This window comes from Coloeus monedula (genome assembly GCF_965178545.1).
Source record: "Coloeus monedula genome assembly, chromosome: 7".
NCBI lineage: Eukaryota > Metazoa > Chordata > Aves > Passeriformes > Corvidae > Coloeus > Coloeus monedula.
The window spans coordinates 31,254,440-31,495,989 of NC_138787.1; the positions used below are offsets into that span (position 1 = coordinate 31,254,440).

The 241,550-nt window shown below is 42.5% G+C and overlaps 11 protein-coding genes across 12 annotated transcripts; 4 read left to right on the forward strand and 7 right to left on the reverse strand.

The window, feature by feature from the left end:
* Positions 1–482: 482 nt before the first annotated feature.
* LOC309574845 (TGF-beta receptor type-2-like) lies at positions 483–31,178 on the forward strand. The gene is made up of 7 exons (XM_082284776.1): positions 483–590; positions 19,406–19,556; positions 21,377–21,579; positions 24,626–25,434; positions 25,547–25,688; positions 26,870–26,997; positions 30,767–31,178. Exons 1-7 carry the CDS (start codon positions 539–541, stop codon positions 30,977–30,979), a joined length of 1,698 nt encoding a protein of 565 aa, XP_082140902.1. The 5' UTR covers positions 483–538; the 3' UTR covers positions 30,980–31,178.
* A 3,352-nt stretch (positions 31,179–34,530) lies between these two features.
* On the reverse strand, positions 34,531–74,527 carry OSBPL11 (oxysterol binding protein like 11). Its single transcript, XM_082285173.1, has 13 exons — positions 74,244–74,527; positions 59,457–59,525; positions 58,230–58,405; positions 57,355–57,434; positions 56,411–56,593; positions 52,556–52,757; positions 48,590–48,735; positions 46,461–46,601; positions 43,958–44,456; positions 42,371–42,557; positions 38,880–39,062; positions 38,108–38,261; positions 34,531–36,222 (listed from the first exon to the last, which is right to left on the reverse strand). Exons 1-13 carry the CDS (start codon positions 74,378–74,380, stop codon positions 36,145–36,147), a joined length of 2,235 nt encoding a protein of 744 aa, XP_082141299.1. The 5' UTR covers positions 74,381–74,527; the 3' UTR covers positions 34,531–36,144.
* An 11,695-nt stretch (positions 74,528–86,222) lies between these two features.
* LOC309574990 (glycerol-3-phosphate dehydrogenase 1-like protein) lies at positions 86,223–99,590 on the forward strand (the record flags this gene model as incomplete). Its single annotated transcript, XM_082285076.1, has 8 exons — positions 86,223–86,263; positions 91,351–91,528; positions 93,398–93,538; positions 94,755–94,893; positions 96,538–96,650; positions 97,572–97,805; positions 97,954–98,060; positions 99,494–99,590. 8 exons carry the CDS (start codon positions 86,223–86,225, stop codon positions 99,588–99,590), a joined length of 1,050 nt encoding a protein of 349 aa, XP_082141202.1.
* A 2,249-nt stretch (positions 99,591–101,839) lies between these two features.
* LMLN (leishmanolysin like peptidase) lies at positions 101,840–118,344 on the reverse strand (the record flags this gene model as incomplete). Its single annotated transcript, XM_082285360.1, has 17 exons — positions 101,840–105,926; positions 106,506–106,716; positions 107,347–107,477; positions 108,234–108,393; positions 108,999–109,131; positions 109,858–109,968; positions 110,562–110,638; positions 111,388–111,495; positions 112,276–112,393; positions 113,154–113,248; positions 113,495–113,600; positions 114,219–114,397; positions 115,252–115,369; positions 117,030–117,112; positions 117,621–117,651; positions 117,749–117,846; positions 118,189–118,344. The coding sequence occupies 17 exons, from the start codon at positions 118,342–118,344 to the stop codon at positions 105,832–105,834; spliced, it is 2,010 nt and encodes a 669-aa protein (XP_082141486.1). The 3' UTR covers positions 101,840–105,831.
* A 1,573-nt stretch (positions 118,345–119,917) lies between these two features.
* LOC309575171 (protein mono-ADP-ribosyltransferase PARP14-like) lies at positions 119,918–139,163 on the reverse strand (the record flags this gene model as incomplete). The annotated part of the gene is made up of 17 exons (XM_082285449.1): positions 119,918–121,203; positions 122,816–122,990; positions 124,339–124,484; positions 125,021–125,629; positions 125,720–125,926; positions 126,049–126,216; positions 127,864–127,926; positions 129,051–129,200; positions 130,182–130,245; positions 130,688–130,909; positions 131,137–131,361; positions 131,881–134,117; positions 135,093–135,329; positions 135,877–136,113; positions 137,165–137,198; positions 137,289–137,428; positions 138,965–139,163. 17 exons carry the CDS (start codon positions 139,161–139,163, stop codon positions 120,914–120,916), a joined length of 5,403 nt encoding a protein of 1,800 aa, XP_082141575.1. The 3' UTR covers positions 119,918–120,913.
* A 2,182-nt stretch (positions 139,164–141,345) lies between these two features.
* Positions 141,346–158,653, reverse strand: LOC309575136 (protein mono-ADP-ribosyltransferase PARP14-like; the record flags this gene model as incomplete). Its single annotated transcript, XM_082285400.1, has 19 exons — positions 141,346–141,917; positions 142,144–142,318; positions 142,858–143,003; positions 143,453–144,046; positions 144,146–144,364; positions 145,225–145,392; positions 146,438–146,500; positions 147,047–147,196; positions 148,123–148,204; positions 149,174–149,395; positions 149,683–149,916; positions 151,414–153,659; positions 154,557–154,793; positions 155,684–155,968; positions 156,137–156,334; positions 157,050–157,124; positions 158,131–158,164; positions 158,246–158,352; positions 158,455–158,653. 19 exons carry the CDS (start codon positions 158,651–158,653, stop codon positions 141,628–141,630), a joined length of 5,724 nt encoding a protein of 1,907 aa, XP_082141526.1. The 3' UTR covers positions 141,346–141,627.
* Positions 158,654–160,658: 2,005 nt separating this feature from the next.
* DTX3L (deltex E3 ubiquitin ligase 3L) lies at positions 160,659–168,190 on the reverse strand. The gene is made up of 5 exons (XM_082285154.1): positions 168,001–168,190; positions 167,338–167,561; positions 163,838–165,370; positions 162,932–163,149; positions 160,659–161,643 (listed from the first exon to the last, which is right to left on the reverse strand). Exons 1-5 carry the CDS (start codon positions 168,173–168,175, stop codon positions 161,574–161,576), a joined length of 2,220 nt encoding a protein of 739 aa, XP_082141280.1. The 5' UTR covers positions 168,176–168,190; the 3' UTR covers positions 160,659–161,573.
* Positions 168,191–168,310: 120 nt separating this feature from the next.
* On the forward strand, positions 168,311–177,700 carry PARP9 (poly(ADP-ribose) polymerase family member 9). 2 transcript variants are annotated; one of them, XM_082285152.1, is made up of 10 exons: positions 168,311–168,336; positions 168,717–168,756; positions 170,056–170,315; positions 171,642–171,866; positions 171,947–172,159; positions 172,887–172,947; positions 173,394–173,756; positions 174,555–174,703; positions 175,377–175,542; positions 176,736–177,700. In XM_082285152.1, exons 1-10 carry the CDS (start codon positions 168,322–168,324, stop codon positions 177,071–177,073), a joined length of 1,830 nt encoding a protein of 609 aa, XP_082141278.1. In that variant the 5' UTR covers positions 168,311–168,321; the 3' UTR covers positions 177,074–177,700. The 2 variants fall into 2 exon arrangements, with proteins under 2 accessions (XP_082141278.1, XP_082141279.1); XM_082285153.1 differs by lacking the exons at positions 168,311–168,336; positions 168,717–168,756 and having other exon boundaries at positions 169,488–170,315.
* FAIM (Fas apoptotic inhibitory molecule) lies at positions 177,693–185,208 on the reverse strand. The gene is made up of 5 exons (XM_082285158.1): positions 185,190–185,208; positions 182,864–182,999; positions 182,284–182,512; positions 180,822–180,871; positions 177,693–179,430 (listed from the first exon to the last, which is right to left on the reverse strand). The coding sequence occupies exons 2-5, from the start codon at positions 182,972–182,974 to the stop codon at positions 179,281–179,283; spliced, it is 540 nt and encodes a 179-aa protein (XP_082141284.1). The 5' UTR covers positions 182,975–182,999; positions 185,190–185,208; the 3' UTR covers positions 177,693–179,280.
* Positions 185,209–185,232: 24 nt separating this feature from the next.
* Positions 185,233–196,318, forward strand: CEP70 (centrosomal protein 70). Its single transcript, XM_082285159.1, has 15 exons — positions 185,233–185,359; positions 185,774–185,873; positions 186,032–186,155; positions 186,482–186,662; positions 186,987–187,156; positions 188,993–189,092; positions 189,481–189,569; positions 189,901–189,975; positions 191,019–191,121; positions 191,783–191,953; positions 192,593–192,739; positions 193,260–193,428; positions 194,647–194,761; positions 195,711–195,790; positions 196,165–196,318. Exons 1-15 carry the CDS (start codon positions 185,351–185,353, stop codon positions 196,230–196,232), a joined length of 1,701 nt encoding a protein of 566 aa, XP_082141285.1. The 5' UTR covers positions 185,233–185,350; the 3' UTR covers positions 196,233–196,318.
* Positions 196,319–197,621: 1,303 nt separating this feature from the next.
* Positions 197,622–228,048, reverse strand: ESYT3 (extended synaptotagmin 3; the record flags this gene model as incomplete). The annotated part of the gene is made up of 23 exons (XM_082285600.1): positions 197,622–197,658; positions 198,553–198,602; positions 199,181–199,286; positions 200,708–200,839; positions 201,366–201,455; positions 202,496–202,932; positions 203,468–203,617; positions 204,448–204,534; positions 205,805–205,870; positions 207,093–207,161; positions 207,259–207,321; positions 208,174–208,263; positions 208,894–208,942; positions 209,351–209,433; positions 209,960–210,133; positions 211,094–211,214; positions 213,690–213,745; positions 214,792–214,881; positions 215,482–215,548; positions 220,370–220,446; positions 220,892–221,026; positions 221,864–221,905; positions 227,779–228,048. The coding sequence occupies 23 exons, from the start codon at positions 228,046–228,048 to the stop codon at positions 197,622–197,624; spliced, it is 2,541 nt and encodes an 846-aa protein (XP_082141726.1).
* Positions 228,049–241,550: the final 13,502 nt, after the last annotated feature.

Consider the following 241,550-nt stretch of genomic DNA (forward strand, 5'->3'; position numbering starts at 1 on the left):
TATAGCTCATTGAAGCTTATTTAAAAGATAATTCCTAAAAGAGAGGGGGGAAGCAGTGAATTAATGGCAGCTCAGCATATTGAGGCATTACCTTTCGTGCTTTATTCAGATGAAAGACTCATGCAGGAGTACCCATGCCTTTTTGATTAGATGCATGCAGCAGGCTTTAGGTCCCCTTCAAAGATCCTCGGGCCGTATGGAGCCAGGAGCAGCTCCGCACTGACATCGGGGAAAAAAAAAAATCAAACTCTTTTTCTCAGAGCCTGACTTCTTCCCCCAGCTCCCCCCTCTCATATTTGTATATATTTCGAGAGGAGAGTCAGGCTTAGTTTGTTCATAAACTGCAGTTCCTGGGCGGACCCCACGCACAGCTGGGCTTTAGCGGCTGGATCCGCCTTCCCGGCAAGCCTGAGCCGGGAGCCTCGCAAAGAGGGGCTCCGGGCTTGACAGCAGAAACGCAGGAGACTGGCTCCACCGAGGGAGGATGACTTGGTCAACGCCGTGAAGCCGGGCTTCTGGTTGCCAGTGGGATCCAGAAATGGGGTACTGGAGGAGACCGGGTCTGCTTTCCTTACTGCTGCTCTCCTTGTGTGAGTAGAAAAACATTTCTGGTTAGGCAATGTTAAGCAACATACTCAGAGAGGTGGTTTATTTTTCCTTCCTCCAGCAAAACAGCTAATCTTTGATTTCTCCCCTGACAGCAATTAGCCAGAGGATTGGAAATAGCAGAGGGTTTAGTAGAATACTCTGCTACGACTGCATGAGCTGCGTATTTCTTATGGCGAAGGGCGAGCGATTGCTTGGTGGAAAGTGCTGCGTGCTCACTTGGAGCAGCTCACAGATGTCAGTGTTTACAGTGCAAAAATATATATAGGTCAGCATTACTTGTTGGAAATTTTTATTTTATTGAGGGAGATTAAAAGCAACTGAAGTGCACCGCTGAACGATCTGGCTTCGACAGTGTCCAGATGTGGTGAAGTTTGCAGCTCAGAACTTTTATCAGCCCTGGTTTATGCGCAGAATTAATCGAACTATTAAAGAAGTAAAGAAGTGGGGAGAGGGGGAGGAGAAGTGTCTTTGCAACAACATCTGGTTATTCAGCAAACCTTTCCAGCACTTACGTAAAGATTTCTTTGTAATAAGTGCCTTGTTTCAGTTTTGATAGCACTTCTTCAATACTGTAGATAAAACCCTCCAGCAGCACTTGAAAATGTGCCCATCCATGGTTTAACTTTTTCTTGTTTATATCTTGATGATTGTTTCATAACAGGGAATGGATTTGTATATAAGTGAGTGTTATATACTCATCTCCTAAGTATGTGTGTGTGTCTTTCTGTATATGCAGAGCCTATGTATGTGTATACATGCATATATCCCTACAAAGCACGTATTTATATATTTGCGTGGACACTGCTTTTTAAAGTGAACTCTTACAAACACAGACCTCTTGCCCTTGCTGTAGAAATTTCAGTGCAACTAAAATCACTCTTTGCTCAAAGTGATGAAGGAGGATTATAACTCCAGTATTTTTGCATCCAAATGAAACAACTGGGGGCAAGGATCTGTATCTGCATTCACTTTACATGGGTCCCCCTATCTACAAGACCAGGGAATAAAAGAATGATCGGTCAGTAATTTGTGTGTAGGCAAACAAAACCATGGGTGCAACTGTTGGAACAGAGATGAACCAGATGGGGAGATTTAAGACATAGAATATGACTGATTTTTCAAAAAGTTAGGGAAATCTACAGTATTCATTTTTTTAGATAATACCCTAAAGTGTGGTTTGAAATGTAGGATGCTATACTGATAACATCCTGCTAACTTAATCACATTTGGAGCAGGAATTACTACAAGTTATTATTTAAAGCACAGTCTTGGGTTGTTTTCAGTAAAGAAAGAAGACCACTAATTATCCTTCAGAAATACCTAATTTTGGAGTTATTTAACTTACGGTTTCCTTTTTCTGAAAGGCAAGGTTTTAATCTGAAAGAAGCCAAACCAAAACATATCATGATTACTAAGTTCATCTGAAAGGTTATGTGAGTGATATGATGACAAAATTTGCCTCAGCACAGGGTAAAAAAAATAAGCCAGGGCTTGCTCTCCGTGATTCAGCTCATCAGTGATAGATGTTTCCTGGGACTACATCCACTTCCTTTGCATTTAGTGTTAAGATCGACCTTACAGTCATTCTGAGAAAGTAAAAGTACCCAAGGAGCCCACTTTCCACTGACATTAAAAGAGAAAGGAAGAGCTAGTCCCCCAAATTCCCCAAATTGACAGAATATGCACATTCAGCTGTTCTTCAAGCAATAAATTGTACCACTCATCCAGCCTCTCTTTAAAGATTGACAGCACTGGCTTGGTGACAGCAGCAAAATTGCTCCTCTTAGCACAGAGATTTAAGACTTGCCACAGAGAACATGGCCCAGCCTGTGGCTCTGTTACTCCAGAATAACTCCAGCTGAATGTTTGTAGGGACCTTGCTGCTGTCCCTAGGAGTTTACCCCAGGGCAGCAGAGACCCCAGCCTGTGCTCCATGCTGCCTGTGTCTTTAATCCCCAACATGACTGAATGGCCATCACACAGCACATCCAACCATTTCAGTTCATATGCAGTGGAAAAATGGGCTCTGACAGACCACTGAAATTCAGCTACTGGATTTTCCTAATTCTCCATGGCCAGCCCTACCAAGGCTTCAAAATATCTTCCCTTAAACTTCTCCTCGGTGGCAGTGCCTGCTGGAGGGCAGCATTTTTACATGGCTTTCTCAGCAGAAGATGCAGACAGGAGCTGTAGTTTCACCACTGCTAACACAAATTCTCAGGTGAGCAGAGAATCCTTCCAGGACAGAGAGCTGGGGCAGCCCTGGATTTTAACTGGACTGGGACAAGAAAATACAAGGATCATTCAGAATTGGAAAACTGTCTTACAGGATGGGGACCTGAAGGCTTTCAGTGCCTTTAGTTTGACCAGGAGAGAGCTGAGAAGTGAGCTGGCCATCTACAGCTGGGTCCTGGGAAGATGTTTTCTGGCAGAGGGCTTCCTCTTCTATGGAACAGAGATAAAACAAGATGTACACACTGGAAGCCAAAATGGGGCACTTTTGTGTTAGAGCACCACACAGTAAAGTTGTTCCAGCAGGTAATTACTCAGGCTTGGGATGTGGTGAATATTTGTTGCTCAAAGCCTTCAAGACTGCAAGACTACCTGCTTGGACCTCTATAACCTAAACAGAAACAGACTTGATATCAGGATTACTGTATTGTGCACATGGAAACACTTTGGCCTTAAAATTAAAAATTAGGAGTTTTCCTGCCATTTTCTATGAATATTGGGAAATTATCCCTTGTGCTCCATCTGTCAGGAACAGGGCTTACATCCGGACAAACAGGCATGGGGCTGAGCACTGTCTCATCTCACAGAGAGGACAGCAAACACCACAACCCTCTGACCTGTGAGTGTCACTGGTGTGACAACAGCTCTCAGGGCTGTGAACAGCCCCAGGAGCCAAGCAGAGTCTTTGTGCATCCAGCCTCCAAAAGAGGACATGAAGCTCCAGATCTGCCAAGGCACATAGCACTTACCAAGGGAGAGCAAGATACACCCCTTGGGCTCTGATGAGGCTCCAAAGAAAGAGAAAGAAGATTTTTGAAATGAGGTGAGGTTGCAGGTCTGCTACCCTAAGTCCAGACCTCCCACTTCCTGGGGTTTGAGTGTGCTTCCCCAAAACTTGGTCTTCTGTTAAAAATGCTGGTCTGCTAAAATATCCTGATATTTTTACCAAGTCTCCTGGGCTCCTTTTGCCATGGTTGATGGCTCTACAGAGAGTGCTTTTGAGGGGTTGTCTCCTGGTAGGCAGTGGCTTTCTGAAGTCACATTCTCTTTCCTGCTTGCAAAAACGGTTCCCCCAGCGAGCCTCTTCAGCTAAATATATAGAGCATATAGAATTCATAAATCAGGACAGGGAGCTCCAGGGCTGTCAGAAAAGCATCTCTGGCTTTTGATCTGCTCAAGAAATCTCTGACCTATCCCAGGCTCCTCAGGCAGATTGTTCAAGAAGTTGGCCTCTCATTTCTGAGGTCACCGGAGCTAAAACCAGGGGCTGTAGTGCCACCAAAATGCTTGCCCACTCCTCAGGCAGGGGAGATATTGGGATTGCACCCCAATACCAGTGGACACACAATTCAGGAAAACAGGTCAAGCCTGAGCTGGCGAGAGGACGAGAGAAGGAAAAAGACAAAGGAAGAGTTATGCTCCATTTTACAGGCATTTGCAGAAAAGAGCTTTTCTGGTCCAAGGATGAGCCAGAGCAGCCAACAAACCTCTCCTCTCAGGCTATGCAGCATGTGGAGTTGGGCACTGCCCACCCCAGGACACAGGTCTGTGGGGCTGGTTATAGCAATCCATCTCAAGTAGCACCATGTTTTGCTCTAGTATTGATTTAAGACACCAAAACACCAAGGAAGAAATTACCACCCTCAAAAAACTCCAACAGGCTACAAGAGCCCCACATCAGCTCAGTGTAGGTAGCTGCATTGGCAGAAGGCACAGCATCCCACTGCATGAGGGAGAAACTTGTGCATCCTACCATGAGGCTCAATAAGAACAAAGCTGCAACAATTTCTCCAGTTAGGAAATAAAAAGGGAAAACACGAGAAAAACCCTGACAATGCAGAGCTGGAGCCCTCTGCAATGTTGCAAGTGCCATGAGACTCAGCAAGAAAAGTGATGGCTTATTTTCCATTCACCTTTACCCATCTCCAAATCTAATGCTATGGTTTCAGTCCTTGGTGTAAATTAGATAACCTGAAGGTTAAGAAGAGTGGCAGTGTACAGATATGTCAGAAGAATGAAAACTGGTATTTCCTCTCCCCTTGCACCTCCAGCTTTGCTCAAACTTGAGACAGTGTAGTCATCAGTAAAGCTTCACTCTATATTTTAATAGAGGGCTTTGTTGAAAGAGGTACTTTTTTTAGATATTCCATACAACTTGAAATTAAGACACATAATTTTCTAACAAAAAAACCCAAACAACAAACACAAAACTGATGTTTACTGGTATTTTACTGGTTTTATCACTATTTAATGATGGTCAGAAAGACATTTTTGTGTACTAGTAGTAAATAAGTTCAGCCAGCTGCAATCATGATACTTGTTACTCCCATTAGAGACAGAGTTCTGGGCAGATGTATCCCACGTATTCACTGAATATGCAGAAAGCAAACACTGGCATTAAAAACAGGTGACTAGGGGCTTTTATTCTGAGAAAGAATTCCGCTCTACTGCCTGTACTCCACAGCTTTATATTGCTCCACGATTTGCTCTGTTGAGTTTATTTCCTCAGGACATTGTTTTCCTCTCCCCTTAGTGATAACTCTTTGCAATAACATTTGCTTTCAGCCAGGCTCCACGGTGTTGCAACTTGCCATAAACTAATGAACTCTCCCATAGATTGTCGTGTTTTCAAGGAAGCGCAACATCTGATCCTTTTATTAAAAAAAAACAGTCCCACCAAGGAGACAAAATCAGCAGCTCCCACACACTCTGCTCTTTTCACATCCCCAGTTTAGTGCTGTGTGCCAAGTGAAAGCCTCACACTGGAAGGGGCCTCTGTGCAGAAGGGAGATAACACCACTGATGGCTGCCTGCCCTATCAAACCTTCATTATGTCTGTGCTGGATCCCAACTGTGGGATAACATTTCCTTAGGGATCTTCAGGGGGAAGTGAAGGAGTGGCTGAAAGCTGTCTTGGCCCTGCTTGCATGCACATCCCTGAATTCAGAGTCAACTGTTGTGATCCTGCCTCTGGAAAGGATCTGTAGCATCCATTGGGGTCATATTTCTTCTTCTTCAGTTGCTTCATCTTTTTGTTACAGCCCATGTAGGGTTGAAACTCTGCTGCCAGCTTCTGGTAACTGTCAAAATTTTAGGAGAAGTAGGAGAGCCTGCTTATCATGCAATCCCCTCTGCAGCCCGTGCTCCTACCAATTAAGTGGCTCCAGAACTTAACCTTTCATGGAGCTGTTCCACTGCAGTGTTTTCCTTCCCATTGATAAGCCAGGGACAAACGACAGCTGATTTATACTACAGCAAATGTGTTGTGGCATGTGGGTCATTAATGTGTCCAGCTGTGACTGCAGTCTGCCAGGCTGTGCTGGACAGAGGGCTATGGCCCATGTGGACTCTAGCAGCCCAAGGACATGCCTACACCCAACTGCTACCCTGGACTGCACAGGGTCATTTGGATTCAAGATTAATTTGTTTTTAAAGGACATTTTCACTATTTGTGCTGAGTGATTTGAGGCAATCAGCCTGAGCATGCTGTAGATGGGGGGCTGATGTGCAGTTCCAGCTGTAGTGGGGGGCTGAGGTGTGGTTCCACCAGTGGCAGCTGCAGAGTATCACTTTGCAGGGTCTTGTGCTCCATTTCCACCCATGCCACTCTCAAAGTGGGCCACAACTCCCAAAGTAGTTGAAGCAGCATCATATTGGACACATACTGCCTGCAGGAAGATCTCTCAGCTTCCCACACTGTGGGTGGAGATGTTCCCTTTAGCTCCAAGTCAGTTACTCTCCACTGGACCTAAAACTCCAGTCTTTCTGGATAAGTAGGTGTCCAAACAAAGCTGTTCCTAGCAGCTTCTACCACAGTTCCAGACTCAGTTCTGATGAGGCCTGAAGGTTTCTGAAGGAAATTCCAGACTGCCTTCACTCAGCCTGCAAAGAGCTGTTGTCCTGCCCCTGCAGCACATGATGGCAAGTCCTCTGGCCATGCCTTGGAGCTGGAGAGTTCAGCCCTGCAGGGCCATCACACACCCTCTAATGCATGCCCTGCAGGCAAAGCAGCACAGATGTGTTTGTGCCAGCAGTGGGAACCAGCACAGCCATGGCAGCCAGCAAACAGGGCTGGTTTATCACCCTGCTCTGGGGTCCAGGCAGGGCAGAGCGCTGAAGCAATCACCTGAGGTGACACCCACTGATGTCTGATACTGCCCCAATATCCAAATCTCTCCTAACCTCTTCAGTTCCTCCAACACCCCTGTGACAATATTCCCTCCGGGAAAAACCCACTTACATCTTTGTACCTGGAAGGCCCAGAGACATCTGCTGAAGTTCCTGGCCACTCAGAAGGGCCTTTTCCTTAGATCAACAGTGCAAAAACTTGGGATTTTGATACTGATCCCTACTCACTTCAGGCATCCCAAACCAGAGTGCTTAGCTGTATCTTACATAGCCATAGTTCACCAAGTACCCCACCAGAAAGATGCTGTTGCCAATGGGGATTCATACCGTGCCCAGCAGTGAAAATCCAGAGAAAAATTTTTTTGTTTTTCCTGCAAAATCAGTAACTCAGGCCCCTTCCTGGCAACAGTTTTTGTGAGTGCTGTGCTTACAAGTGCTTCTGGTGCATTTACAATGAACACTGGTACAGATATTTCTTTTAAAAGATCCTTTGCTGTTTCCAGGTGGAGCATTTAATAAACTGTCATCCATGCAGAATGAACATCTGTGTCCTCCTCAAGTGTTTGACTGAGCAAGTTGCCAGTCAATGCAGCTGGAACACGATGAGAAACATCTGTTTGATGTTGCTTGATAAAACTTCCTTCCTTGGACATTCTAAACACCCGCATCCAGCATGGAAGAAACTGAATTAGCCACTGTCTTGCTGTGTAAAGCATTTTTTCCATGCTAGGTCTATCCCAAAATTAGCCCCAACCAACCCATGATAGCAAAGAAGACCCTTCTTCTTACAATGGGGAGTGACACACAGAGCCATAAGCTCCAGCAATTGAATGAATCATCCTTCTTCAAATAGACCCAGGGTACAAGCATCCACAGAAATAAGACAAAAGGATCCCCTGGGATCTCAATTCCTGCCATGTCTTTAATATGTCAAGAGGCACTCAGTGAAAGAAAATGCAGACATTCCCACCAGAGGCAGAAGCCATTAGCTTGGGAGTGAGACCTCAGCAAACATTTACTGTGGTTTTGTATATGTGCCCTGTGCTCACCTGTTTGTAGAACAGCATCATGACATCTGAGCCTTCCTTTCACCCTTGCCAGGGCTATCAGCTTGGCAATAGGCTGTGGCTTGGGAGGCAGCTCTTGGGCAGAAGTGCTGCTTAGCATTTCCAGACCATGGCATGTCTCAGGAGGTGTCCAGAGGCGGGATGCTGAGTTGAAAAGACAAGCAGCTACTGCAAAATGATGAGATCTTGGAGCAGGAGATGGTGAATTGAGAACATTCCCCGCTTTGCCATTTCTTCCATGCTGGAAGAGCAGCTTTGCTCCCTGAACCCCATCTCTTCCAGCTGCTGAGTCTCCCTGGAGCTGTGCTGCAGCTCTGCCCTGCTGCCCTGGGGCTGGGACTTGTGGGAACCTTCTCCAGCAAGGGGGATCTCTTGAGAGGCACTGCAAAGACACACAAGCTCCCATTACTTCCACTTGCAGAGAAAATGCACTTCAGGCTCTGTCAACAGGACTCTTGGTTCTGTTCCTGAAAAAAATTCCTTTCCAAAACCCTGCTCCCGTGCCCTCCTCTCATAGCTCTCTTCTGCTTTAAAAAATGGAAAATATTCAATTTGAATTCAACCCTATTGGGCAGTGCTTTTTGGTAGGTTACAACACAAGCTCCTTAACAGATATTTTTTAAGAGATGAAGAAGGGCATGAAAGAGAAGAACACACCATCTATTTATGCACTAAACATGGGACACTTCAGGAGAAGGGGCAAAGTTCTCAGCATCTGTAACCCAAGCTAGCCTCAAGTTCCCTCTAACAGCACAACTTACTTACTGTTAGATCTGGCCTAAACGAGGGCAAAATCTAATTCTACATAATAATTTTAGCAGAGAAGCACTGGCATTGTTGAAATCACATGGATGGAGAATTCACAGAACATCTCTGCCCCAGCTGCTTGTCAAACAGTCCTCAAGCCCTTTTTCTCCTTGGGAATCAAAGTAATACAAATGCAAAAAAATACACACTGGTCAATCATGAGAAGTCCAGCCAGAGACAAAGAGCAGCAGCTCCAGTCTAGTGTCTCTTTGTGGGCTCATCAAAGACCTTCTAGCAGATGGAAAACTGAATGTGTGCCAGGAATTTCAAACACTCCTCAGGAAGTTCATCTAAATCATCAGTAACCCATTTGCACTTAAAACAGAGCAAACCCTGTTGCCCAAATGTGACCCAGATAATGTTTCTGACGTGTTTACCTACTTGGATGGTATCCTTAAATTTCCATTCCGTCTATTCACGGACATCCAGGATTCATGCAGAGCCTGAAAAATATACAGAAAATTGAATTCCAGAGCATAATATGATGAATAGTAAAAAAACCCTGACTGCTGCACAGTAGTTTTACTTGAATGGCACTAGTTTAGACAGATCAATGTCTGCTACCGACTTGCAGCTCACGTGCTTTTGCTGCTTGGTTCATTGCTGCTGCTGCCTTTCCTGTGTAAAAGGGGGAGACTCATGGCTGCTGCATCTGAGAATGAGCTGCAGAAGCTGCAGTTAATTGGGATACAGGAGAGACTGTTGATGCCTCTGCAGAAACAAGAGCAACAAAAATTATAGCAACAGCATTGTGGAGTCGGTTGAATCTTGCCTTCTGCCATTCAGCTCCCAGTCCTAAAAGTACTCTAAAATCCTCAGCAATTTCTGCAGCAACTTGCAATAAGATGAGCTCAAACCACCCGTGCGTGGCCAGGCAGTGACTCCTGCTCCCAGGCAGTGTGGGAGATGGGAGAAGGGATTTGTTTTTAAGACAAGAATTTAGTCGAAACCAGATCACTGCAAAGTGCTCTTCAAAGGGCTGAAATCTCAGAAAACATGGCATGCAAATCCCCAGTCATCAGAAGGCAACTTCCACTGGGGATGTGCCAGCTTAGCCCTCTGCAAACCCCACTGGCAACCCACGGGCCTCAGAACGTGATGTGCCGATAACGCATTGCCTCACCCTGCAAGGCCCCAGATAAGCACAGGTGCTGGCAGAGCTGCTAAAATCACTTATGAACTGCTAAAACTCAGCATTTCCCCACCTCCTTAGACCTTGAATAAGTTGCTTTGCTTTCCATCTCACCAAGAGGAGTGGCACGTTCTCCTCGCGTGCTGTCTGGGCTGGTGGGAGTTGCTGTGGCGGTGGGGCTGTGATGCTGATGCAGGTCACCACACTGTATCCATGGTTTTCTCTTGGGCTGACCCCTGGCTGTGGGGTTTTTTTCCCTCCCAGACACTTCAGGCTGTGCTGCTGGCTTAGCTTGCTCTCTCAGGGCTTTTCCAATACAACACAGAGTAGAAAGGACAGCAAAATATAGGAACACGAAAGAAATGGGGACATAGGTGCAATAAAAGGGACTTGTTGCCAGACAAGGTTGCACCTTCAGACACAGGATGGCTGCAGAAGTTGATTTGTGTCATAGCTCCTCACATCTGACATTCATAGCCCCCTACTTATCCAGTGGCTGACAAATGCCTAAAGGGATAAGTACTGGTTTTACCAGGCAAACTCACACCTGCTTTTGTCTGCCAGGGAAGCTTTTGCCTGGCCTGGTAATGGCTCTGGAGGTACTGGCTGTAATTACACAGCGACCCACAACATCCAGCACTGTATGGAGTGAAAAAACCTCACTGTTAAGCTGCTGTCCTGGGCAATGTGAGGGATTCCTGTGCTAACCCTCTGTTCTAATTCTCAGCCCTCCCTCAAGCCATCTTTTTAAAGAAGGATACAGAGCATCCCTGCTCATCTCACAAAGGAATAAACCAGAAGAGGGGACAACCCCCTAACTTGTGAGTTTTCTCCTTGTTTTAGGACAGCTTTCCTCATCTAGCAAGTCAGGACAAGGCTAGGAGCAGTGGTGACACCCACATAGAGCTGTGAACTTGCCCACCAGCATTGCCTTCAGGGCTGTCCCATCCTGCCCCTTCACCACCATCATCTGTCCCTGGAACACGGCTTGGTGCCACCCTTTTGTTCATATTGCAGCCCAGCAATTGACAAATGATGTTACATGATCCATGAGCCCAGCCGGGTCTAACACAGCATTTCAGCTTAATTGCACTTAGCTTCTTACCCGGGTGAAGCTGGTGCTTGGCTGCCTCAGGGACTTAGTGAAAAATAATGCAAATAACATGCAACTAGGTAACCCCCAACCACCAACTTCACTGATATTTCAATGGAGTGTGTCAGTGAAATGGATCCAGAAATACACACAACATTTTCAGGCATTGCTGAAAGTTTCAGAGACACTGAGAAAAACAAATGAAATAGTGCAAGGCCACTGCTGTTTTATCCACTCCACATTCCCCCATCCTCAGCTCAATGTCTCTGAATGCAAACTGGTATTACTGGGAAGGATGTTGTCCATGACACCAGAAAGAAAGTGTTCCTGAAAGAGCTTGAGTTCAGAGTCTAATGGGGGTGTATTTTTTTGCCTCACCTGATACCTACAGTTCTTCCAAAGCTCAGCAAGGGCAGAACATCTTCCTTGTCATGTTGGGCTGGGTCCTGCTGGGCTTCAGGACCTCAGGATTGCAGGGCTGGCTTGCCTGATTTTTCAAACTTCAATGCCAAACTTTCTTTGGCGAGTAATTTTCACATTTGAAGGAATTCCCCAGCTAAAAGACAAAAAGTAGGCAAGTGTTACACATTTCAAGGAACAGCAGAAATCAACAAACTTGCTTAAAAATATTTGAGTAAAATAAACTTCATCTTAATAATTTTTCCTCATAACACACTGTCATGTCTTATGTGCAATTTTTCCATAACTCCTTTCTAAGGGGTTCCATGAGAGCTTGAATGCAAATTAACCACGAGGAGATGGGAGAGATCCTCCAGGAATTGCTCTGCATGTGGAAATGAATTTCAGCTCAGCCACTTCAGAGCAATTTTTTTGTTTACTTTCCACTGACATGAAATCAGCCACGATTGCATCGCATGCGGGATTGGTTAGCCAGTTACATAATGCTTAATAAATCCAAGAGAAATAATATAAAACACATCACCCAGCCTGGGAAGAGGAACAGTATCTCAGTCAGTGTCACCAACCCACCCGGGCCAGGCATCAGTGAAGCATCTGATCCAATACTGGGGAGATGAAGGGTTGTGCTGTTGCATGATAAATGTGATTAGGAAAAATGCTTGTGGCATGTGTGGAGGCCTTGAAGACAGACAGATTGCGTGTGATGGTAAGGGTCTATCAAGAAGCAGAGCTCACACCCTCGAGGGGAGGGCAGCTCACCCCGTCCCTCGGGGCAGAGCAGGCACGTGTTCGCACGCCCGGCTCCAGCTGGAGCTGCTGCTGTGTAAGGTATTACCTCACCCTAATAATGTTCCTCGGAGTACTTCGTAAAATCATAACGGCCCTGTAAACAGAAAGAGCAAGATTAGGTGATTAATTATTTACCACAGATTATTTCTGCAGTGGCGTGTGGAGGAGAGGGAACGTTTTGCTGGTGGCCCCAAGGGGGTGAGAAGGAAGGGAGGTGACCCAGAACGGGGCTGCCAGGCTAAACACAAAACGGTGGTGCTGATTTAAACCCACAAAGGGGGGGGGGGGAGGTGTAGGAAGACTGAAGATACCTCTGGCCCTGCAGTGCCAGAACCCTGGCTCTCCCAGGAAAGCTGCCTGGCCCATGGGTGTATTGCTCCAGGCACACACCACTGCTCTGCCTGCAGCAGCTCTTGGCCTCCTTTCCCACATTTCCCTGCCTGCTCTGCTCCCCCGCTTTGCTCCTAGTCCCAGAGACCTGCTGATGCCTTCACCCACGCTGTGGCTAGCTTCCAACAGAGGAAAAGCTAGGGATGAAGGGGTTAATTACTACAGGCACAGCACAAGCCAAGCCTGTAAGTGACTCCCTATTGCTATTTCGAAAAGAGGCTGCCTAGAAAGGGAAAGGAAAAAAAAAAAAAGAGAGGTTTACTTTACAATCATCATTATTTCATCTGCAGAGTTTATACAATGGAAAACAAAAGCCAGGGTACGCGAAGTCAAATAATTTCTGTTTCATTAATGGTATGGAAATAGTTTTGTTTTTATAGGGGAAAAACAAATGTGAACTTGATGTGTGTGTGTGTGTGTGTGTGTGTGTGTGTGTGTGAGAGAGAGAGAGAGAGAGAGAGAGCATACAACTCCCTTCATTGCAAAGGGCAGAGCAGTGAAATCCAGAAATAAAAAATGACTCAGAGGCCGTAGGATCTATGAGTCAGTTTAGCTGTTGTTGTTTTTAAACACAAGTGAGAGCACAATATGGCAAATAATTGCCCCTGCAACCCCCCTGCCACAGGCGTCCCTGCTGGCCCAGCCGTCCCGTGGCACAGGCTGCTCCCTGCCAGCCCCTGTGCTGGACACCAGCACCCAGACCCCCAGGGGCCCAAAGGGATGGAGTGGGGTGGTCCCAGCAGAAGCAGCTTTGGGGGTCAGAAAGGGAAATCTGTGAAGGAAACTTGAGATCCTGTCAGAGTGGATGGGGGAGACAAGTGGCTGTGAGGGCAGACAGAGGAGCCCAGGCCCAGGTGCACTCCCCTGTCCTCACCCAGACATCAACTGACCAAAATCAAAGAGAAATTGCTCTGGCCAAATTCTCCCTGTCCAATGCCAGGCATCTCCTCACTGGCCCCTGGCATGCCAGCTTGCCTGGACTCTGCTGGCTTTGTTGGGGCACAATCCTGGGGTACCTCAGTATGAAACATCCCCACACCCCAAAAGCAGAGTCTTTGCACTGATGCACAGAAAACTTGTGAAGGCACCCGAGAAATACTGGAGATTACCAAAGCAGAAGGACAGACAGTAATCTGCAGAGCTTGCCCCTCCTGTGGGTGAAGTTAGATCATGATGTAATTTAAGCATCTGAAAGAGACCGGAGAAGCCTGCTGGTATGATCCATACCCAATTTATTTTGTTATGGGACTAAGCAGTATTTGCTAAACACTGAATTTAAAGGGATATTTTCACAAAGGAAAAAGTAGTAGAATAAATCAGTTACCAGCCTGTTTGAAGAAGGTCCAAGCAAACCAGAAATGTATACTGCATGTCTTCCTGGCACTGGAAGCACTGGTGTCTAACACAATCAAAATCAGTCCTTTTTTATGCACTAGGAAACATTTCTGGCTCATTCCTTGCTCCATACTGTACTCTGCCAAATGCACTATTTATTATGCAGGACTATGTGGGACCACATACCTGAGGGTGGAGCCTGGGTCCCCTGATCCGAATGCAGCGTGGGCACTGATGGATTTCCTGGGGGAGCCAGTGGCTTGTGCCTTGCAGAGGCAAAAACTGGGATAATAAGTTTTTTCAGCTTCATTTGGTCTGCTCTACCTCTCCTATGAAGATAAAGATACAGTGTAAAACACATGGATGGAGGAGAGCAGCCTGACACTAAAAACCTCTTTGGTTCAGCAGCTGAAAGCATCACCAGACCCCATCACTGGAGAACAGGAGTCTGCTGGAGGAAACTGAGCTGCATCCAAAATAGAAGTACAACACTTTGAGGTCTGGTTCTGGGGAGATCCTGTAGCACAGCAGGATGCTGCAACGACACCAGGCATTTTTGGCAGGGCAGACCTACCTCCAGCTGACTGCAAGAAATCCAGGATCCCTGTTACACAGGTAGTGCTGAACAACTGCCGTGGGAACTTCTGACCCTGCACAGAACCTCCTGGAAATCAGGGCATAGGAATTACCCTGATGCCCATCTGTGGCACTGGTTGTTGCATCATGGAGAAGGCAGCTCGGGAGTAACCTGGTGATGGGGAGCACCTGGTGCTCTCACATGGGTCAGCGAGAGAGCAGAACCCATCAACTCCGCTGTTGGATTAATCTTAAAAACAAAGTACTGCATATAAAAGGGAAGGAATTTGTTTGTTCTCATAATAATTTTATGAGAGGCTCTGTTATTGCGTAGTTGTGTCATTAACCATGGATAAAAGCCCAAAGCAAAACCTAATCCTAAACTTGGCGGCAGGCGCAGGACTCACCGCGGAGCCCAGGCTCACCCAGGTGGGAAAGCAGGTCCCAGTGCAGGTTGTGTTTCCATCAGGGCACATATCTGGAGGTTTCCAGGAATAAAAGGGCTGCAGGGTTGAGTTAGAGCTGCTCCCCAGTCCTGTGTTTAAGTGCTGTTTAGGGAAAGCATATTTAGGGAAAGTTGCTGATTAGGGAAAGCAAAAAGCATCTCAACTAATCTCCCTGGCCTTAGTGTCTGCCAGTGCAAAGCCTGGGGACTACAGGTTGATTGACCTGCATGGAAAAGATGATGCAGGAAGCTCCCAGAGCCAATACAGTAACAGCAAGCTGGGCAGCCCTCTGTGACAGCTGAAATAGCCTCAGCCCCATCCCAGGGTGCTTGGAGATACACGGAAAGGAGGGGATAGACCTCACTGTAGAGCATTTGTGACCTAAAAATTATCAATTTTTCTTTGTCCTTGAGAAATACAAGCAATGTAAGGACAGTTATCACTGCAAGACAAAGCATGATCTAAAGGTCCTATAATGGAGGTCCTATGCAGCAGAGGCCTTGGTCCACTTCCACCTTGGGAAGGGCAGAGCTGGGAACAGGGATAAGAGCCCCAGCATCTCACTCCAAACATGTTCCCTTAAGCCCATCTGGTGTTTAGCTGTCCCAAAGCAGCATGTCAGGGAGAATACTTGAGAACTCTGCCCCTCAGTGAAAATGCATTGCCTGCCATCGCTTGGGCTACGAGGCGCTTTCTCCTTGCCTGTCACAAATGTGCTGTGCCTGCACCCCCAGGCACCCCCAGCTTGCTCCTTAGTGGTTCCCCCTCCTTGGGGAAAGCTGGAGCCAGAGTTAGGTGCTGGATGACCCACCTGCTCTCCGGGGCTGCAGTAATAGAGAGGGGCTCACAAAATCCCCCTCCGTGTTCCTCCAGCCGCAGTCCCTGCTGGCAGAAAGCTCATCTGCTGGGGGGGGCTGCTTCTGCGGCTGCAGCGATGGGACTGGGGTGAAATTCTCTCGCAGACCTGTTTTCAATGACTCCAGTATGGGGAAGAGGGTGAGTTACTGACTACAGCAGTGGTGTTTCCATGGGTCTTGCAGGTGGCCAAGCTGAGGTTGTGGACGCCCTGTGGGCAATGAGAGGCTGGGGGGCTGCTCCGACACGCGTTAAAAAATATCCCGGTGTCCTTGGGTGGTGGTATCACCCCTGCTGCTATCGCAGGAGAGACACAGGCACTTCTGGCATCATTTTCCCTTTATTCCCTGACTTGAAAATCATCTCATATTCTCTCAGTAACCTCTCTGGGGTCCCAGTTATAGATACCAGAAGATTTGATCCCACTCTCATGCACAGGAGAACAAGCCTTCCTATTGATGGGAAGCCAAGCTTGCTGTGAGCCCACCTATCGGTGACTTCAAACCATCCCTCCAACTGTCGTTCCACAATAACTTTGACTAACTGTACTATTTATTGGCTCACATCACATCCTTATGGCTTCAATTTATTTTTGGAAAACTCAACCCACATTTAATTAGTTTACAGTTTGTTCCAAGTTTTGCTTATCCAGCTTTTTTTTTTTTTAGCTTTTTTTTTTTTTTAAGTTTGTATTTTGATGTTTAGCATTTGCCTTGGCAACATCTGGAACCCGTTTATGGAAGTGTATTGTTACTTTTACTGCTTGTGCAGCTTTATTAAATCATCCGACTATTAATATTGAAAGTGTTCATCTGGGTCTAATCAGGGCCAAGATGAGTGATGTGGCAGTTAAATTGTACCTACGAGCTGATGGGTCAAGGACACACAGTCCTGAAGAAACTTGCAGTGGGCTTTGTGCTCTTCTTTTTAGCTCCCTAGGACAAGAAGGAGGTGAAGAGGGGGGAGAAAAAAGAGATATTCCTGCTCTGACCTTTCTTGCAGAGCAGATAACAGAATCACAGCCTGAGTTAGTTTAGAACAATTTGTCTCCAAAGAATTTTGTCCGGTTACCGCTATATTTCTGGATCTTGTTTCCATATTTAACTCCTTCATCTGTCCTGGCTTCCCCCCTGCACAGCGCAGCCAAGTCAAGATCCCCACCACACACACCAGTGCAATACTGGCAAGTCTGATGTTCTGCTCTGAGATCTCAAGCAAACCCTTGACACAAATAAGTAAATAACATACCTGGTGGGTACCAGCAGCATCCACAACCTGGATTTGTCCTTTTGCTGCTCCTCTGCAGGGCCTCCAGGTATCCCTGGAGTGATGGTGCTGAGCCAATCCCACACGAGCCTGTGTGAGTACAGCATGAACTGCGGCATGGATGGGTTGAGCTGAAGAGGTGAAAGAGGAACTATGGCAGTGACACCACCAGAGCACAGGCCTGGGTGTGGTAGGGCTTGGCTTTGGGGCAAGAAACCAGTTTACCTTCAGTTCTCTGTTCCCATGAAATAACGCAAATGGAGTTTGTAGGGTGTGGTGGCTGTTGCTGTAGGTTGAAGGCTGCACACAAAAAATGCTGGGCTAGATTTCTATTCCACACCCAAACCTCTCATCCTCCAGTGGAGTTTTGCCTGAGATTCTGCAAGCCCTGCCCCAGCCGAGCAAGGCAGGGAGGTGAGGGTAGCTCATGCTCGCTGCAGGTGCTTCAAATCCCAGCCGAGGCCATGGTTTCAGTAGCTACACCTTGGATGGACATGGGTCATTGGATCTGTTGAGATCACCCACAAAATCTCAGGGTAGCCCAGCAGGGCCAGAGCAGCCCCATGGATGGGGAGGATGCTGAGCAAGAGGTTGTGGGCAACATCTTCACCTACCCTGCTCCCAGCTACCCCAAAACCTGACACAACACAATCCCTGCTGAAATGCATTTTAAGCCTGACATGGGTCATTTAAACCAAAATTTCCTCTTCCAGCCTTCAGATGCAACAGGCTTTTCCTCTGCACCCAGGTCTCCCCCCCTACATACAAGGCCATGGGAGCTTGTAAATGGTTTATTTCCGTGTGGGAGCCTTCCAGCAGCTCTTTACGACTGTCGCAGGGAGGGGAGTCTGGGCCAGTGAGGGAAGCAGAGCCCGCACGTGGGATGCTGTCAGAGCAGGCTGCATGCCCTGGGTTTGGGGAGCAGAGAAATTAAAAACCCCTTTTTGCTGTTGGGACAGTATATGCATTTAAAAGGGTCCATGGGCTTGGCTGTGGAACACAGGCAGGTCACAGAGGTGACCACAAAGAACGTAAGAGTTCCTGCATGTTGCTGACAGACCTGGGGGTGCCCATGGGTGTGCTGGATCAGCAGGGCCTTGTTTGCAGGGGCTGAGGCTTCCCAAGCCACAGCCAGGGATTTTGCAATTTTTTTTTCTTCAGACTAACAGCTGGTGATGGAAAACTCTGTGAGGGCTGTGGCAGCACAGTGAGCCATGACTGCCATGGGGGCTGGGTGGTTCGGGCACATGGCAGCCAGAGAATCACAGACAGCTCAAAATTTCAAAAAATTAGCTGCTGTAGTTTGAGTTCATACCTGAACACTTTAGAGTACACATATTTACGTTTAAAAAAGTATAAATATATATTTCTACATAAGCCACTCAGTGGCTTTTTTTTTTTTAAGCCATTTAGCAGCCTTAAGACAGGAAGTTTAAATTTAGCTGGGATTTATCCCTTAACCAAGCATGGTTCATGCACCCTTTCTATAAAAATAGAGATAATGCTATGCCTGTGAGATACAGGCAGAGCAGCTCCCCACAGGCAGCAGTTATTCCTGCTGCTGTGGCAGATCCTGGCCTCCGGAGGTGGGAGAGCATCTCGTGCTGGGATGGGGCACAGCGGGCAATGAAGCCCTGGAGGGAGCAGCCCCTGTTGCCACAGAGCTTGAGAAGTCTCAGCCCATCCTTTACTGCAAATACACAGATGCTTGGGGAGTGGGTAGCAAACACATTTCCCAGCTTGGCTTCATTGAATAGGAAGAGGGAGGTCAAGGAGAGAGCAGGAGAGGAAGGAGCTGTCCCTGCCTGGCCACACATCCCTCCCCAGCACCTCTCTTCCTGCTGGGAAGGGAATAAATGAATTCTTCAGGCACACAGAGACTGGAGATGTCCCATTTCCAACACCAAATGTACTTGGGATGAGGGGAAATGCCAATTTGAGCCTAGGTTGTAGAGGAAGAAGTAAATTTCCCCTTGATGATAAATGGTACGGCAAACACAGAGGGAAAACGTGGTTCTCTGCAGTTTCCCAGGCTCTTGTCTGGCAGGACCTGCCTGATGGGAGCATCCTCCCATCTCCTCTAGGCTTTGGAATAACACAAAGCACAATTGACTGGGCAAAAGAGAGCAAAAAAACCTTTAAAAAAAAAAAACGCATGGAGAAATAGGGTCAGTTGAGGCTCCTTCTCCCCTGGCTGTGTGAATCACTTGGAATGGTGGTTGTTCTTCCACGCTCACCCACAGCCCCTCTCTGCTCCCAGCCTGCAGCGCCGGCGCCCGCCGCAGCCTCAAGACCAACCTGTGCAAGTGGTGCGACTCCACACCGCCAGCCTGCGAGGAGAAGGTGTGCTACAGCAACTGCAACCTCAACTCCTACTGCGAGGACCCCTACGAGATCTGTGTGGCCATATGGTGAGAGGAAATTCCCTCCCCAAGGGGAGACGGGGGGAGGAAGGGGTTCAAGTGTGTATTCCTGTGCTTGGATTACTGATCACTGCAGTAATTCAGCATTTCTCTTCCTCTTTCCTCGACTCCACTATAATTAAAATTACAAGGCACAGTAAAAAAATCATTTGGTCTGCCCTGTAATTAGTACCAGTTTATTTTCTAAATAAATTAAGCTTTTGAGTGCCTGACACAAAGAGTAGCAAGTTTGCTGCAGGACCTATAAACTCCCATAAACCTCTGAATTTAGCTTTACAAGCTGAACCCAAGGGCAAACCAGCAACCCTGACCTCCAAACCTGTGATGTCCTCTTGCATCAGGCGGGTGAATCCTCGGTTCACATGCAGGGATGCAGCCAAGGTCAGTGCCCAACCAGAACATGGATATCTGAGCTGGCACCACACTGGGGTTAACCCACTGGGTTTATCCCACCTCTTTCCCATCCCCTTTTCTGCTCCTGCGAGAGGTGCCTGGACAGGAAACGCGGATCTTGCCTTTCAGGCCAAGCACACACTGCATGGTTTGGCCCGGAAGAGTGCCTCCCCCAGCTTTTTGGTCCCCATGAGCAAAACTTAAAAAACATCCATTTGGGTCTGCCCAAAGTGATTTCCCTCCACTTTCCCTTTTAATTTGGCTGCCAAAGTGAAAGCCAGCCAAGCACTTATCGCTAGGCTTTATCTCAACCTGCTAATTAGCGTGAATGCTGTATGCCAGCTTTCAGTAGGAGTTCGCCTCAACATAATTGTTGCATTATGGACTTTTAAAAAAGCCAAACACAACAAGAAACCTAAACAAACAAACAACAAAATCCACCCCCTGCCCCAAATTCTCCTACACACACTTGGAGAAGCCACCTTAAATACTGGGTAAGCAATCTAGCATGTTGCTGGGTTTTTCCCATTAACAGCTTACATTTACAGGAAAAAGCAAGGTCCCTGCAGCAGGAATCCCCCTGCCAGGGAAGCAATCCCACTGCACAGGATGGGGCTGCACCCTGCATCATGTACCAGACGGGGTGAGGCACCTACGCAGTCACAAATAACCTGCCAACCCCTCCCAGCATCTCCCATCCCATTCTAAGATTCATCCAGAGAATAAGATCCCTGCAGGCAGGGCTCACCTCCAGGCCAGCCTTGCTGCTTGCTGCTCACTCTGCTTGCTGCAGAGACTTATGTGGATCATCCAAACTTGTCCTTAGTGGGTATCTCAGTCACAGCAGCAGCTTTGGCCCCATGCTCATGTCCTCCGGGTGCCCAGCCTTGGCAGCTCATGGAGAAGGGATCTCACCTTCCAAGGACTCTTCAGCTGGAGCTCCTCTGTCAAATTACCTGGTAGCCCCAAGAAAATGTGGGGAGCACTGAAACCGGGGGACTTCACCAGGGAGAGGGTGACAAATTTAGGTTCTTTCCTTGGCTTTTATGTCTGATTGCCCAGCTGACCTCAAAGACATTGTGAAATCTCTCCATACCTTCATCCTCCCGCTTTGCACCACCAGGTCATGAAGCAGAGGCTGTCCCTGGAAAAGTAATTAATTGTAACGAAAGTAATTAATGGTTGTAATTTCCTTTGAACGCACCCAGGCGTAGCTGCAATGCTGTAGCCTGTGCAGGGCCAGTCATCCCCCATCGCCGGTCCTGTAAGTACATGTAAGTAGAATTATACCAGAGCTACAGCAAACAAGTCATTCCCTACATACCTTGAAAGAAATGATCTTAGAATCGGGTTTAAGGTGACACACAGGCTGAGCTGCCAGGCCAATGCTGTGTCGGTTCATTTGTCACATGCAGGAGACAGGACAATGAGAGCATCAGGATCAGCACGCTCTGCCACAACCCCCACCGCCCCATTGAAAACCTCATGGTCCCCAACTACAACACCTCGCGCTGCATCATGAGCCACCAGCCCAGCGAGGATGGCATCATCTACATCTGTGGCTGTGTGGACGAGCAGGAGTGCAACGACAAACTCATCTTTGAAAACCACACTAATGGTGAGTGCTTTTTTTAATGCTATTTTATAGGGGGAGCAGCACCCAGTGCCAATGACAAATCCTTTGTGTTTCCTGCGGAGTAGGAGATGCAGTGGCAGAAGAGGCTCTCTCACCATCTCCTTTGACCCCCCTCTATAAAAGCCAGTTAAAATCGCTACCCTGTTACTGAGCCCAGCATTTTGTCTATGGCCAAAGTGTTCCTCCCAGCAATACCTCCAGCCTTTGCCTGGAAGCATCAAGTGACGGAAGATCCACCATATCTCTCAGTGGGCTGTGCCTTCAGCACAGGGTAAATCAGCTGGGGAACCCAGGAGCTGATGTAACCAAGTGTGAGTCAAAAGCTCTGAAAGCTTTAAATAAATTACGCCGGAGCAAATCCTGCCCCAGAACACACCCACAGGAACTGCTGGCACCCCTCGAAGCTGTAACCTGAAGAGGTGGAGGCGCTGGGGTGCAGGGCTTGGCATGCAGGAATGCCTCCTCTGCTGCTCTCCTGGGAATTCTTGCAGCTTCTCCCGGGAAGGGGCAGCTGGAGCTGCCCCGGTGCTGAGCACACACGTGAGCGTGGCTTGGCTCGCTGCTGCACATGGCTGGAGATCCAACGGGAGCTGTAAATCCATAGGAGGGAAAACTAAGAGGCAGCTTATTTCTGTACCTCAGGAGGGTCGTATACTTTGGAAACATTTCCAACCAGACCCTGAGCCTTTGGGGGTTTGTCCAAACCTCCTCAACTCCAAATGGACCAGGTTTATCCAAGGGTCCATCAAGAATGTGATCTGTAACAAAAGCAAAGTGAAACACCTCCAATTTTCCATAATCACAGAACAAGGAGAGACTGAAGATGACTCTAAGCAGAACCTGCATGCCAGTAGCATAGCTTCTCCTGCAACATAAGGAAAAAAGAAAAACATCACATGAAATGCAAATTCTCTGAACAAACAAGCCACTTTAATAGAGGCAAATGATGCTAAATTTGGCGGTTCTTTGCTGCTTCCCCAGCCAAACATAACAGGTACACACACTTCTAGAGAGAGATAGTCAAATCCCAAAGCTGATGCTGGGATATGTAATTTCACACAAAAATGACAACTGGCTCATTGGAAATGCCGCCCCCAGTGAAGGCTCCATATCCAGCCTCCTCCTGCCAGCCGGCGCAGAAAGTGCTGGAAGTCGGAGCAAGAGCAGTGCAGGTCTTTGACAACTCTCTCCTCTTAGATATGGGCCACAGGACCAGCTTAGGCAAGCCCCAGGCTCACACACCCCATTCTTTACCTTCTTTTCTTCTGCTTTAAGGGATCATTTGCATTCTAAATATTTACTTGTGGTCATATTCAATGGTATAGACAATTCCTGAGCAGAGAAACATCTAACAGAGACAAGCACTTCTCCAGCAGCGGGAGCAGGCAGATTTTTTCCTGTTTCTTGATTCCTTAAGTTCTGCTTTCAGGTCTGGGCTGCTGGGTGGCATTGCCCTCACACTGGGGCTGCAGGGGACTCCATCAGAGCTCAGAGATCACACTAATGAACACACAGAGCCATCATTTCCTAAAGCTGTGCACACAGGATCCCAGTGGACACCTTGGGAAGATGCTGGGTACAGTGGATCATGCCAAGTTCCTTCCACCTCTACTCCAGCTGAGCCTGGCCCTGGAGGTCCATGTCCCCTCCACAGGGATGGATAGACCCAGGCAGCAATGCTCAACAAGATGTGGGTTTACAGACCTGTGGTCATTGCCAGAGCAACTACATTTGCTCTCCGTAGAAGGGGTCTAAATCCTGCTACAGCCCCTGTATTGTATTAAATGACTTCCATCAGGAAGGGGCATCCTCATGAAGGAATTTCCTGGAGTTGTGTTAACTTCCCTTTTTTGGGACTTGTGCACGCAACTCCCTTAAAAATATCTTCTCTTTCTTCAGTTTCAGAGATGGGATCCAAAGCATCGGGTAAATCCATTAAAGCAGTAGGTGATATCCAAGCCCAACACTTTCCAAAATAAACATATTCCTGAGTTAGTTATTGATTTATATCAGTTTAGGTTGATCTTGTGGTTTAAACCTGATGCCTATTTTAGAAACGCTTTCACAGCCTCGCAGAAATTAGCTGCAGCACATTTTTTTGAAATTTGCCAAGGAAAATAGCTAAATGCTCTGTTTTTCCAGAACCTGAATTATGATCTCCACACACTGAGGTCAAGCAGCGAGAGTTTTGCTTATGGAATGATTCTTATCCCTCTTCCCCTGGGTTATTATACTTGGCAGAAAAACCTCTGAGTAAGATTTTACTTGAATATCTCTACTGAAGTCAGCATGTTTATTCCAGGAATCGTGAACATCAAAGGATCAGACAATTATATGTTGTGTGAGGGTTATGGCTTTGTGTGCATGTCCTCCCCCCAGCAATCTGAAGGCCAACAGGGGGTTTAACAGAAACAAAACAAATGCAGCCATGCCCTAGCGATTGTTGGGGTTGCTGTTGTAACGGGCTGAAGAAGGAGATGCCAGCACTAGCAGACAAGTGCTGAAATGATGCTCCTGTGTGCTAATTATCCTGCAAAGTGTCCCGGCACTCCCCTGGGCTGGTGGTCCTGCACACTGCCCACCCCCAGCATCCCTCCTGGCTCTCTGTGTACCACAGGAGTCCAGCAAAGCTCCAGCCCCAAGCCCTCTCATAGATTTGCTGTGTTCAAGCCTTGCCTTGGATTTATCACTGTTCTTTCCAGCCCAGCTCCCCTTGCCATGAGCACAAGCAGCACGTGGGACCCCCAAAAGGCCCTTTGCAGTCTCTTGTGCCACAGTACCCCATCCAAATGATGCTGGCCTGTGTCCTCTGTTGATAAATGGAGCTGAATTTGAGACCAAAACCAGTCAGCCCCCCCCTCTTGCTAAGTGCCTACATCTGGGTTCTGTGCCGGGATGGGCCCTTGTGCGGCCCCACAAAGGGCTGCGCTCCATTAACAGCTTTGCATATTTTCCTCCTCCGCGTGATGAAAACGAGCTGTGGCAGACCCGCAGCAGCAGCATCTCGCCTTTGCTTTCCTCCCCTCAGGCTACTCCATGCTGCAGAGCAAAGAGGTGATCCCAGTGGCTGCCATCAGCCTCCTGCCCCCGCTGCTGGTGGCGGTGATGATCACGGTGATATTTTACCTCTGCCGCACGCAGAAGCGACGCAAGAGGGCCAAGGCGTGGGGTGGGAAACAGGGACAGCCCCCGGCGCTGCCAGAGCCGGGGAAGGCAACCGAGCGGGAGGAGAAGTTGTCCGTGCTGATGGATGAGAGCCCAGCCGGCACCAGCCCCGGCTGCGCCAGCAGCCGCCCCGCTGAGCTGCTCCCCATCGAGCTGGACGAGATGGTGGGCAAAGGGCAGTTCGCGGAGGTGTGGAGGGCCAAGCTGAGCCACAGCCGCTCAGGGCAGTACGAGACGGTGGCCGTGAAGATTTTCCCCTGCGAGGAATACTCCTCCTGGAAGAACGAGAGCCAGATCTTCACTGACACCAGCCTGAGGCATGACAGCGTCCTGCAGTTCCTCACTGCCGAGGACCGGGGCACGGGGCCCCGCCGGGAGTACTGGCTCATCACCGCCTACCACAGCCGCGGCAACCTCAAGGACTACCTCTCCCGCCACGTGCTGAGCTGGATGGACCTGCAGAAGATGGCTGGGTCCCTGGTGAGCGGGGTGGCCCACCTCCACAGCGACTACACCGCCTGCGGCCGCCCAAAAATCCCCATCGCCCACCGTGACATCAAGAGCACAAACGTCCTAGTGAAGAACGAGCAGGAGTGCGTGCTCTGCGACTTCGGCATCGCCATACGCCTCGACCCCTCCCTGACAGTGGATGACTTTGCCAATAGCGGGCAGGCAAGTATGATCCACCAACCCCCTCTGGAGGAGCCTTTGCCAGCCACGCCCCTGTCCTGTGGCCAAAGTCCTTATCCACCGCTGCTAACACCTCTCTCCTCTCTTCGGGCAGGTGGGCACCGCCAGGTACATGGCCCCAGAGGTCCTGGAGTCCAGAGTGAACCTGGAAGACCTGGAGTCTTTCAAGCAGATGGATGTCTACTCCATGGCCCTTGTTTTGTGGGAAATGGCCTCTAGATGTGAAGTAGTAGGAGGTAGGAGCACTGCACCACGGTTGCTGTCTGCCTTTTTACTCCCTTACTGCCACATACCAACTGATGGCACAAGACGTGACTTGGGGTGGCCGAGGTCTCTGCAGGGCTGCCAAGAGTTGGTGACAGTTTCCCCTGCTCTGTGTGCCATGGCTTAAGGGGGGTGGTTCAGTGGTCAAGGAGCAGGACAGGACCCCATGGGGACATCCGGTCCAGCCCCTGCTCAAAGCTGCCGAGTCCCATGGAGCCTGTGCTGGTGATAAAAAGCTAACCAAGCAGGAAGAGCCAAAGGTGTCTCTGCCTCCTCAAAACCATTTTCTTCTTCAAACCATACCAGAGTGCTTATGTTGCAATGGGGACTCACAAACCCCAGCCCCTGACAGCGTGACATGCCCTGTCATTTCCCAGAGTCACACCCTGGCATCTGAAATTGTGTGTAGCAAAACATTTAATTAACTGCCCTGGAGTTAGCCCCTGCCTGGCTTCTGCCTGCTCCCCTTTCCCTTCCTTCTCTATCCCAGCCACTCACAATACAAGCCCATAGAGCTGCAGAAACCTCCAACCCTTGGCCAGAAAGCTGCTCCAACTGCACTGCAAGCCCCATGGTTGGCCCTTGCCTGGCTCAGATGCCCCATGCATCCTTTGTTCCCAAGCCAGCATCCCAGGCCATCTCTCTCCACTTGTATCTCACCTGAATTCACATCTGGGCAAGACCTGGCAGAAACCAGGGTGGCCTCTCACCTCTGCCAACAGCCAACTTCTCCTTGGTCTCCCACGACATGGGGTTTCTCTTCTAGAAGGGCCACTTCTCCTCCAACCCATTCCATCCCTGCTGCAGAAATCCAGAAAATATCATATGATAGTCACCCCTCCCATCCTTCACCAGCACAATACTTTCTGCCTGCTCAAAATATGTCACACCCAAAGACAAACCATGTCCTTTGTACTGCATCTTTAGGGTTCAGGAAGAAGGTCAGATCGTTCCTCGGTGCTGTCTCTGAAAAGAACCTTTATGTAAAAACCCAGCACTACATTTCTGTGTGCAAATTCTCAATTGTTTCCAAATCAGCTTATTTTTTTGCAGACTGTTAAAAACAAATCCATTCTCATCCAGTGGGCCATATCAAAACAAAGCAGGGAATTCATTAGAAACATCCTGTGATGCTGCTGTTGCTTCCTTGCAGAGGTAAAGAATTATGAGCTGCCTTTTGGGTCGAAAGTCCAGGAGCAGCCTTGTGTGGACACCATGAGGGACATTGTGCTGCACGGCAGAGGCCGGCCCGAGATCCCAAGCAACTGGCTGGTGCACCAGGTAAGCTGGGAGCAACTGGTTCAGAAAAGAGCAACACATGTTGTCTCTCCTCACTAAAGCAGCCCGAAAAATTAAATTTATAGTCAAAGGAAAAGCAGGCAGAATTCCTGGGCTCTACTTCCAGCTCCATTGTGAATGGCTGGGCCCACACAAGTCCACTGGACTCATTTCCTTGTTGCACAAAAGCCACCAGCCACGGTACAGCAGCATTTGTTGATCAATAGCCATGGTCAGGAAGCTGTGAATGCCAGGTGATGGGTTTCAGCTACCCTAAGGATAACAGGAAAATGGAGCACTTCAGTGCAGCTCTTCTCATGAAACAGTAAATCATTGGAGTTCACTCTGCTTCTCCCCTAAGCACCTTGTCTGGAACACTGAGGAAACACACAGCTCCTCACACACAGCCATTCGCAGCAGGCACAGAGGGCAAGAGAGCTGCATCCAGCCTTCTGCCTGCTTGGCTGTGGAGGTTTCAAGCTCAAAAGTACCCTTAACATGAAATTTCCATTTCTACAAGGAAGAGCAAACCAGGAAGCATGTCCTTCCTGTGAAACACTCAGGAAAAGGGAGAGAAGCTGAGAGCAGGGACTCTGCAAGGCTCGAGGCTTGTCAAGGGAGGTTTCTCACCAGCCTTCAGAGGGTCTTGAAAGCAAAGTGTGTCAGCATAGAGGGCATAACCCAGTGTTCTAGAACAGGACCATTTCAGCAGTAACAAAATGTGCTCTACTAAAACCACCCACAAGCACACCCAGAGCAACCAGCTACAGAAATAGAGCTCCCTCCTGGCCCTGACAGGGTCGTCTGCCCCAGGCCAACACTTTCTGCCACACACTAAGGACACGAAGGGTAACAAGCATGCTGATTGTGATTTCCACATCTTGCCTGACTTTGGTACTTCCTGAATTTCACATGTCTTGTGGAAAAACACCATCTGCTGATCAACACTCCCATTCACCTGAAAATCAAGCTGGAACATTGAGCCTGCTGGCTTTCAGAGCCTTGCAGTGCTCAGTGCATCATTTTGCAATATCTACCCGTAAAACACACTGCCTCTGCTCCCACTCTGCCCTGCTGGCACACAGAGGAAGGCTTTGCAGAGGGAATGAGAAAATTTCTCGACCTTAGGAGGCCACACATTCCCTACAACGTCTCCTCTCAAAACCATATTTGTCCAAAGACTCACAGCTGACCTGACTGCCCAAAACTGCAAACAGCATCAAATGAATCCGTGGCTTCTGTGGGACCCCCGGGACGTTTATCAGTCAGTGAGTCCATTTCTGAAGCTCACCCAGCCCTTTACATTGACAAAAGCAAATACAGGAGCTTCAATCAGCAGTGCCACATATTTGAAGCCTTTTGAGTAGTCACCTCAGACATTCACCTCCCAGGGTCTCCGATAAACTTTGAAACCACAGAAAAAATATACAGAGGCTTGGGCTGTCAAAAATCCTACTTTGATAGAGCATGAGCATAACTGTGCTGTTCCCAGGGCTGATGGGAGGCTGACTGCAGTCACCTCCCAGAAATAATGCTGTAGTTGGACTGGTCTAGCAGGCAAACAGAGCAAAGCTTGTAAGGTGGGAACTTTTATTGGACCATCTGATGGTCACTGGGGAAGGGGAACAGCAAAGCCACGTTGTGTTGCTGAAAGTTCTTCTCTGACTAATCTCTGCTGGTGTAATAAACATCTCTTTACAAGCCTGGCTTTACAGCATTTTCCGGGCATTTTGCAACCGGTCTCCCTAGGATGAGGAATTGGGCAGCACCATCTGCTGGGAAGCAGCAGAAAACCACCGGCTTGTGCCACTCCGGGGGTCCAGGCTTCCCTTCCCGTGTGAGGAAGCATTGGGTGACACCGAGAAAGAGTGACAAGTCACTCCCCTGAATGGGAGGCACCCACAGGTGTTCCCACCCATAAGTTTGCTGCAGAGCTCCAAATGCTATTTCCGCGTTTCAACCATCAGGATTGCTCTCAGTCAAGTGAATACCATGGTTTGATTTTCAGCAAGTGTCAGCACTAATTTCCCTGACAGGCCTGACTCACCCAATAGCAGCTTCAGGGCATTTGCTTGCAAAGCCCCACAACAAAGCCAGCCAAAGAAATTCATCCCCAGTTTCTCAGATAACTTACCTTGTTTCACACACCACCACACTAAAAAAAAAAATTTTTTTTAGGCCAGGTAAATTTCTGAATCTGGTTCACAAAGCAGCTGAACAGACTGATGTACTGGCACAACCAGAGGCTGGTGCAGGACAGGAAGGAGCAGTGGAAGCTTAAGTCAATATTGCCACTAAAAATACACTTGTACAACTCAGCATTCTTTGGAATCTTGGAAAAAGAGATATCAAATATAAAAGCAAAACTAACTCCATTTTGTAAGCCAAACAAGATGTTCCAGTTATACCATTCAAAAGAGCATCATCACTACAAGGCAAACTGCAAATAAATGTTATGATTTCAGGGAAAAATAAGTACAGAGAATCTTGGATGTCCTGTTGGAGAACAGGCTGACTTAAAAAGATTCACCTAAGCTAGCTCATTTTTGCATGTAATCAATTACCCTCAAATCCTTTCAACTAAGCTAGTGAGTGACGTCAGAGGTGCTGAAACACACCATCTGTCAGTTTTGCTGTACAATCCTGTTCTCTCCAATTTGTGTCCATTGTGGAAGATTTAATACAACGAACCTTAGCACAGAGTAGTGAGTTCTGAGTAAGGTGCAGAAGGGCAGATGGCACTGACCCTGTATCTCTGTAGGACTCGGATTTTCCCCCTGTGTGGGTCCACATGAGACTTTAGGGTTCTCTTAATTACAAATTATGAAATACATAAAACCCACTGAAAAACATGAAGCTTTATTTAGAATAATGATTTTTCCACTGTGTTCCAGCTTTAGTTGACAATGATGCCAAGAGCAATAGCACATGATGGAATTACATGGGCGAGGGAAGGTTCAACACAGCTTCTGGTGCTAGCTGTGTTACTAGCTAAAGAGTGGGAAAAGCACCAGCTGAATACTACCATTTATTTTCTTTCTAAGCCCAAAATATTGTGGCTCTTTTCAGAAGCCTACACAATTGGACAAAAAAAAAAATAGCTTTCTGGGAGACATAAGCATTGTAGCTGAGAGGAACTCTGTGTGCTCTGGAGTAAACTGGGAAGCACCTCATCCCATCTCAACCAAAAGGCTGTTTTGTGATCAGAGAACAAGGCTCAGCTGCACACTGCAATGAGTGTTTGGCACAGCACATCCTTCCATAATGCCAGTAAAACAAGAAGTCAGATTTAAGAAATTATTTCCAAACCTACCTTTGAAAACCACCTCCCCCAGATGTAACAGGCAGGGTGCAGCTCAAACCCCAAGGCCTGGGCTCAGCCAGCAGCCTACAGGTCACCATCCACACCTCTCCTGCCCCTTGTGATTTTAGATTCTCTGATCCAAATGGGCAAGGTTAAGACAGGAAATAAATAGGGGCTGGATGGAAACAGGCTCTAAATCTCACAGCCAACACAAGCCAGTTTCCAGGGAGCATGGGGAATGTTTGGGAGCAGATGCCAGGGGAGCCGAGGCTGCTGCTCTAACACAAGCAGTGCCAGTGGAAGCATCAGCACTTCCACAACTTACCGAGGCTGACTCCTCTCGTGCTTAAGCTTGGCCAAAACCAGCCTTTATGCAGGAGGCTGTCAGAAGTGTGGTAAACCACCGAGATCGTGTTAGATCCTCTTCTTCCTGCCTTTCAATCCTAATCTCAGCCCTTCCAACTGCAGGGAATGCGCTTCCTGTGCGACACCATCACGGAGTGCTGGGACCACGACCCCGAGGCTCGGCTCACCGCCCACTGCGTGGCTGAGCGCTTCAACCTGATGGCACAAATGGATTGTGATGACATCCTCAACAACAACATGGACAACGAGGCCAGCAAAACAGCTTCTCCAGGTGGGGAGCACCAGGACAGTGACGGGAGCAGAAACATTCAGTGATGCAGCAGGCAAAAGTCCTCATCACAAGGAACAAGAGGATAAGGGAGAAGCATTTAGCTCATGAGGGAAAAAAGCCTCACTGTTTTTCAAAATGGAACTAAGATCTAGTACATAAATTATTTATAAGATCTGTTTCCTCCCACAGATACAGTGAACTGTGGAATCAATATTTTGGTTAAAGTGCAACATTATTATATGAACTGACTTTGTACTTACTTAAAATGTATAATGATGCAAAGCATTCCTTTTATTATTTTTTAAAATAATAATGTTTAATCTTTTATTAATAAGCACCTGAATTCCATGTCTTTTTTTCCATGTCATTCCCTTCCATATTGTCATCATGAGTTTTTTTCTAACTTATTCTGCAGCGATCAAAACAATTTTCCTTTTTTTAATGGCCTATACACACATACAAAATCTGTTGTAGCAGCAAAAAAAGACATCATGAGATATACCACACCCTCAATGGAAGAAATGCTGACATCCAAGAAAATTACTCATTCAACATTATGCAAAGATCCACAATAATCCAGTTTGTAAAAGCCTGATACAATGCAACTACAACACACCTTTCCTCACTGGGGAATTCCTGGGTTAATTGATAGTTCAGGTGGGTGTGTGATGCTTCTTTGAGAGAGAAAGAAGAAGTCACCAGTGTAGACATGGTTGCTTCACCCTAAAAACTCTCCATGCAGGATATGCAGACAACCCTTTCCCCCATCAGACCAGTTGCCAGTCACCTCTAGCCAGACCTGTGCCACAGTAACAGTGTCAACACAAAGGTGTTGGCCAACTCTTCTTGCAACTCTCACACCCCCCTGCTGGGTTACCCCACCTGGGGAAACACGATCAGAATGAACTGAGACCTTAATTCCCATGATCACCACATCAACCCAGGCTGCCTCTATCCTGGAAAGCAGTTAAGGAAAGGTAAGTCACACCTTCCTCTGAACCCTGGTACTGTGCAAATCCCTCCACCCTTGGGATCACAAACCTCAGGTGCTCCTAAGCCCTGCAAGCCCATACCTGACACCTACACAGAGCTGTATTTTTCGGGATGGCACCCGAGAGGAATACACTGCTTGCCACCACACAGCTGCATGGATCAGCCCAGAAAGAAAGGGAGCAAACCTTCCAAGTTTTCTACAGCCGAGGCTCCCCGATGTGGAGCAGGGAAGCAGACCTGCAGGGCTGGCTTGGTTTTCTAAAGTGCTCAGCTATGACAACACCAACCCATATAAAAACCTTTTCTTCTCTAGCTATTGTTTCCACCTCCTTGGACTGTTTTTACAGTTGCTAAATTAAAAGCCTAGAACCAAATTGTCTCTAAACACTTCAAAGAAGGACAGAAGGGGAATGAATTAGGTTGCATCAAATCTAAATAACAAAAAATTTGCTTAGCTACCACTTATTACACCTGCAACTGTGACCACACCTGTCATTCTCAGTAATCTTCACCTGGCTGCTACCTCCTGACACCTTACAGTTTTTCAAGTTAACCCTTTTCTCTTGAAGCACACCCTCCTCAGTTCCCCACAAATACACATTTTCCACCCACCTGACTTCAGTCTCATTTCTTGACTGTAATAACCACTGCTCTGGCACAAGAGAAACAGAGCATGAGGCAGCTTTTCTGTCAGGGAGACAAAAATCTACAGGAAAACAAACCAAACTCCCCCTGCCACCGACTGCCCAATCTTTCATTCCCATAGTATTTTGTGCAGAATTTCCACACCAAGTTCTGCACCAAGTTGTTTGGACACACTGATGAATATGTTCACTTGTTCTTCCAAGCTCAAAAGGATTTAAAAGACACTCTGACCTGTTCTTCCCACAGGTGACAGGGACAGAGGGGATCAGTCTGTGCAAACGAGACATTGAAGCCTGCATCTCTGATGGCTGAAATCCAAATTCTCCAGAGTAGACAGACTTCGTAATTGGCTTGAGTTCATATTATAAATATGCTGAAAAACTTTATCTTTTCCCCTACCCATGCCTAAAATCTTGAACAAGCTGATTTGCATAGTGCGTTTTTTTCCATAAATCCATCAGGATTACACACCTGAATGCCTGTGTTAAACAGGGGTGACTTGTCACACTCTGTTTTCCATGAGCAGCAGGCTGCACAGCACCTCTAAAGACAGCCACTTATTTAAGATCCAAGATCTGTTTATGATTCAGGGAGCCTAAAACCACTGAGATCAATGAGAATTCTGCTCTTAAGTTCAGTGGGGCCCAATCAAGCCAAGAAGACAGAAGGTAACATAAGCCAATGTCCTATTTTGCCATGTTCCCTGTTGGAACACACTGTGGTTCTAGCAAGTATCTACACAGGAAGCAGCACTGAGCCCTTCCCTTTGCTCCAGAAGGTACAGGATGGAAACAACATCAGTTATGCAAGAGAATCAAATCTGGTCAGAGTTAAAAATACATTCATTAGTCCGCAGGGTGCTTGCCACTCTCAGAAGAATCACAATTACAATTTAAGCTGGATATTCAGTGGCTCATTTTTCTCTTTTTAAACTGTTTTAAACTATGTCCTTTGTTTATAGAAGTAGAAATATGCATCATAACTAAATCCACATCAGGAACCATTCCAGTTCTGGTGATCACTTGAGCAAAGGAAGGTTCTATGTTCTTTTTTCCTAGAAACATCTTCATGTTGAAAGAAATCACTTCATGGATTTTATCAAAATATTGCTTCAGCATTTGGTCTATTTTTACACAACAAAATTAGTAACAGCTTTCTCAGTGTGAAACCACAAGCATACCAGATGAGAGAGGAAGAGAAATAACTTTACTAATAGTATTTTATAAGGAACACAAATGAGTTTATGATCAACGTGGGAGCTTTTCAGTCTCATTTACAGCCATCACCTTGACAAATTCCCAAATCAAAATTTTAAGGTGAGTTTAGTGACTGAGTCATAAGTCTCTATTTCAGTAAGCTTAAGTTTGATCCCTGGAGTACACTCAGCTGAAAAAGGTTTGGTTTTGCTCTGATCACTGCAATATTAAAAGCTGGACCTTGCACCACAGCCCTTGCTGTTCGTTCAAAGCAAATGTGCCATGTGACACAGGTAAAACAACCATGAAACGTATCCAGTGTTAATCTGTTTCTCTACCAGCCCCAGTTTGGTGCAGGTACTGATGAACCGTGGAAGAATTTTACACATTGCCACCATGACTCCTACCCCAAATCCTGGAACTGGCCAAAGAGCACACCCCAAATGTGCTGCAGACCCAAAAACAAGGAGGAACTAATCCCACTGTTTTAGTTTTTATTTTTATTCCTGGTTAAACATGAAAATGCCCAATGGATATCCAAAACTATCACAACAGGATGGTTGTATAGAATATCACAAACAAGACAAGCAGGGCCTAAAACATTCTTCTGCTGGAGAATAGTTACCACTCAAGCACACAGTGCCAAAATATCCCACTTTTAGGACCAAGGAAAGCCCAGACAGATCTCCAGCATGAAAGAAAACAACCACCTACTCTTTCCTGGTCACCTGATCTCTAGGAAAGCAGACAGAACAAATGAATCATTTTGTAGCTTTATTATCCCCCCCCACTTCTCACAAATGGACTATGACTCACATTGAGATCTCAGTGCATTTCACAGCAAAAAAAAAAAAGTACAAGAGGATCAAAACAGTTGTGCATAAACCCAACTCTTTTTTTTTTTTTTTTTTTTTGCATGATTTACAGTTTGTGTTGAAAGCTAACATGGGTATTTAAACCTTCTGATGCATTCTTACACTTGCATCCTCTCTATGGAAAACATCTTACCAGATCACACAGTTGTGAGTTCTCATGATGCTGGATCAGGTGCAGCCATTGCCATGGCTGGGAAGTGGCAGATAATGTTATATACACTGATTGGAAGACTACATCAGAAGAAAAAACAGATTAAGGCACCACTGTTGGAAAAATTAAGGTAGCTTGTAGTTACAACAATAACGAAAGCCATAGTAAGTACTATTCTTAATTGCCAGCAATTCTTAGACTTCAATAAAATAGTTATAAAAAGGAGAAAAAAAAAAAAGAAAAAAGGATGTTTGTACCTGAATACAGTTTCCTGATATCTGATTGTGTTTCAAATCAATACCCAGTCCTCAGCATAATCAGTTGTTTGTTTGGGTTTTTTTATGGTACATGAAAAACCAGGACCTACAGTCCATGTATTCAAGGTCACATTTCACTGCTTTGCTCTGAACACCACCACAGGAGAAAAAACAAAATAACCCAAAGGACAGTTTGTAACACTGATACTTCATCTCTGAGACAATTAGATGGGCAGAGAAATTTAAATACAAAACTGTACGTTTTCTGTTCATTTTGAAAGCCTTAGTCCTCAAGAAGAGAAGTTGGAGGAGAAAAAACAGGCCAGATCTCATTACATTATAACTTGAGAAAAACCAGTCACTCAAAGAGATTTAATAAAATTAGAGTTGAAAAGTGTTCAAATTACTTTTCCAATTCAAGTCAATTATTTCAAGTATATTAAAATGTTTCAGAGGAAAAATTTCTCCATGGTTACACTTCTAATTGCTTTTATAAATCCATAAAAAAGAAAAGTAGTCTCTACGTACATCCCATACTCCTCCAATGCATGCACGCATTCTCTCCGAAGAAAAGGTCGTCATGATCCAGTTGTTTCTTAATACTGATTTCAGGCACATCTTCCAAACACCCTTCCAGTTTTCGCCAAGAAGGTTAATTACTGGGCATAAAAGCAGCAATTTTTTGTTGCTGTTGTCTACATGTGTACTGAGGAGGTTTCAGTGATTAAAGAGCTTGACACAGATTCCAAAAGAGTTCCTATGTCACTCCAAAATCCAACAGGTTCCTTCTTCTCTCAGGCAGCTTTTGCAATCTGATCTACTTAGAAGAATATTACACAATGCAGGTAAAATCTCTTGGATCATAGAAAAAAACAAGTTGGTTGAATGTACCTGGCAAGTCTGTCTCTACAACTTGGATTTTTACTTTTTTTTTTTTAAATAGCTTTAAAGTGCCCTAGTATAGTTATTTCTTTATGCTCATTTAAACTTGCACAATTACATAAAAAGGGGAACTCAGTGTAATTACTGTGTTCAGAGAGACAGAGGAAAAGGAGAGGAAAATCAGAAAACTCATCTTAAAGCAGCTTTTTTCTAGTTACTGTCCGTTTGCTGAGTTTGTGCGGCAGACACTGTTTTCCAGAGGGGTTTATGATAAAGCCAGCCATCTCCCTGCAATTTAAAGAGAAAGTACAGTTATAATAAAGACACTGCCCTGGGAGAACTGCCTTCACAAAACTATTGGACTGATGGCTGTGAACAGCAGAGGGACAGAGCTGGTATCTTTACCTCCCACAGATTAAGGCACAGAGATCAGCACTGCAGGCTGCTGACACTGCTTCAAAACACATGCAGGCTCCTGCCAAGCCACTGTGCTCTCTGGGAGCTGACTGCACTTATAATTAACCCAGTCAAAAAGCCACTCTTCTGAGGTGTATGATCCAAATTACTTGAAGAAGCCACATAAGCAGACAGCAGAGAGGCAGCTACCCAGGATTATCAGCTCTAACACAGCCCAACAGTTTACCCAGAAATGAAGTGCCCAGGATCACATTTAAACGTTTTCCGAGTACATCTGTATCTTGAACTAGCAACAGAACTTCATCTTTTGTAAATCTAACAATACTAACAATGCAACTACCTAACTTTGAGCTAATTATACTAACACAGCTTTAGAGAACAAAAACCATCATGGGAGCTAACTTGTCCTGAACTTCACAAAACAAACCTGGAAGATATCCAAGAAAAGGTAACTTTTTAGCTGGTGTTCTAAACCCTTCCCATCTCTGTGATCTTGTAAGAAGAGGGGGAATTACATTACTGCACTGTAACAGATAAACTTGCACTGTGATGAGAATCTAAACTACAACAGCATAAATTTTACTCAAGAACTCTCCTGTTGCAAAGGCTCTGCAAAGGTCTCTACACTAGCAAGGTCTCACCACGTGGATCACAAGAAAAGCCTATTTCAAAGTTATCATAGCAGCATCCCCCAATCCTCCTGGGCAGGCTGTAGTTCACTTTGTTAAAAGTCTTACTATATTATTACTACTACTACTATTACTGAAGTACAGATTAAGACACTGAACAAATAAGCTCTAACCAAAATGTAATGTAGGAGAACAAAAAAAGTGTAAGTTGAGAATGAACTCACATTCCTGTTGATGCCATGAAGATTTTTTGCCTTTTCTTTTATACCCCTGTTATACCTTTTTTACAACTTCTGTATTTTTAGTGCTTTTTGCCTACATTCTTAGGCTAGTTTGTCAAGCTAAGAGACTAAACATTTTAGAAGCTTCACAGCTAGGGATCAGTGTGCCCCAGACCCCAAGGTCCTCTCCAGAACACATTCTGTAAACTAAAATAGAACCATCCAGGGGAAGGCTCCTTGGGGAGGGGGGCTCACTCAAGCCTCTCACTGGGGAATTTTTGATTGATATGCTAATTAGTAAAACCTATAATGTTATACCAGATCTTTTGGGGGTGTGCATTGCGGGGTGCATTTTGGTGCATTCGACCTGGACATGTGCACCTAAGGATCCTTAAAATAAATACCAAGGTAAAATCCCTTTTCCCCTTCTAACCGTGTTTGACTCTTGATTTTAAGACCAGGAAAAGGCATCACTGCTTGCTAACAATAACGTGTTGGGTACACACACACACCCCACCTCAGCAAAATTAGTACTACTGATTATTTGCTTTGAGCATCTACTGTTACAGTCTGCTTGTGTATATGTGTATATACATGTGTATATGCAAAGCTATTTTCCATGTGCCATTGAGGACTTGCTTGGTAAAAGAAACTGGACCAGAAAACTGGCAAACATTTTGATGCAAGGGCATCACAAAATCCAAGCATTTGGAAAGTGGAGAATGAAGTCATGCCTTTACATCCTTAAGAATTCTTACGTCACCTTACCCCTAAGGATCCCACAGAGCTAAACTGTAAGATCTAAGGCCAAATATTCTGACAGGACACAGACCTGTATGTGCACCTGCTTGCTTAACAGCTTTGCTTCTGCCTTCATTAACAGCAGCTAACTGCTTGGGAACTTACATCTTTAAGGAAATATTTAGTACACCAAGGTGTTTCTGTTTCAGCACGAAGTCTCTCTTCATTCCTCTGCCGTTCTTCCAGGGCTCGCTTGTGCTCTGTAGCCTTATCGATGTCTCCATCCCGCAGAGACTCTGTCACATGCTGCCACAGCCTCCTACAAAATAAACTGGTAACTTTACTGTTCCAAAGGTTTCCCAGCCTGCCACCTCGAACTGCAGGATCACTGCAGGCAGTTCTTGTAGAACAGGAGCACTCTCTCCATATACACATGACAAATCAGCCCAGGTCAGAGCACTGCAGCACAGGTGAGGGCTCATGGCCAAGTCTTACAGCTACACCAGCAACTGGGAGCATGTAGGAATGGCTCTGAGGTTCTGGCAGTGCCAATCTAATGTCTGTTTGCAAACCCTTTAAAACTGCCATGGAAGTGTTATTCAACAAGCAGCTTCTTGTGAGGATGTCAGGAGCTGCCCTGCTGTGTAGCTGATGAGTAAAAACAAAACTAACAGGGAGCTTCTGTTCTGGAAAGCACTTTGTGAACTCAAAGAAACACCCTCTGCTCATAAACAGGAGACAAACACCCATGTGCCTGCACTTGGGTTGTGCACTTTTTACTATGCTCTTGATTTTTATTTTTAAAAAACATAAAAAATAAAGATCGGCACTGCTAAGTGTTATCCACAAACACTATCTACATTTGCAGGTTTTCCTAAGGCACTCACCAGACTGCTTAGGACAAAAAGGGTCAGACAAGAGCAAACATATACTCTACCTAGATTCAAAGGGGCCTTGCTTCTCCAGGGGCCGGACTCGTTTTCTTGTCACGGAGAGCTTTGTCAAATCCACGTATTTGGTCTCCCCGTTGCTGTAGGTGAACTCAAGCACACTGTTCCACTCCCCCTGCACTCTGCACACCACCGTGTTTGTCATGTTCTGCTTCACTTCACCTGTGACTCTAGGAAAGAAATTTATTTTTAAAAAGCCATGGCTGAAGAAACCTGAGGACTATTCCTTGCATAGTCACTCAGTCCTGGATGAGTTTGCAAACTTGTCACACTGCCTAGAAAAATGTTAGTTATTCGAATTGCATTTGTGTGGAGAAGCTCAAAGAGCAAAGAGGCTTTCACTCGCTGCTCTAGTTCTCTTCAAGTTACCCAGGAAGCTCCATTTTTGGGTTCAGCTTGTTTCAAGCCTCTTAAGGAAACTGAAAATGAAAAAGAAACTAACACAGGCTGATTCACATATAACAAGCAGTTGATCATTTCCACTTGAAGTATCACATCAGATACACAGTTCAGACTTAAAAAATAAAAATTAAACTTTCTAGCAAGAATATATCTCACTACCTGCTGGCACGTCATCTCGCATCTTTACATGTCAGTATTCTCCTTATGTAGGTGGTCTCATTTGCATGTTGCTCTCATAAGCAGCAGACACAAAGGCAGAAAGCAAGGTAGGAAACTAGAAATCAGGAGAACTGCTTTTGCTCCCTGTCTCTTTCCCAGAAACCTCTACCAATAACAAGATAAGAAAAATGTCTTTCTAACAATGCAGTATTTCATTCAAGGTGTAGCATAATGCTCAAGTATCACCACAATCACACACACGGATGCATACTTTTCTTCTCAGCTTCAAGACCTGTACAAAGACCTCCTGACACCCACTTCATCCGGACCCAGTGTTTGAGCATTGCTTGGCAAGCAAATTGCCAGTCTTAAACAGGTTTCTCCTAGAAACAAAGAAACAAAAGAGTCTGTGCACTATGCAAACCAGACTTGAGAGATTCTTACTTGTAAGGTGCTGCAGGATTCACAAAAGATACTTTCTCCAGCTCCAATTAAACTGCAGTTATCTGTACACAACCTCCCTAAAACTCACCATTTTCCAGATCCCCTTCCTGCATTTCACCAGTGTTCACACAAAGCATAGGCTCATCTCCTTCCACAATTCTACTGTGAGCAGCTGAGAACAGCTAACTTGCACACCACTGGCTTGCTCTGACGTCCTCTGAACAACTGCATCCAGGAGAGTGGAAAGCAGCACTTCTGGTGCCACACTCAGAGGAAAAGGGAGCACAGGACACAAGTGCCACTTCCCTTCTTCCACCCACACTAGTCACTTCCCACTGTGCCTGCACCTAACTGTCCTCCCCAGTCCTGGTATCAAAATAGAGAAATTTATCTCTCAAGCAATGAAACAAGTATCACAGGTCAGACCCGCCAGCGCAGAGATACTGGATGCCAGCCAAAGCAGAGCTGCAGGGAATCTCCAGGGCAAGGGGGGAAAGCTCACAGCCAGCTCACAGCAGCAGGCAGCTGCCAGGACTTCAGTCACATTGTGATCCAGCAGCTCGAACCTAAATTAACCTCATGAGAAATATCTTAAAAAACCCAAATTGATAAGCATGCGCTGCTCACAGAGCACAGAGTTTTCCACTACAAAAATTTAACAGTTGTTGAAAAAAACATGAGCAATAAAAGCACATTTACAATATTTTTTTTGTGGACTTTAAGAAGCACTAACAATTACTGAAAACAGCAGAAAGAGCAGCTGATAAGCAAGCAGCGTTAATTTTGTGCTGCTTCTCGTCCTGTGACTTCCACACCTCACCAAAGCTATTACACATGGCAGAGTCCCTGTCCTCCTCCCAAGAGATCTCTGAACAGCCTGAATCCACAGGATGCCAGGGATCAGCCAGGTCAGACTCTGCAGTTACTTCCCCACAAGTTTAACAGCTTGATTTTTTCCAAGCATTGTGTGGTAACAAGACAGCACTGACATCCAGTATTTTAATATCAATCACAAAATTACTGCCTCTGCTCAGCTGAAAGTAAACAAAGTTGTATCACTCACTACTGGGGTGCAGTATTGAATTGCTCCATTAAACTCTCATTACCTTTATTTCTCCAGGTTGCATTGCTCTGACACACAACCTCTGCCAGCACTGCAGACCACAGTAGCTGCCTGAACCACTATTAGTGATAAAAACCTGCTGGCACTTATTTGTAATCTTGGCATGACTGATACATGTCTAGCTGTTCATTATCATTATCCTCTATTTCATCCAGCTAAAGAGGTACAGGACCAAGGAGCCAACATCCAGAAGAGGTCTAACAACAAGGGTCACTCTACGAAAAAATCCATACCATTGCCATAGCAACTCCTGTGCGCTCTGGGTAACCACGACAACACTGCTGCTTCCCATCAAGAGATTCTTTTGGCAATGTCCAATCATCACCATGTCAAATTTTCAATAGTTACAGTACCTTGAACAGATCTCTCTTTAAAAAGCCTCTACGTCTGTGACTAACTTCAGAGACACAAATAACAACAGCTTCCAAAATTAAATCACTGAACTAAAACTACATCCTCTAACTTATCTTTTATGACACAAGAGGAGCTACTGCAAAGTGGAAGATACATCATAAGCCATGGAAAAAAACCCAAATGATGTGTCACTTTGAAACTGCACCAAGCGAAACAGAACTACTAAGCTTCAGTTCTCCAAATGCCATTGGGACAGGGGAGCTTTGCTTGCAACTTAAATTCAGACCCTTTATGGAAATTTAAAGAGCAAGGTGGGGTTTTTTGTTTTCTTTGAGCAACAAATATGGCCTAATCCTACTGCTTGAGGAAAAGTCATTCAGAGAAAACAGATGATTTTTGCAACCTGTGACAGCAATGCACATCTAGGAAATTCTGATGTTCTAGGCTGTTACATATTTCATTATGATCTGCAAGATATTTGATCTAAGAAACATTTAAATAAACTCTATTCAGTAAATAGCTGAGTGCAAAATGCTCAAAATGCTCTGCAAACATATTCTTTGTGAGACTACGATTTAATTTTCTCCTTCCTCAATTACTTGTCTATATTAGCATGAGGTTAATCTACAGCAGTCTTACTATAAAATGTCTGAAAAAAACCCAGTGCTCTTTTGCATCAACTCTGCATACTTCCTAGAATCTGCTAAAAGCAACCCCATGCAAACTTTCCCTGGATGTCCTTTACCTGTTAGTTTTTAAACATGCATACAGGTGAATAACTACCACTATAAGAATTACCATTTTTGTCTTTACAAAAAGGTATTTTTACCTAGATATTTTCTGTGAGATGTTGAAACTTGATAGTGTTATATTTCTTATACAGAAATCCAAAGACAATGATGCCAGCAGAGCACTTACAATGCACATTGCAAACAACACTCAACCCTTTAAGACAGTGAGATCGATCTCATTTCAAACAAACAAAAATGTTCTCACCGATGCAATTTGCCACCGTAGAAGGGCTTGGTGTGAAAGTTAATACTTGCAGAATACCCAGTTTTTGCACAGTTAATGTTGACTTTTCCTCCCAGCTCTACCCAGGGAACAGTTAAAATTGAGCGGGCATATGCGCAGGGCAGAGAGAACGTGTATTCTTCCCCATGTTCCAAGAGGTGTAAGACACCTGTGTGAAGAAACACAAGAATCTGTAAATCAGCACCACCTCAGAAAAGGCCAAACAAGTTGTTGAAACAAATAGCCAATACTACATCTGGTTACTTTTCCTCATAGCCCCTCACACAGAAAAAGAAAATTTAAAAAAAAACCCCAAACCCCAAAACCACAAAAGTAACATTTATTAGATTATAGGTAAAAACATTTTCCTGGGAAGTACTAACTTGAGTAATGGGTATTTAAGCTTCTTTTGGGAAAAGGCATTTATCCCAATAATATTGTTCCATAAAGTACAAAAACTGTGCTATGCATATACTTTTCAGTAGCACATATAAGGGCTGCTCACTCTCTTACTGATGGCTCTGGAGCACAGCAAGACAAGACTTATGCTGACAAAAGGAAGTAACAAATGAATCCCCTTAACTGCAGATCCTGAGGAAGGCTAATACTCCTGTTTTCTCTTCCTATAATACACCTTACCCAATCTCAAGACAGGTAGCAGAGACAATTCTCCTTACAGCATCTCTCTGCTAAGATAAACCCAATTCTTTCCTGACAGCAGTTTTTGCAATAAATGTCAGGAATCTCTTAAAATACTAGAATTTTTATTCAGCTTTCAGCTAAGTGGATTTGATTCCTATAAAGAACCCAAAAGCACAAGATCTGCCTCTTGCCCTCAGAAGAGCACAGCACAACGTCTGAATGCTGCCTGCCCCAGCCCATGCCTCTGGAGCACAGTACCCCTGGGTGCCTGACATCAGCACAAACAACATGGGAAATTCTGAAAAAAGTTATGATCTGATTTGAGAAAGATCCTGCAAGAGATATCAGCTTCAGAGATTACCTGTACAGCCAAAGATGTGCCTTTGACATACCCTGACATTCCCTTGGTCATTCCCTTGTTCAATGAGTAATTTACGTGCAAGTGCCTGGAATCCCCAGGTACTGGGCAATATACACATGGGACACAGAGTGGGAGAGGCTGTCTCATCTTGTGCAGTAAATACTCATAACTAAAGGGAAATTACAGTTTGAGGGCAGTTACCCTTCTCTGTCCCTAAAGGATCCCATTTTTCTAGTTAAAGAAAATCAAAACACGTATAGAAAGATTAAGTGCAATACATGGAAATGCAACATGACGTCTATTTAATAAATGTATGACGCAAATTAATTCACAAATACCAGTTTACATTGCAGAAACTGACCTTAGGTTTAAAAGGCAAAATTTTACTTCCAAATATAATTCTGATTTTTGGCAAAGCATAAACCTAATTATTTTCTTCTCCCATAGGAAAAGTTGCTGTTTACAATGACAACTTGTATCTTCAGAATATAACATCAAATTTGCCATCAAATTAACAGTATTTTAACAAATTTCTAAAATGAACAAAGGACAGAATTTGCACTTACCCTCACCAACCATTGTCACTCCTATTGACATTCCCAGGAATTTACTTTTTGTCCAGACGTGGGCATTGACACACATCTTCCGCTCGACACACTCAGCATAAAACCCTGAGACAGGAGGATGGTGGGACACTTGCTCAGCTACAAATTTCACCGTGTAATAGTCCGGCTCTGCTTGGCCTTCCGGATCTTTAGGCAGAGTTACTTGCTCCAAGGGGGAGTGAGCAGAGGAGTTGGTGCCAGCTTCGGTGGCCACGTCGCTCTTGGGCATCCTCCAGGAGCAGTGGAAGGTCTCCCCGATAATGGGATTGTAGGGCTTCTTGGCAATGGCTCCCTTGCGGCCCTCGTGGAAGGAGGTGAGGTAATACTCCACGAAGCGGATCATCCTCTCCTCGGGGCTGCCGCCGTTCGTGATGGACACGAAGAGATCGGGGTGGGACATGAAGTCCGCGTACATCTCCAGCAACGACCGCTTCTCTAGGATGAAGGTGGGAAGAACCACCTGAGAATAAAAGAAAAGCCATGAGGCTCTAGTAAGGAAAACAGAGACAGGCATTTTATAAGGGAAGTCCTTGGGAGGAGGATTCTGTGCTGTTTGGGACACCACACTTTCAGAGTGCACTTTCTTGTCCCTCATGTAAGATGTGAGCAAAAGACAGTGGTCAGAAGTTCCAGAAAAGCAATTTACAAGGCAATAAAAGCCCAATGAGTATTATTAAGAGTAAAGAGGTCAAAAGGGACTGAACACCAGTTAAAAAAAAAAAAAAACACAAAAAACATACAAGAGTTGCAAAGAGATAATGTGTCCCATATGCCTGTGAAAGAGAAAACAAGCATGAAGGAACTCAAACTATAGTAAACAAGGTTCAGAGCAGAAGTTAGGAAAGGTATGGTCTAATGGAGAAGAGAACAAGGAAGCTATACCAGCTCTGGAGAGCTTGGAGAATCTCTCTCAACACAGCAACTAGGACAAGCATCCATAAGAAGCAGCATAGTATGGGCTGAGCTTGTGCCTCTGAGCAGAGGTACCTTACACTCTCCCAGTTACATTCAACTCTATAAAAACCAACAATCCTGTCCTTCCTGAGCCAAGGGCAATGCCCTAGAGTGAAAGGCTGTGGATATCATCAGTGTTTTCCTTCTCTGCAGTGGGAACTAGCCTCACATAACTAACTAAACACACACAACTCACAGAACTAACTGTTGTAAACAGCAACACAGGGTGTCTCAGCCACAAGATCAAGACAATCCACTTAAATCAGCTGCATTCAAAGGGAAAAAGCACAGACATAAGACTTAATAGACATTCAAGTTAAACTGAATACACTTGCCATGTTGTTGCAACACCAACCTTGAGTACTAAGTGGTTTTTTACTTCAGTACCCTGATAATGAGTTAAGTACAATTCTAACAACTTCATTACCCATTTTGAAGCCAGGTTAGTCCACTTCAGTGATTTGCCTGCTATATATAAAGACAATTCTCCCCACACAGCCAAAAGTCACAACTGGAAAACAGGCTTAACAACTTGTTCCAACTAAGAGAAAAAGATATCCTAAATCCAATCTTCAATGTAAGTGAAAGAGTAACTTCATCAGTTTCTGGTACAGCAGCAGCGGTTTAAGGCTGACTCACAGACAGCAGGGCCTGTTCATATCACCTTTTCGTTTTCTCTCTCAAGTTGTGAAACAAGCTGCACAATACAAGTTTCTAGGGGCTATGTAGCTCGTGCTCAAAAAACATAGGGTTAAAAAAACATAATAATCCATAATTCCAAGAGAGAGTGTTTTTCTCATTCCATGCTACTGTAAAATCCATTTTCTGATTTCAAAGTGCCTAGTGCTTATGGCAAGAGGTCTTTACAGGAGTGAACTGAACATAAGCTGGTAGCAGCCTGCTCTTCCCAGATTTGCTGCCCAAGTTGTCTAATGGCACCTGAGCGTTAATTTTTCCAAGCTGCTTGCTTTTGAGTTCTGCACTCAAGTGTCAAATCCAATTCTCTCCAGTGCAACTTTTGTTCCTGCTTGCTTGTGAACAAACACAGAAATGAGAATAGGAAAGAGGCTTAAACAGGCATCTAAAGGTAAGGGGGAACCAAAAGAAAACTTCTATTCAGAAGCAGCATGCACACAGGTGTAGGGTTATACAAGCTGTGCGAAAAAGCATTATCAAGATAGAAAAGAAATCATGGAAGGAAAGAAGAAAGAGAAATACGAGAAGGCTGTAGAAAACAGCATGAAAAGACTAAGGTTCAAATACAGGAAAGAAAACACGCCATTACAGGAAAGGCAACAAAAACACGGTAGAAAACACAAAGAGAAGGTAATAAAAAAGATAGGTTTAGGTGAATGTGCTGACTATCTCAATCTGGGACATCAAATCTTGGGACCTGAAGTTGCTACTGGCCACAGTTTCATACTAAACTCCATACTGTTCAATACAGGAGCTGAGTTTTAAATGATACTTCACTTTTACTGCAGCCAGTCTTCACACTTCAGTTACTTACTCTTGTTAAGTCCATGCCAAGTTTCAGCTGAGACAAAAGGTGCAAGATAACACTGCGCTGCTCTTCCACTGCTCCTAGATCATCTTCTTTATCGTCACAGATATCCTCTAGCTCCTCATCTGGATTTATTTCTTCAGGTTCCTGGAATAAGAGCCATAGGCTTAGCTCAAAGATGTTAACTGGCCAGACAGTATTCAAAAAGGACTTAATATTGTATTTAACTGTCCATGTATGAAAAAGGCTAAATAAACCCCTGCAGAGGGCTACGCAATGGAATCTACTCCCAAGATAAACAACAGCTGAAGAATTTGAATGGATATGAAGATAACTCAGTGCAGATTCCATCTGGAGGATTCAGGCTCAGATTTCTCACCCTCTCCCACACGGGTCATGGAAAAAAAGAAAAAAAGCTTAAAAGAAATTCCTGTAAGTTTTGTGAGTTCACAGAATGTCAAGCATCTAACACATACACAGAAACAACAAAGCAAAAGCTAGAAGCAATTCCAAACACCTCAGTAACCCCTTTCACCTCCACACTACTTCAGCCTTTCCAGTGTTGCCGTCACTACTCCAAAGGCTGTATCAGACTGTAGTTCCAAGTTCCTTGACTACCATCCTGCCTGGTATCTACAGGCTGCTCCTCACAAGCATTATCATGTTGCTGTGAGTGCAAATATATAACAGTGAAAGAAAAAAAGTAACTTGGAGTAGTTTCATAAAACAAAACCCCACACATACAAACACTGCAGGTGCCGGTGTCTGTGTAACTAAAGCAGACAGACTGGAAATTTTATCAGCAACGATTTAACAACCACCACATCACAAGCAGAAAGTCAAACACTTCAGGCAGAAGGGATGGTGGCATTCCTAGGGCTCTGAGCTGCATCCTCCTGGGGCAAGCAGCTGGAGGGAGGCAGATGCAGAAGGTAGAGGCACTGAATGCCATGGGAAGGCAGCAATATGCCTCTGCCTAAGCAAAGCCCTTTGTCCTGAAGCAGCTGCCCCGGCCCAAAGCAGATTTATGAACACTCAACCACCAAAAACAGGGGGCCAAGCCCTCACACAGAGCTCAAATCCTGATGACAATTGCAGTATCACAGAGGTGACTCCTTTCCAAGGATGCTATGCTGATCTGCTCTCAGAAATAAAAGTTGAAAATACCTACAGGGAGTGATAACACCACTCATACCTCAAACACATTAAGTACTCAAACTGTGGCTTGCTTAATTATTGAAAGGAAGGAATTAAGCGATTTAGTTGAAAGCTCCTAGTTTTGTTTCATCTTTTCTTTTTTTAACTTAATAGTAACTACTCTGACCCATTTAAAAATCTATAAACTATAGCAACTGAAAAAAATCTTTTCCATTTTGATCTTGCTCTAAGACAGCCCAGTGCTATTGCAGAGACATAAACCAGCACATTATCTTTTCACAGTGACACAGTCTCAGCCAAACAACTGTTTGAAACCAACTAGGATAAAGAGGATGTGATTATGATTTTCTAGCTTAGTTAGGAAAACATGTTCTTCATCATAATCCCTGCTGGTTTTTTACTTCAGTGTTTTGCAATTCAAATCCATTTTGTCAGCTATAATGATACAGACTGTAGCTGATAATGATACAGACTGTAACTGTATTTCAAACGCATTAAGCCATCCTGCAGTCAAATAATGAGAGTTGTTCAGATTAAGAAAAACAGATGCAACAAGACGTAGAAAGAAAGGGAGATGTAATAGCTGAAAACCAGCAATTTCGTCTTTTGTCTACTTAGGCAGTTCTTCTTGGGCCTATTTTGAGAGTGTCATGAATTTCAGTTAGGCAGTATTCCCTTGCATTTTATTTTAGATAAGTAAATAATGAAGTGCAAAAAACCTATTTCAATGCCTTGCATTACCACCCCAATTGGCTCCCTCCACTTGACAGCAAGTTACATAAAGCAGCAAAAATTTCTTGAATAAACAAGGTAGAGAGTTTCATCTACTGCAACTGTCCTCACTTCTCCTCCTACACAGCTAACCAGTAGTATGAGAATAGCTGTCACTAAATCATTTTCACATAATACGATTGAAACATTTACAGGTATTCCTCCGAATAATTCCCCACAGAAATGGGATGTTCACATTACCTTACCCTTGTTAGCTGGCAGGGCTCTGCAATGGACTGCTCTTCTCTGACAGATGCTGGCTTGTTTATCTCTGCTGGGAAATTCTGAGCTGCTCCATTTTTGAAGTGGTTTGCCAGAGAGATCTTCGGTTCCAACCAACTGATTGTGGTTCCTGAAGCAAAGGAAAGTTTGCGTTGAAACTTGCTCATCCTCTCCAGGGTCAGTAAAAAGCAGTTTCCAAAAGAAGAGCTATTTTTAATGGAATAAGCTGAAAGCAGCCAATTCCTCCTGCAGCCAATGCCTCCAGCAGCCACTAAACAAAGGTGGTGCAATGAGACACCACCTTCAGTGATCATTAGCACAAACACTGGGATTGGCGAGCTGTAATACATGCAACTTGGACTGGAGAAACTAGTTGGTGTCATGAAAAGTGTAATCAGACACTACAGGAGGAACCCAGTATCATGGGAATGTTAAGCAGCCCTTACACTTTTCTTTAACTGGTACCAAAATAAAAAAGGGCAGCTTTCCACTTATCAGCTTCTAAAACTCAGCTCTGTTCTAGACTAAAAAGACCTAAAGCAGAAGTTTTGTTGCCAGTGTGTTCTCTGGAGAGGGTGCTTGTCCTTTCTCAGCTGCAGAGAAGGCAGGCACACACTGTTGAATAAATAATAGCTGTCCAAAAAAAAAAAAAAAGAGCTGCAGGGTTTGGAAAGCTATTACCCACCTGATGATTCCGGCATCTCTAGTTACTCCCAGTTAATTTATCAGAACAGGTCAGGTTCCTCATTAATAATACAAATGTTCCATTCTTTTTCAAAGGGTAATAATGTACAGGTGATTCCAATCAGTTTTCACTGAAGAATACACAAACTGACAAACCATCTTGGGTGGATTGCAAACACAGAAATTATTAGGAAATTCTGAATTTCTACCACCCGATAGCAGTTCCCTGTGCTATACTAAGACACCTATACTAAGGTGTCTGCTGTCTCTTCCCATATGATACACAATCCTTTATTACCAGACCCCTGTTACCTGCAACTAGGTCACATCCTCAACCACAACAGGCACAGTAAGCTTAATTCAGATAAACAGCAGCATTTCTACCAGGAAGACAGTGGGGCAGGAAAAAGTTACTATTGAGACAAGACAACTTTTCCACAGCAAGGTAGCTTATTTTCATCATCCATTACTCATTAATTCACTACATCCTAAGAAACAAGAATTCCTGACCACACTAAACTTAAGCTATTTACACAGAAGTGTCAAAGAAGTCAAAAAGTAAGATGCTCAGAATGTCATTGTCACACCTTTTTGAAAAGGTTTTACTTGTGTTTAAAGCCTCCTCATGACACCTGCTTTCTAAGCTGTAAATTTCAACACACTAATCTCTAACTGCATGTTCTAAATTGCATTTAATCCACACTCACTTGCCTCTGTACTATCTTGAATTTAACCCACAGCATCCCTTTTATATTTTCTATCAGAAACCTCTAGAATAACCTTATTTATTACACTCTGTTTACTTTTTGCTGTTTGCAGGGTATTTTTGAAAGATTTGAGCTCCCAGCTGTGTTTTAGTCTTTGTGAATGGACAAGATACCACCTTAATACTTCTCTTCCACTGGAAAAGCATATACAAATCTGCTCTTAGCTATTTTGCATAGGCACAAGCCATTCTCTTTACTTGTGACCTCTTCCTCCCCTAAAGTCTTCACCCAAATTCTTTTTCAACAGTTGTCAGCACTTCCCCTCTGCTACAGGGCAGACCTCTTGAGTTTTCACTTCCTACATTTTTCTTCAAGAGTTGCAAATTGTTGTTGCACAGCACTTTTGACTTGAATTTAGGAAAAGTTAATGGGTGGAACTTTCTTGTTCATCTTTGTGATTCACAATACACTTTGATATGTTGGGGCAGTATTTTCAGTCTTCTGCTTTTTTTCTTTTTTTTGTTTGTTTGGGGGGGGGAGCAGGGTTTGTCATTTAACGATCTATAGCAAACTGGCACTCTTACATAATTTCTAATCCTTGGTTTTTAAGCCTGGCTCCAGCAGCTGAACCAGAAGGATCCCTCCTGAGTCAAGAGGAGAAATCTAAGCTAAATGGATTTAAAAAAAAAATTTAAGAAGTTCTTGGCAATCCTTGAAAGGAACAAATGTATTACAGTGTCTCTAGAAAGGCCACAGCAGGGGAGGAGATGGAAGGCTGCAGAAAGACACAAGCATTCTTTTAATGGTCTCTTTTTAACTCTGGCCCCAGTATCCAATCTGCTGATCCTCTCTTCTCCATCCATCTCCCTAGGATATCACTGGAAATCTTCAAGATTTGGACATGTTCAAGCAGTATTTTTAGATCTGGCCATTAACAAGCAGATACCAACTGAATAGCAATCAGCGAACTAAGCTTTTCCCTGCACGGTTTAAAAAACTAAAAACCTACACCACTTGTCAAAAAGACCCCAAACCAAAACTGTCTTCTTAAGTTATTACAGTGGTGCTCATTGGACCCTACTTATGTCCCCAAACACAAGTCAAAAAAGCCATACCAGTAGTGCATATGTGAAAATGCCAAAACAAAGACACTTCTGATGTGCACCTCCCACAGTTATGCATTAACAGTCAAAAAATTCACAGAGAATAGGAAGAGTTCTTTCAGCATAACTTCAGAGTTCAGACAAACAGCTCATGAGTTGCCATCCAGTTTTTTTGTTTTAAAATGAAATTTTGAACTGAAATACAGCAAAAAACTTAATTCAGTCTATTCACATATTCTCTTTTAATGCCTCTGGTGATTTTAAAATCACAAACACTTTTTATATAGTTTTAACACTTTTATATAACTTTTTTTTTCATCTTTGAAGCTAAATTAATTACAGCTCTGAAATAATATGCCCTGGAAAAGCAGGCACCACAAATATGAGAGGAATATGGGACAGATAAGGGGAGAGACAACTTCTGTGTGTACTTTGTTACCTACTTACTATATCTACTGATCAGTTGTGCAGGAGAAGCATTTGAAAATCCTGTAAAGCTCACAAAAACCCACAAAGTGAACACATGAAAAAAAGGCACAATAAGATGCCAAAGAATTTACAAACAACCACAACCACATTCAGCTCCATACACTGACATGAATCAGGTAGAACAATTCCACTAAGCTCTTACTTGCATAGAAGTGATCAATTGTGCAGACATAGCAACATACTTGTCTGCTGCCTGTGAATGCACAGATTCCACACACATGAGCAGTAGGGTTTGGGGGGGGTTTGTTTGTTTGTTGGGGTGGTCAGCTGTTTATTGAAAGAGATTTTCTGTTTTTCTCAACCTTTAACCAATTTTCATTGGCTTACAAGTCCATTCTGGCCTCAGAATAGAATACACTTGTCTTCAGACCATGGTTCAGACTAAGACAGTAACTCAAAACAAGAATGCTGATATTTAAACAGTATTAGTAACAACCAGTGCAAATTTAGAGTATTGTATTTTAATGCTTAACTAGAAATGGAAGCTACACACATGTAAATACTTAGAATATGTATTTAGTGTGCAAAAAAATGATCAAAAAAGCATGACATTTGACAGAGATGTAGTGGACACTACATGCCCTAGAATCTGCAATCCCCTACAATTCCCCCTCCACTGTTACTGTTCCTGAGTAGCCAGTTACATCCCAAAGGCAGCCTTCTTGTTGGGGTGCCTTATGTAGTTTATTCTGTTGTGAGATGTCGTACAACAATTAGATGTTGCATTTATACAGCTGCTGACATAGACTTCTTGATAGAATAAATGATTAAATAAAATATATACAACATGAACAGAGTTCCACCCAACACAAACAAGTTGGTCTCTGGAAAAATTCACAAGCAACCAGGCAGTCAGCAGTTTCCTTTGCCCATGTGAAATTGCATTTAGTGGAACGAACATTTTTGCAAGAAGGAAGGGGTTTGTATTTGTTACAGAGTTCTGCTCTCTGTGAGCACCTATACCCACCTGCTGGTAAGGATCCCTTCTGTTGAGAAGCATGTTGTAACTGGAGAATATGGAAACAGTCATTTAAGCAGTTCATGGTCGCCATGGAAGTTGCTTTGAGCATCAATAGGTCTTGATCCAAGGATGTAAGGTGACCGGAGGCAGGAAGGCATTCTATGCTCCTGATCAAGTCTCTCTGTTGGCCCTCAGCCTGAGACATCATCTGTCAAACAAAACAGTCACTTATCAGGTGGTAGAAGTGTTGGGTGATACGTGTTCAGCTGTGCACACAGAGGATCCCAAATGATTTTAGGACAATAATAAAACTACAAGGCAACAGCTATATGTAAAATTAACTGTACTTACGAGAACTACTACTACTACTACAGAGTCATTAAATGAACGATGAATTTACCCACAAAAATACATGGCACTTTATTAACAAGCCAACGAATATCAAAGCGACTTCAAAATAAAAAGCAAAGAGGAATTTGAACATGATACTTGTTGCAGTAAATATCAAACGGTTTCATGCCTAGTTGATAGGGATGGGGAGGAACCCTACATGCACTCTGTGTGAGAAGTAACTAAGCTCTGTGCTCTGCACAGCCTGGAACAGGATCTACTGTCTGTGTGTATCAAGACTCCCTATGAGCAGAAGTGCGGTACTCCAACAGAAAAGACCTCTATTCCTCATTTTGGCTCAAACCATACAGGATCCTCATTTATTATCTGCACTGACACCACACTGATTATCACTATCTCAGCATTTACTTTGCAGGGAGGGAAGAAAAGCCAGCAGGATTTTCACTTTCATTATGTGTTCAGATTGCAGCTGTCCTGCCCTGTTGTCATTGTTCCACTTGCTCTCCCCCAAACTCCTTTCCTCCTTCACACAGAGCTCCACACCCCTAAATCACGGAATCTGCAACAGCACATCCGCCCACATGAGGTACAGGGGGGCAAAGCACAACAGCCATCAAGCAGCACCTTCCTCTTTATACTCACAGAAACAAAATATTACCTGATTTTGAATCACAGGGATGAAGGTAAATTCCTACATATGCTAATCCCCCTTTCTGGGGAGGAACAACAAACAGCATCCATCTAACTGGACAGCACTACTCTGCACCCATTATGTGTTCTGGCAGTTAGGTAAATGTAAGGACAGATTGATTTAGCAGAGCAGCAGCAGAATTTCTTTAAAGAATCCTTAAAGAATAATGCATTTAACTGCTATGGCACTACGTAGCTTTTTCACTACAATTATTTAATTCCCAATCCTAGCAGTATCTGACTGACTCTTTTTTTCAGTACTACTACCTGCAATCCCTTCCAGGAACTGCTTTTAAGATTTTATACAATACTTAAGGAACATGTATTCATCCAAGTTCATAGTATGTGATCTTTGGAACTGTTAAGGGCTTGGCTCCATGAAGATGTGAATTCACAGAGCATTGGCTCTTTAAAAGTGGTGTTAACTGTGCAGAGCCAGCCTTAGCATATCCCAAGAGCAACAGGACAGGAAGCTACTAAAACATTTAGTTATATATAGCCTTACCTATGCAAACACACCAGCTGCTATCACAACATGTGTCTCATTTTTCTCCAGTCACAAACGTGATAAAAGCCTTTGAGCGCAGTTTTTTTCCAACTTTGAAAAAGTGTGTTGGCTTAGAAAAAACCCCACACAAAACCCCCACAGATAATTAGTTGACAAATCACCACAATCCTTCTGGTGACCTTTACTGTTAGTAATTCACCGTGTGGTAGGCCCCAAGCACTTCATTCCAGGATCAGGCCAGTCAATAGGACAAGCCATGCTATGCTTAGCTATGAAGTTCAAATAGGCACATCTTCCCTTTCAAAGAACACATTTTCAACAGTCCTAAGGCTTTTCATATTTATACACTCAGCTTTGGAAAATAAACAAAAATAGTGCCAGGAGAAGAAAAGCACAGTAACTAAAAATTCAGAATCTAGGAAAAATACACAGGCTATTGTTCTCACTTTGCAAACACACACACGTGCATTTAGTGCAAGTTAGCAAAAAGATCTTCTTAAACCTCCTGCTTTGCATGGTAACCAAGTCAGCATCATGACACATATTCAGCCAAGAACAAGAGGCAGTCAAAAGGAAAGGGACTGACAGAAGACCCAGTATAGTGCAATTCATGGGGAAATCAAAAAAGGTCACAATGCAGCAGATCCTTTGAAAAAAGTTGCTCTTCCCACAGCTTTTCAAAAAGAATTTTTGAGTATTCGAGCTGTGCGATGCTCAGGGGTAACAGGCACGTCCCTGCTCTTCAGTATTTTAACCATATCTAAAAAAAGGTAGGCATTCTATCTAATGAGCATTTTAACTATAAAAAGGCAAGCAAACTAACATTCAGAAAAGCCAGTACTACTGAGGATTCTTCATCTGTACAGGTCAAAAGTTTTTAAGTTCATAAATAATCATGCAGTAGCAATCAAAAGAACATGAATAGCTTCCTGTGCTCTTTGCAATGCCAAGAAAAGTCATTCCACTTCATCCCAATTAGAGGATGCAAGCCACTGCTTCAGTGCTCCAGCTCACACATACTCCTCTTTCCTCCCTGAAATTCTGAATGCCATAATGATGTTTGAAAATTCAAAAAGTGAAAAAGCCATTTCTGAAACATTTTTATTTTCCTGAGTACCTGGCAGGACTTCACATGTCTCTGCATTAGCACTATAGGAGACTTTACTGCTCTAAGAGGATAAAACCAGGATGGCAGCAATTACCCTTTTGCAAGACATCTGCAAGAACAGTCTGCTGTGGAGAGAGATTCAGAGACTCTAAGGTTTAAAGAGGCAGTCACCTTGTGTAAACTACTGAATAATTACACCTTATCATTGTTCCTGATATGAATCAAGGAACAATGACAGCATGCCATACCAGTGAAAGTATCTGCAACACCCATTTACCTGGGAACTTACTGGAGTGCTCAGCCACATATTTTAAGGTTAATGAGGCTCACAATACACAGCACTCTTCTATGCTAGTTTGTCAAAGTTCAGTTTCTAGCAATTCGTCAATAGAACTCCACACTTCCTACATCTTTATTTGCTAAATTAAAAAGCCCTCCATCTGGAACTTATTTTTTCCAAGACATGTATCACACCACACTAATTACAGTTAACATTAAAATGCTTATTAACATCAATGCTACCACTAAGTAACACAGGTTTGCAATGTACTCTTTCGATAGGCAAGATCCATCCTGGAAATATTTGCAAGTTAAAATCAACCAGTAGTCAGTCTGTTCTGTCAGTCAATATGGAAAGGTAATTATTTCTGGGTTTTTCTCCTAAAACACACTACACCTGAATATACAGTGAAAAAAAAACGGGCTTCTGAATTGCTCTCTGTTCAGTCACACCCATCCCTAGACAATTTGTCTAAATGAATCAACATACCAGAAAGTGGTATTAGCATTCTGAAACACCAGTCATGACCAACTTCTCCTTTGTAATAAGGGATACAAGCACAGCTTAGTCAGTTCTTCTGTAGCTTGACATGGGAAGAAAAGTGTGTAATAGTATCATAGTACGTGATGTTATATCCCTTAAGGATATTCCCCTGTCACCTGTAGCGCTACGACTTGCAAGGATGAGAGCATGGTTCTACCTTCAGCATCAGGATACTACTGCAGAGTACAAAAATCACAGAATATACACCATGTACTTCTACAATCAGCCAGGGCAAGTTACTTTTCCTCACACAGCTGTGCTAACAATAGCTAAGGACATACTGACAATTTACCCAACTAAGAACAGCAGGTTTCTCCACAACCTTACAAATACCACCACGGCTCTCTCAAAAAACTGTAAGGCAATTCAAAGCATACAAACCTCTCTAACATCTACAAGGTGATCTGGCTGCATAATGGGAACTCTTTTTCCAGTTGGCAATCTGTGATGTCCAACATTGAAGAAGGAAACTGCATTTTGACTGGGTCTTCTCTGCACACCAGGAGAGTTGGCACTTCCTTGGGATGCAAGAGAGAAGCTGCGAGATTTCAGAGGAGGGTTGTTCTAGTGAATAAATAAGCATATTAAGAAATGTTTACAATTAATTCTAATAACCAGCAAATGTTCTAATGTGAAAGATATAGCAGAACAGTTCCATTTTTAATTTTTTATAGAGCAAGGAAAGATGGCAAAGCCCTAATAATGCACTAGTAGCAACTGCTAAATATTGTGCACTGTCTGCTTCTACCTGCCCTGTTTTACAGTCTAATTAAGAACAATCTGTGAAATTAGATTGATCAGTAAGTATCATTTCTCTGACTTAAAGATGAGTCCTTGATTTGCAACAGTACCAGAAACTGACTCCTAACAGATCCTGCAAGGATAGAGCTGACATTTAAGAGAACTGAATTTCATTCAGAGCTATTAATTCAACTTATCTCTTACGACAAAGCAAGCTACAAGATGTTGATTATAACTTAAAAGCAAGATTTTAATCAGGTATCAGAACAGGTGTTATGGGAACCAGGAGGTTCTATAAAATACACTATATGCATACCCACCACATGGCTAGCAAATGGAAACAACAGTACTCAGATACAGTGTTGAGGACTTGCTTCTCAAAGCTGGGAACTCATCCTAAATTTATTTCTGGGCTGCTGAGTGGTTTTTAGAAAAAAAGCAAGGGGTTAAAAAAAAAGGGAAAAAAAGGGGGAAAAAAAAGTAAAGCTCCCAAAATGGAAGGGCTTCAATAACACTGAAATTGTATTGCAACTACTTCTACCACCAGCCTAAATGATTTTTGCCCATAAGAGCATCAGTCATACCTTTCCAATAGCTTCTGTGTGATGCTGTGTGCATATCTGTAGCCTGCTAACCCAGTGCTGCCGCTCTTTAGCATCAGTAGCTAATAAAAGCAAACCAAACGGATTCTGTTAATGAAGACATTACAAAGTATGGGCAAAAAAGGCTGCTTAATTCTTAAAAAGCACAAGACTTTAACAGTGCAAAGTAATTTATTTTTAATCTAAAACTTGTTTGCCTGTAATAACTACAACATCAAATCAAGTTGAACATAAATAGTGTACACTTTTTTCGTTCTGTATGCTATTTTTAGTATTACAAAACTGATTTTAAAACATCAACAAACCATAACTGCTCCCACAAATACTGTAATCTAACAACATGAAACGTTTTCCTGGAATAAGAGTAAGGTATCCCAAATTAGAAAATTACAGCAAGTCTTCAAGGGAAGAAACACTCAAAGTTATTAGCCTAGATTTCTGCAGCCTACAAAATCAGAGAATGGGCTTTTATAACCACCATAAGGTGGCTAACAAACCGAATGTTAGGAATAATTGAGTTCTCTGTGAGCATCACCACAGTATTGCTATCTACAATGATTTAGAAAACTTTGAATCAGTACAATTTAAGGACACTATATATGAAGATTAAACCCCATTCTACACATATGAAGTTCATAGTCTTCTGAAGGTCATCAAACCCAAACATTATGGAACTATCCATAAGTACAGACCATTTCTAGCTGAACAGTGCAATGGAAGTTTTGCACATAATTTTCATGGCAGCACTTTGCCAACCAGGTTCTCTCTCTTTGGCCCTGCAGCCAAGCCAAGCCCCAGGTGAGAGCCAGGACTGTCCTCTAGTGGAAGGATCCCCTGCCCAAGAATCCAGGTCCTACCTCTTAGTTTATACTGCTCCCCACTGGCAGCATTGACTGTGAAGGTGTGAGAGTCTTCATCACTGGGTGAAATGACAGCCCCAGCCAGCTGCAGGGTACCTCTGGGCTTCAGATGTCTAGACTGCTCATTCACAAAGTACTCCAGCAGGCCAGCATCATTGTTTAACACAAAAAACCTGCAAGGATAACAAAGCAAATACACTAAATAATACCAGCTCCTTTTCCTTTTTTCGGGCAGGTGGTGGTACTGGGAGAATTCAATACTTTCATTACAAGTTGGCACAGATGGGATTGGGACTGAAAGACTTGTGTCAGGACAACCCTAAACATATGAATTATGTCCCCAAGATAGCACAAAAATTAATATCTTGGCATTTTTTTTTCCCAGAGAGCAGGGACTGCACAACAGAATAATGTGTCCACAGAAGAACACTATCGCAAGATTTTGGGAATCAGAAATGATGCCCTGAATCATTAAGGCTTAATAAATCCTTAAACTACATACAGTAGAACAGCCCCAGATACAAGAGAGTTGAGATGCAAAACCATGAAACTGAAGCAATTCCAGATTTTTTTCTCAAAAAGGGACGTGGACATTATGCTTCAACTTCCACTTGAGTTTGATGATGAGTATATTGACACGAGTCACCGCACACCAGAGGCAGCACAAGTGACACAGGGTGGTACACTATGGGCTTGTCACTCCAATATTAATTTGGTTGCACTGCGCTGCTCTAGGAACAGCATTAAACAAGAAACCTGACCAGAGAATTTCACCTGACAGAAAATCAACTTATTCCAGGGGAGATGACATCCTGGGGAAAGGGAGAAGGCTGCTTGAGCTTGAATTTACAGTCATGAAGTTTTAATTTTTTTAAGTGATAGCATTATTTGGCACCAAGGGGAAGACTCATCAGAAAACACAAAGACAGTATTTTTTAATGGAAAAGGAGAAAAAAACTAATGCTTTTTACACATGCAAACAGTGATAAGCCACTATATGAGTTAAGTGCTTTATATTGCCTGTGCCTTTTCTATATTCATGCCTTAATACAAATACTATTCATCTACATATTAGCTTAATCTATACTGAGAAAAGCATAAGATTCTTGCATAAAGTTTGTCTACTAGAAAAAGGGAAATCTAAGCATTATTAAAAAAATGGAAGCATGTTCATTTGGATGCTGCAGAAACCAATATTACTAAAGAGCACTATGAAAGACTTACCGGTATTGCCAACCAGTGACAAGATTGGTGTATTTCATCAGGTAGCCATAAATATTTTCCATGTGATCGCTATCAAAAGAGAGAAAAAAGCAGTCAGACCATACCAAACACATTTTAGATCTTCCCAGCTTCTGACCATCTTTATCTAGTCTCAGAAGATGAATTTTCATGTTCATTTTTAGAATGGCACTATCAATTTAATAAAGCTACACTTTAAAGATTTTCCAGCTTTGTTCCTAATATAATTTCTTACAAAAATTTAATCAGACTTACTAAATTCCAAATAATTTCAAACCATAATTAGCTGCACCGATTCAACAGGCACTTCTGGACACATTTTTACAAGTTTCAGGTAATTAAAGATTTAGAATGCACGCTGCTTCTGGTTCCTGCTCGGTCTTCAAAACAAACTTTGTACTCCTGAACAAAATTCATTTTCACTAGCTTATTAACAGACCCTTGATCACAGTCACCAACCTAAACAGTCTGTAGCTATTCCTACATCAGTGCGGTGTTATTAATCCTTCCTGTCCAGCACCTTTCCCCCTACACAGTCATGCTCCAGAACAGATGTTCTACAGAACACAACATCCAAGTGCAGCTCACATCAACATATTCTGAAATCTAAACCAGAAGCCAAAACACCTCCTCCTCTGGCCTGACACAAAAATCCAGTAGTTTCTCCTTCAAAGATTCAACTTGCAACAACCACCAAAAATGAGATCCATCAAAGGCATTTGGCATGGAAACTTAATATCACTATAGGCAAAATACACTACCACTTCTGAAAATCAATTGCCCTAAATAAGGCTTACAAGTACTATGGCTACAAATTACTCACTTTAAGACCACAGTTTAAAGACCCACTTTATGATGTACATTCCCATAAATCTAGAAATGTCACCTCAATGCCCTCACCTCTTCCAGTAGGGCATAATCCTACACTGAAGAACACACTCTTGATAGACAATTCAGGTCCAGCACAAGGAAAAAAGCTCCTATTATTACAATGAAGAATTGAAACAATGACCCAAATATCAGACAGTATTTGCCTCTTTCAAAGAAATTTGTGTCTAATCTCATTGAGATTTTAAATTAAAAATTCTGTAGGTTGTAGTATGTTGAAGATTAAATGAAATTATTCAAAGTTCATTGGAGCAGCAGCAATCTGTCTTGGTTGTTAAATGGACAAAGCAGGCCCATGTCAGCAAAAGGGGAAAGGTGGGGCAAACAGGACTGTGAGAGCCAAGGGATCATCCCCATCAGTGGGTTTTGGTTGCAAACATAATTGGGCTAAGTATTGGGGTAAATTCCAAATAAAACCTGAAGCTGCTGTCTACACCTCATTTATAGATACTATCACCAGATTAATCAGAAATCGGACAGTTTGATAAATATAACATTTTACACTGTTTCATCCTAAAGGAAGCCATTTAGGGTGACACTAATGAAAACAGCCACAGAGTAAATCACTGCCTTTCAGTGATACAAGAATGTACATTTTTTGAAGAAAAAAACCCAAGCTGCTGATTTTTAATGTTACTTTTAAAAGCAAAAATATGTATTCTAGCTATTACAGCAGCAATCAGTATTGCAGTAATATCCTGCAATGGAGAGCAGCCAGCAGGACTATCTAGGAATTTAATTTCTAATAGCTCATTAAGTGGTGCTACAGATAAAAATAAAACCAAAGAGAGCAGAGGGTGTCATATATTTTAAACGTACAGACAGAGAAGCTAAAGGAGACACAATCAAACTCATCCTCTGCAGACGCCTCTCATTTGTTATTATTGGCATACAAGGGAAGTACAGTTTAGACTTTCTCACTGTCTTAATTTAGCTGAAAATTATGAGATTGCACAGTCATAAAAATGTATGAGCTTGGGTTTTAATGATCTGCAAATTGTCCCTAGTCACAGCTAATTGTTTTTCAGCTCTAGTGAATGCAAGCCTCACCCTTGCTTTTCAGTGAGACACTGTACATAGCCCTGCACATTTAGGCTACAGCCACTGCACTCTCCCATTAACTAATGTGCATAAATCACAGACACCTTTAACAGAACCAAAGAAAAACCAGAAAGGTAAGTTCAGACTGCAGTGAATGCAGCAGGCCTATGTGTACAACCTACAGAAGTCCATTCATCTGACAAAGGTAAATTAAACAGCCTCTAATTAAAATAATTTGACTTTTTTTTTTTTTTTTTTTGGGTGTGACAGATGAAATAGCTGATTTTGTCATCCAGAAAAAGGCACTGTAGAAGGGAGCACAGCTCTTCTGGTGATGTAGCTCCACATCCAATGACCATCACATTTTGCCATCATCTGCATGTTCCTTTCCACTTGGATTTTCACTTTGTCTAGTGAAAAAACTTCTCCAAATGCCTCCTCTTCAATAATTTCTATCTCTAGTCTCACCAGTCCCAAAAGTTGAGGGGTTCAATTGAAAGGCTTTGAGAACAGCGCCCCATGGAAGTCTGAGAAAGTGACTGAGAATTAATATTTCAACATTTGAACTAAGGTTTATTTTTAAATAAATGAAAATTATATACACTAAAGAAATCTAAACCCACTGCAAACTGCAACGCACAAAAAGGTAAATTCTATAAGCGTACATAAATCCATGACAGAACTACAGTTAGACTCCTAATCTTCTTCTGCATGTATGAATACAGAAAAATATTCTCAGTATTTTTTATGAACAAGGCCAGGGACTGTAATTAAAGCATTTCTTCAAGAATTTTAAGATTAGTGCCTCCACAGCAAGAGTCAAACCAAAATACCTGTTGTTGCTAAAGCAGTGATATAAAGCAGTTAATACAAAAAAACAAAACAAAAATAAATAAATAAATAAATAAAAAACAACAAACCCAACCCAATAGAAAACCCACTAATATTTCACTAGTATGGAACTAACAGCCAAGCTCTACAGGGCACTACAGAAAACTTGTAAAATGGTAGACTTTGAGAACAAGAGGCTGAGGTTCAAGCACTGGCTCTGCTCACAGATAACCACAATTCATAAAATATGAGTAAGTCCTTACTGTTGTTTCATTGGAAACAGTGCTGGCAAAACTTGTCTCAAAGTCACCAGTGTACTTCAAAAGTCCCCAAAATTTCCCACACGGGTTTTTGACTTGCAGAAAACAGATTTCAGACGTGAACTTGACACAAAACACTGAGCAACTTAACACTGACAGTGAGGCCTGGCTCCCTTGGGATCTTTCCTGCTTTTCAGAATCCCTTTGCATTCACACTGCTGCCTACGTGCACGTACTTGTACCTATGGGTACGTGTGTCTTTCCATAGCCAAGATGCTGTTGTTGCTATTTAAAATGCTCACCACAGTCCCAGATTGTCAAAGGAATAGCAACAGCTCAGCAACAATGAGTCAACAATCCCTAAAGGCCCTATTTCTGTCGAAATTCACATGTCCTGTCAAAGAAAGGAAATGTTGCAACAGACACATCACAGTCTTAAGGACGTAAAAATAAAATTGATTTTAATTTTTGCTGGACTACTTTAAGTGAGGATACTATACAAGTCATGATCCAGAAAAAAATTATGCAGAACACATGATAGGACATCTGAACTCTAGCCCAGCACACCTACCACCTCCCAAAACCTGGGTTATTTTCCCAAAGGCTGAACACCTTTGAACTTGACTGTCCATTTATCACAATTTTTTAGTTTCTAAATACTGTGAGATGGACTGAAACTGTCCATGTAAGCAAATGACAGGCCTCTGTGAACAATTACATATCAGTTCATATTCTTCCCACAAAATTATCCCTCCCCTACATCAAAGATGTTTACCACAAGCCAGAGTTATGCATATCTACATGCTACTAAAAAAAAATAGGAATAAAACATTTACAAAGGATCATTGTTAGCTTATTTATCCTTCTCTAGTTTTATTTGTCCTTTCCTAAGTTGCAGCAGCTGTCAGTGTCTTGCAGGGTGGTCTCCTGTCCTGGGGAAGAAAGAAGACAGTGACAATCAGGCCAAATTCCCCTGTATCCTGTTTATGTGCAGCACCCGAGCCTTGGACGCAGATACTGAGGAACAGTAGTCCCATAATGACGTCTTTCAGGAGCTTCTGCCAAGAAACCCAGGCTCACACCTGACAAGTGCTGGGCCAACATTTTCTCTGAGAAGCAGAAGCAACGCAAAAGGCTTCACCATCCTTTTTTCATACCCCTCACGTGTAGATCTCCGTGAAAGCCCTACCCCCAAAAAAAAAAAACACTGCTAGCAGTGGCAGAAAATTACACCCATCTGGAAAGCAGTTACAGAACAGTTCCAAGGCTGCCCTTCAGATGATTCTAATTTTGCTAGGACCCAGACAGCACCACGTGGGATGCTCTGAGCAGCCAAGTCTCTGAAGACCCAACAGCTGTCTGAAGAGCAAACGCAGCTGCCAAAGGCATCCCCACAGACTTGCGTAAGGCCTGACTTCAAGCGGCAGCTGAGTATGTGTGGATTTGCTGCCAGCAGGAAGGATGACCAGGAGTCTGGAGCCCATGAAGATGTCAGAGAGGGCTCCTGAAGGGGGATTCAGCCTCCAGAACTGCCACCACTGTTATGACAGTGCCTTTGGTTCCTGGCCAAGGGAAGACGCTCCCTTCTACTGAGCTCACAGCAAGATGCAAACCCCCGGTGAAAGAGACTGTCTTCATATTAACAGCTAGCAAAGTGTAAAGGAAAAGAAAATAAAGAAATGAGGATTATAAGAGTGCAAACCAATGAGTGATTTCAACTATACAGTTTAGAAAAAGCAGAGACCATTTTCACAGAACTTGTTCATCTCTATTTGCCCACAGGTTCACTGTTGGCAATGGCTTGCTTTTTCCTCATGGGCACTGCAAAGTGCTTATCTACAGTGCACTGACTGCCCTTTTCCTTACACGAGGGCTAGGCAGTGGAGAAGTGGAAAAAAAATCCGAACAGCTATGTCAGCACTGAACACTTTGGGCATATCTTCTGCAACTGCAAGAAACCACCACCAAGTTAAGCACACTCCAGTTCCACAGCTCTGTGGTGCAGGAGCAGGTTCCCCAGTAAACCCAACAAGGTAAGGCAGAAGCATCAGTTGCTTACAGAGTATCTGCATCCATAAATTACTTTTGCTTTTCCAAATAGCTTTTGGAAGAAAGGAAAAAAACTATCCTTGCTGTACAACTCACCAGCAGCGTCCTACAGTCAACTGTGAAGTGGCAGCAAAGCTCCTGCTCTTCAGCTCATGTGTTTGTCTGCTCAATTATAAATTTAGAAAACAAGAACAAGTGCAAGGAAGAGAGGTCCAACACCATGACAAGAACATCAACAGTAGACCCCAAGGATACTTCAGAACACCACTTGGCTCCAAGTATGCTAGCAACACACACCCCCTCATGAGATATAAAAACTTCTCTTCACATGCACACCTGTAAATCCTTGGGAGTAGAGACAAGCATTGGAAGAGCAGCACAGGCTTGCCACAAAGAAAAGGTGTGGCACAGCCAAAATCAGCAGTCTGTGATTCCAGCATGATGCAGCCCCACCTCCCTACCCCAGGGGTAAGGGGCTCTCCCATGGCCCACCCTCCTCAACCCCTGCTCTCAACACAGTAATTGTGTTGGTACCTCAAGTTCTATCAATACTAGTTCTCAAGGGAAATGATATATCAAGCTAGGAGGGTTTCTTTAAAAACCATCTTCACTAAATCCGTATTCCATTCTCCTCTTTTGAGCAGTAATGGCAGAGGTCAATTACACACAAATGAAACTACTGTAACATTTTTGCAGTGTAGCAAGTAGAAGAAGACAGATAATATTTAATTAATAAGTAGCAAAACACTGTTCTCACATAATCACTACAAAACTGATTATTTAACCACTTTATAATTTACACAGCTCTCCAGCTCTCACAATACATCTGCCTAGAAAAAATTGCAGTGACATTCAGCTCAGCAATTTGTCTCACACACAGGTGAACACCTCAAGTCAGCAAGAACTCCACTCAGGGACAATTTATTTGTGGATTTGCGTCAGCAGAACAGAACTGAAGCTGCGCCCAAGAGTCAGTAGCCAGCCCAACAGATTTTGCTGCAATGGTATCAGTGGAAAACAAACTGTAGATTTAGCTAACAACATTTTAGAGGTGGAACATAAAAAAAACAAGCACCCCAAAAGGTCTGAACTCTCCCCTTAATGCCTCTGGAGAGGTTGCCTGCAGCTTTGCTACCATTTATGTTACCAGTTTACATCAGCACACCATAATGCACAGTTTCACACATTACTGTTAACCCAAAACTCTCTCATCTAGTTTCAGAAAGTTCAAGCAGTCAAATTAAAGCTGCTCTGTCCAGTGAACAGTACTGATATACAAGGCAAACACTGATGGATGAGCATCTTTGCAGTTTTGGACAATCTGCTGCCTATGATATCTGGGAAAGCAGTGGATCCTGGTTAGCATTATCCACAGAGACTGGTGGAGCAAACCTCTGCATTGTTTAGTCACTCTTTGGCAAAGTTCAGTGTGGTTCAGCTTACTACACACTCCATCCCAAGGCATTCTGCTCTCCTACTCTCACAGCTCTTATCCTATCAGAAAGATGCAGATATGTTCCTGCAGTTTTGAGATGTATTTGTGATTATGAATTTTGAAAGATTATATTAACAATTACACATTCCCATTCTGGACTCTGCAGCAATGAAACACTGAAATGGAGCGTAAATACACTGATCAGCTACCTCAGATGAGCCTCTTGCTTTTTAATTATTTTTGAAATATTATTTGCAACATTTCAGGTTAAATATTGAGGATAATAATTATTATCACCTTTCAAGTAAGTAAGAACACACTTAAATTGTCTTTGTCAATTAATGTTATTTAAATATTCATAAATACAAGCAGAAACCTGTATGGACCACCAGACTCAAGAAGCAATGGCCAGTAGTTTGAAGTCTAGCTGGCAAACAATTAAAAGTGGTGCAATTCAGCAGCCCTGAATGACATCTTCTAACTCTGAAGCTTTGAGCAGGAAGCTGGATTAGAGATTTACCAGAGGCCCATCTCAACCCAAATTATTCTATAAATCTTGGACACAGAGAAGTTAGGCAAAATTATTCTTACATTAAAATTGAGGCATAAGTCACCAGGAAGATTTTAATTCTAAATAAGAAAGCACACACGTTAACTACCTATGACTATGACCATATATAAAGAGAGCAGGACCACTTTCTTGTTTGGTGCTTTAAGGGAACAGTGATTCCCAGACAAGGAATTATTCAAAAGTGCTCCTCATCATTGCATAATGAGGATGAGGTATTATTCATTTGGCACTCGTGCTAATAATGAGTTCCCTCGTGGTTTTCTGGTGTTTGCTGTGGACATTTATGAAGGAGTCATGTAATGAACAGTAAGAGGACAAAAACATTTTCATTCCATTTGCATACAGGGAACAGAGGCACAATGAATTTTCTGACTCTCTAATTTTGAGACAGATACAGTCCAATTTTTATTTTATTTTATTCATACATTCAAATCATGGCTTCTGCTGATTTCAGCTGCAACTGTGACCCTGCAAAAGTTTCGCAAAATCAGAGCCAACTGTTCCAAAACCAGTCCTCCAAGAGAAAGACGAACACAGTTAGTGATCATGCGGGAAAACAAGTTTGAATAATACATGACTATTAGCACAAAGGAAGTCAGAGCCAGGGTCAGAAACCAGCTCCTTTATACAGCATCCTGCAGTTCTGTCCAGCAGATCTCTTGCTTTCTGATACATCTCCATGCAACGCAAGTAACCAACCTTCTCAGTGCAAAGCAGGCTCTCTGGGAAACTAATTTGACAACATCTAAAAATTAACCAAGATTTTAAATACTTCCAGCCTCCTTGAAAACTCTGGAATTTACAACTGAAAGCAAAAAAGAAAAAATGTTTACCCATAACAAAAAGCTCCAAAGCAGGCTGTCAAATACAAGATTGGCAGCTTAAGACACACGAAGAAACAGCATTTCTCCTACCCAACTTCAGCCTGCCCTGCCCTCCCATTTCAGCATTAAACACACAGAAGGGGTAATCTGAAAAGGTACAAGCTTTGAAAGCACCCTAAGAAGAAAGTTGTCTGGCAGCATTGCCAGCAGGCAGCGATCCCCTACAAGAATTCATCAGCACTGGCAGGTGATCAGAGGGCACGTCAAGGCAAGCTCTGTAAGTAAACAGGGGTCACTGCACTTCTGCCTTAATTTTCACAGTACAATGAGGACAGCACAGGAACCTTCCCAGAGTAACATAACAGCAGCAGCTGCTGCTTTCTGCTTCTGCATTAAGCAATGTGATTAGGTCAGGCACATGCAGTTTGTTTTTCATCTTCTCCCGGGGGAGAGAATGTGTGTGGCAGAGCAGGATGTTAATGTTGTACTCGAGTTAATTAACACTCTGCTACATAATTACATTAGAAAAGGTGAAGTTGAAAAATACTGATTGCACTTAGTGAAGGATAGACACTTGTAACAGCCAATAACTCCAGCAGAAATCTATTCCATGGACAGCACAAATTATTTCATATTTAGACACTACCCAAAAGTTGGTGCTTCTTCATTTTAGCTTAATTTGAACTCTAAACGAGCATCCCACTATGAACATAAGTACACTGGATGCCAGAACCAACTCCCACATGCGACACCCCTGTTTGTCCAACATGGAGAGGCTTTGAGAAGCAAGAGAGGGACAACACTCTTGATAGTCACTCACTGAGGAGCCACAGGGCTGGAGAAGGGAAACCAAACCTTGTCACCTGGTTTAGGAACTCTCACACTCCCTACTAGAACATCAGTCAACATGAAGCTCCTGTTGAAATTACCCCCAACTGCACCCACTTACTACCCCTCACACCAAGATTTACTTCTCTTAATTTACAACACATCTGCTCCAAGAGCAGTGTTCCAAGTTTAAATACATGTATGAACACGAAGGGCTCACCTGCCTTTCGAGAAGCGCCTGAGGCTTTAGCAACTGTAAAATCAGTTTGGTAAAGGATGACTTTAATATTTTAATAACACAGAATGCATCCTGAGATGGATGTAACTGGCTGATCATTTTAAATGTGAGCTTCTTGTCTATTCTAATGAGCAAATTATGTGAAGTGCAGAATTTCTAAATTAGTGTTAGGAGCATGATATACTCTTTAAGCAAAAAGTCACATGAGGATAAAGAAATTCAGGCACCAGGTTTTTCAGCCAGTTCCCTCCAGCATATCAAACAAGTGTGACAGCACTTCTAATCTGATTTCTAGCAATAAAAAGGAACACACAAATTGCAGAAATAAATTTTGAATTTCACAGCAACCACTTGAGAAAATAATCTTTTCAGCACCCCATATCATACCTCAAAAGACCAGTGACAAGTCAGAAAGTGAGCAGCATGGGCTTTCTGAATGTCACACCATGCTGAGGTATCTCCACACATCACCAGAAACAGAAGCAAGGAAGATCAGGACTCACTTTGACACAGGCTTGGCATTAGAGCCACCAGCCAACCCAAAAGATGCCAGCAAAACATCATCTCCCTTGGGAGCTAGCACCTCAATGTGACAATGCCAGCAGGTTCTTATGACAGTGGGATACTGAGGAAGTGAGGTGGGCTGCAAGAGCAGGGGGAAATCAAAATAGGAGCAGCCCTTGCCAGACCTCCCACCTGGGAGTGACACCACTAAATTACAGCCTCTCTCTCCCTCTGCAGCTGTGCACACCACAAAGAAGGGAGTTACAGTTATTGATTCCATCAAATATATGCAAATTCCACCTAGAATCCCAAAGAATTTTGTTTCAAGCAATGCAAAAAGAAAATCCAGAACAAGGGAGATGGGTAATAAAAAGGAAGCATTAGGAGTACCAGCATTAAGTGAGAACCATCCTAGGATGACACTAACATTTACATGAAGGTTTGGCAAGTTTCTTTTCTTCTACTTATCAAGCAACAGGGAGCGTAGCTAAAATTCTGGCCTGCTCTCAGGAGCCAGTTGATTAGGTCAGCTCACACACCCTACTGGAGCCTAAGCAAGGATTTGATGCCAGGACAAGAATAGAGGACCAGCAAAGGAGAGGTTTCCAAGTGTTGTTGAACACTGAGCTGCCATTACCTCCTGTATCTGTTTCTACCAAGCTGGTTCCAGCTTTAAAGACCAACCAGATGAAGCTAATCCTCCCAAGATCAAACACGTCTTGGAATGTGAGCAGAAACATAGAGAAAGGAGGAACACTCAGTTGTCTCCTGCAACTGAGACTGACATGGTGACACCCTCAACACAAGGATCAGTATTGTATCAGTTTCAAGACACTTCCCTTTACTACTGCTAATTAGATCATTTTTTCAAGACAGCACGAAGGAAAATCAAACATTTCCACAGCCCAGCTCAGTTTCACATGCTTTGCTTCTACATGTTTGAAGTGCAAAGCATTGTTAGTCATCCTCAACAGTAACTGGGATCAAACTTAGAAATGAGCATTGCGTCTAAAACACACTTCCCATTGGACCATTTTATGAAAAAGTGTTCATGATCATCTCAAAATGCAGACTTAAAATATATTCATGTGTTCCAGTTACCAGTTCTTCTGCTACATTGTCACATGCTGGCCTGCTCAAACACAGGAGATTGAATTAAGGTCAGTAATTGTTTACTACCTTTTTTTAGTATTTATGAAGATGCTTGCATAGAGTCAACTGAAAAACTGCTAAAAGCCACAAGACTGGCAACCATTTCACTTGTTTAAAATTTGTCATCCATTTGCATTCGATACCAAAAAGTATTTAGTGTTACCCTTTGGCAAAACTCTCTCTGCTCTTCTCAGCCTCTCACTCCAGCCCAAAGCCACACGGAGTAATTCTGCAAGAGAATCTGTCTTAACTTAAAAAACTAATTAATGACAAGCAGAAGCCACCCAGCATGAGGAACCGTCTTACTGGCCATTGTCACACCTAGCAAGGAAAAAAAAAAAGTAAAAGAAAAAAAAATACTACCAGTCTAGGAAGTTTACTCCTTGAAGCTACTTTCATCCAAATGGTTTACTATACTAACTGACAACTGTGAATAACCCTGCAGCATTCAGGTAAACTCTCAGGAACAGCTAACTAAAGGTAACTTGCTTCCTTAAAGAGCAAAAGAAGGAATCTGTAGCATTTTATAACTATACATGGCTAAATCCATAGTGAGCAGATGCTAAAACCATTTGAGAAATAAGGAACAAAGGCAGCTATATAGAAAAACACAAGCAGAACTGAAAAAGCAAATAGGTTTTGAAAGCTTGTAAGCTTCAAAATCAGCAATCATTTGGGAAATTCGTGAACATTTTACATGTATTTCTACCAGCAGGGGAAGAAATGCTGGAAATACTTCCAATAGCAGCTGAATTGATTTATGTATTTGAGAGCAGAACCACTAAGAAAAATGTAAGAAGACAGCACATTAGCATGTGCTTGTCCAGCTGGGAAAGACAATCTTGTTTCTCTAGTCAACCACAGTACTTTGAACACTTCATTTTGTAGATAAATAAGAACCAGTGATTGCAAGTCACTTCTCTCAAAATTATCTGAAAGCCCCTCAAGCCAGGCTGACAGGACTTGTTACACTTCTCTGGCACATATTCTGGTCAGCTCTCCATTCAGCTCACAGAGACACTGCCTTCTGGTTGTGTAATTTTTATGTTATTTGAATGACTACAAATCACATGTCACAGAGGTACTGGCCCAACCTGTCTCCTTTCTCTCACTGCTTTGAAACCACTCTTGTTCATTTAACCCAGAGCAAGGCAAAAACCAAATGGTCATGAGTTAAGGCAGAATTGCTGACTGCAAGTAATTCTTTTTATGGGTAAGGCTGTACTTACTTCATAGCTTGGTTACTGCTGAAAATAATTAAAATGTTACAATCTTAAACTATTTTATCAAGTAATCTTTTAATAATCTGAAGTTATTCAGAAGTCTTACCTCCTGGTAACTGTTTCTCTAAATGAAGAGAGGGTTAAAGAATTTAGTGTGCAGCACAGGCTCTGAGGGTCCCTTTATCTACTTCAACGCAAGTTAACATTCAGGCTGTTCCTGACCCCAGTGAGGAAAATTAAGCCAACGGTTAGTCATTCTCAGACACACTCTGACCTGATAATACATTGACAAGAAAACAAGATCATTTCCTGTCAGATGACTAGAGGAGCAGCTTCTCAAGAACTCTTAACTTCTATTCAGTAAAAAAAATAAACTCTTCCTACCCTCAGAAGAAACCAATCCCTTACAAATATCAGAAGAGGCACTGCTATACTGGCTGCCTAAACTCACCAGGACACTGCTACAAGCAGGAAGTCTGACAGGAGATTCAGCTGTATCTCCACATCATCTGAAGTGTCTGGCAGCCTCTGGTTGTCTCTTCTCCACTATGATAGGCATCTGATCTAACTCTATCACGGCTACTTAAAAATCTCCCTATTACTCCCCTACAGAAATACAAAGTCAGACTTCCTGCTTCATTTTTTATTTTCTAGATACTCAATTTGTGCCAAGGATCTGTGACCTTGCACCTCTTTGAGAGATTCAGTTTTCATTAGTTCAGGTTCCAGCAGTCTTGGAGGTTTATTTTTTTATCCATAATCTTAATTTCCTACTTGGAGCATTAGAGTATCAAGTACCTGTCATCCCACTGTCTGACAACTCTGCTATAGCTGTTTTGACCAGATGCTTCACCAAACAGTGAGCTAAACTTCTGTACCAGATGTGGTCTGTGGAGAGCAAGTACTTCAAGACCCTACTCCTGCCAATCTGTGGGACCACACATTGCTCACACTCTGCTGTATGAAACTTAAAGATCAAATTTCCACCAAAAGTTCCCAGAAAATCTGTTTCTAAAACCCATATGTTAGACACTGATTTACCATTGGGGAGTTTGTCTTTTGTCAAAAACATTTCAGCACAGAAGTAATTCACAAAGAGAAAGCTAAGCTACAGCATCTCGTTCAGGAGGGCTTCCTAGGGAGACAGGGGAAAGGTGATATTTTATGGGTAATTAGATAGAGAGACAAATGTAGGAGTAAATAATTGATTCCCAACAAAGCAGGATTAACAGTGAGGTATCTCAAGTGTCCACAATAATAGAATAAATACATTAAGTTTCTCCAAATGATCTAGAATGAAAAAGAAAAATAGCACCAAAGTGGTAGAGCAAATTAAACAAGATATTGATAGCTACAACGAATAATAAAGACAAGTCCCACTTAGAGCTGTCAAGCCACAAAATGGCTAACACTCAGACTTGGTTAAATTTTTGTAATACAAGCCACAGCACTGAAAAAAGAAACAAAACAGTTGGATGGATACTTTCAAAAAGTGGTATTTCACTGCATAGCACTGACCAGTGACCACCGTCCCAAACACAGCATAGCTGAAAAGACATCCAGGCAAATCAGGCACCTCATCCCAAGACTGCCTCCAATTCCACATAAAAATATAAAATATATCTATTTTGATTGCATAAACTAACTCTTGTGTTTCACATGCGAAGTATACGGACAGTAAAAGCGTGCTTGGTTACAGTAATAGCAACTTTCATTAGAAAATTAGTCCGACTTGAATCCAGAGTTTAAAAAAAAAAAAAAAAAAGTTTAAAAAGCAGCTGGGAACGGTGGTTAAAGCAGCCGATAGCTACACCTGACAATTAGCCTTCCCGACTTAACAGCCGGAGATATTCACCCTGAAATCACCACTTCTCTTTCTGGCACTAGTCACCAGAAAAGTAAATTACTCATGACCCAGATTCTCAGCGATGACCGAGCTGTTCGCTCCCTGTTAAAAGCACCGGGGCGCTCGGTGCCTGCGCATCCCGGGCCTGGATGCTCGTGTCCCGAGCCGTCCCCGTCCCTCCGTCCGTCTGTAGCACGCTCCGGCGCTGCGGTCTCCACACGCAGGGAACAGCAAGCCAGTCCATCTGGGCCGGCAGATGACGGCTCTGGAGAGTCTCCATTTGAAGGAGAAGTGTGCAAACTTCACAGAACAGCAGCATTTTCAACAGCAACATGGCAGAACTCCAGCCAAGGAGGAGAGACCCGGGAGCAGAAATCCGGAAATCTCTCAAGTGATGCTGTAGAGCCCGCTACCAGCGTGTGAGTGGGAATGTGTTCAAACAGAAAGCACAGCAGAAAAAAAAGCATATGGAAACCCTCAAGTCTCCCGAACACACAGGCAAATAATTCAAACTAATGCCGTGTGCTCGGCTTCTCCGGCTTTCTCTGCTCCCTTCTGCTGACTTGCTGAACCTGAGTAATCACCCTGATTTATGCTAAGCATAGACGTTCTTAAAACAAGTTAGATAAGACTGAAACTCCGTGCACACTCAGTTTTGCTAACAGCAATTAACAGAAAGCACCAATAAAAAAAATTAATGACTGCCATTAAGTTCTTAAAGAAGATCTAGAACTCGGCACAAAGTTTGGCTTTTTTTGGAAAGGCTGGAAAGCGGCGAAGCGCCTCCAACAACTTTAAACCGGTCTCCACGTTCCGCGAGGGGAAAAGAGGATCTGAAAGGCAGGAGCAAAGGTACATCACCCCCCGGCAGCTTTGCGCTGATACAGGAGAACGGGAGCCGCCCACCCTCGGGCACCACAGGGATGGAGGGCACAGGGAGAGAGGGAGCCGTGTCCCCCGTGCCGCACCCCGGCGGTGTCGGGGGGGTTCCAGCGCTGCTGCAGCCGGGGCAGCCGCGCCGCCCACCCGCGCTGGGGCACCTCGGGGCCCGCCGCCCCCTCACCGCGCCTCACGCCCACCTGTACTGCCAGCCCTTGCTGCCGCCGCGGCCGCCGCCGCTCCTGCCGCCGCTCTGCCCCGCCGCCGCCGGCAGCGGCTCCGTCTTGCCCTCGCCCTCCGGCCCCTTCATGGCCGCCGCGGGGTCCGCGCCCTGCATGGCGCCGCGGCTCCCGCCCCTCAGCGGCGCCCCCGGCCCCGGCGCACCGAGCGAGCCCGCCCCATGCGGGCTGCGATGGCGGCGGCCGCCGGCACCCCCGCGCCCCGCTCGGCTGGGCCGGGCTGGCCCCGCTGGGCTGGCCGAGATCCCGCACGGCCGCGCCGGGATGGGCGGTCCCGCCCTCCCGCTCCCTCACCCGGCCCGGCCCCGCCGCCCCTTCCGGGTCAGCACGGCCGCCATCTTTAGTACGGGCAGCGCTCGCAAGGCGTCGGAATCGTCTGAAAGTCGCGTGTCACGTGAAAAAGGGGCGATTTCCTCACAACGTTAATGTTTCGTTAGGCTGTCAGCGCCCTGGGAAGACTCGCGTTAACAGGTTAAGGAATAACAATAAAATTGTGGCACGTTAAGGGTCGAGGATTGCCGGTGATAGTATCTGACCGCAAAAGTGCTCAGAGCAGTAACCCTAATTCAAAGCAACATGCTAACAAGCTTTAATCCCTAACCAAAGTTAGGTCGAGATAATCATTCAGCGCTCACAGAGTACGGTTCTTACCCTATAGGTGTTCCGGGGGGGTGAAGGCAGGTGCACCGATCGACATTGTAACTTCTGGTACGCCCAGAAGTTACAATGGAGTCTTCCCTAACTTCTCCCCATTTCTTAACTTGTATACTTCTATTTATATTCCTACCTTATATAACTTTTACACTATTTCTTCACATTCAGGTGGAGCTTGAGTGACTTTAGTCATACATCTCAGTGAGGGGTGGTCATACCTTGGGGTGAATATCAGGATAGCACCAGCGATAACCTCGGGAAGGAGATAAGTTTCAGTCCAAGGAGAGTGATTTCACCACGGTTGCTGATTCAACAGTGGGATATCTTCCTTTATCTCCCTTGGTTTTCAATTAGAAAGTACCACGAAGTTCCCTCCTCTGCAAGGGTATTGCCAGAGCCTGGCCGCAGTGTCTCCCTCCCTCCCGCAGCCCCTCCACCCTCCGTTTAGTCCTCCTTAGTTTGTGTGTGGGAGATCGGGGATGCTCACCACATTCCATCCGGGGAGTAGCAACCATATTTTCCACTATAATTTCCATACAGTTATCTTCTTATCTCCAGTCATCTTCCCACGTTAGAGCTACAGGAATTCTCCCTGCAAAGTAAGAGCAGGCTGAGAGGAGTGAGGGATCCGAGCTGTGCCATACAGGAGCAGGGATGTGACAGCTGGGATCTTACTGTCACAGAGACCCACAGAGCAGGGTCAAACCAGCACTTTGTGCACTGAGCAATGCCCCATCATGGCCTCGAGAAGAAACACATTTTTTCCTCCTATTCTTTCTCCAATAACTGCATTTTTTCTGTCATGGAATGCCGACATATCTAACTGGGAGAGATTGGTCTGGCTCTATGAAATCTTTCAGGCCAGGCATGGCTTTTGGCCAACCCCAACTTCACTGACTGCAGCTGCATTATTTCTTAAAATCAGGGGCAGAGGATCCTCATTTTGACTTTAATCAATCTGCACGTGAAGAAGAGGAAGGCAGAACCAGACATGACTGTGGTTAGTGAGGCCACTCCACGTCTCATCCAAACTCCCTCCTCCGCTCTCCAGCTCTTATTATACACTTACAATGCTGTAAACAACTGTGTTGCAGAAGATGCTAAAAATTCCCTATGTGAGAATCATACATAGAAGCAAAAATTTAAAGGAGAACATATTTCAGACAAATAATTTATTTACTTACAGTACTCCTCTGGTAGCAGCTTTTTACCCCATGAAAGCTGCCCTGGCTTTCCTATCTCCTACCAGCATATTACAGCTTTCACAGTGACATTCAAAACGCCTTTGCCTTTGGCCAGCAAATGGTGATGGCACATTATGAGCATTGTGTCTTTAAAATATATTTATAACATTTAATCTGGTTCTAAATTATCACATATCCATCTCTCCCTGCCAAGCATACACACAATCTCCACCAGCAGACCAGTGTAGATTGCCTGTTGCATCTACACCTAGAATCTCTCTTACAGGGACAGGAGATATTACCAGTGCACAGACATAAAACTGACCACTTCTGCCTTTTTTAGGAGCATGCTTGTCACTGAAGGAAAAAAAAAGGTGGGTTTTTTTCCCCTGCATTTTTCTCCTATGGACACACAGGTGAACAGATCAGCAGAGTAACATAGTCTATCAAAGACAATTTTGGCCAAAACTGCACTCTTCTTGCCCTCCGGACAAGTTACTTCTGACTCTGCCAATCACTTGAAACTTTAATTGAAAATGTAACATAATTGCATGGTATTATAATGTATGCCAATAACCCTGAAATTTTCCTGGGAAAATTCGAAGCAAAAGCAACTCAGGCAAGAGTTCCACTTGTGTGCTTTATTTCCCCCCTGCTCAAGGACAACCAGTCCCAGCAGAGACACAGCTTCACCTGTGCTAGACCTTTGTAAGCATCACAGATGGTCAGTAGGATGTTCTTCCACGCAGAACATCTCCAACACCCCAGACAAGCCAGCAATCCTTAGTGCATATTTCTGCAGCCCCTCATTTAGTCCCTGAGCACGGTGAGCTCAGGTTTGTTTCCCCCATTCATTTGCTTTTTTCTCTTTAAAAAGGTGCTGCATGTGCAGTACCAGAGGCTCTCGTAAGATGGCATTGACAAAATGCTGAAGAGCACAGAAAGGCTGACAGCTCAACTATGTTTGCTAAGGGCTTACACAGTTCCAGCTGCCTTTTCTCTTTAGTTTAGGGTGTTACTAATTATAACTTGTGCTCAGTTCGTTGCTCTCAGTCTCCTTCCCCGGTTATCATTTAGTGGCTCAAAATGACACAGATCCCACACTGGCCCTTGGGAGAGCAGCAGGAGGTGAGTGCTGGGACCCCACAGCTGTGCCCTGCCTGCAGCCTGCCAGAGCCTGGCCACTGCCTGGGATTCCTGGGTCTGGAGGAGGAGATGAGGAAGAGCTGCAGATCTGGAGGGGGAACACATGAATAGGATAGCAAATGTTTATTGACATTTGTCAAATCGAATCCTTGTAGGCCTGAATATGGCTACAAGCTGAAGTAGATTGTATTTTATCCTCAAGCAAATTTCCCACAACTAATCATTCTGTTAATTACAGGAAACTGCCCAGGATCTGATCAACACCAAAACAAATCTTGTTTTTTCTTTCAAAGTTTATAGTCTGGCTATACATAGAATCATAGAATGGCCTGGGTTAGAAGCAACCTTAAAGATATCTTTTTCCACCCCACTGCCATGGGCAGGGACACCTTCCATTAGATCAGGTTGCTCAGAGCTCCAGCCAACCTGGCCTCGGACACTTTCAGGGGATGGGGCATCCACAGCTTCTCTGGATAACTTCTGCCAGTGTCTCACTACTCTCTCAGTCAAGAACTTCTTTCTAATACCTAATCTAAACCTATTCTCTTTCAGTTTAAAGCCATTTAACATGCTTAGAATTTCTTCAGATGAGTATTGTGTCTTCAGAGCAGCAAAGTTCAAAGAGTAAAAGCTCTGAATTTCAGCATTGTTTTCATCACCTGCATCTTAAAATAAAAGTGCAAATTTAAAAAAAAAATATATAACAATACAAGTTTTTTATCACTCTCTTGTTGGTCTAATTCAGGATTTTTTTTTTCCTGACTTAGTAGTATCTTAGGAGGAGACCAAGTTTAACAGTCTTAAATCCGGATCTGCCTCTGGTAGCTGGGCCACAGAAGACAAAATTATTACTGCTCCTGTCTGCTAAGGGAACTACATCCTCTACAGGCATACGGGGGAATGACATCAGTCCTGGGAAAGTCAGAAGTGCAGCCTGCTTTTACTGCATGAGAAGTGCCACTTCTCATAATCATTGCTGAACTGTGGGAGCTGCCAGGCAATGAGGGAATGACAGAAAAATAACGTTGCTGATGGAGCTTCATATCTGCATTTTTTAATCGTACAATTGTTCTTGGGGTTAGATTCTTTCTCAAGGCAATTGATACTTTATGAATAGCCTGGGAAACAATGTTTCTGTCTGGTCTCTTCTGGATAATGAACATGAAAGAACTTCCTATTCTTACTAAGTATAAACAATACCTACCTAATAAAACTGTAGATTCCATGACACAAGAACAAGAAAGGAAATCTGGTTAAAATAAACAGCCTTTCTCCTTCAACACATTGAGCACATAGCTGTATTCTCCTGATCATAGGTGAAAACGGCCAGTAAGGTCAGGTAAATGTAACACAAACTATTTCACCCACCAGAGCACTTCACACTGTGAATATATTTTGACAGAATGTCTTAATTTTGGAGCTGAGGCATCACTGAGTCCCTGGGTCTCTGGTTTTGCTATTTAACATGTATGAAGCACTGGTGCTTGCTTTGAACAGTTATTCATCCAATCTTAAGGAGTCTTAAGGAGTCAAAATCTTTTTTCAATCACTGTCAGTCATCCCCTAATTTCCTTGCTCTTCTCTATCAGTGCCTATGCGTCATATCCTGCTGTAATGCAGGTCCAGCTGAAAGCAACACACTCATACATGACAGCAGCATACATTGCTTACAAAGTTTCCATCCCTGTCCACAACCCACTCACGTTCTTCACACTCACATTTGGCACCATTTTGAGCAGCACTCAATGTGACTTTATACTGAGTCATGCTCCAGGGTCCAGCACTACCTCAACCCTACACAATCCTGATGTGGAAATGGAAACTGGGGCAGCAGCAAAGGCTCCGTCTGGCTGGAAGCTGGGAGTGTAATCCCAGTAGCTTCTCCTCTGTGAGACACCCTCTGAGGAAACAACTGTGTCCTGGGAACTCAGTGAAGAACAGGAGTGAAGGATAGGACTGCATCTGCCTCCGGAGAGGCTTCTTTGGAGTTACTGCCTGTGTAATTTTTCTTTAATGCTTCTGTATGCAGAGCAGCTTGCCACAGCTTGGAGCTGTCATCCTCATCACGCAGCCACTGAGCTGCAAAAGTGTCAGAAGCAACACTGCTCTGCAGCCACCACACGAGAGCGAAGCCCACGCCACCCCATCCCTCTCCACACTGGCAAACTGCAATCACACACTCACACTGCCTTTTATCTTTTAGAGCTCAACAGCCACTGGTTCTGCCCACCACCCAGCCCCGCCACCTGGAACCCTCAGAGCACTTGTCTTGGAGGACTTCCAACTCCCCACACAGACTAAAAAAGCTTGTTCTAGAGATGCAGCTCAGCAGCAGCAGCAGGAGATAACCATGTTACAATCAGAGTTTGAGACATTTCCATAGCCACACCATTGATGAACTCCACATTTCAATCCCTTTTCCTGCCCTTGAATCCCTTCTGGCAGTGTGACGGAGCTGCTGCTGACAGCTGGATGTGTGTCCTGGGTCTTTTCCAGGTGCCAACCCTCTGCTTGCTCAAACCCTGCTCACACAGGGATGCCTCCTTGCCCTTTTCTCTCCAACTTGTGAGCAGGAAGGCAGCTCAGGGTGTTGCCTCACAGGCCACTGTGGCTGAGTGCAGGCTGTTCCAGCACAAAGGGCAGCAGCTGGACCCTGTCACCTCTGTCTGGTTCTTCTGAACCATGGAAGGGTTTGCCTTCTGCCTTGCCTCAACAACCCCTGGGTGACTCCTCTCCCTGAGTTCGAGATCTTTTCTGCCGTGTCATTCACCCCAACAGAGTAAAAGAGGAGCTCGCTCCAGATATTCCCCTACTCAAGCTCTTTGTGTGGGGAATTCTGGAATTAAAACCACACATTTGTCTGCTTAGGGCCTGATTTCTTCAGGAAATGTTGCCACATGTGAGTCCCTCACAGAGGAGTCAGCTCTGAAGCACTGTGGGACTGCCCACGAGGTTCTCTGCAGGGGAGAGAGTGAGCAGGCACCGAATGAGCCAAGCTGGGTTACCTTCCATGGACTTGCTGCTGGGAGAGGAGTCCAAGAAATGCACGTGGCCTTATCACCCCCCTGGGTCCGGGTGTGCTCATCAGGCACAGGGGGGCACGTGCTGTGGTTCTGCTTGAGGGTCTTCCCAGCTTTTTCATCCATCTCATGGCCATCTCCAGCCTTTCTCTAGAGACTTTTTCTGCTCCACACTATGGCACAACATGGCACTGCTGCCTTCAGCTGTTCTGCAGCTCACTGTTAGGACTCCTTTCCTCTGTGATTCTCTATATCCTGAGAAACTACTGTTTTTATTAATGTGTCATCTAACCTTAAGAGCTGCTGAGTAAGTTCAGCTCTCAGCCCTTTCTCCCAGATGCTTTTCTGTGCCATGCTTTACTCCTACACACTTTTCCTGCATGGTTTCTATGGCAACATGTGAATCTCTCCATCTGCTGTAGATCTCCATTATCATGTTTTGATGCTTGTTATCCCAGTCACAAATGCCATTTCCAGGTGAATCAATGTTAACAAGTTCAGTTTGGAAACCAAGCCAAAGCACTTGGTAATTTTTATAGGCAAACCTACATCATCCCTAATTTGACTGCTGTGTTTTCATTTGAGCTCTGTTTGAGGGATACTGATTCCGAGCTGTTCTCATCACCAGATCTTCTACCTGCACAATCCAATTCAGGATTTACTTCCTAATTTCCAGATTATATCCTTCCTTTTTATTGCAGCCTGTGCTGCCTACAGAGTGCATATATTTGGATTCTGGAAAGTCTTTGTTGGTCTGTTGCCTGGGGTTTGATATCTGTTTTATAGAAATTTAACTCCAAGTTACCAATACTGTTTCTCTTCTGTCAAATGCATTTTTCAGTTCTTCTATAGTCCTTTCTCTGAAAGCTTTCTCTGATGGATTACAGAAAGCCCTAAAGAGTACAGATGGTTTACAATTGGCCTCTCAGTCTGTTCTGCTTGAATTCCTTACATTGCTTGGAATTATGTAGATTTCTATACGGCTAAAATCCAGTCTCGTTTTCTACCAAGTACCATGTTGGAGAACTAATTTAAGTGTGAAAAAAAAAAAAAGTTCTTCCTATATAATCTGATCAGAACCTGCAGCAGAAAATTCAACTAAATGAAATGAGTGGAGTCAAAACTTCATTGTTGATATGTTTTCTAGATCCCATGAGTGAGTAAAAACACACTGCAAGAAGTCCATATGGAAGCTGTTAATCTGTAAGCAATTTAGGCTGTCAGCTTTTAGGAATGCAAACTGACATTGTTTATTTGTACCTAATATCCTGGAAGAGTCTTTTTGAGATATTATATGCTACCTCAGTATAAATGGCTATTATTTACTACCTATAATTAAAAGTAATTAAGCTTAATAATTTAGTGTTTATATATGCATTTAAAACCATGCAAGTCTGTTTAGAACATAATTCAGGGAGAGCTTAGGTGCAAAAATTTTCCAGAGGAAAATGAAAAGGCCCATGATATCTGAGTAATCCCAATGCCAATGAAGTCCACCAGGCTGTCTAGTGTAAGGTGAAGGTCAGGCATGGCACCTACATTTTGGGTAGCGCTGAAGTGATAGGTTTTTAATGGCCTGCAGGCCCCAACCAGGGGAAACTTTCTCTGGACACTCACAGCAGGTGGGCTCCTCTCACATAGCAAGGCTGATATTGGGAGCCCTTGTTCTAAACCCCAGACCTACCCCAAACTTAACTCTACCTGTAGCTTCACAGGTGAGAAAACTGAACATGTGAGTCCTGCTGACATCAGCCCACAAGGCTTGGAAAAATGAAAACACAAACCTCAATTTTCAGCTCCTCTTTCCCTAAACTCCAAAGCCTGCATTCCTTAAGATGCCAAGGAGCAATGCTATCTGATCATCACCCTAGGGAGTGCAATATTCATATTCTGCTTTGCTTTCAAGTAGTCACAAGACAGAAGAGGCTCCTTAAATCTTACTTCTCTCCAAACAGATCAGACGAAATAAGGCTGAATATTACCAGTAGCTCCAGATGCTTGCATAGGATGTGAAATGTGATGCAGACAGTGCAGGACATCTCAGGAATATGCAGAAAATCTAGTGGAAAAAAAGGAGACGGGAGTGATATGCAGAAAAAACTGTCATTCAAACATCCAAATTAAAGGTACGACTCAAAATCCAAACAAACCAGACCTGCACAGGGAAAGAAAACAAGGACATAAAGGGTTTACTGCATGATTGCAAAGGAAATGAAGAAAAGCATTGCCCACAACAGGAGCAGGTCAGATACCTAAAAGCTAAAGGAATATATTGCTTCAGACTCCATAAAGAAAAAAATGTAACTAACCCCAGAGAGCAGAGTCAGCACACTTAAGAGGCTAAAGGGCGTGGATATGGAAATTATTGTGTAACACAGCCACAAAACTTGAGGGCTCTCTACCGACTTCACTTCTGAATACTGAATAATCTCTATCAATTATATCTTTAGGCTTTTTAGAGCAAATGTTAGCCATGAGTAAAAAAAGACATGAACGGAAGCAGAAAATGCGTTAAAGTGTAGATTAGGCACATTATATGTAGACTAGCTCAATGTCTTTCGTTGATAAGATAATAGTATATCAGAACAAATGAAAAATAATAAATCTTATCAACCTGGACTTTGGTAACGCATTTGATTCGGTATGACCTAGATAATCATTAGTTAAACTCAAGAAGATGAGGATTAACATAAACACTATAAAATGATGAAACAACAGAATTGAGAGTGAAAACTGCTGATGGGTCTGAGAGCAAAATTGTAGGACTGGAGTAATCATTAAATCTGAGTAATTTCATTAGTTAGCTTGATGCAAAAAATTGTGAGTGAGGTAATGAATTTGCTAACAACAAAGTTAGGAGATATTTTCAATAGAGAGGAAATCCTAAAGGAAGAATTATATCATTATTATGCCCTAATAACAGATATGGGAAGAAATGTAACAGCATATAGTAGAGGGACACGTACTGAGAGATTGGTAACATTTCTGCTGTAAATTAGAATTTATCCACTATGAGCAACAGAAGAGGAAGAACCATGTGTGCGGTGTAGTTATTAGAAAGATAAATGGAGTCTTACATGTAGCAAGCCCTGTATTTTCAGGAACAATAAACAGATACAAAACACTGGGTAAAATTCAGCTGAAATTTTTGGGCATCATTCAGGTTATCGGTGCTCAGCAAGCCTGAATTCGTCCTGGAACAGGTACAAAGAAGTGACATCCAGATAACCAGAGGAATAGCTAAGTGAGTATGTCTTGCTGAGCTTGGCAAAATGAACAGTGAGGTGGGATCTGATTCCTCTCTGTAAATACATTTGAGGTTTTAGTCAGGCAGAGAGGGAGAATAAGCACCAGGGAAGAAGAATCGTTCACATTTATAGACAGCACTTGTGCTAGAGCAGATGGGCACAAGTTGGATACGAAACAGGAAAAAGGGCTCTCACTGTGAGAGGAGTAATGGTCTCAAAACAGCTTCTCAGTAGGAGAAGAGGGGGCAAAACCTCTAACCTTAAGAGCGATATTGAGTTTGGCATTTCTCAGTCACATTTTTTGGGATGTTCAAAGACTGCATTGCCACCATAGGAAGAGCCACACCTGGCTCAGCAAAAACTCCTGTCGCTGCCCTGGCTTTGCTGCACTGACAGTGAGGTTTTCCTGTTTGCAGGGGAAAACAGTTCAGCTGTGTAATCTCTGGCTCGTGTGCATGACCCATTAGGTATGGAAGATCAGGTGAGCTTGGGTGGGGGTGGCCTTCAGAGGGTTGTCTTCGGCCTCCCTTTTATGCAGACTGAGCTTTTATGTCTGTTATGTACCAATGACTCACACATCAGAGCTAGCAGTCCCGGGCTTATGTGAAAAACAAACATGAAGCCTCCATGGGAAAGAGGAGATCCTTCCCATTGCCTGATAAAACAACAGTCGTCAGCACCCACCAGTGTGTGCTCTGTGGCTTCGGGGCTCTGGAATCTGACAAAGGACCCATTTCTCGGGGCCTCACACAACATTGCCACTGAGACAGCCTTGACAGCTGAACCTGACGGCTAAAACTGCCTGCAGACCACCTGAAACGGTCCTTGGGGAGTAAATGCTTCCCTATCCATCTCCATGGAGCAGTGAGCACACAAATCCAGAGGAGAGCTCAGCAGCAGCACAAGTTATATACTTCCACAGCCAATTAGTGTCACAGATGGATAAGCTAATGTGTGCATTCACAGTCCAGACTGTGTCCTCTGCTCTTCACAAGAGTATCCATCTGCCTGCTCATCCCCTGCCAGTTTATCTGCACCCACCAAATGGTCATTGTAACTGCAATGTGGAGGCCACATAAGTCAGTCCAGAGGCCACCAAACTGATACAGTTCTTCGTAATTAAAATCTTCCACATGTTTTAGAAATAAAACCACTAAACAGTTTGCAATACTTATGTATTATATAGACCAGGGACGTTTTCTGTGGCATGCACTAGTTGCAGAAGCCAGTGCTTCAGTGAGTGTCCCCCCCCTTGGGGCCTGAGGACTCACCAGGACAGAAGAGCTTGCAACAAGCTACTCTTCACCTCCACTTTAGATCTTCTACTCAAGGCAAAGGTGAGTTAAAGGGAGAAGAGAATGAAGGGACACAGAGAGGAAAAAGCAAATTATGGTGAACAAGCAGGATACTGAAGGAAATGTACCTGGAACTGGAGAAAGGCTCTTGTGCCTTGGCTGTGCTCAAATTGTGCTTGCAGGTAATGCATCATCTTGCAGAATCCCCATCAGGCTTCATACATGCCCAGGGTCCCAGCTACACCTTCCTTTACAGCAACCTATCCTGGTTATTTTCTCAAAATATTATTTTGCAGGATTTTTCCCTGGTTTTTTTTTGTAAAGTCCACAAACAGTCATCACTGTCAGGATGCACCAAATAATTGAGCCAATGGAGCTGACAGCAGGCGAGATGAACATATGTGTACCTCCAGAAACACCCACAGGCTTCTCCATGGCTGGCAGCCAGCCTCCCTCTAGGAATCACAGGGTCAGGTGTCCACATCTCAGGGAGCCAGGAACCCACTGAGCCAAACTCTGGGGCAAGGGCAGCAGATGTGGTCACTGCTGAGCCCCCAGGCCCCCAGCAGAGAAGGGAGCCTGGGCACAGCAGGATGAGGGGAAACAGGAGTCCAAGAGCAGGAAAGGTGGCAAATGCAGTACTTTGGCTCAAAAATGAGAGAGAAGGATGCTTTGAAGAGGAGACAGGGTGTACTACAGGGCTGAGAGGTAAAATGTGGTCATTTGTAGGGAGTTAGCATGATTAAACAACATAGGAGAAAAGGACCAACACTCCTTTTTGTCCTTCCTTGCAGACAACTTATATTTGATGTCCCATATTAAGAGCTGTGATATAGTTCAGGATTTATCAGCTGAATCTGGCTCTGCAAATGCACTCATAGCCTTTTCTTGGTGTGTTCCTTATGTGACCAGAGGATTTAAACCATTACTATTTGTGGGGCAGGGCAGGTGGGACCTTGAGATGTCCCTCACTGTCCCGCAGGGCCAGCTTGTGTCCCTCACAGACTCTGCCACGTTACCCATCCTACCGAAACCCTTGGGGCTGCCGGTGGGCAGGAAGGTCCCACCCCACAAGAAGCGTACGGCTTCCCGCTTTCCCCACGCAGGTCCTTTTCCCCACGCAGGTCCTTATCCCCGTACATTTTGGAGATGGCACCATTTTCCTCATTCCCCCTTCCAGGGCACCGAATCCCCCCGCTCCCAGCCGACGCTCGCAGAGCAGCCCTCGGCGCAAGGACCGACCGGGGCAGAGCATCCCGCGGGGCCGCAGGCGGGGCCGGGGCGGACCTTCCCGCATGGCCAGGGGCCGGGCCGGGCGGCAGGGGCGGTGCTGGCGGGCGGGAGGCACCGAGCCCGCCGAGCCGAGCCCCGCGGACGGGACGCAGCTCGCAGGATGCCGCCGCTCCGGGTCTGCATCGTCGGCTCGGGGAACTGGTGAGTGCCGCAGCGCGGGGGGGCTCTCTCTTTGCCCGCCTCCCATTTTTTCCTCATGTCTTTCCCTTTTTCTGCTCTTTCCCCCCTTCCTTCCTCGGTTTTTCCTCCCGCCGCGGCGGCCGGGGGCTTCGCAACAGGTGCGGTGCGGGGAGCGGCGGGGCCGGGGGCGCGGAGCGTCTCCACGGTCCTGAAACCGCGACCCCGGCCCCGTCCTGCCGCGGCTTCTGGGCGCCTGGGCAGGGACCAGCGCCCCCGAGAGATGCAGCAGTCAGTGAGAACTGGAAAGGCATGAGGCTCCCGAATCACCCCAGGTGTGTGCGCCGCTTAAAGCCTGGCGACGGAATCCAGAGAGGCCCGGAGCTGCAGCTGTCGCTGTGTGTGCCTGCGGCAGGGCCCCGGCAGTTCAGGTTGAAGCATACAGTAGTGAGGAGGGCGGTGATGCTGTCTGTGTTCCTCTGAAGGAACAGGAGCACAGGCTTCTTTTAAAGCCACGATGTATTGGCACCTTTCACTTCCATCCTCCTCAGTGTGTCCTTTTGCAGCTTGGTGCAGGCACAGCATTGTGTTCATGTCTCCTATTTATCCTCATTCTTAAGAATATGTTTGCTGCTGCTCAGTCCTTTCTAGCCTGGACAAAAGTGTGGGTCTCCAGCGCTCCTTGAGCCTGACAGACCCCAGTAAGACCAGTAAACCCATCTCACAGGACTTTGCATCTTACTTTTCTTACGCTTTCTGTACTCTGAGCACAAACAAACAGACCAACATGCATGTGCATGCATTTGGGATTAGCAAACCCAGCCTCCAGATAGTTATGGCGATTGTTTTTGTACAAGGAGAGCAAGCTCCTGAAGATTTAAAAAATATCTGACAGCTAGGTGGAAGGAATGCCAGAAGAGTCAGTAAACGAGGGAGTGGTTACTTGTGAGCTGCTGAGAACACAGCAGAGTAAAAGCACAGCTCTCTGCCTTCCTGCCTTGTAAAAACATGCATTCTCTTTGTGCATGACATCTCTCAGATACAGCCTTTCACATGGAACTGCACAGCCAAGTCTTCTGGACCTCATTGCCACACTTCTGGCTTTCTCTGGCCCCATCATTTGTTTCCTCAACTGCTGCTTTCACCATGTCATTTCAGGGAAGGCGTCCCTCTCCCTGCCACTTTCTCTTCCCTCACCTGCCTGTGCAGGCAGCTCATTGTCCCTTCCAAGCCATCAACAGCCATGACTGCATGTTTGGGAGTCAATTTTTTTTAACATTTGGTCAGCCCACAGTCACAAACTTCATCATTCTCTTGCTGCATCCTCAAGCAGGGACCTCCTGCTTTTCCCAGGCTGTCCCTTTCCCATGAGACATCATTTAAAGTCACTTAGTTGTATTCAGATCTGTACTTGAGAAAGTTCTGTTTTTCCACATGCACCTACAAACTTGGAAAGAGCTATACCACAGAGATACTGAGATCCCAGCCCATTCAATACCATCTCCTTACTCATTCTGCCTGTCTGCCTGGGCCCTATCTCTTACTTCCTACCATACACATCAACTTTAAAATCCTCAGGGAGGACATAAACATTGTGCTCTGATGTTTGAATCACATCTATTCAGAGCCTTGGTGGCAGAACAGGTTGTTTTAGTGCTACAGAGAAATACAATGTTTACCTTTGGCAAACATTTTTTTTCTTATGTTCCTCATGAATATTTGGGTGGCAGTTCAGATCCGTGCTCTTGAGGCTTTCCTGCAGCTCAGAATTGTGGTTGACACGTGACACAGCAATGTTGCAAAAGCTCATGTCAGCTGCAGAAGTTCAGCAGGTCACGGGGACTTGCTAAGTCAACACTGCCAGGGGGCTCATGAGTGATATGGTTGAGCGAAGCAAGTGCTGCACTGCATTTTGTGGTTGCCTGTAGGTGCAGGAAGGTTTGTGTTTACATTAATCATGGTTCAGTTATCTGCTTTTAAAAACAGAGGTTTAATTCACTGCCTGGCCCCTCAGTATTCAAAAGCTCTCCCAGTCTTAGATTCATTTGGACTGTGCAGTTCTCAGCAAAGATGCAGCTTGAACTGGGTTCTGGTCCTCAACATGGACAGATAGCCAGGCTTTTTATGAAGGTGCATGGAAGGAAAGCAAGAGCCAGTGGTCATAAATTGAACCAGAGAAGGTTCTGACTCAATATATAAAGAGAGGAGAAAAGAAAAATCTCTATGAGAACAATAAAGCATTGGGGCAGGTTGCCCAGAGAGGAGGTGGTCATTAGGGAGTTTTCAAGACTCAACTGAATAAAGCCCTGAGCAACCCATCTAAACTCAGTGATGTTCCTGCATTGGAAGCCTCTCATGGTCCCTTCCAATCTGAGCAATACTGTAACTTTTAAAAAATTGGGTGGTTGGCTGTGATTGAAAAAAGACGTAATCTTCAAGCATCTAAAGGAGAACAACAATATTCCACCCTTCTTGAACAGAAATGGGCTTAACTGTGGTAAGAAAGACTTGGGTTAAACTTGAGGGGGATATTTCTATGTTAAGGATAGCGAAGTCCTGAGATGGGCTAATTGGGGAACGGAAGAGACCTGCAACCACCAAGGTCTTTAAGACCTCCTCAGAAAAGCTATTAGGAATGGCATAACTATATTTGCCTACCCTTTACAGAGGGAAGAGACCAGCTGCTTCCTAGGCTCCACTAAGCTCTATTTTTCATCAGATCTGATGTATGCTACAAACAGTTTCATTCACAGATGTAAATAATGGGTCTTATTTAAGTTATTCTGTATAAAGACAAAGCTTTTTTTTTCCCCCTTAGCCATAAGTAGATCCCTTCCAACATGAATTAACACAATTGGGAAAAAATATCTGATTGGCAATTTTCACTTGGTTTTTAAAATTATCTAAGTGGAGTTCTTTACCTTCCATTAATCTTCACTGAATTGGTTTTTGGAAAAAATAAATCATGATAAAATCTTTGTGTGAGCATCCTTGGTTTTGCTTGCAGAAACAGCCCTCTTTTGCCAAGCCTGTGTAGTTACCAAACACTGCCTTCACAGACAAAGCTGTTCATCTTCCTGAGGCTGACCAGAAGTGACTGAATTCTAAATGGACTAAATAAAACAGAGCATCAGGTTTTGAACAGTTTGACGGTTTTGTGGCAAGGTATTTTCCCTGATGACTGCTCAATGCCTTTTAAACATTAAATCCTTTCTCCCCCAAATCTTCATTCATCTAAAGAGAAACCAAAGGAAAATACTACTATTAGTGGAGCTACTTTTATGCCTGAGATGCCTTCACTGATAACTTATATATAGGTAAAGATTTGGGGGGCAACATCCAAGCACAATGGCAATGACAGCTCTGCCAGAAGATCAGATTTATCTACTGAGAGCTGCAAGTCCCATTCAGGATTTCAGGGATTAGAGCTAGAGCCTGCATCTTCCAACAGAAAATCATATGGTCTTGGTACTTAGCTAGGAAAGTTATTTTTATGGGTAGGCTTGAGGTCTAAGGTCATCATCTGGGTTGTGCTGGACAACCCGGACAATGAATTTATATCTCAAGTTTAGGAAAAAACCAAACCTTTTTCTTATTAATACACACTTCTTGTATGGAGCCAAAATTCATCCTCAGCTCAAGCTTTGAATGTGCTCTCTGTTGATAGCAGGGCAAGAGAACCAGAATATAAGCAATTTTATAAATAATATGAATGTATGATATAACTGCATGCCTTTCTTTCAAAACAGCAGAACTCTTAAAGGTTCACCCTTAAAACATTTCCCTAAATATTGTAAAGGACCAAACCAAATCATCCCTTACAAAATAAAACAAAACCCACAAACCAACCAAAAAACCCCAAACTAAATTACTAAATAAAAAAGCACTACAGCAGCTCAGAATAGAGCATATAACCAACAGTGAGTAAAGTGAAACCTCATCTCAGCGGGGGTTCTTTATCATTAAAGATTAAGACCTTAATTACCTATTTAGAAGACCTTATTAGTAATTGAGCAATTTAACCTTATGTAAACCTGTTACATGAAAAATATGGGCAAGCCAAGGAGTGTCAGTTACAATGTGGTTTCCCTTTGAATCATTAACAGCACAGACCTACCTGGACTTTGTCTTTGATATCTCCAAGAACTTTATCAGTTCCAGAACACGTAACACACCTAAATCCTACTCATGCTCCTTGTTACAAGTGGGTCAGAGGACAAGAGTGCTGCAACTGGGGCTTCTCTTTCACTTGTATTAATAAAATGGCCAATGCTTGAGAGATCAAAGTAGCATTAAAATGGAGAGAAGGAAGAGAGGAGTAAAAATAATCACCCCTCTTGCCCAAATAATTTAAAGAGCATTAGCAATACTTCCAATATTTTCTGTGGGGTTTTTAATTCTCCCCTGCCGTTGTGAGTTCTTGAAAGACTGCAGTGATGATGGGGAAATAGAACTATTGTCTGACCTGAAATTAAAAATGCTCAACATGACTCAAGATGAGTAAACTGGATGGTTAAAATATCCTCAGGTCCTGTTACAGTGCTAATTAGAACAATAAGTAAAGAGAAACCACCAGCTTGAAGGGTTGTTTGTTTTATTTCCAAGGATTTAGCTCTTACGTAAAATCCTTATTGCAAGTGTTTGGTTATGGATAGGAAAGTGGGATGCATCTATTTTACATGAGATGCACAAAGACTATCACAGCAAGATTGCTCAGCACTTATTTACCACCTGGATTATTTTACATTTATTGATCTTGACAAAAACCAGAATGATCTGAGGACCAAGAGAGATTTTAATCTCAGGTAATGTATTTTTAGTGCTGTTGATGGTACATCACACTCCTGCTCTATAACCTTTGATATTACTTCAGATCCATTATTGCAATTATATTTTCCCCCTGTTCTACTGTCTCTGTTTTTAAACTTGAGGGGCTCTTGATGGAGGGTAGTGGATAAAGCTTTCTGATAAATGTCATAAGCACCTAGACAGCTTTACAGCACAGGCTTTTTATGAGTTATATGTTTAAAGTAACTTGTGTTTCCAATTCACAATAAAAGTACTTTTCCCCTTTTAGTTATTTAATTTTTTTTTTTTTTTTATTTCTAAAGGGGATCAGCCATAGCAAGAATCATTGGCCAAAATGTCCAGAATTCCAACAGATTTGATCCCACTGTCAAGATGTGGGTGTTTGAAGAGATCATTAATGGAAGAAAACTCTCAGAAATCATCAACCAGGAACATGAAAATGTTAAATATCTGCCTGGATACAAGATACCCCACAATGTGGTAAGTTGAAAAAAAATTAAAAATCACTGAATTTGTTTAATTTTTTTATAAGGGAGGCAATATCTGAAAAAAAAAAAAATTAGGAAGCAATTCACTGTTTTGTTCTGATTTGTCACCTAACTCACTCCATTATAACTCCCTGGAATATAATTCTGTGATTTCTGCTTGTCTCTTATGTCACGTGCAACTTCAAACACCAACTGTGTCTGTGCTGGTATCACACCATCCTCCTCCCTGGCAGAGATCAGCACAACTCTAGAAATGGCAGGCAGAGATCTGTCTACACAGAGCTGACATATTTCAAACTCACAGCATCTTCTGGAAAAACAGGCAAAGCTACTGTTCTCCTTTCTTCTGAAAGAGATATCAAAAGCACAGGCTGTGGCTTACAAGGAGATGAATAATGAGCTATGAGCTCATGGGTGATTTCAGGATAGCTGTAGTTAATAATGCTGTAAATTCCATCAAAAAATATAAGGTATTTATTTTCATGGACATTTAAAATACCAAGTTACACATCTCTACTTAAATTAATCGTCTTAGATAATTTACTGCTACTGAAGCAAGAGAGGTGAGGGGGTTTGGCTGTTCAAGATTTTGCCAAATGCTACTGTTTTGTGAGTAGTGCCACATTTTTGGAACAGTTGCAGTTTTAAAGGGAAGTTAAAATGCTGCACGTGGTAGGTCTCCTTGCTTGGGGAGTGGTTATATTTAGTATTCCATTTTGTGCTGTGATTGCACATTTGCACTCCTGGTGTTTGAACTTGGCACACAGTTCTCCTGAGTTACAACTGACTTGTCACTGCTATTTTTACAGCCCTCTCGCAGACCAACAGGTTTGTCATCACCGCTTGAGGCCAGCCTCACACAGTCTAGAACAAAGCCTGAGGCTTCACCAGCAGAAATCAGCTGGTTGCAGTAGAGCCTGGAGGGATCCTCAGACCATTTCCAACTGAGAAAAAAAAAAAACAAACAAGCTCAGCTTTTCCTTGTATTGCTCTGCAGCATTATAGAGACAGGAGAACAGCCTGTGCAGTGCTGCCAGCCTCTGCCCTGCTCCCACTTTGCTGTTTTCCCAGAGAAGCAGCCTGGCTGGCAGCAGCTCTGATTTTCTTGCTGGGAATCCCACTTACTTAAGGGTGTGTGCTCCAAGGCTGCATCCAAGAGTGACGTTTTCTCCTATTGTAAACTGCTTCTAGCAGGCTCAAGTTCACTTGCTGTTGCCTCTGTAGCCTGGCTTGAGTTATTGTTCTGAACAATGCCAGCATTTGGAGGAAGATACAGCTAGGTAGTCTTTAAGAATGTTGCATAGGTTTTTGTAACTCTTGAGAAAATTACTGTATATTTAAAACAAAGACACATACCTGCCCAAAGACGATGATAATCTCTGCCTTTTGATATAGTTTACTCCTCAATAACTCAGCTGGCAACCTATGGAAACTGAAGTCTTTCAGAAGAACCTCTGTCTCACCACCCTGGTTTTCTTCTGTGCTCCCCAGTGCTACCACTCATTCCAGAAGAACCATATGGGTTGGTCAGTTATCATCAGAAATCAGATAATGAAGCTGAACTAGCAAAGGGGCTTCCCAGGACACTGCAAATTTATAAAGTATATAATCTTCCACAGATTATCCACACAGGGTTAAATAATAAAAAAATTATAAAAAATCCAACCCTAAAATAGTTCAGCTGCTTTGGATATTTCAGGAGATCTGTAGCTGCTAGCATGGAGAGCTGGCAGCTATGCCACAGGGCCAGCTAAAATTAAGGGCATTTTCATTGCATATGCCATGTCTTTGGCATGATGGTGTCGCGCAAGGACTGAGGATTCCTAACTTGGGCTCATTTTGGTTGTCACTCTTGTCCCAGGTGGCTGTGCCAGACGTGGCTGAAGCAGCAAACGGGGCAGATATTTTAGTGTTTGTTCTGCCACATCAATTTATTGGACGAATCTGTGAGCAGATTGCAGGACAGATAAAACCTGGGACATTTGGGATTTCCCTGATCAAGGTAAGTTGTTGTCTACACAGAACCCAATCAATATGGAGTAAATAAACAGCTTCATCTTAAGGGTAGGAGCTGCAGCCCTCAGCTGCATGCTCTGCATAAACACGAGCATTTCTTTCTGCAAGAGTTAAAACCTGCCCAGCTTTGCCAGCCCTTCTGCTGCTCTCATGGCCATGGAGAGGGAAGGATGGGGCAACCTATCCAGGCTACGAGTATCTGTCCTTGCCAGTCATGTTTAGTCTGGATCAGTTCCCACTTGGACCAGCATGGAGGTGAAAATGAGTAGAGGGAGGGATGCATAAAGATCTGGTGCTGCTGCCAGAAAAAATACTCAGCAGACTACAGCCTCAGTTAACTCTTAACTGAGAACTTGGAGTCAAAGTGCCTCTTCCAAGTACATGCTAAAGCTGTTCTTGGCAGCATTTAAAATGGCATAATAACATTAATGATTTTGCAAAACTGAAGCATTTTCAATTTGGCAGGAACTGAGGAATCTCTTTTTAAGGTTAGAGAGGTACCAGATTATCGTAATCTTAAAAGGAATTAATATTTTAAGAGATTGTCAAACTAAAAGCAAGAGGCAAAGCATAGGAATATAGTCTTATCACTACTTCTTTTGATAGCATTACAGGAGATATCCCACTTAAAATTGTAATGAAAGAAATGTAATTCAAGTTTTCAGACTTCAATATCAGCTCTTCCCATCTATAAAAATGATCTCATAAGCAACAGTAAGCAGGACAGAGGAAGGTGGGAGAGGAAGGAAATTTCTTCAACTTTAGCTTAAAAAAACCCAAGAGACTTCAGTACACTCCTTAACACCAAAAAAAGCACTCTGATTAATACTTAGATCTTGCAAAAAAGCTACTTCTTATAGACTTAATTTTAAAGGTCTGATCCTGTACTACAGAAATTTAACTGAAAGGAAAAATACAACATCAAAGAAAGAAAGCCTCAGGACAGCACCACTGGATGTGAGGCCTCTTGTAGGATTACCTTGACTGTCACCCCTTCTCCCTGAGCTTGCCTTGAATTTGCAGTTACCAAAGTACAAACCCAGAGCATTTGTATTAATGGCTAAGACTAGTGATTATAAGACCCTTTTTTTTCCAATTAAAGCCAGAGAGCTGCAGGCAATAGAACACTTTCTGCTTTACCAGTGCTCTGCTGCTGTCATTTTCCTATTCTAATACCCTGGTTTTGACTATCATCTTTTCAGGGGATTGATGAGGGTCCTGATGGCCTGAAGCTCATCTCTGACCTCATTCGAGAGCAACTGAAAATAGAGATCAGTGTGCTGATGGGGGCCAACATAGCCAAAGAAGTGGCTGATGAGAAGTTCTGTGAAACCACCATTGGTAACTATTGCAAAGAGCCAATTAGAGCTGGGGCTGGGCAACAGGACAACCTCTGGAAGAAGCAGGGGCATGTGACTGGTCCCAGGTGGTTCCTGAGTGGAGCAGTGCCTGCTGAGCTCCTTCAGGGAACCAGGATTATTTTCTGAGAGTTCAGTGCTGAAAGAATCAGATTCAAACTGACAGTGGGTTTTAGTGTTGAGAGCTAATTTAATCCATTGAAAATATCACATCTTAATCTTGTTTCTGTAGGAGTTGGTATGGGCCACCTTTTGTGTCTGCAGAGCTCAACACAGAGCACATCAGCAGATGATACACTATACAGTCTAGATAGAGAAGTGTAATCAGAAGCTCCTATGTGCTCACACTCCCAGAGGTGTATTTCTCCATCTTCAAATTTCTTTGTTTGGAAAAGAAAAGCCAGAAACATTCTGTTTCTCCCTCCCATTTGAACTGCTTGCCAAGACACAGCCTCAGATCCTCCTAGGACTGGGTCTGACCTAATTTGGCAAGTTCATTCAGCAGTTTTTAAAACTCAGAGATTTTTAAAGTCAGTCAAAAGTAAAGTTACATACTTCCATAGCTAGGGAAGGCAAAAGAAAAATAAATTGTGTTGCAATAATGTTCCTTTGCCTTGCAAATGTTACAGTAATGGTGCAAACTGTACCAGCTGGGCATTATTTACTGGAAGAGCAACTAGGCACAAATGGGACTAGACATGAATAGGAGACTTGAGCTATGTTAATTCTCCTGGGGGGAATTTAACTTCTGCTGGCCTGGTTTGCAGCCATGCTGTGATGATGACTGTGCAAAGAGCTTTGCCCCTTACCTTTGTCCTCATGGAAAGCCACATAGTCCAGAAACAGCCACCTCAAAGAGAAACAGTGTTGTGAACAAGAACAAGAAGCAAACCTAAAGTTTCTCATGAGATGGCGAGAAACGTCCCAGCTACCAGAGTGTGGTGTCCCAGGCTAGTAAAACTCACACCTGAGCTCCCCCTGAAGGAAACCAAGCTACCTTGCACAAAACTTAAGTGAAACTCCATTCAAAGGCCTTTGCCCAGCTGGCAATGGCCTCTCTGGGCCAAGGCAAACCTCAGTCCCCTTAGCGCTAAGGGCTCTCCTTGGCTGAGCACCGTAACAACATGACACATGAACTCTGTAGAATTGGTAGGAAAAAGGTTTTAGCAGTGCCAACCTTCAATTTCATCATCTGTGGATCCCCCTGTAACTGGGAATTAACTGGGCAATAGTCATATGTGCCCCATAATAGCACTTAGCAGTGACACAGGTTTACATATTCAAAGCAGAAATTATACCACTGTCCTGCAGGAAATGGTTTGTAAATAATGTCTTTTGCAAGGTCTGTGGTTGTACACGCTTTCTCAGGCAGAAAGATTCATTAGGGGGTATCCACTTTGAAGAGCTTAAAAGTGTCATTAAGCAACGTTGATCAGTGCCCTGGAGATGCCTACGCTTAACACTGGCATCGAGCAGCAGGACCTGCTGTTGCACAAATCTCTGGTTTAGCAACACCCTGGGACTGGGATCACAAAAGCTGAAGTGGCTCCTGGAACCTTATTTCAGGTTAAGTGTGTGCACTGAAATATTGTAAAAATGGTCTAACTTTCATCCTTCCTTCCCACAGGGTGCAAAAATGAAACACAAGGGGAAATCTTTAAAGAACTAATGCAGACCCCCAATTTCAGAATTACTGTGGTGCCTGACTCTGATACAGTGGAGCTTTGCGGAGCCTTGAAAGTGAGTGTTCCTAAGCCAATGTTTTATTAGGGCCAAACTCTAACCTCACCTCTGTATGCCATGGGGTCTAATTTGAGTCATGTCACCATGCTTTGGCCACAGACTAAAACTGGTGGCAGGAACAGATGGGAGAGAGGTTTTTTTCTGCTTTGTGATAAATCATTGTTCTTTTTGAAATCATTGGTTTGGTTTTGCCTTTGCTAAAAAAACCCTAAAAAAAAACCCCATTTGCACTGGGGTATATACATGTCTGGAGCAAACATGCCAATGGTAGCACTAGGTGGCATATTATTCATATACAGTGAACTACACTTATTTAGGGACTTATTTAGGAGCTGGGAACTGGAAGGTGGGAAGGGAAGCGTGCAGAACAGTGGAGAGGAGTTGTGACGATGTTTAGGATCCTGAGAGATTTGTTTAGAGCTGTAGACAAAGGCAGTTCTACTGATGTTTGTAGGTCAGCCTAAAATTTGATTTACTGCAGCATCTACATAGAATCCATGCCTGCTCAAATCAGAGACCCACAAAGAAAACCTAGAAAGTTATGACTCTGTGTGGGATATTTAATATAGTTAAATAGAAACGTCAGTGAGATCCAACTTGGAACTAGCAGAAAAACAAGACACATTGCATACATGCTACGTGGTGACAATATTAGTGTCTGAAACAAGCTGCTTGGCTTTTGCCCATGGGAGTAACAGTAGATACTTTATAAAAATCTTATAAAAGTCCAGTGACTTTTGTTTGACATTATCTGACCTGTTTTTTTATAAGATAAACTCATGGCCATAGGAAATTGACCCTTGTTCTGATGAAGAGAGATTTATGGGGTTTCCTTAGAGCTTGGTGCACGCTGATGAGCTGCACAATTGGCTGACCATTTCCTTCCCTCCCCTGTATTTTGCACTGGCCCATTTTTAGAACATCGTGGCGGTGGGCGCGGGGTTCTGCGATGGACTGAGTTTCGGTGACAACACCAAGGCAGCAGTGATACGCCTGGGCCTCATGGAGATGGTGGCCTTTGCCAAGATGTTCTGCAAGGGACCAGTGTCAATAGCCACCTTTTTGGAAAGCTGTGGGGTCGCTGATCTCATCACCACCTGCTACGGGGGACGCAACAGAAAAGTAGCGGAAGCCTTTGCTCGCACAGGAAAAGTGAGGATTTTGAAATATTTTACTCTAATGCATGAAGAAGTCCTTCTGTGTTTTACAAAGGCATCATTATTTTGTTTACCTTCTTGATAATTGCTGGTATCACAGCAGTATCCCCTCTGATCCAAGTAATTGGTCTTCTCTCTTCTAGTCCATTGAGGAGCTGGAAAATGAGATGCTGAATGGACAAAAGCTACAAGGTCCTCAGACCTCAGCTGAAGTCTACAAGATTCTGAAACAGAAAAATATGCTTGATAAGTAAGTGCTTTGATTTAAAAAAACAACTAAATCAACAGCAAATTATGAGTGATTCATAACCTCTTTAACAGTACTCCTGTTTAATTATCTTGTTCATTTCTGCAACAACTGGTTTCTACATCTTGGGCCACTGCTGGAGCTTGGCCTGACTCCTCATTGCCAGGGTCAGTTGAATGGGATGAAGGCTGAGCAGTATTAGAAGAAACAAGCCACAGACAGAGTTGGTTCAGGGGATACTGTTAGTGCCTAATAGAAGACAGAGCAATGTGAGATCACATATTGGAACAGCAAGGAGAACAGTCACAGAATATTCTGAGTTGGAAGGGACCCAAAGAGATCATCACCAACTCTTAACTGAATGGCCCATACACAGGAAAAAAGAGAAATTATAATCTAAAGAAGCCTCCCAGACATCCCCATCCCTCAAACAACATTGAAGGCCATACACAGAATCAACTTGCAGACATGATTTATGGGCCAGAGGGTTTCTTGTTCTCAGTATATCACCTCTGCAGCTTGCAGCAGTCCTGCTCTCAGTGCAAACCTGAACTTGGTTATCTCAGTACAAATTTCAGGATCATATTTGTAATCAAAGATTTTTACATGCATTGAACAGGTAACATGTGCTGGTATCAATGCTTTAGTGCCACAAATACTGCTGAGGTAAAAAGTACTTCTAATTGTTTGGGATGATGTAAGATTATAATTTCAGATCTTTGCTTCAATTTACACAACAGAAAAGCTAAACTTCCCTCCATCCCATTCCCTCTCATACATCAGCAGTACCAAGAAGTCACACACTGCTAAATGAATTAAAAACTTATTAGAATTGGAGCAGATACAGAAGATTCAAGTGGTATTATCTTTCAAAAATGAGAGAGAAAAGGAAAGCTCATTTTGACAGTAGCTTTAAATCACAGCTTGATCTAATAATTATCCTATAATTGCATTTGGTTACATGCTCAGCTCCAAGTCATTCAGTGGACTCATTTTTTACCACATAATGACTAAGACAGCTTGTAAAAGGAAAAGAATCCTTTAAGCCAAGAAAAGAAAATCATTAGACACTTTCATTCTTTTTAGTCCTTTAGATACCACTAATGACTGCAAATAATATATGCATTTTTCACACAGCAGGAAAAGAGGATATGCAATTCAAGATTGTTTTTAAATAAAAAATACTGGATAGAATTTATGTCTCCAAAACAGCTTTTCTCTGCTGTTGCTCTCATGATTTGCCCCTCTTCAGATCCTCTTCATTGCCCTACGTAGTCTTCCAGTAAAGGCACCTCCAAGCTAAAATTATATTGTAAAGAGAGACAAAATCTTTCCACTTTCAACAAAACAAACAAAAAAATTCTTTCCATTAAAATGGAATAGAAATGTGTATATAAACTTTATAAACTATTTTAATTACTACATGCTTCTTTCAGGTTTCCATTATTTACAACAGTCTACAAGATCTGCTACGAGGGTCAATCAATCCAGGATTTCATCATATGCCTGCAGAACCACCCAGAGCACATGTAGAGATCCCTTCTCCTCACCTGGCTGAATTCTCACCTTCCTGGGACTTCTGTCCACTCCCTGGCAATTGAAGTAAAGAAACAGGTCATATCACACTTGCTGTAAAAGCAGCAAAGAATGTATTTCATTCCCCTTGTCCTGGGGATAAAAAAATCTGCCTTTAATTTCAATGTTATATCTAAGGAATAGGAAACAAATTTAAAACTTAACAGTATTTGATTTGAGTTAGTAACATGGGTATTTCCCAATAATTCTTTTCTTGTTGACTGAAAACAGTTCCCCTTGTAACCTTGTAATTTCCACAACAGAACTCAATAGCTCATGTAAACCTCAACATTTTGCCTGCTGTTACTTACAGAACAACACAAAAAGCAGAAAAATCAAAGAACTAATCCAAATAGATAAATAATAGTAAAAAAAAAAAAGAAATCCAAGAGCAGTTAGATGCAATCACATGGGCAAATGTCAGGTTTCCATAATTCCCCTCAAACACAAATAATGTTTTGTATTTTGTGACATTTAGGCCTTCCTTTATTTCCTAGTATAAGCTTCTTTGGAAAAATAGGTACTATTACTGTGCTCAGACACACACGAATGTTCATCAGATGTATAAATAAAAGTTTCAGGGGTGGGGGAAAAGGAGAAGAGGTTTGGGATGGGTGTATTGTTTGCTTCAAATCTGGGACACTAGGAATCCTCAGTAGTAATCTGACTAAACTTACTGTATTCCTTTAAAATACAGGAAAAAACAAAATCTGGAATAACCAAAGAAATTTTGTTAGCATCAGATTTTCTCAGCAAATCCTCGTCATTAATTGGTACCAGCTGAGAGGGGAGAAATGGAGGTTGACAGGGAGATGTATCCAGGGTTCAGCTTACAGCTCGTGCACTTGCTGATATTTTGAGGGGGCAACAAGTAAGGGTGACAAACCCTCTGTGATACTTGACTTTTTACACACGTATGGACACGACCGCTACGGACGCACAGAACTCCTGTAAACTGGCATTTCAAACCAGGCTGCATTTTAGCAGCACTGGGAAACTCCACTGGTCTGACACCAGTGCAGCTCCCCACGCCTTTCCAGACTGCAGCCATGTCCTGATCCTGCTCAAACAGCACATCTTACACTCCAGGAGAGAGATCTCCATCTAGTTCTGAATTTTAAACACAAACTGGGTTCATAGACCAGGGCTTTTTTATTGTGCTACCAGTGGCATACATTTTAGAAACACTGAAGTTTTTAAACCTTATAGCTGTACTTGGGTAGCTTTATGTACCTGATGTTTTTCAGAGTTAAAACCATCTACAAAATGAACAGTGGGACATTTTATAAGCTTTAATACCCTTCTGAAAGAAGGCAAACAAAAAGGAAGAGTAACCTACTTTTGCTGTGCTTTATCTCATTTTCTGAAATAGCAGAGAGGAAGGCAAGTTTTTAAACCTATGTACTCACTGTCATAGCGCTTAGAGGAAAAAAAATGAGCTAATAATAAACTAATTTCAACTCGTTTTAGAGGAATGATAGGTCTTTCACATTTACCAGAGTAATATATATATAGTATTGTATTGTAATTACAAATATATTTAAAAATCTCAGTCTCACAGTTAACAAAGCTAGCTCAGGTACCAAAACCAGCAGCTGCAGTATCCCTGATCCTGCTGAACAGCAGCAAAGGTAGCTCAGCTCCTCCTGCTCAGATTCCAGTCACAGCCAACAGCTCGGGGCTCTGCGGAGGAACACCAACATTCCTTCCACTAAAATGGGAATTGTGGCCAAATCCTTCACACAAAGCAGGGAATTAACATCTTCAACTTCAAGTGAAAAAATACTTACATATTGCACAGTTTTGAAGTACCAAATACATGAGGATAGGATAGAGAATTCAGGAACCTCCTTCCTTCACCATCAGGCTGAATTTCTCATAAGTCATGTATGAGTTATTATTAACATAGAATATTTTACATTCAAAGTGTATCAAATAACAGTTTAATAAAGTGATCAATATGCAGACTTGATACAATGTCATTTTTCAACGTTCTCACAAAATAAATGACTGTTGTAATAGTGGTCCTTTATTGCACTTACTCTTGCAGTTAATCATCATCAACTCTCAAAGAAAAGGACAAGAAGAATTAATTTTCTACAGATATTTTATTGAAGAACAGTTTTTTCTTCTGTTGCATGACATACCTTTTTTAAACAGTAAAATAAGGAAATTTTTGCTCCATAAATAACACGTTAGCCCTTATAGCTCAATCCAGCCAAAATGTGTGTAAAATAGTTAGTTCTATATTTACATTCTGTACCAAAATAGGAAACACATGTTCAAGGTCAGACAGTTCTCTCAAAACAGTTGTTTTATCTCCAAGGTAAGCTTCACGTTAAAAAGGCAACATTTGTACTTTGGAAGTCTGGTAGTATAAGATCACGCTATTCAGTGCACAAACAGCCCCAAATCCTGAAGAGCAGTACATACATGCAAGCAGGCACTCACACATCCAGACAAGCAAAAACCAGGGGTTAATCTTGCAGGGAAAAGACCTTGAGCTGCTCAGCTGGCTGAAAGTCACTCCTTGGAAATGCAGGGAAGGAAGGACATACACCTCCCTCTCTACTGAATATCCTCAAGCAGAAAGATCTGCAGGACAGGAAGATTTAAAAACAGCTGGCCCTCATAAGGGATTGTGGATATGTCTGCTCTCAGACATCAGTCTCCCCAGTTTACTAGTGCTCAGCAGAAAGAATGAGCTGCGTTGGACTGACAGTCGATTTTTGGGGGATATGATTCCCTTTCTGTAATTAACCTACATGGGGCCGTGACAGTCTCCCGAGACCTCAACTTATTTCAGGAGGAATGAATTGCTGCTTTTCAATGTGATTTTACTTGCTGCATTCTCCAGCCAGAAGTAATCCTTCCTCCTTATAATTGCAACACTAGAAAAATGTGTTCCTAAAGTATGACTTGCCTCAACTTCTAATTGAAATGATTTGAAGTACTGGGATCAAAAAAGACTGCAAGACTAATTTACTTCCCTAAGCAAACATGGAATGCTTTTAAAAAGTTAAGAAGTTAGAACTATGGACACTATAACTGAAAGTATTTCTGCTACAGATGAGCAAACTCATGCATCTCAGCACAACTTCCAGGGCTCCTGCTGCCCAGTTTTCCTGGTGGAAACACAAAGGCTTAAATGGGCTGTAGTTCCAAGTTTTCACACTTAAGAGATGCAACAGGAGGGACTCACCATGTGTGGTCAGGACATCTAACACGGCAAACTTTGCGTTTATTTAAAAGAATTCTGAATTTTACGGCAGAAACTACACTTAAGGCTACATAACTGATCTGTTTAAGCTACAATTTTAGCTGTGTTCTATACTAAAAAATGGCTTATGCTTCCTACTGTAGTAATTTTACTCTTAAAAACCTGAGACATGACTTTACTTAATTCATGTTAAGATCTGGAAGTTCACAGCAGGCTAAAAGCTGAACGCAAAGACAAACAGAACTGAGGTAGTCAACTTTGCTCAAATATTCTGTATGACAGCTACCAATTCATTGCCACTTTAAGTTGACACATTCCTCGGCAGTTCCCACAAGGCTACAGCCGCTTGCAGCTGCTAACCCACTGGTGGGATAGAAGATGTTGCATTTTTCCAACTAAAGCACCTTCCATGTCCGACCCCCCCAAAGTCATGTCCAGTTCTGCAGTTCACAGGCAGCTGAAGGGCTGCACAACAAAGAAATTACGACTGAAATCTCAGATTATTAAGGCAGTAGCAGTTTTACTTCACTGGATTCACTGATGCGGCTACTCAGCAGATACTGGTGAACCTGACCACAAGAGCTCCAACAGGCCGATTGATTTTCCCCTGTAAATACAAAGCACTATATCCCTGTTCTTTAATTAATACACACAATTCAGATATAGGTAAGCATCAACTTCCTAAGCCGTCTTTCAGTTAATTCTCAGGAAGAGAGATTAAAAGAAGAAAAGCCATCAAGATAAACAACTGTGTAGAAGATAAAAATATTCAATTAAATATGACAAATCTCACACTTAGATAGGAGACCAGCATATCAAATACTGAGCACAATAAATTAACACTAGTTAAAAAGTTTAACAGTTATAAAGTTAACCAGAAAGTTCAGACAGTGCAAACATTTCACAGTAAGAGAAAAATAACCAGTAATTTCTTTTCAAGTATCAAAAGCATTGCTGTTGAGTGATACCATTTCAAACTGTATTATTGCACAGCAGATGAAAAATACAATATCAACCTCTGGGACCTAAGATGTATTCTCAAACCTTTATGTTTTCCAGGTATCAGTTTAGATTGACTGTTTTGTGGATATATTAAAATAATTATCACTTATCAATCTGAGTGCTTCATAATTCAATTTGTACAATTTTAAAGCATTTGAGTCCTGACTTGTATTGCTTCTCAGAGAGACCGATTTAAGGCTAGCCTAGGCCTAAAAAACTTAACCTGCAGTTAAGTAGGAGAACTGTGCAAGGTGCTCTCAACTGTGATGTCTTCAGACAGTTTAAGGTTGCACCTCACTTGCCTCAGCAGTGCCATAAGAGTTTCTTTAAATAAAAAAAAAAAAAACAACAAACAAGTCCAGTAGGCACAAAGAATCTCTTACAATCATGATGGAAGTCCTATTATTAAAGTATAATTTTAGGTATATAAGTTTTACTCCATCTCCCTACCTTCCATTTAGGAAAGGGATCCAGTCACTGACAATTCTAATATCACAGAACATTTAATAAGCAGAGTAACATCACCTTTCTCCCTATATCTGCATTTTTTAGTGCACTGGGCATGTCTGCTCCCATAAATTGAACACTTTTCCAGCAGTGAAAATGGTTCTAAAAGGACAGACACTGGACTGAACCACAAAGAGTTTCTTTACCTCTGAACAGGATTATTTGTTACACATTATAGTCAGAAATGAATAAAAACATCCATGCAAGGGTCCTATGGAGCAGCTTGACAGATTTTACTTACTCCTTACCTTGACAGATTTTGCTCATTTCCTTCATCTTATATGTTTTGTCATCAAGTGATTAATTTGTAGCAAGGTCTGCCCTCATGTGCCTCAAACCATCTGATCCTCAACTTATTACAAATACTCAAATAATCCATAGTATTTACATGTCCAAGAAAAAGGAGAGGAAAAAAAAAGGCAAACAGATTAGACTTTCCTTACACATTCAATATAGTTTTTGGTCTAGAGACATCAGTATGATCCTGTAAGATTATAGCTGCCATTGCTACTGGTTTGCTCTTCAACAACAAGTGAGAACATCTGCAGTAATATTCATAACTAGTTTTGAAACAATAATGCCATTACTCATTATTTGAGATACAAACCAACAAAATAAAATATAATCATAAATCCTATCCCAAATTTACAGTCTGTAAATTTGGGATAGTATCAGTACTGAAATGCACTTGCTTAGCAAACTCTTGAGAATATTCAAACATGATGCATTAAATTTCACAGTAGAAGTGGCACATGCTAAATGAAAATGGGATTTCTAGACAGTTGTCCTGGTTACCAGCCTGAAATTCCATTTTGTGCATGTAGGAAGATGTAATGAACCCCAAGAATTAGCTGCTTTACCTAGTATGAATTCTGAGGGGGCTCAAAGCTGCAGAATCCAGTTGTGGATGCAACTGTAAACCACTGGTCTATCCCATTACATTCTTTCCTCCCCCATAAATTTTAAGAATTGACAAAACAAATTACCAGCCTCTTCAGGCCTGGGTTATCAGCAGTGATGACAACTGATTTTTACATGGCTTTTGACTAAACCACTGAGGTATATTTCCAGTTTGAGGATGCTTTGCTACCAGTCACACAACAGACATAACAAAAAAACCCAGCCCTCAGTTCTATTACAGAAGAGTTCTCACTTCAAATCTTGACTGAGTTGCCAGGTAGTCTAATACAGTTGGCAAAGTGGATCTTGTTACTGCGTCAAGAAAACCATAGGTTGCAATTCAGGAAAATACTGGCACTTACTGAGATGACAAGGTAAATGTTCCTCCTCACAAAACTCTGTCTGCTTTTGTCAGCACCTCCCTGACTACTGTGTGCAGCGATACTTGCCAGAGAAGATGAGGTTCAGCAGGTGAGAACTGCCTGCAGAGATAAAACCCCTGTGCTTCACAGCAAGGAGTGCAGCATGAGAGGTATCATCTCAGAACTACTTCTTGCCCCAAGCTCAAGTTTATGCGCAGAGAAACAATCCTGTTAGCAGGGGAACTAAGTTGGCCACCAGCAGCCAAAGGGTTACAACCAGGCTGGATGAGCAGGAGCACAAGTCTAAAATGAAAAAAAAAAAAAAAAAAAAAAGCTACGTTTAAAGACAAGATAAAATAACAAAGGGAACACTAAAAATCACCAAAGAGTTAAACTTCTTGACAAAACATTAACTGCTATTTAGTGAATTAGACTTTTTACCTTCCTGAAAAAGAAAACTGAATCTGATTTTTCTGCGTTACAACATAAACATTATCAGTAAGAGGTTATACAAGTGAGAACTCACTTTCCACCAAGGTGACAATTTTTAAGATTATAATAATGATATGGCCTTCAAAACACAGGTCAGATTTCCTGCTAAGTTCCCAGGCTAAAGCTGGATTTCTGGGATGATTACCAGAAGGAGACATGAAAGGAAGGAGTTATGTTTCAGACACATTTCTCCTGTGTTAGTCATTATTCTGCATAACTGCACAGCAAAAAGCAGGGTACCTTTGCTATTTTCCTTTACCTCCTAAACCTGGGATCTTAAAATAGCCATGGCCTTCCCTTCCTATTCCTGACAGTCAGAGCTGACACAAACCTTGGACGTTTTCAGATATTTAATACTGAAGTTTCACTTCAGCAAATAAGGCAACCTACCAATGGGTGCAGCTCTTGTTAAGTTAGAAGCTGGAGGATCCCGCTCTGGGGGACAGGAGTCACAGAAGTCTGAACAGGCCGGGCAAATCAGATTGCCAACGTGTATCCAGCCATTCATCTGAATGCTCACAGTCAGTACCTGGCCTGAGCGGCTGCACAAGTACGCAGTGTCCTTGACCCACACATGCAGCCCTTGAGGAGAACATGAAACCTTAAAATAAAAGAGTCGAGTCTGTATTATGATTTATCATAAGCACAGATTAACTGCAAGTATTTTAATGCAATCTGAGCAACGACTAGATTCAGGAATGCTTTAAAGCACTGACTATACTCTTTTTGTGCAATCATGCAAATCATCAGCTGACAATGAGTAAAACTTGGCTTCTGCTAATGACTACTTCTGTAGAGTTGTGCAGTTACTGAACATGACACCATTAGTGAGATAGTCCCAAAGAAAATAAGGATAATGAGAAATAAGTGACATGTGCACAGTGCTTTCCACCTCTGAAAAATCAGTGAGTAATTAACATTAAGCTTCAACAACAGAACATTCCCTGGAAGTATTCCTTAGCTGAGGATAAAGTGTCACAGGAGTAAGATGAAGAATGTCCCTAGTGAGACTGGAAGCCATCCCAGCAGTCACACACTTATCTAAATTACAGGCTTATGGTTGGAAGATAATTGTTTTCAAAGTATGTTATATGATCTACAGATTTAAAGCAGAGAAAATCATGTCCAGTGTGCAGGTGCAAAGTTCTCACAGTCACACCCTACATTTTAAGCCCAACTTTTGCTTTAGGGTTATTAAAAAAAACCCACCAAAAACCCAGCACATACTCACTTGATAACATCCACTACCCCAGTCAGGGTAACTGAGTTTCCTCCTGCACTGTTCCATAACAAAAGCGGATTTCTGAATAAGACACACGGAGTTTGGTCCGTATTTCTCTGCACCATAGTTTTTGGTAGGATCTAAGGTAGAAGGAATATACTGAATTGCAGCTTAACTAGAGGAACAGAAAACCCACATCAAATTAAAAGGCTATCTAATCAATGTTCCCACGTGCAATTCCAAGTTTGTTTCCGGAATATTTCAGACCCTTAATTATTATCAATTTGGGAATTATACAGTCTTGAAAAAAATGTGGGAATAAACACAAGATTTAAAAAACAAAGAAGTCAGCTAACCACAAAAAAACCCCCCAACAAATAAGCACTTTGCATCAGAATTATGTAGGTATGTTTGCTTTGAGGGAATGCCTGCTGTGATTGCTGGCTTGAGGGCAGAGTGTGTTTGGTTCGTTGGTTTTGGGACAACTGCACAGACAGGTAATATCCTATAGCATCCTGGAGCTCTGCAGTACTGAACATCCATGCATTACTAAGAGACAAACCCATGTTGTGATAACTGGAAAAGCTCCTGGCCTTCAACAAAAAACCTATAAAGGTGGAAAGTGGAATTATGTTTCAGAGACTCAATAAACAACCTCCCCATCCTTTGTCTCGTATTTGGATCATTTGGGGTAAGTATCTGTTAATTTCTTTTGCAATTCTTGCATTAGATATGTGAGTTTGCCTCAGGTGTACAGAGTAGTTGTGCTATGCTTCTCACCATAGCACCGTGTTTACACACCTGGTGGTGTGAAACTTCACTAGTGAAGAAATACTCATGCAATTAGTTTGAATATGCAATCTCTGCAATACCACCCTGAAGTCCTGAATACTGACCTGGCTGGTTTTCAATTATTCTACAGTCTGAACTGCGTTGAAATTCACCACTTAAATGCCAGCTGAATTCCTGACTGAAGGGACAATAGTCAGCAATTTCTACTGAGCCACCATAGTAAGGTAATTCTTCTGCTGGTACTCCATTAAGATTGTCAAAGTACTGCAAAACAAAACATAGTAGTGAAGCAGTTTGTGCAAAGGCAAATGTACAACTGTGTTTTAAATAGAACAAATCACTACAGCTGCAAGAACATCAGCTGTTACTACTCAGGAATGCTATTAACAGCACCTCACAACACCCACGAACCAGATGAGCCAGAAATATTTAAGAATACGCAAATAATGCAGAGGTTCACATCTGCATATATCACTCCCAGCTTCTGCTCCTGATTCCCCTTTGTAATAATTTCATTCTTTGGGATGTAAACAGAACAGATTTCTTAGTGTGCAGTGACACAGGGCAGCAGACTGGGGGAAAAAATACCTCAAACAAGACATTCTGAGGGATTTCTGTTACATGGCAACATTTCTATCTGGCATTTGGCCAGATAGCCAACCAACATAATTTTCTTTTATTAAGCTCACAAGGGGTTTTTACCACTCTTCAGACTCCTTGAAATAAACTAGGCAGACATTTTTCACAGTATCTACTGTCATATGCTAGTTCAGAAGAAAAAAAAAAAAAACAAAACAAATATAATCATCAGGCTGCAAAGCTCAACAATGAAAACGCTTCAGTTACTTGCAAAGTAGGGTCCATTATACCTGATATTCCTGAGGTAACTGCTTTGGAAATTTCTGCAAGTTGCACACTGCTACTGCTCTTTGGTCCTGTCTGCAGGTTAACTGCAAAGGATTACTCCTCAAAGTGTCGCAGTATGGACTTATTAACTGCTTCCTCAAAAACAAAAAGCAAACAAAAAAAACCAGACTAAAAATCACATCAGATCAATTAAACTGTTTTACATAAGCAGCCTGTCAAGACTGTTCCCATTCTCCCCTACACTCAGTCAATCACACGAAGAAACACCGACTTCTTCTCTGGAGGCTAGTTTTTCTTATTTGTCTGGTTATGACCTTTCTGATTTAAAGAATATCAAGCCAGCAAACAAAGTTACAATGCACTCACCTATTTAGTTTTAATGACACTGCTTTGTAAACTTTAAAGAAAAAAACATACAAGCAAAACAGGCCCACTATGCAGCTGTGTCCTAGAAATGTATGAGGATTGTAAAGAACAAACAAGGTTGTAAGGAACAAACAAGGAAGGCTTGGTCTTGAAGATGGCTATCATCTCCTTCAGTTGCTTTAAGTACAGTCCAGTAATGCTAAATGACACAGGCTGCATTTCCAATTAAAAGGGACAAAGCAAGAAGGCAAACACTTTTAGACTAAGTCCTACCCATCCTCTTTAAAGCACAGCTTTCTCATAGTGTAAATGCATTCTACACCCTAAGATGTTTGCCTCTGTATTTATTGTATTGGGGGGGATGCAGGGCAGCCTTCCTTGTTCATCTCCATCTACCTCTACTTCTTGTTACTGAGTTACAATTGAAGGACAACTGTAAGCAAGCATCAGGGTTTCCTCTTTATATTTTTTTTTTTTTAAAGACTGTATTCTTACTTTTGTCTCTTCTGGTCAATCCAGAATTTGCAGCTCTTCATTACAAAGTCACAGCCTTTATTGCGTCCCCAATCTAATTTCTCTGCCATGCTGTAATTAGCTTTATACCATCTGTAAAGGTATTTTGAAATGAGAATATAGTTACTTCAAAAATTACTGTTCTGATTAATAAAACAGCAGTTCAAAGAATTTCATATTATGCCTTAGGGTTTTCAAATTAAGAAAAGGGAAACGAGATCCCTTTCTGCCTATCAGAAAACATATTATGATTTCCCTATTTTTCAAGTCACAATGAACTAGAAGAAAATGTTGTGATCTGCAAAGGAACAATGCACACGAAGATGAAATTTTAGGCAATTTCTGCTTTCTATGTGCAAGAAAAGCTGAAAATAATAATCAATATGTACTGCATGCAACTACAAGAAGACTTACATTAAGACAAAAAGTAAACATATGCTACAAACAGCACTTTGCATTGCAATGCCTGGCTTTTAAAGGCTAGATTAAGAATGGGTTTTGAAACACATGAAGAAAAAATAACATACTAGGTATGACTCCTTGTCTAAAGTAATGCTAATTTATGATGACCATCTACTCTGCTGCAGAGGGATAAGTACAAGTGCATCAACTTGAAATAAAATCAAGTACAATGAAAACCAAACACAAGTAAACCAAAACCTGCTCCCCCCACTCTTAATTCTTACCCTGTGTCTTCCATTAATGCTAAGGTGATCCTGGAAAAGACTCGATTCTGAGTGTGGGATCCAGTCATTGCTTCATTCTGAAAGTTATCAGTTATGATTGGTAAGCTGCTCAAAATCATTGTTGTAAGAAAATGCTTCTTAAGAAAAAGCATTTTATTTCTGGTCTCTTTTTACTGTTGACACTCAAATCCCATACTCTGTCATTAAAGGACTGTCCTGAAGCATTTCCCTTCTTGTTTACCTCACTGCATAAAACAACCACTAGAAAAAACACCTCTGCCAAAAATACCACACAGCACAAAGTTACAAATAAAAATTAGCTTAAATGTCAAGAGATAAATAAGTGTTTCCTTAATCAGGCATGGTTCTAGAGGAGACATGGCAAAAGTTAAACCCAGGGCACATGAATAAAGACAAAGTCCTGGTAATGAATAGAATGATCAAGTATTTCAGAGGCAGAGGGCAACAAAACTCAAAGGAATACCCCCTTTGCCCCAAAAAGGGAGCAAACCCTCTCAAAAGGGTAAATGGCAGACAGGAGTAAGAGACATTTAGCTTTTCAGTAATCACCTGATTTCAAACTCATACTCTGAGACTTAGCAAGAAGGCTAAAAGACAGATGTATCTAGAAATTGAACATCTAAGTATTTAATTCGACTATTAAATTGGACATTTAAGTATTAAGTACTGTTTGTGATGTATCTCAGTGAGGTTTGATATCCCTGTATTTTCAAGGCTCCAGTAAGCACCACAATAAACCTAAAAATAAAGGCATGGGGAGCAGACATTCCCACACCCCCTTCCAATTCCTACTGTCAGCACAAACCTCCAACAACCTCTTCTCCCAGTGATTGAGCTCAGTACCCATGCCACCTTGATTTTCAAGCTCCATTCCCTCTAGAATTGGACAATTAAAATGTTTTCGGGCTTCTTCCTAAAAAGAAAACATTTCAACACAACTCTCAAAACACTGAGATGGATATCCACATGCAGTCCTAGTGCTCTAGAATTATCTATTAAAAGTATTTCAGCATTTCTTTTTCTATCATTTTGTTTTCTACTCAGAGGCTAAGTAAGCACCCCAACAGCAAACCTATCACACTATCTATTCATCTCCTTGAAAGAAATAAGCAAAACCAGGGGTAATTAATCCATGTTTGCTCTATACACTCTGTTACATTCAAAACAAAAAGATTATTTGTGGCCAAATGTGATTAACACTATGACTTATTTCCAAATCAAATTTGTTACACATGAGCGTATGTTCTGTTGGGGGCACAAAGAGAGAGTCTGAGGTGTGGGAAGCAAGAAAGACTTCCAAAAATCCTTGAGAAATTTCTTTTTAAACATGACAAAATATTAATATTAAAGGCGCAGGAGGTATCTTAAATCTGTAGGAAAACATCTAAAGAGTACGAATAAGGAACTTCTTCAACATCAGTTTTGCTTAACCTTGAATAATTTACTTTCCAGTCCCTTCATTGTCTCTTACTTTGTCAATTATTTATTTCATACTGTCTGTCACCCATTTTCCACTTTATTTCAGGTACACCCTCTCAGTTACACAGTGTTAATGGCATAGGCTTTGGATCAAACTTTCAGGGAAGAATATTCAATGTTAGGCTATTACTTCTTCAAGGATAAGAAATATTTATGACTTAAGAACATGATGGTAACCTGGGCATACAAAGCTTGAAAGGTAATGCACACTTACCACTACCCGAGGTGTCACCAGAAGATGAACAGCATGGCGCAGCATTTTACCACCACGTATGTCCCACAACCTCACTGCTTTATGAACGACTTTATTGCTCCACTGATACAAACCTAGGCTGTAAGGAGGTTTGGTTACTTTCTTTCCCACAGAGACATTACTGTGCAAAGATCTATCTCCGTAAGAAACAGAATCATAGATAATCTTTATACTCCCTCGTGCTTCCTAAAGTTAAAAATTTTATTATGCAGCATTTCTCCTTTTTAAGATATGTGTTTATTATACACACAACTCTGATTTAACAAGGCAGAGTAAGATTATTAAAAATACAGTCTATAGACTCAAGACGTATTTTCTACAGTTACCAAAAATGTAAAAAATTAAATAAAAATCCTCAGTATTGCTATCATAAAAAACCAAAGCTCTCTACCCTTCCACCTCCTAAAAGAACATCTACAATACCAACTAAACAAAGAAAAAAGAATGCAAACTGCTCATTCTGTAAAAAATCAGAAAATTCACACAGCAGATTACACACAGTGTCAGTTCTGCATAACCACAAACTTTGAATGATACAAATCTTAAAAATGAACTGCACTGATATTGGACAGCACGGGTAATTGTAATGCTTAACGTCAAGCCTTCTGATAAATGAAATCCTGTCTTAGTTTGTGGATATGTGGACAATATAAGTGCTCCATGGCAATGTAAAGAAAGATTAGAAAACCACCACACACCACTGTTTGAACATAACAAAGGAAAGTAATTCAAATAATGGAATGAAGTTGGGTTTTCGACAGGCAAGAATACATCCTAAAAAAGCAACACAAAAACATCCTTCAGTGGGACTACCAAGAGGTCCAAAAAATATGTAATACCTTTCATTAAAAGGAGGAAGTCCATCTGCAAATCTTGGAGTCAAAGGTTTTCCATCATCATCACGATAAAATGCAAACAGTCCAGCAGAGAAACCCTTGAAGTTAAAAAACAAACACACAGAAACCTTTGGTAAAACATTCATATACACAGTCAAACACCATGAAAGAGTTCTCACACCCACCATTGTCACGCTGGAAGTACAACACTCCAAGGCAATTAGCACAAATTGAAGGAGGCAAAGCAAGAGCTTTCCTCCACCAAACATTCTTCTTTGGCAACAAGCTGGAGGCATGTGAGGAAGGAGGCACCAATCTCAAGGCAACATTTTATCAACCCTTACCAGTGCATGGATTATCTCGTGCTTCACTGTAGACAACATGCCAACAAATTCCTGAGCTTGTGTTGAAATCATGTTTGGACACAAGTTAGCATATCCTGCTATTGGCCTGGAAGACAGTTTCAAAATTAAATGGTTTTCAGTAAAATACTACAAAACTCAAATCATTATTCACTTGAAGCAGCACAAGATTTAAAGAAGATATAGACTAATGTAAAAATATGTCCTTCCTAATCATTTATAAAAATCTGTTAACAATACAGTGACTAGTTTACTGGTGGGATGGGGTCAATCAATCTCTATATTCAGTATTCTGCACAGATGTCAGTGACAATAATGCAAGGGACCTGAATTTTAGGTAAGATCCTAGTGAGGTACAAAGTCTGTAACAGTGACTGCAACTGAAATGGAAACAAAAGCCATGTAAGTAGGAACTTGCACTCTAAGTTTGTGAAATCACGACATTCACCTCAGCAGAAACAGGATCTTGAGGTAAAGTTTAGCATTAACAGTGGAGGATCAGCTTTGAGTCATGTGCCTCAACTATGCTGAGTTAAGCACTATTTGATGGGTTTGTTGATTTTACATAAATGCAGCGCTTGTCTAAGTCAATAATGACTCCTGCTTTGTTATACAAAAAAGGCAAACAATCAAATTCCACACCAGAACAATTAAAAAGCTTCAAAGTTTAATGAAAAAGAGAGTTTGCAACAGAGGGAATACTTGCCTGTCCATTTCAGCTTCCAGTTGGCAGTAGGCTGCATATGCAATGATATTTTCATGGCCACACCTTTCAGTCGTGAGAGCACTAACGTAGAGCAAAAAGTCAGCATCTCGAACCCCTTCCTGCTCAGGGGAGCCTGTGGGCCTGCGGTGCCAGTCATTGTCATTGTACACCCTGCATTGCTTTACAATATTCAAATGGAACAATTAAAATACTTATGACCAAAATTTTGCATGACACAATTCAATTAGCTTGAAGCCAAGAAGAAATCCTGCTGCAAGACAGCAGAAGAGAAGAAAATACCCTGTGAAGAACAGTAAACAAAACCAGAGCCAAGGAATAACATCCAAATGACTAGCTCTTTTTATTTATCACACATAAGGAATGTGGCAGCTTAAAACAAAACAAAACAAAAGCCTGCCAAGCTTCCCAGAATTAGCACCCTATATTTCCTATAAATTAAAAAAAATATATTGTCTCACAAAACTAGTATACATAAGTAGCAATAGCATTTCTCATGTAATCTGCTATGTTTTTAGTGATATAATTGAAATTTCCAAGTTAAAGAAAGAAAACCAGAAATCTACTGATCACATACTGTAGTTGAATCAAAAAGTCATGCAAGAAAACAAGTCTGAAGCATTTCTTGCACCATGTTCCTGAGTCAGTGGACAACCTCTTCAAACATGGTCTTCAAAAATCAACTATCAACTCGTGAAAATCCAACTCATTGACCAAGGTGAGTAACAAAGTGACTAGTGGCAACTTAGCAAGCTCCAAATCTCATCCTCTCTGTACAGGCCATTAGAACACAGGCTCAGAAGATAGTAACCAGTCCAGTTTTATGTGAATTTTGATTCAACAACACAAACTACAGAAACTCACACTAATTTAAGTTGATCCATTCTTTCATTCAGACTTAGAGATCTCCAGCAAACAGGTTACTTATGCACAGTTACCAACATTCACTTTTCCATTAATTACCATAAATAGTAATATTTCAAAGATTAGGAAACACTTGGATAGCTGAGCTTACCTGGAGGTGTTTCTCAGGAACTATAACTGGCCCACACCTTGTATAGTCTGCACAGGCTTTTTGGCAATATCTGTGAGGGTCAGCTTTCCTCCTTAAATATTGGTTTGTCACACATTGCCTTCAATGAAACATGGGACAGTCAACACTTTTATTATTAAAAGAGAACTATAGAATAGTCTTACAGCACTATATTGGTACTTAATATAACTTGCACAGTGAAAATTGTTAATTACCCTGCCAGGGAAGACAATGCTTCCAGTTGTTAGTGGAGCATCCACAGGTTCAAAGAGAGATTAGGAAAAGGTTCATAAATGAGGGTACACATAAAAGAGAACTGGCAGCATGTATAGCTTTGAACATCTTTGCTATAACAAATGCAGGTTGTCACACATGAAATCCCTAATTGTGCTTGGTCTTTGCATATTAAGTGCTTTAATTAATTAATTCTGAGTTAAATATTTTTAAATTGAATGTTAAAATTAACCCATCAGCCCAGGTACAGAAATCAAGTTCCATTATCAGTGTTTTCAATTGTTCAAAGTAGTTTATTAAGAGAGTTGCACCCTTCCCAGTTAAAAATTCCCCAGTTAAAAATCCCAACTTATGCTCCCCTTTCAAACTTCAAACCACCTGTACACCATAAGAGTTATCTTTCCTGTGTTTACTGTAGACTTTTACAAGTGTTTTAAGATGCACTGGATGTATTTTCATACTTTTTTTAGGTGTTTTTACTTGCACTTTGGTTCCAAGGCTAACTCCAAAAAAAACCCCAGTTCTAACAGCCAGCAGCTGTTTTTAGCCCCATAACCCTTACCCTGGAGGCAAACTCCGTGGCAACCTGAATTTTAATGACGGCATTTTAGCACCCTTATTTCAACTAATACCACCCCTCTGACAACGATGAGCCATTGGTGGACGGAGATGATCTGTCAAAGGGAAAGCACCGCTCACTTTAACCTGAAGGGGCGGGCTGTGGGCGGGCTGTGGACGGGCTGGGGCGGAGCAAAGGCACTATAAAATAACGAAACAGCGAACCGCCCTATCTCGCTCTCTGCAGGCTAGCTGGGTGGGTGCTAGTGCTGGGCGTTAAAAGCCTTACTCCTATTAAGGAGCCTTTAATAATTTTTTTCCTGACTTTTGGACCAGCTAAAAGTCAGCCCAGCACTGCAAGTCCTCTTCTCTACCTGAGGTCCAGTGCTGTCTAAGCCAGATCTCAAATCCCTGCGCTCCTGGGGCATACCATCTACCGAGCCATAGGATCCCAAATTTTTATATTTTTCTAATTTCTGTAATTTTTCAATTTTTCTGTTTTCAATAAATTATTTTAATTTTTTTTAACTAAGAGTTGTCTCATTTCTCACAATTATTAGAAGAAAACTATAGAATAGTCTTACAGCACTATATTGGTACTTAATATAACTTGCACAGTGAAAATTGTTAATTACCCTGCCAGGGAAGACATAATGCTTCCAGTTGTTAGTGGAGCATCCACAGGTTCAAAGAGAGATTAGGAAAATGTTCATAAATGAAGGTACACATAAAAGAGAACTGGCAGCACGTATAGCTTTGAACATCTTTGCTATAACAAATGCAGGTGTTGCTTGGGGAAGGTTGGCAGATTCGTAAAAGAGCATCTGCCACCCCCACTGGATCAGATAGGTCACTGATCTGATTCAGCAGGGCACGTCTTACTCTTACTCTAATCTTCTTTTAAAGGCTATGCAGCACAACATTAAATATCAAACATAGCAAGTGATTTTCAGCACACTTTCACATACCTGCTCAGCAATATAGCACCTACAGATTTGCGCACTTGAAACGTCTTCTCCAAATAAGATATAGCTTGTGGGAAGAGTTTGTTCTGAAAAGAACAGAAATCAGAGTCACCCAGCAGCAGTGCAGACACAACTCACCCCAAAGGCATTAACTACCAAGTTACATGAAACTTGCTAGATATTGTGGTATAGCAGAATAGGGGAAAGCCTGGCTCTCTAAGAAGTTCAATTATTATCAACATATTTATGAGACACTTTGTTTCAGTATTCCCGTATTTTGTTATTGGAATGACAAAATGGGAAGGAAAGCAGTACTAATCAGAATGTAAAGCTTCAAAGAGGCTTTTAACAACTATATACACATTTTTCACTGGTATCTTCGCACCTTGGGAAATAGCAAACACCTGTCGAACAACATGCAGCAGAACTCTGGAATCATTTGTAGTGGAGGTATAATCTATACACAAAGCTTTGGTTGTCTGGACTAGAGGAATATTAAATTGCTGGCATTCAAGGTTTTAGTTAAACTAGCCTTAGACTTCATCCATGTAGTAAATTATATACAAACAAAAAGGGAAAGGAAACATAACGTACCTTTATAAGCTGTCTTTTCTCAGGCAGCAAACTATATTTAAAAACAAAACATACGAGCTTTAGTTAATAAGGTTTCCGTTCTCAGCCATGGAGGAAAAAAAAAAAATCTGCCGTAACATTATACTCACTCCTCAACGCTTCTGTCATATACAGTCTTTATTCTTAGCTGTTGATCCACGTTTCTCTTCGAGACGTGATTTTCCTTGAGAGGAACTTGATAGACAACCTGGCAGGGAGAGGCACGAGGCGCTGGATGAGGCAGCTCGCCCGGACAGACACAGCACGCCACGGCCCCGGGCCCATGGCTCCCTCTCGCCACAGCAGCACCGCTCGGTGCCAGCCGCTTCCAGCCCTTCCCTCACCGGCAATGGGACGCTCTGCGCCCCCTGCCGTCATTAGCGCCCACAGCCGAGGCGGCGGGGCCAGACCCGGCACAGCCCAGCCCGGGAAAGCCGAGAAGGGACGGGAAAGCCGAGAAGGGACGGATCCAAGAGCGGGAACGGTCAACGGGGGAGCCTCTGCTCCCCAACACCCCTCGCAGCCACCTGAAGACCCCCGGCCGCCCCACCTGGTCGCTGCTGGGTACGCGGTGGTCACAGGAGGAAGAGGCAGAAGCTGAGGGAGGCAGCGGCAGAACCAGCAGGAGCCCAGCGGTGAAGGCGGCGAGCGGCGGGCGCCAGCATCGGGTGAACCGGGCGCGCCCGCCGCCCGGCTCGGCGGCCATTTTGGAGTGCTCCTCCGCCGCGTCGCCATGGAGTCAGCCCCGGGGGAACGGCCTCCGCCAATGGGCGGGCAGAGAGGGCGGGGCGGGAGCGGCGGGCGCTTCTGATTGGGCGTGGAGCCGCGAGGGGCGGGGTCAGGAGCTGAGGGGAAGGGAGCGGCGGCGGCGGGTGCCAGCGGTGCGGCCCAGAGGCGGAGGGGCGGGGCGGGGCGGGGGGAAAAGAGCGGCCGGATAACCGAGGTCGAGTGCTGACCCAGCACCGCCAAGGCCACCATTAAACCATCTCCCCAAGCGCCACCTCTACACGGTTTTTGAACGCTTCCACCGCCTCCCTGGGCAGCTCACTCCAATGCTCGACCACCCTTTCTGTGAAGTTTTTCCTAATGTGCAACCTAAACCCTGGAGGCCATTTCCTCTTATCCTATCGCTTATAACCTGGGAGAAGAGCCCGACCCTAGGCTGGCTACAACCTCCTGTCAGGGAGTTGTAGAGAGCCCCCCCCAGCTCCCTCAGCTGCTCCTCATCAGACTCGTGCTCCAGACCCTTTCCCAGCTCTGTTCCCTTCTCTGGACATGCTCCGGCACCTCAATGTCTTCGTCATGATGGGCCCAAAATTAAACACAGAGTTTGAGGTGCTTCACAGTGCCCAACACAGGGAACGGTCACTGCCCTGGTCCTGTGGCCACACTATTGCTGGTACAAGCCAGGAGGATGCCATTAGCCTTCCTGGCCACCTGGGCACACACTGGCTCATATACAGCCATCTGTCAAACAGCACCCCCAACTCCTTTTGAGCCTGGGATTTCATTTTTTGTACACAACACGGCCTTCTTCCAGCTTCTCAGTCCACAAACACAGTACAACAGGGTATCCCCAAGTTTCCAGTAGGGAAACAACTGGAGAAACTTTTACCACCACCACCACTGATAAAAGGTATCTGGGTTTTTGTAGTCCTTCATCTTGCAGCTCCTCCTGCTTTCCAAGGTGTTCAGGTATAAAGATGGCCACACAAATAGAAATCACCATGTCCTGGCTTACCCGGCTGCTTGGTGACAGCAATCGGAGAAGCTGGTGGATAGCTGGTGCTTTCAGCTAAACCCAGTTACTCTGGCTGCTGAAGTGTCTCCATGACACAGAAAAGCACCCAAAAAGCAGAGAGAGGAGAAAAGCATCCTCACCTTTACACAGGGAGCAAAATCTATTAAAGCAGGAGTGGATAAAACTCTGCCTTGCTTGAAATGGGAATTTATGCAGGACATTCATCTGAAGGGCTGCATGGGCACTTGCTGTGAAAACCAGAAATTTTTTATATTGCAATCTACAGATGCTGTAAACCCTTTTCTTCTTTGCAGGCAATGAGAACATCATGGTGAAGTTTTAAGACATTGTGGCAGCTGGTTGCAGCACGGGTCTTTTTTCGACCAAGGCAAAATAATTTCACCTGGAATTTGTATGCACAAATCATGTCACTCAGACAATACAAGAAAACCATTTTGTCTTCAAAGTCTTTATTGCATCAACGTAACATACTCCAAATGTGAAGCAACACTTCTAAGTGAAGTGTGTTCCTGTTGTAAACAACTCAGCTCTTTGAAACTTTATTAAACAGTGCATATGGCTTTTGACTGGCAATTTTAAGATTGCAAGGTGATTAAAAGTACAGCTTGCAAAGATGTAAAAGTGCCATTAACTTTAAGAACTTCAAAAATTTTCAGATTGTTTAAGCATGTGAGCTGAGTTATGCCTCTGTAGAGTAGTTGACTCTGCAAACTGGTGATTCTATGGAAGGGTTAATGCTTCAGTAATGAAAAGAAAAAATTAAAAGTCCTTCTTTACAGTCTTGAAAGTTGCAAAAGCAATGACTTTGTGGAAGCTGGAAGTAGTAGGGGGGACTGTAGAGAATTCCCCTAAGAAATGGGTATGAATACAGTAACTTATACCTAGGAAATAACCAAAGTATGCCAGGGTAACCAACATATAGGTAAGGGGGTTGTAACAGTAAATACAAAGTGCATGCTCATATGGGAATTCTTTTTCTTCCAGACTTTTAGCACCAACAAGGCTGAGTGGATACCTAAGGATGACTGAAAACTCTGCTGGTAGGTGAGGTAATTAGAATCACAGCACTGCTTTGACTGAAAAAACCTTCTGGATTCCCTCAGCACAGAACATTTAAAATAAATTCTCACAAGAAGGTGCTTTATGGTGAATACTGGAAACAGGAACACGCACAGGTGCTCTGACCTACCCCACACTTCTTACTGCTGGCCACGGGTAAGGCAGAACAGGCTCCCTCTCCTACCGCTCCCCTCTGCCTTGTGTAGGAAGAAGTCAGAGCTGTTCTCACAGCTCTTGCCTGCATCTCTGCATAACTGAACTTGAAATGTGAGTACTGAAATAACATGTTCTAAAATATTTGCTTGTGTTAGTCCTTGTGTTGATAATTTGAAGACATATTTAAACATGTTGATAGATCAATAAAGAAGAAACCTAGATGTAAAAAATTTAAAAATTGCCCTGTAAATTCTTACATGTAAAAGGCACTAACACTTTCTAGGCTATTAAGATCATTCTAGTATTTGAAAGTAATAAGGTATTGTGGATATGCCTGAATGTCATTAAATATGACAAACACTGTTGGATTAAACTCATCATCAACCACGCTGTCGTACAGGTCAGTAGGATCTGCTGGGCTCCTTGGTGGTGGAGCCTTTAGTCCTTCTCTCCCACCACAGTACTGCCCAGTTAGGACCCGAGCCAAGTACATGTGTTTTTGGCCTTTCACATCTGGAATGGAGTAAGTATCCCGAGCAGAGTAAGACGCATGAACAGCAAAGTAGGTTCCATTTCCAATGGCTGCAGCTGTTAGGAAAGACAACATTTTCAAATACAGTTAGTGTTCTTATTCTCCTAAGAATCTCTACTAAAACTCCTTTTTTTTTTTTTTAACACTGCAGAGGCTAAGAATGTGGTTAGAGTTCAAACACAAAATTCTAGTAATAATCCTTTGTATCAGAATCAAATATGAACCCACATAGATACCAGGTAAGTATCAACACGCAGGTTTTGACTTCCCTTTCCTATGGAGGAAAGGGCTCCTCTGTTTAGCATGGTTTAGCCTGCCATCGATCAAATTGCAATTCTTCAGACTTTTGGACTTAAAATGACTATGTAATTATAGTTTTCTAGTCACACTTCCCAGCAAGTTAGAGGAATCACACGTCTTTGTTCAAAAGAGATTTCTTTTTTCTGACACTGCTAAGAAGCTGTTCAAGCCAGACAGGTCCTTCCTATCTGTCTGCCCTGATCCTTGGATACTTTTCCTTGGCTACACAGCCTGACAGAAGGGGAGTGTACCCTCCCAATTGTTAATCACAGCTGAGATGAAAAGGTGTCAATATCTACCAGCAGAGAGAAGACATGGGGATCTAGGGCTCTTGCTTCCTGAGTAAATCCAACCTCCTGACACTACCAAAGAGCAGGAAAGCAAAACTACATCTCTGGTCATGTTTTAAAAAGAAGTTGTGGCTGCCATTCCTACCTGTGCCCAACTTGATATATTTTGTGTATGCTGGGCTTCATTTATTCAAGAAAATCTCAGTTCAAGTACCCTCCAGAGTATCCAAACAGAGAAAGGTCTACTTCTGGATCCAGACCACACTGAAGTGTCAACTAGATCTGAGTTAAGCTGCCCAGCTCTCTCAAGATCAAATCAGCCCTAGGCATGTACAATTCTGTCTTAAGTAAGAAAACATTAAGAGCAAAAATTAAGGACTTTGCAAGTGAGGTTACATGGCCACTAAAATCAACTAGCATCTCAATTCAGTCCATGTTCCACTTCTTCGGATCCTGTCTTTCATCTTTGAGTGCTGCCAAATAATACACATAGCATGACTGTACTAGAGGAAGTGGACAAAACAAGCTTTGAACTAATGCAGAAAATCTTTATGCTAAATATTTAAGTTGTCTCTAACAACTATTAAAGGCTAAGAATTAAATCATGAATCTCATAGATTTTGTGAGCATAAAATTGGTAAGGATGTGGCATCTTATGCTGTCCTAATCTTTGGGGGCAACAGGAGAAGTATCTGCACTTCTGCTTTGCTACCCGTCTTTGACTAAGAGGAGAGGAGATACCATCAGCTAGTAGCTGTTACCTCAGCAGAGGATGTTGAACAGTGTTCCTTGTTCCTTTCTCTAGGTAAATGTTACAAAACAATTCCCAAAAGCTGCCCAGGCTTCATTTCAGAGTAGGTGAACTCTTTTTGATATCCTTTATATGGTGGCATCCAGCAACAAGGGATTAAGTGAACAAGGTAATTCCTCTTTCCATACAGATTAATCTCAGGAGATGTTAATTACTGTGTTCTCTAATTTCATTCAGGTTCCATGTTGTGCTGACAGCACTGTAACACTGACATCCTGTAGCACTCATACATGTCTAGGAAATTAACTGATTTGGATAGTGACTCACCATTCTTTCCAGCATACCCACGATTAAATCCATAGTAGTTAATTGAGCTCAATGAGGATGCAGCTGTCCCATGAAATAGCAACTTCTCATTATTTTCACTTTTGTTCTTTTTACAGAGAAATTTTTTTTTTAATTGGTATGTCTGCCAGAGGACGCGATTTTGTACTCTTTCAATCTGCAAAATTACAAAATTAACTATATTTATACTAGGGATAAATAGGATAGGGATGAATATTTATCATGGTAGGAAAGCATTAAAATGAAATCAAACTGAAAGAATTACAGCAATTTTCACTATGTTCTGTTAGCGTGAAGTTTGGGTAGAAGAACCGAAAATGTAAGCCTCCTGAAAAATCAGAAACCAAAGCAGCTTATAAGAGAGTTTCAAGCTTTGTAATTTTGGGTAAACATTTGTCTTGCCTAGTATACCAGGTACCCAGCAGTCATGGTAGCTGTGCATTGTCATTTCTAGAAAGAGGCAGCTGTTCCACTGCTAGAGGCAATGACGTAAGATGCTTTCTATACATCCTAATCATCTTTACTGATGATTTTCTCACTAAAGGATACACTGTAGCAATAGCATTATGTTGAGTTTAAGTTTCTCTTCTAGATCTAAGCTTGCAAGTCAAAATTGCTTCCTCTAATGTGTAGCTTAGCAACCCGTAAGAAAGTACTATATAAAAATCACTTTGGTGGGAGGATGGATGTTGCTGGCTCCCTATACCAAGAATGTGAATACAGCTTAAGGGGAAGCAGTGTCTCTGCATCAAAGTATAATCTTAAAGGCATTGCTGTAACAGCTTTCCATTTTTTAACAGAAAAAGACATAATGTCATTACTTGATTTTTTTCTATAGTACACTAATATTTTGTTCTCTTTGTGTGTTTCCATGCCCATGCTCATCGAAGCTTGTGATGGAAGAAAAATTTTAAACACATTATTCTTACTCCTAATTTGATTGTATGTTCTACTGTTTATCTCTTCTCTTGATTCAGAACAATTCCATCTTCTCCCTGGCAATTAAATCTCTGTGCATTGTGTTGCAGACTTCTAAATAAGCAGGATCAAATATTGACACTGGTTAAAACTGACAGCCAAGACTGAAAAGCTCTGGGATGATAGGGAAGAAGGTGTAAATTAGTCCAAAGCTTTATGTCAGTCTACCAGGATTTTGTTGGGGTTTTTTTCCTGTATTCTGAATGCATTTACTCACGCCTCCATTTCAATATACAATTTCCTAATTAGAAATACCACATTAACTAGTGAGTACCACATTAGTTGAACAAAGAGTCAGCCTGAAGACTGACAGTCACTGGTTTTGCACCATTAGATGGCAGAAATGGCAGAACAGCTCTGAGGAAACTTGATTTGATTTATATCCATCCTGTACAGTGCTGGGGACACTGACATACAAAAGGTGTATTGGGTTTCAGACACCTTATAAGCAAATATTTAGAAAGTATATTAATGTTTCTTGCCCAAGCATTGACATTTGCCCCCCTCCCCACCCCATATGATATCACCTGCTCTATATTAAAGTTCGGACATGTTTTCCTAAACATCTTCTCAACTGTTCTATATTCGGGATGTGATGGCTTGAGATTCACCAGTTTGACATGTTCATTTTGCATGTCTGTCCACTCCTTAGGGAGCTCTATCGACTGCATATCTGCAAAACAGAGGTTGCATTATTATGACAGAGAACTACCTCAGCTTCACAGGCCACATCTTACAAACCACCTGCACAGAGAGGGCTAAGAGGACAGGACCTTCTGCAATATTTCATTCAACAAGTACTCTTGCTCTTCCAAACATTGCTGGTTTTGTAATGCACTATTAAGGCTTTACATTTTGTCCAATTATCCCCATATCAATATCTAACTAAAACAAGCTTTAAAACCCCAGAAGAATTTTATGTATTCTTCATACACCACTTCCTTTGTAAGATTTAAGCATGAAATCTATGCTCACCAGTCACATTTGTACAGATAATGTTTGCACTTAAACTGATGTTCTGACTTCACTCATACTTGGCACTGATTATGAAACTCAAAACTGCTGGCGAAGGAAAAAAACAAAAAAAAGAAAAAGGGAAAAAAGCTATGGACTACCTTACTCCTTTGGGACACCCGAGTTTGCATTTATCCGAATCATCATTCAATAATCACAATTCAAGCTCTTTTATTTAACAAAAATGTCATTTACCTTCATCTTTTGCCACACGTTGGAGGTTTATAGTTTTTCCTTGGTCATCAGTAGCCTTTAGAGTATTCAGATCCACCTTGTAGTTCTTCTTGTTAATTTTGACATTCAGATATGGTTTTTTAAATAGTTTGGCATGCTCCAGCTGTGTATTTGTCAGTTTATCAAAAGCAACAAAGCTATCATTCCTTCCTGGATACCTCCATTCTACCAGGTTATAAAGAAGTTCTGCCTTGGATTGTTCTTCTTCAGTAGACTTAATTTGTTGGATCATTCTTTGAACTTCTAGAGAAACGGAATAGACATCCCTGCTAATACCAGAAATTTTAATTTGAGGGGGAGAAAGCTTATTTTCAAGCTGAATGGTGACTTGCTGTCTTCTCTGGAGATCTTCCAAAATGGCAATTTGTGTCTCATCAAAACTTTCAATTGCCTCATCTGCAACAGTATTTTCAAGGTGTTCCTTTAAAATTAAATCCCTTATCCAGGACTCAGTTGCATCCACCTTTTCTTGGCTTTCTCCACAAATTTGAAATGTAACTAAATGAACTTTCTTCTCCAAAATCATTAACTTTTTATTCTCAGAGGATTGTTTTTTGCCCCAAAAAAAGGCTGTGGATAAATATATGACAATTAGTAGTTGTAAATAAAAGAACTTCAGTTTTATTTGCCCACACACACACAGAAAACACACCAACTTACATTTAAATGTAGATAACAATGATTCCATTGTGGATGAAGCTGCATGTTGTCTTCTCTTCATGCTTTCATAAAAGTCTGTGAGCATATTTAGCTGGAAGACGACTATTTTAATTGTCTGTAAATGCTGTACTGATTTTTGTCTTGCAAATTCCACTATAGCATCCAACATTTCATCAGCTACCTTGGCTGGACTCTGTCCTGCTTGACCTAATAAAAGGCACATATCAGTGAACAGTTTTTGTGCAAGTCTACTGTTACTCGTATTAAGTTTGTCTGTTTCTGAACTACCCCCATCACAGCCCCCACTGCTTTCCCAAGAAAACACAAACCTGTTCCAATAGCTGGCAAGGCAACAGATTTGTACATCCTTTGTTCACACTCATGAAGCACTTGGGAGACCTGACTCTTCACCTGGTTATCAGTAATCAAATGGATGATTTTACTGCACAACAGATTCCCACCCTGTGTAGTAATAAAGCCACTTTGATACCGCCCAGCTGCAAGAGAGAAGATAAAGAAGGAGACATTAACATTTACAAAGTTGCAATCTCTTCTGGTAATATTGATTTGTTATATTGGTGCTACAAGAGAAGTGGAAAAAGTGGAGAGAAATACACTGTGAACTATTTTATTGTGGGTTTACTTGTTCTGGTTTTCTCTGTAAATACTCTGCAGGGTTTCTTTGAGAAATTAATTCACGTAAATGTGTTTTCTAATTTCCTAACATCTCTGCTACAAAATATTTCCCTATTACATGCAATTTAAGAATTTATGATGACTTTGAATACATCTCACTTTTATTTAAAAGCATTCCAAATTAATTTATATGTGAAAACCTTTCTTATGCCACTTATTCCTTGAAAGCCCAAATTTTTATTCTGCAGAAGAGCTGAGTGGTAAACATAGTATCATTAAGATTATGTCCAACTGATCTAAGAATGGTATGGAATTTTAAAAAAGATGTTTGTGATTTCTCAGAGCACTCATGTTTGCTTACAAAATGCAGTCATATTGTGAGGATGAATGGATTGATGAGCACAGAGTTCCAGACCACCTCACAGATCACAAAGGTAATGACTGTGAGATGCTCTGCAAGCACTGAGATCAGGCTGATAAATTTACTTTGATAAAAAGGTTTATCTGCCAGGTTATTTTCTTATGACTCTCAGGATTTTCTGAATAATATTTTGTACATTAAATGAAAATGTAATTTGGATCATTGTAATGGGGTTTTAAGTTCCTGAAAATGTTATCGTTTCTTTGCTTAGTCCATTCCAACAAAAACAGAAAAAAAATGCACTGGCACAAAGAGTTTTATTTTAAGTTGAGGGTAAGGAGTATTTCACAGTAGTATGTTGATATGGCCTTGCTCTGTGATGGAGTTTCCTTGGGAAACAAGCAGGGTGTAGCTCTGCACGGGAATGCAGATATGAGCATATTTACCAAACAAGTTGGAGCCAAGCCTTTTATCTTGTCCTGTACAGTATAGTTTGGAAATCAGAAAGATGTAAAAATAGCATTTTGAAGAGAAAGAAAAAGAAAAGGAAAATCAGTGTAATAGTTCTGAGAACAGAGGTATTTGCTTGATTTGAAGTTAATGATATATGTGTGTTTGTACAGAAGTTCCTACAGAGCAAAAGGCTGGGAAAAAAATCCAGGAAACTCCATCTTGAAAGACAATTTCCAGACTTAGAGCAGGCGCATTTTGTTTATGCATCTAAAATGTCCCTTTCTATGCTTGTAGTGGCCAACCACAGTGAGCTGGAATTTTACTGCTCTACTGGTCTGGCAGAATGCAGACTACAGAGGAACTTAGGATCAGGGTTGTCCTGATTTCAGCAGGGATACAGTTAATTTTCTTCTTAGTAGCCAGTACAGGCCTATGTTTTGGATCCAGTATGAGAATAAAGTGTGTAACACACTGATGTTTTAGTTGTTGCTAAACAACTGTGATTAGAAAAATTTTCAATGTATGTGTCAAAACGAGAACAGGGATTTTCAAAGTTCCTAAAAGTGAAAGCTGTGTTTTTCAGATAAAATAATTATGTCATCAGAGTAGAGAATTATAAAACAACTTCAAGTTTTCAGAGAGGATGATAACAACAAAAAGCATTAATAAAAAAAAATAGTATGCTTTAACATACCATACTGAGCACATTCGTCTGCTACCTGGGAACCAGCAGCATCCATAATTGCTTTGAAGACCCCTTAAATCACACAAGAAAAGCACACATGTTCATTAAGTCACCTTAACTATCTCTACTTAAAACTCTACCCAACTTCTGTACTCTACACATACCCTAAATTCTTGTATGGCAAGATACCACAAAGTTCAAAACTTTGACAGTTTCCCTAAGTACTGTCCATGACACACTGTACTGGCTGCAGAGAGAACATTTCCTTCACTGCTGAATACAAGTCATTAAGAACAACTCCTACTTCATAGTTTCACTAGCCAAACCTGTATGCCCTTCACCAAACTCTCCAATGGCTTTGAACTATATCATTTGGTACCTTTCATGCTTATAATTCACCATGTCAAAACCCTCTGCTTCTTACAGAGCACTTTACTTAACCAGGGCTTTGTCTTACAGTGAAACGTTTTAGGATAAGAGCATTTTTTCAGAATTATACTTAATCTAAAAATCCCCTTTTATTTAAGCATTTTTTGGTTTTAAGCAAGAAAAACCTGGTCAGATGCCTTCTGTTTGGAAATGAAATCAAATATACAGGACGTGTAAAAAAACCTGTTTAAGATCTATTTCCTGACTAATCACAACTCTCTATCTGTCATCTGAAAAACACTTCATAAAAGTTTCCCTTGTGGACAATTCTTTCCTGTGATGCCTTAAGAGGACTCCTAGAAGCAGAGACTAGACAGGAGTAAGGGAATAAAAGTAGATATTTGTTTGAAAGGCCTTCAAAGGTACACCCTGGGGCCAGAGGCTACTGCCAAGGTGGACCTCAAGATGGACCACAAGTCACGAGTTCTTTACCCTTTTATAGGTTTGGTTCATTTGCATAGCAGGGTTAATTCTCCAAATAAAGCTTCGGTTTTCCCCTCAGCTTACCCCCCCTTAGTGGCTCTTTGGTTTATACTTTTGCCCTAGGACAGTCTTGGTGTCCTTGGAGAGCAGGCCCAGAGAGGCTTTGTTATGTCTACCTAGCATGAGAGAGCAGAAATTAACAGGCTACAAGAAACTTCAGAGTCACACACCAAGCAGTGCAGAATTTGAAAAATATAAAGGTTAAAACCTAAGGCATCATCTGTACCCCTTTCTAAAAAGTAGCCCAGATTTATTGCTAAGGAACTACGTATTCAATAGAATACCTGTTTTGGCATCAAATGATGAATTTGCTAAGTTTACAATAACCTCTGTATCTTCCATGGTAATATCTCCCCCAATTACTTGGAGTGTGATGGAACCAATCTTCATTTCATTAGCTGCCAATATTTCAGTAGGAACAGGCTTAATGAAATCTGCAAGGGGAAGAAAAATACATTAAATCACTTCTCCTTCAGTTTGGAGTGTTATTCTCTTCCACTGATCAAAACTTCTACTTATCCTTTTAAGGAATATGCTCTAGATCAGTTTGATGGATGTAGAGTGTCTCTGCTTTTCTCTTTATTCCATTTCTGAAAGCTGGGAGGCACAGTATTCTTCCTGTTTAAATCGTGTGGAAGTGAAACCATTTCTACTCCTGTAAATTTATGCAATATGAATTCAGAAAATGCCTTCAGGGTTTATCTGATGTGACCAGCTCTGTAACAGTTTCCTGAACTAATTCTTACAAGAAATGGAGCATGCAGTTAAAGTGTTGCCAGTAATGGAGAACAGATCACATCCCTTTTGTAAGTTATTTCATATTTGCCTTCATGGATACAAAACTGTTCATTTCTTCTAGTCTAAACTTATCTAACTCATGTTTTATCTGCCCACTCTTAACTTCATCTCTCTGATACTCAGCAACTGAGGCAGAAGAGCTTTATATCCTTACAAATAAGCCTCTGCCCTTGATGCAGTACACTCACATTTTGGCTATTGTGTCCCACTATTGTCAATTAACTAATGGAAAGGAAATGATCCACTATATATATGTGTGTGTATATATATGTGTGTGTGTATATATATGTAGGAGATTAAAAGTACAAGAATACATGTTATTTATGGCTCATTTGGCCAAGTGAGAGCAAGATCTTATATCCTTTGAGCAGGACAAACTACTGTGTCTCCTCTTTGTTATGATAAGACTGGCCTCACTGAGAGTTGACCATGCCCTCAACAAAAGAAATTCCTCCCTGAGAATTTTACAAATGACATTTAAGAATGCAAGTCCATTAGGAGGAAAAAAAATGCCCTCTTCCCTGATGGTATTTCTTCTGTTTCCCCATACATATAAAACCACTTAACAGCATTTACATTCTCCCCCATGTCCCACCTCCTATCCCTACAAAACTTACTTGGCTGTGCTGCTGTGGCATTGCAACTTTCATCTGCCCTATGTTCTAGTTCAGTGGTAAAAGCCTAAGGAGAGAAAAAAAGTACCCAAGATAGTATTTCACAGTATTTACACTGAATGTTTCTATAATTAATGTTGTCATGTAGCTCTTGCTGAGGCACCTGACACACTTTACAGTCATATTTAAGTGTCATTAATAACAGTGAAAGACCCAGTGGTGGACAGTGTGATAAAGGATATCTCTGCATTGCTAGAACTCCTCCGTCAAAAGATAAGGGAGCATCTACAAGCATTTACAGTGCCAGCAGCAAGGCCAATTTTGTCTGCAGCTTCTGCTTGCTGAGAGTTTGTATTTCAGAGACACTGGAAAGACATCTCATTGTCACTGGCCCACTGCAGTAAGAAAGTGCCAAATTATTCCCGTAGAAAGCAGTTAAGTAAAACAGATTATTAAAGTGTAACTACAGCAGTATGTTACAAAAACAGCTTTGTCTTGAGAAGAACTACCTGAATGCAATCAAGATCTTTTGGGTTCAAGAGAAAATGAACTTCCTGGAGATTCTTGCAAGTGTGACTACTACTGAACCTGAATACCACATCAAACATCAACTTAGAAACAATTATTTTAGGAAATCCAAATCCTCCAGCCCCAATAGCTGGGAAAGTGATCGATTTCAGTCCAAGTTCTTCCGTTTTCTTCAAGCAGAAATTGATTACATCTTCTAGGACCTGTAAAACACAGCAAAGATACTTTTTTTTCTAAAGGCATCATTTATTATTAGCTCCAAAGAAACTGGTATGACAAGCAGCTCTGAGTTCATCAAGGCATCTTTAAGGTCACTCCAACAGAAGAAAATGGAGTCAAGTCATCTAAAATAACTATGTTAAAACCTGAAATTTCAGGGCAGATCCCAAATAAGTATGTAGCTGGGGGTGGGTTAATAATTAAAATATACCTTCTCTGTCTGTCCTCCATTCCACTTGGGTAGTATGGCATGAAACACAGCCTTGCAGGCCATAGCACATCCACTGGTGCAGACTACAGGACCAGCAACCTGACTTTGTGTTTTGGTGTCAAACTCATCTTGGAGAGCTGGTCCAGCTCTTTCCAGCAAGGCTTTGCAAAGAGGCCCCACGCCAAACTTCAGATCTGTGCCAACGCTGTTGACGACAACATCTGTCTGCAACAAGATTACAAAGAAAATAGCTACAGCCAGAATTCAACCAAAAATATGTACCAAGATTAAAAGCCCTACCAAAGCAACACACAGCAAAAGGAACAAGATGCCAGTAGATACCCAAAGCAGCAGCCCAGACAGGTACCCATTTCCCCTAATATCCAACCAAGATAGCTACAGATCATACAAATACTGTTAGGAAGTACTTTAGAATTTCCCCTTTAGGAAAAAAAAGCAAAATCTTTTACATATTGGCCTTGGATCTGGAAAATGAACAAGACCTAGCTGAGAATGAAACACCCTGAAATTCACAGCTGCCCTCTAGAAATGGCTGCAGTGACAGATCTCACTCTACACTCAAGTTTTGCAAGCTTGCGTCCTTGTTTAGCTAGCACACAGCTGATCTTTCCTTATGTAGCAAGCGCTTGTAAAACCTACTGTCCCATCCTTTTTCATTAAAATTGAAAGAACTGAAAGATCTTACCATCAAGTTAGAAAGGAGTCAGAAAAGGAAAGACCTACCGTGGCTTCCTGAACATTTTTCTTCTCCACTTGGATGCGAAGTCCTTCTTTTGTTATAACCATGTTCAGATCCCCTTTTCTCTTCTCCTGGCTTTTTTTTTGCTTCAGCCATTGTGGGGAGAATGATTTAGCTGAAAATACTTTTTTTACTGTCTCACTCAGAACCTGAATGATTTCTTCTGCATTACTCACGACATGAACCTCCTTCAAACTGCTGTCCTCCATGAATTCTTCCAAGGTCTCCTTGATGGATGATGCAATTGAATCTGCACACATCTGCGGTGGAAAGCCATAAATCCCTCCGCTTATAGCAGGCAGAGCTATGGAACGATGATTGTATATTTCAGCTAGTTGTAGACATTTTTTCACTGTCTTTTTTAGCAACCCCGTGCACTTTTGTGATTCCTCATTGCTCCACCTGGGCCCAACAGCGTGAATGACGTTCTTGCAGGGCAGTTTCCCGGCGCCCGTGATCACTGCGCAGCCGGGCTGCAAATTCCCGTGCTTCCTCACCAGCTCATCGCACTCCTCCTGCAGTGCTGGGCCAGCCGCTCTTGACAGCGCATCAGCAAGGCCACCGATGTGTTTTAGGTTTTCATTAGATGCATTCACCACAACATCAACAGGGTAATTGCACAAGTTACCTTTATACACTCCTACCACAATTCCACCTGGCAGGTTTTTTTCATAGTAGACCTTTCTTTTCACTTTATCACCAACTTCTCCACCCTTCTGTTCTTCTTCTTCCTTAATCCTAATGAAACAGCTAAACTTCTGCTTTGCCTCTAAAATACATAAATCTTTCCTCTCAGTGAAGAACTCTTTTGCACCTGGTTTATCAATTGGCACATTCTTTGAGTAAAGGGATGAGACAAATTTTTCAAACATGGTGAATGCTTCTAGCACTTTTGTTCTTGGTCCCCTCAGGGAAATACATGGTGTCTTGGTGTCAAAACATACTGTCACACCTTTCTTCTTCAATTCTTCACAAACACCAGATTTCTCCCTCTCTACAAACTGCACTATCACCACTGAATTAGCTAGAATTACTTTTTCCACGATTGTGTTGCTATCTACAAAATCATTAAGTCTCTGATAAACCTCTGTTACAGCCTTAGAAAAGCCAGCAATAATAATTTTATTTTCTTTTCCAACAGTTTGCCAAGTGATGACAATTTCCTGGGAAGAATTATATGTCTTGAGCAAGGAGAGAAGAAGACTCTTCCACTGATCCTTTTTAATGACTTCACCATCTTCCACATTGATGCACTCGTATTTTAAACCTGTTTTTATTTGCTTTTCTGCTTCTAGAAGATCTTTGGGAGCATCTCCATATAGCAAGACAGTATCATCCTGAAGTTCATAAAAAGTATTAATTTTTTCCCTAATGAATAACATATCTGACATTTTTTTATTATCTACACACCGTAGATAGTGGAAAACATGGGGATCAATGGTAACTGATGTACATGGCATACTCAATACCTTTTCCAGTAAGTCAGCTTTGATTTTATATACTTCTGCAGGTAATCCGCACAGCTGAACAGTCTTTTTTTGGTCATCATAAAAGATCTTCAGGCATGGATATTCCTTCTGAATATTCCCTTCTAACCCAGCATTGTGCAGCACAGCATACTTCCCTGGAATCACTGACACAGAAATTTCTATGCTCTGTTTTTCCCTTTCACTTTGCTTCATGCATTCCCTCACTTCTTTCTCTGCATTGTCCACTGCTGCTCTGTTCCCTGCAATCACCACCATCTCCTCAGAAATATCAGTTATGATCAGAGAACCATCTTTCAACAACCTGTTTTTCACACCTTCCCAACCCGATGAATTGACTTTACATTTTATAGCTATGTAACGTGCCATGATACGCGAGAACTCAGTGGAAGCATCTTGCTGCCATGTCTTGAGCAACTTCATCATTGGATTTTTCTGCTTGCAGAGAGATGGTGATGGGCACAACATAACTTCTGGGTTTGCACAGTCTGCCTGGGGCCATTTGAGCTCACAATGGCAAACTGCCATTTCCTGGTTTATGTCTTGGGTCAGATTGGCATGCTTTTGTAAAAACTGCCATACATACAGGTCTAGTGGCACCCTAATGGGGTCTGGCATCTTGACAGCTGGTCTTTCTTTTCCATAGAGAGCCATTCCCAGGGAGTGATAATATGGATGCACAGAAATCAGCATCTGTTCCAGTAAATGTTGCTTTCCCAGGACCGTGGTTAGATCTAGAAGTTAGTGCAAACATACACATAACATTAGCTTCAAATCAAGCAAATGTCTTTGTTCTCAGAGCTATTACACTGATTTTCCTTTTCTTTTTCTTTCTCTTCAAAATGCTATTTTTACATCTTTCTGATTTCCAAACTATACTGTACAGGACAAGATAAAAGGCTTGGCTCCAACTTGTTTGGTAAATATGCTCATATCTGCATTCCCGTGCAGAGCTACACCCTGCTTGTTTCCCAAGGAAACTCCATCACAGAGCAAGGCCATATCAACATACTACTATGAAGTACTCCTTACCCTCAACTTAAAATAAAACTCTTTGTGCCAGTGCATTTTTTTTTCTGTTTTTGTTGGAATGGACTAAGCAAAGAAATGATAATGTTTTCAGGAACTTAAAACCCCATTACAATGATCCAAATTACATTTTAAAACTTTTATCTCAAAGTAAATTTACTAAGCCAGGAGTCTCCAAACACAGTTATTTACCAGAAGTTGCACTGGCACAAAAACTGGAGAGTGATTCAAGGAATGCAAGGAATAGTAACAAGATTGTTCTTTAGCTCTGTTCTTCCCTGACAATGAAGATATCTGACCTTAGTTTCTGAAAGTTAACTGTGCAAGCTGAAGTCATTGACAGATCCTCTACCTACAAATACAATTAATCTGGTATTGCAGATAAAATCCACTGCAAATGGAGAAAAAACACCAGTGAGAAGAACCCATGCACAAGGCAGGTATTAAAATGAATCTCTGGTAACAGAAGAAAATAAACAAACAAAACAAAAGCCCCAATAGGTTCTGAAGTCCTAGACATGCAGCAGTATTTCTACACCCAGAGCACTTCCCAGGAACAGGACAGTGTACACTGACTTCAGTGAGAGAAAGCCAGGCTTCTCCTAATGCCCACATTTGCAGTAACTTTCTTGTGGGTCATCTGCCTGTGAGCACCTTGGTCAGGCAAAGGACAGTGTTACCTTTGTGGTCACAGAAAGTAATGATGGCCGAGTTTTCCGTGGGGAAGAGCTGGACATCTGACACGGGCCCCCCTCCGCTCCGCGCACTCTCAAAGTACACTGTGAGGTAGTCTGTGGAAATGCTGTCTGGTAGGTTTTCAGCCTTGATGGCCTGTGTCAATTCAAGAAGCCTGGCAGTAATTTTGAATTCTCTAACTCTCTTGTCTTGTGAACATTTTTGGACAAATTCCTTAGTATCTGTAAGCAGAAGAGCAGTATGAACGGACTGTATTTTCCTGTGTCATTATCAGCCCTGGTTATCACTTCAGGCAGAGACATGAGCAGAGTCTACTCCCTGTATTTGGAACAAAATGGTCTCTGGTGCCACATAACTTTGTGTTGCAATAAAAAAGGTGAAAAGCACACAACCATGTTACTCTCTGCTATTCACTACCAGTATGTTTCTGTTCCCATCTCATAAGTGTATGTCTTCTCTAAAGGAGACTTTATATAATCTCCAAACTCAGTGCACTTCTAATTCTTCTTCATCTAACCCAAAACAAGACAGAAACAACAAAGTATTCTTATCCAATTTCAATAAAGATGCCAGATTTTTCCTTTTTCAGTGTAACATCTGGATCACGGGCACTTTTGTGGAGCTGTATATAAGGCATCTTTCTTGAGAGACTGCAATCTGGGTACTTTTTTAAAACAGTCTGGACCTCTAATGGGAGAGGAATCAAGCTCTGAAAGCTATTACTCATACATATACATGGAAATTAATAATGGTGTCATCCTGTCTTACCAATACTTTTTATAAAGGTAGCTACAGCAACATTTATTTCAGGTATCAGTTCAACAGTAAAGTCAGCATCTACACTCAAGCCGCTGATGTTCTCCACCAGCATCTGTAAGCAGTTTGGACTGCATGTCTTTATGTTCTCAAACACCACTGAAGGTGAGGCCTCTGCAGAGTCAGCTTCCTCCTGGAGTTCACTGTTTGGAACAAAACTCTCTGCTTTCTTCAAGGCTTTTGTATCATCTGCAGCAGAAAGATAAATAAGCCACATAAAATGTTAGTACACATTTCCTGGAATAAACAGATTCTTCTTACCCTTTCTCTCCTTTCCTTCCCCAAGAAAAGAGATTGGTAACCAAACAAATACTGCAGGGTACCTCTGGACATTTTGAGATCCAAACCAACCCAGATGCAATATTCTGCAGGCAGCTTCTTTGGGGCACAAGAACAGGGATGAGTAAACACGTCCAAGGTCACTGGTATGTCTCTGAGTCAGAGACTAAACTAAACCAAACTAAAATCCATTGAGATAAGAGGCCACAGCTGCTCAGGTGTCAGTAAGGGTTGAGAGAGACCTTGCAGCCTCTGCATCTGTTTCTTAGCCCAGGTGCAGGCAAAACAAGCCTGAACATAGCTCAGGACATCCATAGGCCACCAGTAGCTCTGCATTACTTGAGGTAAAGCCTCCTGATGACCACTGTGCCCTGCCATCAGTGCAGCATGACAGCGCTGGAGGGCCCACGTGCACAGAGGGTTGACAGGGATGCAACAAAATTTTGCAAACAGAAAATATAACAGAGGTGCCCACTGAGTACCCCAGAAGTCCAGTGTCTGCCAGAGGCAAACACATCTCCAGCTTTGCAGAGAGATGAGGGTGGAGGTGTGAGAGAACCTCTGAACTGGAATGAGCAACAGGCTGGCTCTGCCTGCTCACCAAGGTACAACAACTGATACCAAACCCATAACATTTCCAGAAGATAGCTGCCTTTGAAGGCCTACCACCATAAACAAGAAGAAAACGAAACAAGAAGCAAGAGCTCTGCAGATGTTAGTTACTAATTTCTAGATTGCTGCAGGAATCATCTGCTCCACTCTGTCCAATGAAGAAAATACCGAAAGCCAGGCTGACCCAACAAAACAATTGAGAGCAGCATCTGAAGATTTTCAGGTTCCTCTCTAGTATAACTAAAAAACATATATGACAACTTGGAGAACTGGAGTCATGTGTGGAGAAAAGCACCAACATTTTTGTTTTATGAAGAATCAGCACACAGAGTGATGAATAACATTTTACCTTTGGTTTGAAGGTTGCTCATGGCATCCAAAGCCTAAAATAAAGTAATAGCCAATATCAGTGACAGATTAGACACTCTCACCACTATTTCAAAGCTCTGGTTAGGATTACAATTTTTGTTCACCTTTGTGGGAACCAATTTTTCTTCAAATGTCTCCGCTCCAGTAGCTAGTGCTGTTTCAGGCTCTGTGACAATCAACCTCAATTTTCTTTCTCCTCCCAAATGCAACTGATGAGAATGTCTTGCAAGAACTCGTTGCTTGACTAAATAAAACCAAAAAAGCCGTGAGAAAATCTGAATGGAAAACCAGCTTTACATGGCATGGCACTTTCCCACCACTACATTATGACACCGTCGCGATTTAGGAATGGTAGTCTGCAATTTATTGTTTCCATTGAAACACGCCAGACCTCGCCGCTTGCTCACTTCCCTTCTCCCCTTTTCCCTTCCTCCCCCCTCCCCGCGCCGTGGCAGGATGGAGAGAACTGAAGGCACGTAAACGTCAAGGATTACAGGATGAGATGAGAACAATTGACTACAAACAGCAACGAAGTAAGAAAAACGAGCATGAACAACACCAATACTGATAACAACAGACTGTGCAACACAGGCGAGCGATTCACGTTGCTCATCCGACCTCACACTAAGCAAAACCCCGGAAGAACTCCCTCTCCTTCCGTGCCCGCAGCGCATGGCTGGAGCGGGATCGAATATCCCCAGGCAGCTGGCTGTGCTCCTCCTGCCTCCTGGAGAAGTTAACCTCGCCTTGGTCGGAACAAGGATGTACAGATACACTGTCCCGCGAAATGAAAGAGCTTTAAACTCATAACAGTGACACAGTATGCACAGGCGTTTTTCCTTAAAAAAAACCCGGAAAAACAGGAGAGGACAGTACTCCTGCGAAAAACCGCCAGAGATGCAAAACTCGGCTCTAGCATGTGTTCCACAGCGGTACCCGGGGAGTCCCGGTACCAGCCCCACGCCTTGAACATCCTCTTCCTGACAGTGCCGAAATGGCTTGGGTCTGTATGTCCTGAACTTACCAGCCGGGAGAGCCAGCAACTGGGAAGCATGTTAAAGCAAGAAAAAGAAAAATTGTATATAGGTATGTGGGTGTACCTGTGTGTTTCTGCATATACGTGCCTGTGTACATATACATTTAACCCAACTGCAGCTAAATCCTTTCCACTCTGCTGCAAGTTTATAAAAATATGTGCATGTTATAGATGTAATATTTATATATATATATCTGTAACTAATCTAATTGTTAGATTAACATAAGCTTTACCATTCCGAGTGCAGTCTAGAGAATACTACTGTGCATCAAGATGAATATGTATGAATATGTTCCTGCAGGGATATATTTACTAGCTTACAGCCTTTATGCCAAACATAATCCAGAGGCTAGTACTAAGCATCAAATCTAAGCATACATTTAAGTAAATACCATATCCTGAGTCAGAAAGGACCCAAAAAGATAATCGAATCTAAATTTTGGAGCTGCACAGGACATCCGCATGAATCACACCATGTTAACATACTATCTACTCTATATTGCACAGTAGGGGATGTATACAACATATTACATACTATAGATACTGCACATCACGTACTAGGCGGGATATATTATTACATCGTATGCAACAGCTAAGTTAGAACATATCTTTTAATTTGCAGGAAGTTTAGACTTGTGAGTTACGACCCCAGCACCGCCGCAGAGAGCCCACACACTAATCCATGTCCCGGCCCCTGCCCTCGCCGGGTCCCCTCACCCCGACCCTCCCGGCCCGGCCGCTCACCCTCGGGGCGGGCGAAGCAGACGAGGATGTGCCCAGTCCCGATCCCGGTGCCGGCCCGCAGCTCGCACTCGCCGCCGCCCGAGCGCTTCTGGCTCTGGAAGTAGCAGAGCAGCTTCTTCCTGAGCGCAGGCGGCGGCTCGGCGGGGCCCCAGTCCCCTCGCACCAGCAGTGGGAAGGAGCACGGGCGCTGCCCCTCCATGGCTGCCCCGGCGTCTCCTCTCCCCGCTGCGTTATCGCTTTCGATTCCCCTGCCCCAAGGGCGCGGCTTTTCCCGGCAGGCACGGGGCTGTTGTGTCTGCCGCCTATCGCCGCACACCTGCCCCAGGCCGGCCCCTCGGGCCTTCCGGGCACAGCTTCACACCCGCGCCCTTACGCTCCTCTCCCCCGAGGACATCCAAAGCACATCCATCACCTTCTCAAATGCCCTGGCTGCTCCTGTGCCGGGGGCTGGCAGCCCGTCTCGCTGTTGTCCCAAGCGAGGTTCTTCCAGCCTGTGCGCAAGAGGCCAATCCACACACACAGTCGGGGCATTTGATTCATCCACAGTTCTCCACAGAAAGGGGGGCTGGGTGGCAAATCCACAAAGCCAGCACGGCGACTGCCATAACTTTTTCACTCTTTGTACATTTTAGCAAAAAAGAAGGCATTAATGTTCATTGGCTACATGTAACTTAGTTCTCTTATTAATTAGTATTCTATCTTTCAACACACTTGCTGAGTTGTCTTTGTTAGTTTCTTCCTTATCTTGGGGTTTTTGCCAAATGTCCTTGTGGCCTGTAAATTCTGCATTCTTTGTGTCTGCTATCAGTGGTAAATCCTTCTTCCCAAGCTTTGTTAACCTCCCCCTAAGTCTCAAATCACAGAAACATGTTGAGCCCTAAATCTTAACAAGGCAATTCTACTAACAAGTAATCTAACACCTGGACATCAGTTAGAGCTTACTTGCTAGCTGCTATCTGTTTCTGAATCTGCTATTCATGGATGAAATCTCCTTTCTTGTTGATTACACTTGAACGTGTACAAAGATCAAACACCAAAGAACATGGTTCCTTAAGAAAATTTTTGCATATTCCACGTTTTGCATCATTGCTGCCAGAGGAAGAAGATTGGGGTGGAACAAGTTGTGTCAGGGGAGATTGAGGTTGGATACTAGGAAAAAGTTCTTCAGTCAGAGGGTGGCTATGCACAGGCTCCCCAAGGAAGTGGTCACAGCACCATGCCTGACAGCATTCAGGAAGCATTTGGACAATGCTCTCAGGCACATGGTGTGACGCTGAGGGATGTCCTATGCAGGGTCAGGAACTGGACTTGATGATCCTTGTAGGTCCTTCCAATTCAGCCTATTCAATGATTCTTGGTCCCCTTGTATGCTCCTAGCTCTGGCCTTTGCTTGTTAGAATAAACCCATTTGCAAAGCAACGTCTCACTCACAGCCTGCACATAGCCCAGGGCTACAGATTTCTGCTCCATGCTTGATGCCCTCGGCACCTCTAATGCAAGCACTGGTGAAAAAACACCTTGGTGTCCTCTGCAGCTTCTTGTGGTGCTGGGGAAGCTGAGACCTGATGCAGTACTGGCTCCTGGGGAGAATGGTCAGACTGGTACCAGTGATCCATCAGCTGCAGTGAAGCACCTGGAGCCATCTCCTCTGGCTTCTGGCACGCTGATAAACCACTGGCCACAGGTATTTGTTATGGGGATTTAATAAGTTTATTCACTATACAAGTAAAACTTAAGACTTTTGTCCCCCATACCAGTATCTTGATTTCCAGCTCTGGGTTAAATTGATTTCAACGCACTTGATTTCAGCGATTTTCAGTGGTTAGAAAACTGAGACAGTAAAAAGCAAAAAAGCCCAAAGGGAGCATTCCAGTGCTGTCACAGAGGCAGTGATGGGATGGGTGCAAATGCATAGCCTGAGGTTTATGGCTCTACTGAGATACTTGACTTGCAGATTCATGTTATTTCACACCACCCTCCCTAGAGAAGGTGTCCCTTGGCCACAGTTACCCTACAGTAGTTATTGCTCACATGGACACACCAACCCACGGTAAAACTTTAACAGTAACCTAACTCTGTAAAGAAAGCACTGGAAGATTTTTTTCTCAATCATACAACCAAGCAAGTCAAACCCAATACATTCAGAGGAGCCAAGGGCTCTTTAAAGTTGGAGGTGCTGCAAAGCAGGATTACTGTATTAAAAACAAGTCAATTCGTATCTGTAATGTCAAGTCCAGTGAAGTTCACTGGTTGAAAGCCAATGCTAAATGTCTGAAGAGGTTTAGACAAACACGAGCCATTAAGTACAACTGGTTCATTTATTGAAAACTGCTCTAACATAATACATTATGAGATTGTCACTTACAGAGTGTAAGAAGGCATCAGAAATGCAACACTGAATAGTCCATGGCTGCATTATCATTATCATTCATATTCCCCACCAGCACTTAGGAAGGTCCTAAGGCTGTATGGGAAAGCTGATACAGTACAAAGGCCCATTATGTAATCTGGAAGAGGTTTGCAGTAAAATATTGTGCTCAAGTGTTAATATGCTCAGCTGCTCCAAGTATAAACAAGCTTCAGGGAGATCAGAAATTGACTGAGATTGTTTCCATCCTACATAAAGGCTGAAAGACATGCAGTTGTGGCTGCAATCAAAATACTTATCTAGTGAAAGTGATAAGGTATTCTGGATAAGCTTGAATGTCATTAAAAATTATGAACATGGATGGCTGGCTCACGTTATCAGTTGAACTGTCATACAGATCTACGGAGTTGCCAGCATTTTTTGCTGCTGGAGTAATTGCTCCTCTTATCCCCTGAGAATATTCTCCAACAAGGACTCGAGCCAAGTACATGTACTTCCTCCCATTCACATCTGGTTTAGAGTAGGTGTCGTGGGCAGAATAGCTGGCATTAACAGCAAAGTATGCTCCATTTCCAAAATTTGCAGCTGTAGTCAGAAAAAAAAAAACGTTTGTGAGTGTTTCAGTAGCAGCAATTCTTTATCTGCCATGTTCAGAGCCTGTGAATCTCTGGACAACTCTGCTTTATATTTGCCATAGGGAGACACAACAACATAAGTAATTTTGCATACCAGGCAGGATTATACAGATGGCATGGAAAGTCAGTCCTAGCCCTATTCAGGAAAACAAGAGTTGTTTTGAAAGTTACATTACCGTGCATTCCAGCATAGCTCCGGTTAAATCCATGTTTGTTAATTAAGGTTAATGACTCCTTACTCGTCCCATGGAACAGCTGCTTCTCATTCTTTCTGCTGCCATTTTTTTTATCCATCTCACACTTTTTTATTTGGTAGGCCTTCCAAAAATATGGGTTCTGTACCCTTTCAATCTGTGAAGTTTGATAGCAAGACAGAAAGAAAGAAAGTGGGAAGGTTGCTGCGATAAAAAAAGTTAGCCTATCAATTATTCAACCTGCTTCCAAGATTCCCCTCCTAGCTCCAATGCACATATGGATGATGATGACAGATGTTAGTCAAATCCTTCCAAACTCTGGCATGGCAGATAGCAGAACCAAGCCCAAACCATGAGACAAACACTCCCTGGGAAACAATACAGGAGGCATTTGCAGGTTTCCAGGCCATAGATGCCTGCTGGGCCTGCACAGCACAAGTGCCTTATGTGGGCAAAAAATCTGTTCTGCTACAGCAAAAACCATTCCAAGGAAGAGCACTCTCCCCTGGAGCTGAAGAAGTGACTGCTTAAGAGCTGCTCCAAATACCTCAACTGCAACATTAAACTGATTAGTGACAGCCAAAAAGAGTTGTCCAATTTCAGAAATCTCAGGGGAATTATTTTTCTGGTTTTATTAGTAACCATCATCACTTGCCATCAAGGTGTTTATGCTCAGAAATGATGACTTGCTTTTACCTTTTCAATTTTGAATGACTGACAGGTCAGCAGAAACCTTTCCTGCACGTCTTTATACTCTTTTGAGTTTGGTTTTAGTTCCACTACTTTGGGTTGCTCATTTTCCATAGGGTCCCACGTAGGAGGGAGCATCGTTGACTTTTGATCTGCAAAAGAAACATGATAAATCATATTCACCCAAATCCCCTGCTTAAAATTAAATATGCCCTGCTATAAATCCTTCTGGAAGTCCATACATCTTGCTTATGGATGAGTCAGAAAGAGGTATCTCCTTGTAAAGGACCAGGAGTAAATGGAAGAGGTTATGTCTCAAGAACAGAAGTGAGCCAAGAGCCAGAATGACAACTGCTACAAGAAAATTATTGCTAGTAAGCCTGTTAAGAACATCAGAACACATTACTCTCCTTTCAAAATATTTTAAATAGCTGCAAGGTTCTTTTTTTTCCCAATCTGGTTCCTTTCTACATTCTCCAGAAAAGCACCTGCACAAAGCTCCTAACAGTATTTTAAATATTCTCATCATTCCCTTCTCCTAACTGGATACAACCCAGGTTTTCACATAAGAACATCAGTCTGTCAAGATGCTTTTACTTACCTTCAGATTTGTCAACACGTATAATGGATATCTCTGTTCCTTGGGCATCCACAGCAGTCTTACGTTCCATATCCACTGTGTATGTTTGCTTACCAATGGTGACTTCAATAATTTTCTGCTTTCTCATGTAAGCATTTTCCAACTCCACATTTGTGAGACTGTTGAAGGGCACATAAGAACCCTTTGCAAAATATTTCCATTCGATTAAATTTTGTAGAAGTTTTGCCTGGATCTCTTTCTCTTTAGCAGCTTTTACCCTGAGGATCATTTTATGAACAGCTAAAGAAGCCATGCAGACATCTTTTGTAACCCCTGAAATTTCAATAGAGGTACTCTTCAAATTAAGAACAATTTTTAATCTCTCTTCTAGGTCATCCAGTTCTTCACTCTCTTCTTCACTGAAATGAGAGATAGACTCATCTACAATTTCTGTTTGAGATTGTTCTTTTGAAATTGCACCTCTCAGCCACTTTTCAGTTTCTTCCACTTCTTTTTTATTTTCACCACAAATCTGTACAACAGCCAGGTCAATTTTCTTTTCCAGAACCACTTTGGCTTTTTTCTTTGGGGGACGTTTCTCAGAGCTCCAGAGTGCTACATTGAAATACATAAAGGTTGTAATTAATATTAATCTTTATTAGCTGGTGCTAAATGGATTGAACTATAAACTGCACTTAGGTGACATCTACTTACATTTAGTCATGTGAAATGCCTTGGAAATCAACGATTTGAATACTGTTGCAGCAGACTTTTCTCTTTTCTGCATGCTTGCATGGAACACACTCATCAGATGTGGCTGAAAGATGACAACTTTAATACTTTTCACAGACGGAGCAGAATTCCATTTTGCAAAGTCAGTTACTGCATCTATCATGTTGTCAGCTACCTCAGCTGGATTGCGGCCTGCCTCTCCTGAAAAAAGTAGCAGATATTTTGCTCTAAAAAGTGTTAATAACTGTTACAAATTATTAAAATATCTTTAAAAGAACAGCTATGAACATCCGCAATCACCTGTATCATAAACAGTTCAAGAATAACGTCAGGCTGGCAATTAGGAAAGGTTTCTATTTATCAGGCAAAGAAAGTTGGGGAAAAATGGAAGGGAAAAATGGAAGTTTCCTTTTGTTAGCATGGCAACCAATCAGGTTATGATGGAGATGATATGTCTTGGGTAACTAATAGGCCACAGGCCTGCTGCTCAGTGGCCCAAGTAGTCCATTCCTTGCTCAAAATGCAAGCCTAGTTTTATTCATGCAAGAGGTTCCCACATGCATAGGGTGCATTTCTGGATTCTCCCACTCCAGGGATTTCTACCAAACTAACTGAAAATAACAAGAGAAGAAAAAGGGACAACCTGGGCTTTCTGACAGGTTCATGTTCCATCCGTATCAACCCTACTTGTGCAGCTGCTGGCCAGAGATGCATCATCAACTAATTTCAGCAACAGAGAACTAGGTCCCTGGCTATTCTCTGATGAGCTGCTCACACATACGAGGCTGCAGGTTCTTCAGGAAGCACAGACTTACCTTTGAATCCCTGTCAGCAATGAAGTGCTGGCTTTAGAACACTCTTGCTCGTTATGTACTAGAGCACTGCAAGGAGTGAAGCTTTCTAGCTTTCATAAGCCTCTAATAACATTTTTAAAGACTGCAGTTTCCTAATGTATTTTCACCAAATAATAACCTCTCCAGATAAATCATATTTATCACTTGAGCCCTGAGATCAGCAGAATCACATGCACTGAACCCTTTTCAGAAAAGGGAGACACAGACCTGTTCCAATTGCTGGGAAGGCAACAGAGGTATACTGCTGTAGTTCACACTCCTGGAGCACCTGGGAGACCAGCAACTTGATATCATTTTGGGCAACAAAATGAATGATTTTTTTGCATGGCAGGTTTCCTGCCTGGGTGATGATATAGTTCTTGTTAGTTTGCTGGGCTGAAACATAAGTAGAAGAAAATAATCAACAATTATCCCCAACACAGATGTGTACTAGTCCTCATTAGAAAAAATAAATGGTGACAAATATACCCCAGGATAAGCTTCGGGTCTCCTTCCATAAAGTGAGCAACCCCTCTCTCAATTTTCACTTCCAAGGCACAAGAACTCAATTTATGTTTGGAAAATATTTGCCTTGTTTGGCAAATAAATAAATTTAGTGTGTGCCTTTAGTTGCCAGGTTTGCTCTATAAACTTGGAGAACTTCATGCAGACTATCACTCTGTCTTCACACACACACACACACGTGTGCCATCTACCCCCAGGCCACCTAACCCAAAATACCTTCTTGGCCTATGCAAGAGAAGCCTGTTTACCTCTCATCTCTTCCATGTAATTTTTTTCCTTTGGTTGGTCTTCCAAGCTGACCTCCACACCTGCATATTTCCCCCTTCCCTTATTTTCTGGGGTTCAAAATCACATACTCATCCATCTTTGCTCCTCTTTCATTATAGTTGTTGTCCACTAGCTGAATTTGGCCTACAAATAAAAGCCTCTTCTGAGGCAGGAACCCAGCTTCACACTACTGAAAAGTAGTCACCCACAGGATGTGGCAGTGAGTTACTAGTTAGGCCAACAGCACACATCTTCTCACCAAGAAATAACAAAAGGAGTTGCAGCTACACAGTTGTTTCCAGTGAGAGATGGCTTCTCTATTAACATTTTTGCCAACATCACCCCTTGCTCATGGCTCTGTTCAATGTTGACTCTGTTTTTATCACAGAAATCTTGATTGGAATAAGAGGATGCAATAACTAAGACATTTAGATCTTTATGTATTCTTAGAAGCAGTCTCCTCTTGAAGATTTTACTTTTCCTTCCATTAGATGTTTTCCATATATCACATTAACTGATTGAAAACTAGTTGCTGTAACACAGTGCATAATACAGATGGAACTTCAGTAGTCAGTACTGAGAAAGTATTCCAAGAGATTCCCTGCCGTGCATTAACATCTTTGGAAAGGTCAGAAATGTTGTACCATACCTAGTACACCACATTCATCTTCAACTGCTTTTCCAGCACCATTCAGAATTGCTCTGGAGACGCCTTAAATGAGAAGAGGCACATGAATCCACTGTTAACTGCTGTTAAAATCCCATCTGAGGCAGAATTGTATGCCTCATCACATCTAAAACATCTCAATTCTGATAACATTACAGATTATTAATGAAAAACACTGTAGCCAAAATTTTAGCCTTATATGCTTTTCAATTCAAATTGATGTTGAAAGTACCTAGCAAGTTTCACTAAGGTCAAAACCTCATTGAGGTTTGTCTTCTCCTTTAGTCTGACAGGTGTTCTATAAAAAGATTATATATATATTAAAAAAAATATTAGTTTCCCTTTCTTCAAGACAGTCTTAAACATGCCATCCTGTAACATAGATTAACAAGAGATAAATAAAGTTTCAGATAAATAAAGTTTCAGATGCTTCCTAATTGAACTTTTGTACCCTAAGAAGCAAAACAGAAACTACATTGTGAAACAAACAAAAAAAAAGGTTTCAAGTATTGAGGAAAGTACTTCCTCCTCTTCTTTCCCAGCCCTTCCAAGCACACACATTTTTTTCACACATAATATCAACTGAAATACCTATTTTGAGGTTGAAGGTTTGGTTTGTTATGTTTACAATGACATCTGCCTCCTCCTTGGTAATATCACCTTCTGCCACCTGGAACACGATGGAGCCTATTGTCACTTCAAGCACATTATGTGCTGAGGTTGAAGAGATGGCAGAAAAATCTGCAGGGAAAGAAACACAGACCCTGAGCAGAAGGGAGTGATGATGTAAAAGATAAGGGACCTTTTCATGGGTACAATGCCTACAGAGACCACAGTTTGGCTACACACTCAGCCTGTAAAAAGGATTGCCTGCCATGCTAACTGAAAATCATTCCTTCTCACAGAGTCTGTACTCAACCTGCACTCATTCTCATCATTTCTGTTCATGGCAGGGAAAATGTGTTTTGCTGCACACCTGGTATGCAGACACTACTTGGAGACATTTTACTGTTGTAAAACTCTAATGTAAGAAAGAGCAAACTTTCCAAGTCTCACTCCCTTGCTCCTGTATCTCATAGTTTCCAGGCAGGTTCTCTACTGCTTGAAAAAGTGGAACTTTTTACCCATGTGTTACTTGTAAAATAATAATTAAGTTTTCAACATGTAACTCACTTTTTTACAGGCTGCAGCTCCATTAAGATGGATAACACCAAAGATATTTCTGTTTGGTTTTGCTATTCATCTGAACACGTAAAAGACTTAAGAGTATTTCAAAGAGGCCACTTTAACACACATAATCAGGAACTCACTTGCCTTCCCAGGGCAGAGGAAGACACTGACTTGTTCACAGTTTAATCTACTGCTGCAGCAATAAAGAAGAAGCCCTGCTTACACCTTTGACACCCTATAGCTTCTGCTGTTCCAAGTCGTAGGGGCACTATCCAGATAAGGAATCACAGACACACTTTTTTTTCTCAGCATCTCTAACACTATTTCAGATATAACAGACACTCAGCCTGAAAATACTACCTTTCCAGCAGCCACTCAATTTTGGGAATGCTCACCAAACAAGTACTTAAAACATCCATAATAAATGCATTCCCTGGAATACTTTAAAATTTTTTTAAAAAATCAGTAGGCACACAGCTTCTGTGAAACAAGCTTACCTGTGCTTTGGCTAGCCTCATTTGGAGAAAGCTGCTGCACTTTAACAGCTGCAGACCTCTTTTCAAGTTCATCTGAAAATTCCTAGAGAAGGAAATGACAATCAACCCCTGTAGAAGTCTTTACACAGTAGAAATAAAGGTTTGAAAAGCTAAAAAGCATTTAGAAAGAGCTGAACACAAATTACTTCACGCCATCTGCCCCAATGCTGATGGCCAGTCCTGACACATTGTTCTCAGAGAGCAAGGCTATTCAGTGTGAGCAACACACAGAACTGCAAATAACTGAGCCAAAGCTCCAGTTACCATTCCACAGGGATACAGCAGCAGAAGGCATCCTTATACTGAGTGAGTAGTTTACACTAACTCAGCTCTTACAGGTAATGCAACCCTTCTCTATGCACAACAGCTCAGGCTTTGAGGCAGTAGCCTTCAAGTTTAGCCTTTCAAAATGTATTAGCTCTTGCACAAAGTACAGAAGGCAACAAATACAGAAACACTTATCTGGACATCAATTCACAGTGTGACTGCTCTCTTTGGGTGTGAAATGAGTAACGTGAGCATGGATATAAATTTATGCTAATGTAATGCTGAAGAAAGGGGGATGCAGAATACTGATGTTTCTACTGCAGAAGTTTACCAGCACAGCAATCCTAGCACAATTTTATTCCTCCTAAAAAGACACCAGCATTCCATTAAAAGCACACCTTTTTTCCAAGGGTACAGGCACTGATGCAGGAGTTACAGCAATCTTGTCTGATCTACAGACTGAAGAATTAGGTGAGTTCATGAGATAAAAAGTAATTACACTTTCGTCTGTATTATTCCCAGGGAACAGAAAAGGATAGGAAGGGAGCAGGACTGTACTGGATAGGTGGGAGGTAGAATCAAAAAGAGAACTGTCAGTATAGATGAGAGACTGTCAGCAAACCTTTTCTTTAGGATAAGAACAAGCACCTTGTGGATTCTTTGAAGATCATCATCTAGCCAAGTATCATGAGAGAGACCCAAATAAACCAGCATATAATAGAGAGAGGAAACCACAGTAACTCACCTGAATATTAGCCGTGTCTTTTGGATGCAACAGAAAGTGAACTTCTTCAAGAGAATTTACTCTATTTTTACTACTGAATTCAAATACTTTGTCAAACAATAATTTAGCAACAACAGATCTTGGGAATTCTAATTTCCCTGTCCCAATTGCTGGGAAAGTAATTGATTTCAAAGACAGTTCTTCAGCAATCTCCAGGCATTTTGTGATTATGTCACCCAAGACCTGTAAAGCACAATTATTTTTTCAGTTACTGGAGGTAATTTTTTTCCCCGATATGTGCAATGTAACACTTTCCCTTTTAGCTGTCTCTTGGTATTAAAATACAATTAATTCCATACACATGGAATTCACAAGGAATTTATTAGCCAACAAGGGATCAGCTCCACAGTTAAAAAGGAACGAGTCAAACTCTCTCATCTTCTATGACACTGTCCCCCATTTCAAAGGAAAAGTGGCATTAAACACACTATAAATCCCAGACAAAGTCAGGCAAATAAAAACCCTTATACCTTTGAAGGTGTGTCTTTCTGGGACCACATAGGTACGACAGCATGAAGCACAACACTGCAAGCTAGATTGTAACCTTTTGTTTTCAACACAGATCCTTCATCAGGTGTTCTTCCTCCGCCTTCTTTTTTCAAGCCTGTCTGAAGCATTGGCCCTGCCTTGCTTAGCAAAGCTCTACCAAGTGGCCCTTTATCAAGCTGGAGATCTTTGCCAACACTGACGACAACAATGGATGTCTGAAAAACACACAAGCAAAAACTCTAGCTTGTAAGTATCAAATTTAAATTTTGCATTGGATAATCAAATACAGCCTGCCTGATGGTTTACAAGGTAAATTTTTGGGACAGCAACCAGAGACAACAAAGTTTTGGAATAAACCAGAAATTATGCTCAATTCTAATATCATAAGCCTGCCCAAAGAAACACAAAACTGAGTTAACAATGAAATTTATTTCAGCCCAATGGGAGAAATGTAACAATTCTGCATTCCTGGTTTATGCATTCTACCTCCATTTGAAAAACATTTATGCACGTTTGTTCTCAAAGACAGGCTTGCAGACCAAAATCTGAGTTCACTGAGGTAGGCAGGGCCTCCATGCATGGCTGGTTTAGGGGGACAAGAAGATGTTAAAGACAAACAAGACTGGGGGTAATCTAAGGAGAAAGAAGTGAGAAAAGCAGTAACTTAGGAATGAGAGAAATACAAAGGGTACTGAACATTGTGTCAAGCCCTATATTTAGCTCCTCAGGAAGGGCCCCTATACACATAACATATATTCTGCCCTGGCCAACTGGAGGAGCTGCATGCACAAGCTGTGGGAGGCATCCACTCCTCAGAGATTTTGCAGGCCAATATGGGAAGGGTCCTGGACAGAGTTGCTTCCAGTACTGGCAATTGCACTAAAGTATCTATCAGCCAGCTAAGAGAAATTCAGTGCAGGAGGCAACTGGAAGTCAATTAGTGCCACTGGTTCTCCACAGGAAGTGCAGTACCAGCTGCATGTTTCACGCCAGTGTTCGCCAATGACATAACAAAGACCAATATCCCACACATGCAGGGAGAACATGCCTGGCTGTGGGCCTGGCCTCAGATGTTTGTGTCAGTGCCACCTTGAGAGCACCTGGAAGCACCAGCTACTCTCCCACAGCAAGGCACTCGCTTTAACCAACACTGAGCACCCTCTTTTGCTTTTGCATTAGTACCACCCTCCCAGAATCAAGATTTCTGGAAAGATCAAGGCTGCCTGAAGATGGTTCCTGCCCAGCAAGGAAGGGTCAGGAGGGTTTGGAGCCCAGAACAATTCCTGCTGACCGCCATCGCTTCTGCTAAACTGTTATGTACCACGTACCACAGGGATCTCTGGAAATATTCAAAAGCTGTCTGGACACACAACCTGCTCACTAGGGAACCCTACTTGTGCAGGGAGGTTGGACTAGATGACCTCCAACCTTAACCTGCCTGTGATTCTGTAATCTGCGTGCCTCTGCATCAGTAGATGACAAAATGCAGTGATGCATAGCCATCTGTACCCCCCATGTAAGACAGTAATAGCAATTCTTGCTACCAGCAGTGATAGCCGATTTCAGTAACATGTAAACATGTAACATTGCCAGTTACAGACTATGGTCTACAGCTGGTTGTTTATTGGTTTTGTGTTTGTTAGTTTAAAAAAAAAAAAAGACACTAAAGAACCCACTTGGAATTTCAATATATGATAATTTAGAACACTTACTGTAGCATCTTCAACACTTCCTGTTTGTACCACAATGTTAAGGCCTTCCTCAGTTGTTATGAATGGGAAGTTCTTGATATGCTGAGAAATTCTCCTCTGCTTAGGTTGAGGAGCTGTACTGGCCTGATGCAGTGACATGTGAGAAGGTGAAAAATCTGGAAACACTTTTCTAAATGCCTTGCTGAAAGCCTGAATGTTATCCTGTGCAATAGCCACAAGATGAACCTCCTTCAAGCTGCAGGTGCCCCTGGATTCTTCCAAGGTCTCCTTGACGGAGGATACAATTGAATAAGTACACAGTTCCAGCGGGAAGCCAAAGATCCCTCCGCTTATAGCAGGCAGAGCTATGGAACGATGATTGTATATTTCAGCTAGTTGTAGACATTTTTTCACTGTCTTTTTTAACAACCACGTGCACTTTTGTGATTCCTCATTGCTCCACCTGGGCCCAACAGCGTGAATGACGTTCTTGCAGGGCAGTTTCCCGGCGCCCGTGATCACTGCGCAGCCGGGCTGCAAATTCCCGTGCTTCCTCACCAGCTCATCGCACTCCTCCTGCAGTGCTGGGCCAGCCGCTCTTGACAGCGCATCAGCAAGGCCACCGATGTGTTTTAGGTTTTCATTAGATGCATTCACCACAACATCAACAGGGTAATTGCACAAGTCAGCTTCATAAAGCGCTATCACAGTCTCATCCATGGTCACCTGCATATAGGGCTTGCCTCTGTTACTGTGTTCTTTCTGTTCTCCCAGCTGCTCTTCCAGTAGGACTAAACACTTGAACACTTGTTTTGCATGTGCAGCCAAAAGGTGTTCTTCCTCTTTTATATATGCCTTAGCTCCTGGTGAGTCAATTACCACACGCTTATAATGCAGGCCAGACAGAATTCGCTCAACTAAGCTGACTCCCTCCAGCACCACTGTCTTTGGTCCACTCAAGGATATAACCTCACCGTTTTTCTGAGTGCTGAAGTCAACTTTCACACCTTTTTCTTGTAAGCCAGCCCAATCACTGGCCTTCTCTTTCTCAAAAAACTTTAGGACTGCAATGGGCTTTCCTCCAATGACCCTTTCCACCTGTGTGTTTTCATCTATAAATTTGGAAAGTTCCTCAAAGGCTTTTGCTACTGCTTGAGTGAAACCAGCAATCATGACCTGACTCTCTGCCTGAGTGACTGTGACAGCTTCATTAGAGCAGTTTTCCTTGGTTAACATGTACCATTCCTCCTTCTGGAGGACTGACTCATCCTCCAAATTAATGCTTTTGTAATCCAGTTTCTTCTTTATTTCTTCCTCTGCTTTTAGGAGATCTTCAGGAGCACTCCCTTTCAGGATGATATCTCCCATGCCAAGCTCATAAAAGGCACTAATTTGTTTTGACATAAACAGGCTCTGAAACAGCGTTTCATTATCAGTATTCTCTAAAAACTGAAAAATGCAAGGGTGGACATTAATTGTTTTCTTTACCATTTTGTGTACATGATCGAGTATTTCCCCTTTTACTTTATAAACTTCCTCAGGCACTCCAGATAGGTTAATAACCTTCTGCAAATGATCATAAGTTATTTGCAGGCCTGGGAACTCCGTACAGAACTTTTCTTCAAGACCAGTACTCTGTAAAATTCCATATTCCCCTGGATTCACTCTCTTTACTTGCAGTTCAGTTCTTTGCTTTTCTCTTTCAATTTCTCTGGTGGTCTTTTTGATCAGCAGCTTCAGTTCTTGTTCAACCTTCTTCACAACTTCTTTTTCACCGACTAGAACATGTAAATCATCGGAAAGATGTGGGATCATCAGAACTTTATCATGGGGAAAGCTGTTTCTAATGGCTTCCCACACCTCTGTGCTTACTTGACATTGAATTGCTTCGTATTTTGATATGCTGTGAGAAAATGCTGTGGAAACTTTTTCTTTCCATGCCTTGACCAATCGAAATACTGACCTCTTCTGCTCAGAAAAAATAGCTGAAGGATGCAAAGTAACTTTTGGGTCTGCACAGAGGGGTTCAGGCCACATGGGCAGACAATTACACTTTGCCATTTCATGATCTATTGCCTCAATTAAGGTACTATTTCCTTGCAAATAATTCCAGATATAGGGATCCAGAGGCAATGTAACTGGATCTGGCTTCTTTATCTGTGGCCCTTCCTTTCCATATAGAGCTGTTTCCAGCGAGGTGTAGTAAGGATAGACAGAGATTGGTGTTTTGTTGAGTGAATGCTTCTTTGCCAGGATATTTGTTACATCTAAAACAAACAAACAACCCCCCAAATTATTAATGTCAGCACTTAAGATCTTACATTTTGTTTTGGTTTTTTTCCATTGTTTAGGGTTTTTAAAACTGTATTTTCTATATAATAATGTTTGTTATTTTTAAGAACATTTTTAGATTAATTTCCTCTCCTTCCCAGATAGAAATAACTCCAAATTTTTGAAGAATTACTTATTTTAAATGCCAGAAAATAAGTTGAAGAGAGACAGTCAAGCACAACAGCATCCACCTCTGGGAGGTGTGCACAGTCTCTGCCTCCACTTCTCTTATAGGCTGTACTTGTAGTGCCCAGCTCCACAGTTGTTTGGGCTATTACTCAGCCGTTCAAACCACAGCTGCTCTGTTTCCCCCCAAAAGACCATCTCTTTCCTTCAACTTCCCTTCATCCTTCCCCTTCACAGCAATGCCTCCAGCTTCTCCCTTGTCCTACACCTTCCACAGTCAGTCATCTTCCTGCCACTGACTGGACAACCCACAGCACTTCCTCTCCAGCCAAAGAGCTGCCCAAGAAATTGTCCTGAGATGAGCCAGACAGCACATGTTGCCATGGGCAGCTGGTGGCCAAGGTGGCAGGCGGGGGGGAAGTCCCCTGTGCCTGTGGGGCTGTGCATTCTCCACAGAACTCAAACTGCAACCTGAACTCTGTAAGGACCAAGGCCTGGGTGAAATAAACTGTTCAGAAAATGAAAGAATTCTATGCCCTATGCCCAGCTGGTCCAAAACTGAAGCTTGCACTCCAGTTAACAAACAAAACAAAACACCAGATCTGCCGTTTTACAAAGGCAAAGGAGGCATTTCTCTAGAAAATCCACATTTTGGTCTTTAAATGAGAGGTTCTCAAAGAAATAAGGGCTCTGCATTTCTGCATTACCTTTTTGGTCACCAAATGTAATGATAGCTGCATCTTCATCAGGCAGCTGTTGAACATCCACCACTTGTGCACCTCCGTACTTCTTATTTTCAAAGTAGACGGTTATATAGTCACTGGGTGTGTTGGGTGGTATATTTTCAGCCCTAACACTTCTTGTTTGCTCAAGGCACCGTGCAGTAATGTGTTGTTTCCTTGCTCTGTGGTTTTGATTAAGCATTTGAACAAATTCCTCTGCATCTAGAAAGAGAAAGGAGGAGAAAAAAGAAAAGATAAAACTCGGAGCTTGCTTTTCTACCATGATGTTAGCAGACTATCACTGCGCACTGATCAAAGCACTGGACTATAAAATAAGCTCAGAGGTGCCCACAAAGCTATTTCTTTCCACATACTCAGTATCTGTCCCTTAGTATTCCCCTCATTTGTTGACTACAATGATGACAGCCAGAATTTGCCACTAGTTTTCCTACTGACTACCACCAGGTCTCTTTAACCTCAGCAGAAAACAAGATCAAGTTCATATTTGGGCTATGGCTTTGTATTAGTACAACTAGTAAGACACAAGTTAACAGTTCAAATTCTCTCTCTGTTTTATGATATCATTTTGGCTACTGCCCCCCTGTTATCCTCACAATGAAAGACAGTCAAATCACTTTTCTATCTACCAAGGAAAAACAATTAAGTTTCTTAAAAGATCTACTTATTTCCTGAAGGCTACCCCAAAAAATTAGGACTGGAGCATGATGTGAGAGAGAAATCATTTCTAAGGCAGAAAAACCTACATCTTCTCAGAAGGACAGCTTTAGGCAAGGACAGCTTTTACCATCAATCTGTTCTCAGACCAAGTACATCCTTCATTGCTTGTTTTAAGTTATAGTTTGGTTTTAGTCCTACCTGTTGTGTAAACTATCCAAACCAGAGCTAGCTTTCTTTCTGACTTGCATTGGCCTCTACACCTCACAGATAAAGGTTATGGTGTTAACTTTAGCAGAGTAAATCCTCCTTTAAAAGGACACAGTATCAGATCAAACCTTAAAAATATGAAAGAAAATACTCCCAGCTTAATCTCACACACATGCATGCAAACATGTAGCTAATAAGAAAGAGCTTCAACTCTGACTCCTCCTTACCAGTATCTCCAGTAAAAGTAACTACAGCAGCACATAACTCAGGTATCATTTCCACACTGAAGTCACCATCATCCTCTGACAAGCCACTGATATTCTCTACCAGCAAAATTAACATGCAATCTTTTGTTGTCTCCTTCACATTTTCCAGCACAACTGCGGTGGGAAGCAGGGATCCTTCAGAGTTCTCCACTTGGAACGACTCCCAGGAAGTCTTCACTTGCCATGGTTTCACAACCAGATCAATTTTATTCAAGTGATGCTTTCTTTGCAAAACTTCTTGGGCATCTAGTCCCACAGAAAATCAGAGATGTCACAGCAGAGCAGCATGTTAAATAATAGCAATAGTACACTACTTCTGCTTGGAGCAATACCCACAAAGAGATCCTGCACCAGCAAAGGACTATTTTTAAAAGGGAGCTTAAGCAGTGTAACACTCATAACATACAATCATACCTTGCTCATCCTGAAAGGTGATGATCACTTGCTGATCCTTTTTGACAAAGGACTCAATGGTCCCCCCACCAGACTTCCTTTTATTTTCAAAGTACATTTCCACAATCTCATCTTCTATTTCCTCCCCGAAGGCAGTGGTTACTACTACAACAGAATTCCTAGAGGTTGCTTTCTCTGCTTCCAGTTTCTCACATGATTCTGAAATAAAAGATCACACCCTAATGCCTTAGGCAAAAGTTAAGAAAAAAACCAAGCTTCTCATCTTCAAAGCTTTCATGCCAATTATTGTTCAGATCACACTTAAGGTCAGGGAAAGAATAGGGTAAGAATCCCAAACAAGTTAAGCTATCACTAGTGGGAGTTGTCTATCAACATATGAGGAGGAAACACTTCAGATCATCACCAGGCAAGGACAGCAGAAGTAAAAGACACAAAAGTTTCTTCACAAACCCACAATCAGGGGAACCAGTGCTCTTCTGCCTGCACATGCTCTCCATTCACAGTTCCAGACATAGCTGTGGGTCACCTGGGGTCTATACCTGCTGGCTGCCACGGCTGCTCAGGTGTACCTGGGGTACACAGCTCCTGATGTTCCAGCACAGGTCGCCCCAGCAAGGCTGGCAGCAGCTGGGAAGGTCTGGGTAGGGACAGCCTTAGCCAGAACAAAGGCCAGCATCCACTGCTGTTCCCTAAGGAACTGACCTACCTGAGGCAGCCAGTGAAGTGCAGGCTCTAAAGGGACTCACAGAAAGGAAAAAATACATTTATTTCTTTTAGCCTGGGATCACAATTCCTACACTACATTACACAAACAACACAAGCCCCGAGGGTGAGAAGGGCACTACTGCAGCAAGAAAGTCCAGAAAACCAAAGGAGCAAGAATACAATGGTCACCACTGGGTGACTCACTCACCTGTCTTCTCCTGCTGAGTACACACCGGAGTTTCCTTATTCTGGCAGATGGGAAGAGACACCTGGGGTTCATTAACTAGAGATAAATGACAATGATTTCTCAGTTGCTGGGTACTTCAAGAAGAAAACAGACACATTCATGTATACCCAGGAGCTAACAAAGCCTGAATTAAGTTTCATTTGACACTGTCAGAATCACAGACTTTCACAGACTCCTCTTTTTAAACCATATGGTGAATTGGGTTACAGAAACACTCTGAGTTCAAGAAGTCTTGGGCATAATGTTAGCACACAGTCATGCTGCATGAACCACCGTGAGCAGGTCCTGCCATGGACTACAGCACTTGCCTCACACAAAAACAAAAAACCAACAAAAAAACCAACAAAAAATTGAACATGAGAAGTGCTGAGGACATCCGCCCTTGCAGGGAAGTGTCTTTGAAAACTGTAACCTCTGGAAGAGCCTCTGTCATGATGTGTTTGGCTCAGCATGACTGCTCAACTTCCTCGTTTAGAACAAGAGGAAATGCAGCTACATTAGAAAACAAAAGATAGTGGAAAGATTGACCAAACTACTTTTCCAGCCTGTGCCCTCAGCCCTCACCTGCGCAATCATCCTGCTACGCACAAGCAGGTACTTTGAAAGCAGAGCTCAGCGATCTGTGTATTAGCCCTTTGTGTATGGATTACTTCTGTGTATACTGACAGTCATGTATTGATTAGCTGTGCATTGGCCATGTATGTGTATTGATTAGCCCTATGTGTGTGTATTAGCCAGAAGTGTATTGAGTAGCTGTGCGTGCATTGATTGTGCAGTGTATGTGTGTATTAGCCGTGATACCGCGGTCGGTCTGTCCAGTGCTTGGGAAGTGGCTCGGGGGCAGCACCTTAGCAATTCCATCGTGTTTGGGATTTGGGAAGCGAAGGGGGGCGCTGGGGAGGGGAATCAAAGCGCTAGAGCGCCGTTCGCCCGGCCCGGCCACGCAGGGGTCTCCGCCTCCTTCCCCATCCCCGCTCCTCCGCCCGGGCTCCCCGGGCCGGTGCCCCTCCAGCCCCGGAGCCCCGCCTGTCGCAGCTCCTACCTGGCGCCTCGGCCCCGCCGGCCGGTCCCGCGTCCTGCAAGGGAACGAGAGGAGAGCGGTCACCCGCGGTCCCTGCCCAGCCCGCCCCGCGCCCGCTCACCTGCGGCCGCCTCACCTGCGCGGGGTCGTCGTCCGCGGGCAGCGCGGTGACCTGCAGCGACAGCTGCCCTCCGGGCCCCCACACCAGCTCATGGACCGGCCGGCGCAGCACCCGCTGCCTCACTGCCAACAGAACAGGCACCAGTCAGGGGGATGCGGCCGACCCCGGCCGTCGGAGCCGCGGGCATCGCCATCAGCCCCCCCCGCCCGGGCCCGGCCGCTCACCCTCGGGGCGGGCGAAGCAAACTATGATGTGCCCAGTCCCGATCCCGGTGCCGGCCCGCAGCTCGCACTCGCCGCCGCCCGAGCGCTTCTGGCTCTGGAAGTAGCAGAGCAGCTTCTTCCTGAGCGCAGGCGGCGGCTCGGCGGGGCCCCAGTCCCCTCGCACCAGCAGTGGGAAGGAGCACGGGCGCTGCCCCTCCATGGCTGCCCCGACGGCTCCTCTCCCCGCCGCTTTCGGTTTCACTTCTTGACGGGGAAACCTGAGGCGCCTGGGGCTCCGCCCAGTGCCGGGAACACGCCTCCTCCTCCGGGCCCATCGGGGTGGCCAGGGGCCCCGGTCCCCGCCGTGCCTTCTCACGGGGGCAGGACACGCCTCTCACCGCCCTCGGAGCGCGCCCGAGCTGCGCAGGCTATTGTGCCTACGCAGAGTCGCACAAGAACCGGCTGTCACTGTTTTTCAGCCCCTGAGCTTATAATGGTTAACCACTGGCTAACACTTGCTCTCCCTGCCTTACCCTTTGAAATGAAGTCATAATGCAAAGTAAAATTACTATTTTTATCATTCTTTGTCAGAGATGCTTCCACAACCGTAGAAGGTTGCAATGAGTGTTTACTTCAGACCAACTTGTCAGCTAGCTAAGTGCTCAGGACTTTCCCTTGTAAAGCTGTTTTCAGCTATTTGATGCTGTATATTTTACCCTTATGGCCAAATATGGGACACTAAAATAGCCGATACATGAAGTTTTTTCCCCTAACTTCACTGAACATTCATTCAGGAAATGGATAAATAACCAAATGTCATTAAAAATTGACATGCATCATCAGGTATCTACGTGTCATCACTCTGCTGAGTGACCCATGGAGATGCCTTTGTTTCTTGGTGGGCGACTGATTTATCTGTTACTTCCTAATGCACTGTTCTCCCCACAACCAGCCCAGGGTCTCCTCCCCTGCTGTAACCCTCAAAAAATTCCTGTGATTGCAAATTGAGTACATTTAATCCTAAACTGTACAGCTAAGATTAGAAAGTAACAGTCTGTACAGCTGGTCATAGGATAAAGGCTTCAGGAGATTTCTGTAACAATCACCAGGACTCTGCTCCACAATTCAGCCTGCAAACTTTGGCACAGACAAAATGGGAGCCAGTGAGTTAGTTACCCGATGGGGGTCTGACATCAGTGAACTGGCCTGCTGGGACAGAGAGACCAAAAGTGGCTGAGGTGATTTGATCGTCACAGCTGTCTTGGTCTGGGACAGAGGTATTTTCCTCTTGGTAGCTGGTTGTTTTGTGGACTCAGTGTGAGAACAATGTTGACAACACGCTGATGGTTTAGTTGTTGCTGAGGAGCGTTTACCCCAAGCTGAGCACTCTTCAGCTTCCCATGCTCTGCAAGCAGGCAGATGCACAGGAAGGCGGGAAGGAGCATGGCCAGGACAGGTGACCCAAAGTGGCCAAAGGGATGTTCCATACCACAGAGCATCCTGCTCAGTACAGAAACCGGGGGGAGTCAGCCGAGGGGGAGGATTGCTGCTCAGTGACAGGCTGAACATCGCTCAGCGGGTAGTGAACAACTGGACTGTGCATCACTTGTTTCTTGTGGGTTTTATTACCCCATCTCTGTCTCTTTTTCATTATAATTATTAGTAATAGTGTATCTCATTTTGTTTCAATTAAATAAACTGTTCTTATCTCAATGCACAAGCCTTTCCTTTCCGATTCTCTGCCCACCAGTGTTGGGGGTGATCCACTGATACGTAGCGGCTGGCTGGGGTTGAATCACAATGACAGCTTGTTTCTGTGTGCAGAAAAGCTCAGTCTCTTAGAAACAACTGGAATGTTGGCATTGTACTGCACAGAAAAGGGAGGGAACATGCAATCATGTAAAATGTTAAAAACAAATACAGCGATACAAAACCAGGCCTGGAAAGACACCCCAACCCACATGGAAGCCAAACAGTGCCCAGTACTACTAAACCTGAAAGCCAAGGTGGCAAAGTAATACAGCCTATTCACAATTGCTTAATCTTAAAATTAAAAAATTAAATAAATAAATTTTAAAAAGGGGAGTGTCATAGAGTGCAAATTGCCCCGAATCGTGCTGTTGCAGGGAAGCTCCTAAATCTAAAATATAGACAGTTATATTATTATAATTATTGCAAAAAGGAGGAAAAAGCCTGTACAATAGAATGCAGAAACACATATGGCATTTTTGTATTTTCTTTATTAGTTGTGCCTCATAGCCTTAAAGAAATGGTTCAACTCTCTGAAAATGATGTCTGTGCATGTGACACACCACCACACAGGTAATTTGCAGGTTATTTAGGCACTGCAGAGTAGCTTCATGATACAAATTAAACCTATATTGGATGCAAGGGGAGGAATGCAGTTTTACAGGTGAAAAGCTGAATTAGAAGTTGTATTTAAGCTCAAACACAATGGCAGGCACAGAACCAGGAGCCCATCATCAGGGATGGCCACATACACTTCCCATTTGCTCCAACACAGCTCTCAGCATTCAGCACTTCTGCAGAGCTAAAAATAAGGTAGGATCCATGACTAATTTCATGTGCAAAACCCAAATCACTATTGCCATTTCTACCATGAAAAGGAAAAGGAGGAGAAATCCATAGCTTGATCACAGCTAACACTGTCACAGCTGCATAAAAGTTTTTGATTAGATGGGTTACATGATGCCAGCCATGCTGACAGACACAATAATGCAAAGCTAACAGAAGTGCTGCATCTAATAAAAGCCAGTAGTGGATCTAAGGGTTTTGTCAATCAGACTGGAAAGTTGTGGGGAAAAGTGCAGATCGGATTTGCTGGTAAAGCAAGATACACAAAGTGCAACAAATAGTGATGCTATACTCATAAGAACCAAATTCTGTAAAGGCTATGTATATAGGGAAGTAAATGATTTGTGAAAAGAACATACATTGTTTGATGAGAAAAAAATAACTTTTCTTAGCTAATCCCTACCAAACCACTACACTGTGAAATACAAGCAGTTTAAGAATGGCAATTGAACAAAGTAACTTCTCTCTTCTTGGTCCTTGAATGGTAAATTAACTGTTATATGTTCAGTTATTACACTTAAAGAGTTGAGAATTGATACATTTCCTTATTCGATTCCTTTTGCTTTCAATTCTGATCGAACACGCTGCAGATAAGAAGGATCCGGGTAACCAAAACTAGGAGAAGAAGAAAAGAATTGTTAGGACTATTTCTGCAAGGAAGCACTTGACAGTTCTACAGAACCTTCTCATCAAAATCCTTTTACAAATCTCATTGAAAATTTTATGCAGTTCTTACCCAACAGAGGAAACAGACCCATATTGCCAGTCAGAGAAGTGATATAGACAGCATAAAGCTACAAACTTCGGGAGCTGTGGCATTTTGTTGTCCAAGTTGACACTAAGAACTTGACTTTTAAAGCTGCCTGGGGTCTCACTTCAAAATAACAAGGTGTTTGAGTATACTTCCTTTTATAAAGAAAATCAGACCTAAAGCATATCCAAGTGAGCATTCAAATCAGAAACATAATGGCACCTCTGGACTTGAAGTAGTGCAACACCAGGACTGTGTGTGAAGCAAGTGATAAACAAGAGAGAGAATTTGCAGTGGGGGATAAAGTAGAACTGATGCTTTTTGCTCTTTTAATGATCCCAGCCCAGTCAGGAGGATCTAGACACAAGCCTTTAGAGCTTGCAGGACACCACCAGCCCCCTAGAAGCTGCAACAAGCTTGGAAGGACTGGTCCAAGACTCCCTCCTGTCTGTGCTGCAGGCAGCTCACACTCAGTACTGGTGATTGCTCCTTTCATTTAAGTGCAGCAAGTCCTCAAGAAATACTGGATAGGGTTGTCATCTATTCAGAAAGTCCTCTGACAGCCTGAACGGCCAAAATGGAATAACCTTTTCTTCAGGATGGGGCTGGCACTGTGTCCTGTGCTCTGACCCACTAAGTGCTGCACAACTCATGGTTCCTAGCATCTAAAAGCACATGACCATATCTGTACTACAGTCTCTCTTCCTGCTGTTAGCTCTGGTAAGTAGAATTTCAAATCATGTTTTACAAAGTCCGAGTGCCATCTTTACCAGGATCATAATGGACCAGCTCCTCCTGGTGCAGAACAGCAGGTAACAGGAGAGGCTTAGATCAGGAGTCCAACCTTCAGTAGAATCAAGAGCTTTTTGTCCTGTTCTGTACTAGAAGCAGGTTCTAATCAAAGCAGTTAGCAACTATGTGACTTACAAACTCACTGGTGAATGAGTAGCCTGAGGGGCAGCAGAACACTAAGCTCATGCTTGTTCCAACTGTACAAATAGGTGAAGATGATTAATGTCTGGATCCATAGGGTATTCCACAATGACTGTGTTAGTGACAAAATCTGAAAGCTCTAAATATGGAAAATATTCAAGGCAGCCTTCCTGACATATGTGAGTAACAATAATATTGCATAAAGAGAAGACTACTTACTGGGTAGCTCCTCCGTCTCTGGAAGTTTTGTGGTGAATATCATTCCACGTGATAACACTTTGTTCACCAGTAGTATGTGACTGCCCCACTGTGAAAATCAATTTTTGGTTAAAGGCCCTCTTGAGGAGCTCCAGAATTTCTCGCCCTTCCTTATTGTCAGGTAAATACGCTGTTCGGTGAGTTGGCCAATAATGCTGCCCTGGGTTTGGATGGTTGCTCTGTTTTGTAGAAAAACAAAACAAAAACACATTGTATATAATAAATGATTCAGATGGACTTAACATGCCTGATGACTGATTTTGGGGAGTTTTTTTCTCTTTAGATACCTTCTTTCATATAAGTTTCATTCACACTTTCTTGTCATCACTCAGGCATCCACTGTTACTTTTCAATTTTTTTTCCCTCTTTTCACTCCCAAATGCATGGCACCGCACCCGTGACTTTTTAATTTACTTCATTCTCAGTCCTAGTCACAAATCCAAGCACATAACATAAAGAGATTTCTCATCTGGAAAGCCATCACCAAGCCAGACCACTATTTATTTTTGTCCATTGGTGTCCACAGCAAAGAGATTGCCCCAGAAATGCTCATTACACTTGCAAAATTTTTCTTATATGACATCACTGCATAGATTTCAGTTCAGTTATTCCCAATGTACAAATTAAAGACAGGTACCTCTGTCCTGGTGCATATAAAATGAAGGGCTGACAATCTGACCATTTCATTCCTACTGTATTACTTAATCACACCCAAAAATATTGAATTAAACACTTGCAGATTTGTACAAAACAAAGAAATGTCTTGCCTGGACATACATTAAAATAATGGGAAAATAGTCAATTTTACATTTAATCTTGGTTTTGTTGTGGGAAAAATATCTTTAAGAAATACTTAAATATACTTACAGTTTGAATACCACCTTCCATATAATAGTCAATTTGAATAGTGTCACAATTGGGATAACCAGGAAGAGAGGAACGGATTTTTGTAGTGAGCATTTTTCCCTCTGGTTGGTTTCCTCTCAGGACTCCACAGACAGTATTACAAACAGGACAAGCTGGTTTATGAGCCAAGGCTAAGTCGATGCAACTTTTGCAAAATGCATGTTTGCACTTTTCCAGTATTTCTTTATTTTTAATTCTGTCCCTGCAAATCACACACATTTCTTCTTCTTTTTCTTCTGTCTTTGCCCAAGTCTGTCCTTCAGAAGAAAGATTATTCTTCTGCTTAACATTGGATTTCTTCTTAGATGCTCCTGTAGCTTCTTGAGAGCTGAGGTCAGAGGACAGCAGTGCCTTATTTTTAGTTTGTGTGGAGTCTTCAATGTTAAGAAGGTCCATCATGTGCTTTTCAGCAGCATAAAGATGGTCTGGTAAACCACTCATTATTAACTTATCTTCATTCTTCTTAAGTTTTACATGAAGATCTTCAAATTGTTTTCCATTAAGTAGCATATATAAAGTTTTCTCCTGATCTTCTGAAAGCTTCAGGATGATGCTTTTTTCTCTTAACATTGCAGAGGCACTCTGAAATGCATTGATGAAACTTTCAGTAGCATGTGATGACATATCATAAGCTTTGGGCTTAGGCCTAAATATTATGACCTTCTGGCCATATGAATTCTCTTTTATTTCTATCAGTGTATCAAATTTGTCATTAATGTTTTCAATTTCTTTGCTTAATATGGTTTCCAACAATTTAAACACAGAAGCATCAACTTCAATTCCATTCCTGTATTTGTACTGTTCAGATGATATTTTCATTTCCACATGGCTGTTGTCACCTTCCTCTGCTAGAAATTTTTTGGCAGCTAAAATCTCTCTCTGTGGACCACGGAGTAGCAACTGATTCCCTTCCTCTTTAGCAAGAAGACGTCCAAACCTTTCATTTAATTTTGCTACTGTCTCCCTTAATGTGTAACTGCTTGTTATGGGAACTTTTTCCTGTTCCAGACCTCTTGTAGCTTCCTGAAAAGTTGTGATAAAAAAATCACTAGCTGCTTGTAACGATGCAGGACTAGCATCAGAAGATAAGCATATTAATGTGCTATCCTTGTAATGACCTTTAATTCTTATACACACTCCAAACCTTTCGCGTAGTTCTTTGATTTCTTTTTTGCAGGTGTGACTAAAATACTCGTAGAGAGCTGTCACAACTGGAAACTCATTCATTTCTTCAGTATTCAGACCATTTTCATCTTTCAAACCATTCTTACATTCAGAATGTGAAAAATTATGGCTTGGGTCTCTGCCTGCAAGGATATCCTCAAAGTAGTGATAAGCTTTTTCAATATCTGTAAAATCTCCTGTCAATTTCTCAGAGCCATCCATCCCAGGGCTTCCTTCTCTCTTTAAGTTTGGACATATAATGGTAATTTTCTCCCTTTGGTCTTCAGTGAACATACTGGTATTCAAAGTAGCAGATACTGTAAGAAATATCTAAAGGAAAGACAAGAATATAGCAACATTAGTTTTTTCTAAGGTTTTCTGCTTGCTGCTTCTATATTTTGAGCAAGGAGGAGCTTTGTCCATCCTGGTAGTGCCAGACTACTATAAACAAGTTTTCACACAGTATTTCTTCTATGTCATGTATACTGACAATACAAACAGATGAGTAACACAATCTGCTCCTAAGTCAGCTGCAAAAATTAATTGTTAATGTTGCCAGCATTGCAGGAGCAAAGACAGTAACTCTGCTACTTAGGCTGAGACTGTGACCAGCATTCTCTGCTCCCAACCTCTGACAACAGGGTTAGCATAACTAATGGCATTTTAGACTGTTTTTGCAAACAGGCAACCTCTGTGGCTGAGCTCAGTGCATATTAGGCCCTTTTCCCATCATTATCAGCCCCTAAAAGTCCTGAGCACCAAGTAGACAAAGCAAACAGATTTTTTCTTTCCTTGCCTATCACCCTAAAAGTTTCTGGGCACCAGGCTGACCAGTGCCCTCCTAACTGGTTTTGAAGGTCCCAGGTACCCTGCCAACCAGGTGGTATTGACCCTATCACCAAGCACGCTGGTTTAATAGCACTGCCTACAAAATCAACCAGCTCCAAGTCCTAACTGGGAATGTGGACCACAACCGTGGCTGGATAGTGAAAGCCATGGACCCCTCGGTGGCCAGGGAGAGCACCACTGCCCTCCACTTCCTTTGAGGACTGACTGGATGACCCATATGCTTTTATGTGTTTTCAAGTCTAGATTGTGATTGATCTATCAATACAGCAACTTAAGCATTAAGATTTGACACGAGTTGCACCCCTCACCTCCAGGTGACTAGAAACCATAAGCTAAGCTGTGCTATCAAACACAGTGCTATATACTTATATCTATATATACACACTATACTTTTAAAATTGTCCTACCCTGATTCTGGTTCTAGAAATCCTGTGGTATTCTGATCATTAATTCTATGCTACACTAATGATAAAATCCTGTTTTAAAAAGCAAAAAGCTTTAATTGCAACTACATCTTAGTGCCATCGTTATTCTGCCAAGGGTCCCCAAAAGAATCTGTCTGTCCCCTTAGCACCAGGTTACACAGACACAACATGTTTTAAAACCACCTATAAGTTATACTTTATTGTTCTTTATTAATATTAGACTCTCTAGTTTTCACTTATTATCTTTCTTTAAAAACTTCCCAAAAGCCATGCTTCAAAATAACTCAAGAATCAGGGCAGAAAACAGGATTCTGAAAAATAGTAACAAACATGTTCACTTCTCTACTTTGCACAGACAGAAGGATAGGGAAGTTTGCAGTATAGTGGCACAGATGCCAGGTAAGCACTATGTTAGCACATGCTTATACCTCAAAAATGACATCTGTTACCATGCAAAACAGAGTAAGCCCTCCGAGCCAGATACCCGTGTCTTGGTAGAGCCACATCCACATCATGTAGCCCTACCCCACATCCCTAAACACAGCTGATCTTTTCTGCATAACTTTTAGTTCAAAGTGTCTGAAATCATGTTTGCTGCGCTGCATCACATCACAGCAGACTTTTTTAATGCTGAAGTAAGGGATGGAGGTAATCAGGGCCGCCTCAAGCTGCAAACCGTGTTGAAAGAGTGTTAGAAGTGTGTGTATGTAGAAAAGATCCAATCTCATACAATTCTACTTTTTGGGAGTAGCCCTTGGTGCATACTACCTCCCGAAACCTGCCAGGGTGCTGCTTTGAGGAATAGTAGTTGGCACCTGCCAGAGCCAGGCTGGAAAACATGCTGCCTGTACACATGTGTAGATCGACCTCTGCTCCGGCACTCAAAAGTCACTCCTGACCCCCATTTTAATGACAAAGATCATGTAACTGAACATTTCATTCAACTGAAATATTGAAGTGCAACATAAAAGACTCATGGAACTACAAGCAGGGCAGGTGGTGACATTGCTCTTCCTGATGTACCTTTTTGGTAAGGAGTTCCTTTGCTGTGGCCCCATGGCCATCGTTGTCCCGCTGCTCCTGCTGGGGCAGGGAAGGGCTGGCAGTGACATCGTCGTAGCTGGCAGAGGCCTGTGCTGTAATCTGGCTCTTGCCCGGGTCCCCTTCTCCCGGCAGGATGACTATCTCCAGGCATTTCGCACCCAATTCCAAGCTGTGTTTAGTGCGGGCTTCCACATTCTTCCTATCTGTTGTAATTTCAGAATGACAGAATCACAGAACTGTTATTATGGCTGGAAGGGATCTCTGGAGATCATCCCGTCCAATCCCAGTGCCAAGGCAGGGTCACCTGAAATGTCTCCAGAGACAGAGACTCCACGACCTCCCTAGGTAGCCTGTTCCAGTGCTCTGCCACCCTCAATGTACTCATGCTAAGGTGAAACTTCTTGTGTTTTAGTGCCCTCTGCTCCTTGTCCTGTCGCTAGCTACCACTGAAAAGTCTGGCACGCCTTTGAGATATTAACATACATTAATGAGATCCCCTTTTTATTTGAACACGGGCAGATAAGGCTGATAAAGTTAGCTGAAAACCTGATGTCTGCCAGCCGCCCTAGAGCAGTCCTGCCCGGGGACGCAAAATGGTGCCCCGGCGGCCATTTCCAGTCCCCTCACAGCGCCGCCCCGTACCTTGCTCCTTAAAGAAGTCCACCCAGTAGGTGCCGGGCTTGGGGCCCGTCCGCACGTTGCATTCGCCGCCCCCCGACCGCTTTCCTGACTGGAAATACGCCTGGAGCTTGAGGATCGCCTTTTCGCCGGTGGCGGGCGCAGGGCTGAGCTGCACCAGCAGCGGCGCGGCCGCCATGGTCCCGCTCCGCCGCCTGCTTTCGCTTTCGTTTCCGCTTCCCGCTCCGCCGCCTGCTTTCGCTTTCGTTTCCCGCTCTGGCCGCGGTTCCCCGCTTCGGACCACGCTGCAGCTCCGAGCGCTGAGGATCCGCGCCGAGCCGGCTTATGGGAGTCCTCCAGGTACCGCAGAGGAGCTGGGGGCAGAGGGCTCGGGGCGGCGGCGGCCTCAGGGGCTCGGGGTGCGGCGGGAACTCCCGGCGGGGCTTAGGGGAACAAAACAGTCCCGGCCACTGGCCTGGCGCTCGGAAATTACTCTGTACGGCCTCTCCCTCCTGCGAGTGAGCCGGAGGAAGCTGTGGGCAGCTTCACCCACAGAGCTCCTGCAGCTCCGAACAGCATTTTAAAAACTAGAAAACTTTCTACAGATGTTTGAAAAGCTGGTGCTGCCGGTTTGATTTGCAACAGAACCTCTCCTGTAGGAAGGTACTATGTGTAGCCCACATACTTTGCTGCTTGTAACATGTACTTTCTCTTAACTTTTTTTCTTTTTATTACAATAGAGTTACATTTCAGATTACTTCAAAGGGAAGCCCGATTTAGGTAAGCCTCTCATTTAGCTATCTGCAAAGTGTGTACTTGTATGTAAGTTGAAAACTGCCAGGTACAGCCAGCAAACTGGAAAACAAAAGCCAAAAGCAACCTGAAATTCATAATTAATATGAAGTAGACACAGTTATGAATCACCATTATTATTCATTACTTCAACCGGACTTGCTTGCATTTCTCTTTTAAAAGCAAGAGCTCAGAAGTGCTTTGATGAATTGGCGTGTATACTTTATAAGTGCAAAACATCCGATCCTTTTTACAAGCAGGTAGCATACCCCAGAGGAAAGTTTGATTAAACTCACACAAATTGATTTAAACTAATTAACATAACTGCTGCATGTAGTACTGCTGACATCTGCCAGGAGAGGGCTGTATTGCATAGTAATAATGTAAAAACTGTTCCCTAAAAAAAGTGGGTTAAAAAGCCTTTCTGAGTTCATACAAGGTTCCTTACAAAGAAAGAACTTGCTTGTGGGCTTTAAGTACAGACCAAATAAGAGTCACAGAATTAAAACTTAGCATCAGATCTCTGTGGCACAGTTAAATGAACCTTCTTGGGCTTTCTAAATCTCTGAAAAGGGGAGGGAGAAGATTAGACTGTTAAAAAAAAATTGTTCAGCAATGACAGTAGGATAAAATTGAGAGCTATAAGCCACACTTCTCTGTAAAAAGACATGTTTTGATAGTAGTATCTTCTGTTTCACTTTATATTCTGTGTCCTAGGGTCGATCATGGTAATGGATGAGGTCAGTTTGATCCCCATCAGTAAAGATGCCTATGAAGCTCTTAAGAGAAGAGACTACTGTCTAAATAATCTCCTTTCCAAAAAGTTTGCTTGTACGTTGGCCTTCAGAAAAGCAGCAAAAAGTACTGACGAAGTATACAGGAAAAAAGTAAAAGGGGGAATTGACATTTGTGTTTATAAGGATGATCTCACAAGACACGAGGTTGATGCCTTGGTGAATGCAGCGAATGAGTGTCTTGAACATGGAGGTGGTCTCGCTCTTGCCCTTGTAAAAGCTGGAGGGCCAGAAATAAAAGAGCAAAGCAATCTTTATATTCAAAAGAATGGAAAAGTCAAAGTTGGCAATATAGCAGTGACAGGTGGAGGGAAGCTTCCTTGTAAGGAAATTATTCATGCAGTTGGGCCAAGGTGGAATCCTCATGACAAGGAAACATGCTGTTACCTACTTCAGCAAGCTATTTGGAACATTCTGTGTTATGTTAGTGCTTCAGGAAAGTTAAAGTCTGTGGCTATCCCAGCAGTGAGTTCAGGTGTCTATGCCTTCCCAGTTGATTTATGTTCTCAAGCGATTGTAATGGCTGTAAAGGAATTTGTTGAGAGAAGTCCACCAAGCTGTCTCAGGGAAATCCGCCTGGTGAACATTGAAGAGTCTACAGTTGCAGAAATAAAGAAGGCCTGTGAAAAGTTTCTGGGTGATACCAGTTCACCTGAGGACACTGTGTCAGCTTCACCAAGCCAGCTTTCAACTTACCTCAAACATGGAGGCATTCGCTTGCGCTTCATAAATGGATACCCTGAACAGCTGAAGGTAAGTCTGTCCTGTAATTTGAGGAACATGGTGTTGCCTCCAAGTCTTTGTGGGATTTGGAGTCCAAGAGTTCAGAACACATTTTGTATCAGTTCACTAAATAGTTTTCTTCTCAGTTTGATGAGAATTTACACATGGTAAATAAGTTATAGTAGTAAAGAGTTGTTTTTTGTCTAAATGGGTATTGAACTTTAGAATGTTTTTATTTTGTTTTTTTATACATGGTGTTGTAATAGGAAGCAGCTAAAGATTGGATGATTAATAATACATTCCTATGTGAAGGTTTATCTTCTTATTATATAGGAATTCACATTTTATAATGCACTCTATAGAAGTCTTCTCTTATTTTCTGCCTTGCTTTTTTTTCCTATCATTTATGTTCTTATAACTCCATTACTGAAATTATTCAGCAAACACTGAAACAGCTGAAAATAATTTAGATGATGTGCATCTTACCTTTAAACAGGGCATTATTTAAATTGATTAAGTTTTTAGCTAGAAAATCTGGTGCAAAATGTATAAGCTCAGTCACAGGAATTCAACAGAGCTCTTAGACTGCAAAGTACAGCACAGGAACAGCATTTGCTTTTAGCAGATACTGTATCTTAAAATAAAAAATAAACTTTTATTATGAAGACGTATTGTAATGGAATAGGAAGTTCATTTTTTGGTGTGAGAACAAAGGATCGCAAAGTTGACCTTGCAGGGAATTTTATTAACCAATTCTACAGCACTGAAAGATGCACATGCCCTCAAGACTGTGAGGAAAACATGTTCTTGTGTCTTTAGATAATATTCAACAATAAAGGCTAGAACAATTACTGCTGTTACAGGCATTCTGTAAACAAGTGTTTTGCATTTTCCGTATTTGAAATACAGGACGCCTACTATGGGAGTCTGCTTTTTCCACTGGGAATTGGAAGCAATCATAGCTTTGCAGTTCCCTTACATGTACTGACACCGCTAGTTTGGTGATGTGTCCTTGCTACCCTAAGGCTGGGATGACAGCCATAGTTCTCTCCTGCTGATAATTGGCACGTGGGTCATTTGGATAGTGAGAGTAATAATTCTGTTCAGTACACTCTGATGATTGGAACAGCTTTGTGCATGCCGTTGGTTTCTGAACTGCCACTGCAAGGTGCATACTTTGATGTATTCCAGTGCTGCTTGTAGTAGTAAGTAGTAGGGAAATTCAAGCAGCTGATCTTGAATGTGGCAGTCAGGCCTTTTTACAGGAATTGTGCTTAGAAAGAATGCTCTCTATAATAGCAAAACTTTCAAATAGTCAGTTTGAAGTATACTGAAATTTGCACTCTTTCCTTGCAGAAAACAGCTATTGTTAACCCTGTGAATGCAAGGGGTGAGCCTCTCTCTCAATTTTCAAGACAACTGATGGAAGAAGAGGGTTCAGCTTTTCAAAAGGAACTTCAGCATCATCTTAGATATCCAGCACGTTTTAAGGAACCCATAGTAATGAAAAGGCGTGAGCTGCCTGGTGTGCCTGTACTGAACGTGGTGTTGAGATACCAGCATCCGGTGTTACAGTGTGAGGTGATGATCACTTACTTTGGATTTTAATGGATTTTCATGTTGGGTGATGGCAGGACTGAAACATTTTGTTTTTCCTGCAGGAATTAAAGGATGCAGTGAAAAGATGCCTGGGTCACTTCCAGGACCACTCATCTCCCTTAGTTTCTTTTCCAGTAGATTGGTCACCAATGCTGTCTATTGACATAGTGGCAGAGACCATGATAGAAGCAATTTTAGATTTTGCCAGGGCACATCCTATGAAGAAGAGAGACGTGCAATTTGTCGTTTTCCCAGATGACCTTGATGTCTGCAAGGTAATACATTTGTTGTTAACTACCCCTAAGGAAAACACAAAACTAAAAATATTTCCGTAGGTGACTGAAAATGAAGATAAGTCTATTCTGTACTAGCAACAATTGGGAGCAGCAGGTCCCAATCTCATTAGAAAATACTCAATCTTTGCAAATATTTTTTTTCACTAAACTAGAAGTCTTCACCCTGTAGTCTGATAAAAATAGGAGGGAACTTTAAAATTGTCACGTCTGTCAGTGAATGTATAAGAGTCTACTCTTAACTCATTAAGGGACAAACATTCCTCCTCAGGAGATGTTTTCAGTCAGTTTTGGTTTTTTGTATGGAGCTCCTAAGGCAAAACCCTATTAACACATTCTATGAGCTAATATAATAGAAGAGTTTCAAGTAGACAGGCAGAAGAATAGTCTGGATTTTAAAACTGAGTAGGGATTCATCAGCATTAAACTGCAAGTAATGAACACCTTTATCTTATGTGATTGCATGAGATATGCCACAGCCACAAGGAGGTGGTAAAGGTGCCAGCCATTCAGTGTGTAAGGTGTGTTACCTTAGGAGATGCTGGACAGGAATGCATTTGATATTGTCAGGAATAACATTTTGGGGAAAATTGACAATTTCAGAATTGGGGGTGGGGGTGTAAACTGCTTGTCTAACAGTTTTGAAGAGATGAATTGCATATTTGACAAAAGAAGATTGCAAAGTCCTCCTAAACTTTTATCTTTCAAGGTTCTCCAGAGAAAATTTTATTCAGCAAATCTCAAACTGGAAAACAGAAGTGATCCTTTGAGTAAGTAATGAACAGAAGGGGCATTTCCAGTAAATGAGTACTCCAGAATTGAGAATTTGTAATCACATCCCTTTAAAATAGGGAACTTAGTATTTACCTGTGGGTCTTGCGGAGAGGAGGAAGCAAAAACTCATGAGCACTTTGTATTTTTACATTAATAGGAATGGAACGGGGCGGTTCCTTTTAAGATTTAAAAACAAAACCCATTGTCATTGTCTAACTTGTTGGAAGTCATTTAGTGAAAGGCAAATAAATTCTCCATATATGTGTGTGTGGACCCTGGAAACCTTTCCTCCTTGTAGCTGCATCTCTTTTTTGAGCATACCGGAAGAGTAGTGTGCTTCTTGCACTGTACAGCTTGCATTAAAAGTAGGAATTTGTGTCAGCACTTGAAAGCTCTTCACTCTTCCAATGCACTTGTAATAATAAAAAAATGTATTTTCCAGGTACCAAGTCAGGGGGTCAAACTGCAAGCAGTGAACCAGTGATTGAACTTAGAGGGAGCACACCTACAGCACTGGAAGCAGCAGAATCATGGCTCCAAACTGTAATGCAAATTCAGGAAGGTCGCCCTGCTGTTATTGAAAATAACTACATTTTTTGCCTTGGTAAAAAGGAGTTTGCAGAACTCTCTCGAGAGCAGCCTTCTGGTTTATGCATGTCAGAAGAAGTGAGAGGTGGACAAGCAAGACTGAAATTTCAGGGCCCTCCTGATGCTTTGGTTGATGCAGTGCTCATGACTGAAGAGTTACTGCTTCGTATGCAAGAGACGACTATAGCTGAACAAGAGAAACTGCTCTACTCATTGTGTATGTAAAGTAAATAGTGACTAATGAAGTAAATAAGTGCCTAAACAAGTTCAAGTATGAAGCAACATGTATTTCTCTATTGCTGAGAGTGGACAGACATACATTCGGTTCAAACATGCATACTGAGTATTGCTTTAATTACTGATATCCCTGTACTTTTATCATGTGAGCCCCTGGGAGACCATTTCACTCACTTGGCAGTGTTCCCAGTAGGGCACAGTTTATACAGGGGCTGGCCATGATGTATATCCAGCTGCAGTGGAGCTTCCTCCAGGATACCTTCACTTTAAAGCTTGGCCACTAGAGATTTGCAAAATTTGCACTTAATTAACACACACCTTTGCTGAGCTCTTGCTGGCTACAGCTGGACCACTGTTGCAGGGCTCAGCAGTGGACTTGTTCTGCAGAGTCCTTGGCTGTCATGAACAGTTGATACAATGAGTGGCATTACAAAAAGCTACTGAGTGATCAATTTTAATTCATGTTGGGATAGTCACTCAATATAGATACCTTTATATGAAAGCTTGGCTGTGGAGAGGTGTAATGGAGAACATAAATTGCTTTTCTTTGGTTTTCTCTCTCCCTGGTTTCCTTATAATAAATGCAGAAAAATAGAATACATTCCTATCTATATAAACTAGTTCCTCTCAAGATTAGCCTCTGACATTACTTCAGAGAACACTTAACATTCTTTGTTCTTAATTAACCACCAACTAACGTAGCAGGTCTGCCCCCCCCCCCTTGCCTTTGCTTCAGACATTAGGATAATGAAAATTCTACTCCCTTTTTCATATCCAGGCCAACCAGAAGCAGGTCAGCTTTCAGAAGGAGACTTTCACAAGACAAGTACCGCTCACTATGTCCAGATTTCACTGGTAGACTCGCACCTCCAGGAGTTTAAAGACAGACAGAAACAATTTGAAAAAGCTGGACTTCATGTTCTCAGGGTAAAGAGGATGTTGATGGAAAAACTGAATCTCAGCTGATATATTTGACCTAACATGTTTAATGTAAGCTTAAAAAATCCAGATGCACTATTTCAATGCATTGCTTTTAAAAATTAGGATCAAATCAGCCTAATCCTTAAGATAGATCCAGTCTTTACTCCTAATGAAAAGTATTTTGAACATGACAAAAATAATCATTCAAAAAGTGATTACATTCTTAGTCTTTTTAATTGTACTGTATGTTCTCCCTCTTACTTTGTGCTTCAGATGCCCCTTTATAGGACTCTAGAGAAATACGAGATTGGTAAGATTAATTAAGTACAATATTCCAGGACACTATTGCAGTGATTATGTGTTTAAACTAGAATCATACTGGGTATCAGTGCTTTACTAAACAGAAGGTGGACTCAGTGTCTTCAGCACAACTCAAGTACTGGAAGTCAGTACACCAGGAAATATTCCCAGTGATTTCAATGGGAAGCATGGGATAGTGGTATGGTTCTTCTCTTAGGATCAGTTGCCCATTTGAGATACTTTGTCCACTATGTGGTCAATGCATGTAAGCTAAAGTAAAAGTTCTTGCATTGAAGAACATAGCCTGAATAAAAGCACTTACGGATTTCACAGACATTGATCTCCATCTGCTTATGCTACGCTGTTCTTTATGTTACAGATTGAAAAGATACGTAATCCACTTCTATCTGCTGCATTCCAACAAATGAAAAAAAATGTAGATGGTAGCTCCAAAACGACCTTCAAGTTGTACCAGAATGTCCCTGCTGAGTTCTGTAGCTCAGTTTGCCAAACTGGATTTCACAGGATGTATTCTCCACCAACAGGTAATAACTTGCTTTGGCATCTTTAGTCAAAATGAAGTGACTGACTACTAAACTTAGGTTAAAATTAGAAAAAAATGGCATTCCTAAACAAGAACTGTTTCTTACTTGCATTTAGATTTGTATGAGCTTACTTTATTACATACAGTAAGGTTTTCCTTCCTGACACTGTAGAGCCAGCAAGGCTCTAGGAGGATAAGCCTGAATTCAAGCCTAGCCCAGACACTGGACAGAACTATTAGTATACCCATAATTCCATGTCCAAGTTTTATTTTGTTACTCTGTAAAGAAAGTCAGTGTCCTTAGGCAGCTGCTGCAAACATGCATTCAGCCACTTGTTGCTTTGAAGCATGTTCAAGGGCCTCACAAAACACTGAGGCTGGAAGGTGCTTCTGAGGGTTATCCAGCCCAGGCCCCTGCTCAGATCAGATGTGGTCAGAGACAGCAGAAAATCTGATTGCTTATGCTGCCATTCAGAGTAGAGTGGGCTTGGAGGAAAGCTGTGAGCTTTATGAAATACTGTAGTAGACAGAGGCTTTCAGAAGGAGAAAGAGTAAGTGTTTAGTGCTTCATGCTGCAGTCGGTGAAGGGTGTGATATTTTGTGTGTCAATTGCAGAACTGGGATTTCAAGCAATAAACTGTTCAAAAAGTGGAGATTTGCCTTTCTTTGTCTATGCAAGGTACATGGCACATTTCCACACTTTAAAAGGAATAAATAAGATGTTCTAATTTCTTTGCACTTTCCTATGTGATACTGTAACAGCACTTTATGTGACCTTTTTTCTTATAAATCTCAAAGCTTCTTCTTTGTAGTTTGCATTTTTAAGATCTTGCTGCCTTTGTTGTTTATCAGTCCCTTGTACATGATGACTGAAGCGTGAGTCATATTTATTTTATATAAATCCTTTAGACCTTGATGGTTCAATCACTGGATTAACAGCTAAATCTAAACAGTTACCACTGGAGTAGCAGTTAATTGGAACGGCCATCAGCTGTCATTGCTCGTGATTTCAGTGGGAGGTCAGTGCAAGCATCAGAGCCACTCCATGTGAGTTAACTTCCAAAAGGATGGCACACATTGAGCAGTAACATCACTTGTAACCCTGAATCAAGCAGCAGTCTCTTGGAGCTACCACCCTGAAAGAACCAACTGTTAAATGCTTTGATCTCTGAAAATTTTTCTTTCTCTTTCCAGAACAAAAATATGGAGCTGGCATTTACTTTACAAAGAACCTGAGGAACCTGACCAAGGATAGAGCTACACGGGAAACAAATTCTAAAATATACGTGTTTGAGGCTGATGTAGTAACTGGCTTACACACTAGAGGCCAGCCATCTTACATTGTGCCACCAGGAGTGGAGAGGGATGCCATTACCTTATATGACAGTTTAGTAGACAGTGTACGCAGTCCTGACATCTTTGTCATTTTCAACGGTTTTGGGGCCCTTCCACAGTATTTGCTGACTTGTTCCCCAGTGACTGAGAGGTATGTAGCTTCTGGAGAAAACCAGCAACATCCTCAGTGGGTATAAAGCAGAACTGTAGCTACGGTGAAGACCCTCTGAGAACAAAGTCTAGTGCTTAGATTTGAGAGTAGTGTGCTATGGTCAAAGTGCTTCCTGAAAATTTCTGAAATATTCATGAAGTAAAGAGTAAGTTAATACCTGAAGGAGATGAGGACAAAATTACCTGTGAATGGAAGCAGAAGGGAAACCATCCCAAAATACAGTTTAACATTTAACATACCTGGTCATTTACTTAATTCCTTAAAGTGATCTCAGCTTGTGAGTATACACTTTGATGGTTGTGTGGGCTGTCATTCTTCCACTGCATTTTCTTAATCTGAGATACTGCATATGTCAGGGAAACACAAGACATCTTGGTTGTGCCTTTCGATTCTTAAGTTTTCTTTTGACTTAAGATAGCTTTCATCTGCTACATTGCCCTATTTTCCACTTAGGGACATGGTATTATATACACATAGTTATGACAAACATGAGGAAATACTTCATGATTTCTTACAGTGGTTGCTGTTATAGTTTTTATTAGTTTCTTCAAGCATTGTAGATGCATGTATTCAAAATAAAAAGTACGAATGTCACTATCTGTTAACTTGTATTTTTCTATATAGTCTTAAGAATGTGATTTGTACATGAGCTTCAGATTTCTCAGCAACATTCAATCTATTTGAAAGGCTACAAATAGTAGAGAACTGGTTCAAGCTACAGCTTGAAATTATTTTTCAATTAATCTACCTTTACCAACATCTTTTAAAGATTACATTGTCAGCCTTGTAGCCAGGTATCCCCATGCTGCTTCTGCAGTGACCTGAAGCAAATACACAGAAAAGCCCAAGAGCTAGCTAGCTATTACAGTAATTCCAGTGTAAAAGGGGATTCAGTCCAGCACTTGGGTACATGGAAGCTTTCTTTAGTAAAGTCTGCAAATGGGGAGCAGTCTGATCTCTAAAACACAGATGAAATCAGCATTTAATAAAACTTTTCAAAATAATTTGTTAATGGATTCCCAGGATGCTTGTACTGCATCTGCATCTCCTGAGCTAGTAGTTGTAGTGCTAGGAACCACTCACAAGTCCAAAAGAAATTAAGTTATAAAAGTCTAATTCTGAATTCTGAGGTTACAAGTGGAAAATTTTTTTAACCATTACAAAATAAACTTCTAGATTAATATAAATATATTTTGGGTTTTGTAAAAATTATTTTTAAGATTAGCTATGCCTGCTGTTGCAAAGGGTAGTTTTGTAGTGTGAGTCTCTTAACACACGAGGTTTGTTCTCAAGAAATCCAAAGGTTGCTCTTAGAAATTATGCTACAGTTCTGAAAACAGAATTAGTCTATTCCTATTTTAACTATTCCATTTAAGTAACCAATTGTTTTCCACTTCTGTCCCCTTTTTCCTCATGTTTCTTGATTCACACATTACTGCCATAAAAACACAAATTGTAGATTTAAGATTTGCTAGCACTGAACGAAGATAAGTTCTCATTTCAGCATGTGTCAAGAGGTATCATTTTTAAAGGGGTTTTTTTTGGCAGGATTTTTTTTTTCCTTTCTGTTTTGAAAAAACTCAGTACAGAGTTTCTGAACTACAGCATCAGTTTTCAGAACACCTAAAGGAATGTTATTTTTGTCACAATGTAACATCTTGCTCCTAGTGGGAATAAAGAACAGTTTTCATAACTCAGTATTACTTTAATACTGTAACACAAGTATTGGTAACTGTGTATTTCATTATTAACCTTTTTATTAACTTTGTAACTCCCCTTAACTGCATCTGAAAAGGTTTGTAGTCAGTTTAATAGAAAAAATAATTTTAGAGAAAGCTTTTAACATCTTACTCCTGTGCCCAGTAAAGGCTTTCTCTTCCCTCCACATACACCTGCAGTTAAGGATTCAGTGTGGCTGAATATTTATCTTCCATTTTATTACAGAATGATTTTTTCCTGATGTATAATTTCTCTTTAAGTTCACCAGTGTTCTCCACACGTAGTGATATACTATACATTCTAGATATACATATAGGTTTTTTTAAAAAAATGGTAATGTAAGAGGTTGTATATAATTATTTTCATCTGGTCCTCAAAAAGAATAATTTCATGTACAGAAACTAGAAAATAAAGCCAGCACAAGCTAAATGTACCAAGTAGTACATATTAAAATAATTACCACAGTAATTGAAAATTCCTGATCTTAGTCCTACCATAATCAGTTAACCAGGGCTATTCCACAGCCTCTGGGATTTCTCTGTTGTCCACAATGAGGGTATGAATAATTCCTTCCTTTCGTTTCCCACTACTGACAGCCTTAATGCAACAGCTGCGATCAGCAACAGTGAAGTGAGTTTCAGTCCCATCTTCCACAAATTCACCCTGGGAGAAAGGAAACAAGAGTCACGTGATATTTTAATAAATGAAAAGCTTGAGTGCATCAATGTCAGGATCACTTGCAGTTCCCACAGACACGGCAGCTTTAGGTACCTGTGACAAGTACTGCCCAAAAGCTGAACAAGGCTGCTGAATCTCAGGCAGGGCTTTGCCAAGGTGCCCAGTTAAGGATTTGTGGGTATTAGATGATGATGAAAACATCACACAATCGGAAATGGTAAAGCTGGAGTTTGTGAATCAATATTACTGATTCACATCAGTAACCAAAACCAGAAAAGGCAGCGTCCTGCCGCGTTGTGCTGCACACAGCCAGTAGGTGCCACACAAACCTACGCTGAAGTGGCAGAAAAAGGTGAAGTATTTAGGATCCCCTGAGTCAAGTACAACAGTTGTGTATCTTGGATACACATCTGCTGCAGTTATGTGATTTCCTGTTAGAGATTTTGCCAGGCATGGCTGTGTTTTTGTCATAATGTTTGTGACAGCAGGACAATCCATGTGCTGCTCTAATGGAAGCATAGTGTGGCACTAAACTTGCACTCACAGCTTGCAAGAATTCTTCTGAGTGCTTTCAGTACATTGTAGAAAAGGCTGATGGCCATCAGGAGCAGAAGTCCTGATTCACTGAGAGAGGAAGTTTCTTCCACTGATTACTAAGCAAACATTTGGTGAATCTTTTCATCCTACTCTCAGGTATAGCAGAACTGTTGATTTTACAATTTGTGCTCATCCAGGGGCTTCCCTGTGGCAGTAGTAACCACTGTAACTCCTCCCTGGTGAGAAAACTCATCCTTCAAGGATGGGGAAGCCTACCTGGTATGCATATTGATAATGCAAAAAAGACACCAAATAGATTAAGTCTTCTAGCTGTCAGCCTGCTCTAAAATTTAATGCAGATGTGACAGAAAGATAAAAGATTTTATTTGTTCCAATGAGGCTCTTAAGCCCTAAGTATTAGGAACATCTCTAGATGGAAAAAAAGCTTGAATCAGAACAGACTACATGTGCTCAACTTTCAGTGACAACTAACACAAGCAGATTTGGATGCAATGGTTCTACACTCTGCCTCAAACTCAAGTCCTTCCCACTCCCTAGAAAGTTTTCTCCCTAAAAACCCTGACTCAAATTTCTTTTGTTTGTCTAAAAAGGGTAAACAAAAGCATCATTTATCCTTAAATAAGCAGATGTTTGGCATCTGAACTGAAATACTGCCCATTATAAAATTCAGTGAAGGTCATTTGGAACAGACCAGGAGCATCCTGGCTGCCTCAGCCTCTTTGGGAAAGGGAGGTAATGTGCCACTCCAGGGCTTATTTTGCCAAGCTTTGGTTATGTATCCATAGCCTGGGAAGAGCCTTTGGAAGGGGATCACATACCGCTGTTTCCATTTTTTGGCCGTTGCACCACACATCCATAGTGTCCTTTTCTGTGAAGGAAAAGGAAAACAGAAAGTAGAAAGAAAAAGGTATATTTTTTTCTCCCTACAAACAAGGATCTAGGGATTTTAAAAATCTACTTTTGAATTTTACTTCCAATTCCTAAAAGATATTCCTAAGTAGCCATAGTACCTGAGCTACTGGGTTTGCTCTCACTGGAGAGAGAGGAGGCTCTGTCATCAACATTTTCTTTGAAGATACATTTTTACCCCTCCCTAGCCCTGGCTATTAACACTGTGTTGTTCTGAATAGTGCCAGAGATACTCTGACAGTCTTAAACTGAAAAAATTAAAAGACAGAAAAGTGAAATAATTTCTGCTAATTATTTGAGTGCTGTTTATTCAATAAAGCTCTAACTCTTCTTCCAGGTCAATTTAATTCAAAAGCAGCATTATTTAACATCCATCATACTGTTTGTATTCATAACATTTTGAAAACACCAAGTACCACTTTAAATATCAATCTTAGATTTTTGTGCATTTGAAACAGAATATTCTTTTACTTCTCCCAGCATATCCTCCTTAAATTACTTTGCTCTAGAATTCCCTTTACTGACACTGTCATTCACACATCATCAGCAGAGAGCTGAACTCTGCTTGCCTTTCCAGTAAGCATAGAGGTTAAAATTCTGTGAAGAGACTTATCTGTTTCTGGCACTAAAACTGTCTTTCTTCACTGCTCGCCTTCATCTTAGGGCAGTTCATTCTGTCCTGAGGTTTAAGAAGAAATAATAGTCTGAGATCTCTTGTCTCCAGCTCTAACTATACAGCAATGTCCAAGTGGAAGTTTTCCCACTAAATGCCATGGACAAATTCCTCAAGGGATCCCTTCCTCCCACTTGCTTGTAATGTAACTGGGAAAGGGGGGCAGAAGAGAATATATTGCCTAGCTATTAAGAAAGTGAAAGAACATCATCAGAAGGTTTTCGTTTAAATTTGTGGATAAGAAGTGATGCAGAAAAAAGAATGCTCATCAATCTCTTAAAAATGTGGAATAAAGACTTCTTGACATGGCTGATGATTTTTGGGAGGAAAGCCTGGCTACCTGCTGAACAAACTTAGACATACATGAGGTTTGATCACAGTGCAGGTAAAACTTCTGTAACAGGCTTCACCTGGAGAACTGCCTTGCTAGGGCAGCTCTATGGATGCAGCAGCAGTAATACCTCCCAACCCTCCTCCCCCGAAAATTTTGACCACACTGCTGTAGGCTCACACATGTATAACAAGACCATTATTTTTCAGACTGTCCTTGGCATCTCATTCCAAATTCCAAAATCCCCCAAGATTTTATACTGCATCAGTGCTACCCACTGAACTGTGCTTTCTCTTAATTGCCAGTTTTTAAATGCACACAAGTTTATTCAAAGGCAGCAACATGTAGTCACTCGATGCTTACTTACCTAGAACAATTCTATAGTCTGTACCTCCCAAGTTCAATATCCAGGTATTGGTTGTTTTTAACCTGTTCTCCATATACTTCTTGAGACTCTTTCCATTGATCTCCAAAGTATATTCATATGCAAAGCCACCGACGGCATCAATGTTAATAGCAGCTTTAGTTTTAGTAGCTCCAACAGTGAATGTTTCTTTACCCACTAATTTAAACATCCATTCTCTTCTTATTTCTTCCTGTAGAAAAAAAGACAGTGGGTATTAATTGAATCACCTGAGTGCATGTTTTAATATTAAAAAATTGAACTCGGGAGACAGCTCAGTACTGAACTATTATTTGGGAATGAATGCATATATGGTGCTTTGTATGTACAGAGTGCCTCTGCCCAAAGACAGCAAAGCACTTCATGAATACTCACACCTTAACTGGAACTGAAAAAAAGAACGATGTAGTTTATTAAATTAGGTAATTAACTGAATGTACCTCACTTGCATTTATTAGTCTTTTGTTTGTTGTGAAGTGTGTTGCATGGAAGTGCAGTTATATAATCTGTATCACAGTGAATTTTGAGCACATAGCAATTTCACCTTTCCATCAACATAGACAACACGCTTTCCTGAAGTGGTCCCATGTTCAAATTCAATCTTGTGAACACCATCACTTAAAGCTACTTCCCAAACAGCCACCAAATCTGTCATCTTCTCTAAGTAGCTGTACCGAGACCTAAGGAGAAACCAACAAAGTAAATTAATTGTCGTTGAAAGTTCAATTCCCGATGTCTGCAGTTCAAATCTTTACTGCTTCTGGGCAAGTCACTTTTTGCAAATAAAAAATGAGACTTGAAAGAATAAGCTTACAGAACTGCTTATACTTTCATGTTTTCCAAACATTCAAATATGACAAAACATCACAAAATATAAACAGTTAAACAGGCTCACTTTGACAAACAGTACAGACACAGCTAGCCATCTAACCTCTAAAATTCCCATTTCAGGTGACAATAGGTAACAAAGTTATATTTAGTTTTAGGATACTCCTGGACAGTTCTGCTATTTCTTGGTAGGCACTAAAATTTTTGATTGGTCTCAAAGAAAGTTTCAGCCTTTTAGACTTGAAAAAGTAATATGACCAGTTTAGCTATTTGCTGTGTTAATGGATTTGTCTGTAATCCGTTAACATCTCATAAACACTACCTACATCATTCAGATACACAACTCTGCACACACGGACACAGGGGAAGGGACCTGGCAAGATACCCTTTAATTTAAGTAATTTTTAAAGTTTAGATACAGTCATAAGTTACTACTGGAACTGTGGATATCTTTCCAAATCTGCTCATATCACAGTTCTGATTTTTTACCTTACTTCATCTTCACAGACAGTAATCTCCTCACCGGATGCCATAGAAGCCAAAAGAGTTCTTAATCCAATTAGCAGCAAGAAAAAATAGAAAAGCAGAATAGTAGCAGAGAAGCGCTGAGGTCTAAAGTTTCATCATTTTCTCCAGTTAAGATAAAGGACACTTTTAAAAGCATCATTAACTGGCATGCAGTGCTAGCTGTCATATATATGATGAAATAAAAACACTTAAAACACAACCATCTTTCCTCTAAGACAGAAAGCCAAGTGCATTTTAAAAAGTATTATATTTTACAAAACTAGTAAGTGCAGTTTATCCTAACTTTACTAGCTCCTCATAACGTTGTCAGTTACTGGATGGAAAAATGGGCTGCCTGATTTGTGAGACAAAGCTTAGAAACGAACAAAGCAGAAACTCAATCCAGAGCTGCCCATCTCAGTCCCAGACTGTAGTGAATTTGGGACTGGGAAATAGCACAGGCAGTAATTTCACCTCCTCCCTTTTCTAAACCACTGCAGTAGCTTTCAACAAGCACATCAGTAAATTTGACCTGGCAATTCAGTCACAACATTTATGTGAGCCACAACGAACTCATTTCTTACTTAAGAGGTTTTTTAGACCATGACTGTGGTTTACAACCACTGTTTTTTAATGTGTTATTTTCACTAATTAATTTCATCATCATCTGCCTTGTCTGTGCTTATCAATAAGCAAACATGTGCTAATAAATGCCGAGGAGATTGTTTTGACCGTTCCTGAAGTTTCTGGTTCCTGTGAAGGTTGGCATCCCCGGGCACACGCTGGGAGTCAGGCAGGGAGTATTTCCCTCCTCTTGTCCAAGGAGCAGGCTCGGGACAGACCCGCGTGTGTCCCCGGCCGGGGTCAGCACAAGGAGCGGCCTCGGGCACACGGGAGATGCCAGAAGAGCTGTCCACAGACCGCCCGGAGCCTTCATCACCCCGGGCAGGCCGCAATCCTGCGGCGTGGATTTTAGGCGTCATTTAGGATCAATGCTTAAAGGATTAGGAAGCATCCCAGAACACACAAAATCCTTTTTTTTTTTTTTTTTTTCCCCTTCCCCCCAAATCATGGTAATGAAGTAATACACTTTTATTTTAAATCAAACCCGAACCCAGACTCCAGGCCGATCCCACCCGCGTCCCAAGGGAAAGCCGTGCGCTGCCCCAGGGGGAGCGGGCGCGGCGCCTCCAGCGCCGCTGGCTCCGAACCAGGGACACACATCAGTGCTGCACCCACCGCCTCTATTCACCGCGCCTTCTGCTGACCAAGTCAGCAGCCCAAGGCGATGTTTATTCCTTTATACGGAACGGCTCCTCCAGAAAACTAGGCTGGGATTACGGCTCCCATAGCATCCACCTAATCCCGGCAGCGCTCATCGCGGGGCGGCGTACCGGGAGGCGCATGAGCGCCGGGGACGGCAGATTTCCCCCCACCGTTACCGCGGGCAACGAGCTTTTTTTCTGTCTTTTCCTTTATTTTTGTTTTCATTAGCCCCGCGCCCGCCGCAGCTCCCGCCGCGGCCCCGCTCCTACCTCCGCCCGGTCTCCTCCCCTCGCCTCCCGCGCCGCAAAATGGCGGCGCCCGCGCAGCGCCGCCCCGCGTCCCCCCGCCCGCCCGCTCCCGCCGCTCCGCTCCCGCCCGAGCGGCTCCGCGGCCTGGAGAGCGGCCCCTCTGCTGCCCTGCGGCCCTCGCCATGACCGAGGTACTGTGCTGGCCCCGGGTGTCGCTGCTGGGTGGTTGGAGCGGGGCAAAAGGCGGTGGAACAGTCCATAAACTCCCAGAGCCGCCGCCGCCTCCCTGAGGGCTCCGCTCGCGGCGGGGCCGCTGCGCCCCGGGTGCGTTGGGGGGACCCGAGAGTCGATAGTTTGAGTTTCCTAAAGAGGCGAATTTAACTCGTTGTGCGTATTTTGCCTTCAAATAGGGATCAGGAAAACTGAGCATGCTGTGTGTTGTTAAGTACGCTTTTCCCCAATGTGCTCTGCAGATCCTCCTGTAGAGGCCTTTTGGGAGTTTGGGGTTGGTTTGCTTTAATTTGGGGGCATTTGGTACCTTCTGCTGCACAGCTGATGTGAAGAACTCAGGTTTCTCCCTCTTTTTCCCTTTCTCCCAAGTGCAGCAGGAGAAGGCAGAGTGGGAAAACATAAACAAGGCATTAATGCGTCATGGGTTGAAACCTGTGAGTCTTGCTGCCCCCCAAAGCTGCAGAGATACATCAGGTAAGGAAATGTAATTTTGGCCCTTTTTGTATTTGGAAATAGTAAGCCTGAGTTCATGCATCTCTAAAGCTGTGACTTCCAAATGACAGCAGACAGGCAATCTTCTTTGGCTGTTAAAAGCCTTTCATTGTGACTTTGCTTATGTTTTGTATCTCCAGATACGACTGTCCTAGACAGTCAGTCTTCTCTAGGAATAAGACTTGCATTAAAGACACTGGTGGAAGACACTGAGCGACAGCAGAAGGTGATGCAGGGACTCATGGAGGCAAATCGGTGTCTGAGGTAAGACACAGTCGAAGGAACTTAGCAGCTAATGGAGAGTAAAAGTATTATCAGTGTGCATCTCCTGCCTGGTGGAGATTTTGTCTCACCAGAGGCTTAAGACCTTTTTCCTGAGGTTGTTGTCCAATATGCAGCAATGTTGTCCCAATTCCTTTTGGGCACTTCCGTTATTTCATGTGCTGCTTCTTCTCATACTGGCACATTTCCCATACCTGCTGCCACAGGGTACTATCAAACCTCATCACGTAATGTCAGGCATGTGCTTCCTGCACTGTCTTTAGTGAAATGAGTTTAATTTAAAATCAAGGATTGATTTCTTTTTTCAGAGAAGTGGTACGACTGGAACAAAGTCGGGCATCTCGGCAAGAGCAACGGGCTAATGATTTGGAAAATGTGGTGAAAAACATTAAGGCCAAAATTTGTCAGCTAGAAGATGAAACAATAGCTAAAGCATGCCAGCAACAGAACCGAGTCAAAGAACTTCTAAAAGACCAACAGGCTACACAGGTAATTCAGATACTTCTGCCTGATAATTCAAACTTTTGACTTATGAAGGTTCTGAAAATATTTACATTGATTCAAATAAACATGAGTCCTGGGTCAAGACCTAATAGGGTTAGTACACTGTTTATAGCTAAGTTTTTTCAAACTATGCAGAATTTTCTAGAAATAATTTAGAAAAATATCTGTATCCCTCTTCTACTGTCTCTTCAGCGTGGCTAAAACCCAAGTGCTTATCCTTCTTGGGATCAAGTGTGTACCTGGGCTTGCACATTACAGTCAGATTTTGGGTCAGAACAGTTCAATAATGCTCCCATTGCCTGTTCACAGGTAAAATACCAACAGCAGCAGGAAAAGCTGCAAGAACAGGAAGAGATTATTGCCCACTTGCAGAAGGAGCTGAGCAGAGTTGGGAGGGAGGAGAGGCAGCGAGTTGCCACTCAAAACAAAATGTTTTGTCAGTTTTGCAAAAGAGCTCCCAAGTCTCTCCTGGATCAGCGGTAAGTGATTCTCTGACACTGCTGAACCACTTGTAGCATTAAATGAAGAAACAGATTTTAAAGTCATGCTTCTTGATATTTATATGTGAAAAAAAAAAATAATCTGGAGACCTTAGGAGTACAAGATGAAATATGAATTCTTGTAAAGGTACATCAGTGCAGTGATATTTTACTTTTGTGAAATTGTAAGCCAGATAAATCCATGGCAGAAATTAAAAAATTGCTACCCACTGCCCACACTAGATGTCAGCAAAGGGAAGGGAATGATTCACTCTGCTCTAGCTGCAGTGTCTGCTAGGATGATCTCATCTTGAGATTCTAACATTTAAAAATGTAAATTAATAACAAAAATACAAGAAACCCCACCTTTTAGCCCCCCCCAAAAAGAGCCCTTCCAGTTTTGGGAAGTGGTCTTTGCAACTGCTGACTGCAGGCTTGCTGTTAACTTCCAGATACTCTATGGTAAATTCCCAAAATATCACAAGGCTCTGTCTCTTGCCAGTAGGACTTCCATAGCTCTGCTACAATCAGACATTTGCCAATTCCTAGGCCTCAGATAACCATTGCTTTGTTGTGCTGATATCACCTGGCTTCCTAGGCCTGGCCAGCAGTATTTACCTGGGAAGCTTTTAAAAGGGATTGTGTGTGCTCAGCTTTTTGCTTGAGCCCTCACTGTACGAGAGGAGGGACCACTGAATTTGGTTGCCTGTCCTCTCCCATCTGTCTCTCCCAAACAGAAAATTTCAGAGTGCTCAAGACACTTTATTTTGACTGTGCCTCTCTGTTAATCTTGCTGGGTAACCGTAGCCATAAGATGAGGAGGCTGGTGGGCAAATTTAGCTGTTTTCTCCTCTTAAATATTTTGCTACTTCTAAACTAGTACAGATTTAATGCATCTACTTTTCTGTAGAAAAAAACCTGTTTTGGCAAAGTATGACCATGTTTGTCTGGTATGAGAGAAACCCCACTGTTTGGAGCAGCCATTTCCAAAGTGCACTGCAGCTGTGCAAGCTGACCTGGTCCTCTGGGTTGGTCACAGTATGAGTTTTTTGAGAATATCTGAAATTCAAAATTAACATTTTTCCTTTCTTCAGGTACCTTTGTCTAATTGATTATTATGAATCTCAGATTAGTCAGATTAAAAAGGAGCTGAGGTAGGTCTCATTGAATGCCTTACGGTTCTACTGTTCAAAATTTTCTTAGCCCTTACTGTTCTTTAATCTTACAGGGCTAAATAGTCTGTGCTCCAGATATCACTAGCATGTAAGAAACAGCAAAGAGTTGTAGTGGTCCTGGAAATTTGGATTTTTCCAGAGAATAATTTGCAGTCAGGCTAAGCAGCTTCTCAGTCAGGAGACCAGGAGTGTTAAGAAGTTTGGGGTATTCAGATATTTGAGCTATAAGTTTGTTTTTTGGGGTTTTTTTTCCCCTTTTCTCTTTTGCCATGGTTCACAGACAGAATTACTGCATTAGCTGTGCTCAGTTTATTGATCTCCCAAAACTAAAGGTTTTCAGCTCTATCCCAGTGCCTGCATGGCACAAAGCAACAAACAGATACCGGAGACATTCCTATACCTCAAGATTACTGAGATTATTGAGAACACTGAAATGGGATTTGCTTGTACTGGAGTTTCTCTTGTAGACAAGTGCACTTAATTAGCATATGAAACAGCTTTCCCAGAAATTAGAGCCTGGATGTTAGGGCAGAATTTCTATTCTATTTACTTTGTAGTCTATGGAAATGTTATTATCATACATAACTGCTAACTAAACCAACTTTAAATTTTTGAGCTAATTGAATTGCAGTAAACTGAACCAATTTATTTTTCCCAATAGACGATATCAAAAAGATGAAGACCAGGTCCAGACAGAAGTAAAAAACAAGGAAGAGTTCTTAAATCTAGATGCTACTCCTAATTACAAAGCACTACTCATGGTATGGAACTGCCAAGAATAAGTCAGTGGAGATCTCTCAGTGGTAACCCTCCAAGAGCCACATACATCAACATGTTTGACTTCTGTCCCTTGTTCTTGTCATGTCTTCTGAATTTTTAACCTCCCTGGGCAGAGTTCCCTGTCCTTGTGTAAAGATCCAGCAAAATGTTGTGAGTCTGCTGAGGATTGCATAGACCTTCTCAGTCACAGTTCTCCACCTGGGGTCTAATGCACCAGGTTCTTGGTCTCAATCATCTGATTCCTCATCCATGCTGTCTTGCTGTACAGGCGATTGGGAACCCTTCTTAACATGCACATACTTTAAATTGTTCAGGCTTGTTGATTATGAAATGAGTGCAATAAAAGAAATAACCCAGTGTATGTTGCAGTCTTTCCAGAAGCAACTTACTGAAACAAAAGCCAAGAACGAACAGCTTTTGCTTGAAAATATAAATCTCAAGAAAGATTTGGAAATAAGGTGAGAAAGGATAAGTATCATCCTTTATAAGACCATTTCAGTAGACTTTGCTTTACAAAGCACCAGCAATTGTAAAAGCAAAGTGTGAAATCTGCAATCAAAGAAATAAGATATGGCAGCAACAACCATGCTCTCCTCCCTACACTCTTAATAGCAGCTGCTAATGGTTAGTTTGCTCTTTATTGCTGTTGTCATGTAGAAATGTAGCAGAATTTCATTTCCAGAATAATGTTTTAGCACTGGCAAAGCTTTTTTACTTTTTCACTTGAATGAATTTTATAGATATCTTCCAATGCAAGACATATAACTTGGTACTTTTTCTTTCTAACAGGCCAACTGCACAGGAATTAAAATTTTACAAGCACCAAGTGAAGAAACTACAGAAAGCTCTAAAGAAAACTATCCAGTAAGTATATTTTTTCAGGGACTTTGATGAATCCTCTGGCCTTCTGAAGGCAAAGTTACTCTGCAACCCATAGAGAGCAGCTTATAAAGCACGTGCCTTATCAGCATTCTTTGGAGCCTGGTTATGGGCAGCAAGTGCTGCTAGACCTCTAAAGCCCTCTGTATTTCTGAAATGATGGCAGGGTCTCCAAATGGGGGCTCAGCAGTGTGGTTTTTTAAATTTCATTTTGTCTGTCTGGATTTGATGGGAGTTCTTTTGCAGGCAAGATGTACAGGGCCATCTGTAGTGTGTGCTGCTTCCATGAGCTGTAAAGGAAGCTACTGGCTTCATGATGGATTATGAATGTGAAAGTGTGAGTTGGCAAATGTTGCAGCTACTGACGTTATATCCATATTATTTTTAGAAATTGACTGGTTTTTTCTGAAATATTGCTAAAAAAATACATGAAAGATATTAAAGATCCAGTACTAACAAAGTGTTTTTATCTGTAATTTCACTTAGTCATTTGTGCATGTGTATACTGGATGCTAAATATTTTATAGCCTGAAAAGGACATCAGTTAAACTTTAAAATAAATATACACGTTGTGTATATTTAAATGGTCTTTTCTCTCATGCAGTGGGTATGATTAAGATGAAGAGTAGTCAGCTTTGTATAATAAGCCAGGAAAGATGTTCCAGCAGAAGTGGATAACGACTCAGCTTGGAATTTGAGCCTTTTGAGTAAAATTCTGAATTTTAAGTCTTCAGCCATAGCAGAACTCTGGCAACAGAAAAACTGGTGGTATCCCTTCTAAATCAGCAAGCAGTCTGGCATAGCCTCAGTCTGGAGACTTGAGATAAATTAATGATATTTGCATTAGGAGTTGTGTTGTCAGTCTGTGCTGCTTGGGTCTGATGGAATTCTATTGACCAGCATCATAATGTGGATATTTGACTTCGTAGGTGTGAGTATGTGCTACACACCTGGTTCTCCCATCAAGTCAAAAGGTAGCATCTCCTGCTAAGGCTGCTTGTGTGACCCACAGTGTGTATTTTGTGCAGATCTTCAGGGAGTAGGACCGGAGAAAGAATAGAAGAAAAGAAAGACTCTGGGAGAGTTGCGGGAGTAAATCAGCTGCAGGCAGCTTGCCAGCAATACTTGCAGGTACCCAAATTGTATCTGTTCTGCGTGTTTCCAGCACTGTTACAATGAAACATTATCCATGTTCTGTTTAGCTGTGTCAGCTGGAGCGTGCTGGTTTGAGGCGAAGAATGCCTATCAAGCTCTATAAGCAAGATGAGTCATGTTCTGGATTTGGCAGTCAGTGTAGGCTGGTTCTTAGTTGTTCTGTCTCAGTGTAAACTACCTGAAAACACAGCAAGGAAGCAGACTCTAGGCTGGTAAATGTGATTTAGCTGAAGTCTGTTCAGGACAGGGGATTTGCGCAAGATTTTGGGCAAAACAGATCCTTAGATTACAGTTTTAAACATGCCTGAGGAGATAGAGGCTTTTATTTTCCTTTTAATTAAAAAGCCCCAATATAATAAAACTTAGCAGAATGTAAACTGTGGAAATAACAATGGATAAATGTTAAATATCCTTCAAAGGGAAATATATACTTGCATTACTTTTACATATCTTCTAGCTAGTATATGTTTAAGTCTTTGAATCTATTGCATGTTGAATGCATGTGTAAAATTCATCAATAGTAATATTGGAGCTATTTATGACTTAATTTTAGGAAATCATGACTGTGATAGAGAGGGATTTTACTAGAAAACATCATACATATTTGAGCAATAACATTTGTTATTTGTTGTTGAAGGTTTTGTCCCGTATTGATTCTATTTTGCGAAGCCCAAGAGCTCCTCCATTAATATTTCAGCCCAGCAAAGGGCCAATGCAAAATTACATTAAAGAGAATGGACAGGGATGTGGATTTGAGCACCTTCCACTCACCATAGAAATGTGGGCAGATCAGCTCATGGCCCTAAAGGTAACAAAATGTTGTTGTACTCTGCTTCTTGGTCTTCCCTTTCCTCTGCTCTCCACTCCTCCATCCCTCACTCTGTGTAGTTGTGGGGGTTCTCGTGTGTAGCTTTTATTATTGCTTGGTGTTAAATTTTAAAAATAATTCTGATGTCCACATGAAATACGTACCAGAGATACTTCTCTGTGTAAATCTTTTATTTGTTTTTGCTAACTGGCTGAGTCCTTAAGAAAACACTTAAGCTTTAGAGTCCATTTCACACATTTAAGGATAGTGCATTCTCTTTCTTCCTCTTGTCTGGCCAGAATAGTGACTTTTTGGTACAAATACAAGTGAAATAGTTTTGTTTAAAGCCAAACTCTTTGTGACCAATTTCACAAATACAAATACACAAAATTTTGTGTATTTCACTGAAACTGTAATACATAGCAAATATAATATTTTTTTTTTACTGTAACTGTTTTCTTTTCAAATCAAAGAATGTCAGCAAGAAACCATGTTTAAATTCCATGAAAACTAAAACCTTACCCTCCCCAGTGCTGGAATGTTACTGCAGATGAGAAACAGAAAAACATCCGTTCCTACAATAAAAACATCTTTAAGCAGTTTCTAAAATAAGTTGGCTGCCCTCCCTTCTTTTAAAAGGCTTTGCATAGGTCCTTGAGAAAACTGTCTCTGGAATTGCTGCCTTGGAACACTGCAGATCCACAGGATAAGAGAGAATCCATACGAGTTGAAGACCTCCAGCTGATAGTAGATGCAATTTTTGAAGAATTAGAAAATAAAGAAAAGGTAATTTTTACCAGGAGTTTATAATCACAAGTTACTGTGGAATTCTTAAATGCATTCTTCACACAGTGATTAGATTGGTGCATTTTAAAGCCTTGCAGCATTTAAGAAATATTTGTTTGAAGACATTCAATAGTCAAAGATTGTTTTAACATAATGGATAAATTCACCTTGGGGAAGACTGCTTTAATCAAAGGCACTTCACCAGCAGTGAATTTGCATTGCCCTGTAGTCTCAGGAACTACCCTGTCTGTCAGGGCTGAGAATACATAAATGCTCCTCTCAGCAACAGAGAAGAAAGCTTTCAAAAGAGTATTTTTAGTTTGGTGGATGTTTGTGCCTGAAAACTATTGAAACTATGCCTTCAGATTTAAGAATATTTGAAAGGCTGAGATTTAATAAGGGAAGTTACCCCTCTTTTTCAGTCTCTAAACAGACTCTGGTTTTAAGAATGTTTCACAGCTAAAAGCACCCTTGCCTTGTTAAGCCAGTACCATTGATGAGTTCTTCCTCCTTGCTCCAGAACAGCCAGACAATGTCCTTGACAACCCTGTCTGCCATAGTCTCTCACTTCCAGAAGTTGTTTGATGTGAGTTCTCTGAATGGTGTTTATCCACGGATGAATGAGGTTTACATAAAGCTGGGGGAAATGACCAATGCCATGAGGAATCTCCATGAGCTCTTGGAACTAGGTAAAGAATTACCTGCTGCTTGTTCACACCATTCCAAAGAAAGGAGACAAGTGAAAAGCTGACCTCTTCATAGAAAATAATGTTGAGCTGTTGAGAAACAAATTAACTAGGTGTTTTCTTCACTGGGAAGATAAAAATATGTTTCTGTCACTTTACAGTTCAAATAGCAAATCCCCATTATTTGTAAGCCTTTAGCAGTTGCTGAGGAATAACAGGAAGGCAGAAGATGGGAATAACAGAGGAAATAGAACTTTCCTTTTTTCCACAAAGCTTTATTTTCGGTGAGCTGACTTCATAATTGTCTTTCATTCTCCACTTGAAAGATAACAAGTTTAAGGAAGAAGATAACTCAGCCTCGGATGAGATTTCTACTCAGTAATTCATTCAAGTGTAATTTGGTCCAGTCCTCAGAAAGTTACATCTTATGCTGCTAAACTTAAAAACCAAAAGAAGTTGTTGAATGTCAAAAATTGTCAGTACTCAGAGGTGTAGTTGGTTATTTCCCTTCTGGTGGGAGCTTCTGGAGAGCAGCAGCTGCTGCTGCTCCTGGGTTAAAAGGTTGGGCTGGGTTGTAGGATGTCCAGCCCCAGAGCAAGGCTCCTGGGCTGCTGAGCCTCATTCCAGGAGGGAAGCAGTGTTCCAGCCTGCAGCCAGCATAGATGAGGAAACCTCATCTCCCCCTAATCACTGCAGCTCAGAGGATGCTTTGTCCAAGCCTAATTCTTCTGCAATTGAGGGAGAAAAGAACAAGGAGGCTGCTACCTTCAGTCACAGCACTCCAGACAGGTTAAAATTCAATACAAAACAAGTTCTGGGTGTTAACAAAATGTTTGCTAAGCAGGTTCCTTATTGGCCTAGCCCTATAGTCTGGCTGCTGTGTCACAAGAACCTAATGAATAACTCCTTCTCCATGTATATAAATTTCAGTTGGCTGATTTCCACTGACATTGTAGGATGCGCTTTAGTACCCTCTCTGTTGTGAAACACAGCTCTGCCAAAATTGTTTTAGACACTGAAGGATTAGTGAGATTCCCCATTCCTAGCTAACATTTGTTTATTTCTGACCATGGACACTCTGTTTTCTGGGAATGATGGAATGTGTATGCCTAGATGTATGAAAACCAAATAAAATCTGTGCACCTGCAAGAATTCAACTGTCTCCAAAATACTTCCCTATTATTACTGTTAACAAGAATCATGAGGTGTTTGTTTTTCCAGACAGTTCAGCTCCACCCACTGTGGTAGTGGATACTGTTGGGAAACTGTGTGACATCTTTAATAAGAACGTGACTGAGCAGGTACAGCAGCTTCTGGGCACCCAAGACATCCATAGGTATGTGGGGCTGTTCCACTGCTGACCCTTCTTTAAACATCATATGTAGTAATTGAGAACTGGCAAAAACTGATGCTGAAAGAAACTTTCATTGTTGTTACAGTCAGTGAGCTATGACAGCACAGGTGTTAGTTATTTCTACCCTTCTTGAAACAAATCTTGAGTCCTTTCAAAAGGATAAAGTTAACAGAGGGAAGAATTGAGGCCAGAAGGTTCCAAACCACTCTCTGGTTTGCATGGATAATGTGATCAAACAAGCCTTAATGGGATGCATGTTTCATCAGGAGACAAATCCTGCACGTGGGTGGGGAGGAGAAAGTGATGCAAGTTTCAGCCGTACTACTGAAGCATACTAGTTGCTAAGGCAGGGTTTGCCTCAAGCTGCCTACAAATACTTTAGAAACTGGACAAATCCTGTTAAATGTTCCACAGATGACAGCCAAAACTAGGTGGTAGCAGTCTCTAAGAGCTTGCATTCAGCATGTGTTTTACAGACCGACTAAAAAAGGAGCAGGCAGCAAGTCTGACACATGCCGAGGTAACAATACTCACTCCCTCTGCCTTTCTACACTCATTTCTCAGTTTTAACTGGAGAACAGCTGCTTATAAAGCACTTCTTGCTCCACCTCCAAGGCAGTTATACCAGCCACCCACAGGCAGTGTATTTAGCATACACAGACATGTTCCAGGCCCCAGACTACCTGGTGACATGTGAGGGCGGAAAGGAAGGATGTGTATAAGCATTAGTAGTGCAATCAGAGCTCCTCGTGACAGCTCCCTTGGTGGCTGCAGGGTTCAGAACTGGAGAACAGAACATTGGTGTCCATGGTTTTATATACTAAATAGCAGTGTTTTCACAAAGTAATGACACAGAACAACCAACCAACCAAGGGGATGAACTTGCCATGTCCTTGCACCTCTTACCTGTCAGTCTCACTTTCCATTCCAGTATCATCAATAAACTTGAAGAACATGAGTGCTTCTTTCCGCCCTTTCAAGCTCTCATTCAAGATTTGCTGTGTCTTCTAGGTGAGTAATATTTGCAACAGTAATCACCTTCATGCCAGTGCTTCCTCATAGAGCTCTAAACAGTTAACAACTGTTTTGTTTACTCCTGCTGTGCTAAAACATGAGAAGGATGTGAGGGAAGGTGCCACCTTTTGCCTCACTCTCCTTTCTATGTTTCCTCAGGAAGTGACCAAAACACTTTATTTTCATTGAACCTGGGGTTGCACTTACTTAATCATATTACTCATAAGTCAAATTGATTTTTTTCTGAAAGCATTAAAAGGTCTGAGAGGAGTTTATTTAATTCACTGGTAGTTTAAGTTAGAATTTTGGTTGAACTCAAAAGATATTCTGGGTACATAAGCCTTACCCTTTTGCTTTCTGTTCTGTTGCAGGAATCAGTAACATGGATGATATTTTACCTGCAGTGCAAAACCTGAAATGGGGAGCTGGTTATGGGTGACTCTGCTCTTCCTGAGCAAGATTTCTCTTACCTGTGGATGTACCTGTTGGTGCACATGACATTGTAGCTACCTCCAACTGCTGTTACCCTAAGCAACAATTCCAGATTTTTTAACATAAATAAAAGTCACTGCATTTTTTTTTTTTTTAGTTTTTCTTAATTCTTGGTAATTTTAAGAAAAACTTTAACTGCTATCAACTGGTCCACTCAATCCCAGAGAAAGAACCAATATACTCTGTATCAATCCAGGAAACTGAACCCAGCACAACACCAGGCAAACTCTAACCACTGACCATTCTGAATGTTGACACAGCAAGTATGAGGTAAAGATGCCCTAACTGCCACAGCCATCACACACAAATGCTCAATCTTGGATTTCTGGAGACCCTCTTAAAATATTGTTCACATTTCCAGATCAGTTTGGGATGGAAACACATTCTCACTCAGTGAGTATTCTCTCTGATTATGGACTGAGGCAGACTGGCTTAATGTAATCTAGGCCAAAAATACTTGAAATTTGCTTCAGGTGATGGTTTGGAATTACCATGGTTATATTTCAAAAATCAGTTTTAGAAAGGAATAGCTCAAGTCTCTTATGCAAGACAATTAGAAGTTTATTGTACAGAAACAAGTACACCAAGCTTCCAAAAATATTTTGCCTCAATATTAATAAAGCTTAGTTTACAAAACTTTGCTGTTCCTCAGACAGAATCTGGGTTTACGAGGTTTTGAAATGTACTGTAACAAAGGACAAAACCTGTTAAGGTGTCACAAACTAAAACCTTAATGACATCATGGTAAATTAATCTCCCTGCTTTTGGAAGCTCATTATTTACATACCTGCAGCCACAGTCTGCTAAGGTACTTCTGAACAGTGCAATACCAACTTCTTAGTTTCTCAAAAAATAATTGCTATTAGTGTTAAAGAGTTTCTCTTTTAACAGGTTCTGTAGCCCTACAGCTGAAGAATGCTGTTTCAAATTGTATTCTTTTAAAAGTACAACACTTCCATGTTAAAACAACATGAACAAGCTCCTAGGGCCATCAGACTGCCAAGCAAAGTAATGACACTTGGCTGACAGTCTAAAATATCCCCAGGTACAACCCTTCTTTAAGAGAGGATTCACACTTAGATGTCCTTTGAGGGGGGATTTGCCAGAAATGGCAAGAATAAAGGACTTACTCTTTAAGGACAAATTATTCCCTATGTGGGGGAAAATATGTTTAACTTCAGTGAGAACTAATCCCCTAACAGGATCATTAAATTTGCATGTCCTGAGCTGGAGCCTGCTTCAAATTTGCAATGACTGTGCAAAACATGTTAATTACAAGAGCTATGTACATTCATATAAAGTTGAAAAATTAGTAACTTATGTACATGAGAAGAAATCAGATTTTCCTGCGTCTGCCCCTTGTCAGCTCATACCTGCAAGACAGACAAAATAAGTAATTACAGTAGTTGAATGGTTTTCTTAGTTTTAACTGGCACAGTAGAGAGAACTTGGGCTGCTGTATTGCTTGTGCTTCACAGGCAGCACAGCAAAGGAGGCTCCAGAGATGGAGGCCTCAAACTTCAGCTCTTCAGCAGGAACTTTGGGTGCGTCCTTTTTTCCTCTTCCCATAATTGCCCTGAGACACACACACAAGCTGGCCAGGGAAATGTGGTTTTCCTATTGGAAAATTGGCTCACTGCCTGTGTGGATGGCAAGCTCTTGGACTACCCACACTGCATTCCTTGGGCTCCACTGAAGGAGAAAGAAGGAAGAACTCCTGCCATTAACTAAAGACGCAGAAGTGAAAAATACACCCAAGCCTGGTTCTCTGTTCTGCCACAGACCAATGAACATACAAACCTCAGAACCACAATGAACATACAGGCAAAACTGTAAGTGGCTTATTATAATAGTTTCTATAAATGCTTTGTAATTAATGTTTTATCATACATATATATTGCTGATCAGAGTATTTATGTAAGATCTTTATCCAAGTTAAAATTTGTTGCAAGGTTTACTTTAATAAACAAAATTCTTTTACTTATGTGCCCCTGTGGCTTTTATGGCAACTTAAAATATGCTGAAGACTATAATTGACACAGGCATCTCATTAAAGCTGTCTCACAGGGCAGGCACTGCACAGCCAGTGGATTTACACACAACTCAGATAGAACTACCAGATTAGCTCAAGTTAGTCCTGCCTTTGCAGGTCAAATATTCTTCTTGCTCACCCAAACACAGCCCATTTACCAGCACTCCCACAGCAGTCATACAAGCTCCCAGCAAAGCACTGGGCAGGGTTTGGAAGTATGGAGATGGGTACTTACCATTGTGCAAAACCTTTTATTAAATCCTCCTGGGACAAGTCGATGCGCACCTTTAAAACGCAAATTTTATTTGTTTGTAGGTTATTCAGCATGTAAATTGATTAGCTAAGCTACCACTTCTCCCAAGCCAGACCCACTTTCCAGCTGTAGGGCTGCAACTCAGGCCTGAGGAAAAAGGGAGCTTCCCACATTCCCAGGATGGTGCAGGAATGAACCAGCTCAGTTTCCTAGTAGCACTACTTGGAAACTTATCTGTCACTGAAGAAGCAATTGCAGTTTACTTTTCACAGAATCAGTTGTTCACAGAAAGCTTAAAGCTCTGTTGGCAAATTGTGGGGTTTAGTCCCACGCCTTTCTCAGCTCCGTGTTTGTGCTCTTGGAGCCCTTCCCCACATGGCAGCAGGGGGGCCCAGGAACCAGGCCTTACTTCAGGAACACCCTCCTGAAACGAGACCACGCAGCTCCCACATGGATACAGCCTCATTTCAGATGAAAATCTGGCAGAAAAAAGTTTCCAGATTGCCAGCCCTATTACTGAGAATCAGTTACTGGAGCCACATTTCAGGATTTCAGAAATAGCCCAGTGTTCAGCTCTGTTACATCTGTAGTGCAGATTCTTTAAACTTACTTTCCCCAGCTCCTTCCTCTCCTGTGAAATGAAGGGCCTGCTGTTTTTCACTGCAATGTCCAGTGACCTTTTCTTGACATTTTCCAAAGATTCAAAAAATTCAAACCTAAAATTAGAGTTTAAAAAGAAGAGATTTAAGGCAAAAACTAAAATCCCATGAGCTATATTCAGTGGACAGAATATAGTGACAGAGTACAGCATTAGTGGCCAGGATTTTAACAGGGAAGCAACACACAGAAAAGGCAATTCTAGAGTTAGGTTTTATTCACATTGCAGGAAACCTCTTCTGGGCCTCATGAAAGATGACAACACTGTGTTCAGACTGTCCACTGTGCAAGGGGGAAGGAGGAAAACATGCATCCATGATGAAATGCCATTTAACATCATTTTCAGCCTCCATGGAAGATCAGTGTGTTTTCCATTACTCAAGAGGAAATAGAAATGAGCCAATCCCCCAAGTTCACAGAGCAGCCTTGCACCACACCAGGAACAGGCAAAGGCTGAAACCTGTGGCAATTAAATTCTTAATGGCTCTGACTCAAGCCTCTGGCACACATGGCTAATGTCAAGTGAGTTTTGTCCAAGCTAAATCACTCCAGTTCTGCCCACCTGAATAGCTTTTCCTCAAGTCAGAGCTGTGAAACAGGTAACGTGTTTTGGAGCTAAGCATTATCCTTAATTGAGGACGTACAGGATACGTCAGTACTGAGGATGAGGAAAACAAGCTGCTGTTCCCAACTGCTGGGATGGCACTAAATCAGTGGAGTTACTTGAGAATGGACATAATCAGAATCCTCAGCTTTGGTGTTTGGAGTGTTAAGAGGAAAGAAAATATTTTTAGATCTTTTCTCCATTTCTGACTTACACAGAAAGGACGCAACACGGGAAAAATAAAAGCCACCCAGGATCACCCACTGTTCACATATTTTCACGTGTACCTTCCTCTAATTATGGGATTAAAACCACCTCTCAAAAGAGCTCTACTTCTAAGGGTTACTGTGTTTGGGTTTATGCAAAACACATTCCATTAGCTGTGACACTGTCAGCAAAGAGGTGGGAGCCCTGGTGACAACATCCACCTGTGTGCCCAAAGGGTGGTCCAATCTCAAAAGGCTCTGTACTTCTGCCTTGGACCTTTGGAAAGATGTCAGAATTAGCTTCAGCAAAGCAGTGTGAACAGAGCAGTAGGCTCTGGGAGGTACTTGAATGGGCAGATTGCCTCTGCCATGACAGGGAGTTAAACATGGGTAGGAGAATGTCAGTTTGCAAAGAAGCAAATGCAGCCTGGGGGCAGGGAAGGAACAGGGAAGAAGGTGTACCCTTCTTCAGAGGGACTGACAACACCACAAGCAGAGCAAGACCAGCCCCAAGGACTTGTAAAATACAGTCAAAGTGCCATTTGTTTCAGAAAACCTCTAAATGTTCACAAGAGAGTCCTTAGGAGCTACAGCAGCACAGCTTAGGAAGCCCTGTCATTATGCAGAGATATAACTATTCCAGCCATAATCATAATTAACATTTTCTTACTTCTCATCATATTGGGGGTTCAGAGTTTTTTTCTTAACAGATGTCTTCTTCCTGCTTGTCCATCTTCTGTCTGGAAGCAGGTATATACGAACATATGGATCCACTCCGCGATTGGAAGAGGGTACCAAGTTTCTGTTAAAAGAAATACAGACAAGCAAGGCAGGTTCTCCCACTGTGTGTTTTAATACCTTGGCTCTCTTGGAATCAGACCAACCCTTCACAGGCCAAAACCATTCATCTCAGGAGTTGGAATACAAGCAAATAAAAGTTTACGGATGTTTAGTTAAAATTTTCACTCCTGAGTGTGTGGCCATTTACTGGGGTTCCTAAATTAACAATTACATATTCAGTCATAGGCATCAATCCTTATCACGGTGCCTATCCCAGCATCCAAGACACACATCAGTTGTCAGTGCTGCTCAGAGGAAATTTTGGGTGGATGACAGTTGAAGTGTCTCTACTGCAGCGAGCACAACTCACTGGGCTCTCTCCCTGACCTGCTGCTAGCACTGTCCAGAGCTGGGCACAGAGAGGCTGCACAGATGGAAGCCAGCCAGTGCTAAGGCAGCTCCTGCTGCACGTGGCTCTGCTCCAGCTCTGCTGGATGACTGACACAGCTCAGAGAGCTCTTCCCTCTCTGAGCCATCACAAGCACTACCTGCAGCCGTTGACCAGCACAACGAGGCTCTGCCGAATGGAAGCGTAACGCACGGTCAGCTGGATCTCCCCCAGAGGCATCTCAGTCCTGCTGAAAGATATTGCACAATCAAGGCTTTTAAATACAGACCACACACAGACTAAAACCAACTTGCAGGGCACCATCCTTCCTGGCATCCTAAGGTTTGCTATCTAGGAAGTAGCTGGACCACAGAGGTTCCACAGAAGCCCCATCCCTGCCTTCTCTACAGGTACCCAATTTCAGTCCCACAACACAAACTCCCAAAAAAAGCCCCTACATGGCCCACTGTAGATGGAACAGCAAAGTACAGGTTAGTATGTTACATGTTCCCTCAGGAATGCCTGTGTAAGCAAAATGAGGGCTTTTTCATATTTCATTCTGCATGTTATTAAAGTAGTTCAAGATTTAAAAAAAAGCTTAAAAATGGTTTAAAAATAGTTCATAAATTAAGCCCTGTTCAGAGCTAGAGAATTCACCAGTCACCAATTCACCAAATTGCAGCTAGAGCTGAGTTTGATGTTCAGATTTGTAACAACTCTGATGCTCTCTTAAGTGAGGTGAATCTTTGTAACTTCTGTTGTTATGGATTCCCCAAGCTCCATTCTGTGCCCCAGGAGAGACAAATCCTTCTGTCCATCCTGCCTGACAGAGCAGCCTCCCACTGAGCACTGTGGGAAGGACACACACAAGCACACCTATCCACAAAAACTTTGTTCACAGCATTATCAGTCTTAAAACGTATTGGATAAATACATTCAGAGGTTTAAGCAGCCAGAGGTGCCTATCAAGAGTTTAAGTTATTACAGAAGTGAGATGTTCAGATTTCCAATATCCTGTTGCTAAATGAGTGTTGAGAAACTCTTCAACAATATAAAGCCAACACATGCAGTCTCTTAGGAGAGCCATAGAGTGAATGCTTTCCCTTTACACCTGCTCTGATAGTACCCTGTAATTTACGTTGCTGTTGACTGGAATACTTAGGTCAATTCTTTGTAGGTGACTTGAGACCCAAGACCCCGAATGACTTAGCAGACTTGAATTCACCTCTATGCAACAGTAACACCTAAACTTTCCCAAGAGAAGAACAATTCCGCTGGAAGAACACCTACTTATGAATGTCCAGATTGCTGCTACTTAATTCAAAGCAGGAAGAAGGCAGGGACCCCAGTGAAGTGACACTGGGTGCCAGCCTCATCTCCTGCAGGACAGGCAGTGTGGGCACGGCCGCTGCTCCACTGGGCAATGCTGACGGTGGGCCATGCTCTGCATTTTGCTTGCCCTCTGCTTCATCAAGGCCAGACACAGTTTCACTTGGTACAGGGGCTGCTGAACTGTCTTTAGTGTCCAGGTCTTCTCCACTGTCCTTTTTTGGCAGAGATTCAAGTGCTGCAGAATCTTTGCTCATAGGATGTACTTTTGAGACTTGTGGTGGAGAGGCAAACTTCTGCTGGTTTCCAGCCTTCTCCGTGACACGCACAGGACCTGGCTTCGAGGCATTGACACCAGCCTTGACTCTTTGTGGATCAGGCTCTTCAACATTCAGTGCCTAAAAATCCCAAGGGAAGACAGTGAGTGCTGCTCCCATAGCACTGGGGTGAATGCCAGCATTACCACCCAGGAGGAAATTTCACCACAAAACTGTAACAGCAGGAATCTGCCATTAGAGATGAAAGGGGCCTCCGGGATTCAGTGTGGTGTTCTCTCCTCTCATCCTACTGTGTTTGTACTCAGCAGTATCTAAGCACTGATCCAGAGCACGGTGAGGAAACAATACCTAAGCATCAATGCCTCTCCCTGTTCAGGAGCTGACTTCCACAGCTTAGATTTTCTCAGTCTAACTCTTTATCGTCATGAGACAATCTTCAGCCATGGCACTGCACTGTTTTAAGAATCCTCAGGGATCTCTCTCAACCCCACCATACACTCCTAATTGCACTTAAATACCTAGTCACACTTCCACTCTCTACTCAACTGTGAAGCAAAGCTGTCTTTCTCCACACGCACCTTTCATCTCTTTTGCCTGGTTATAACTGGATGCTTCTGCAGGGGAAGCTGAGTGAATATGGGAAAGAACAACTTACCCGCAGTACAAGTTTCATCTTAATGAAGCTGTCTGAACTGGAATGGTCCAGCTGGAATCTCTGATCCAGAGTCATGTTTGGGTCCTTAAGTAAGTGGGAGAGACATACCACTGAAGTTCCCAGGGCACTATCCCGCTCCTTGTCTTTTATCTGGGGGACGGAAGGAAACAAAAGTTTTTATTAGCTGGAAACTGGGAAGCATACCACTGGGAACAGCAAGGCAAGAAGGTATTTCAGACAGAAACCAAAATTAGCTTATTTACTTCTGTATGCTTACATCCAAATGGGTGATGCCATTATTTCAGGAGTGTAGCAAGTTAGTACATTTGGAATAAAAATCCCATCACTACCTATGCAGAGAAAGAACTGCTTTAGCAGAAAGAAAAATGCCCTGAGATTTACTTGATTTTCCTTACTTGATTTGGGGGCAGTGTCCTAAGCAGCTGAGATGGCAAGTGGTATAAACCTTTACACATGTTTTAGGTAATAGTTTGTTTAGTCTATTTAACCTCAATACACCTTCCAAGCTCAATTCCTTTCTGTATCCGAGTGACTGCCACAGAACTGGCTGTGACTGCAATCCTGCTAAAGAGAGAGGGTTGCCTAACGAGCCAGAACACAGAGGTGAAGAGGTAGGGCTCTGGTTGAGAATCATGAAGTCTGCAATTTCTGACAGCAAAATATTTTTATACACGGACTTGTATAAAATGCCCCTTGTACTTTGCAGCCAGAAACATCCCACATTTTGAACTAAGATACTGCAGGTAACATGATCCTAGAACAAAGGTAGATACCAAAAAAGGTAGATACCAAAAATGTAGATACCACCACCACCTAATACAGAACTGTCTGTGCAACAACAGGTGCTTCTTCCACCCTTTAGTAGGAAGAATCCTGCACAGAAACAACCAGCACTAAGCTCCATAGGTTTCTTCCTACAGATGTGCAGTTGGTCTTCAAAGGAAAGGCTTTTCTCTCACCTCAATGTGGAGTGACTGGGAATGAGCACTGTGGACAAAGAAGGTGAAAGCCTGGCCCCACGTGGGATCTTTGCTGAAATTGCAGGTCTGCAACAAGAACATACATTAGCTGGGTCTTTGAGAGCAAAGAATCCATGACACTGATCACCAGAGAGTGCCATAGTAACCCTCAGAGATGCTACACCCCAGCTGTATGGAGAGAATGGAAATTCCAGGTCAGAAGCATATGGAAGCAAAGTCTCTGGCAAAACCAGAACAAGTTCTCTGGGGTGTGGAAATGCCAAAGAACAAGTCTGGTGAGCTGCAGTTGGCCCCACTGGTGCTGCCTGGACCAGCAGCCTGCCTCACCTGCAGCAAGGCACCGCTCCCTCCCTCCCACCTTCCCACCCAGGGAGAGTCAGAGTGCTGCTTTCAGCCTGCAGCACCCTGAGCCAGCTCCCAAAGCCACAGCAAGCTGACAGGGAAGGGCAGGAAAGCTGGAGGGGCAGTTTCAGGGGTGTAGAACTCGTGGGAAGAGTAGGAGGGCACAGCTTCAGCACCATCCCCTTCAAAGATGAAAGAGCATGGAAAGCACCCACGGGGACTGCGGCTGCAAGTTGTCGTTGCCAGGCCATGAGCGCTGGCAGCAAGTGGAAAGGAGCAGGGAAAGCCTGGAAGCCTGACCTAGCTTAGGAGAGGCAGGTGATATGGTAGGGAAAGGGAAAGCCACAAAAGGTAAAAATGCAAGCAGAACCCAGTTTCTGGGTGGAGCAAGTGGAAGGAACAAAGGAAAATAGGTGCCAGTCCTGTATGCTCATGTGTAGCCACAACAGGATTAATTCCTATTTATTGGGTGTCCAAAAGAACAAAGGGCTGCCCTCATCCACATCCAGCTGCAGGACAGTGAACATGGCAGCTACTGGGAGGGCAGAGCTCAGCTGTTGCTCATACTCATGAGGCAAAAGTAATTTTTAAATAATGAAAAATGAACTGAAAGTAAAGCGGAGGAGATGCAGATCCATCTTATCTGGGTTCAAACAAAAAACAAAACAGTAAAACTGTGATACACAGGAGCCAGGAAGGACTCTGATGAAGGAGTAAAGGCCAGATTGATGCAAATGACACCCTGCTCTGAGAAACCACGAGACTTATAGAACTAGAGTGTCTGGGCCAGCATGAACTATTGGACACAGGCACAGAAGTACACATGTGTACAGCAGCTGATCAGACACCCTCGAACCACCACAACTCATTGACACAGTGGTTCCACTCCCAGGCTCTGCAGCTATCACTACAGCTCACAAGTCCTTCCCCTCCTAGAGGCTCCTTAGAGACAGTCACCCATAAGATGTAAAGCAGAAGAATGAAACAGCCTCACCTTACTCTTCTGAGTCTTGCTCCCAACTGTGAGCAGGACGAAGGAGGAAGGTTCTCGTTCCATCTTCTGTCATTTAATACAAGGAAGAAAGAAAAGGGCAGAAAAAAACATTGAGAAATTTATAGTTTACAGGAAGCAATATCAAACCACTACTCTTACTTAAGTTGCTGGAAAGCTGACAATATTTTCCAGATGTGGGACATCTGAGGAGTGTAGCACACAGGAAAGCCTCCAGCCATAACACAGCACAGTCTTACCCTCCACCATCAAGAGTACACATTTAAGCCAAAGTTTTATGTATTTAGGTTTCAACGGGTGAGCAGTAAAAAAATTTGTCAGAAGCTGGGAAGAAACAGAGAGGAGAGCTGAAGGCTCAGTGGGAAATCCTGATCATTCCTGGATGAACCAGGACTCTCAGAATTGGTTTCCAAGGCTCAGGAGTTGCTCTGAAGCAGCTGGAAGTGAATCTTAGACATCAAGTAACAATTCATGTCCAGAAGCAACAATACTGGACCTCTTGCACCTCTTTGCAGTAATGCTGTAGAAGTTAAGGCTGAGGTTCTAGTCTTGGCACAACACTATATACAAAGTTCACACAATGAGGTCCAGAATTAAGGATCATTGAATGTGATGTGTATCACAGTGCTGGTAACTCATCTAAATTGTAAAGATGGTATTTAGGAGAGGAGCTGCTTGGAGAGAATGGGAAGCTTTCTCCATAGCTCAGAGCTGTGCTTGTGTGTAGCCTGTTCAAGATAAAAGGGAGAAACACCTTCTTCTCTATACCTGCCATTTACATCACAGTAGCAAAATACAGTATGTGGGGAAAAAAGTAAACAGAAGCTATGAGAGAGATAGTATGAATGACAGAAAGGCTTCTGAATCCTTCTAAAACCAAGGGGGGAGGAATCTGTTGGTCACGTCTCCAGTGAACAGGAAAGTTACCACAAATGAGCATATTCCTCCCACCCCAATGGAACAGCTCAGCAAAGGAGGAAAGAGCAGCAGCAGCAGCAAGGACATTATGACTTAGTCTCATGTCTGGAGGTTCTCTTTTGCATAAGAAAGACAGACAACCACACAGTCAAACATTTCTGTGTTGCATTCCTACTTTGGCCTCCTAGACTTTCCCTGGGGTGGGCTTTCAGTCACTATTCTGAGCCCCATGTCACTTAGATTCTGACAGTGAAGAGATTATTTCTTTTTAACCACCACCAGTTTCAATTCCTATGATACCACATAACCCAGAACATTATTTGCAAGCATGGGAGAAGAATATAAACTTTACCTTGAGGTACTTGTTATTTTTTATCTTCTTTGCTCCACATTCACCATTCGAGTACTCAAAGTGGTTTTTCTGAATTAGTAAAAGAGAATTTAAAACAATTAATCTGCAGTCTTAAAAAAAAAAAGGCGATTAGGAGTGAGGGCTGCTGCATGGGGTTTGTACTTACAGGAAGGTTGAAGGCGCTGTCCAAGTAGACAATCAGAATTGCTGTAGACAGACCTTTCTTATCCTGCAAAGGCAGGGAAAGATAAAACAAACCAAAACACAAAATACTCAGGATCACCCACCAAGGACAATGTAAAACATAATAAAATTGCAAGGGCAGCTTCTGAAGGCTAAGCAGCTCTCTGCCTTTCTCCTAAAACTTGCAATTTAGAGGAGCACAAGCCAACACAGCATGACAGTTCTAAGCAGACCAGTAAGATGAGTAACTCTTTGCAATTCATTGTATTAAAGTTCGTCAATCTCTCAGTGAAGAACTGGTTGGGTTCCCCAATGCATCCAGACACCTAAAAACATGCTCAGCCACATACATAACATGAATCCAGTGTCAGCAGAACAAAGCCTGGAAACAATTTTATTCACTTCAGTGGAACTCAAATGGTTTCACTTGGTTATGAAGAAACAGCCTCTTTGGGAGATGAGCTTTATCCAAGCAATTCACAAACAACACACCATTTGGAAACATGGCCCTATCAAGCACCAGTGCTGGGTATTTGCCTACGACTAGTACAGATTATTTCAGGGGTCCAGGGTCCTACACAAATCCTAGATGAAGAGGGAGGAGAAAAATTGTCAAAGGAAAGAACCCTGAGAAGTCACTTTGCAGTTAGTCAAACAAAGGTTTGCTAATTCAAGCAAAAAGAGCTGCCAGATTTGAGTTACTCCTGAATTACCAAGCGACCTAGGGCAAGCAAATGCCCTTCCTCTGCAGGAGCAGCGGAGAGGGAATCACAACAAAACTTTGCCAGATAAAAATAAACTCCCATGAGTTTGCCTGGGGTTTCTAATTTTACACACTCCTTTATTGATGACTGGGCAGGGATCAGAGTACCTGAATCCTTTAAGCAAATATACTCACCTCATGTAGCTTTTCTTGGTCATTTACTAGTGAAAGCCACTCCAGTTTTAAATGCAAGTGTCCACTTGTCGTCTTACTTAAGGGAAACCACTAAATGGGGACAACAAAGAGAAACTTGAGAACTGAGAGGCAGAGCAGTTTTTATATGTTGCAGACTCTGACACATGCAACAGACAACATGAATTTTACTCTGAGCACCTTAGCCTGCATTTTTGACATTTAGATTGTAGCACATCCATCGACTTAGGTACAAGGCAGAAGAAAATTAAAATAAGACACCCATAAACAGGCAAAACATGTGGATATTTCCGGCCAGCAGCAGCACAAGACAGGCACTCTGGCATTGTTTGTAGAGTGCTGAGTTGCAGGATGGAGCACAGTAAGATCAGGTCATTTCTTCCCTCAGCAAACAGGCTGCTTCACTAAACTTTATCTGCAGCTTTGTATAAAACATTTCGTACATACGGGACACAAGGTATCAACACGAGATACCCCACTGCTGGCTCAGCCTAACCTTAGAGCTCTCTGGGGTTACCAGCCGGGTCATAAAAATTATTGTAATGGCTACTTTAGTATTATCTTTTTGTAAAAATACCACAGTGCAAGTGTGCAAGGAAGCTTTAAACACAAAGAAACACCACAGTAGCAAAGGGGCAGCACAAATGAGTGAATGTAGATATACACCACCAAGCGCATTTAGAAATAAGCTGTGCTCTTTACCTCATCAACAGTTCTGTCATTCATTACATCTGCTAGGCCTATCAGCAAGCTGAAAGGCAAAAAGCAAACATCTCAATGTATATTGAGGCATACAGCATAAACCACCAAAAAGCCCACTCTCAAATCTGTTCCAAATAACAACTTCTCCACATGACCTGTGTACCTGTGTGCAGCAGAACACACACTCCTGAAGTCTCCCCCTTGAAGTACTTCCAAAACTAAAATAAACTTGAAGTAAATCTCAAGTCTTGTAGTAACTATCACTTCTAATGGCTTCCCAGGATTCCCTGCAGGAGTGTAACCTTTTTCAACCATAGTTGCACTAGGAACTAATTACTTGGTATCAATATCTGTGCAAAGGGAATAACTTCTAACAGTATTACATTTCCAGTATGAATAATTCAGGTGTCCCATAGCAGAGGCTACTGGACCCTGATAAAAGGTTGTGCTAATTTACCTGCCCATAAAGTCATCTTTATCTGGATCTTCATCGTACAAATCCACTTCTAAGTCCTGACCAGGCACTTCATGAACAACAAACTGGAGGAGAAAGAGGTATTGATTAAAAATAAAAAGCATTCACATATACCTATTCACGCTCAGCCTGTGGACAAGAACAGGACACTTGACAGCTGTCTAACACATTAAGGACATTCCCTGCTCTTTCACGGTTAACTGCATAACAAATACAATTGATTACACGTGAAAATATTTCACATTCAGTTTGCTTGGTTTTGAGCTACAAGTCAAACCCCCCAAACTGGTATCCCTAATAAGCAGAGAAGACAAGTGCCAGAGCAGCCTACAGCTGCACAGACTGATGCACTGATTGATATTTAAAGCAGTGCTTTGCACCTCCTCCAAAAACCCACACATGTAAATCAGATCAACCTGAATGACATTTCAAGTTTACAATGTAAGTGTGAACTTGGTGAAGGGACAGAAATGCCTCAACCAAGAAACAAGTCCACCTGCCCCAGTGCAGTCAGCTAAAAGAAGGTCCTGCAACCACAGGGAGGTAAATGACTGTGTATCCTACAGATGGAAAGATAAAAAGGTTCAGTACCTCAAATGTCTCATTCCAAATGGGATTAAGATCTCGGGAGACTGTCTTGCTTCGATACTGCACAGTGCCAACACGGAGGAGAGCGTACGGGTCAGACTTCCCCCTGATGGCACCAAGGAAATTGTCTTTCTGGACAAGGTTTTCAGCTTCTAACAGATGAACCCTTATTACTCCCTGGATAAAATAAGATACAGAATTGGTCATGAAAATGCAATCTTTGCATAATTATAATATGCTGCCTCCTAAAACTGTTTATTTCAGGCAGCAAGGGTATTCACTATGACAGTTCTGCAAAGACATGTAGTTTGATGCAGTACGTTTCCAATGACAGCTGTAATAAAACACTTTTTCCACCATTTAGCTAGAGGGGGGAAAAAAGCCCCCTTAAACAGATGCACAATTCAATCTAGATAACTGTGCAGGAAATAATATTCAATTTATTTTAAAATCAGAAGCATACATATGCATACAGCATTACAGCCACAGTCAAATCAAGTGTAAAGATCAACTCCCACTGACTGAAGGTTCTTACTTTATTGCACAGGAGCCATTCCACTTCAATTTAGTGATGCAAGTTTGCAACAGGGAGCATGTCTTTGTCACTCATTTATATTTATCCTCATTAGCAAGAGTGTTAGGTATGTGATACATGAAGGAAATTGAAGACCTGGATATGTTGAGTATTTAGGAGATTTGTTTGTTGGGGTTTTTTCCCATTTTTTTTTCTGTAACAAAGAGATGTCACCCTCCAAGCTCCCTGTTTACACCCCTTCACAGCATTAGTAAAAATATTAAATAGCCTGACACTCATCGCTGATGTATTTATCCTCTCATTTGCATGTACCACAGATCTGCAGTTACAGACTAAAGGATTAATTGGTAAATGAGCTCAGAGAACAGATTCCTTATACCATGTAGAGAGAGTAGGAATGCCCAGTGTCCATGTCTCCCCCTCCCAAATGATGAACTACCCAACACTGCTTTTATATTTCTGAAATATTACCTACAGAAAGCCCACAATTCAGGTTGAAAGAGCTGATGCAGCATCCAAAGACACTAAGCTTGGACGCATCCACACGGTGGCAACTGCACACTCAGGTAGATAAACACGATGCCACTGAAAAAACAACTCACCTGGGGGACAGGGAACCTCAAGTGGGCAATGTTCATGTTCTTTTTCAGAGGCACTGTGATCCTGTTCGGTAGAACCAGCCGTGCAGCAATGAAGTCTTGAATTAGTGAGTCTGACATTACACTGCAGGTGGGGGGGAAAAGGCAACCTCAATCTCTACAATCAGTCGCAACTCAGAATGAGAAAATGAGGGACAAGGAAAGAAATGGGCATTGCAAAGTAAATGATACAGTCTTCCCCCAAAGTATCTTCAAGCATTAGAACAGGCCACCCAGGGAAATGGTTGAGTCACCATCTCTGGAAGTATTTAAAGACCTGTAAAGTGCTTACACACATAGTTTAGTGATGGGCTTGGCAGTGTTAGGTTAAGGGTTGGACTTGATGATCCATAAAGGTCTTTTCCAAAGTTTATGATTCTATGAAAGAGCTGCAGAGTGGCCATTCAACTTCAATTTTGTGATGCAAATTTACAATATGGAGCATCCCTATCTCAGGGTGTGAACTTGGCTCTAGCAGGTTGTAAAGATGAATGGGAGCTTAGGCTGGGCGAAATCTTCATGCACACACCCTAACAGGTCAAACTCATGTGCCTTCTGTGTTTCCTTAGGAATAACACCACAGATGGACAAGGGGAGAAGGGAATCAGGAAGTTTCAGCATTTCACAGGGGGCTCAAGGCCTGGAGGTAGTTTGTTTTTAGACTTAGAAAAGGCCTCAGCACACACTGCTGCCTACTCTTGGCCACGTGCTGAGACCTTTTCGAAAATTGAGAGAAGCCAGACACATCAAAAAATAAGAAAGCCAAGTTCATTTCTCAGATGAGGTTCTGGATGTTGGCAGAGTTTGCACTAAGAAGGAAAATTTCGTTTGAAGTAACTGGAGAGCACACTGGCTGAATTGAGGGCACTATTTTGGAGTTCAGGGAACTTTCCAGCCTAATTACAACTTGCACATTTTTAGCTTTTCAGTTCAAATCTTTTCTTTACAATTGCTCTTTTTTTATGGCAGGTACAAGAAGTACATAACTATCACAGACGTCCAGTACTCCCAGGTGATTAATGAGAGGATTTCAACACACCACTACAATCTGGCATGAGCAAAAGACAATATTAAGAGGAAAACCCAAAAAGTATCTGAAAGACTCATCCTCTTGATACATGTAGTGCTTATAAGGGTAGGACTGTGTAACAAAATTGTCCCAATTCACAGAGGCTGGATTAACACATAAAGAATATAAGGAAACTCTCCTACTCCAAATGTTAAACCTTGGTCAGGCTCTTGGCTTTTCCGTAAAAAAAACCCCACAGGAACGTCACAGAATTGTACCTTCTCTTGAGACTCAGTACACCCAACTAAACACAGCTTGTATGTGAGGACAGATGATTGCATGCAGTTTCTTTGCTATCTTAAGTGAGCCAAATTCATTTGACAGGAAGGGCTCTTGTTCAACCTGTACTTCAGCCCATTCACGGTCAGGCATGTTTTGCTCCCAGCTTTCATTGCACTGCTGAGGAATAAGCAAAGGTTTCTGTGTGCAAATCCCTGTGGGAGAACCAGGGAGTAAAAATTTAGGACACCAAATTTTCACTTAATTATATGAGAGGCTGTAGGCTAGGACACCTACATGCCTTCTCCCTGCAAAGGATTAGGGAAACCAAGTCAGAAGAGAACAGATTAATTCCCCTGATAAAAACTGGAGCTCTCAGGCTAAACTTCGGGGCAAAAGGCCAGTCAGGCCTCAAATTAAGAGAAAAAGAAAGCTTCCTCTCACTCAACATCAAAAGCCTTCAGAGGATCTTTAATGCATAAACTGGCACCTAAAGTAGCCAGATACTCCTATGAGCCTGCAAACCATGAGCTGCAGGGGAGCAGAGAGGAACGGAAGTGTCTGCACTTGCACTGAAAGGGAGAAAAGCAATGGCTGAGTAACCAATGTATTTTCTGCTTGTGTAACAGAGTTTTGTCTTTACACTAAGGAACAAGGACAAAATGAATCCGCAATCTGATGAAACAGTTTGAAACTTACAGTACCGAAACCCACTAAGATTTTCATCTTTGATGTGTAAGTTTCATGTATGTAATACTAACCCAAGAGGCACTGGAGAAGAGCTACACCTAAAAGGTGAGCAGATTATATAGAAAGAAAAGAACTTTTCTCCTTATAAATCTGGTGCAGTTCTCTTTATCATGGATTGTACTTGAGTTTGTCAGAGGGACTGCAACTCTGTGATATCTCAGCTTTTTTCACTTTACTGTAAATAAAAATAAGCAGACTGCCAGTCTAAACCTACTTCATCTACCTTTGCGAATAACTGGCACATAGGAAACAGAAGGGCTTGTTTTTAGTTTATAAGTCACTGTTGTTTCAGGGATTTACTATTTCCATCCTAAATGCAATTAAGTGATTGAAACACTTTTGACAGAATGTAAAAAGAACCCTCCTCAGGTTTTGCTGCAGCCAGATATGATGGGATGAACATCAACACAACACCTTGCACACAGTGCTGTCAACAACAGCTTTGGTGGTTACTGAAGAACCACAACCCAACTTCCAAAGGCTTTTCAAAGGAGCATAAAGTAAAGCAAAGTAGACACTCACTTAATCCCTGGGACATCCAGGAGGTTGCTCATGCCTGCCCAGTTGATTTCCAGATGCTACAACAAAATCAGGGAAAAAATATTATACAGGTCTGTTGAAATTTATTTCAAAATAAATGTAGAATTTAAAAGGGAAATGCTTCTAGAACAAAGTCAGCTGTTTAAAGAAAGGAAAACCTGCACCACCAATTGACTGCATCTGCACATTAGAACCAACAGCTGGTATCAATTCCCTTATCTATTTTATCTGCCGTCCTGAATTGAGGGTATCACTGGAACTTAACCTGCAAGCAGAAGGAAAGATTCAGCCCTTAGCAATGGCCAGTGGCAGACACCCTGGGAAAGGTCATGAAGGAAATTCAACAACAGCTAGTGAGACTTTGAAGCTTTGTTCTCATCCTTTCACTTAGGGGTTGGCCTATGCCCTGAGGCAGGGGGATTTACAAATACCACTGATTTCAGGAGTCTGTATTCCTATTCGTACAATAAACAAAAAGCAGTTCAAAAGGAGTGTTTTTTCATGGTGCTACATCTAAACACAAAACCACCTCATTCAAGATCAAAAATGCATGACTTTCATGAACTCAAGCAGAGCATAAACCACAAGCAAAGGTGTGTGCTGCAAGATAACTGGTTCTTATACGACCAGAAGGTTTCTCATATTTTATTAAACCACAATTCAGTACAAGGCACACGACCTTCAACAGGCAAGCTTTCAAAAGGCAACCATGACAGAATGGTCTCCAAGACGACTGCATTTAAAATCTATGACTGGGAAGATCCACCAGCCAGAAGCCTTGAAGCAAAGGCCTCAGAAATGGGTCCTGTGCTGCCACCATAAGAAAGTCCTCCCGTTCGTAGAGTGAAGTGTTTAGGCACTACTGCAAAAGCATAGGGTGAATTAACTCACATCCTCCTGGAGTTCAAGAGGAGCACTGAACAATCAGGACTTCATTATTTGAGAACCTGAACTGTGAGGCATTCACAGTTATGCAGTTTGGGTTACCAGTGATGGGACAGCTCGTGTCACTCACCAAAGACCTGTCCAAGCACTAAGACCAAGAAGCAAGAAGGCTGCAGGGAGCAGCTCACTCCTGACTCACCGGTTTCTGCATAAAAAACAAGGTCACTGCTCCAACAAAAGGTGCATCGGTTAGGAGAGGTTCCAGGATCACTCGCAACGTCCCATACAACTGCAAACAGAAGAGGAAAGCTGAGTGTTAAGGTACTCTCACGATGCAGCTTCAAAATTGTCAGCTTTTCAGTGACGGAGATAATTTTAGAAATTGTACTTGAAGTATTTTTATTTAGAATTTAATAACAATAAACGTTTTCCCCCCAAACCATTGCTCTTGATATCAGGCAATGCTTTCTATGTTTGTGGAGTCTCTCTGCAATCCTGCCATACAATGGAGCCATTTGTCTACTAGGTTTCAACATTCTAAGAACAGATTGTTGGTTTAATCTACACCAGTTTATGAACATGCTGGTTTTTCTGAAGTTCTCTACCAACACTGAGCTCCCCTGAACTCTGGTGGCAGATGCTGGCCCACACATACTCAATGCTCCAGCTCCAAACCCTGTTTAAGAGTCACACTACAAAGCTTAAAACTGGTATTTAAGTGCTTTCCATGGAAGGTATCATTTCCCCAGCCAAGAACAAGGAGATAAAACTAATCATTCCAAGCCTGATAGTTGCTGGCTTCCCACTTAAGTGTCATGACCTCCCCACTGGGAGGTGGTACCTCCTGCCCCACACAGCCTTGAACAGACAACATTAGTACTGCACGCACCTGTACACCTTTCACGCCAAGATTAAATTTCGATATGTCCATGTGAATCTCACAGTCCCCTATGTAACTGAAAGAAAATTCTCACATTATTCCACAGTTTGCAATAGTCCCCTGAGAAATCTGGGGCTGTACAGAGTATAAATGAAATCAGTTTAAGGATTGACAACATGATCCCACAGGCAGAGACGGATTTTCAAGTGACTGAACAGAGGAAGTTGAACAAAGGTCAGATCTTTCACAAGAGCAACCTTGCAGACAGCTGGGATATTGATGTACCTGTAAAACGTCAAAACAACATCTGTATTTCCAGGTTAATTTTCCATTCTTAAGACTGGTGGTTGGCTGAAGCAAGCTTGCTCCAAGAAGGGGACCAAGATGCTCATTCAAAATTCAAGGTCAGAGCAATCGTCCTCTTGCTCCCTTCTCTGCCAAAAGCCTGATCCCACCCCACAACCTGGTGATCCAGCTCCCAAGCTGGTGCAGAGCCATCCTGCCATTACTTATGGGGTTCCCACCTTACCCACACCCAAAGAGCCCATAGATTACCCTCGCCCACAACACAAAAACCCACTTGAAGGACAAATTTATCACTAAAAATAACCTGGTTTCTTTAAGGCTGAATTCAAAGACAACAACGTAGATCAGATTTTGGTCAGTTGCCATGGAGAACATCAGGCTTTAAATAAAGCAAATGCTGAATATGGTACTTTGGCAACTTGGAAAGCACCTTAGACTTTTATTAAAGTACAAACATCACCTTATGCAAAAACCAATAACCACTCTCCGGGGAGCAGAACCTCAAAGATCTGTTGATGCCTCTGGCAGAAAATAATTGAAGGGAGCTACCAAGTTCCCTTTCAGCCCTCTGAGAAACAGCTCTGGCTGCAGACAACAAACACCCTGCAGGTAAAGCAGGGTGTAGAGATACTGCAGCACAGTGAATGTGCTGTGCTTGTTGCCAGCATGCATAACTTCACTCCATAATCACAGGAAAAGGACAGGAGTTCTGCTCTGACCACATGTGTATGGGCAAATAGTGCTGCAGTTACCACAAATTCACACTGTAATTTGCACATGGACAGATGCCCTCCCACCCCAAAAAAAAGTGCCAAGAATGTCCAACCCTGTGAATTTGTCTCCATTTTTGCAAAGTTCTTTGTATATTTGTTTACAGATAGTCACCTAACAGAATTTTAAGTGCTCATAACACACAGATTAAAGGCTTTAATGTTAGAGCATTCTAATTTCTCATTTCCAACCTCATAAACCATGCCAAAATTAACACAATCTTTCTTAAAAGCTAGTGACATAATTAAACTTATTTTATGTTTGTTAACTTCTACAATTTTGACATTATCTTACAGCTCATTACACTGGGTGCTAATAGAGCATTGTTACAATAAAATTCTAAATGAGAAGCCAAAATGAGTTCCTCAATTTGCAGTAATTAATCCAAGAGGATTTAATTTGGTTTTTGCAAGTGTCTAGAACAAGTAAGAGCTGTGGTGTTTCAATTTACAGCCTTTCTACCTTTCCATGCAGTCAAAAATTCTTCCCATTCAGTCCTATATGTCTCTTTTTTCCAGAAACACTTCAATACATGCAATCATGTTTTAGAATTTAGATGTCAGAGAAGTCTTATCAGAGCCTGAGCCTTTAATTATCCGTAAGTCTGCCTCATACAGGCATCACCCCCCTGCCAGGGTGCTTGGTAGGAAGGGTGCACTCTTTGTTCATTAGTTTTATTCCTCATTTCCAGTCCCAGCTGCTCATGCTTCCATCTGCTCCTCTGCTCAGCATAACCTTGCTGTGCTCTCTGCTGTCTTGCCCCAGAGCACACCAGAGCCAAACTCAAGCCTTGACACTTAAAAACCTGAGAGCTGAGCCCTTCCACCCTACACAGGACTGTGCTTTACCCACCTGTGAAGGGTGGAAGAATCACCTGTTTCTCTCCTACATCACCTGTTGCACAAGGTGATGCAGATATGCCTGTGCTGTGGATGAGAACCTTGTTCAAGTGTAAGTATCTTTATCTCTTCTGTACTTGGGTGGAAAAGCTGGGCCCAGTGTTTATGATACAAAGGCAACCCACTGGCTGAAGGCAGGGATGCTACAAGAGCTGGCAGGTTTAACTAACCTGGATGTCTGCACATCCCCTTGGAAAAAGCCTGGGCAATTTCCCCCCTGTAAAGTAACTGCCCATGGGCCCCACCTTGTCATGGCCCCCCATGCTGAAAACCCCCTTTGGCCCAACCTTCTCAAGTGCTTTGTAACACAGACTAGGCTTAGTCTGCCTTCAGACTTGGGAGATGGACATGCAGAATTACACAAAACAGTGCTCTACATAACCATGCCCAACGCTCTGATGCTACAGCCATGTAAGCTGCTGTTAACAGATTTAATTAAAGCAGCTTCTCAAATTCTTTTGGTAACTTCATGCAGTACCAGATTATCTGCATCCCTGACTCTTCTGACAACTACAGCCCATACAAATAAGGGACCTCTAAGTACTACTTTTCCCACTTCCCAAGCAAAGGATGCAATTTTAACACATAGGAAAGGAAGCTCCTCTTCTCATGACACCGAGCTGAACCATAGCATTCAGTGCTGCATCATGTTGGTGAGATCAGGAGCACAGATGAAACAAAGCCCTTGATGGACCACATGTCTATGAGTGGCTAATAAAACTACACAAATGGTTCCATACAGACCACAAAGGAAGGGTAAGAAGAAAAGGTTTTTTCTATTCCTGCCCTCTTCCTGTATTTTCTCCATGTCAAATCAAAGACTCTGGGCTTCAGGTACTAGTTGCCTCCTTGATAAAACCAAAGGAAAAAAAATCTGTCCTCCTGTACTATTGTGAGACTGAAAGCAGGAAGCATTTACAGAGCAAGCCAAGATTTCTGGATGGAAGGTACTGCTTAACACAACAGGTAACTCAGCACTGGAGTGGGGCAGTGCTGCTGCCAAGGCAGGATTGTAGAACATTGGGATAACAGCACCCTGTGTGAAGTGGCTGCTCAGCCATCCTGGCTTCAGCTGCCCTGGTCACCAGGTGGTGACCCAGCCAAATGATCACACTCAGGTGGTTCATCGGGGAGGGAACTCCCACAAAATTACAGCTAGCAAGCACCAAGGCAAAGAAGTCATGTTTATAACATGCAGACATGTTAATCCTTTCATGTCCACTGCAACACAGCTCTGCTTCTCTGAAGATCAGTCACTGTGGTGCCAGCACTGCACAGTGCACCCCAGAGGCACCCACAGCACATCACTCTCTTCTCCAGTGCTGTGATGCCGGCACACAGCCCTGTAAACAGACCAGTCATTTAAACCTCATCAGCACAGTGACCAAGAGGTAAAGCAAAGGGCAGCCTCACACTGGGGCAACTCAACTCCGTCTCCACTAAGTAGTGGAAAAAACTGTTCCATTGGTAATCTAGAAAAAGGCAGGTAAGTAATACCATTGCTCAGAGATTTGCCTCTCCCTGTTCCTGAAAGCAACACACAATCTCCTGCAGACACTGCAGGATGCACAACACAGCTTGGCTGAAGAAACTGATGTTAACATATGAACACAAGTGAAGCTGAGGCCTTAATGCAGCCCTAGAGAAGAGACCCCCATCAGAGAGGTGAGGCAGACTGCACTCTCCTATGTGAATACAGAAACTTCTGGGGTTATCAGATTATGTCAGTTCGGGTTAAGTTATCATCAGCATGAGGAACAGAAGTGCTTGGCCAGTTTGGAGATGTTAATGGGTCTGCCAGAGGGACAGGAATGCAGAGGTGGGGGAATTTAGTGAAAATTACTATGTGGGAGACGCAGTTTAGCAGAGAACAGCAGCACTCTTCTGCAAGGTTTAAAAGGCATCAGATCTCTCAATCTCAACATGGAAAGCACAAATTATTTGCCAAAGGCCCTAACACTGACCTGGCTATTACAAAGAGTACTCCACTGACAGCGCTGAAACACCTGCCTGAAAATCAAGCATGTGAATTTACAGGGAGCAACAGTGCTCTGCCAGGGCTGGGGATGCTGCCATGCCATTGCCACATTAAGCAACAGACACAGTTCTGAGGAGCTCTGTGCTGTTGCCAAGACAGTCCGTAATTTCACAGTTTTTTCCTGGCACTACCATGAAAAGCCATTTAAATTAGGCAGCTCAGTCACCCACTAAACTTCCAGAGCTACAGCAGCATGCAAGTGGTAATTCCCCCAGCAATTTCATTCTCCAGGGCTAAACCAGGAGTTTAGCTTCGCAATGACTCTGATGTTAACAAAACATACAAGCTCATTCAAAACAGCCTGGGAGGTATTAAATGTTTTATCTAATTTTGTTGTCGTTGTTAATAGAGCTAGAGGCAGTTTTCTGCTCAGAGAACAGCTGTAATCAAAAAAGCAAATGTATTGGATGGCACATAGAACAAATGGTGACTAAAACAAGAGGATAAATCTAGAGGAAGGAATTAAAAAATAAATAGTGCAAGTAGTTCTGGAAGAACTGGAGAGGTTGAACTAATGAGAAACAATAGTGGGCAAGACAGACTGAGCACCTCCATACCTGTGAGCTCTCCTGAGAACAGGAAACACAGTTCAAAAGCTTGGGTTCTCACTGCCATCAATGGCAAAGCCAAGGGACACACTCTTATACCCATGGCAGCCATGATGGGCCAGAGTAGGTAACACCTAGACCTGTGCAGGTTATTTCTGGTTTAGAGGCTGATGCACATTTCACTTCTGTAAGTACTGAGGATATCCAGCTGGGAGACAGATTATCTCATATCATTCTAGGTTCATCTTAGAGCCTTGGACCATGTCCAGTCCAGCATGACATATACACAGGTGGTAAATTAAGACCCATCAACATAATCAATGATGCAACATTACCATATCTGTAGGTCTAGGGTAACTTGTCTTCTATCAATTTCTTTGGTGTAGGCTTTTATTCCATTGATTCTAGGGCACTGAAATAGAGACAAACAAGACACAACATAGTCAACATCTATCAGGATAAGCACAAGTGAAGAATCCTACTCACTTTGATCAATTTGAGTACAGAAGCATTTGTTAAATACTTTGTAAAATTACATGTAAAGAAAGAGTATACCATGCTAGTTTTTTTTCCTTTAAAGATGGAACAGCTTTGTCAGTCCTTAAACACGGAGCTGGTTGCAAGCAGCCCATCCTACAAGCCTTAGGGCGCACTGAAAACTCCTGTCACGAGGGTATAACAGAAACAAATGTGGATATGGCCTTTTTTTTTAATCTCCAGTCCCAGGATACTGACAGCAGGTGGGAAGACATATGAAGAGGAAACACAGGCATCAAAAAGCTGAACATCTGACTCCCCTTGCATCTGAACTTTTCAGAAAAGAGTGAACCACGAGTGTTTCAAAAGATCCCCACTACCTTCTCGCCAAAGTGGATCTTGGTAAAGGTGCATGTTTTCAGATGTACACTCTTTGCTCTGATTTTTGGTTCAAGAACTTCTTTAAATGTTTTTTCCATGATTGTTCCAAAGTATGGCCAAGCCTGTACAAGGACCTAAAAAATGGCAAAAGCAGGAATACACTGAAGATTCTTTGAGTAAGATACCTTTTGTGAGAAACAGACACACCCATTACAGAACCCTGGATATTAATATCTGTCCTTTTAAAAACACCAAGTCAATTTTGTGCACTTAAGTCATCCTTATGGAAGGATCCATCTCAGTTCCTCAGAAATAGAATTTGTTTCAGGAACTGAAGGGTGAGTTTCCAGCACCATAGAGTCTATCGACTGCTTCTAACCACAGGAGCCAACAAAGCCCAGGGTTAAATTTCTAAAGAACAATAGTCCCTAATTACTCTAAAGTGTCACAAAGTTCCCTGGAGTTAGGTTTACTTAGAGAGGATTGAGGTAAACTTTTATATCAAAAAGAAAATCTGCTGAAAAAACCCAAGAAAGAGGCTAGTCACTGGATGCTGACTTGCAGGTTCAGCTGCTTGGCTTTGAGAAGTTGACCACACCTGCTGATGGGAGCATTTGCCTCAGTGCTCTCTGGGAACCTTTCTGGTGAAAGATACCACTACGTTTGCTAAACAATAATAACATACACACACTATGTGTCCATATATACACAAGAATGCTTGCTTTTTCTTTTTAGTCTCAGAACTAAGTGGTGTTGAATTTATCAAACTTGTATCAATCAGGCTCACATTGGCTCTCAGCCTCAGTGGAACTCCACACTTAAGTGACTGCACACTTCAGTACAGACACAGATACAATTGAGCTACACTGTAGTAATTTGATAACTTTCTCAGACTTGTCCTGCAGAGTTTGGACGAGTGGGATGCAGCTCAGAGCAGGTGGCCTCACCAGCTGGAGTTCAGAGCTCCTCACCTTGTTCAGCCACTCCACTCGTTCAACATCAGGGAAGTGAACCTGGGTGGAAAGAAAAATAAATTGAGTGCCATGTGTAATCTCTTTGGGCACACTGCAACACATGCAAAAGATAGGACGGACTGTGGAACAAGTGTTAGAGTAAGCTGAGATCCCTCTGCCTTCATACACACATCCTTTATAATTTACTACCTCCTTGAAAAATTCTAAATCGCAAATAAGCCAGTAAAGAATAGTAAAAGACAAAAGAACCCATGTGCACTGACAATCAGTATGCCTCTGGGCACATTTACATGATTAAAGCAAGTGTCACATCCTGTTCGTGATGTAAAGCAGCATTAGATTTCTCATCCTTCTCTTTGTCATGCCTTGGGAAGCCTGGAGAACCTACTTCCCTTTAAGATCACGAGCTGTGTAGGACCTGTTTCCTGTACTTGCTCACCTCAAACAGGACACCACACTTTGGAAAACAAGAATCTGCTTGGGAAACTCAATTTATTGGTTGTGGCAGCATTTCTCCACTAATACCAACACGGTGCCAATGGCTTCAGGGAAAAGAAGCCCTGTAAGAGTTCAAGCCTATTAGCATACACAGTCCAGTGTTTTCAGCTCTCAGAAATTTTTAAGATGGTAAGGATAAATTAAAATGAAATAGTCACTTATACATCATGTTTTCAAGTTAGACACACCAAATGCCAACACAACGTGTATATGTCCACGACAAAAATCCTTCCGGTTCCCTGAACTGATGACTTGCTTAATCACCATCAGGACAACGGGGGATGAGACCACTCTCAAGTAACTCATCTCTCAGACCCCAGCAAGAAGCTGCTGAGTGAAGAGTTACAATCACCTTACTACAATCACACATTAAAGTCTTATGGATGTGGTATTTGCAGCTGGTGTTACAAGCTGGTAGCAGGTTACTGCGGAAGGGAAGGACAGCACAGCAGCTTCTCAGAACAGACATCTGGGCCCTGCTCAGCTCTACATGAGCACCTGAATACAAAGGGAATCTGACTATCATCTAGCCTGGTAGCAATAATTGGGTAGGACAGTACCTCCTCTTACAAGAGCTGTGAATTACACTCTTCAGGCAAAGGTTTGCTGTTCAATTCATCAGCCTTCAGAGAGGTGCTCAGAGATGTTTGGATGGAATGGACAGCAGCCTTTTAGTACAGCTTCGTGGACAATTGAAGAGCTCATTTTCCTTGCTCAAATAATGCTTCAAATGATCTCATTAAAAACCCAAAGTAATATTACCATATTCTTTATAAGCAATTTCTTTTGATGCTCTAAAAGGCAATTTTTTCGTTAAATAAAACAATAGAAGTTCACCAAAATGTCAGCCTGCACAGGTCTATTTGCACGATAAAGCGAGAACTCAGCACCAGAAGGGACAATCAACACAGATAAACTGCTGCTGACATTTTACAGTGAGATTGATTATGTGAATCAGGGGACCTCTGCTTCACCTGCCAGACTTTCATCTTCCACCTAAAGGTCCTCCACCAGGGCACATAAATCCTGGGTTTCCAGCTCCAATGCAATTGCCAGGCACCATCATCCTGCAGCGTTTGTGCCACAGCTCTGGATGTAGAAAGGATGGAGCAGGGATCAAAGCAGCATGGTGGGCTTGTGCTTCAAAACACCTTACAGACAGGAGAGGGATGTGACCCAAAAGGAAGGACAGGACAACAGTTAGGCTACCCTTTCCCAGTGAGAAAGTCACAGCCCATATGAGCAGGGGAGAAATGTGGGCCGTTATAAACCATTAAAGTTGTCTGGGATTATTCACTAGAGTCAAGGCTCCTAGAGACTTGACGCAGCACAAAGGAGCATCAGGAAAGAGGCAAAAGCCACGAGAATGAGGCTGTAGGTAGACCCACCTTAAGAAAAACTGAAATTTAATTTATTATTTGAGCCACAGATACCCGAACCAGACAGCCCACAGCAAACCCCCAAAGCAACTGCAATGAATCACACTGCAGAGTGTCACACCTCAGATGCTGTGATAGCAGACATTTGTGGTACATTTCCACCCCACCTGACATCCCCTCATTCAGGTGTTTGCAACCCAGCTCCTACCCAGGCACTTGGTGCCTGTTTCCTCTGACAGATGGAAGGAAGGGCACTGCTGGAGCTCAAAGGCTGGGACCAAAGACCACCAGGGACTCCTGGGCTGACACAATTTGGCTTGCAGAGAACACCACTGGCTGACTACATGTCTCTGGTGAAAACCAGCTTTCTACCCTTTATGACAAGCCACCAAATTTCAGTGTGTTCCCAATACCAAAGTTCAGCTCCGTTCAATGGTATGAACTAAAGGAGCAGTTCTTCAGAGGAAGCAGAGCTTGGTATCCAGGTGTTGCAACTGCATCATCCACTGTGTAGTAAGACATAAGCTCTGAGCAATTCCTCTCCTAGCCACGGGGTATCCCCATAACATACATACTAGCTAGCATGTCACATAGCTAGTTCAGCCCAGTGACACCACCAAGCTCTCTTCTTGACCCAACCATTTATCCCTAGAATTTAACATGTCCTAATGTGTTTTCAAAATAAAACCATGTTCAGTTCCACTTTTGAACCATGTGCTCTGGATTTCAGACTCACTTCTGGCCCTTGCTACTGGTGAGAGCCCCACCAGCAAGGTCTTGCCCCGAGTTTGTCATCAGTACAGCATAGGTAGGAGGAGCCCAAAACACTTCCTGCTAAGCCCAGAACCAGACACCAAGAGCTGCCAAAGTTAATACTAACACAGAGTAAGATTTAATCCTGTAGCCTTGGGCAAGTCCCACTATCAGAATCAGTTTTACCCATCTACAAAAGCAGGCATACTTCTTGCCAAAGTTTAAGGAATGCAGCAAAAATTACTTAGCATTTGAAAAGAGCTTTGAAGATCAAAAACACTAGGTAAGGGGCAATTACTAGCAAGTAAAGAAAATGTGTAAGTTTTGCATGACTCCACCTTGCCCTGAAGCAAGCCACACCAAGGTTCACAGCATTAACAAACCCCATGTCTGACACAACAGCACCATTCTGTTCAAATACAACACAGCAATCTATCCACCAGGGTTTGGTTTGGGTTTGTTTGGTTGCTTGTTTTAGGTTTTGTTGGGGATTTTGGTGTTTTGTTTGGGTTTTTTTTTAAGGGACAGGATTTTTAGCTATTCATACAGGAGGAAAAAAGAAAGTATAAACAAGGCTTTTGCGTGAACAAGGACTTAAAAGGCACCGTTTTAAAAGGACAGTTCTGCACCTAGTAGTATATCTCCCGGTAAAAGGAGTTTAACATCAGGAAGAAACAGCACACTTGGATTTTGTCACGTGCAGCCAGCTAATAAGTGGCAAAAGCAACATGGAACAGTCACCACAGCCCCAAGAGCCGCAATGAAAGTGGAATCCTGGCTACCTCTGCTCTGAGCACTGCCTGCTTGTACAGAAGTCATGCTACAGGCTGCACAGGCTGAAGTCAGAGGGTCTCAACTCTCCAAGACATGGATCTGACTGTGCTTGTCGTGAGCAGATTTCCAGCCTCGTTTCCTGAGGAAGCACAGCCTGCCCACGTACAATGTCTAGCACAGAAACGCATCTATTCCGAACTCACTGGCTGGTTTCAGCCAAGAAACTGGTGCTGCAAAACAACCCTGCAAATTCCCCAAAACAGATGGTTGAGTAGATTAGGGAAACCCCCCCAGCATTGCCCCTAAAGGAAAGGCTGCACTCTGTGTATCTCCTAACAACTAATACCACGACTGAGAAGAACATGAGCCAATTTAAAGAAGCCACCTCTTAGGGAAAACAATTTGTAAGTAACCAACAGCACAATCAATGATTGCTCTTAACTCTTCACTGGATGGATCCCCTCATTTTATTACAGAGCACATGAAGAGACAAACATTTACGAATCCCAAGACACTGCCATCGCTTCACACCTTCAGAACTTTTCCTAGGATTACAACACTGCAAATCCAAGCCATGCTCCCCTTGAACTGTATTCCTACTGCCACCTCTGTGTGACAGGAGAGAAGACAGGGGACAGTTTTAGAGCTCCCAACTGAAGGTCCGTGAACAGTGAAAGGCAAAAAAGAAAGATAAAAAAGATAACACCACAGAGAATAAACTGAATAGACATCAGGTGAAAATCAGGTGAGAATTAGCCTCCAAGACGGCCACATGGAAGAAGTAGATCAAATACAGGATGGGGATGGAAGGAAAATTAAAACTGAGAAGTTGAAAAGCATCAAGTACAACTGTAGTGTGGAAGCAAACACCCAACTGATGAAGAACAAAAGCTACCAACACACAAAAAGAAAGTGGCAATATAGGCAAAACTAAAAGCACACCGTGCAGCCCCTTTATCATTAGGTCCTACATCCTGCCTTCCAGGAGTAAGTTCCAAGAACTCACAAGTCAGGAATCAGACCTCTGGAAAGAGTCTGACTCTTCCATCTCTATGAACACATGCTGGGCAGTAGGAGATAGAGATGAGATACCCCTTAAACCATCCCTTCCCCTGAAGGAGGCTGAACAGCTCCAGCTCTGTCAGACACCAGGTGCTCCAGCCCCTGACCACCTCAATGGCCTCTGCTGCAGTCTCCCCCTCTGCCCAAACCTCTCCCATGTTTGGGGCACACAGTGCTCTCTGTGCAGCCTTGTGAAGGGCAACTACAGGGCAATCAATAATGAACCACCTGCTCCCACACTAACGAAGCCTGAAACTTTCAACCACAAAACCTAATGGAGCTTTTTGAATTTGTGTGCACTGTGGGGGCAAGTCTGAATTTTCAACAGTGACTAAGAGGCTCAATTTCTGGTTGCAATGATTCAGGGCACATGAGGATAAAATGCAACACTGCTCTCACAGCATCAGGGCAAGAGCTGACACCACCACACTCATTAATGCCCTGAATTGTGTTTTTTTACGCTCTGTCAATACAAACAAGCAGAAACCTCATTCAGAGACAGACTTCTGTGCCTGGCAGGAGAGAACATGTGCAGGGAGCTGCATCAGCCCTGCCAGGAGACCCTGGCTTCACTCCTCAGAACTGCCAGCTGCCTTCATTTCCCACAGAATTAAGGAGAGCCAATTGCTGTAGGCTGTATAAAAGTTTACCGACTATAAATGCCTCCATGCAACACTCTTTACAAATAGAGGTCTTTGATATTCTCTTTCTTACAAGAAGAACATTTTCCTACCAGTCCCTAACAGATTTTTAAATGCAAACAAATGATGATAAAAGAAAAAAGACCCGAACACCTCATCATCCTTTCCATTAGCCAACCACAGCTGCCCAATAAACAACCCAAGACATAGAATAAAATGTGCAGGTAGAAATTCTAGTTTCTTCCCTTTAAAACGTAGAGTGACTAGAAACAAATGTGAACAACAAACAGGGGTTGGCCTTCTGTACCATCCAGAGATGACTCCTTAAAACTAAATATTTGGGTTTTAGCAGGAAGAGAATATTATGTTTATATATATTTGGTTTTTAGCAGGAAGAGAGTATTATGTTTATATATTTTTGTTTGTTTTCAAATGACACTAAAGGAGAGAAAAATCTGCTGGATGAGAAAGTCTAAAACAAGTATCCTCAACAGCAAAATACCTGCAGTGCAACAACACATATTTGAAGGGAGGTTTCTCTGACGATACATCAGTCTGTTTTACACACCCACTTACAGCACATCTCCTGTCTAAAACAACTTCTGGTTTAATCCTCGCTTTCCTGAGCAAGACTTTAAAATCAAAGACTCTACTGCTCGGCCCACGGCATCACTGCCGCCCCTTCGGCTGCTCGCTCCGGGACACCTCGCTCCCTGTCCTGCTCTCGCCGCCCGGAACCGCCGGGACCCGCAGCATCCCCTGTGCCGCGGGATGCGGGGCACAACACCCCGCGGTCCTCACTCACCCATGCCGGCAGGTGCCGGGCGGCTAGGCCCCGGCACACCGCCTCCCGCTCGTCCTCCAGCAGCGCGAAGGCAGCGGCCAGGCGGTCGCGCTTCCCCCGCCGGTTGAGTCCCCAGCAGAGCCACAGCGCCAGCGCCAGCAGCACCCAGCTGCCGCTCAGCCCCAAGTACCCCGCCAGGTACACGGGACCGAGCCAGAGCAGCGCCCGTGCGGCGGAGGAGAGCAGCAGGCGCGGCAGCGCGGCGGGGCGCGGGGCGGCCGGGCGGTGCATGGCGACAGCCCGAGCCAGGGTCGCCCCTGCCGAGTGCGCCCGCCCCGCGCCGCCGCCGCCGCCGCTCCTCCGCCCGCCCGGCCCGGCCCCGCCGCCGCCCCGCCCCGCCCCGCCGCGCCGCCCTCCCGGCCAGCCGGGTACCCCGGGGCGCTCGGCTCTCCGGCGGCGTTACGGACACCCTGTGACCCATCGTCATGGCTGGATGTGGAACGAACGTGGGGCACACGCAACCTGTTGGTTCTGTACACTTGGCTGCTTTCCTTCCTCTTTGGCACTTTCTTCTCGTCCTCTTTTGATTTTGATGGGGATGTTGTGGGAGTTTAGATTCTGAAATACTGGTAATCATGGAATCATTGAATCATAGAATCATCAAGGTTGAAAGAGACTTTTAAGATCAACAAGTCCAACCATCAACCTAGCACTCTCACCCATAGACCACATCACCCAGCACCAGAACCAAATGCTTTGAAAACACCTCCAGGGATGGTAACCCCACCACCTCCTTGGGAAACTTATTCCAATGCCTGACCACCCTAACAGTGAAAATGGTTTTTCTGACATGTAATCTGAATCTCACCTGCCTCTGTTTGAGGCCGTTGTCCTCTAGGCCTCTCACTGCAGGCACAGTAGAAGAGACTGACTCCCCACCTCACTACAACTTCTTGTCAGGTAGTTGTAGAGAACGATGAGGTCCCCCCTAAATCTCCTCTAGACTGAATAAACCCAGCTCCCTCAGCCATTCCTCATAAGATATGTTTTCTAGGGAACCATAAGACACTCTAAAATGCTTTCCCCCTTAACAATATTAATTCTATACCTTTTTGTACATGCCTTAACAGACAGCCTGTAATTGTACAGGTCTACACTGTGTTTTCCACTGCAGCTTTCCCTGGATCAGGCAAATGCCACTCTTTGTTCAGTGGACAAGTCTGGAACATCAGTGAATAATGCCAGCTTTTATTGTGGCCCCTTTTTGATATTGGCTGCACAAGATAACAAATGATGAGCCAGATAAAAACCTCCAAGAAAAAGAAGTTGACCATGACTGGGAGAACTAGGTTTGGCCTCTGCTTTGCCATGGAATTAGTATTTAATTATGCATCAGTCAATAAATCAACACCATAAGTGATCCTCATTTGTTTGTTAATCATTGCACATGACTGCTCTGGGATAGAAATCAGTGCAGGCATCTGAAAACTCAAATGCCTCACATTAGAGAAACTCATGCATGAGACATCTACTAACAGGTGCTTTTGGAAACAACCCTCCTAATCTTTCCTTGGTGTCAAACAAGGATGACTATGCTCTTCTTCCTGGGGATGTTGCAAAGATAAATCATTATAAAACACACTTAAGGAAGTACTTCAGTACACAGTGAGCAGTAAACCTCTAGAACCTACAGGAGGCTGCAAGGCAGATGGTATCAACAGGTTCAAAAACAGATTTCGGTACATTCTCAAGGAAAAGGCCCATAAATGTACTCCCTAACATCATGGACACAACAGCTGTGGAGGCTGCAGGGAAAGGACTGCACAAGGTGCCTGGGTTCATGCCCTCCCCCTAAACAGCAATGCCACTGGGAGCAAGTGGACCAGTGGGCTGATCCCAGAGCACATTTCTGTTTGTAAAGCTGTGAAGGAAAGTCCAGAGACTGACAGAAGCTGAAGTACTACCTGCACTCTTGATAACACACATTAAAAAACACACAGTAGCTGCATAATTTGCACAATTACCTGTGTCAGGAGATAAGTCTACATGCACAAACACACCTGGATTTATCCTGTGACCAAAGACTGAGGCTGACTTGTATGTCATTTCAGCCATGGGGTGAAACTTCACAAGGATAGACTCAGCCCCAACTTTTAGAAAAACAGAAGATTCTGACAAAAAGTGGGCTCTTTTAGTGATTTGAAGACTTAGAAGATTGCTTTTGCTACTAGGAGAAGCTATAAAAGGTAGATTCACTGTTTTCCTCCTTCACATTATTACTCTTACTGAGTTTGAGATATTTATCTCAAACTCAGAGAGCCATGCAGTTTAGAAGCATCAACAGGTGTCAGTTTATTGAGCAGGAAAAATAGTGGGGCTGCAGTGAAATCCATACTGGCTGATTTCATAAATAAACCACAGTTTTTGGTTTCTTATTCTTCACTCAGCTGACCACAACAACCTAGGCTGAAGTTTAAGGACAATAAAAGCGCTCCCTCTGTACAAATGACCAGAGCACTTCCAGCCCACAGCTGCTCTTTAGAGAAGGAGATGCTTCCATGAAAGCAGAGCTCCAAGCTCCTTCCTCCACTGTCCCCTAAGACCCTGAGCTTGGAAACAGCCACACTTTCTCCGGCACTGCTTGTTCCTTTACTGCCAACTCTTTACCTTGTGAAGAAAAAGTATTTTTCTGTAATTAAAGGGGTTTTAGGAACTTTAAACAATTACACAAATAATATAAAATGTCACTAAACTTTAGCTTATCCTACTTAAAAATTTAAAAGATGAACAAAATAAAAAGAGTAGAGGTGAAAAATTATCACATCAGACTACACAGACAGGTGTTCTCAACCAAATACTGTGCTGATGAGACCAAAATAAATCAATAGCATTTGAGACCACTGTTAACTCTGTTTATCATGGATAGTAGTTACCCTTTAAAAAATAATCTTTAAAATAGTAATTGGTTTCTTTGATTTTCTGAAGTGCCACAGGAAATACTTATCAATTTCCTCCTGGGGAAAGTATGACCTTGACTGCAGCAGGCTGCTTCCAAACACCAAACATCTGAGCCACTTGAAGCCAACCTTATTTCCAGTTACAGGGGAATTCCACAATCTGTTTCACCTAACATTCACAGGACAGTCACTAAGGTAAGGACCCAAAGCTATTGTTCTGGCCTGTGACAATCTTCTCTCCTTATTTAACTTGATTAGGAATCACCACTATGCTTATTAACACTATGATAAAAGTATATCTTGTTGCTGATTATGACACAGAGATTTTACAGAAACTGCAGAGATTTGAAAATGTATTAGCACTAAATTTGCTGTCTCTCAAGCTGGCCACGGTAACTAAGGCAACCCATTTTAAAGGTGGGGAGTTATGAAAAACTGCCAACGCTTTTTAACTACAGAGAACATGCAAAGGAACTAACCTGAAGAATCAACTGAAGTGCATACCAACAAGCTATCAAAGGGTTCACTGAAGATGACTTTCTAACTTAACTTTCTTGTGGCTTCAGTGTTTGTGACCACTGTGAAATTCCCTCTTTTATGTTAGCAAATGTTAGAGGTGCAGTATGTCTTTTTTCTGTGCCTCCACAGCACATAAATATAAAACACTTATGTAAGGCTAAAACCTTACTCCTTGTGTTAACAGAATGACTTCTGTATCAAGACTTGATTAAAGCTATTGCCCCTTTTGGCACTCCTAGTCACTTGACAAAGCATTATTGTTTAGCTTCCTCTGGTTTCATACTCTCCATCCTGTTCACCCCATCAAGCAAAGCTGAATCCACACCCTGCCTATCATAGGGCAAAAGCCTTGTATCTACTCCTGCTGTCATGCTCAAGCAAATCTGGAATGCATTTCTCCAGGGAAAGCTGTGGTTCTTTCATTCTGTCTGCTTCTGTCCAGAAATTAAATATGAATTGGGCAACTCAAAAGAGTCTGGGTTACATTGTTCAGCCAGGGATATTATTCTGGCTGGACATATGTAATTTGGTCATGAAAATAATTATGTGTGTAGGTCCTGTTTTGGGAATCATCCCTTTGACATAAAAAAAATACCAGTCTAGGACTAACTGGTATTAGCTATAAATCTGGTCTGGACTAGTAAAGCCAATGGATTTCTTCTCCTCTGAAAGATAATCATATGCAGAAGGCTGCAAGTCTGGGCCTTCATTGGGAATATGTGCAAAGCCAGTCTGGGTGTACATGACCCTTGCTTTAGGGCTCTGCTCCACTGTGCTCACTCCCCATACTGTGCCTCCTCGTGTCTGCCTGGCTGATGGCTCCTCACTGCTTTTGTACAGCAGGCAGTAGAGAGGCACTGAAGAGCTGGGACTTCTGGCAAGATAACAAAACCAGTAACAGCAATCTATTTCACACATCCACTTGCTCTTTTACTGTAGAGTCATTAATGTGAGGGCAGTGCAGGAGGATGCCCACAGCAGGTAAGAATGTGGTGTGGCCCACTGCCCCTTGCCCAGCCTTGCCCCTCCTGCCAGCAAACCCCACACTGCTCTGGCACTGGACAGCAGGGTTAGCAAAACACTGAGAAAAGCTGTGTCTTGTATATACACAAATTATCTAACTGCAGAGGTAAGGCACAAGAATGTAAAAGAATACAAGATACATGAAAGGCACAAGATATGATGGCATCAGAGAGAGGAAAGAAATAAACTTCCCTTACAGTGAGGAGGGCATTATCCAGTGCTGCTGGAGGTGGCCTGCGAGCTGGAGCTGTCACTTCCCTGGCTCTGGGTACCACTCAGATTTTCACACAAGGCACATGAGCACACCTTGGTGTCATCTTGGAGCCAGCACTGGCCATGGGCAGCTGGTGCCATCTGCTGAACATTGTAACACTTATAATCAGGATAGAGGAAAAACAAATTCCCATCAGAAAAGATAAATCTTGCTGAAATTAGACTATATTTTACACATAATGGAATCAGCAGAGAGCTGCAATGAACCAGAGAAACTTCAGTTTATTTTTTAAAGTCTTTGCCAAGTACAACTTCTATTATTGTACTATACATTTCAATCTCAGAAACAAAGCCTGTTAAATCTGTTTGGTTTAAATTTTCCCATTGTTATAACACAAATTTATTTCATTTTTCTGTTTGAACAATTGTTTTGGCAACAGAATTTGTGAGCACAAGATACAATTTCTTTAGTCTAAAATTAGCACAACACATTTCTTGGAGGATAAAATATTTCAAAGATTTTGTTATCTCAGTTAGTGAATGGCAAGCAAGAAAACTCTAGGAAAAAAATTGTCTTCCCATCCTTTTACATCCTTCTTGATTCTGCTGAGCAAAAGCTGGCTGGTACAGGTTACTGACAGATATTATGCTATAAAAATTGCCTTTCAAGTGCATGATGAATTTCCAGAGCAATCTTATTAATTATCTACAGCTTAGTCTCTAATCTGTACAATTTACATCTTGCTGTGTTTCAAGTGCTTAAAGGACTTGACTGAGCTCACAGTAATATCTTAAAGAAATTTGAGTGCTCAAGCTTCATGAAACACATTGAAAGTGTCAAGCAGTGGAGAAAGATAATACATGAGTTACAGAACTGCTGTCCCAGCTGGCACCTCCTCATCAATGGTGGAACTAGGAAGGAGAAACTTCCTTGGTTACATTTCTTGGAGGCCTGTATCTGCAAAGTGGGCATTTGTCTCTTAAAATAAGTCACAGGATGAGAGGAAAGGGCAAGTTGTGCCAGGGGAGCTTCAAATCGTATTTTAGGACAACTTTCTTCACTTGAAAGGGTTGTCAAGCACTGGAATAGGCTGCCCAGGGAAGTGGCTGAGTCACCATCCCTGGAGGAGGTTAAAAGATGTGTAGATGTGGCAGTTCAGGACATGGCTGCTGGTGGTCTCAGCAGCATTGGGTTACTGATTTGACTTGATGACCCTAGGGGTCTTTTCCAATCTAAATGATTCTACGATTCTATGCTTTACCTAATAACACCATCCCTCTCCCTGTTTTTTACACTCAGGCTTTGAAGAAGTAATGGATACATTATCTCCTATTTTCTCTCCCCAGACTAAAAGGAGAGAGGTAATACCTGACACTTTCTGCTCCTCTCTTTCTTCTGCAGGATTCAGACAAAACAGCACCTTGAAAGTGCGTTGAAAGTTCAGATTTGCCAGAGGACTCTCCATGTCTGTGGTCTGTGCTTGACACAGCAAGGGACACAGATCCCATTCAGACCTACAGAGTAACAATGGGGGTAGTGCACATGAAACTGTGGGGAATGCTGCTCCCAGTGTTGCCAGCTCAACATCCCTTCAGCGTAATGGATCCTGACACAGGAACACCTGCCTGCCATCTCCCACTTGGAGTGTGGGCTGCCAAGGACAGCACAGGCACAGTTTGCAATGGCACACCAGGCTGGCACAGGGCTGGGAATCCACTCAAAAGCCTCTGTCTTTGAGCCAACTTATTGCAGAAGAGCAATGACAGCATCTTGCCTCTCTGTGAGGCTGCACTTCCCAGCTCCTGCTGAGTTTCTGCTTAGTGAGTTTAGCCTTTTCTTAGAGGATAGGGAAATACACACAGCCTGACTATGGACCTTCCTCTGAAGATCTCTACCACCTGTTTTCAGGGTGAGATTTCAGCACAGAGCTGGTGCTCTAAAATAAAGACCTGAATTTGGGTAAGTGCTGCCTTCAAAGCTCCAGAAAGGTCAGTGGAAAGCCTGTTCACAGCAGGACCACTGGTGAATTCAGTAGTGTCTGAAACCTCTTCAAGCAGGCTGAATTGCTCTGTGCCAGAGTTTTGCACTTGAAGACATGTACTGAGTGAATTTTCAGATTACTTTTCTTAGTTTATCATGAGCATTTGCAGCACACAAGCAAGCTCAAGACATAAAGAATTGCACAGTACTGTGGAAGTAGGTTGCTAAGCCAGAACTGGTTTCCTTTACCCAATGCTTCTTCCTTTACAGCAGTGTGTACGCAAGAACTGAATGAGGTTAGGCACAAAATTATGAACTTCTTTGACTGTGGAAAGATGTGATGATATTAGGTGCAGTTTATAAAGCCAAAGGGACTGAGAAAACCCTGAAGGAAGAAGACAGCTTGGGAATCAGATAATGCTGCTGCTTACAGACACAAATCCCCATCAGCAGGACCGTGAGATTACAGTAAACTCAGATTCAGTAAACAGCGGATTCAAAGCCAACCTCAGCCATTTCACTGCATCTCTGTAACACAGACAACTGGTCCCCATGGGCTACAGCTGAACTTTTACTACTGTCCATCCAAAGGGGATGATAGGTGATATCTCAGCTTGACCATTAAACCCTGACACATGCAAGCTGAGAGTGTGGCTTCAGCTGACTGTACCAAACTGCACAGTGTAGTCACAAAGTCCTCCACAGCACCGGGCAGAAGTAAAAGAATATCTTGGACTTCTTTTATAAAGAGTTTTTCCCTCTGCACCTGCTCCAGCTCATTGTCAGCAAGTACCAGCCCACACAGAGAGCAGACCAGCACCAAAAGCAATATTCATCCAAAGGTTATTTTAAAAATCTTGGAAAGTTTGAAAAACCTCCCAAAAATTCCTTCTTTCTGCGAAAATCCTGGTCCACATCCCAGATACTAACTCTTCAGCAGTGAGCATGCTGAACTGTAAGGCCTCCAGGGTCTTGTACAGCTCTTCGTACAATCTCTTAGTGTCCTCTACTGGCCAGGACTGAGATCCTGGCATCTGTTTAAGTGTCAGCAGTTCTGAATCCAGCTAAGATTTACATAGATATTTTATTGGTGACAGCAGCAGAGAAAACATCACCAGCACTGTATTAATCATCAGCAGAAAATCCTCACTGGAGATCACTGTTCCACTATAGCTGCTTGTTTTAGACTTGAAATATTTATGGCAAAAATAATCTTGGTGGGTGCTAATCAAAATCACTGAAGACAAACTTTGGATGTGACTGCTGTCTTTGGATTTGAAACTGAATCATCTGTTAAACCTTCAGCTTTATGTGGTGTTGAAGGAATAGGCCAAAAGAAGACAGACTGGGAGTGTGCGTGGCTGGGAGTGATCTACTTTTCCAAGAACAGCATCTTTATGGTAAAGGTGTGAACAGAAGTGCTCTCAAAGATATGGAAAATATCATTCTGGTTACTCAGCACTTCAGCTGCGAGGGCTTGCCAGAAAAAAAAAAAAAAATGCAGAAAGCATATGTCTGCTGTTTTCTGAACATCAGAAAAATAGGGCTGCTTTGCTGGTGTTCTCCCTTTGTGAAAACTCAGCTTTTCCAGCCTCTATTTTACTTTTCTAGAGAGTATAAATTTGCTGCAGCTAGAAGAATATAAAGTTATCATTATAAACTGACATTTTCCTCTTTGTTTCTCTGTGGGAGTTTGGTGGCCTTCACTTAAAGATTTATCTTTGAGAGGTATCATAGCTCCAGGTTCTTTCACTTACCTTCCAATCAGTTTCCATTCTCTTATGGGCTTGATTCCAGTAGTTGCCTATGGAAAAACCTGTTGATACAGAAAAGAGAAAGGTTAATTATTTTGTTAAAAAATAATGATAATAAAACCCCCTCCTCTTCTGCTCAAGAGAATTCCTATGAAATTTGGGTTTCATATATTATAAATAAAACCAAATAAAGTCATGATTGATTTCAAACTGGAAACACAATAGTAGCACTCTTCCTTCTCTTTGTCCAAGTTTTTCTGCGTCTTTTCTTCTTCCTGGAAATTAGCTTGTAGCTGAAAAACCTTTTCTTCCCAATTCCTACATTTGTTTCTAATGTGTTTATTACCACAAAATCATTTGTTCAGAGGAGTAGACCAAAGGCCCACTAGACTTAATTATCACCTTCAAAACTGTTAAGATTTTCCAGTAGTACTGTGTGATTTTGGTTGGCTTTTTTCAATAGTTTTTTCTTACAGGGAATTCAAGTCAAACCAAAGTGCAGAAAATACATCCACTGGAGGGCAGGCCTGAATCTGTCAGAATGTGCTGAAAAGGCCTAGAAGGAAAGATACCAAAGTTACATTTTGCTGAATGAAAGCTGTCATGAGTCAATCAGGACAGTGAAGAACTAAGAGATGGTCTTTTTTCTGAATGGATTCATGACTATAAATTTATAGCCTGTAAAACAAAGGCTCCGGTAAGAGTTCATGTCTAAAAAGAAGGGCCCTAGATGAAGCCTCTGACAGTGACTAAAATGAAAACAAACCTAACATGACAACTATTAGTTGAAGTCAGCAAATCCCAACAGGACTGATCTACGTGGTGCTGATCAGACACCAACTGCAATCAGTGGAGCTGAATTCCAGGCCTGAACTCAGCTCATAGGCTCCCTGTGTTCCCATGGCAGCACCACCCTCCAGCAGGACTTGTGATCTGAGCTCTCTGGGGTGAAAGGTGCCTCCTGGGAGGTCCTTTCCACGCTGTGCATGCAATCCAGAGGTACATGGGATGTGCACAGGCAGACGCAGTGTCTGGCTCCACCTGATGCTCACAGCCAGAGCAGCAGCCCCTGTGCATACTCAGGAATGAACTGCTCTGGGTGGGCACCTGATGTCCACTCTCTGGACTTGCAATCTGTGCACTCTTCACTGCCAGGTCCCCTACCACCACGGAGGGGGCTCTGCCTCAGAGTTAATTACGTGTGACTGCACCAAGTACTTGTACATGCAGTACTTGTTTCTAGCAAGGACTGAGTTTGGCTCAGCAATTTGAGATGTTAAACTTTTGACACTCCAGATATCATTTCTGAATGCCATCAAAATCATAACAAAAGGAAAGAGTTTATTTCATGTGGCAGCTGAAGACCCCATATTTAATGATGCCTGACTTTATGAACCCTCCGTTTCCTTTCAGACAAACTGAAAACGCAGTTCTCTTTTTGCAGTTTTCATGGAAGCATATTAAATGAACTTCCTTCTTTCACCAGTGACTCACTCCTGCAAAGGCTATTTCACAAATAGTATCTCCATTCTGAAGGAAACAAGCTGTTCCCTCTTACATTACTCAAGTAGCTGCAGACAAACTAAAATACATTAAGTTAAAAGATTTAAAATGCATTAGAAACATAGCTCAGAGACAGTCAGCTGTATTTCAAGTAGTTTACTGGTGTAATTGCTGCCCTTTAATGAAATCAATCAAGCCTAATATTATAATAGACTAGAAATTCTCAGGGCCTGGCTGGAGACACTTTACAACCCATGGAGTCTGTAAGTTCATAGACCTCTCGTAGTATTTAATAGTGGTCACACAAAACATTTAGAGCCTTTTTAAATCAGAACCAGGATATAAATCAGAACAACTCCAATCTGAGATTGCTAACAGCCAGTGAGACGTCTGTTCAAGTTGACAGCTGCAGATTTTACATATATTAGTGTCTGTTTCCTGTAATGTGAATTAAAGTCTTACCTGGAGATGTGAATAAGATGATGATATAGGTGCTTTCATTAGTAATTACTATGGATGTGTTTAGAGATGAGCTGCTGCTGCTGCTAATTTCATCAAAGAAAACACACTTAAGAATTCCTCAAACAAACAGTTAAAACCCCAAATAAACAGTTGGAAGTATGTTATCTTGAAGGCATGGGTCTGAGAAACAGTCAGGCTTTCCACACAGAAGAAAACCAGAAGTATAATCATCTTTTTAAACAAAGATAAAAGAGAGATTTTATAAAAATACAAATTATCTTCCTGGCAGTGTGTAGTATAACACAAGAAAATACAGCATGTTACATGTCAGTCACAGGAAGAATGCATTTGAAAAAAGACTCTTCTGGGGAATATTTGTAAAAGGCAGCACTCCTTAAACTATTCAGGGGTGCAAGTGTTACAAGTGACCAGGAATCTTTCTAGCTGAAGGACAGTCCAAGAAGCTTTTTGAGATCTGACTACCATGGGTGAAACCAAAGGACCAGTAATTCCAATATCACACTGAGTAATAAAATTAAAATATTGTTAGGGTCTTCTCTATGAAACTCCAAGATTGTCCTGCTGTTGGTAGTGTAAGAATTTACCTCAGGTATATTATCTGTAAACAGGCCTTCCAAGAGTGCTCCATGCCAAGGAGGTGTAACTCCATTGCTATCAGTGGAAAGCTTTGTATTGTTAAGACTTCTGTGAAGTATTTATGGACACTGTTTCTGTTACACATTGCAAGTGCAACAAATACCCAAAGGGAACAAGATAAGAGGTAGGCAAATGTAGAAATTACAAAAACAACAAGAGTCTGGATATATGTAAGACTTTCCAGTGCTAAGCTATGTATAAGTGACTTTAAACTGATCTGAGTTGTGCCTGCAGGTTAAACAAATAACAGCTCACGTAAATAGTTATTTTTGTCTCTGTGTCATTGTGTCTGGATTTCTTTACTTTCAGAGGCCTGAAATCAGACTGCAAACATCACCTCCTCACATTTGCATACTTTAACAGACTTGTATATATTCCCTTGTCTTAAGGATAAGAGACTGTCACAACCCCTTGCATGGTCAATGTGTTCAGTCTCATCCAGTAACATCTGCATAGAGTCAAAAATCCAACGATCAGGCACCTTTTTCCATCACAGATGCCCCCTTCTGGTTTTCTTTATGAACATTTTATCAGACTTGGATTGTTCTGAGCTGATGAAGAGACCCTTTAGGAAAACATTTTTCAATTGGGCCACTCTCATGGTCTTTCTTTTTAGTTTATCCTTTTGGGAAGCACTTTCTTCCACTATCTATCCCCCCTACCTTGAATATTTGTTTTAATCTAATACATAAACTCCATCTCAGCAGTGATACTCAATTGTACTTCAATCTCCAACTCCTGCAACAGACATTCACTTAAATAATAATAATAATAATAAACACAGCAGTAATTTATTACTTCTTTCCTGAGAGTACAAGAATAGTTTTACTTCTCCTGTGTGAGATGTCAGCAGTACACAGAGAGGGGAATTCTGTCATCTTTCAGGGTACTTACAAAGTTCTGTCACCATCTTTTACTAAAAAGGAGATTTTCACTGTGATGTGCTATGTTTTCAGGATTGGAAAAGCAGATAGGATAGTTGTGCTTTTCCACTGTCTCCTCCTCAATATTTTTCCACAGCTTTTTGGTTATTTTTAGAGGGATTAGTATAAATTAGTAATGTTGCTCTGTCCCTTTGGGAGTCTGTAACACCCCAGAGCAGTAAACCCAAACAACCTGTGGGGTCTGAGAGACTGAAAGGAGGACTGTCCCCAGTCAGCAAGCTGCTGTAATGTCTGAGATAAAAGATCCTTTGTTTGCATTCTGGCACAGCTCTTACACTCAGATCTATGAAGATACTTGGATGCTTCATTGCCAGAGGCATCAGAAGGAGATAGGTACTTGGATTCTTTGCCATCTGCTCCCTCAGTGATTTGAAGCAGCATATGATGCCATCATAAACACACAAGATTTAACAGAGAATATTTAGCAGCATTTAACAGCAGAATAAAGTAAAGGCTTTCCAAGGAAAGCAGGCTATTGTCAGGCCTCTCCTGTGTAATTCCAGCCTAGCAGGATGAAGTGGTCTCTCAGGAACCAAGTTCCAATCTCTCACCTTAAGTATAGGACTATGTCAATGGCAAATGTTTAATGTAGTGAGGAACATCCAAGTCTGAAAGGGCTAATGCTAATGGCACTGACACCAGTGACACAATGCCTTTTGTTTTCAGCCAAGGCACATGAGAACCAAAACTCAGAACTTCTGAAGACACTTATACGTGGCTTTTGCAAAGCTAACTTTCCTTTTAGCTGTCTATTGGTATAAACAGTCTTCTAAATAATACATCAGGATAAGGAATCCAATAATGACTAGAAATAGCCACAATTATCAAGATGTGACCAGGAGCTTGTGATCAACACAGTGTTTGAGTCTCCACAGGAAATGGCAGAAAAGTAGTTTTAATATGAATAGAGCTCATGCTGTTTACAGTTTAATTTTTATAGAGGTGTTCTGCTGAATTTTCCTTGAGGGCTGCTACTCCCTTACTGCACCTTCTTTGGACCAGCAAGCACCAAGGAGGACAGCCAGTATTCTCAAACAACACTGACAGACAGAAAGAATCTATATATGTGAACATTGTGATTCTTCAGAGACTCATTTATTCCCATAAAAATGGGATCTGATCCTAAACCAGTCCTTGGCTGAAGCTTCATCTTTATTGATATTAGAGGAGAAATACCAGTTTTAGGACATCAGCAGTAACAGTAATGGTGTCTGGTGCTGTTATAAATAACTGGTTTGCAGATGATTGAGCAATACATCTTTTAATATAAATTAAATCAAGGTTATAGCTTTCACAGTTTCAAAAAAGGCTTTAAGATATACTGGGAGCAGAACCTGCAGCTCAGAAACCACAAGTAAAAGAAAAAGAAGTACAGGTTGGTAAAAAATAATTACAACATTCTGGATATCTGTCTTGAGCTTTAAATGTCTGTGTTTGGCATTACTGAGCACATTGGCTAAGATCTGGACAGCAGTTTTGCCTTTTGACATTCATTCCTAGCGCTGAAATCACGCGAACCTCTTCATGCTTCACTTCCTAAATGTGAACTACAAACAACACACTGAAAATCTGTGTGTTCTCAAGAGGGCTGGATCAGTTTGCATAAGCTGAAGCTTCGTGGTGATACCCAGGGGTGCTCTTTCAGATCTCTCTTTTTTCCTGCTGGTTAATTGAGTAATCAGGATCACCCATTATGTATGTTATTATTCAGTGTTAACTTTCAATTCTGAAGGACCAGAGTTGCAGGAGTCTTCAAGCATGTCTCTTCTAAGGTGGGAGG

Excerpts from the sequence above, each read along its gene's own strand:
- LOC309574845 (XM_082284776.1), top strand. The coding sequence starts at position 539 with ATGGGGTACTGGAGGAGACCGGGTCTGCTTTCCTTACTGCTGCTCTCC. Across the intron at positions 591-19,405 it reads CTTACTGCTGCTCTCCTTGT|CCTGCAGCGCCGGCGCCCGC; the intron begins GTGAGTAGAAAA and ends CTCTGCTCCCAG. Across the intron at positions 21,580-24,625 it reads CTTTGAAAACCACACTAATG|GCTACTCCATGCTGCAGAGC; the intron begins GTGAGTGCTTTT and ends TCCTCCCCTCAG.
- FAIM (XM_082285158.1), bottom strand. The coding sequence starts at position 182,974 with ATGACAGATTTGGTGGCTGTTTGGGAAGTAGCTTTAAGTGATGGTGTT. Across the intron at positions 182,513-182,863 it reads TTGTCTATGTTGATGGAAAG|GAAGAAATAAGAAGAGAATG; the intron begins GTGAAATTGCTA and ends TTTTTTCTACAG. Across the intron at positions 179,431-180,821 it reads GCCAAAAAATGGAAACAGCG|GGTGAATTTGTGGAAGATGG; the intron begins GTATGTGATCCC and ends CCTTTCTCCCAG.
- DTX3L (XM_082285154.1), bottom strand. The coding sequence starts at position 168,175 with ATGGCGGCCGCGCCGCTGCTGGTGCAGCTCAGCCCTGCGCCCGCCACC. Across the intron at positions 165,371-167,337 it reads AGGAACTCCTTACCAAAAAG|ATATTTCTTACAGTATCTGC; the intron begins GTACATCAGGAA and ends TCTTTCCTTTAG. Across the intron at positions 161,644-162,931 it reads AGAGACGGAGGAGCTACCCA|TTTTGGTTACCCGGATCCTT; the intron begins GTAAGTAGTCTT and ends TTCTTCTCCTAG.
- OSBPL11 (XM_082285173.1), bottom strand. The coding sequence starts at position 74,380 with ATGCAGGGCGCGGACCCCGCGGCGGCCATGAAGGGGCCGGAGGGCGAG. Across the intron at positions 59,526-74,243 it reads AGCAAGGGCTGGCAGTACAG|CGATCACATGGAAAATATTT; the intron begins GTGGGCGTGAGG and ends CTCTTTTGATAG. Across the intron at positions 44,457-46,460 it reads TTGGCATGGACTTAACAAGA|GTGGTTCTTCCCACCTTCAT; the intron begins GTAAGTAACTGA and ends TTTTATTCTCAG.
- PARP9 (XM_082285153.1), top strand. The coding sequence starts at position 169,494 with ATGGTAATGGATGAGGTCAGTTTGATCCCCATCAGTAAAGATGCCTAT. Across the intron at positions 172,160-172,886 it reads ATGACCTTGATGTCTGCAAG|GTTCTCCAGAGAAAATTTTA; the intron begins GTAATACATTTG and ends TTATCTTTCAAG. Across the intron at positions 172,948-173,393 it reads AAACAGAAGTGATCCTTTGA|GTACCAAGTCAGGGGGTCAA; the intron begins GTAAGTAATGAA and ends TGTATTTTCCAG.
- CEP70 (XM_082285159.1), top strand. Across the intron at positions 189,570-189,900 it reads AAGAAAGATTTGGAAATAAG|GCCAACTGCACAGGAATTAA; the intron begins GTGAGAAAGGAT and ends TCTTTCTAACAG. Across the intron at positions 192,740-193,259 it reads AATTAGAAAATAAAGAAAAG|AACAGCCAGACAATGTCCTT; the intron begins GTAATTTTTACC and ends TCCTTGCTCCAG.